The sequence below is a fragment of the Stenella coeruleoalba genome, assembly GCF_951394435.1.
Source record: "Stenella coeruleoalba genome assembly, chromosome: X".
Taxonomy (NCBI): domain Eukaryota; kingdom Metazoa; phylum Chordata; class Mammalia; order Artiodactyla; family Delphinidae; genus Stenella; species Stenella coeruleoalba.
This window is the reverse complement of record NC_137152.1, coordinates 42,201,147-42,483,911: the sequence shown is the minus strand read 5'-3', so window position 1 is coordinate 42,483,911 and position 282,765 is coordinate 42,201,147. Positions and strand designations below refer to the sequence as shown.

Genomic DNA, 282,765 nt, shown 5'->3' with positions numbered 1-282,765 from the left:
TAACAGAAAATAGAAAAACAACAGAGAAAATCAGTAAAACCAAAACTCAGTCTTTTTGAGAAAGATCAACAAAATTGACAAACTTTTTGCTACATTAACTAAGTAAAAAATAGAGAAGATTCAAATTACTGAAATGAGGAATGAAAGAGGTGACATCACTACCAACTAGTCAAAAAAGCCCATATGTTGCATGGTATCGTTTATATGAAATGTACAGAACAAGCAAATCTATGGAGACAGAAAATAGATTAATGGTTGCCTAAGGATAAAGGAAGGGGGAAAATGTGGCCTGACTCCTAATGAGTATAGGGTTTCTTTTAGGGGCAATGAAAATGTTCTAAAATTAGATGTGGTGATATCTGCTGTTAGGGCCTGAGTTGTGTCCTGCCCCCAACCCCATTCATTCCTTGAAGCCCTAAGCCCCAGAATGTGGTTGTATTTGGAGGCAGAGCCTTTAAAGAGGTAATTAAGGTAAAATGAGGCCATGTGGGTGCACCCTAGTCCAATATGATTGGTGTCCTTATAAGAAGAGGAGATTATGGCCCAGCGGTTAGGACTCAGTGCTTCCACTGCAGGGGACACAGGGGGTTCAATCCCTGGTCAGGGAACTAAGATGCCACAAGACGCATGGTGTGGCCAAAAAAAAAAGAGATTAGGACAGAGAAACCAGACGCATGCACAGAGAGATGACCATGTGAACACACATCTGCAAGATGAGGAAAAAGGCCTCAGAAGAAACCAAACCTGCCAACACCTTGATCTCAAACTTCTAGCTTCTAGAGCTTTGAGAAAATAAAGTTTTGTTGTTAAAGCCACCAGTCTGTAGTATTTTGTTATGGCAGCCCTAGCAAACTAATATAGTTTCACAACTCTGAAAATATACTAAAAACCATTTAATTGTACATTTTAAATGGGTGAAGCTTATGGTATATAAATAATATCTCAATAAAGCTGTTTTTAGAAAAGTATTATAGGTGATTCCCTCTCACAGCAAAGGTTGCAAACTTCGGACAAGTCCATGTTAACAAACAGTACTGATACTTCTGTGTCTGGCCCTGTGCTTAGTGCTGCTGGGTCATGGGGTTTGGTCAGATGCTCAAGGAGCTTACAGTCTGGCATGCAAGATTTTCCAAGGACCATAGAGTATGATCAGTGCTCAGGGTGAATGCAGATTTTTGAAAGACCTGAGGCAGATAGAATTTTGCAAGCTGTTTTTAAGAAAAACAGTACAAATTTAGGGATGAAAGTGAGTATTGCTTTAGATTTATAAAAGAAATTTTAAAATTTACAAATTCCAATTTTAAAAAAAACTGACAAATGCCACAAACATCCTCAAAACTAGAGAAATAAAATATTTTTATTAATTGCCTGACTAATCTCTCTACTAATTTTTCCTTTTTTTTTTGGTTGCAAACACTTTGATATCCTCCTGTAAGTAAATGACAATTATTTTATAATAACATTTTCAAGAGAGAATAAAAAGAATTCGATTGAATTCAATTCCATTCGGTTGATCAAAATATTTTGTTATTGGTAGTTTAGAAAAATTTCAACTTCACAGCTTGTTATTAGTAACACAAAATTTAAGATTGTTGTTAAATTTGGGAAAACTTCTATTTAGTTTCGTTTACATGTAAGCTGTAAAATTTCATGGTATTTTGACTGTTCTTGTGCAGTGACAAATCTTAAGTACTTCTCAAATTGACAATGCTCAACACCCAGGGACTTGGAAGTGGTCTGTGTAAGTGTGAAGTGCGGAGGCTTAAACTTTATTAGTTCTATGATAAATCCATCTCTGTGCAATGCTAGAGGAGAAAGGATCACAGGAGCCCATGGGAGTCCAGCAGAGGGTGTTCCTGATACAGCCTTGGGGATTATGGCAAGCCTCTGAGAGATAATGCCTCAGACTTAAAGTTTGAGAGGAATTTTGCCAGGTGATGGGGAGTTTGTGTAGATGAGGGTGAGGGTGTGTTTCTAAAGAAAGAAAGAGCCTTTCATGCTGAGGAAACAATCTATACAAAGAAACAGAAGCAGGGAACAACATGGTGTGTGATGATAATCATGAGCATTCCCAGACTGATAATCTCAGGAGGCATAAACTCCTACGGGGCTCTAGAGACTCATTCCTGCAGACTCAGCAATTTAAATTGAGTTCAAAGAAGCCCAGACGAAGAAACTGAGATTAAGCACTTGCGTGTGAGTTCCCAGGGCCTCAAAGTTACGTACGTGGAGAGAGTAGGTAAGATTCCGGTTACCAGTTGCAGTGTGTGTGTCTTGAGTTTTCCCACACCACCAAGCAATTCTTCAATATCAGCTGGGTGTCCTACAATTCAACTCAGTTCTGATACTATCTACCTGGAGATAGTGTCAGATTCCACAGGTTAAGGGCTCAGTCACACAAGACTGCCCCCACCACAGACGCCAATCACCAAGTCCAGGTTGTCACCTATGCTTCTGACCCACAGGCCCACAGGTCAGAGTTCCAACGCCCCCCCCCCCAACTAGAGCGGCTCACAGAGCTCAAAGAAACATTTTACTTACTAGATTATCAGTTTATTATAAAAGGATATAACTCAGGAACAGCCAGATGGAAGAGATTCATAGGACAAGCCATGTGGGAAGGGTCAAGGGGCTTCCAAGCTCTCTGAGCATGCCACTCTCCTGGCATCTCTGCGTGTTCATCAACTCTGAAGCTCTCAGAATCTGTTCTTTTGGGGTTTTATGGAGGCTTCAGTACAGAGGCACGATTGATTAGATTATTGGTCATTAGTGATTGAACTCAAACTCCAGCACCTCTCCCCTCCTAGAGGTGGAGGGGAGGGACTGAAAGTGCCAAACCTCTAATCCCCGTGGTTGGCGCCACAGACAACCAGCCCCCATACTTAGTTACCTAGGGGCTTTCCAAACATCTCTTCATTAACGTAACAAAAGACACTTTTTATCACTCTCATCTCAGAGGAAATTTCAAAGGTTGTAGGAGCTCTGTGTCAGGAATGGGTTGAAGACCCAATTTGTATTTCTTATTATAAATCACAATATCACAGTAGGCCCGCTGGAAATTCCCACACAGGGAACCCAATTCTGGGCTCCAACAAACCAAGGCCACTGAATGAATCCTGAGATTTCGTCTTGAGACTGAAGTGCAAAGCTGAGTGTACTAAGATTTCACCTTTTCTGTGACTTGAACCCATCTAGCAATCTGGTGAAGCCAATATACCTCTTGCCAGAAAAATGTTTTTAAGTGCATAAACTAAAATATAGAATTACAAAGGAAACCAATTATATTAAAATAGCAAAATAATATAAAAATTAATTGTAATATACATTTTTTGGGGGCCATGCCGTGCATCTTGTGGGATCCTAGTTCCCCAACCAGGGATCGAACCCAGGACCTGGCATTGAAAGCACTGAGTCCTAACCACTGGACTGCCAGGGAATTCCCAGTATACATATTTCTTTATTAATGCATTAAATACCATGATCTACTAATGAAACAGGAGGGAAGAGGGAAGGGCACAACCTTTAAAAGAATGACAGCAGTTGATGACATAACATAAACTGGTTAGAACCAATTAGGTCCAAGATGGCAGAATATTCGACTTCCAGTAGATCTTGAGCCTCATTATACACTCATTGTAATACAGTGCCATGATAGTTCTGAGGCCAACCCTAAAAGGCCAAAAAGTGGGCGGTGGCCCAATTCCTGGAAATCTCCGCCCCCTTCCCCCCAAAATAGTTAGAATAATCCTCCTGTTCATTAGCCTATGAAATTACCCAGCCCATAAGAACTAACCATGCGGGGGACTTCCCCGGTGGTCCAGTGGGTAAGATTCCATGCTCCCAGTGCAGGGGGCCTGGGTCTGATCCCTGGTCAGGGAACTAGATCCCGCACGCATGCTGCAACTAAGAGCCCGCATGCCGCAGCGAAGATCCCACGTGCTGCAACTAAGACCCCGGGCAGCCAAAATAAAATAAATAAATAGATAAATATATAAAAAAAAAACTAACCACCCCATATTTCAGGGCCTCTCACCTTCTGAGATGGCCTACAGTCCGTCTGTGGAGTGTTTCTCCCAAGGCCATTCCCCTTTTTGAGACAGACTGCATTCTGTCTATGGAATGTGTACCTCTCTAAATAAATCTACTTCTTACCTATCACTTTGTCTCTTACTGAATTCTTTCTGCGATGAGACATAAAGAACCTGAGCTTCAATAAGTCCTGAGACCAGGTGTGTGATCTCAATTAAAAGACTGTAGGTTTTGTCTGGGTTCAAGTCCTGGCACGAGGGTTCAAGTCCCAACATCAGGCGCACAGTTTCACTAACAGGTTAAATGACTACTGTGATTTCAAATTAATGATGAATGTAAACAATACTTTAAGAGATCTGCTATGAGAAATATCTGTGTATTGGTGACAAAGTCATATGTACTGCTAATACTACTGTGGTCGGTTGCCTACTTTCATTATTGAAAGAAATGTCAAGTTTCAGTGGAGGTTGGTGAAAATAAGATGTGTTTTTCTAGCATCCAAATACACAGACACTCCAAATTCTATGCATGAAACTTTATAAATCCATGAATCCCAGGTTAAATATTCCTAGACCCTACTCTAGAGGGAACATTTCAGGCTAGCTTAGACCTTCAGATGAAGATGATCAGATTGATGTATCAAAGACTGAACTCCCAAAACTTAAACCAAAATTCAATCCCCAGCATGAGACCTCAGGCAGAGCTCCAAGATTGAAATGCGGGTTGAACTGCCAAACTGAACTGCTAGCGTGTAAATGCAGAGAGTGCTTCCAGATGAAACTTTTCAGACTAGGACCCTTCTTAGGATTCCAAGACAGAGCCCACCAGACAGAAATCCCCAGGTAAGGTCTTCACATTGAGATACCCTACGCATGACTCCTCAGGCTAAAATACCCCAGACTGAGCCCCCAGTATCTGAGCCTCTGGAAGTTGGCCAGACCCGCCACCCAGACAGAACCTTGAGCCTAGCACTCTCTTGGTGAGAGACTCAGTCATATCTTAGACCAAAAATCAGGCTCCCATATTGAATCCTCAGGTGTCTCAAGAGTGAACTGTCAACATTTAAACCCTCAAAGTCAGGTTCCCCATAATGAACCTCTAGGCAGAGCCATAGGACTAAGACCTCAAGCTTAACTCCTTGAAGGAGAATGGGGGTGGTATCTTGGAAGTGAGCCCAAACTGAGTTCCCAGAAGGACCCCTCACACACTGAGGCCACAAATATGCCCCCACTGAAAATACAGACTGAGTCCACATTCTGAAACAGATTCCCTCAGACTGAAAACCTAATGTCTGAGGTCCCAAATAACACACCCAGAATGAGCCCTAGAGGGAATCCCCAGAGAGAACAAGTATGCATCCCATGGTAACCATGAGAATGCATCTCATAGACTTTAAACTTCAGGATGCATAATTGATCAAGAGCCCCAGCTTCTGTGTTCTGAATTCCCCTCATTTGTGCAGAGACCATACTTCCCACGAGCTACTCCCAGCCAATGACTGAGTGTGGTATGGATACTTGGGTGACTTTGGTTCGAGGAATCCCACACAGCCTTGCCAAAACTCCCTTGCACTGCACAGCAGTCTAGGACACTTTCACTCAACCTTCCCTCTTTCTCTCCTTAGTCTGGGTCAAACTGCATTATGTTCCAATGGCTCTCCCAGCCTTCCATGGCACCCACCCCATTTTCTCTCATTGGCATTTCCCCTGATAAAATTGTTGCTCACTTTTGTGACACTAATCCCATCTTAGTGTCTGCTTCTCAGAACTAACACAAGCTCCCAGGCATGAGACTGTGAGGTTAATTGCTCCAGACTGAGCTGCCACTGTCTGAGACCCACAACTCCCATTTTCAGAATAAGTCTACAGATTGAGATCAGAAGCCAGCATGCTCCCAGATGAGCTTCCAAGGTCTCAGCCTCAAACTGATAACCCAGTCTGAGTCCTCAGGTTTGTATGGAAGAGGGAGCAACCCAGGTGGACCCCAAAGGCTGCCAGATGGAACTCCCACTCTGAAAACTTTAGGCTTATGTTCATAGAATTAGCTGCCAAGACTGAGCGCCCAGTCTAAGTGCCCCAGAATGAGCTCCTCTTAACTGACCCCCCGAGAAAGCTCCCACACAGCCCCCAGACTGAGCTACCAATGTCTGAGCTTTCAAGACACATGCCAAAAAATGAATCCTCAGACAAGTATCCAGAGAGGGGGTCCTAACAATCCAGACTGAGGACCCTACCCTGAATCTGAAAAGTGATGACTGAAGGCTAATCCCCAAAACTTAGCTGGTTTCCTTAGATTGAACCTCTAACCTCTGGGCCCACAAAACAAACCCAAAGCCCAGAATGAAGCACCAGACTGGTGATACAGAAGCTCAGACAGACCCTGGACTGAGTCCCCAGATAGAACCCCAAGAATCAGACTCCTAGACTGAACTCTATTTTTTCTTTTTTCTTTTTTTTTTTTGGCCGCACAGCATGGCATGCGAGATCTTAGTTCCCCAACCAGGGATCAAACCCGCGCCCACTGCAGTGGAAGTATGGAATCTTAACCACTGGACCACCAGGGAAGACCCTGAACTCTCATACTGAAGTACTAGAATGACCCCCAGTCTGAGCACCCCCAGACTAAGCCCCTTATAAAATGAAAACCAAGAATGGGATTCTATAGACTGAATCTACCATATTGTCTACAGATTCAGAAGTTGAACTGAAGCCTTTAGAGTAAGTTTCTAGACCAAGGTCCCCTAACTGTGATCATGAAACTGATTCCCCAGAATGAACTTCCAATCTCTTAGACTCTAAATTCATACCCCCAGAATTGGTACCCAAAACTGTATCCACAGAACCAGGGGCTCAGACTGAGAAACCCAGGATGAGACACCTGTGTAGCAAGACTGCTAGCTTAACACTCCAATTTACATTCTCCCTTTCCTCCTTTAGAACAGAATCCATGTTTTTAGCTGAGTGGGCAAGAGTCCAGCTAAAAGACTACATTTCCTAGTCTTTCTTGCAACTGGGTACAGCCATGTGATACACGCTTTGGCCAAGGAGATTTAAATGGAATAGAGGGGCAGTTCCTTGGGACTGTTTTTACCTGAGAGAAATAAAAGCTTTTGCCTTGTTCAAGCCATCCTTATAAGGTGGTTTTCTGTTGCTTGCAATCACATCTTTGATGAGATGCTGAGCCCTCCCGGGCGGGGGTGGGAGGGTGATGTCTGAGTCACAGTGAGTCAGCACTCTAAACCCAAATCCTCATGCTGAGCACCCAACAGTGAATGATCCAGATAGAGCTCCTGAGTGACCAGTACCATGAGACTGATCCCTGATACTAAGTTAGCAGTGCCTGAGCCCCTAGACAGGCAACAATAAGGTAGGTGACCAAACAGTTTCCAGGTCAAACCCCCAAAATGATATCCCCAGAACAAATACCCTGCCTGAGCTCCCTGAAGAAGTTCCCCAGGTTGTGTACAAGAGATTTAGTTTGCAGAATGAAGTTTCAGATCCCCATACTGAGGCCACACTGAGCCCCCCACCAAAATGAATCTCAGAGTACATCAGAGTAACATCAGAATAAACTGTTAGATGGAGCACCAGTCTCTCACATCCAGAGTGAGCCCCTTGACTGTGCCTGGTAGCCTGAGTACCCCAGTTGATGAGTCCAAATTGAGTTCTCCAGAGTATAATTCCCAGATAGAGCTCCCTGAAACTGATCTGTCAAACTAAGGTCCCAACTTGGAGTCCCTCGGGCTAAGACTCCGGATTGACTTATATGCAATGATAGCCCTAGGTGGTCCACTTGGGTTGTTCAGATTGAACCCAAATATAGGTGTGCATAGTGACTGCCTGGACTAGACCCCTGAACTGATTCTTTCAGATTGAAATCTTCAGACTAAACCCCTATACTGAAACTGAGATAACCAGTGACAATATTGAAACTTATCTGAGCCCGATGTTCCTGGAAAGCAGCTTGATCCAAAAATTCTCCCTCTCTTTTGTGCTCTGAGAAAGGGCAAAGGACTTCCCTGCTCCCGTGTAGTCCAAGATAAGGCTCAGCTCCACCTTTCTTCAGTGACTCAGATAAGACCTGTCTCTCTCATTCCTCACCACTCCATAAAGCTCCCAGACCATCTACCCTTGTCTACTTGCCTCCATAGAATCCCAGTCTCCCTTCATATTCTTTGAGACATTTCTCCATAGTGTACAGTTTCTCTATTGTACTATCCTGAATAAAATCATCTCCTTAATTGTCCAGTGCATTTTGTCCTTCACACCAATCTCAGTCCCCACATTGAAGTACTCAGATCCTCAGAGAAACTGCCTCACTCATTCATTCATTCATTAACCAAATATTGATTGAGTGCTGAATGTGTGCCAGGCACTGCACTAAGCACTGGGGAGCTAACATGACAGACAAAGGTTCTGCTTTCACAGGGCTTACAATGTGAATGAAGATAACAGAGGGGGGAGGAAGAGTTTTTAGTAGGATGGTCATGGAAAGAGCCTCTGTGGATATAACATTTAAGCTGTGCTCTTAAGGAGGAGATGGAGGACAAGGAAAACGGTTCCAAGAAAAGGAACAACAGGCACAAAGGCCAGGGAAACAGAACTTAGTATGGGATGGAAAGAGCTACAGGAGATGAGGTGGGTGACACCAGCAAGGGCCTTGTTAGTCATGGCAAGAAGTTTGAATTTTATTTGAAATGCAGTGGAAAATGTTCTATGCAGGGTGATAAAATGATGTGATTTACTTTTTTTGAAAGACGACCCTACCTACTTGTGTGGAGAAGGAATTATAAAGGGGCAAAAGTGGAAGCAGAGAGACGATTGGGAAACTATTATAATAATTCAGACAAGACACAGTGGTGGTTTGGCATAGGTTAGTGATAGTGGAGACAGAGAGATGCGGACAAATTCAAGTTACATTTTAGAGATAAAACCAATAGTACTCCATAATAAGTACTATTGAGTGTGGAGGAGGTGAGGGAAAGGGATGATTCTCAGCTTTATTTTTTGGCTGCGCCCTGCAGCTTGCAGGATTTTGAACCCTCGCACTCAGCAGTGAAAGCACGGAGTCCTAACCACTGGACTACCAGGGAATTCCTGATTCTTGGCTTTCTGAGTAGCTGGTAATTGTGTTGTAGGGAAAATGGGGCACAAGAGGACGGTCATGTCCCAGGTCTCTGGTGAGTCCCTGGGACAGGCTGCCAAGTGAGGGTCCTTGGCTTCATGTAGGAAAGAATACAAGAGCAAGCCATAGCAAAGTGAAAGCGGGTTTATTTAGAGAGATGCACACTCCACAGACAGAGTGTGGGCCATCTCAGAAGGCAAGAGCAACCTGAAGTGGGGGGGGTTAGTTTTTATGGGCTGGGTAATTTCATAGGCTAACAAGTGGGAGGAATATTCTAACTATCTTGGAGAAGGGGTGGGGATTCCCAGGAGTTAGGGTGCCACCCACTTTTTAGCCTTTAATGGTTGGCCTCATAACTGTCGTGGCACCAGTGGGTGTGTCATTTAACATATGCTGATGTATTACAATGAGAATACAGTGAGGCTCAAGGTCCACTGGAAGTCAAATCTTCCACCATCTTGAGCCTAGTTCTAACCAGTTTATATCATATCCTCAATGGCTATGTCATTCCTTTAAAAGTTGTGTTCTGCACCCCTTCTCTCCTGTCTCAGTTATACTGAGATAGGGAAAGGAAGCAGGAAGAACAGACTTGGGGGAAATATCAAGATTTCTGTTTTAGACACGGTCAATTTGAGGAGCCTGTGAGATATTCAAGTGCAGATGATAAGGGGGCAATTGGGTCTACAAGCTTAGAGAATGTCAACATTTAGAAGTCAGCAAAGGAGAATGAGAAGAAATAGACATGTTTCAAGAAGGGGGAATTGGTTGACAGCGTCAGATGCCACTGGAGGACAAGTAGTATGAGAGGAAAGTATCTGTCAGATTTGACAACACAAAGTCTTTCATGACTTTGACAAGAGCAGCTTTCACGGAGCGGTACAAAACTAGACTGCAGTTAGTTGAAGAGTGAAAGGGAGGTGAAGTGGAGAAATCAGTGTGTAATGCATGTCTTGGGAAGTTTTGCTGTGAAAGAAACAGAGAACTATGCATAGCAGGAAGAGCTTGTGGAATTCAAGGGGGACTCTTAAAATGGTAGATGATAGAGCACATGCATGCACTGATGGGAATAGCCGAAAAGAGGAGAAACTGGTGATGCAAGAGAGATGGGAGTGACTGAAAGAGTGAAGTCCTTGAGTGGGTGGGAGGAGTCTAAAGCAGAGGTAGAGGGACTGGTCTTTGACTTGAGGAGGGACAGTTTCTCCATGTGACAAGACAGAAGAGGAAGTTGTGTATCCAGAGGATTGTAGATCTGGTGGTGAGATAAGGAAATTCCCATTTGAATATATCTATCTTCTTAATGAAGGGTGATGTGAGGCCATCAGCTAAAGGTGAGGACAGAGGCTGGGATGTGGGAGGTTTGGGAGGAGAAGATAAAGTATGAAATAGTTCTGAGAGTGGGGAAGTGAGCAGAGCAGGATTGCTATGCTATTAATGCCCATTTGAGGTCCACAACCAATAATTTAGGACTTCCCTGGTGGCACAGTTGTTAAGAATCCGCCTGCCAATGCAGGGAACACAGGTTCGAACCCTGGTCTGGGAAGATCCCACATGCCGCAGAAGATCCCACATGCTGCAGAGCAACTAAGCCCGTGCACCACAACTACTTAGCCTGCACTCTAGAGCCCGTGAGCCACAACTACTGAGCCCGTGCACCACAACTACTGAAGCCCACGTGCCTAGAGCCTGAGCTCCGCAACAAGAGAAGCCACTGCAATGAGAAGCCCATGCACAGCAATGAAGAGTAGCCCCCGCTCTCCGCAACTAAGAAAACCCGCGCGCAGCAAGAAAGACCCAACACAGCCAAAAATAAATAAATTAAAATAAATAAAATTTTAAAAACCACAATAATTTAGAGTGAAATTAATTGACTTGTGTGGTTTTTGGTTTTCTCTAATAACATTCAGCTGCTCTGATACAGATGCAGAGTAGGTGGGGCATTGTGACTAACCTGGGTTATGTTTGGCCAAGTCAGTATAAAGATGGGATAGGGGAGCTGTATTAGTTTTCTTCACTGCATAACAAATTACCACAAACTTAGAGGCTTAAAACAACATGCATTTATCATCTCACAGTTTCTATGTGTCAGGAGTCTGGGAACAAATTAGCTGGGTCTTCTCCTTCAGGATCTCATTAGGCTCCAGTACAGATGTCAACTGGAGCTGCAGTTCCATCAGAGTCTTGACTAGGTAAAATATCCACTTCCATGCTCCCTCAGGTTCTTGGAAGAATTCATCTCCTTGAAGCTCTAGGACTGAAGTCTTCATTTTCTTTTTCTTTTTTTTGTTTTTTTTTTGTTCTTTTTTTATTTATTTTTTTTTCTGTTTTTAATTTCTCTTTTCCTTTTTTTGTTTTTTGTTTGTTTTATTTTTATTTTTTTTTATTTGTTTTTTGGCTTTTGAAGTCCTCATTTTCTTTTTTTTTTTCTGCGGCACGCAGGCCTCTCACCGCTGTGGCCTCTCCCCTTGCGGAGCACAGGCTCCAGACGCGCAGGTTCAGCGGCCACGGCTCACAGGCCCAGCCGCTCCGCGGCACGCAGGATCCTCCCAGACCGGGGCACAAACCCGTGTCCCCTGCATCAGCAAGTGGACTCTCAACCACTGCGCCACCAGGGAAGCCCCTGAAATCCTCATTTCCTTGCTAGCTTTCAGGCAGGGATAGCTCTCTCAGCTGCTAGAAGCCAAGTTCCTCACCATTTGGTCCTTTCCATTGGCCCTCTCACAACATGACAGCTTACTCCTGCAAAGCTAGCAAGAGAAAGTCTCTCTAACTCCAGTCTGATAAGATGGAGTCTTAGGGAAGTGACATCCTATCACTTTTGCCATACTCTATTGGCTAGAAGCAAGTCACAGGTTCTGTTCAACTCACAGGTTCTGCTCAAAGGGAAGGAATTGCACAGGGCATGAACACCAGGTGGTGGGGATTACTAGAGGTCACTTTAGGGTCTGTCACCACAAGGGCTAGAATAGTAAGGATGTTTGCAAGGGAGTGATTATAATGATGGATAATGAAACCTAAGCTGGGTGTATTAGTTTTCTATTGCTACAGAACATATTGCCACAAACTTAGCAACTTAAAACAACACATGTTTACTGTCTCACAGTTTCCATATGTTAGCAGTCCAGACACAGCTTATCGGGATTCTTTGTTCAGGTTCTCACAAGTTGCATGCAAGATATTGGCCAAGGCCATGGTCTCATATGAGGCCACGTATCATTTCATATTCTCTTCTAAGCTCACATGGTTCTTGTTAGAATTTAGTTTTTTTGTGGTTGTAAAACCGAGGACCACAGATCCTCGGGTCTGCCTGAAATTACCTGCCATGCAGCCCTCTCAACAGGAAGTTCACAGCCTAGCAACTTATCTCTTCAAGGCCAGCAGCTGAGTTCCTTGCATGGTAACAAGATGGAGCCATAATATACATACGGATAGATAGATAGATAGATAGATAGATAGATAGATAGATAGATAGATATAGATATTCTCCCATCACATTTGCCATACTCTATTGGTTAGAAGCAAGTCGCAAGTCCTGCTTATACTTTAGAGAGGGGATTATATAGGGCAAAATACCAGGGGATAGAGATCATGGGGGTCATCTCAAAATTCTGCCTATCACACTAGTTAAGGAAGTAAGCGAGGACATGAGAAGAGTGAGGGGCAGTGAAAAGGTGATGGAGTGAAAGAATCAGAGGTTGAGATGAGATTGAAGAATTCTTATGCAGGGCAGGTACGAGAGTAAATCAGCTAGAGGACCAGGAAATGATGATTAGAGTGGTATGTTTGAAAATGAAATTTGGGGAGGAGTTTCCTTTTTTGCTGAGGACAAGGGCTAGGCTGTGACCATGGAAGTATGAGGCTGAAGTGGCTGAAGGACAAGGTTAGAAATGAGGAGGTCAGAACACTGAGAGGCCAGGATGGTGGATGGGTCATCTACATCTAAGACTTGGCCTGCCATAAGAGCCTTATAAACTGAGCCCTGCCCCCCAAATGGAGCCCTCAAACTGAGATCCTAGAGTCCCACAGATTTCATGCCCCTCAGATAAAGCCCCCAGATTATACTGAGAAGCTCACATCGGCCTGAGTAAATTCCCAGGGAGAGGCAATGCCCTTTGTTTGTCCTTTTCCTTACATAAAAGCTCCTGCCCTGAGTACCCACCTGGGTTTCACACAATGTTTTATCTGTTTCCCTCCACCTCTGTCAAGCTAACAGCCTCTCATCCTATGCTGTCTCATCCTTATCCAGCCACCCCTACTCACCCCCTCCGCACACCTACTCCAGGGAGATGCAGCAGATAAGGCTGCTACTAGCCCATACGGTGCTGTTCTCTGAATAGAGTGAAAAAGACACTCCCCTGGGTGGACAAATTAGAAACATGAGCCCCTTCTTCCAGATAGGCACAGGTTTACAAAGGGGCAGCAGGCTTGTTGAGTGGATCACAGGCTAGATTTCAGCTCAGCCCCAATCCTCTGGACTGGGCACCTTTGTACAATGCATAAAATGCACAACAATATACAGCAGCCAAGGCAGCATGTGTAGGGGAAATGACCAGTGTAAGGTCAACCTCAGCTCTGCCACCTCCTAGCTAGGCAAGCTAGGGACAGCCACCTCCATTGTCTGAGCATGTTTCCTTGTTGGACAAATGGGACATAATCATACCTATTCTACAGGGTTGTTGTGAGGATTAAAGGAGTTAATTTATGCAAAATATCTGATGAGGAGTCCTGGAGAGGGCTGTGGGACCTGGGCCCTGCCCTAAGGAGCACTCAGTTTAATAGTGTATGTGACCCCTTGTGGGCAGGGACCACCTCTGTTCAGATAGTCTAACACTCATTCCTCCACTGTACTTCCTTTTCTGCAAATGGTCTGTTCATATCCCTTGCTTATTCTTCTACTGGAATGTCAGGGTTTTGTACCCAGGGATGCAAAGATAGAAGAAATGATTGGTGCTTATTCATGCACTCTAGGAATGGTATCTGGGGGAAACTGTTAATTTTTTTGCTATTATCAGGTTCCCTTGGTAGCTGAATGGCTTCTGTCTATCTAGCCTTCCTTTCAATCCAGTGAGTTCTCCCCCAGCCTTGAAATAATTCCATTTTTGCTTAAGGTAGCCAGGGCCACTTTCTGTTACTTGCAAGCAAAGACTTCTTATCAAAAATCACAGTTATAAGAGAGGAGATGAGGTTGGGCTGGACTTCTGCCAACCTTACAAGAATGATTTTGAGAGGAAACCCTTACATATATCATTCTGAATACTAATGAATGAAGTCTTACAGATTCAAGTTTTGCTCCCTATGAGTGAACTCTAATAAATTACTATGTGATATAAGATAATAAGCCTATTATAAACAAAAGTTAAAGTGGACATAATACCTCATATTATTTGCTCTCAGAAAATTTCTGGAGCCTTGGAAGCAGAGTCATTTGGGCAAAATGTTGGGCAGGCAGGAACCACTGATTGTGAAAACAGTGTGGAGAAGCAAAACTCATCCATTTTTTTGCTTCATCCACTATGGAATCTGCTCCATTCCAAATATGGCCCTAGATGGAAATCCCATAAGAGTGTTCCATTACTTGCCTGGGAGAAACCAGAGCTGAACAGTTCCTGGAATTCCCAGCTGCTGGGCCTCATCCACAATAATGCTTATGTCCTCAGACATTCATTCCATCTCTGGGAACCAGGGATTTCATATGAGGGCTTTACTCAAAGATTAACCCTCACAGAGATGGTAGGTCTGGTTTTATTTTTAAGGAGGAACTTTCTGAATTGTTCTTATCAGCTGGTAACAATCTCTCAGGTACACACTAAGAAACTCATATTTTGTCTTGCAGCTTTGTACCTGAGTTGTCAGATATCAAGCTCAGATCACCCCTTAACCGTGTCTCCTTCCCACCACATAGGCTTCAATAAGCTATAGCATTTGTAATGCCAATTCCTTCAAACATGACCTTCCAGCAACTTGATGAACCAGAACAATTAATAATGGAGATTTTGACATTGATGCAAAGAATCACAGTGATGTGCAGACCTTTTTTCTTTATCAAAGCAGGAAAACTAGATGAGCAGTCAAGCATCTCTGCACATAGTTCCCCAAAGTTTTCCTCCAGTTGTTACTGGACAAAGAAACTTTCTACTACTTTGAAGATGCCCAAGAGCCTTAATAGCCTCCCAAAGGGGTTCACAAAATAGAATGTCTTTGATGACATCAGCAGCACATAAAGGCTGAAAACTAGGTGCTGGCTGTACAGAGAGACAATGGTACTTTGACCCAGTTACATGCTGGAGGGAAATTGCTGTCTCTCTCCCTCCCTCCCTCGCTCTCCTCCTTCCTTCTTCTGGCTGCAAATATCAGAAATAAATTCTGTCACCTTGAATATGGAATATAATTTACTGTAAGGATAGAGAGAGCTTGTAGAAATGGAAGGAAAGGCTGAAGATTCAGGTCAGAGGGGACAGGATCTGGATCCAGTCTAGCAACTCTAGACTGATGATCTTTCAAGGTTGCTCCATCTGGATGAAGCTATTACACACAGTTCTGGATGAAAGTACTGTTTGCTCACTCCACTCCCTTTCTACTCAAAAGGTGGTCTGTGGACCAACAGCACTGGCATCATCTGGGAGTTTTTTAGAAATTCAGGATTTCAGGCCCCACTGACTCAGAATCTGCATTGTAACAAGGCTCTCAGGTGATTCATATGCACGTTAGAGTTCAGAGAAGCGCTGACCTCTTCAAGATCCAGCTGGTCTGGTTCGGGTCACGTGTCACTCCCTTGACTAGAGGAAAGCATGATACTGTGGTTGACAGTCCTGCCAGACTATATCCAATAGAAGAGTAATAATTCAGATCTCCCAAATAAGGGTGCTGTTACCAAAGGAGTGGGGAATGAATGCTGGGTGGCTAAGAACCAATTAAATATCCATTTCACCCTTGTTCTTTGGGAGGGTGAGGTTTGGAAGGTGTTTTCTCCTAGGAAGGGTTAACAAAACTTTGTGTATTCATTAGATCTGGGCCCTCCTTGGAGGCAATGAAGTTATTTTGCCCAAGAAAGGGAATTTCAGGGGCTTAAAAAAGAAAGCCTCTCAGCTCCAGGGATTAATCCCTAGAGAATGGAAAGTAGGAGGGTCTGTGATGGGAAGTCCCGCGGCAGCTCCAGCAGGAGGTAAGCGCCCGGAGGGGCTGGGGCAAAGTTGCCGCGAGTGCGGGGCGGCTGGGGGTCCTGCCTGACCTAGAAGACTCGCTCCACATCTGCCGGGATGCGGAGCGGGGGCGGCTGCCCAAATTCGGGACTAGGAACCGCGTCCCCTTGGCCCGGGCTGATGGAAGTATGGAGGCGGGGATGTGTCTGAAGGACTCGGGCGCTTTCCTGTCTCGGCTGTGGGCTCCCTTTCTGCCTTCCCGGCTGTGGCGCTGACTCCCCTGTGCAGCCCCAGAGAATCTCCTTAGAGTGCGGTCGCCTCCAAACTCCAGATTGCCGAGCTCTCTGCAACCGCACCCAGAGCTGGGTGCCAGATAATTCTCACCCTTTCGGGGAGAGGACGAGAAGGGGGGCGGCTGACCCGCCATGCAATTGAGGACTAGATTCAAACTGTGCGTCTGGGGGTCGTTACAGTGCCGCGCTCTCTCACTCTAGGACCCCTTGCTTCCTTTTGGTTCAGGCTGCCCCGAGGGACCGGGTCCCTGGACCGATCCCAGCCAAGTGTCTGGAAGCCGAACTTGAGTGGCTTTCACCTGGAGGCCGGTGGAGGGGGCTCTGGGGTCTCAGAACTTAGCGGGGGAGGGAGAGGACATCTTAGGTCACAGGCGGGAACCTGAGCGAACTCCCCGCTTTTTTCTTAGTTCCCTGACCAGGGATTGAACTCTTGCTGCCTGCAGTGGAAGCGCAGTGTCCTAACCACTGGACTGACAGGAAATTCCCCCAGAGATGGAGAGTCTTGAGTGATTTTTTGTCCGATGAAACAAAATGAAATAGAGAGCACCTCTTAGTGATTAGTATATTCCTGTCTCTGACCCTCCTTGCATCTCCGTTAAGGTTGTTGGTTGTGAACAACAGAAATCAACTCTGTGCTTGTAGAATCTATGCATGACTGGAGGACCAGGTTGAGAACAGGGCAGGAAATAAGAGAGCTGTAGGAGGGCTCTGGGGAGTGAACAACTTCATCCTCTTCCCTCCATCCTTGTATTCTTTGCTCATAATTCAAAAAGAGCATCTAGCTGACTAAGCTTAGGTTATAAGCCCACTTCCCTCAACACACTTAGGAGCAAAGAGGTAATATCTAGCCTATTCAGGTTTTCACAGTGGGTTTTACCATCCCTCCAAGACTACATACAATGGGTATATCAATTAATTAATTAAGATGCAAGTAACTTCAAACTCTACTCGACTGGGTTAAAAAACAAAAAAGTGTGTTATTTCACAAAAAAGGAAGTCCTCAGGTAGGGAGGCTTCTGGGTTGGTTACTTCAGTACCTCTAGCACCCAGTCCTTCCTACCTTGCCATTCTATGAAACCCAGTGCATTGACTTTGTTTTTTTGTTTTGTTTTGTTTTTTATGCTTTTTTAAAAAAAAATTGGGTACAGCTGTTTTACAATGTTGTGTTAGTTTCTAGTGTACAATGAAGTGAATCAGCCATTGTATACATATATCCCCTCTTTTTTGGATTTCCTTCAGTGCATTGACTTTGTTCTTAGGCTACCTTGCCTTGCTGGCTGCTGAGTCTCAGCATCACTTCCACACAGGACAATATCAAAAGACAAGCTAAGGAATGGTTGCTTCTTTGTGTGTTTCCTTTTCAGGTCAAGAAAACCTTTTTCACATTTCTACCCCACAGCAGACCTCCTTTTCTGTTTCATGAGTCAAGACAGTGACACATTCTCCTTCTTTAACCAATTGCTGGAAAAAGGAATGGGACCCCTTATAATTGGCTTCAGCCAATAGTTCTCAAACTTCTTGGCCTCAAGACATCTTTATACTCTTAAAAATTATTGAGGATCTCAAAGAGCTTTTGTTTATATGAGTGATAGCTGCCAGTTTATATAATGTTAGAAATTAAGACTGAGAAATTTTAAAAACATGATTGTAAGACAAAACAACAAAATATACTAACTTCTTGTGTGTTTCCATGTAGATGCAAGGAAAACTTTGTGATTTAAAAGTAATAATATATTGAAATGATAATATGGTTACAGAGATTATAGCACGTACCACCAAAGATAGTTAATAACAGCACATTGAGATTAAACTAAGTTAATCTGTAAAAACACATATATTTATATGCTAAACCTTAGAAAATTCTAAAAAATACAAGAATACACAAACACACATTCTGTTAACTGTCAGAGTGATGACATCATAATGTCATGTAATCTCTGGAAAACTCCATCATATACCTATGAAATAATGAGGGTGAAAAAGGAAAATAACATCACAAGAAGAGTTTTGATCTTGTAGTCTGAAGGGGTCTTGGGGATCCCCTGAGAATCGTAGACCACACTTTGAGAACCACTGGCTCAAATTAATCAGGACTTTAGTCCTGAATCATATAGGAGAAGAGTGGGCCCTGGAACCAAGGCAGGGCCCTGACAGCCTGGAAGAAGGAGGCAACTGAGAGGTCCTGATACAATGGGTCAGAGAGAATTCTCCACAGACAACAAAGGAAGGGGGAGAAGTGGGTCTGGGAAACCATAAATCAACAAGCAATATCCCCAAATCTCTCTCCCCTGGACAGGACTAGCCACGCTCTTCCAATTCTGCATCTCTCCTTTTTAAGGCTGGGCACACTTGTTTGTGGAACCGTTCTTTCTTCAGATGTGGTCATAGCCCTGATTAATTTGTGTAGGCATTTGGCCACCTCCCATTATATATTGATTTCATTAGATCATTGTTTCCTAAACAGCAGCCACTGGAGAACCACCTCAGAAAGTTTGCCAAGACCAAGTACCATCTTGTCTATTATTTACTTAATCTTCATCTTTAGATCAACTCAATTTATTTCAAAAAGAACATTTTATTCACTATCCACTCTATTGATCGAAAGGCTCTTTAAGCTTCTCCAAGGAGTCACAAGAAAAATGATCCACCAGACTATTGATCCTTCATTAGAATTACATTTGTGTGTAGATTAAATTGGTTTTAAAAGCCTTTTCTGTTTTCATTGTCTTATCAGATGCTGTGGTCCAGGCAAACCTAGTGTTTAAACAGTGTGGTTTCTTAGAGGAGTTTTCTTTCCTAGAAAGTCAAACCTAGCTCTTAGGGCATCATTGATTGCATCTGGAGCAAGATAAAAGAGGAAGTTTTAAATTCCTCATTTGTTTCATTTTTCCCCTCCAAAATTAATGGCAAAAAAAGGAGACTACAAGTGTAACAACACCCCTTTTTTCCTGCTACCCTTTCTCCTCTGCCCCTCCTGAGGGTCAGCCTTATTCAGGTCTGGGAGGTGAGAGGCCCCAGTGGCTCAGAACAGCTGCAGTAGCTCCAGACTCTCAGACATTACTCATCCTTAAACCTGGGAGGAGGGAGGAAGGGTAGGGTGGGGGTCGGGCGGACACAAGAGACAGAGAGAGCTGGGGTAAGTGGTGAAGGGGGCGTGGAGACCATTGAAGGGAAGGAGAAGAGTGAGACAGAAAAAAAGAAAAGCAGAATTTGAACCACAGAAAAGAGAAAGGGGCAACACAGAGGGAGGCCAGGAAGCAGAAAATTTCTCAGAAAGACAAAGGGAAAGAAAGACAGAAATACAGGAAGACCAGAAAGCATAAAGAAAAGTGGTGGACCAGCTCCTCTAAGCTCCTCTGAGGGAATTATCACCATTTTCTGGGTACCATTCCACTAAGCTTTCTTAGGGCAATCTCATTTCTGTCATGTTCACATTCAGGGTTTCAGTCTATCTGCTCCATCAACTTCTTCTTTATAGGGAATATCATATCCATTGTAAAAATGAAGAAGCTAAGCCTCAGAAAGGAAAAGCAACTTGTCTAAGATCCCTCAGTGAGTCTGTGGAGGAACCAGGACTACGGCCAAGGTCTTCTGAAGGCCTACTAAGTGCCAGGCCCAGTCTAGTTGCTTTGAACATATATTTGATCCTCACAACTACCTTGTAACAATAAATAGGGATTAATATCCTTATTTCTCACAATTTGCATAGATGCACAACTGCTCCTGGACTCCCTTGGGAGGGCAACCTATTGGCTATCATCCTTCTTGGGAGGCCAAAGCTTCCTGGGGACTATGGATTCTCTCCATGGGGAGAGAAACCTCCCCCACCCACTGCTTCCACCTCCTTTGTAAACACTCCCCACTTCTCCCTTGAGGGAATTGTTTAGGGCTGGAATGAGTCTGAGCCGACAGGTTTGGTGGACATTAGAGCTGCTCTTAGAGAAGCAATAACAGTCCATTCTTCTCAGTGCTAGGGCTGGACCCAGGACAAAGGACTTCCTCGGCATATGCCTTGTGCATTTTCCTCCCTCCACCCTGTTGCCACCTAGATCCAAGCCATCATCATCTCTCTTCTGAATTATTGCAACAACCTCCATCAGTCTCTTTGATCAGGGCTATAGACAGTTGTGTGGTTTGTGCACTGCACAAGGATATCTGGCTAGGGGCCCAGTAGGGACTGAAGTCCAGTTTGTATTCTGGTGCTAAGTCTTGCACCTGGGTGTGGGGCTGCATCTGCAGGAAGAGGCATCTTTCTCTTTAGATAAAGGCCCTTTTCTCCAAGCCAAGTGCCATGGGGCTATGTCCACCTGGAGGAGGCACTTTTTTTGAAGTCACACAATGATAGGCAAATAGCTCCTAAACAGCAACCTTATTCTTGCTTTCATCCTTGCCTCCATCTCCATATCCTCGCAGCAGCCAAAAGGGTCCTGTGAAAACCTAAGTCAATGACATCCTTCCTCTGTTCAAAATCCTCCTATGGCTCTCACTTCACTCAGAGTGAAAACCAAAGTCCTTGTAGTAGCCTACAAGACCCTGCATGATCTGGCTTCCCAATACCCCTATAATCTTAACTCCTACCTCTCTCCCCATCAACCACTCTATCCTAGCCACACTAGATGTCTTTCTGTTTCTTAAACATACCAAACCCATCTCATCTCAGGGTCTTTGTACTTGCTTTTTCCTCTGCCTGGAATTCTTTTCGTCCAGCTATCCATATCGTTGACTTCCCATCCTTCAGGTCTCAGTTCAAATGTCATATCCTTAAAGAGGATTTCCCTGATGAGCTTATCTGACAAAGACCTCTCCACTCCAACCCCATGTCCCACTTGACTACATTTTCCTGTTTTATTTTCTTCATATAACTTTTACTATCTGAATTTACCTTGTTTATTTATGATTTGCTTATGAGAGCCAAGCCCATGTCTGCCTTGTACTTCATTGTATTGCCAGCATTTAGAGCAGTGCTGGCCCAAAGCAGATGCTGAAGAAATTTTTGTTGCATGAATTAATTTATGACTTTTCTCTGATAACCAGAAGTACAGCCTTACGTAGAGGGTCTCGTATAACATACTCACCCTCACGGCGGAACAAAACTGATATCTAGGGAACCCTCAGTTCTATAAGTCCCACATTAGTACACACAGCACAAGTTTCTTTGATTATTGATCCTGAGGAGTAGGAAGAAAAAAAGATTTGTGACATCATTGGAACTGCAGCTAACACTCTCATTTCCTAAGTTTCCTCCATCATTGCATCATTCACTCAGGATTCAAAGTCCTAAAAGAGAGCCAAATTTGGGTCAAATGCCCACACAGTGTCTATACCAGAGGGGAGGTAAAAAAAGGATCTGGTCCCATTGGCTTTTGTAATAGGAGCCAGCAGTGGGAAGCAGGTGTTGGGAGTTCCCCTCCTGCCTAGACTACACACAGTGGAAAGTATGAAACTAGATAGCCCAAAAAACAACAACTGTCAGGTTTTTAGGCAATGAAGTAGGAGCCTCAGTCTGAAACAATCTCTTAACAATTGCCAAGAAGAAGTGGAACGGAGGTTGTGAAGTCCTTAAAGGACTACCTGATATGGTCATCTTGGGAGGAAATGCAAAGCCAAAGCCAGAGCAAGTGTCAAAACTGGTTAAGGAAGCAAGAGGCCTACAGAGCCCTCCAGTCACCAAGTTGAAGATGGATCTCTTCTTGGGAATTTTTCTTTTCTTTAAAAATTTTCAATTTTTAAAATCCTTTAAAATTGTTTTAAATTCTGGCTCTCTGGGTCCCAGAGTTGGATTGATTTGCTCAATCATTGTGGCAGATAAGACCCTAGGATGACCCCCAAAGAATCCCACTTCCTGATGTCCGTGCATGCGTGCAGACAGAACTTGTAACTTGCTTCTAACCAATAGGACATGGCAAAGGGGATGGGTTGTCACTCTTGTGTTGACATTACGTTATACATGACCCCATCTTAGAAGACTGGAATCAGAGAGACTGCCCTCCCTGGGTCTGAAGAAGCCAGCACCTGTAGTGCAGACTGGCGAGACTCTGAAGCACAGAACCCAGCTTATCTGTGCCAAGACTCTCGACACACAGCAATTGGGAGATAATAAATGTGTGTGTTGTTTTAAGCTACTAAATTTGTGGTAGTTTGTTACACAGCAATAGAAAAGTAATGCAACCATACTCCTTAGTGGTATCTTCAATCCAAACATGGTACCACATAGAGTTAATAGTAGCACCTTCCTCATAAGGTTGTTATAGGGATACCATGAGTTTAATATTGTAAAGGGTTTATAACAGTTCCTGGCATATATATGAGTGCTTTTAGTTATTTTTTTAAAGGGAGAGTGGTCTCATCTTCATCTCAATAACTTCCACATTTACACTATTGAGATTTGTTTATGCTGGTAATTTTACCATCTCTGCAGAGATCTCACAGGTTTCTGGACCGTTCCTTAATCTATTTCGTATGTCATGGAGCATCTCGTATCATGGCTTAGAGGACAATGATATTTAATTTGGCTGTTTTGGTAAGATCTCTTTATTTTTTCTTTCCTTTTTTTCCATTTTTTATTGTGGTAAAATATACATAACATGAAACCTACCATTTTAACCATTTAAAAGTGTATAATACAGGGGCATTAAGTACAACCATCACCACTATCTATTTCGAGAACATTTTCATTATTCCAAATGGAAACCCCATGTCCATTAATCAGTCACTCCAAGTTTTCCTCTCCCCCAATCTGCTGAAACCACAAACATGTTTTCTGTCTCTATGAATTTACCTATTCTGGATATTTCATATCCAGAATATGAGTCACATATGGAGTCACACAATATGTGGCCTTTTGTGTCTGGTTTCTTTCGCTTAACATCTTTTCAAAGTTCATCCACATTGTAGCACGTATCAGTACTTCATTCCTTTTTAATGGCTGAATAACATTCCATTGTATGGATATACTACATTTGTTTATCTACTTATCAGTTTGTGGACATTTGGGATGTTTCCACCATTTGGCTTCCGTGAATAGTGTTGCTCTGAATATTTATATATATAAGATTTTGTTTGAAAACCTGTTTTCAATTCTTTTGGGTATATAAAGGGTGGAATTTCTGGATGATGTGGTAATTCTGTGTTTAACTTGTTGATGAGCCACCAAACTCTTTTCCACAGTGGCTGCACCATTTTACATTGCCACCAGAAATGTATGATGGTGGGACTTCCCTGACTGTCCAGTGGTTAAGGCTCCACACTCCCAATGCAGGGGGAACAGGTTCGATCCCTGGTCGGGGAACTAAGATCCTGCATGCTGCATGACGTGGCCTAAACAACAAAGAAAGAAAAACAAGAAATGTATGATGGTTCCAATTTCTCCATATCCTTAACACATTAATTTCTGTTTTTTTTAAAAAATTTTTTATTAAGGCCATCCCAGTAGGTGTGAAGTGGTATATCACTGTGGTTTTGATTTGCATTTGTATATGTTCTTTGGATACGTGTCTATTCAAGTCCTTTGCCCATTTTGTTTTTTGTCCGCACCATGCGGCACGTGGGATCTCAGTCCCCTGACCAGGGATCGAATACGTGCCCCATGTAGTGGAAGCACGGAGTCTTAACCACTGGACCACCAGGGAAGCCCCCCTTTGCCCATTTTAAATTGGGTTGTCTTTTTGTTGTTGAGCTATAGGAATTTGTTATATAACCTAGATACTAGTCCCTTATCAAATATATGTTTTGCAAATACATTCTCTTTTAAATTTTGATGAAGTCTGATTTATCAATTTTTTCTTTAGTTGCTTGTGCTTTTCGTGTCATATCTAAGAAACTGTTGTTGTATCCAAGGTTATGATGATTTACTCCTATGTTTTCTTCAAAGTGTTTTATAGTTTTAATTCTTATATTGGTTCTTACTTAAGCCTTTGATTCATTTTGAGTTCATTTTTGAATATGGTGTGAGGTAATAGTGCAACTTCATCCTTTTGCATGTAAATATCCAGTTCTCTCAGCACTATTTGTTGAAAAGACTGTTTTTTTCCCCATTGCATGGTCTTGGCAGCCTTGTTGAAAATCAAGTGACCATAAATGTATGGGCTTATTTCTGGATTCTCAATTCTATTCCATTAATCTCAATATCTATCCTTATGTCATTACCATACTTTTGATTACTGTAGTTTTGTAGTAAGATTTGAAATCAAGAAGTGTGAGTCCTTTGTTCTTTTTCAAGATTGTTTGAACCTTTCATAAGACCCTTTTAATCTTTAATATCCATTACCTACATCACTTTCTGTAGCCTACATTTAGTTTGGACTTTCAAGAAGAACTGTACTGCTCCCTTAGTTTTAAAGTAGATTGAAATATATAATCCCACTAACTTTCTAGTGCTGATGAGTATTTATAAACCGGAATTAAAAGTAACAATGGGGCTTCCCTGGTGGTGCAGTTGTTGAGAGTCTGCCTGCCGATGCACGGGACACGGGTTCATGCCCTGATCCGGGAAGATACCACATGCCGCGGAGTGGTTAGGCCCGTGAGCCATGGCTACTGAGCCTGTGCATCCAGAGCCTGTGCTCCCAACGGGAGAGGCCACAACAGTGAGAGGACCACATACCGCAAAAAAAAAAAAAAAAGTAACAATGTCCTATTGATTTCTCTGAGCACAAAAATCTACAGTTAACTGGAAATGCTACATAAATGTTTTTGAAGGTTACTTCTTCCAGGTAGCCTTAACAATTGAAACATGGAGTTGCAATCATTTTGTTGCTGATGTAAGCAGGATCAGGGGTTCAGCCTTCATTTACTTGAACAAGACAGGAGGTGATGCAACCTGAATTTAACCCCAGGGGATTGAAGAAAACTGCTTTCTCTTTATATATATATATATATATATATATATATATATATATAAAATTTATGTTAACCCTCTTATTCATTTACTTTTTTTGGCTGCGTTGGGTCTTCGTTGCTCTGTGCAGGCTTTCTCTAGTTGCTGCGAGCGGGGGCTACTCTTCATTGCGGTGCGCGGGCTTCACATTGCGGTGGCTTCTCTTGTTGAGGAGCATGGGCTCTAGGCACGCGGGCTTCAGTAGTGGCACGCGGGCTCAGTAGTTGTGGCTCGTGGGCTCTAGAGCACAGTCTCAGTAGTTGTGGCGCACAGGCTTAGTTCTTCCACGGTATTTGGGATCTTCCCAGACCAAGGCTCAAACCCATGTCCCCTGCGTTGGCAGGCGAATTCTTAACCACTGCACCACCAGGGAAGCCCCGAAACTGCTTTCTCTTGACATAGGATTCTCATCTAGCAAAGTGAGCTGTGGGAGCTCTAATCTGTTTGTTATGTATGCAGCTAGGCTTATATTTTTCTTCTCGTTTTCATGAAAAAAAAATGTTGGAATTGATTGTCATGTTGAAGGTCACTCCATAATTCATGACAAACAACAACAATAGCATTCTTATTAAATTTAAACATTTTTTAATTGAAAAATGTTTTTATGTAATTGTGATTCACATGCAGTTGTAAGAAGTAATACAGAGAGATCCCTTGTACACTTTACCTAGTCTCCCCCAACGGTAGCATTCTGCAAAACTATAGCATAATATCACATTTAGGATATTGAGAATGATACAAGCCACCAATCTTATCCAGATTTTCTCAGTTTTGCTAATACTCATTTTCATGTGTGTGCATGAGTGTTTGTATCAAATTCTGTACAATCTTATTACCTATGTAGGTTTGTGTGTCCATCACCATAGTCAAGATACAGAACAGTTCCATCGTCACAGGATCCCTCATTCTTCTTTTATAACCACCCCCACCTCCCTCCTGTGCCCCCTCTCTACCAACACCCTAGCAACCACTAATCTGTCTTCCAATTATAAAATGTTGTCATTTCAAAAATGTTATACTGATCAAATCATACAATATGTAACCTTTGGAGATTTGCCTTTTTCCACTCACCATAATTCCCTGGAGATTCAGCTAAGTTATCAATATCTCATTCCTTTTTATTGCTGAGTAATATTCAAGGATATAGATGTCCCACAGATAGTGGAACCATTGACCTATTTAAAGACATCCAGACTGGTTCTAGTTTTTGGCTATTACAAATAAAGTTACTATGAACATTCACGTATGGGTTTTAGTGTGAACATAAACTTTCAGTTCTCTGGAATAAATGCCCAGAAGCGCAATCGCCGGGTCATATGGTAATTGCATATTTAGGTTTTTGTTGTTGTTGGTTTTGATTTTTTTAATTGGGGTATAGTTGATATATAATATTATAATATTTTCAGGTGTACAAATACTGATTCAAAATTTTTATAAATTATACCCCATTTAAAGTTATAAAATATTGGCTATATTCCCTGTGCTGTACAATATATTCTTTTTTTTTTTTCTTTTTGGCCACACAGCATGCGGGATCTTCCCTGACCAGGGATCAAACCCGTGTCCCCTGCATTGGGAGTGCAGAGTCTTAACCACTGGACCACCAGTGAAGTCCGTACAACATATTCTTGTAGCTTATTTGTTTTATAATAGTAGTTTGTACCTCTTAATTCACTAATCTTTCCCCTCCCTCTGCCTCCTCATTGGTAACCACTAGTTTGCTCTGTATATCTGTGAATCTGTTACTGTTTTGTTATATTCACTAGTTTGTTTTATTTTTTAGATTTCACATATAAGTGATAACATACAGTATTTGTCTATACTTATTTCACTAAGCATAATACTCTACAGGTCTCTGTAGTTGCAAACGGCAAATGGCAAAGCGGTAGTTGCAACTCTGTAGTTGCAAACAGCAAAATTTCATTCTTTTTTATGGCTTCATAGTAGTCCATTGTATATGGGATATAACCATATCTTCCTTATCCATTCATCTGTTAATGGACACATAGGTTGCATTCACATATAGGTTATTGTAACTAATGCTGCTATGAATATCAAGGTGCCTGTATCTTTTCAAAATAGAGTTTTTGTTTTGTTCAGACATATAGCCAGGAGTGGAATTGCTGGATCATATGGTAGTTTTATTTTTAGATTTTTGAGGAAACTCTATACCATTTTCACAGTGGCTGCACCAATTTATATTCCCACCAACAGTGTGCAAGGGTTTTCCACATCCTCACCAACATTTGTGGTCTCTTGATGATAGCCATTCTGACAGGTGTGAGGTGATATTTTATTGTGGTTTTGATTTGCATTCTCTGATGATTAGCAATGTTGAGCATCCTTTCATTGCCTGTTGGCCATCTGTAAGTTTTCTTTGGAAAAATGTCTATTCAGGTCTTCTGCCCATTTCTTTTTAATCATTATTATCTTCATTTTAATTTTTTTAACATCTTTATTGGTGTATAATTGCTTTACAATACTGTGTTAGTTTCTGCTGTATAACAAAGTGAATCAGCTATATGTATACATATATATCTGCATACCCCCTCCCTCTTGCACCTCCCTCCCACCCTCCCTATCCCACCCCTCTAGGTGGTCACAAAGCACGGAGCTGATCTCCCTGTGCTATGCGGCTGCTTCCCATTAGCTATTTTACATTTGGTAGTGTATATATGTCAATGCTACTCTTTCACTTCACCCCAGCTTACCCTTCCCCCTCCCCGTGTCCTCAAGTCCATTCTCTACGTCTGTGTCTTTATTCCTGTCCTGCCCCTAGGTCCTTCAGAACCATTTTTTTGTTGTTTTAGATTCCATGTATGTGTGTTAGCATACAGTATTTGTCTTTCTCTTTCTGACTTACTTCACTCTGTATGACAGACTCTAGGTCCATCCACCTCACTACAAATAACTCAATTTCGTTTCTTTTAATGGCCGAGTAATATTTCATTGTATATATGTGCCACATTTTCTTTTTCCATGCATCTGTCGATGGACACTTAGGTTGCTTCCATGTCCTGGCTATTGTAAATAGTGCTGCAATGAACATTGGGGTACATGACTCTTTTTGAATTATGGTTTTCTTAGGGTATATACCCAGTAGTAGGATTGGTAGGTCATATGGTAGTTCTATTTTTAGTTTTCGAAGGAACATCCATATTGTTCTCCATAGTGGCTGTATCAATTTACATTCCTACCAACAGTGCAAGAGGGTTCTCTTTTCTCCACACACTCTCCAGCATTTATTTTTTGTAGATTTTTTGATGATGGCCATTCTGATTGGTGTGAGGTGATACCTCATTGTGGTTTTGATTTGCATTTCTCTAATGATTAGTAATGTTGAGCATCCTTTCATGTGTTTGTTGGCAATCTGTATATCTTCTTTGGAGAAATGTCTACTTAGGTCTTCTACCCATTTTTGGATTGGGTTTGTTTTTTTGATATTGAGCTGCATGAGCTGGTTGTATATTTTGCAGATTAATCCTTTGTCAGTTACTTCATTTGCAAATATTTTCTCCCATTCTGAGGGTTGTCTCTTCGTCTTGTTTATATTTTCCTTTGCTGTGTAAAAGCTTTTAAGTTTCATTAGGTCCCATTGTTTTTTGTTTGTTTGTTTGTTTTTATTTCCATTTCTCTAGGAAGTGGGTCAAAAAGGATCTTACTGTGAATTATCTCATAGAGTGTTCTGCCTATGTTTTCCTCTAAGAGTTTTATAGTGTCTGGCCTTACATTTAGGTCTTTAATCCATTTTGAGTTTATTTTTGTGTATGGTGTCAGGAAGTGTTCTAATTTCATTCTTTTACATGTAGCTGTCCAGTTTTCCCAGCACCACTTTTTTTTTTTTTTTTTTTTTTTTTTTTTTTTTTGCGGTACGCGGGCCTCTCACTGTTGTGGCCTCTCCCGTTGCGGAGCACAGGCTCCGGACGCACAGGCTCAGTGGCCATGGCTCACGGGCCCAACCGCTCCGCGGCATGTGGGATCTTCCCGGACCAGGGCATGAACCCATGTCCCCTGCACTGGCAGGTGGACTCCCAACCACTGCGCCACCAGGGAAGCCCCCAGCACCACTTATTGAAGACGCTTTTATCCATTGTACATTCTTGCCTCCTTTGTCAAAGATAAGGTGACCATATGTGCATGGGTTTATCTCTGGGGTTTCTATCCGGTTCCATTGATCTATATTTCTGTTTTTGTGCCAGTATCATACTGTCCTGATTAATGTAGTAGTATAGTCTGTAGCTGGGGAGCCTGATTCCTCCAGCTCTGTTTTTCTTTCTCAAGATTGTTTGGCTATTCGGGGTCTTTTGTGTTTCCATACAAATTGTAGAATTTTTTTGTTCTAGTTCTGTGAAAAATGCCTTTGACAGTTTGACAGGGATTCCATTGAATCTGTAGATTGCTCTGGGTAGTATAGTCATTTTCACAATGTTGATTCTCCAATCCAAGAACCTGGTATATCTCGCCATCTGTTTGTATCATTTTTAATTTCTTTCATCAGTGTCTTATACTTTGCTGCCTACACGTCTTTTGTACCCTTAGGAAGGTTTATTCCTAGGTATTTTGTTCTTTTTGTTGCAATGGTAAATGGGATTGTTTCCTTAATTTCTCTTTCAGATTTTTCATCATCAGTGTAGAGGAAAACAAGAGATTTCTGTGCATTCATTTTGTATCCTGCTACTTTACCAAATTCATTGATTAGCTCTAGTACTTTTCTGGTAGCATCTTTAGGATTCTCTATGTATAGTATCATGTCATCTGCAAACAGTGACAGTTTTACTCTATCTTTTCCAATTTGGATTCCTTTTATTTACTTTTCTTCTCTGACTGCTGGGGCTAAAACTTCCAAAACTATGTTGAATAATGGTGGTGAGAGTGGGTAACCTTCTCTTGTTTCTGATCTTAGAGGAAATGCTTTCAGTTGTTCAACATTGAGAACGATGTTGGCTGTGGGTTTGTCATATATGGCCTTTATTATGTTGAGGTAGGTTCCCTCTGTGCACACTTTATGGAGAGTTTTTTTTTTTTTTTTTTTTTTTTGCGGTATGCGGGTCTCACTGTTGTGGCCTCTCCCGTTGCGGAGCACAGGCTCTGGACGCGCAGGCTCAGCGGCCATGGCTCACGGGCCCAGCCGCTCCACGGCATGTGGGATCTTCCCAGACCGGGGCACAAACCTGTGTCCCCTGCATCGGCAGGCGGACTCTCAACCACTGAGCCACCAGGGAAGCCCTATTTTATTTTTATTTATTTACTTTTTAAAATTTATTTTTGGCTGCATTGGGTCTTCGTTGCTGCGTGCAGGCTTTCTCTAGTTGTGTCGATGGGCTTCTCATTGCGGTGGCTTCTTTTGTTGCAGAGCACGGGCTCTAGGCCCGCAGGCTTCAGCAGTTGTGGCACGTGGGCTCAGTAGCTGTGCCTTCGGGGCTCTAGAGCGCAGGCTCAGTAGTTGTGGCTCACGGGCTTAGTTGCTCTGCAGCATGTGGGATCTTCCCAAACCAGGGCTCAAACCCGTGTCCCCTGCATTGGTAGGCTGATTCTTAACCACTGTGCCACCAGGGAAGCCCATGGGTGTTTATTTTATTTTTAAGCTTTATAACTTAAACATAAGTTGCAAATATTATTTTGTATGCATCAAATATTACTTTATTTTAAATATTTTTAAAATAAATTAGGAGTATTTTTATTTTTTATCATGGAGAATTAAAAGCTTTTTTTTACATGTAAAAAAAAGTAGCAAAGTTCATTTTTTAAATGGGAACGAAAAATACAGGAGGAAGAAAAGTTTGGTGAGCTCCTAAGAGGATCAAGAAAAGGAATACAATTCAGGGAAAAGAAAAAAACTTCCATTTTAAACCATGTTATTATTTTAATCCTAGATCATTCAGGAAGCTATGCTGGCTGAAACTGGAATTTATTAAGAAGATTATACTTTTACCTGCAGTTCACATCAAGTAATTTTCATCCATGTTCTGTTTCTACATCTTTAAATAGTTTTAAATGCTCTCCTTTCTCAAATCAACCTCAAGCTTCAGAAACTACCACATAAAGAAGTAGATAGGGATTTCCCTGGTGGTGCTAGTGGTTAAGAATCCAGCTGCCAATGCAGGGGACACGGGTTTGAGCCCTGGCCCAGGAAGATGCCACAGAGCAACTAAGCCCGTGTGCCACAACTACTGAGCCTGTGCTCTAGAGCCCTTGAGTTACAACTATTGAACCTATGTGCCACAACTAGTGAAGCCTGTGCACCTAGAGCCCGTGCTCCGCAACAAGAGAAGCCACAACAATGAGAAGCCCGCACACTACAATGAAGAGTAGCCCCCGCTCACCGCAACTAGAGAAAGCCAGTGCACAGCAATGAAGACCCAACACAGCCAAAAATTTTAAAAAACAAATTTAAAAAAAAAAGAATTAAAAAAATCTTTTCAAAAAAAAAGGAAGTAGAATGAACTACTTCTGTTGGGGCTAGAAGGGGGTCAGTCTCAGTTATACTTTTGGGGCTTCCCTAACTGATTCTGGGGTCTTATGCAATGCCAAACCTTGGGTAGGTATTGAGGAGGATCATTTGTCCTCACAGGTTATTGTGACATTGTCCACTTGACATCTTTAGATTGGCAGTATCTCTGTGGCTTCTTGTGCCAGCCTTGGGACACAGAAGTCTTTTTTAATATTTATAACCTCAGGCCTTGCATTCCTGTCCCTCAAGTTCATTAAAGCAGCCATTCCTCTCTGAGGCTTCTCCAAGAGGCCACCAGAAGCAGGGCCCAGGTTCTTCCTGACTTCTCCCACCTTCTCTAACCTCAGCCCAAGGGACACTCCTTGTGAATCTGATGGAAGTCCCATTCTCCCTCAAATCCAATTCTCCTTAATGTGCTTGAATTTTTAGAAAAGAAAGCTCAAACATCTTGCAAGCTAATATGCTTTCAGCTCAGCCACATACTTCCTCTAAAGCAATGAAGCAGAGTCTGCTATCTGCAAGAAAGGGGGAAAAGGAAAGGGTGAAATACAGGGAGAAAATAACTTTAGTATTTCAAAATATAGATAGATAGGCAAATGTTTTTAAAATAGGGTTCAAAGGGTACTAGCCATAGAGGGAAAAAATTGAATTTCTTAAAATAAAGAACTGTTGTTTATCAAAAGACACTGTTAACAGAGTGAAAAGGCAAGACTAAAACAGGAAGAAGATATCTGAAATATATATATCCACAAAGGATTCATGTTAATAATACATAACAGGGACTTCCCTGGTAGCCCAGTGGCTAAGGCTCTGCGCTCCCAATGCAGGGGGCCCGGGTTTGATCCTTGGTCAGGGAACTAGATCTCATATGCCGCAGGTAAGAGTTCACATGCTGCAACTAAAGATCCTTCATGCTTCAATTAAAAGATCCCACATGCCCGCCCCAACTATTGGGTTGGCCAAAAAGTGCCTTCGGTTTTGAAGTAAAAATAAAAGACACATTTTTCATTTTCACCAAGAACTTTGTTGAACAACGTATTCACCCTTTTGTTCCACTACCTTCTGCCATTTTTCAGGCAACTTCATAATTCCATCTTGCCAAAACTTTTTATCTTTTTGAGCAAAGAACTCTTCCAGGTGCCTTTTACAGTCTTCCAGGGAATGGAAATTTTTTCCATTAAGAGAATTTTGTAAAGACCGAAATAAATGGAAATCCGAAGGTGCAATGTCTGGTGAATATGGCGGATGAATCAGAACTTCCCAGCCAAGCTGTAACAGTTTTTGCCTGGTCATCAAAGAAACATGTGGTCTTGTGTTATCCTGATGGAAGATTATGCGTTTTCTGTTGACTAATTCCAGACGCTTTTCGTCTAGTGCTGCTTTCAGTTGGTCTAACTGGGAGCAGTACTTGTTGGAATTAATCATTTGGTTTTCCAGGAGGAGCTCATAATAGAGGACTCCCTTCTAATCCTACCATATACACAACATCACCTTCTTTGGATGAAGACCAGGCTTAGGTGTGGTTGGTGGTGGTTCATTTCGCTTGCCCCACGATCTCTTCCACTCCACATTATTGTACAGTATCCACTTTTCATCGCCCGTCACACTTTGTTTTAAAAAGGGAACGCTTTCATTACGTTTCAGTAGAGAATCGAATGCGGAAATATGGTCAAGAAGTTTTTTTTCGCTTAACTTATGTGGAACCCAAACATCAAAGTGATGAACATAACCAAGCTGGTGCAAATGACTTTCAACGCTTGATTTGGATATTTTGAGTATGTCGGCTATCTCCCGCGTGGTATAACGTTGATTGTTCTCAATGAATGTCTCGATTTGATCACTATCAACTTCAACTGGTTTACCCAACTGTGGAGCATCGTCCAGAGAGAAATTTCCAGCACGAAACTTCGCAAACCACTTTTGACACGTTCCATCAGTCACAGCACCTTCTCCATACACCACACAAATCTTTTTGTGTGTTTCAGTTGCGTTTTTACCTTTTTTTTTTTTTTTTTTTTTTTTTGCGGTACGTGGGCCTCTCACTGTTGTGGCCTCTTCCGTGCGGAGCACAGGCTCCGGACGCGCAGGCTCAGCGGCCACGGCTCACAGGCCCAGCCGCTCCGCGGCATGTGGGATCTTCCCGGACTGGGGCATGACCCCGTGTCCCCTGCATCGGCAGGTGGACTCTCAACCAGTGTGCCACCAGGGAAGCCCTTACCTTTTTTGAAATAATAAAACATAATATGCCAAAAATGTTGCTTTTTTCCTTCAATCTTCAATATTTAAATGGCTACACAAAAATTCACCAATTTTGGTAAGTCTCTTTTTAATGCACGCTGATATAACGGCTGTCACATGAAATCTAACAAAATTGTTTCAGATGACGTTAAAGACAACTAAGTTCTACCAGAGTCATCTTACTGAGAAAACCAAACGAACCCTTTTGGCCAACCCAATAAAAGAAAAAAAAAAGATACCACATGCCACAATGAAGATCCTGCATGCAACAACTATGACCCAGTGCAGCCTAATTAATTAATTAATTAAAATATATATATAACAAAGTTCTACAAATCTACAGTAAGAAAAATGCAGACAATCCAATTGAAAACTGATTTAAAACCACACTTCACAAAAGAGGACATCCAAATGGCCAATAAACATATGAACAAATGTTCAACTTCATAAGTCATTATGAAAATGCAAATTAAAATCATAACATAACACCACTACATACCTACCAGTATGGTTAAAATGGAAAAGACTAACAATACCACATGTTGGCAAAGATGTGGAACATCTTGATGAGAAACATAAAATGGAACAACCACTTTGGAAAGCTGGCAATAACTGCTAAAGCTAAACATACACATACCCAATGGCCCAGCAATTCTACTTCTAGATATATACCCAGGAGAAATACATACATATGTTCACCAATAGACATATATAAGAATATTTGTGGCAGCACTACTTATAATAGATCCAAATGGAAATGACCCAAATTCTCATCAACAGTAAAATGGATAAACTATAGTGTATTAATACAGTGGAATAACATACAGCAATGAGAATCAATAAGCTATTCCTACATGAAACATGGAAGATTCTCACCAATACAACATTAAGTGAAATAAGCCAGACATAAGAGTACATACTGTATGATTCAATTTATATAAAGTTCTAAAAGAGGCAAAATTAATCTTTGATCTTAGAAATCAGAAAAGTGGTTATCTTTGAGATGAGTAGTGACTGGGAAGGCATATGAGGAGGGTTTCTGGGGGACTGGTCATGTTTTGGGATCTGGATGATGGCTACACAGCTGTGTTCTCTTTATGAAAATTCACTAAACTCTATACTTAAGACCTGGGTACTTTGCTATATGTATGTAATACTTCAATAAAACGTTTACCTAAAACACTTTTACCTAAAATACATCCAGCTATATTGAACCTGTAAGTCTGAGGGCCAGACTCTGAAATTTGATTCACCAAGGTAATCAATGCCACCCTGAAGTTTCTTTAAATACTGCCCTTCCACTTTTCCTGATGATATCCTTATACAGCTTTTCTTGGAAAAGAGAAGACTCAGCAAAATTTCTTCTATAGGTCCTCTTACTGGAATTTTGAATAAAGTAATCTGAGCACATATGTAGGCTTTCATTAAATATGGTGGGCAGTCACCCATTGGGAAACTTAATCCATATTTACCTCAGCTGGAAGTGAGGGACATCAATTCATTTGACATTACTTGCCCAACTTCACTTGATGTCAAGCCTCACCCCCCAAGCAAATTACAAATATCTTTCTTCTTTTCCTTTTTTTTCCTTCTCCAGATTCTCATCTCAAACCTTCAACTAAACAGGAGATGCAAACTTTATTGCTTTTACAAATATCACATATGCTTTTTATGTTAAGCAATAGATAAAAGAACAAAGAAGGCAACAAGTACCCCCCCAACTCCCACCACCCAGGAATAACTAGAGTTAACAATTGGTGAGGTCTCTCTGTAGAATGTATTCAAACAGGAAGAAGGATATATAGATGAGTAGAGGGATGGTGGATGTATAGAGACATAATTTTATGAAAATTTAAGCCACAAATTGGGAGAAAATAAATTGCCATAAATATTGCAGCAAAGGATTAATATCCAGTATATATAAAAAACTCCTATAAATAAAAAAAGATTTAAAAATCAGTTAAAAAGTGGGAAAATCATATGAAGACAATTCACAGAAAATGAACTACAAAAGAGCCAATAAACATATGAAAAGATGGTAAATCTTACTAGTAGTCAGGAAAATTAAAAGTAGAATGACATGGAGTGAAAGAGATGGTACTTATTCCCACATCTATGCAATCTAATTGGTAATATTTCACATCCATCTGATTGGCAACATTTAATTAAATTTAAAAAATTAATTAAGCCTGGTAATATCAAGTATTGGTAAGAAGGTGAAGAAAAACGATCTCAGACATTAATGGTTGGAATATAAATCAGTACAGATACTTTGGAGATTAATTCAGAAATACCTAGTAAAATTAAATATTGAGGTCCAAGAGAAATGAAAACACATGTTTGCAAAAAGACTTTTGCAAGAATGTTCACAGCCACTGTATTAGTTATCTATTGCCACATAAAAAATTAACTCAAAATTTAGTGTCTTAAAACAACAAATATTTATTTTCTCAGTTTCTGTGGATCCAGGCATGGCTTAGTTGAATGCTTCTGCCTCAAGGTCTCTCAGAGGGCTGCAATCGAGGCAAATTTGGGGCTGTGGTCTTATCTGAAGGCTCAACTGAAGGAGGCAGATTAGACAAGGTCATGAGTACCAGGAGGCAGGGATCATTTGGGGGCCATTTTAGAGGTTGCCTATCACAGCAGGTTTATTCATAACAGCCCCAAACTGGAAACAGCTTGGATGTTCATTGATAGGAAAATGGATAAATAAAGTATGATGCATTCTATTGTATGAATGATGCATTCATACAATAGAATACTCTTTAGTAATAAAAAGGCTGAGTGAAAGAAGACTTACACAAAAAAATACATAGTGCATGATTCAATTTATATGAATTTCTATAACAGACAGAACTGCTAATCTATGGTAGAAAAACAGTGATTGCCCGGGGTGGAGGTAATTGATTGGGAAGAGGTGTGAAGGAACGTTCTGGGTTGATGCTAATTTTCTGTGTCTTGAAAGGCATTTCAACAATACAAGTACGTGCATTTGTCAAAACTCATTGAATTACCACTTAAGATTTGTGTACTTTATTACATACAAATTTTACCTCAAAAGAAAAAAGAACCATAAACAAATATTGACTTCTATTTATTGATGTGTGTGCTGAAGTATTTAGGAGTGAAGTTACTGATGTTTGCAATTTTGAAAAGCATCAAAAAAATAAGATTGATGGATTAATAGAGGAATGGGTAGATGGATAATTATGTATCATAAAACAAGTATAGCAAAATGTTAATTGTAGGGACTTCCCTGGTGTGCAGTGGTTAAGACTCCACACTCCCAATGCAGGGGGCCCAGGTTCGATTCCCTGCTCAGGGAACTAGATCTCACATGCATAATGCAACAAAGAGTTTGCACGCCACAACTAAGGAGCCGGTGAGCCACAACTAAGGAGCCCACAAGCCACAACTAAAGAGCCCTCCTGCCACAACTAAGAGCTGGAGCAACCAAATAAATAAATAAAATATTTTTTAAATGTTAATTGTAGAATCTAAGTGGTGGGTACATGTGAACTCTCTGTATAATTCTTTCAACTTTTCTGTATGTTTGAAAATTTTCATAACAAAATGTTGGAGAAAAATTAAAGATGCATATTCCCTATTACCCAGTAATCCAATTCTAGGATTTATCCTAGAAAAAAATCTCAAACATGAATATAGGTAGACATGTACAAGGATATTTACTGCAGCACTGTACGTAATAGCAAAACAGTGGAACCAACTCAACCGTCCTTCAGTAAAGGAATGGATAAATCAACTGTGATTTAGTCATATAATGGAATATAATATATAATGAATCAACTTGGAAAAACCTGGAAAACAATGTTAAGTTTAAAAGGCAAGCTGCAAAATCATACATACACTATGAGCCCATTTGTGCAAAAGCAATGGTAAATATTGTTTATGGCTACTGACATATGAAGTAAAAGTGTAAGAACATTTATTGAAATAATATATATCCTCTTCAGGGTGATGGCTACCTCTGAAGAGGACAAAGGGGAATGGGATGTGGGGTGGGGCTCGAGAAGTATCTATAATGTTTTATTTCTTTCAAAAGTAAAAATATCTGGGGACTTCCTTGGTGATCCAGTGGTTGAGACTCCATGCTTCCACTCCAGGGGGCACGGGTTTGATCACTGGTTGGGGAACTAAGATCCTGCATGCCGCATGGCATGGCCAGTAAATAAATAAATTAAGAAAATAAAATAAAATCAGCCATGGAAAGAATTGGCATTAAAAATTCTGTAGCAATTGTGAAATATATTAATATGTTTAATCTTAGTGGTAGGTTCATTCTCATTTAAACAATTACCATGTGCCAGGAACTTTGCTAAATGTTTTATATATATGTCTGATATATCATTTAATCCTCAAATGAGGTAGATTATCATTCATACTTACTCTCCAAATTAGGAGCCTAAGGCTTAAGGAGATTAAATAATTTAACCAATATCACACATACCAGTAGATCCAGAAAGTCTAACTGCAAAACCCACATGCTTGATCACTCTGCTACATATATTGTCTGTCTCCTGACTAACACTGTGGGCTGGTGTCTGAACCCTGTGTAGAAAGAGATTTTGGGTAGAATACAAGGAGTTGATTTTACAAGGGATCCCATGAGACACAGGGAGATAAAAGGTGACACAGAGTGGAGAAGATGAAACTTATCCCTACTGTTATGCAGAACACAGCATATCTCTAGCACCTCAAAGATTGGAAGCAGCAAGGGACTTCCCTGGTGGCACAGTGGTTAAGAATCTGCCTGCCAATGCAGGGGACACGGGTTCGAGCCCTGGTCCGGGAAGATCCCACATGCTGCAGAGCAACTAAGCCCGTGAGCCACAACTACTGAGTCTGCGCTCTAGAGCCCGGGAGCCATAACTACTGAGCCCACGTGCCACAACTACTGAAGCCCACGTGCCTAGAGCCCATGCTCCACAACAAGAGAAGCCACCACAATGAGAAGCCCGAGCACTGCAAGGAAGAGTAGCCCCCGCTCACCACAACTAGAGAAAGCCCATGCACAGCAACGAAGACCCAGCACAGCCATAAATAAAAATATAAATAAATTTATAAAAAAAGATTGGAAGCAGCAAGAGACACAATCCTTAACAGAGATGTTGGTGTCCTCATGGGAGGTATTAGCCTCTCTTGTGAGCTGAATTGTGCTCTCCCTAAAGATGTTTAAGTCCCAATTCCCAGTACCTGTAAATGTGACCTTATTTGGAAATAGGGTCTTTGCAGATGTAAACAAGTTGAGATGAGGTAATACTGGATACTCCACTCTCTTGCCCTTGCATGTTGTTAGATACTTCAGAGGACAGTCAAAACTGTAATGACCCAATCCTTGGTCTACTACCTCTACAGATTCCTGAAAGAGTTATGCTGAAAGCACATTCCAAGTAACTGCATCTTTGTTTGTTATTTTATAGCTAGGTACCTAGTAAAGTGGAATTAAAAAAAATTATCCCACTCTCTTCGATGTCATCAAGACTGTGACTCACTCTGGGCAGATATTTTATTATAGAAAAAAAAAAGATTTGCCTAGTACCCTAGGTCATGTAAATGGAAGGCAGAAAGGCACTCTTAACCAAGAAATAACAAGACCTTTTTTCGTGTATTTTAGCAATGTTATTCAGAGTTCTGGAGAGTCTTGGCGGAAGGAGTAGACCAATTTGCATAAGAAGGCAAGGGGCTTTCTGAGAGGGAAAGGGCCAAGAATCCAAACCCTTCTTCCCTAGATTTAAAGTTTTAGAGATCTGTTGGAGTGCCAAGAAAGTATGCCAGTGGTCCCAAAGGAGAAATTACCTTGAAGGCAGCAAGAATCTGGGCTGCATATCTGGGATCAACACCAGAACCTAAGGGTTCTTGGGGGTTGGGCTGGTTCTAAGATTTAAAGCCCCAGGACTGAATCTAGAAAATGCAGTGATATGTTTTGAGGGTCAACAGCTGAACATGAAGAATTAACTCAAAGACCTGTGACCTTGGCACTCTAAACTCTTACACTGTGCAGGACCAGGGCAGATGGCAAGAGAAGTAATGGTGCTAGTGCACTGACTAGGCTTTTTAGTTATTTCTCCCTCTGCCTAGAATTTAGAAACAGGACCCATCATCTTGGAATGAATAGGTACTTAGCTTCTTTACCAAGTTAGGGAGGACAGAGGTCTCAAAAGGGAGATGGTGACTTCCTATTAATAAAGGCAGACGAATGCTTAAACAGTTAATCAGAGAAAGAAGACAAATAGCCATTATTTATACTCTTAAGTGGTAAAGCTGGTCATAACTTCATTCGATGAACATTTATTGTGTCTATTATGCATCAGGCACTGTACCAGACTTTGGGAATACTATGGTGTGCAAAAGAGACATGGTTCCAGTGCTCTTTGAACTTATAACCTTGCAAGGGAGACAGAAAATAAACATACTGAATGAAGACTCAATTATCTGCTAGCTCATCTGTTCTTGTAGCCCAGACATGGCCTACAGAACTCCAAATTTATTTCTGTGTCAGTCCAGCACCTGCAGCTAGCTAACTAGAGTGACTGAGTCCCCTTCCAAATTCTTAGGGAAGAGAAGCTGATTAGCTCAGCTTAGGTTAAGTGTCTACCCTGTTCCAATCAGCTGCAGCCCAGGAGGTGACAGTGGCCCATTGCCTGCTCAATGAGGCTGTGGGAAGGCTCTGAGAGAAGTAAGTTTGTGCGGGGGTGGGGGGGAATTTAGAACAATGTACCTGCTATGCAACCCAGCTCTACATATTGAATTTCACAGTGTGTATCGAGTAACTATAATGACTTATATAATGCCAATAAAATTTAATAATATCAAGTCCTTTCTATGAGCAAATGAATCTTTTCTTCCTAAGGAAAAATTAAAGCCCCCAATATATCCAAAGCACCTTACATGTCATTTTTTTCAGTCAGAGGGATCTCACATGGGCGCTTGGTGGGGGCCTGAATTCCTAATTTATAAGGCTTAGAGCAGTGGTTCTCAACCATGGATGACTTTGTCCCCTCCTTCCCATGCCCAGAAGACATTTGGCAATGCCTGGAGACATTTTTTGGTTGTCACAACTGTGTGTGGAGGAGGTGCTACAGGCATCTACTTGGGACTCTGCTAAACATCCTACAATGCACAGAACAGCCCCCACAACAAAGAATATCAACAGTACTAAAGCTGAGAAACCCTGGCTTAGAGGGCTTAGAGCAGAACATGCCCCACTCCCAACCTCCATTTCCAGGCTCCATCCGAGTTCCCATTTAGCCTGCTCAGTAAAGGATGGTGGTCTAGGAATGGACATTTCTATTCTGCCACCTGCACTGGAGAAAAGGCACAATCCAACAGGTTAACTAGAGAGAGAAAGATATCCAAGCAAGGGGAAGGTCAAGATAGAGATATGCCAAAGTAGAGATCCCATAGCAATAGCTTTTTTAAATTAATTAATTAACCTTGGCTGTGCCCCGTCTTAGTTGCGGGCTTCTTAGTTGCGGCATGCAAACTCTTAGTTGCAGCATGCATGTGGTATCTAGTTCCATGACCAGGGATCGAACCCAGGCCCCCTGCATTGGGAGTGCGAAGTCTTACCCACTGGACCACCAGAGAAGTCCCAGCAATAGCTTTTAACCTCTCAGTTCTTACCTCATAAAGTTCCACTCCTGAGAGAGTGATTCAGTTATGTGCTCCTAAACCTTATCACAAGACTTCCATTTGGGAGTAGGTAGGAATAAGGGAAGCTTGAACTCTTCCCACCAACCCAAGGAAGTTGCAAACTTCAAATATGCAAGCAAACCTTTACTTCCACCTAGAATGTCCTTTCCCATCATCTTGGCCTGTCTAGATCTTACCAGTCTTTCAAGGCCCACATCAATGTTGCTTCTACTTGATCTCCCATAACTCCCCATAGCTCTTTCTAAGTTGGATATCTGTTTATAGCACACATAACTTTCTACTTTGTATTAGGGTTATTTGGTTTCACAGGAGGTTTTCAACTTTTACACATTTGACTTTCATAAAATCTGCAGTCGTATATAACATACCTAAACCATCTTCTTTGGGCTGAATTTGGACTTGAATACATCAGACAAACATTTCAAGCTATTGCCTGCCAGCCAACCCTCCAGTTCTGACAATGAAGCCATCGTGGTAGAGCAGATTTTGCACAGTGATTCAAATATTTTATTACATTTTCTCTTATTATTTTATATAAAATACAAATGGAAAGCCAAAAAAGTAAAAGAGCTAATACCACAATTTATACAAAGACTAATAACACTAAACACATCAAAAGCAATGACTCCTGAGATAAGTATATTAGACCATTGGTCAGCAGGGGATTCAATTGTGAAGGAAAAGAGCAAGGTAAAAGATATATGTACATATGACTGAAAATACATCATTGAAAATTGAGTCTAAAAGGTACAATGTAATGAAGAAGGAAAAGGAGAAATTTTTTAGGTTTTAGACTGAGAATCAGTATAGATTACTACTGATGTATACGGGCTTCCAGAATAAGAGAAGTTCACAGCTCCACAGAGCTATTGATCAGGATACAACTTATCAATACTATATACAGTGCTATCAGATGAAAAAAGAAGGCTGGTTTTCCAATTCCATTGGATTTGTCAAGAGGGTTGAAAAGACACCTCAAAATCCACATGAAAATTCCCTGCTCAATCCTTTGAAAGCCGTTATCAACAAGTCCTTCTTCCCAACATTAAAACCAAAAATGTTTAAAGAACTAATGGCCAAACATTTAAAAAACGAATGGATAAAAAAGATGTGGTACATATATACAATGGAGTATTACTCAGCCATAAAAAGGCACAAATTGGGTAATTTGTAGAGACGTGGATGGATCTAGAGACTGTCATACACAGTGAAGTAAGTCAGAAAGAGAAAAACAAATATCGTATATTAACGCATATATGTGGAACCTAGAAAAATGGTACAGATGAACCAGCTTTCAGGGCAGAAATAGAGACACAGATGTAGAGAACAAATGTATGGACACCAAGGGGGGAAAGTGGTGGGTGGGTGGGTGGGTGGTGGTGAAAAAATATTTGTTTGAGATTATAAAACCACAGATCTTTTTTGGGGCCTCTGACTAAACTGTAAGCTCAAATGCTGGGACTTGGCATTCTGTCCTGGGTTCTTACCTTAAGATGAGCACAGAGTGTATTAAATTAATGTATGTAATAAATAAATGAGCCTCATTATTTCCCAACAAATATTTGCTGAGGTCCACAGAAGAGATAACACATTTCTTGAAAGCAGAATGCTTTCAAATGTAAGGCTTACTTGTGAAGGGAGCTTCTGTTCCCAATAGGTTATATTGTTTCCAACAGGAAGTCTGCTATCATTCTTACCATTGTTCTGTACATAAAGCATCTTTTTGTTTTTTTAACGAGCTGCTTTAAGATTTTTCTCTTTATCATTGGTTTTAAGCAATTTGGTTATGACATACCTTAGTGTAGTTTTCTGCATGTTTCTTCTACCTGGGTTATTTTAAGCTTCTTGGAGCTATGGTTTTCTAATTTTCAACAAAATGGGAAAAATTTCAGCCAACAGTTCTTCAAATATTTTTTCTCATCCTTCCTCTCTTTTTGGAGCTTCAATTATACATATATTAAGGCACTTGAAGTTGTCTCACAGCTCACTAAAGTTCTGTTCATTTTTTTTTCAATCTTTTTTTCCCTCTGTGTCTTTAATTTTGGATAGTTTCTATAGCTATGTTTTCAAGTTCATTAATATTTTCTTCTTCAATGTCCAATGTCCAATATCCAAGAAAATCTTAAAACCACTTGTTATGGGACTTCCCTGGTGGTCCAGTGGTTAAGACTCCGGGATCCCAATGCAGGGGGCCCAGGTTTGATCCCTGGTACGGGAACTAGTTCCTGAATGCCGCAACTAAAGGTCCCGCACGCCGCAACGAAGATCCCACACATGGCAATGAAGATCCTGTGTGCCGCAACTGAGACCCGGCTCAGCCAAATAAGTAAATAAATAAATATTTTTTAAAAAACTTGTTTTAAAAAAGATACTTTATGTGCAGAACAATGATAAAAATGATAGCAGACTTCCTGTTGGAAACAATATAACCTATTGGGAACAGACGCTGTCTTCACAAGTAAGCCTTATGCTTATAAGCATTTTGCTTTCAAGAAATGTGTTATCTCTTTTGTGGACCTCAGAAAATATTTGTTGGAAAATAATGAGGCTATTTATCCCTTCGTTGTATTTTTCATCTCAGACAATGAGTTTTTCATCTCTAGAAGTTCAATTTGGGTCCTTTAAAAAAAATCTTCCATCTTTCTCCTTAACATGCTCACTCTTCCCTCTACCTTCTTCAACATATAGAGTATATTTATAATAGCTGTTTTAATGCCCTTTTAAATTAATTTTATCATTGTATCATTTCTGGGTTTCTTTCTGTTAATAGATTTCTCCTTATTGGTTGCATTTTTCTGCTATGGTGCATATCTGATCACTTTTTTTATTGGACCCCAGACATTGTGAATTTTACAATGTTGGGTTCTGGGTTTTATTTTTATTCCTTTAAAAGATTTTGAGCTTTGTTTTAGGACACAGATACATTACTAGGAAACAATTTTATCCCTTTGAGGCTTGCTTTCAAGCATTGTAGATGGGAACAGAGTAGTCTTTAGTGCTAATTTTGCCTTACTAATGAGGCAGTATGCCTCTGAGTACTTTTCCTGATGTCCCATGTGTTTCAAGTTTTCTCCACTCTGACGGTTGGAAATGTAAATGATCCCAGCTCTACATGGGCCCCAAGAATTCCCCCCCCCACCCCGCTCCTTTCAGGTGATTCTTTCCTCAGCCTTGGATAATTTCTTCACATGCATGTGCTGACCAGTATTCAGCTGAAGATTCAAGAGGAACGCTCTGCAGGTCTCTGGAGTTCTTCCTCTGTGCAGTTCTATACTCTCCATGCAGCTCTTCTCTCTCTGGTATTTTGCTCTATGAATTCTAGCTATCCTGGCTTCCCTGAATCCTCAGCTCCACCTCTTCAACTTAGGGAGAACATCAAGCTCTATTTGAATCCCCTATCCCTGTCTCTCTTCAGGAGTCAGCTGGGGCAATTGCAGAACTCATCTCATTTGTTTCCCATCTCTCAGGGTTTACTTTTCTGTACTGCTTGATGTCCAATGTCTGAAAGTCATTTTTTCCATATATTTTGTCTACCTTTAAGTTGTTTTAGGCAGAGGGTAGATCTGGTCCCTGTTATTCCATCATGGCTGGAAGCCCATTGAAGGTTTTTAAGCAGATAAATGATAGGATGGATCTGTGGGTTAGAAAGATCATTGATGGCTAATGTGAGAGGTGGACTGGTGGTGTAAGGTCGGATCTTAACAAACGGCACCGCGAAACAGAGGAAAGCTTCAAGTGAGCTTTATTAGGGGGCGCTCCTGGGCGAGGTTCACTGGTCCGAGAGAAAGGGACCAGAGAAGTCGCACCCGGGCGAGGGTTGGGCAAGATTTTATAGGTGAAGAAGGGAAAGGGGTGTGGTGAATATGGGAGGGCGCAGGGTATTCCTTATTTGGTGGTCTTTTCGGGTATCCTGGGGGACCGTTAGTCCCGCCCCTCGAAAGGCGGGAAGGCTGGGCTGGGTTCAAAGTCCCCAGGTCAGTTCCTGGAACTGGATGGTCCGGAATGTCTCCAGGGCAGTTTCTGGAACTGGGTGGTCCGGAGAATTTCGGTCTGATGCAACCTGTGAATCTGATTGTGTTCCCCTGCCTCGGGCCAGTTGGCCTTACAGGTGGTACTGAAACATACGCAGAGAGATTGGCAAGGAGGCTGGTGCAATTTAGATCCATGTACGCAGCATCATGGAAATCTGGCAGTAAGAAGCACAAACTCAGCCATTCCCAGGACAGATTTCAGGACTGGTCTCTGGGAAGGAGGTGGACAAGGGAGAGCAAAGCTGGGCCCCAGACCCAATGCACAGGGCAGATTGTTAGATGATAAAAAGCCAGGAGATCAGTCACCAAAACTGGGAAACCAGATGAGAAATGAATCTTAGACACCAATTTTGAGAAAGGGGAGAATGCAGAGGCAGCTATCCAGGCAAGATCTGATATATTAGCTTATGGATTGTACTAAAACCCTACTAATGAATGAATGAATGCCTGACTGCTTGTAGCACTTATTATAAGCAACATGCACATGCCACTTAGTTGTTCAGTACCCTGTAACAATTCTTGAATTATTATTTTCCTTTTCACTTGTTTATGCCTTATCTCTTCAGCTGCATTCTACGTCCACCAGAAGCAGGGACTATAATTGCACGCTTCTCTTTTCTCCAAGTAGCAGCATTAGTGTAAGTATTTTGCCCAGGTTTCCTGACTCTTAGTCCAATACTCTTTTAAAACTACACCACTAACAAGGATTCTTAACAGAAATTATTCAACCATTCCTCTATGATGGGCATGCAGGTTTCTTGGTGCTTTTATTTCTGTAGGAGAGACTCCGAACAGCTCAGTCAGAAGGTAAGTGTATGTAGCAGACACTGGTTGCCTAATTACCTGGCATTCTCTCCCTTCTTTCCTGCTAAGAGAATACTAATTTTGTTCAGGTATTAGGCAGAGAACCCTGATTTCAAAGAATTTGGTTCCACTCTCTGGACTATATATTTTTTTCTTTATTGGAGTATAATTGCTTTACAATGGTGTGTTAGTTTCTGCTTTACAACAAAATGAATCAGTTATATATATACATATGTTCCCATATCTCTTCCCTCTTGCATCTCCCTCCCTCCATTTTGACAAAGGAGATGTATGGGTAATTTCTTGGGGGATGTCTGGAAAAAAATGCCTTCCCTGATAAAAGGAGAGTGGTACCTCTCTTACTTTCCTGGCCATTGCATTCCCTTACTCCTTTTTCTGCCTTTGAATGCAGTTGTGATATCTAGATTCAGCAGCCACCTTGTAAGCATGAAGTAAAAAGCCTAGGGACAAAAGCCAACATGTCAAGGATGGTGGAGTAGAAGGACAGAAAAAGCTTAGGTTCTTGATTACCTTGTTGAGCAGCCTAGCACCTGTGTCCCTTCAGATTTCTTGCTATGTGACAAAGAAAAACAAACCTCTATTTGTTTAAGCCACTATTAGTCATATTTTCTATCACTTGCAGCCCAAACCATTCTGAACTGATACTGTAGATTTTTAATTTTATTAGATTCTTGCAGATTACTTTGCAAAAAAAGGTAGTAGTGAGTCATACTTCCATCAGCAATGGATGGAAGCAGAGAAATGAACATTCATCAGGTATTTTTTTTTTTTGGTATATGGCATAAGGTAGGGATCTTTGCTTTCTTCTAGTTGGATAACCAAATTTGAAAGCACCATTTATTAAATAAACTATCTTTTTTGCACAGAATTGAAACAGATATCATTTTTTTTTTGGCTACACCGTGCAGCATGTGGGACCTTAGTTCCCCAACCAGGGGTCGAACCCATGTCCCCTGCATTGGAAGCATGGAGTCTTAACCACTGGACTGCCAGGGAAGTTCCGAAACAGATATTTTTATGTTTTCTGTAGTTACTGCCTTTCCTTCCTATATCTCCCTCTCCCTGACCCTGCCTCCCACCCAGGTTTTATTGTCTCAGGGGTAGGGATGCACAAGACTAAAAGCAGATTTCACTTCCCAATCTCTTTGGTTTTGTGTTTCAAAAGCTCACATCCTTAGGGGTAGAGGATTAGGGATGTAGACAAAGTTTGTTGGCCAGAAAATATGAAGGGAGAAGGATTTTATCCGGCCTAGAGATAGTTTTTCCTGCCTACTAGGGCTGACAATAATGTAATGCTATGAGGGAGACCCATGGGTCCCGGATAGAGGGGACCTGTGTCCTGCTTCTTGGCACAACCCGTAGGTAGACAGGAAAACCTGAGAGAAGAGAGACTGTCCTAGGCAGCCCTAACAAAAATTCCCAAGTCACTGGCAGGGTCCCAGCGCAACTAAGGCCTGCCAGATCATAAAGGAACACTGTGGACAGAGGCAGTGGACTGCTAAGTTATGTTGCCTGGTGACCAGGGACTTAACGGACCTGTGCTCCTAGGCCTCAGCACTGTGTAATAGCCCAGGATTTTGGCATAAGCCTGGGGTGGAGGAATACCAAGATGAATTGAGGTTATTTTACCAGCCCCATGGAATGGGGAGCTTGGAGTCTAAAGTTAAATCATAGACGATAAAGAAAGATACAACAAAATGATTAAAGGGCATAGACTCTGAACTAAACTAACTGGGGTTAAACCTCACTCTGCCATTTACTCGCTGTGCTACCATGGGCGAGTTCTTTAACCTCTTTGTGCCCTGGTTTACTAATCTGAAAAATGGTGTTAATAATGCACTTACTCCATAGGATTCAGTGGGTTTGTATAAAGTACATAGTAAATGTTATCTTATTATTATTAGTAGTAGCAATGATGGTGGTAGTAATAGTAGTAGTAGTGGTGGTGGTGGTAGACTCTGATTCATTCCTGCTACAGGAAGGATTTGTAACAAGACTGATTTGAAGGACTATTATGGAATGTTGGAACATATACAGAAGGGTCAGTGGAAGGGAAGGTGGGAGGGAGGGAAGGAGAGAGAAAGGAAAGGTAGGCAGGTAAATGCAGCCTTGTTTGTTAGCCCAGGAGACTGAATTGTCTGATTCTCAGACAAATATACCGTACTGTACATTTCTAGAAGAACTGATCCTCTTCTGGAGAGGGAAAGGTTTATTCCAGCCACCCCAACTCAGGCTCTGTATCCTGCCCACATGGGGTCTTTGCAGAGGAGTTACAATTTCGGACACCTAGCAAGTTTTAGAGAGTGATGTGGGCTTACTCTTTTTTTAGGCTCTCCAAGAGTTAGTTGCCAAGGCAAAGGCACTTACCTTAAATTTGCTCCCTGATATATGGCCTAGGGCACATGAGGGAAGATTGTGTCTAGGAAGAGGAGATCAGACTCCATAGTAAGGCTCAAGAAATTACATTGACCAATCTGAAAGGTGGAGTGTTTCTAAGTCAGTCACTATGCCGAAGATAGCTGCTCATTTCTGAGGTAGGTGATGCTTATTCTTACTCAGGGGACACTCAACTCGTGCTGGGAGTAAGAAGAACCTCCTGGGAGGACATTAACATCCCCTAGATGATCCAGGTGAGAAATTCTCCCAGTGCCAAGGTTTGCCTGGAGAAAAGATCACCCAGGTATCCAAGCCCTGGGAGTTACTATCTTAAGGAGGGGGCATCTGGATGACAAGTAAATTTTCTTTGCTGAGATGCTAAGATTTAATAGAGGGAGAATGTGGCTGCAATATTATTTTGAGATATAAATGGATTTTTTTCTTTCCTGTATTTTCCCCCCTTTCTCTTTTCTCCCCCCTCCCCCAAAGTAGTCATCTTTGTGGTGTGTCTCAGGGGAGGGAGGTGGCAAGGCAGGGAAACAAATATTCTGCCAGTCTCTATGACTTTCATGTTCCCAAAGTGTAAGCCCTAGGGAAGGGGAATTGGGTGTAGGCACAGTGATGAAGTATCTAGGCCAGGAAACTAGAAGGAAGAAAGATTTGAGTAAGCCTAAAAAAAGATTCTTCTTTTCCTTACTCCCCTCTTCTTGTGTGTGTGGGGGAAGATGCAGAGAGAGAGCTCTGTGGTAGCTCAAGCAGAATATACTTCCAGAAGCAACACTTGGTTGGCATGAAGACTCAAAAGAGGAAGGGCTGTGTGGAATGTCTAGATAGATGGACCAACAAGTAACCTTGGCAATGATTTCTGTGCCCCAAGACTGGCAGAGATGTTGGAGATGACACAGCACCTGAAAAAGCCCATGTGGGCAGAGGGCTTAACAGTAACTGACGGGATCTAAGGACTTGGAAGCAGACACTTTTATCTACCTCCATGCCTGGGTACTATGTAAGACCCCCAAACTGTGGCGTCACCTGGGATAAGGGAAAAGAACAAGAATGACATATTGTTTTCCAAAAACCTGGTCAAAGGAGGGCTCATGGTCAGAAACTGAGTTCCAGAAACAGTCACTACTCTACCCATGGCTGTAGTAGTCAGCTAACTGTAAACTTTGATGCTCATCTCAGTTCCATCTTGTTCATTGAAGGAGTTACCATCTGTGTGGTAAGGAGGAGATCAAAAGCTAGTAGGGCCATGAAACTAACCCCATTCCTACCCCTGTGGGATGCTGGTGTCGAAAAACAGGTCCAGTGAAGCCTTTGCTAATTTCTTGGCACCAGAGCCCTCAGATAAGATTAACTAGATTATTGGAAGGATGTTTTCCCAGAATAATGTAAAGCCAAATTACAAATGGTTAATATGAATCAAAGTTTCTATCTGGTGAATAGAAATATCACAAATGACATTTGAGAGTCAGTGGAAACCAGCAGGTCAGAAGGGAGTGTACCCTGCCGTACATTGTTGACTAGCTATAATTGCCCATTTCCCTTTCTGCCTACAATGGCATTTGTGCTGAGTTATGGACAGGTTTTTTTCAAATAGAAGAGCACATCTGTCAATAAAAGATCTAAATTGAGAAGGGTCTGTATTTGGATGGGGAGAAGACTTACTTGATTTTCTAACTTCTGAGGTTTGTAAAAGTCATACTACTTCGTAGTTATTTAGCAAATGTTTGACTGTTGAAGAGGACCTTCTCAGAAGGGTTCACATGTGAGCAGGTTGAAGGGCTAACATCACAAGGCTCAGAAACAAATGAAGAAGAGCAGGACACAACTGAGGGAAGTACCTGTTGATTTTCCTAAAGGTGGATAGATGTGTGTGGTGGTGGTGGGAGTAGGGTGACATTGAGAAATAAAAAATGGTTGGGCAAAAGTTTCTAGTTACCATCTCAGTGGGAGTTAGGACCTACTAAAGCTTGGAGCAACTTTGTAACCTTTGCACTGCACTTTGGTGGTTATTTGGCTATGCTTCCTGTTTTCCCCATAGTAGTAAACAATTCAGCAGGGAAAAGGGACTATCTTCAGGGACAGTGAGGAAAGAAGGAGTTTGGGAGACCCCATCCGTTCTACAGCTAATTTGGAATGCAGAGACCTTTCAGGTAAGGTGGTTGCACTCTTTGGAGAAATCACACCTTGCTCTTACAAATTTAGCCAGGAAGGAAGATCTCCACAGGTGGAGTAGCTGGACCTCATAGTCCTGAATTTCGTTCCCTAAGTCTCCCTCCATTGTCAAAAATGGAAGGGGGGGTTGGATTTATTAACAGCACGCATGGTCTGGTTTCCTTATATGTTCTGGCAATACTGGGATTAATAAGTGACCTTCAAGATGAAACATGCAGAGACAAGAAACAGGGCTACAAGGTCTCCGACCATTCCACTCCATTTGGACTTAAGAAACTCCACAGTTAAATTTATTGTCTTTTTTTAAAACTGAAAAGGGCTGAGGTTCTGAGGTGTACAGTAGGAAAAAGAAAATGGGGAGATGGAAGAGGGGCTGGAAGAAGTTGCTGCTGCAGGCGGCCCGGCTTTAGGAAGACCAGCTTTAATTACATGTTGAAAACTTTATCCCATAAAACAAACACCTAGGTCTCAGGGAGCTAATGGTGGATGCTGGGAGGGCTTACGCCAAGGAGTACTTCCCAGAAATTCTGCTGCCAGTGTCTTTGTCCCCTTGGTAAGCCACAGCCACTCCCCGCCTCCTCAGGAGACCCTCCAACACTGGCAGACATGTGGCTGACAGGGTCTTGGTGCTCCGGCCGAGCATCAGGCCTGTGACTCTGAGGTGGGAGAGCCGAGTTCAGGACATTGCTCCACCAGAGACCTCCTGGCTCCACATAATATCAAACAGTGAAAGCTCTCTCAGAGATCTCCATCTCAATGCTAAGACCCAGCTCCACTCAACGACCAGCAAACTACAGTGCTGGACACCCTATGCCAAACAACTAGCAAGACAGGAACACAACCCCACCCATTAGCAGAGAGGCTGCCTAAAATCATAATAAGGTCACACACACCCCAAAACACACCACTGGATGCGGTCCTGCCCACCAGAAAGAAAAGATCCAGCCTCATTCAACAGAACACAGGCACCAGTCCCCTCCAACAGGAAGCCTCCACAACCCCCTGAAACAACCTTAGCCACTGGGGGCAGACACAAAAAACAACGGGAATTACGAACATGCAGACTGCAAAAAGGAGACCCCAAACACAGTAAGTTAACCAAAATGAGAAGACACAGAAACACACAGCAGATGGAGCAGCAAGGTAAAAACCCACCAGACCAAACAAATGAAGAGGAAACAGGCAGTCTACTTGAAAAAGAATTCAGAGTAATGATAGTAAAGATGATCCAAAATCTTGGAAATGGAATGCAGAAAATACAAGAAACGTTTAACAAGGGCCTAGAAGAACTAAAGAGCAAACAAACAATGATGAACAACACAATAAATGAAATTTAAAATTCTCTAGAAGGAATCAATATCAGAATAACTGAGGCAGATGAATGGATAAGTGACCTGGAAGATAAAATAGTGGAAAAAACTACCACAGAGCAGAATAAAGAAAAAAGAATGAAAAGAACTGAGGACAGTCTCAGAGACCTTTGGGACAACATTAAATGCAACAACATTCGAATTATAGGGGTCCCAGAAGAAGAAGAGAAAAAGAAAGGGACTGAGAAAATATTTGAAGAGATTATAGTTGAAAACTTCCCTAATATGGGAAAGGAAATAGTCAATCAAGTCCAGGAAGCACAGAGAAAACCATACAGGATAAATCCAAAGAGAAACACGCCAAGACACATATTAATCAAACTATCAAAAATTAAATACAAAGAAAAAATATTAAAAGCAGCAAGGGAAAAACAGCAAATAACATACAAGGGAATCCCCATAAGGTTAACAGCTGATCTTTCAGCAGAAACTCTGCAAGCCAGAGGGAGTGGCAGGACATATTTAAAGTGATGACAGGGAAAAACCTACAACCAAGATTACTCTACCCAGCTAGGATCTCATTCAGATTTGATGGAGAAATCAAAACTTTTACAGACATGCAAAAGCTAAGAAAATTCAGCACCACCAAACCAGCTTTACAACAAATGCTAAAGGAATTTCTCTAGGCAAGAAACACAAAAGAAGGAGACCTACAATAAGAAACGCAAAACAATTTAGTAAATAGTAAGAGGAACATACATATCCATAATTACCTTAAATGTAAATGGATTAAATGCTCCAACCAAACACATAGACTGGCTGAGGCTGAATGGATACAAAAACAAGACCCCTATATATGCTGCCTACAAGAGACCCACTTCAGACCTAGGGGCACATACAGACTGAAAGTGAGGGGATGGAAAAAGATATTCCATGCAAATGGAAATCAAAAGAAAGCTGGAGAAGCAATTCTCATGTCAGACAAACTTGACTTTAAAATAAAGACTATTACAAGAGACAAAGAAGGATACTACATAATGATCAAGGGATCTATCCAAGAAGAAGATATAATAATTGTAAATATTTATGCACCCAACATAGGAGCACCTCAATACATAAGGCAAATGCTAAAAGCTATAAAAGGGGAAATCGACAGGAACACAATCATAGTAGGGGACTTCAACACCCCACTTTCACCAATGGACAGATCATCCAAAATGAAAATCAATAAGGAAACACAAGCTTTAACTGATACATTAAACGAGATGGACTTAATTGATATTTACAGGAGATTCCATCCAAAAACAACAGAATACACTTTCTTCTCAAGTGCTCATGGAACATTCTCCAGGACAGATCATATCTTGGGTCACAAATCAACCTTTGGTAAACTTAAGAAAATTGAAATTGTATCACGTATCTTTTCCAACCACAATGCTATGAGACTAGATATCAATTACAGGAAAAAATCTGTAAAAAATACAGACACATGGAGGCTGAACAATGCACTATTGAACAACCAAGAGATCACTGAAGAAATCAAAGAGGAAATAAAAAAATACCTAGAAACAAATGACAATGAAAACACGATGATCCAAAACCTATGGGATGCAGCACAAGGAGTTCTATGACGGAAGTTTATAGCAATACAATCATACCTCAAGAAACATCTCAAATAAACAACCTAACCTTACACCTAAAGCAAGTAGAGAAAGAAGAAGAAGAACAACAAAAAAACCCAAAAGTTAGCAGAAGGAAAGAAATCATAAAGATCAGATCAGAAATAAATGAAAAGAAATGAAGGAAACAATAGCAAAGATCAATAAAACTAAAAGCTGGTTCTTTGAGAAGATAAAGAAAATTGATAAACCATTAGCCAGACGCATCAAGAAAAAAAGGGAGAAGACTGAAATCAATACAATTAGAAATGAAAAAGGAGAAGTAACAACTGACATTTCAGAAATACAAAGGATCATTAGACATTACTACAAGCAACTATATGCTGATAAAATGGATAACCCAGAAGAAATGGACAAATTCTTAGAAGAGCACAACCTTCTGAGACTGAACCAGGAAGAAATAGAAAATATAAACAGACTGATCACAAGCACTGAAATTGAGACTGTGATTAAAAATCTTCCAACAAACGAAAGCCCAGGATCAGATGGCTTCACAGGCAAATTCTATCAAAAATTTAGAGAAGAGCTAACACTTACCCTTCTCAAACTCTTCGAAAATATAGCAGAGGGTGGAACACTCCCAAACTCATTCTACGAGACCACCATCACCCTGATACCAAAACCAAACAAAGATGTCACAAAGAAAGAAAACTACAGGCCAATATCACTGATGAACATACATGCAAAAATTCTGAAGAAAATACTAGCAAACAGAATCCAACAGCACATTAAAAGGATCATACACCATGATCAAGTGGGATTTATCACAGGAATGCAAGGATTCTTGAATATACACAAATCAATCAATGTGATACACCATACTAACAAACTGAAGGAGAAAAACTATATGATCATCTCAGTAGATGCAGGAAAAGCTTTTGACAAAACGTAACACCCATTTATGACAAAAACCCTCCAGAAAGCAGGCATAGCAGGAACTTACCTCAACAAAATAAGGCCATGAATGACAAACCCACAGTCAACATTGGTCTTAATGGTGAAAAACTGAAACCATTTCCTCTAAGATTAGGAGCAAAACAAGGTTGTCCACTCTCACCACTATTATTCAACATAGATTTGGAAGTTTTAGCCACAGAAATCAGAGAAGAAAAAGAAATAAAAGGAATTCAAATTGGAAAAGAAGAAGTAAAGCTGTTACTGTTTGCAGACGATGTGATAATATACATAGAGAATCCTAAAGATGCTACCAAAAAACTACTAGAGCTAATCAATGAATTTGGTAAAGTTGTAGGATACAAAATGAATGCACAGAAATCTCTTGCATTACTATACACTAAAATTGAAAAATATCAAAGGGAAATTAAGAAAACACTCCCATTTACCATTGCAACAAAAAGAATAAAATACCTAGGAATAAACCGACCTAAGGAGAAAAAAGACCTGTATGCAGAAAACTATAAGACACTGATGAAAGAAATTAAAGATGATACAAACAGATGGCGAGATATACCATGTTCTTGGATTGGAAGAATCAACATTGTGTAAATGTCTATACTACCCAAAGCAATCTACAGATTCATTGCAATTCCTATCAAACTACCAATGGCATTTTTACAGAAGCAGAACAAAAAATTTCACAATTTGGATGGAAACACAGAAGATCCCAAATAGCCAAAGCAATCTTGAGAAAGAAAAACGGAGCTGGAGCAATCAGGCTCCCAGACTTCAGACTGTACTACAAAGCTACAGTAATCAAGACAGTACGGTACTGGCACAAAAACAGAAATATAGGTCAATAGAACAGGATAGAAAGCCCAGAGATAAGCCCACACACATATGGTCACCTTATTTTTTGATAAAGGAGGCAAGAATATACAATGGAGAAAAGACAGCCTCTTCAATAATTGGTGCTGGGACAACTGGACAGCTACATGTAAAAGAATGGACAGCTATATGTAAAAGAATGAAATTAGAACACTCCCTAACACCATACACAAAAAAACTCAAAATGGATTAAAGACCTAAATGTAAGGCCAGACACTATAAAACTCTCAGAGGAAAACATAGGCAGAACACTCTATGACATAAATCACAGCAAGATCCTTCTGACCCACCTCCTAGAGAAATGGAAATAAAAACAAATATAAACAAATGGGACCTAATGAAACTTAAAAGCTTTTGCACAGCAAAGGAAACCATAAACAAGACCAAAAGAGAACCCTCAGAATGGGAGAAAATATTTGCAAATGAAGCAACTGACAAAGAATTAATCTCCAAAATTTACAAGCAGCTCATGCAGCTCAATATCCAAAAAAGAAAGAACCCAATCCAAAAATGGGCAGAAGACCTAAATAGAGATTTCTCCAAAGAAGATATACAGATTGCCAACAAACACATGAAAGAATGCTCAACATAACTAACCATTAGAGAAATGCAAATCAAAACTACAATGAGATATCATCTCACACCAGTCAGAATGGCCATCATCAAAAAATCTAGAAACAATAAATGCTGGAGAGGGTGTGGAGAAAAGGTAACCCTTTTGCACTGCTGGTGGGAATGTGAATTGATACAGCCACTATGGAGAACACTATGGAGGTACCTTAAAAAACTAAAAATAGAACTACCATACGACCCAGCAATCCCACTACTGGGCATATACCCTGAGAAAACCGTAATTCAACAAGTCATATACCACAATGTTCATTGCAGCTCTATTTACAACAGCCAGGACATGGAAGCAACCTAAGTGTCCATCGACAGATGAATGGATAGAGAAGATGTGGCACATATATACAATGGAATATTACTGAGCCATAAAAAGAAACGAAATTGAGTTATTTGTAGTGAGGTGGATGGACCTAGAGTCTGTCATACTGAGTGAAGTTAAGTCAGAAAGAGAAAAAGAAATACCGTATGCTAACACATATATATGGAATCTAAAAAGAAAAAAATGGTTCTGAAGAACCTAGGGGCAGGACAGGAATAAAGACGCAGACGTAGAGAATGGACTTGAAGACATGGGGAGGGGGAAGCGTAAGCTGGGACGAAGTGAGATACTCGCATGGACTTATATACACTACCAAACGTAAAATAGCTTGCTAGTGGGAAGCAGCTGCATAGCACAAGATCAGCTCAGTGCTTTGTGACCACCTAGATGGGTGGGATAGGGTGGGTAGGAGGGAGACGCAAGAGGGAGGAGATATGGGGATATATGTATATGTATAGCTGACTCAGTTTGTTATAAAGGAGAAACTAACACACCATTGTAAAGCAATTATACTCCCATAAAGATGTTTAAAAAAAAAGAAAATGGTGGAGAGAGGAGAGATTAATATAGCTCAGTGATAGGGCCCTGAGGCTGGGCATTTGAAAATATTAGCCTGGCATTTTCCATTTAGCCTCCTACCCTCAAGGCATCCTGCTGTGGCTTGAGGGGCAATCCCGCCCTTTAGGAGCTTTTGTTCAGGGTCTCTGACACCAGATGCAACCTGAGGGATTTAAAAGTTCATGGGCTCTGGAGTGAACACACCTGGGTTCAAGTTCTGACTCCTCCAAACATAGTTGTGTGAACTTGTCCATTTTCCCCTCCTGAGCCTCAGTTTCCTCCTCTGTGGAGCCAGGATCGCTCTTGGGAGAATGACAGAAAGGACTCTGTACTGCACCTGACAGTGCAGGAAGCAGTTCTTAAATAAAGCCACTGCGCAGAGGTTAACATGTAGTGAAAGCTCGAAGAAGTTAGCAGTCACTACCAACTAGAGAATCTGGGAGGTGGACTTTAGGTGACGGTTAAAGGTAGCTTCAGGGGGAGGTGGCCTTTCCGCATGCGCGAAGTCTTGGAGCCCGGCGGAGCTGCGAGGGGGCGTGGCCAGGTTTTTGAGGGGTTGCTATGGTATCGAGGGGCCAGGGGAGGTTAACATAACCCTTAGAACATTATTCCCTCCCCCACCCGCCACCGCCTGGGCCGAGGGCCATTGTTCCTGGCAAAATGGCGTCAGTAATCCCCCTCTCGGACGGAGGCCTAAGTAAGGTTGAGGTGGGAGTGGGTCTGGAGGTGGGAACAAAAACTACAATTCCCAGGGTACACCGCACCCGCCCGCGAGGCGCAGGGCACGTGCCCAGGCCTAGCGGTTACATGCCGTCAAAAATCCGTTTCATAGCTTTCCTTTCCCATCCCCGCTTTCGTCGTTGCCCAGCCCCCGCGCGCGCGCACTGCGGTCCTGGGGGGGTAGGGGGGACATGCCATGGCCGTTGCCCTCGCAACGTAATCGGGAGACAGGTATTTGTAAATCTGTGCTTCGACTTCTAATCCCGAAGCCGGCAGGTATGGGTCTCGCGAGAGAAGCCGAGAGTTGGAAAAATGGAGTTAGGGGTGGTGGTTGAAAAGGTGCTGGGGGTACCACATCACGGTAGAGCGACCGCATTTAGCATCTTGTGGAGAACTGAGTGGGCGGTGGGTAGCTAAGAACAAGTGTGTGCTTGGACTCTTTTTTTGGAGGGGAAGAGGGTAACGCAGCCCTGGAGAGAGAGCTTTTGAACACACAGGAGGTGTCACGCGTGGCTCCTTACAGATTTTCTTTTCGGAAGGGAGAGAATCCTTTCTCTCGACGCGCATCCCTCTCTCCCGCTGCGCTGAGGAGGGCGGGGGAAGAGTGCGCACGCTCTAGTTGGCTAGCCACTCGGCACCTCGCAGCGATAGGGGCTGTTCGGAGTTGGGGCTGCTCAGTCGGCTTTCCCCGCCCCTCCCCCCTCCTTTCCTCCCCTCCCTTCCCCGCCCCGCTCCGTCCCCCTCTCCTCTCCATCTGAATTCCCTGACTGGTGTACGCGTGCGCCTGCCCAGCTCTCGGGCGAGCGCGAGCTTGCGATCGTACCCCACTCCCCTAACCCCGCCCGCTCTTTACCTACCGGCCGTAGCTGGCCGGGTGGGCTCGCGCGGAGACGCTCGCGCGCGCACGCGCACACGACGCGGAGCGGAGCGCGAGACATCGAGGAGGGGAGTAAGCGGCATCAGAGGAGGCGGTTTGTGTATCTGTGTGTTCTACGGTGTAGCTAGCCGAGGGGCGAGCGGAGGCTTGAAGAAGGGCGAGGGAGAACCGAAAAGAGAGTCACCCTCCGCGAGAGCCTCTAATCTGGTGAGGGTCCCGGGCCGGCCGGGAAGCTGGGAGTGAGGGAGGAGGCCGGGGGGCGTGTCTGGGATTGGGTTGAGAGATGAATGGGCCGGGGATGAATGGAGGGAGGCAGCGGCGGCCAAGAGTCTGTTCAGAGTAAGCGCCCTAGTGGGGGGCGGCTTGACCGAGGCAGGGTGATTGCCGTCACCAAGACGTGTGGGACGAGGCCGGGCTCGGGTCTTCAGGGTTGTCGGAGCTGCTTTCGGTGTGAGCCAACAGGCAGAGAGGAAAATCAGAGGGGGAAAGTGGGGAAGGGCAGGTTTAAGGTTGAGGTACGTTTTTTGTCTTTTTCGTTGGGGGGGGGGTGGCAACTTTGGGAGTTCATGGGAGACTAGGGGACAGAGAAGGTGAGGCGGTTACATGAGGGGGCCGGGTGACGTTTGACAAAGGACTGAGTGGTCATTTAAGTGAGGTTGAGGCTACTGAAAGGGAAGATCGCTTCGGGTTTTCGAAGTTGAGTTTCAGTATATAATGGGGTGAGGGAAAGTGGATTTAATTTAGAGATTCAGTTGATGTGTGAAGGTCGATAGGACTGTATCTTGTGAGGGATACTGCTACCTGGTTGTGTAAATGGGTTAGGTTCAAGGAGATTGAGAGATATTATTTGGGAACGGTGTGTTTTGTGACTGACAGGTTGGGGATGGGGAGGAGATGGTATGATGGGGTTAGGATAAAAGTGGTGAGGTGGCTTCACTGTACTGAAAGAGGTTTTGTTTGACTAGTTAAGAATGGTGAAACATTTATGTAGTGGGGTGTAGGTGGAAATCCTGCACGTGTGTATCTCCCTATCTTGCGAGTTGGTAGATCTTGTTAAAATGAAATTGAACCCTCAAAACAGATGCAAGTGGTATGGCTATTCCTTCTTAAGAGTTACTGTGGACTGAAGCAACTGTATGATAATAGCGTTTAAGTTGTGAAAATCTTCTGTGTGGTGGTGATTGCATTCAATTTTGAGAGGCATTGTTACCTGTTTTTCATCTATAGTAAGTTGTAATACCAAGAGAACTTTTAAAGTGGTCTCTGTATATGACACAGAGCAGCAGGTGTTTTCTAGACAGTCTCTATCCTTTGAATTGATGAATTTAAAAATTGTCAACAGTCCAAAGGAAAGATACCTTGCATTAAAGGATAACTAAAATGCTGATTTTGAATGCTAAAATAATTCTACATGATTTTTTTCGTTAATCTGAATTTATCTTGTTTGAAAATTGACACTTGCTTTTTGGTGTGAGTTTAAATTACAGCAGATTACTTGGACGCGCTGTTCTCTAAATTCATATCTTCTGTTAAGGATGCCTTGTGATGGTCTCATTCTTTTCTGGGTCAAGAGTAATAGTTTATGGATTTTTAACTTTTCATGGTTACTTTTTACAAACTTTACTGACATATATTCATTGATCTTGGAAATGTTGCAAATTTGAGAACATTCCCATGCCCTTTTTCTTTTATTCTGCTTTGATGTTGGAAAGAGTGTAATCCTTGTTTTGGCTACCCAGAGTTTAAATATAAAAGTTAATACAATGTTCATATTCTCTTAGATTAAATGAATACTTAGTGTATTAAGCAGTAGAGTAGAAGTATAAAAGCACCATGAAACCCTGGAAATGTTGCATCAACTCTGGCAGGCAAACTCGTCTCCCAGTTTCTAACTAGATGTTCCTGGAGTGGAAGAACATTCAAGTATTGAGGCAAGAAAGTGTAGGCATGGTATATTTGGGGAGTGGAATGAGATAAGTCTGGAATCTTAGATTGAGGCTGGGATGAAGGACTACCCTGCAGAGTTAGGAGCCCTTGACTATTTACCAAGGAGGGAATAGCATAAGCAGATTTGTGGTGTTCGTCTCTCTTGCTTCTGATCTCTCCCCCTCCCTTTGAATTTGAATTCATTCTTTTTATACTAACCTCTGTCATTAGCTATTCCTGAAAGCCTTTCCTGCTCCCCCTTTTTTCCTTTTCCCAGCATCCTCCACCAGGCTAGGTTAGGTGCCCCTCTTTAGTGGTCCTATCACACCTTGTACATATTTTTATTACTGTACTTCTTTTGGGAAGCAGGCAGGAAAGTTATTTTCCTTTTTATACCTGAGAGAGAAAATAAAGCTCAGAAAAATAAGACTTGCCCTAGTAAGTAAGTGGTCGACCCTGGAGTTCTGACTTCTAGACCAATGTTGATCCCCACCCATATCACAAGTCTACATTTGTTGATGTAATTATTCTGTAGTGTTTTAGGAGTTAAATTTCTGTAATGTGGACTTTAACTTTCTTCCCTAGGGGAATTTCTTTTCATTAACCTGTCCATCACTTAGCCAGGAAATGATAAAGCCAATGGTTGCACAGAACCAGAGTAGTCAGAAGTAAAGATGAGAACTGTTTTATTGCTATCACATTTCTAGTCAGATAAATAACTTAAAAATAATTAACGGAGGGCCTACATTTTTGTGTATATGTTTGTGTGTGTGTGTGGGGGGGGTTGTGTGCAAGAAAAAACTCTTCCTTTCTCTGTCTCCCATCTAAGTATAAGTAGACCAGCTCTATTTGCAGGTATACCTGATTATGTCTCTTGGCTAAAAGCCAGAATACTTTCAGAGGGGTGGGTCTTTTCCATTTTTGTTTGAGATCATAAAATTTATGGCACTGTTAGGACATATTTGATAGCTGTAAAGGACATCTATTATAAAGGCATTCATACAGAAATTCCCAAAGCTTCAAAAGTAGAATTTGATGCCAGTTTTAATTGTTTTGGTAGAACTTGTCATGAGATATCTGGTTTGGAAAATGTTGAGATTAACTTACTGCAAAAGTGAGCCTTTAATGCCCCTTTCTTCAAGGAATATATTATTTTTTTCATGAACTTTTTAAAAATTAGAAATGAAGAAATTGTTTTCTGTGTTTTAACCTTGTAACTTTTTATTGTGATAAAATTCACATAACATAAAATTTACCATTTTAGAGTGTATAATTCAGTAGCATTAAGTACCTTCATGATGTTGCACATCTAGTTCCAAAACATTTTCATCACCCCAAAAGGAAACCCTGTACCCATTAAGCAGTCACTCCCCATTCTTCTTTTCCCTCAGCTCCTGGCAACCACTGATCTCCTGTCTCTATTGATTTGTCTATTCTGGATATTTCATATAAAAGGAATCATATAGTACATGGTCTTTTGTGTCTGGCTTCTTTTACTTTACATGTTTTTGAGGTTCATTCCCACTGTGGCATGTATCAGTATGTCATTCCTTTTTATGGTTGAATAATATTCCATTGTACGGATATACTGCATTTTGTTTATCTATTCAAAATGGACATTTGGGATCTTTCCACCTTTTGGCTTTTGTGAACAATGATGGTATGAATATTTGTGTACAAGTTTTTGTTTGAACACCTGTTTTCAATTCTTTTGGGTATGTACTGGGTTATATGGTAATTCTGTGTTTAACTTGTTGAGGAACCAACCACCAAATTGTTTTCCACAGTGGCTGCACCATTTTACATCCCCAGTGTATAAGGGTTCCAATTTTTTCACATCTTTCCCAACGTTTGTTACTTTGGGGGTTTTTGTTTTTTTTGTGTGTGTTTTATGGCCATCTAGTAGTGTGAAGTGATATCTCATAGTGGTTTTGATTCCCATTTCACATCTTTTTTTTGCGGTACGCGGGCCTCTCACTGTTGTGGCCTCTCCCGTTGTGGAGCACAGGCTCCGGATGCGCAGGCTCAGCAGCCATGGCTCACGGGCCTAGCCGCTCCGCGGCATGTGGGATCTTCCCGGACTGGGGCACGAACCCGTGTCCCCTGCATCGGCAGGCGGACTCTTAACCACTGTGCCACCAGGGAAGCCCCCATTTCACATCTTTTCATGTGCTCTTGGCTATTTGAATTTCTTCTTTGGAGAAATATCTATGTAAGTCCTTTGCCCATTTTTAAATTCGGTTGTCTATCTTTTTATTGTTGAGTTGTAGGAGTTTTAAAAAATTAATTATTTATTTTTGGCCGTGTTGTGTCTTCTTTGCTGCGCTCAGGCTTTCTCTATTTGCAGCGAGCGGGGGCTACTCTTCCTTGTGGTGCGTGGGCTTCTCATTGTCGTGGCTTCTCTTGTTGCGGAGCATGGGCTCTAGGTGCCCAGGCTTCAGTAGTTGTGGCTCGCGGGCTCTAGAGTGCAGGCTCAGTCCAGTGGTTAAGACTCTGTGCTCTCAGTGCAGGAGGCACGAGTTTGATCCCTGTTCGGGGAACTAAGATCCTGCATGCCACACAATGCGGCCAAAAAACAAAACAAAACAAAAAATTTCATGTATAACATACAGTTATGTAAGTATTAATTATTTTGTCATGTTATACATTATATCCATAGTACTTATTTGTCTTACAACTGGAAATTTGTACCTTTTGACTACCTTCATCTAATTCCCCATCCCCCTACCCCCACCTCTGGTAGCCACAAATCGGATCTCTTTTTCTATGTTTGTTTGTTTGTTTTTGAAGTATTATTGACCTATGGCACTATGTTAATTCCTGGTTCATAACATAGTGATTCAATATTTCTGTACATTTCAAAGTGATCACCATGGTAAGTCTAGTTATCATCTGTCACTATGCAAAGATATTACATAATTATTGACTGTATTCCCCACACTGTATATTTCATACCTGTGACTCATTTACTTTCTAACTGGGAGTTTATACCTCTTAATCTTTCTCACTTATTTCTCTCCTCCCCACAACCTCCTCCCCTCTGGCAACCACCTCGTTGTTTTGTGTATTCGTGACTCTGTTTCTGTTTAGTTGTGTTTGTTCATTTGTTTTGCTTTTTAGATTCCAAATATAAGTGAAATCACACAGTATTTGTCCTTTTCTGTCTGACTTATTTCACTTATTATAATACCCTCTGGGTCCATCCATGTTGTTGAAATGGCAAGATTTCAGTATTTTTATGGCTGAGTAATATTCTGTTGTGTATATATATACCACATCTTCTTTACCCATTCATCTGTTGATGGGCAGTTAGGTTGCTTCCATATCTTGGCTATTGTATATAATGCTGCCATGAATATAGTCATGCACATAACTTTGAGAATTAGTGTTTTGGTTTTTTTCAGATAAATACCCGGAAGTGGAATTGCTGGATCGTATGGTAGTTCTATTTTTAATTTTATGAGGAATCTCCATACTGTTTTCCATAGAGGCTATACCAGTTTACATTTCTACCAACAGTGCATGAGGGTTCCCTTTTCTCCACATCCTCACCAACACTTGTTATATTTTTGATAATAGCCATTCTGACAGGTGTGAGGTGATATCTCATTATGGTTTTGATTTGTATTTCCCTGATGATTAGTGATGTTGAGCATCTTTTCGTATGCCAGTTGGCCATCTGTATGTCTCTTTTTACTTTCTTTTTTTAAAAAAATATTTATTTATTTATTTATTTATGGCTGTGTTGGGTCTTCGTTTCTGTGCGTGGGCTTTCTCTAGTTGTGGCGAGTGGGGGCCACTCTTCATCACGGTGCGCGGGCCTCTTACTGTCGCGGCCTCTCTTGTTGCGGAGCACAAGCTCCAGATGCACAGGCTCAGTAGTTGTGGCTCATGGGCCTAGTTGCTCCATGGCATGTGGGATCTTCCCAGACCAGGGCTCGAACCCGTGTCCCCTGCATTGGCAGGCAGATTCTCAACCACTGTGCCACCAGGGAAGCCCTCGTTTTAGTTTCTTGATAGTGTTTTTTGGTGCACAAAAGTTTTAAAATTTGATGAACTCCAATTTATCTTTTTCTTTTGTTGCTTGTGTTTTTGGTATTATATTTAAGAAACCACTGCCAAATCCAAGATCATGAAGATTTATATTTTCTTTGAAGAATTTTATAGTTTTGGCTTTAGTATTTAAGTCTTTGATCCATTTTGAGTTAATTTTTGTATCTGGTACAAGGTAAGGGTACAGCTTCATTCTTTTGCATGTAGTTTAACTTGAAGATTTTTAAACTATAAAATAGATAATAAATAATACTATACATGTATGTTAGTTAAGTAAAGCTATTTGTGGCGATATCTAATCACTCTTCGGGTAGTTGTGGGGAAGAAATGTTTCTAAATGCATTTTTGAAGGCCTTATATTTGAAGTGTGGTGATTCTAAAACTCTTTATGAGTCAATGAGACTTTTATGATCAGGAAACTTCAATATGGCAAGCTAGATAATCCTTATGCTAAAGTTACATAAGTGATTTTTTTTTTTTTTTTGGCCGTGCCTCACGGCTTGTGGGATCTTAGTTCCCTGACCAGGGATTGAACCTGTGCACTCGCCAGTGAAAGCACAGAGTCCTAACCACTGGACTGCCCCATAAGTGATTTTTTTTGTAAAGTGATCTTTACTTTTTTGTAAAGTGATTTTTTTTGTAAAGAATATTGTTTGTGTAGGGTGAAATCTTTGCTTAAACCTAGGGAAAAAGGCAGATTTAGCCTATAATTACCATAAATTTATATTAGATTTATGCTAAAAGTAATTCATATGTATGTGTTATATAGTTTATTATTGTGAGCCAACTTCTTGACGAAAACATGTAACAGTCAGTACTTTGTGGAGACTTTTTACTTGTAACTTGGGCTATAATCACCATATATTATTCTGTTTATTTAGGGATAATGTAAGATTATTTCAGTTTGTTTTCTTGTAGAAATGAGAATTAAAATTTAGCACAGCACAATTGGTTGTTAAATCTCAGCCTCTAGTTAAACATAATTAAAATAGGGACAATTATTTGAAATTAAAAAAAATTAGGGGATGTGTTTTAATACAAGAATGGAAAATCTGCTTGATCAGCCTTAAGACCTATAAGGTGCTAGTTCATCTCTGATTATATCCACTGCTGCCCAGAGAATAAGTTTTGTCCTGCTGGGCTACTGTGGTATTTCCATTGAATTTGCCTTTGAAGGTGTCTTTATGGCAAGAGAAAAAACTCTTGTTGAAGATCCGTGGTTTATTTCCGAAGGAACCTTTCAAATACACTGATAACTTACTCTGAATCTGTGAATTATAAGTATAACTTATCCAGTGTATATGTAGGTTCTACTGTTCATTCAACAAATATTTATTGTGTTCTTCCAGTTTGCCAGGGTTGATGTATTGGGAATAGATGAAAAGGAAGCAAAGCCGACAATGACCCTGCCATCTTTGAGCTTACATTACAGTGGAGGACGACAGACAGTCAACAAATATTTCAGAAAATAAATGCTAAGAAGAAAAATTTTTTTTTTCTTTTTTGCGGTACGCGGGCCTCTCACTGTTGTGGCCTCTCCCGTTGCGGACCACAGGCTCCAGACGCGCAGGCTCAGCGGCCATGGCTCACGGGCCCAGCCGCTCCGCGGCATGTGGGATCTTCCCAGACCGGGGCATGAACCCGCGTCCCCTGCATCGGCAGGCGGACTCTCAACCACTGCGCCACCAGGGAAGCCCCAAGAAGAAACATTTTTAAAGGGTGCTGGGATGTTAGGGAGGAGCCTCTTTGGCTCATGTGGTTAGTTTGGAAACCTTCTTTGAGGAGGTGACTGAACAGAGATCCAGATGTTAAGAGTATCCCTTCTGGGGCTTCCCTGGTGGCACAGTGGTTGAGAGTCCACCTGCCGATGCAGGGGACGCGGGTTCGTGCCCCGGTCCGGGAAGATCCCACATGCCGTGGAGCAGCTGGGCCAGTGAGCCATGGCCGCTGAGCCTGCGCGTCCTGAGCCTGTGCTCCGCAGCGGGAGGGGCCACAACAGTGAGAGGACCGCGTACCGAAAAAAAAAAAAAAAAAGTATCCCTTCTGTTATTATTTGTTAAATTGTTAATTTATCCTGTCTAAAATAACACTTTAGTTTCTTACTATTTAGAATATGAGTTACTGCTTTTTGTTTCTAAGGAAAACAACAACAGGTACATTCCTTATGAGAAGAGACAGTGTTCCCAAGTGGAAATGTCCCTGGAGTAGGAGTCAGCCTGGGTTCTGGTCTTGCCTTAGTATAATCTTATGCAAGTCTATATATTTTCTTATTTGTTACTAAACAAAACAAAAGCACTACCTATTTAGCAGGGTTTCTTTGCTAATAAATGAGAAAATATACTTTATAAATTATACAGCTACATATGAAATGCAGTGTATCCTATTAATCTATTTTTGGCGTCAACGTTTCTCAGTTGAGACATGTTTTCCCACCAATGTAAAGCATTTATGTCTCTTCCCATGTGGTAAATTTTAGCACCAAATGTCTAAACTCATTGGTTAGTCAGAAGGGGTTGGGTTCTTAGAAAGTGGTAGTGTGGTAGAAAGTATGTTGGATTCGGAGCTGGAAAACTGGGCTTCCAGAATTCTCCCCTTTACTTACTAGCTCTGTGATGGGCAAGACACTAAACTTCTCTGAGCCTTCTTAATTTTCAGGCAAATACCAAGTAGCTCTCAGCGTTGTTGTTAGGAGTAATTGAGTTAAATAGATGAAGTTCTTTTGAAAACTATAAAGAAAGGTTTGATAGACTTTCTTCGTAAAGGACCAGATAGTAAATACAGTGCTTTAGGTTTTGTGGGCCATGGAGTCTCTGTTGCCACAACTCAGCTCTGCTGTGTAGCAGTCATAGGCAATATGTAAATGAATGAGCATGGCTGTGTTCCAATAACACTATTTATGAACACTGAAATAATGAATTTTGAGTAATTTTCATGTGTCATGAATACTATTCTTCTTTTGATTTTTTTTCAACCATTTAAAAATGTAAAAATCTTTCTCAATTCACCTGCTGCACAAAAACAGGCTGGGAGGTGAGGTAGGTTTGGCCTGAGGGCTGTATGTAGTTTGGCTACCACTGTTGTAAAGGGTTAGGCAGAGTAAAGTGTTAATTAGGGATTCCAGGGTAGGTGATTGGTAGATAGAAATTGTTTAATTTTTTTTTTTTTTTTTTTTTTGCGGTACGCGGGCCTCTCACTGCTGTGGCCTCTCCCGTTGCAGAGCACAGGCTCTGGACGCGCAGGCTCAGCGGCCATGGCTCACAGGCCCAGCCGCTCCGCGGCATGTGGGATCTTCCCAGACCGGGGCACGAACCCGTGTCCCCTGCATCGGCAGGCGGACTCTCAACCACTGCGCCACCAGGGAAGCCCGAAATTGTTTAATTTTGATGATGAAAGAAGATGAAGATGATTTCAATTCTTTTTCTAATATGATCCAGAAATTTTTTCACATAAAATGGGCACCTCTAATGTGATGTGGTTGTGCAGTGTATGTAGCTATGCAATTCAGGATTGTGTATAGTGTGTGCATGTGGCTCCAAGTCATATGTGACCCTGTATTATGAGTAGTTAAGAGTGGACTTGGGAGTCAGTTGCCTGGGTTGAATTTTGTCCTTGGTTTTTACTAGCTGTGTAATCTTAGGGAAGTTTAACTTAATTTTTTGAGCCTAGTTTCCTCATTTGTAAAATGGGAATAATTTTACCTCAAGATTCTTATGATTACATGAGAAAATGCATGGAAGGGCTTACAGTGCTTAGCACAAAGCACTCAATAAGTGTTAAGTGATAATATTCATTTGGATATAAGTTGTACATACCTTATTTGTTTTATCCTTCCTTCAGTTATTTTAAGAAATTATAATATCTTTAACTGGTTCTTGGTACAGGTTGTTGATGGACAATTCTTCTTTAACGAATTAAAATAATATAGAGGTAGATTAAAACCAAGTCCCCCTTTACCCAATTTCCTGCCCTCCCAGTGGGTAATCATTGTTAAGAGTTGACTGTGAACTTGTACAGTCCTTTTTCTCTGTATTTACATGCATATGCATGTGCATATACAAATAAAAAATGTGTATTTTATGACTTACTTTTTTTCCCAAAGAATATGTTGTAAGGCTCTCTCTTTTTTTTAAGAAATTGGTTCAAAGTATTTTTTTAATTAATTTATTTTATTTATTTATTTTTGGCTGCATTGGGTCTTCGTTGCTGCACGTGGGCTTTCTAGATGTGGTGAGTGGGGGCTACTCTTTGTTGTGGTGCGCAGGCTTCACTTGTTGCAGAGCATGGGCTCTAGGCGCATGGGCTTCAGTAGTTGTGGCTTGCAGGCTCTAGAGCGCAGACTCAGTTGTGGTGCACAGGCTTAGTTGCTCTGTGGCATGTGGGATCTTCCTGGACCAGGACTCAAACCCGTGTCCCCTGCATTCAGGCAGATTCTTAACCACTGTGCCACCAGGGAAGCCCTTAAGGCTCTTTTAGTGTCAGTTTTATATGTTCACTTTATCCTTTTTAATGGATACATAGTATTTCATAGTACGTGCTTCTTTAACCACCAGGATCAGTTTAGAGCATATCCTTCCAGTCTTTTTTATATGCATTTACACATATATGAGTACATTTAGAAACATAAAGTTTTGTCTTTTATATATGTATTTATATATAATATTTAATATATAAATGACATATAGGTATGATGTATGTGTTGTACTACAACTCACTTTTCTCAATAGTATATATGTGTGGGAGATTTTTATACATCAGTGTATAACCACCTCTCAGTTTTTAAACAGATGCATATTATTATGTAGTACAGATGCACCACTTTTTATTTTACCATTCTCTTATAGATGAATATGTAAGTTCAGTTTTTTTGCTGTTGCAAACAATAAAAAATCCTTCAGTAAAAAATCCTTGTACATACGTATTTGTACACATACAGGAATATTTCTCAGGTAGATACTAAGAAGTGGAATTGCTGGATGACAGGTATGTACTAGATATTTGGAATTTGCCATATAAAGAGGCTATTCCAGTTTATCTGCCAACAGCGCATGGAGTACTGAATTTCTCACACTCAAAATGTGATATTAACAGATATATAATTTTCGCTCATCTGATAGACAAAAAATGATATTGAATTATTTGAATTTGCATCTCCTTGCTTACTTGCTTACTTGCTGACTCCTTGCTTACTTGCTCTTTATACATTCTGGATATTAATGCTTTGCTATACAAGTTGCAGATGTTTGCTCCCAGTCTGTTGCCTGTCTTTTAACCTTGTTCATGGTCAAATGTATTTTTTTTGTTGTTGTTGTTAATGGTCTTTGTATTTTATCTTTTTAAGGGAGCCTTTCTTCAGATTAGAAATATATTCTGCCATATTTTCTTTTCATAGTTATATAGTTTTGTTTTTTATGTTTAGCCCTTTTATCTACCTGGAATTTATTTTTGTGACTGATTTTAAGTAGGGCTTTAACTTTTTTCCCCCCAAATGGATAGCCAGTTATTCTGACACCATTTATTATGCTATCTGTTCCTCATAAATTTGAAATGCCATCTTTACCATGGACTGCATTGCCATACATACATGTGTCTCTTTCTCTACTGATTGTTCTCCATTATCCAGTTGTATATTTCTCTGATGAAACCACATTGTTTAACTTACTATAGCTATAAGTAATATTTGTTAAAGCAAACTCTCATTGTTCTTTTTCAAGATTTTCTTTGCTTTCCTTGTACTCTTTTCAAATCAGTTTGTCAATTTGGGACAAAAACATCTCTTTGGGATTTTTATTGAACTTGCATTGACTTTGGAATAATCTCAGAGGGGGGTTTGTGAAGATCCTAATATTGGGTCTTTCTACCAAAGAAAGGTGTATTTTATGTACTTCAGTAAAATTTTAGTCTTCTTTATATAGGTGTTACATAGTTCTTTTTTTTTTTATTTTTTTTTATTTTTATTTTTTGCGGTACGCGGGCCTCTCACTGTTGTGGCCTCTCCCGTTGCGGACCACAGGCTCCGGACGCGCAGGCTCAGCAGCCATGGCTCACGGGCCCAGCCGCTCCGCGGCATGTGGGATCTTCCCAGACCGGGGCACGAACCCATGTCCCCTGCATCGGCAGGTGGATTCTCAACCACTGCGCCACCAGGGAAGCCCTACATAATTCTTTTTGAGTTTATTCCTAGATGATTATTTTATAGCTCTGTTGCTCTTATGAGCAGGATACTATCTATATCTATATATCTATATCTATATAGTAATTGCAGTGACCTGCCCTCCTTCCAGAGCACCCAGCCCTTCCTGCCCCCTCCTGGTGCCACCTGCCCCTGGAACCCTTACCTTAGGATAGGTTTTTTTTTTAAAAATTAATTCATTTATTTATTTAGGCTGTGCCGGGTCTTAGTTGTGGCACATGGGATCTTCATTGTTGTATGTGGGATCTTTTAGTTGCAGCATCTGGACTTCTTAGTTGTGGCATGCATGCGGGATCTAGTTCCCTGACCAGGTATCGAACCCAGGCCCCCTGCATTGGGAGTGCGGAGTCTTACCCACTGGACCATCAGGGAAGTCCCTGATAGTTGTTTTTTTAATTACATTTTCTAATTGATTATTGCTGATGTATAGCAAAGCTATTGATTTGTTTGTTGATATTGCATTTAGCCTTTCTGCTGAGCTCTCTCGTTACTTCCTATCATAGTTTATTTAGTTGAATTTGCTTGGATTTTCTAGGCAGGTAATCATATAATCTGCAAGTTTTGAGTTCTGTCTCCTACTTTCCAATATTCGTATGTCTTATTTTATTTCCGTAAGTGGTAGCAATGATAATAGCAATTCTTGGCTTATTCCTGACTTTAATTATTGTTTATGTGAAAGATGCTTAATCTCACTCATGAGATAATTGCTAATTGAAACCACACTGTGATTCCTTTTTTAAACCTATCAGAGTGTTAAAAATCAAAATGTTTGATAACACCTTTTTTTTGTTGTCAAGGCTGTGGGGTAAAAGACACCTTGCACATTGCAGGTGGGAGTTTAAATTGGTACAATGCCTGTGGAAGGCAGTTTGGCAGCATTATATAAAGGTACACATGAATTATGTGTACTCTTATGGGTATATTAGTATACTTCATTAAAAGTTAAAAATGCAAATTTCATTTGACCCAGCAATCCCACTTCAGGGAATTTACATATATATATATATATATATATATATATATATATATATATATATATATATATACGTATATACACACAGACATACATATATGCAAAATGAAATATGCAGTTTTATCTGTCATAAGCAAATAATCAAATACTATTACTATATAGGTATTAAAAATAAGAATGAGGGAATCTCATGTACTGACAGGGAAAACAGTATATTAAATTATTGTGACTATAAAAAAAAGCTTGGTATATACTATGCTACTTTTCGTGTAGAGAGGTAGAAAAAGGACATATATTTATATTTGCTTATTTGCTGTAAGAAACTCTGGAGGGCTACACAGAATCTAATGAGTGGTTACTTGTGGGAGAGTGGGGGGGGAACTGAATGGATAGGAAACAGATTGGGGAGTGAACCTGTCCATTATATACCTCTTTCTTTGATTTTTGAATCTTATGATTATACTTTAAAAATTAAATTAAAAATGGTTTCTTGAATTATTTCAGCTCTTCCAAGGACATTTTTTTCTTGTTCTTTCTGTGTTACGTTTTCTTCAAAATGGCTGTCTCCTGATTCTGTTCGTATTAAAGAATGACCTAGTAGAAGGGCTGACTGGGAGTTCTGTGTACCTAGGCAGGTTGTCAACTGGTTTTGGGGGGAGTGGGTGGGCAGCTGGCTTTTACACTTGGAGGGCCCAAATGCCAGAGTGCAGAGGGCTTTGTACTAGGGTGCCCTTATTCTTCCTAGTTTGTTGAATTTGGTATTCTATCTGCAGGAATTTCTTTATTTTGGGGGGAGAGTTCATCAACTGTGTCATTACTCAGACGTTCAGTTAACCCCTGTTTTTAGCCCTTTTCTCACTCTGGCTCTCTTTAGGATCAGTCTTCTTTGAGTGTGGAACCCCTCTGGGGTTTTGTCCTGTGAGTCAGCTCCCTCCCGGGTTGGAACCCTTTCTATTACATATTTCAGGTTGTAGCATTCCTTTGATTTGTGTTATCAGCTAGTTCTTTCCTGTTTGCTCTTTGTCAGAAATTGTTGAAATCTTGTATTTGCTATGCCATTTTCCATTCCTGTCTTTGACTTGTGATTTATACTTCTATACTATTTTACCATCACTTTTTCAGGGTCTTGGAAAGTACAAGAGATATAGGTGTTCAGTTCACCTTCTTGAACTAGAAGGCGGCAGTGGTATATCTTAAGCTTGAATAAACTGTAGGGTCCTTGAGGACAAAGACTGACTTTTGCTCTTTTATCCCCAGACCCTGACACAGTGCTTGGCACTTGGTAAATGTTTATTGGTATGAATACACATGTATGAGAGAGAGAGAGAAGATTGTCAGTGGAAAATTTACTGTGTAATTCTGACTATTTAAATATGCATTCTTTCAATTGCTGTTTCCAAAAGTTGAAGAAATTATTGAGTCATTGACAAAGTACTGATTGTATGCTGGATTTCCCATGGATACAACCATGATAAGCTACAGGGGGAAACTTATCTTGAGCTTTTAACTCAAATGCTCCAAGATTATATATCAAATATATTGAAGGAGTACATATGGGACACAGATTTGTGAGATTTTCCCTGTAATTTCAATCTCTATAGAAGTGCTTTTGCAGTTGTCTTTATACATATTCCTAGGGCTTAAATCAATGTGTTATCATTTTATGAAGGAAATAATGGTCACACATGGGTTATGATACATAGCCGTTGAACTCAGTAAGAGACTTCAGGTTTGAGGCCTGATTTTTGTGGACTATTTTACTGAGCTATGTTTCTGCACTGCTGAGTATAGAAGAGATACCCTGGTCACTGAAGCATACCCCTTTAGCAATGCCACCATGGTTTCTTACTGGAAAACTTTGAAAGAATGTATTATATACTTTTCAACTTTACTAAATAGTCTCCTCCTGAAAAATCATTTAATGTTTTCTTGAGTATTATTGTATAGCGCTTTAGTATAGTGCTGCCCTTAGGGGTTATTAAGAGGTAGGAAATAAAAGCTTCCATTTATTGATTATTATATTGTGCCAGGCACTGTGCTAAGTACTTTACATGTATATTGCCATTTTATTTTCATATTATTCCTGTGAGATTTCACAAATGAAATAAAAAATGAATGAGGTTAGGTAATTTGCCACAAATCTCTGAGGAGTGAGAGGCAGAACCATGATTGATTCCAGGTTTCTCCCACTCCAAAGCCTGAGTTCTGATACTCTGTTTTATGGTCAAGAAGCTATTGGATCCATGATGAAAAGGCCCCAGATATACTATGCTTAGTGAAGTTCTTTGCCTGTTTTTTTTTTTCATTTTAACATCTTTATTGGAGTATAATTGCTTTACAATGGTATGTTAGTTTCAGCTTCACAACAAAATGAATCAGTTATATATATATACATATGTTCCCATATCTCTGCCCACTTGCGTCTCCCTCCCTCCCACCCTCCCTATCCTACCCCTCCAGGTGGTCACAAAGCACCGAACTGATCTCCCTGTGCTATGCGGCTGCTTCCCACTAGCTATCTACCTTACGTTTCGTAGTGTATATATGTCCATGCCTCTCTCTCGCTTTGCCACAGTTTACCTTTCCCCCTCCCCATAGCCTCAAGTCCATTCTCTAGTAAGTCTGTGTCTTTATTCCTGTTTCACCCTTAGGTTTTTCATGACATTTTTTTTCTTAAATTCCATATATATGTGTTAGCATACGGTATTTGTCTCTCTCTTTCTGCCTTACTTCACTCTGTATGACAGACTCTAGGTCTATCCACCTCATTACAAATAGCTCAATTTCGTTTCTTTTTATGGCTAAGTAATATTCCATTGTATATATGTGTCACATCTTCTTTATCCATTCATCCGATGATGGACACTTAGGTTGTTTCCATCTCTGGGCTATTGTAAATAGAGCTGCAATGAACATTTTGGTACATGACTTTTTTTTTTTTTTTTTTTTTTTTTGCGGTACGCGGGCCTCTCACTGCTGTGGCCTCTCCCGCCGTGGAGCACAGGCTCCGGACGCGCAGGCTCAGCGGCCATGGCTCACGGGCCCAGCCGCACCGCTGCATGTGGGATCTTCCCGGACCGGGGCACGAACCCGCGTCCCCTGCATCAGCAGGCGGACTCCCAACCACTGCGCCACCAGGGAAGCCCGGTACATGACTTTTTGAATTATGGTTTTCTCAGGGTACCCAGGATTGCTGGGTCATATGGTAGTTCTATTTTTAGTTTTTTAAGGAACCTCCATGCTGTTCTCCACAGTGGCTGTATCAATTTACATTCCCACCAACAGTGTAAGAGGGTTCCCTTTTCTCCACACCCTCTCCAGCATTTATTGTTTCTAGATTTTTTGATCATGGCCATTCTGACTGGTGTGAGATGATATCTCATTGTAGTTTTGATTTGCATTTCTCTAATGATTAGTGATGTTGAGCATCCTTTCATGTGTTTGTTGGCAGTCTGTATATCTTCTTTGGAGAAATGTCTATTTAGGTCTTCTGCCCATTTTTGGATTGAGTTGTTTGTTTTTTTGTTATTGAGCTGCATGAGCTGCTTGTAAATTTTGGAGATTAATTCTTTGTCAGTTGCTTCATTTGCAAATATTTTCTCCCATTCTGAGGGTTCTCTTTTGGTCTTGTTTATGGTTTCCTTTGCTGTGCAAAAGCTTTGAAGTTTCATTAGGTCCCATTTGTTTATTTTTGTTTTTATTTCCATTACTCTAGGAGGAGGGTCAGAAAGGATCTTGCTGTGATTTATGTCATAGAGTGTTCTGCCTATGTTTTCCTCTAAGAGTTTGATAGTTTCTGGCCTTACATTTAGGTCTTTAATCCATTTTGAGCTTATTTTTGTGTATGGTGTTAGGGAGTGATCTAATCTCATACTTTTACATGTAGCTGTCCAGTTTTCCCAGCACCACTTATTGAAGAGGCTGTCCTTTCTCCACTGTACATTCCTGCCACCTTTATCAAAGATAAGGTGTCCATATGTGCGTGGGTTTATCTCTGGGCTTTCTATCCTGTTCCATTGATCTATCTTTCTGTTTTTGTGCCAGTACCATACTGTCTTGATTACTGTAGCTTTGTAGTATAGTCTGAAGTCAGGGAGCCTGATTCCTCCAGTTCCTTTTTTCGTTCTCAAGATTGCTTTGGCTATTCAGGGTCTTTTGTGTATCCATACAAATTGCAAAATTTTTTGTTCTAGTTCTGTGAAAAATGCCAGTGAGAGTTTGATAGGGATTGCATTGAATCTATAGATTGCGTTGGGTAGTATATTCATTTTCACAATGTTGATTCTTCCAATCCAAGAACATGGTATATCTCTCCATCTATTTGTATCATCTTTAATTTCTTTCATCAGTGTCTTATAATTTTCTGCATACAGATCTTTTGTCTCCTTAGGTAGGTTTATTCCTAGATATTTTATTCTTTTTGTTGCAATGGTAAATGGGAGTGTTTTCTTGATTTCACTTTCAGATTTTTCATCATTAGTATATAGGAATGCCAGAGATTTCTGTGCATTAATTTTGTATCCTGCCACTTTACCAAATTCATTGATTAGCTCTAGAAGTTTTCTGGTAGCATCTTTAGGATTCTCTATGTATAGGATCATGTCATCTGCAAACAGTGACAGCTTTACTTCTTCTTTTCCGATTTGGATTCCTTTTATTTCCTTTTCTTCTCTGATTGCTGTGGCCAAAACTTCCAAAACTATGTTGAATAAGAGTGGTGAGAGTGGGCAACCTTGTCTTGTTCCTGATCTTAGTGGAAATGCTTTCAGTTTTTCACCATTGAGGATGATGTTTGCTGTGGGCTTGTCATATATGGCCTTTATTATGTTGAGGAAAGTTCCCTTTTTGCCTACTTTCTGCAGGGTTTTTATCATAAATGGGTGTTGAATTTTGTCAAAAGCTTTCTCTGCATCTATTGAGATGATCATATGGTTTTTCTCCTTCAATTTGTTAATATGGTTTATCACACTGATAGATTTGCGTATATTGAAGAATCCTTGCATTCCTGGAATAAACCCCACTTGATCGTGGTGTATGATCCTTTTAATGTGCTGTTGGATTCTGTTTGCTAGTATTTTGTTGAGGATTTTTGCATCTATGTTCATCAGTGATATTGGCCTGTAGTTTTCTTTCTTTGTGACATCCTTGTCTGGTTTTGGTATCAAGGTGATGGTGGCCTCGTAGAAGGAATTTGGGAGTGTTCCTCCCTCTGCTATATTTTGGATGTGTTTGAGAGGGATAGGTGTTAGCTCTTCTCTAAATGTTTGATAGAATTCGCCTGTGAAGCCATCTGGTCCTGGGCTTTTGTTTGTTGGAAGATTTTTAATCACAGTTTCAATTTCAGTGCCTGTGATTGGTCTGTTCATATTTTCTATTTCTTCCTGATTCAGTCTTGGCAGGTTGTGCCTTTCTAAGAATTTGTCCATTTCTTCCAGATTTTCCATTTTATTGGCATAGAGTTGCTTGTAGTAATCTCTCATGATCGTTTGTATTTCTGCAGTGTCAGTTGTTACCTCTCCTTTTTCATTTCTAATTCTGTTGATTTGAGTCTTCTCCCTTTTTTTCTTGATGAGTCTGGCTAGTGGTTTATCTATTTCCTTTATCTTCTCAAAGAACCAGCTTTTAGTTTTATTGATTTTTGCTATTGTTTCCTTCATTTCTTTTTCATTTATTTCTGATCTGATTTTTATGATTTCTTTCCTTCTGCTAGCTTTGGGGTTTTTTTTGTTCTTTCTCTAATTGCTTGAGGTGCAAGGTTAGGTTGTTTATTCGAGATGTTTCCTGCTTCTTAAGGTGGGCTTGTATTGCTATAAACTTCCCCCTTAGAACTGCTTTTGCTGCATCCCATAGGTTTTGGGTCGTTTTGTCTCCATTGTCATTTGTTTCTAGGTATTTTTTTATTTCCTCTTTGATTTCTTCAGTGATCACTTCATTATTAAGTAGTGTATTGTTTAGCCTCCATGTATTTGTATTTTTTACAGATCTTTTCCTGTAATTGATATCTAGTCTCATGGCGTTGTGGTCGGAAAAGATACTTGATACAATTTCAATTTTCTTAAATTTACCAAGGCTTGATTTGTGACCCAAGATATGATCTATCCTGGAGAATATTCCATGAGCACTTGAGAAAAATGTGTATTCTGTTGTTTTTAGATGGAGTGTCCTATAAACATCAATTAAGTCCATCTTGTTTAATGTATCATTTAAAGCTTGTGTTTCCTTATTTATTTTCATTTTGGATGATCTGTCCATGGGTGAAAGTGGGGTGTTTAAGTCCCCTACTATGAATGTGTTACTGTCGATTTCCCGTTTTATGGCTGTAGTATTTGCCTTATGTATTGAGGTGCTCCTATGTTGGGTGCATAAATATTTACAATTGTTATATCTTCTTCTTGGATCGATCCCTTGATCATTATGTAGTGTCCTTCTTTGTCTCTTTTAATAGTCCTTATTTTAAAGTCTATTTTGTCTGATATGAGAATTGCTACTCCAGCTTTCTCTTGGTTTCCATTTGCATGGAATATCTTTTTCCATCCCCTTACTTTCAGTCTGTATGTGTCTCTAGGTCTGAAGTGGGTCTCTTGTAGGCAGCATGTATAAGGGTCTTGTTTTTGTATCCATTCAGCTAATCTGTGTCTTTTGGTGGGAGCATTTAATCCATTTACATTTAAGGTAATTATCGATATGTATGTTCCCATTCCCATTTTCTAAATTGTTTTGGGTTCGTTATTATAGGTTTTTTCCTTCTTTTTTGTTTCTTGCCTAGAGAAGTTCCTTTAGCAGTTGTTGTAGAGCTGGTTTGGTGGTGCTGAACTCTCTCAGCTTTTGCTTTTCTGTAAAGGTTTTAATTTCTCCATCAAATCTGAATGAGATCCTTGCTGGGTAGAGTAGTCTTGGCTGCAGGTTTTTCTCCTTCATCACTTTCAGTATGTCCTGCCACTCCCTTCTGGCTTGTAGGGTTTCTGCTGAAAGATCAGCTGTTAACCTTATGGGGATTCCCTTATGTGTTATTTGTTGTTTTTCCCTTGCTGCTTTTTTTTTTTTTTTTGCATTACGCGGGCCTCTCACTGTTGTGGCCTCTCCCATTGCAGAGCACAGGCTCCGGACGCGCAGGCTCAGCGGCCATGGCTCACGGGCCCAGCCGCTCCGCGGCATGTGGGATCCTCCCTGGCCGGGGCACGAACCCGCGTCCCCTGCATCGGCAGGCGGACTCTCAACCACTGCGCCACCAGGGAAGCCCCCTTGCTGCTTTTAATATGCTTTCTTTGTATTTAATTTTTGACAGTTTGATTAATATGTGTCTTGGCGTATTTCTCCTTGGATTTATCCTGTATGGGACTCTCTGTGCTTCCTGGACTTGATTAACTATTTTCTTTCCCATATTAGGGAAGTTTTCAACTATAATCTCTTCAAATATTTTCTCAGTCCCTTTCTTTTTCTTTTCTTTTTCTGGAACCCCTATAATTCGAATGTTGGTGCGTTTAATGTTGTCCCAGAGGTCTCTGAGACTGTCCTCAGTTCTTTTCATTCTTTTTTCTTTATTCTGCTCTGCAGTAGTTATTTCCACTATTTTATCTTCCAGGTCACTTATCCGTTCTTCTGCCTCAGTTATTCTGCTATTGATCCCATCTAGAGTACTTTTAATTTCATTTATTGTGTTGTTCATCGTTGCTTGTTTCATCTTTATTTCTTCTAGGTCCTTGTTAACTATTTCTTGCATTTTGTCCATTCTATTTCCAAGATTTCGGATCATCCTTACTATCATTATTCTGAATTCTTTTTCAGGTAGACTGCCTATTTCCTCTTCATTTGTTAGGTCTGGTGCATTTTTATCTTGCTCCTTTATCTGCTGTGTGTTTTTCTGTCTTCTCATTTTGCTTATCTTACTGTGTTTGGGGTCTCCTTTTTGCAGACTGCAGGTTCGTAGTTCCCGCTGTTTTTGATGTCTGTCTCCAGTGGCTAAGGTTGGTTCAGTGGGTTGTGTAGGCTTCCTGGTGGAGGGGACTAGTGCCTGTGTTGTGGTGGATGAGGCTGGATCTTGTCTCTCTAGTGGGCAGTTGTACGTCTGGTGGTGTGTTTTGGGGTGTCTGTGGCCTTATTATGATTTTAGGCAGCCTCTCTGCTAATGAGTGGGGTTGTGTTCCTGTTTTGCTAGTTGTTTGGCATAGCTTGTCCAGCACTGTGGCTTGCTGTTCGTTGAGTGAAGCTGGGTGCTGGTGTTAAGATGGAGGTCTCTGGGAGATTTTCGCCGTTTGATATTGTGTGGAGCTGGGAGGTCTCTTGTGGACCAGTGTCCTGAAGTTGGCTCTCCTACCTCAGAGGCAGAGCCCTGACTCCTGGCTGGAGCACCAAGAGCCTTTCATCCACACGGCTCAGAATAAAAGGGAGAAAAAGTAGAGGGAATTATTAGAAGTATGGGGAAAGAAAGAAGGAAAGGAAGGAAGGAAGGAAGGAAGAAAGAAAGAAGCAAAGAAGGAAAGAAGGCAAGAAGGAAAGAAAGGAGGGACGGAGGAAGGAAGGAAGGAGGGAAAGAAGGAAAAAAGAAAGAAAGAAGATACAGTAAAAATAAAATAAAGTATAATAAAGTTATTGAATTAAAAAATTCTTATTTAGAAAAAAAATAGGAACCTTAGGACAAATGTTGGAAGCAAAGCTATACAGACAAAATCTTACACAGAAGTATACACATATACCCTCACTAAAAGAGGTAAAGGGGGAAAAATCATAAATCTTGCTGTCAGAGACCACCTCCTCAATTTGGGATGATTCGTTGTCTAAAGGAGGGAGGGAAGGAAGGAAAGAAAGAAAGAAAGAACGAAGGTAAAGTATAATAACGTTATTAAAATTAAAATTAATTATTAAAAAAATTTTTAAAACCATGGACAGATAGAACCCTAGGACAAATGGTGGAAGCAAGACTATACAGACAAGCTCTCACACAGAAGCATACACATACACATTCACAAAAAGAGGAAAAGGGAAAAAAATCATAGATCTTGCTCCTAAAGTCCACTTCCTTAATTTGGGATGATTGGTTGTCTATTCAGGTATTCCACAGATGCAGGGTATATCAAGTTGATTGTGGAGCTTTAATCCGCTGCTTCTGAGGCTGCTGGGAGAGATTTCCCTTTCTCTTCTTTGTTCTCACAGCTCCCAGGGGCTCAGCTTTGGATTTGGCCCCGCCTCTGCGTGTAGGTCGCTGGAGGGCGTCTGTTTTTTGCTCAGAGAGGACGGGGTTAAAGGAGCCGCTGATTCGGGGGCTCTGGCGCACTCAGGCCGGCGGGGAGGGAGCGGCACGGAGTGCGGGGCGGGCCTGCGGCGGCCAAGGACGGCGTGACTTTGCACCAGCTTGAGGCCCGCCGTGCGTTCTCCCGGGGAAGTTGTCCCTGGATCCCGGGAACCTGGCAGTGGCGGGCTGCACAGGCTCCTCGGAAGAGGGGTGTGGATAGTGACCTGTGCTCGCACACAGGCCCCTTGGTGGCTGCACCAGCAGCCTTAGCGTCTCCCGACCGTCTCTGGGGTCCGCGCTTTTAGCTGCGGCTCGCGCCCGTCTCTGGGGTCCGCGCTTTTAGCCGCAGCTCGCGCCCGTCTCTGGGATTCAGGATTTTAGCTGCGGCTCGCGCCCGTCTCTGGGGTCCACGCTTTTAGCCGCAGCTCGCGCCCGTCTCTGGGATTCAGGATTTTAGCCGCGGCTCGCGCCCGTCTCTGGAGTTCCTTTAATCAGCGTTCTTAAACCCCTCTCCTCATGCACCAGGAAACAAAGAAGGAAGAAAAAGTCTCTTGCCTCTTCGTTAGGTGCAGACTTTTCCCCGGACTCCCTCCCGGCTAGCCCCTTCAGGCTATGTTCAAGCCGCCAACCCCAGTCCTCTCCCTGTGCTCCGTCCGAATCCGAAATCCGAGCCTCAGAGCCTCAGCTTGCAGCCCCGCCCGCCCTGGCGGGTGAGCAGACAAGCCTCTCGGGCTGGTGAGTGCCGGTCGGCACCGATCCTCTGTGCGGGAATCTCCCCACTTTGCCCTCCTCACCCCTGTTGCTGTGCTCTCCTCCACAGCTCCGAAGCTCCCCCCTCCGCCTCCCGCAGTCTCCTCCCGCGAAGGAGCTTCCTAGTGTGTGGAAACTTTTCCTCCTTCACAGCTCCTTCCCACTGGTGCAGGTGCCGTCCCTATTCTTTTGTCTCTGTTTTTTCTTTTTCTTTTGCCCTACCCAGGTACGTGGGGAGTTTCTTGCCTTTTGGGAGGTCTGAGGTCTTCTGCCAGCCTTCAGTAGGTGTTCTGTAGGAGTTGTTCCACGTGTAGATGTATTTCTGGTGTATCTGTGGGGAGGAAGGTGATCTCTGCGTCTTACTCTTCCGCCATCTTCAAGGTCCCCCCCACCCCGCGCAAAAGCTTTTAAGTTTCATTAGGTCCCATTTGTTTATTTTTGTTTCCATTTCTCTAGGAGGTGGGTCAAAAAGGACCTTGCTGTGATTTATGTCATAGAGTGTCCTGCCTATGTTTTCCTCTAAGAGTTTGATAGTTTCTGGCCTTACATTTAGGTCTTTCATCCATTTTGAGCTTATTTTTGTGTATGGTGTTAGGGAGTGATCTAATCTCCTTTTACATGTAGCTGTCCAGTTTTCCCAGCACCACTTATTGAAGAGGCTGTCCTTTCTCCACTGTACATTCCTGCCTCCTTTATCAAAGATAAGGTGACCGTATGTGCGTGGGTTTATCTCTGTGCTTTCTATCCTGTTGCATTGATCTATATTTCTGTTTTTGTGCCAGTAGCATACTGTCTTGATTAATGTAGCTTTGTAGTATAGTTTGAAGTCAGGAAGCCTGATTCCTCCAGCTCCGTTTTTCGTTCTCAAGATTCCTTTGGCTATTCAGGGTCTTTTGTGTTTCCATACAAATTGTGAAATTTTTTGTTCTAGTTCTGTGAAAAATGCCAGTGGTAGTTTGATAGGGATTGCATTGAATCTGTAGATTGCTTTGGGTAGTATATTCATTTTCACAATGTTGATTCTTCCAATCCAAGAACATGGTATATCTCTCCATCTATTTGTATCATCTTTAATTTCTTTCATCAGTGTCTTATAATTTTCTGCATACAGGTCTTTTGTCTCCTTAGGTAGGTTTATTCCTAGATATTTTATTCTTTTTGTTGCAATGGTAAATGGGAGTGTTTTCTTGATTTCACTTTCAGATTTTTCATCCTTAGTGTATAGGAATGCCAGAGATTTCTGTGCATTAATTTTGTATCCTGCTACTTTACCAGATTCTTTGACTAGCTCTATTAGTTTTCTGGTAGCATCTTTAGGATTCTCTATGTAGAGTATCATGTTATCTGCAAAGAGTGACAGCTTTACTTCTTCTTTTCCGGTTTGGATTCCTTTTATTTCCTTTTCTTCTCTGAATGCTGCGGCCAAAACTTCCAAACTATGTTGAATAAGAGTGGTGAGAGTGGGCAACCTTGTCTTGTTCCTGATCTTAGTGGAAATGCTTTCAGTTTTTCACCATTGAGGACGATGTTGGCTGTGGGTTTGTCATATATGGCCTTTATTATGTTGAGGAAAGTTCCCTCTATGCCTACTTTCTGCAGGGTTTTTATCATAAATGGGTGTTGAATTTTGTCGAAAGCTTTCTCTGCATCTATTGAGATGATCATATGGTTTTTCTCCTTCAATTTGTTAATATGGTGTATCACATTGATAGATTTGCGTATATTGAAGAATCCTTGCATTCCTGGAATAAACCCCACTTGATCATGGTGTATGATCCTTTTAATGTGCTGTTGGATTCTGTTTGCTAGTATTTTATTGAGGATTTTTGCATCTATGTTCATCCGTGATATTGGCCTGTAGTTTTCTTTCTTTGTGACATCCTTGTCTGGTTTTGGTATCAGGGTGATGGTGGCCTCATAGAATGAGTTGGGGAGTGTTCCTCCCTCTGCTATATTTTGGAAGAGTTTGAGAAGGATAGGTGATAGCTCTTCTCTAAATGTTTGGTAGCATTCGCCTGTGAAGCCATCTGGTCCTGGGCTTTTGCTTGTTGGAAGATTTTTAATCACAGTTTCAATTTCAGTGCTTGTGATTGGTCTGTTCATATTTTCTATTTCTTCCTGATTCAGTCTTGGCAGGTTGTGCCTTTCTAAGAATTTGTCCATTTCTTCCAGGTTGTCCATTTTATTGGCATAGAGTTGCTTGTAGTAATCTCTCATGATTTTTGTATTTCTGCAGTGTCAGTTGTTACTTCTCCTTTTTCATTTCTAATTCTATTGATTTGAGTCTTCTCCGTTTTTTTCTTGATTAGTCTGGCTAATGGTTTATCAATTTTGTTTATCCTTTCAAAGAACCAGCTTTTAGTTTTATTGATCTTTGCTATTGTTTCCTTCATTTCTTTTCATTTATTTCTGATCTGATCTTTATGATTTCTTTCCTTCTGCTAACTTTGGGTTTTTTTTGTTCTTCTTTCTCTAATTGCTTTAGGTGCAAGGTTAGGTTGTTTATTCGAGATGTTTCCTGTTTCTTAAGGTTGGATTGTATTGCTATAAACTTCCCTCTTAGAACTGCTTTTGCTGCATTCCATAGATTTTGAGTCGTCGTGTCTCCATTGTCATTTGTTTCTAGGTATTTTTTGATTTCCTCTTTGATTTCTTCAGTGATCACTTCGTTATTAAGTAGTGTATTGTTTAGCCTCCATGTGTTTGTATTTTTTACAGATCTTTTCCTGTAATTGATATGTAGTCTCATAGCGTTGTGGTCGGAAAAGCTACTTGATACAATTCCAGTTTTCTTAAATTTACCAAGGCTTGATTTGTGACCCAGGATATGATCTATCCTGGAGAATGTTCCATGAGCACTTGAGAAAAATGTGTATTCTGTTGTTTTTGGATGGAATGTCCTATAAATATCAATTAAGTCCATCTTGTTTAATGTATCATTTAAAGCTTGTGTTACCTTATTTATTTTCATTTTGGAAGATCTGTCCATTGGTGAAAGTGGGGTGTTAAAGTCCCCTACTATGAATGTGTTACTGTCGATTTCCCCTTTTATGGCTGTTAGTATTTGCCTTATGTATTGAGGTGCTCCTATGTTGGGTGCCTAAATATCTACAATTGTTATATCTTCTTCTTGGATCGATCCCTTGATCATTATGTAGTGTCCTTCTTTGTCTCTTCCAATAGTCTTTATTTTAAAGTCTATTTTGTCTGATATGAGAATTGCTACTCCAGCTTTCTTTTGTTTTCCATTTGCATGAAATACCTTTTTCCATCCCCTTACTTTCAGTCTCTATGTGTCTCTAGGTCTGAAGTGGGTCTCTTGTAGACAGCAAATATATGCGTCTTGTTTTTGTATCCATTCAGCCAATCTGTGTCTTTTGGTGGGAGCATTTAATCCATTTACATTTAAGGTAATTATCGATATGTATGTTCCCATTCCCATTTTCTTAATTGTTTTGGGTTCGTTATTCTAGGTCTTTTCCTTCTTTTGTGTTTCTTGCCTAGAGAAGTTCCTTTAGCAGTTGTTGTAGAGCTGGTTTGGTGGTGCTGAACTCTCTCAGCTTTTGCTTTTCTGTAAAGGTTTTAATTTCTCCATCAAATCTGAATGAGATCCTTGCTGGGTACAGTAATCTTGGTTGCAGGTTTTTCTCCTTCAACACTTTCAATATGTTCTGCCACTCCCTTCTGGCTTGCAGAGTTTCTGCTGAAAGATCAGCTGTTAACCTTATGGGGATTCCCTTTTGTGTTACTAGTTGTTTTTCCCTTGCTGCTTTTAATATGTTTTCTTTGTATTTAATTTTTGACAATTTGATTAATATGTGTCTTGACGTATTTCTCCTTGTATTTATCCTGTATGGGACTCTCTGTGCTTCCTGGACTTGATTAACTATTTCCTTTCCCATATTAGGGAAGTTTTCAACTATAATGTCTTGAAATATTTTCTCAGTCCCTTTCTTTTTCTCTTCTTCTCTGGGACCCCTATAATTCGAATGTTGGTGCGTTTAATGTTGTCCCAGAAGTCTCTGAGACTGTCCTCAATTCTTTTCATTCTTTTTTCTTTATTCTGCTCTGCAGTAGTTATATCCACTATTTTATCTTCCAGGTCACTTATCCGTTCTTCTGCCTCAGTTATTCTGCTATTGATCCCATGTAGAGTATTTTTCATTTCATTTATTGTGTTGTTCATCATTGTTTGTTTCATCTTTAGTTCTTCTAGGTCCTTGTTAACTGTTTCTTGCATTTTGTCTATTCTATTTCCAAGATTTTGGATCGTCTTTACTATCATTATTCTGAATTCTTTTTCAGGTAGACTGCCTATTTCCTCTTCATTTGTTAGGTCTGGTGGGTTTTTATCTTGCTCCTTTATCTGCTGTGTGTTTTTCTGTCTTTTCATTTTGCTTATCTTACTGTGTTTGGGGTCTCCTTTTTGCAGGCTGAAGGTTCGTAGTTCCTGTTGTTTTTAGTGTCTGTCCCCAGTGGCTAAGGTTGGTTCAGTGGGTTGTGTAGGCTTCCTGGTGGAGGGTACTAATGCCTGTGTTTTGGTGGATGAGGCTGGATCTTGTCTTTCTGGTGGGCAGGTCCACGTCTGGTGGTGTGTTTTGGGGTGTCTGTTTAGTTATTATGATTTGGGGCAGCCTCTCTGCTAATGGGTGGGGTTCTGTTCCTGTCTTGCTAGTTGTTTGGCATAGGATGTCCAGCACTGTAGCTTGCTGGTCGTTGAGTGAAGCTGGGTACTGGCGTTGAGATGGAGATCTCTGGGAGATTTTCGCTGTTTGATATGATGTGCAGCTGGGAGGCCTCTTGTGGACCAGTGTCCTGAAGGTGGGTCTCCCACCTCAGATGCACAGCACTAACTCCTGGCTGCAGCACCAAGAGCCTTTCATCCACAGGGCTCCTTAATTTGGGATGATTCGTTTTCTATTCATGTATTCCACAGATGTAGGGTACATCAAGTTGATTGTGGAGCTTTAATCCGCTGCTTCTGAGGCTGCTGGGAGAGATTTCCCTTCCTCTTCTTTGTTCTCACAGCACCCAGGGGCTCAGTTTTGGATTTGGCCCCGCCTGTGCGTGTATGTCGCTGGAGGGCGTCTGTTCTTTGCTCAGATAGGAAGGGGTTAAAGGAGCCGCTGATTCGGAGGCTCTGGCTCACTCAGGCCGGCGAGTGGGGGGGGTAGGGAGGGCCACGGAGTGCGGGGCAGGCCTGCGGCGGCAGAGGCCAGCATGACGTTGCCAGCCTGAGGCGCGCCGTGCTTTCTCCCGGGGGAGTTGTCCCTGGATCCCGGGACCCTGGCAGTGGCGGGCTGCACAGGCTCCCCGGAAGGGGGGTGTGGATAGTGACCTGTGTTCGCACACAGGCTTCTTGGTGGCGGCAGCAGCAGTCTTAGCGTCTCATGTCTGTCTCTGGGGTCCGCACTTCTAGCCGCGGCTCGTGCCCGTCTCTGGAGCTCCTTTAAGCAGCGTTCTTAATCCCCTCTCCTCGTGCACCAGGAAATAAAGAGGGAAGAAAAAGTCTCTTGCCTCTTCGGCAGGTCCAGACTTTCCCCCGGACTCCCTCCCGGCTAGCCGAGGTGCACTAACGCCCTGCAGAATGTGTTCATGCCGCCAACCCCAGTCCTCTCCTGGCGCTCAGACCTAAGCCCGAGCCTCAGCTCCCAGCCCCGCCCGCCCCGGCGGGTGAGCAGAGAAGCCTCTCAGGCTGGTGAGTGCCGGTCGGCCCTGATCCTCTGCGCTGGAATCTCTCCGCTTTGCTCTCTGCACCCCTGTTGCTGTGCTCTCCTCCGTGGCTTCGAAGCTCCCCCATTCCGCCACCCGCAGTCTCCGCCCGCGAAGGGGCTTCCTAGTGTGTGGACACATTTCCTCCTTCACAGCTCCCTTCCGCTGGTGCAGGACCCGTCCCTATCCTTTTGTCTCTGTTTATGTTTTTCTTTTGCCCTAACCAGGTACGTGGGGGGTTTCTTGCCTTTTGGGAGGTCTGAGGTCTTCTGCCAGCGTTCAGTAGGTGCTCTGTAGGAGTTGTTCCACGTGTAGATGTATTTCTGGTGTATCTGTGGGGAGGAGGGTGATCTCCGCGTCTTACTCTTTCGCCATCTTCCCGGAAAGTCTTTGCCTGTTTTGTTAAAATTTGTTTTTCTTATTCATTGTTTACCCTTAGGCCACCAGCTATTACATTTTATTGTTGTCAGGTCTTTTCTCTTCAGACCAATGATTCTCAACCCAGGAATCCAGGCAGAAGATAAGGAGAGTGGACCGAATGGGGTGGTGGTGGTGGTGAGGGAGGTAGCGAGTATAGTTTTAAAAAGGCATATTTGATATTACAATGGCTTTGATTTTAGTCACAATATTTTAAGATTCTTAAGGACATCATATTTTATTGAGATATAATTTATATATCATAAAATTCACCAATATAAATGTCAGTGATTTTTAGCAAATTTATAGAGTTCTATAACCTTGATTACAATCTGATTTTAGAACATTTTCATCACCCCCAAAATATTTCTTGTGCCAGTTTGAAGTCAGTCCTATTCCTGTACCCCAGCCCAAGGCAACAAATAATCTATTTTCTATCTCTATAGATTTGCATATTCTAGACATTTCATATAAATGTAACCATACAGTACGTGGTCTTTCCTTTGGCTTCTTTCACATAGCATAATGTTATCAAGGTTCATCCTTATTGTAGCATGTATCAATACCTCATTTCTTTTTATTGCTGAATAATATTGTATTGCATGGATATAACACATTTTGTTTATCCAACTGTTGTTAGACATTTGGATTGTTTCCACCTTTTGGCTATTGTGACTAGTGCTGCTATGAACACTTGTGTATAAGTTTTTGTGTGGACATAAGTTTTCATTTCTCTTGGGTAGATGGTATTCATATAGTAACTCTATGTTTAACTTGTTGAGGAACTGCCAGACTGTGTTCTATTGTACATTCCCACCATCAATGTATTAGGGGTGTATTTTCTCCATATCCTCACCATCACTTGTTACTGTCTTGTCTTTTTTATTGTAACCATCCTCATGGGTATGGAGTAGTATTTGTGATTATGATTTGTATTTCTCTAATGAGTAACAATGTGGAACGTCTTTTCATGTGTTTATTGGCCACTTGTATATCTTCTTTAGAGAAATGCCTATTCAGATCTTTAGTGCATTGGATTATTTATCTTTTCACTATTGAATTGTTGGAATCCTTTATATATTCTGAATACCAGTCCCTTATCAGGTATATGATTTGCACATATTTTCCCCCAGCCTTTTCACTTTTCACTTCCTTGATGGCATCCTTTGAAATACAAAAGTTTTAAATTTTTTGAGGTCAGCTTCTCAATTTCTCTTTTATCACTTGTACCTTTGCTATTGTACTTAGGAAACCATTGCATAACCCAGAGGCACTAGAATTTACTTTAATGTTTTCTTCTAAGAGTTTTATAGTTTTAGTCCATGTTCCACTTTGAGTTCATTTCTTGTATGGTGTGAGGTAGGAGTCCAACTTCATTCCTTTGTATGTGGATATCCAGTTGTCCCAGTACCTTTTGTTGAAAGACTGTTTTTTTCCCATTGAATTGTCTTGGCCTCTCTGTTGAAAATCATTTGACCATAAATGTTAAGGTTTACTTCTAGACTCTCAATTCTGTTTCATTGATCTATATACCCTTACCTTATTCTGTTCATTTCTAATTTAATTCTTTTGTGGTAGGAGAGCATACTTTGGTTTCAATCCTTTTAAATTTATTGAGATTTATTTTATTGCATAGTACATAATCTGTTCTCGAGATTTTTCCATGTGTGCTTGAAAAGAATGTATATTTTGTTCTTGCTGAGTGGAGTGTTCTATAGATGGCAGTTAGGTCAAGTTGATTGATAGTATTGGCCAGGTTTTCCAGATTCTTGCTCGTTTTCTGTCTCATTTTTCTCCCCATTATTGAGAATGGGGTATTAACATCTTCTACTGTTATTACTGAATTGTTTATTTCTCTCTTCAGTTTTGTCAGTTTTTATTTAATGTATTTGGGGCTCTGTTGTTAGATGTGTATATGTTTATAATTGTTATATTGTCCTGGTGAATTAATCTCTCCATGCTTATAAAATGTCCTTCTTTGTCTCTAGTAATATTTTTTGTCTTAGGGTTGGTTTTTTAAAGGCTAAAGGAACACTCATTTCCCCATTTCTCTACTTTGCTGCTTCTTATTCTACAGTTTGGGAAACCAGGTGACCAGACATTATAATTAAAATTATTATACCAAAGCAACACTACTTTCCCCTCTATTTTTATATTAGGATTCTGAGTAAGATTTCATTTTATAAAAGAGGTTCTGCAGTTAAAAAATTCTGAAGTCTTTTTCCTACTTAAATTCTCTGATTTTTACCTATTTTTGTCTGCTTAGCAATCCTTTTGTCTTACTTATGGATCTTTGCTTTTGAGGTTTCTGGATAAGTTACCTTTAGTTAAGTGAATAGAGTTATTCTTTTTTTTTTGAGTAGAGTTATCCTTACTTAAAAATGTCCAATCTAAAATGTTAACATTTGGGGATGTGAGTGAAGGGTATACTAAATTCTTTGTATATTCTTGCAGGTCTTTTTCCAAGTCCAAAATTATGTCAAAATAAGTTAAAGAAAAAATTCTCTACCTAAGTGAGGCATTGTTAATTACCTTTTCCCACTTGCAGGTAATACTAGTCTTATTGACTTTCAAAGTATATTGATTTGGCAGTGTAGAGTATTGATGAAGATATGGAGGAACTGGAATTCTAATGTACTGCTCCTGGGAATGCAAAATGATACAACCACCTTGAAAAACAGATGGCAGTTTCTTTAAAGGTTAAGCATACATTTTCTGATACAGCCATTCCACTCTTAGGTACTTTCTCAAGGTAAATGAGAGTATATGTCCATGTAAAGATTTGTACACAGATCTTCATAGCAACCTTATTCATAATAGTCCATAAGTGAAATTCAACCCAAATGTCATCAAGAGGTGAATAAATAAACAAATTATGATATATCCAGATAATGGACTACTTAGAGGAATTACAAAGGGACAGGAGTAAGAGCTCTTGGTGGAGAAGCGTATGTTCATTGTCTTGATTTTGGAGATGGTTTCAGAGGTGTACATCTGTGTCAAAATTTATCAAATTGTACATTTTAAACACATGTAATTTACTGTATGACAATTATACCAGAGAAAGTTGATTAAAAGAATTTTAAGCCCCTTGGGGAAAAAATATGATGGATTGATAGAAGGGTATGAGAACTAGATTGCTAACCAACGTTCATGCAATATGAAGACTTATTGAGCTATATGCCAAGTAGTCTGCTAAGCACTGAGGACTACAGTGGTAAACAAGATAAGACACAGTCCCTGGAGTCTGCTGGTTGCTAAGATTGGACAGAAAAAAGAACAAACTTCTTATTAAGAAAAAAGGGATTAAACAGTCAGGTGACTTTTCTCCTTAATGATTTCCTTTGTGGGGTGATTTTAATATATCCTTTTTCCCCCTTCAGGTTGCTATGGAAACATATGACCACATAAAAGGAAGTCTATTCTGATAATTCTGTTACCTGAGATGCAACTGGACTGAAGAGTGGAACAGGAAAAATTTTAGTGCCAACCTTAATTACAATGGATACTGATTCAGGAGGGCCAGCTAGCACAGAAGATTCTGAGAAACCTGATGGAGTTTCATTGGAAAACAGAGTTCGTCAGGTTGCAGCAACTTTGACCGTGGAAGCTAGACTAAAAGAGAAAAACAGTACCTTCTGTGCTTCTGGAGAAACTATAGAAAGGAAAAGATTCTTTCGAAAGAGTGTTGAGATGACAGAAGATGGCAAAGTTGCTGAATCTTCCTCCAAAGATGAGAGAATAAAGACTGCAACAAATATTCCAAGAGTAGAAAAGCTTCCTACAAATGTGCTAAGAGGCAGACAAGAAGTTAAATATGAGCAGTGTTCAAAGGGAATGTCAGAATCCTCAAAAGATTGTTTCAAGGAGAAAAATGAAAAGGAAATGGAAGAAGAAGCAGAAATGAAGGCTGTAGCTACTTCTCCTAGTGGCAGGTTCCTGAAATTTGACATAGAGCTGGGAAGAGGAGCATTTAAAACAGTATATAAAGGACTGGACACTGAAACATGGGTTGAAGTTGCTTGGTGTGAGCTGCAGGTGTGTATACAATCTTCTTGGTTTTAATGCATTCCAGTTTTAGCTGGCCTGGGCTTCTGAGTGATCCAGTATTAAAATGTATCATGGATTAAAATAAAACGAAGGACTTGTCCCCACATCCCTGAAATTATGCTCCTTTCTTAGATCCTCTTAGGAGCTCACGCCAAACTTTTGTTTTTCCTGTTGTTTTCCCCTCTGTTTTAAAGGGAAAAAGTCTATTCTGCCTTTCTTTGGGGAAATGCCCCTAATTCATTACCCTTAGGAAATTCCCGAAACTCTTAATGTCTCATTTTGAAAACTTTTAGTAAATGTATGCCTTATGAGTTGATTGTTATACTAAATATTTGAGAGTGTGATATGTTAGGGATATATGCAGTATGATATTTCCCATCTCTCTTTTTCTTTCAACAAACTTTTGGGGGTTCATGTGTTGTTTTTCAGAACAGGAAATGGTTTTCTTGTTTCTTTGAGGGCTTCTAGTAATATAAACTCCTCTCCATGCCTTTGAGTTTACCTCAGAGAGGATCTCTGGAAGAAATAATCACCAGAATCTACTGAGCTTAGTCAACTGGAATGTTGTTTAGGAAGGAGAAGTGGAAGCATCAGAAGACTAGTTGAATTACCTAGATATTTGTTTCCATAATAAATGTTTATGTGGTACTTGTAACTAATGAAGGACTAAATGGAGACAGAACATCATAGAAAGGATTATAATAGGAATAGTTTCAGACAGATGTAGGTTAAACCTAAGGAAAAGCTTTGTGACCTCAGCCAGCTCATGGGAAATGGTCAGTGTTCACAATAGGTGCTTAAAATTAAGATTAATAAAGCCAATCACTAAGTACAGGTTTTTTTGTTGTTCAAATTCCAGTGGTCTCTGTGTGTGGGTGTGTATGTATGTACCATGATTTCACACCTTCTTAATTTACTATAGATTGCCATTTAGATAGGTTGAAATTTAGTCTTGGTCCCTGCATTTCTAGGAAGCCTTTTGTTTCAAAACTTTACTCTGTTTTTTAAAAAACTTTACTCTCCTTTTGTTTCAAAACACTTACTCTGTCAGTGTTTGCTTTGTATGCAGATTCAGGAGACTACTGTCAGAGACTGAGATTCTGTAAGTCTGGGGTGGGATGCAAGACTGCAATTTTTTTTTTTTTTTCAGTACTCGGGCCTCTCACTGTTGTGGCCTCTCCCGTTGCGGAGCACAGGCTCCGGACGCGCAGGCTCAGCGGCCATGGCTCACAGGCCCAGCCGCTCTGCGGCATGTGGGATCTTCCCGGACTGGGGCACGAACCCGTGTCCCCTGCATCGGCAGGCGGACTCTCAACCAGGGAAGGGAAGGCCAAGACTGCAATTTTAACAAGCTTTCAAAGTGCTTCCAGTATAGGAGGTCCCTTGACGACTCTTTGGAATGCAAGTTACCTAGCAGTCGAGCCATTCCAGTAGTTCTTAAAAGATGTGTGCATGTGCTGTGTGGGGTTTGCTTGGTTTTCTTCTTACCCCCTTTTTACCCTTTAAGAATTTTATTTTAAGGTCTGTGTCACAGTAGGAATATTAGATACTGCGAGTAAACAAACATTAAGATCGCCTGAAATTATACTACTTTGAGGATGCTTTAAACATTTCAGTATATATCTTTATGGACTCTTTCTTTTGCATAAATGTATATATGACTGTATGCCACCCCATGGAATTGTACTGTTAGGTTTGAACAAAACCTTTTTTTAACTTATCATGAACATCTTTTCATTACTGGTAATTGTACATTTACATCATTATTTTTAATAGATGCCCTTATAAGTTATTCAATCTATTGTTGGACTTCTACATTTTTCTCCGATATTTCACTGTTATAACCATGGTTGTGATCAGTATCCTTGCATATATATATATATTGAAAATTATGTAAATTTTAATTTAATCTCTGCATTGTGATTTCAGTAACACTCATCTTTTTCTGGAGTGGGGGCCACAAAATGTAAAATATTTACTATCTGGTCCTTTGTTGTTGTTATTGTCATTTGCTTTTTTTCTTCCAGTTTTATTGAGATATAATTGACATACAACACTGTGTAAGTTTAAGGTGTACAGCATAATGATTTGACTTAAATACATCATGAAATGATTATCACAGTAAGTTTAGTGAACATCGTCTCAAATAGATACAAAATTAAATAGAAAAAATATTTTTTCCTTGTGCTGACAACCCTTAGGATTTACTCCCTTAACAATTTTCATAGATAACATACAGTAGTGGTGTTATCTTTAGCATGTTGTACATTACATCTCTAGTACTTATTTATCTTATAAATCTTTTGACTGCAGTAACACTCATCTTTTAATGATACTCTGTTTGTAAATGGGGGAGATAATTTCCATTCACTTGGTGGTAGGACACATAGTGAAGATATGTCATATATTTTGCAAATCGTGTACTCTAGCTGTGCTAAAGAATGTTTAGGTAAAACTTGAAAATATTTTAGTGGTAGGAACTGCCTAGGGGAATACCTTCTATTATTCACCTGTGGAAAGGTTGAAAGATCCCATAAAGTCTTACTACTCCAAGTGTAGTCTCTGGACCAGCAGCATGGACATCACCTGGGAACTTGGAGCCGCAGGTTCCTAGGCCTCATCCCAGACTATTGAATCAGAGTCTACCTCTTAGTAACATCTGCAGGTGATTTGTATGCACAGTAGAGCTTGAAAAGCACTGAAATAAGGGACTAATTCCAAGAGCTAGCTGAATCAGAGGAGGAATTCCCTTAATACACCAACATGAGCTTTATATTATATCATTTATACTGATTCCTGGCATCCACTCCAGACTTTCTAAATTAGAATCTTCAGGAGGTGAGGTCCAGGAACTTACTTTTTTTAAGAAATTAATTAATTAATTTTGGCTGTGCTGGGTCTTCGTTGCTGCGTGTGGGCTCTAGTTGCGGTGAGCAGGGGGGCTACTCTTCCTTGTGGTGTGCGGGCTTCTCATTGCAGTGGCTTCTCTTGTTGCAGAGCATGGGCTCTAGGTGTGTGGGCTTCAGGAGTTGTGGCTCGCGGACTCTAGAGTGCAGGCTCAGTAGTTGTGGCACACGGGCTTAGTTGCTCCGTGGCATGTGGGGTCTTCCCGGACCAGGGCTTAAACCCGTGTCCCCTGCATTGGCAAGCGGATTCTTAACCATTGTGCCACTGTGGCACCACTGTGCCACAAGTTCCACCAGGAACTTACTTTTATTATTTATTTATTTATATTTTTTATGAAGTTTTATTTTATTATTATTATTTTTTGGTCACACTGTGCAGCTTGAGGGATCTTAGTTCCCCAACCAAGGATCGAACCTGTGGCCCCTGCAGTGGAAGCTCAGAGTCCTAACCACTGGACCGCCAGAGAATTCCCCACAGGAACTTACTTTTAAAAGTTCTCCAGGTAATTGGATATATAGCCAGATTTGGGGATCTCTCATGTGGAGCAAATGTTGTAAATTTTAATTTACAAAAATAAAGTACATTTTAATTTATACAAAGAACAACAATTGCAGTCTTCTATTCTGAAAGGAATGTCAGAATTAGTGGACTTAGTTGATACAATTTTTGGATCTCATGTCACTTTCTGCATATTTGGAATTAGGAAAAACTAACTTATTTAGAATCCCAGAAGGATAAGGGCATCATCTTTTAATTACTTTCCTGTGAGTAGTATGCAGTTTGTAATGTACAATTTCTCATATTTTTTCTGTAAAGTCTTACTCTTTATTATATAATTAAATAATTTTGTTGAAAAACATCCCAGTGAGCAGTTTAAATGTTTAAATTATTCTTGATTCTTTCCCAACCTTTGTTTATATATATATATGTGTGTGTATAATATATAAAATTGGTGTGTCTATACTTTTGTTATCAATTTGACATATATTTTCTATTTATTAACATCATTAAAATATGTAAACTATATTTTATTGCGTACACACCACCTCTTAATCTTCTCCCCTGAAATTTGGCAGTTCTTTTCTTTCTTAAAATTTTATTTTTGCATGTTTGATTTGAAATTCACAGCTCAAAAAAAGGTTTTTATACCTTTTTCTCTTGATGGCATTTCCGCCTATTGTAGATACTTGAGCCTTGTGTAACAATTCTTAAAAGCCTCATATCCATTTATTTAGAATACATGGACTTTAGGGCAGTGCAAAGAACAAGGAGAGACAGATTTTACTGCTGATATTTGACTTTGAGGATGTTGAAAACAAACAAATCCTTTGAAGATGTGGGTCAGATTTAGGATTTGGCCATAAACATTTGCATTTCAACAGTTTGTCATATTTTATGGTTTCTATAATTTGATTTTTAATGCATTATTGGGAAGAACCTGTTGTTCTTTGTAAAGAATTGTAAATTACTTGGTAAATTGGTAATTTATTGTGAGTGAGGGCTGTCAGTCATACGTTTTATTTAGAAGACTTTTAGTTCATGATGTTGAAAGACCTGGTCACATGTCACTAAAAGACCTGTTTAGTAACTTTTAGAACGAGTCAGTCACAAGAGTTTGTAATAGTTTTCTCCTACACTAACAACATGAAAATCAACAACACCTTGCTTTTACATATGGAAACACAACCAGTTTTTGCTTTACTTCCGCTAGCATGCTTGTCATTTGTTTTCTTGATGGAACTGAGTTTTCATATAACGCTATTTTCCAATTGAAGGAACATCATAGATATGTAAAATTTTTTGTTATTTGACTCTTTCTAAAATGTATTTGAGTGTGCTTGTAATAAGCTTCACTGTGGGGTCAATTCTGTGATTGTGTGTTTTTCAAGGTAATTAAACAGGCCTTCTTTAAGTAACATCTAACAACTAGACCTCTAACAAGTCAGCTGTAGTCTCTGAACTGAACCAAAAATGGCACTGAAAAGAAAGATTTAAAAAAAGACATAGTTGACTGTAGCAAGTTGATGTGTTGAGTGAGCATTCTAATACACTTTGATTATAGTAATGAAGATATTTCAAGCAATGCAGTAGAAGTAACAGTTTAAAGATCTGTACTTTCATGCCTAAAGTATCTTATCAAAATTGTGGAGGAACTTGTTTCTGTTTTATTTTCATTTATCAAATAAAAACACTTTGGGGAGAAGTATATTTTTAGGCAGACGTACATTTAATTGTGAAATTAGAATTAGATAATAATGTGAAAATAGCTGAATTTCCAATAAAGGAAAAAGTAATTAAAATATATGCTAGAATTTCTGTTTCTGAATAAATATTGTTGTCTAAAGTATTCACTCTGGGATATTTTTGCTCTTAAAATATTTTTGTTATGACCCTCTTGGAAGTGATTCCAGATTCTGTTAGAGCTACACAAGAAAATGCTTCATTACATATAAGCACACCCTAAATAGTGTTATTCAGTTTTAATTTCCCACTGTCTTCATCAGACCCAGCCCTCAAAGTGCAATACTCTCATAGGCAAAGAATGATTACATCGAAGGGAGGAGGGATAAAACTTGCTTAACTATATATGTTCTAGTTTCTTTGTTTAAAAGCTAGTCACATAACTTTATTAAGTATAAACCAAAGACAGATGTTTTCATAAAATGACAAAGGGTGAGAGTGGCAGGAGACAGACTTGGTCTGGGAAATACCATTAATTTCCCCAGTTAGTTCAATGAGTTAGTTTTGAGCTAACTATCTGCTTGATAGATAACAAATTGATACATCTAGTTGGCTGAATGAATAATTGCACCCCGAAGATGTTCATGTCCTAATCCCTGGAACCTATGTTACGTAACATTGCAAAATGGATTTTGCAGCTACGATTAAACTAAAGATCTCGTGATAGGTAGATTATCCTGGATTATCTGGGTGGGCCCAGTGTAATCACAAGGATCCTTTTTTTAAAAAAGTATTTATTTATTTATTTGGCTGCGTTGGGTCTTAGTTGCGGCACGCGGGATCTTTCGTTGCGCCACGCAGGCTTCTCTCTAGTTGTGATGTGTGGGTTTTTCTCTCTAGTTGTGGCGCATGGGCTCCAGGGTGTGTGGGCTCTGTAGTTTGTGGCACGCGGGCTCTCTCGTTGACGTGTGCGAGCTCAGTAGTTGTGCTGCACAGGCTTAGTTGTCCTGCAGCGTGTGGGATCATCTTAGTTCCCCGACCAGGGATTGAACCCACGTCCCTTGCATTGGAAGGTGGATTCTTTACCACTGGACCACCAGGGAAATCCCACAAGGGTCCTTTTGAGAGGAAGGATGGCCATTAGTCAGAAGGAGATCTGATAATGGAAGCTGAGGTTGGAGTGATAGGAATATGGGCAACCTCTAAAAGCTGGGAAAGACAAGGAAACAGATTCTTCCCTAGAGCATACAGAAGGAACACAGCCTTGCCAACACCTTGATTTTAGTTGAGACTCATTTGGATTTTTTTTTTTTTTTTTTTTTTTTTTTTGCGGTACGCGGGCCTCTCACTGTTGTGGCGTCTCCCATTGCGGAGCACAGGCTCCGGACGCGCAGGCTCAGCGGCCATGGCTCACAGGCCCAGCCGCTCCGCGGCATGTGGGATCTTCCTGGACCGGAGCACGAACCCGTGTCCCCTGCATCGGCAGGCGGACTGTCAACCACTGCGCCACCAGGGAAGCCCTCATTTGGAGTTTTGATCTCTACAATTGGAAGATAATAAATTTGTGTTGTTTTAAGCCACTAAATTTGTGGTAATTTGTTATAGCAGCAATAGGAAATGAATACAGTACACATAGCTATGATTTATTCATTTGTTCATTCATTCAACAAATAAATATTCAGTACCTACAGTGTACCAGAACTGTGCTAAGTGCTAGGGATGTAATGGGGATAAAAAGCAGACACAGGCACCATTTTCATAAAGCTTACAGTAGAGGTAGTTTATAGTCAGTAAGAAGAAGGCTTGGAGATTGGAATTAGTGAAAAGATGAAAGGGCTGTTAAATATAGATTTGTTTGAAAGAAATGGTAGGGTTGGGAAGAGCAAGCGACATGGATACTACTCCTTTACTACTTAGTTTTCTTTTTTATTTTGAGATAATTTGCTACTAACAGAATAGTTGCAAAGATAGTATAGAAGTTCCTGTATGTCCTTCACTCAGTTTTCCCTTATGCTAATATTTTAATCAGAGAACATTTATCAAAACTTAAGAAATTAGTATTACTACAGTACTATTAACTAAAGTACCGAACTTGTTTGGATTTCACCAGTTTTCCTACTGGTGTTCTTTTTTCAATGGTATGATCCAGTTCAGGATCCCACATTGCATGTAGTTATGTCCCTTTAGTCTCTTCCAATCTGTGACAGTTCTTCAATCTTTGTTTTTCATGATCTTGAACTTCTAATGAGTACTGCTCAGTTAGTTTGTAGAGTGTTCCTTAATTTGGGTTTGTCTTATGTTTTCACATGATTAGATTTAGGCTATGAATTTTGGCAAGAATACCATAACATTTATTCATTGGAATTACCTCTTAGTTTTGTGTGGTCTCTTCTTAAGTATGACTGTTAAGTTTCTGAAAACCCAACAATTGGGGAAATTTGTCATTGAGGAACTTTAGTATATCTTAAGTTATAAATAATGGTGTCATACACTTTTGCATTTATCAAAATTAGTATTAATTGAGTACTTATGCAGGTACTTAATTTGAATATTTTATTTAATCTTGCAATAGTTATATGAGGTAGGGATGATTAGTTTTCAGGTGGTAGAAGTGAGGTTTAGATACATTAAGTAACTTTCCCAAAGGGGTAGAGTAAGGATTTATAGTCCATCAATTGTATATATAAAACACTTACATAGATGATTTAAGAATTTCCTCCTCATTACTTATTTGAGCAGATCACTCTTTCATGTTTTTAACCATTTTACAACAAATGATTTCTTAAATGGACACTGTTTAAAATAAGATTCTTTTTTTCCCCCCCAAATGAGTTAGAACTTAATTTTGGGCTTCAGGACCAGCGTCAGAGACTCTAGTCTGAGAAATCATCATTCCTGTAAAATAAGGTTCTTAACATTAAACTAACTGCTGAAGCTCAAAGGGTACTAGTTAATGGTGTCATTTAAGGACACTCTCTGGCTTGGGGGCTCTGAAGAACAGTTTCATGGTTGGGTTGCCATGGTTCAGTGTCTGGCCTTCACCTTTTGTCAGTGTCTAGAGGTGGTTGGACACGTTGGGGAGACTGACTTGTGCTAACTCAAATGCCTAGGTTTAGGACAGAAATTTATTAATTTAGAATGAATTAATGAATTAATTTTATCTGATATAGTTGTTAGGTCATATGGTCTAACTGGTCTGTAGGTTAGATACATGGGAAGCTAAATTATAATCAGAAGCTGGCTTAGTAAGTACAGAGTCAGAACAAAGGTACTAAATGTTCCTGTGTGTCCTGCTAAAACAGTATACTGACCGAATGAACTGGATGCTCAGGTCCTAACTGGATGAGGACATCCTCTTTGTTCAACAGTACTGGAAGACAAGTGAACCTGGTTATGTCTGTGGTTCATCCCCCTTTCCATATGTTATCTTTATTACCATCGATGAGCACTTTTCTTTAGGTATTAATACATACCATTGCTGTCTAAAAGCTTTAACATGCTCGTATGGCCAAACTGTGATTATTATATGCTGATTTCTTGATTAATACTTTGATGTTACCATTTACAAATTATAATTACCCTAGTGTGTGTTTATTTCATTTAGTTTTACACATATCTCTCCATGGAAAGTGTTTTGTGAATGACGTATCTGAGGTCATTACTGTGAATATTGTTTCTGAGAGGCAGAGCTTTGAACTAGGAAGTACTTGGGATTCATAACACAGCAGACCTAAGTTCGTTTGCCTGTGCCAGTTAGGTACCTTGGGCAAGCTAAGCAGTTTAGCATTTTGGAGCTTTACTTTTTCACTTTTTTAAAAAAGAAAAATATAATAAATATTACTGATATCCAAAAAAAGAATAATAACCTCATATTTATCCAGAATATTCATTGATATTTAAGAACCATTTTGAAGCCTTCATAGCATTCATCTTTACTTGAACAAGTTATTTTATAATACAGCTTTTATAACAATGTTGATGATTTCTTCCTTTTTTCACGTTTGCAGAAACAGATCCACATAGCCTCTGACTTGGTTCTGTAGTTCATTGTTGGTGTTTGCATTAAGAGACATAGCTGATAACGCCATAGTTTACCTTTTGGAAACTAAATGCTTCTTATCTTGAATAAATACATATGCAGGTTAGTCATGTTGGTATTGTGCCTTGTCTCAGGAAAGGTTTTGCATACATTTTTAGCATTCCGTATATTATAATAGATTAAGTGTTTAGTTAACATGAGGACAATATTTCTTTTTAAAGAAGTGTGGAGTAGTTAAAATCTGTTTGGTAAATTTGTATTTGACCTCTGTTATATTTATCAGCCATATAAATTAATATTTGTAACACTGAAAAATTGATATTTGATGCTATTTTTTGGTGACCTTACTACTGGAGACAGTAGATTTAGGGATCATTTTTGTAGACTATAATTTTCCGACTCTGTCAGCTCCATTAACTGTCACTGCTCTCTAGTTTGCCTTTTGTGGTTCATCACTCCTTTCTTGAGTACGAACTCTACTCATTGGCGACGTGTGAAAATTACCTTATCAAAGTGGTTATCATTAATACAATAGAGTGTGTGTGTGTGTCTGTATGTCAATCTGTCTGTGTTTAAAGGAGGATTACTATAGTAGCTGAAAACTTTCCTTTGATTTTGGTGCTAGTTTGACAGGTTTACTTTCCTCTCACTGAATTAGAAGTGGACCTTTGAAGATCTTGGCCATACCTTTTTAGTGGACTTTACCTCCAGCATTATGTCTGGGACAGCAGTTGTAATTTTGTAAAGCTGTTTACTCTTAATGCTGACTACTTTTGATCCATAGGATCAAAGGATAAAGTGGAGTAATTTAGTTTGGTACATAAAAGACTTGTGCTCTGCTAATTTAATCAGAAGGCATCAAAATTTATTCATTATTCTTCAGAGTAGATCTGCTGATCTATCATGAGAGGATGACTCCTAGCTAATTACAGGGACATTTAGGATTTATTAGTCATTTTAGGTTAGCTAGAAAAGCATAAACACTTTACTTGTTTCCAGCTCTCTTCTAAGTTTGTTGTTCCTTGCTTTTGTTCTTTGAGTTCCTTAACTCTTTTTTTTTCAGGCTTTAAAAAATATTGAGATACACTGTGTAAGTTTAAGGTGTACAACTGTTGGTTTGATACATTTATATATTGCAATATGATCACTATAGTAACGTTAGTTAACACCTTTATCATGCATGTCACATATTTATCATTTCATTTTTGTGTTGAGAACAGCCAAGATTTAGTCTGTTAGGAACTTTGAAGTTTACCATACAGTATTGTTGACTATAATTACTATGCTGTATATTAGATCTCTAGAACTTATTTCTCTACTAGTTGTAAGTTTGTACCCTGAAATAACATTCCCCTACCCCTCAGCCCCTGGTAACCACTATTCTACTCTGATTTTACAAGTTCAGATTTTTAGACTCCCATATAAATGTATGATATTTGTAATTTGAAGGGATATCTGCATACCCATGTAATGAACATTACATACCCATGTAATGAACATTGCAGCATTCACAGTAGCCAAGATATGACAACAACCTAAGTGTCTGTCAACAGAAGAATGGGTAAAGTAGATGTGATGTGTATACGTATACAATGGAATATTATTCAGCCATGAGAAAGAAGGAAATCCTGCCATTTGTGACAACATAGAAAGACCTTTAATGCATTGCTCTCAGTGAGATGTCAGAGAAAGACAAATACTATAAGTTCCTTAACTCTTTTTTAAAATAAATTTTTATTGTGACAAAATGTACATAACATAAAATTTACCATTTTAACCATTTTAAGTGTACAATTCAGTGGCATTAAGTACGTTCACCTTCACTACCACCCATTTCCAGAACTTTTTCATCATCCCAAACTGAAACTCTGTACCCATTAAACAATAACTCAGGTGTCCATTGACAGATGAATGGATAAAGATGTGGCACATATATACAGTGGAATATTACTCAGCCATAAAAAGAAACAAAATTGAGTTATTTCTAGTGAGGTGGATGGACCTAGTCTGTCATACAGACTGAAGTAAGACAGAAACTTACTAACACATAAATATGGAATCTAAAAAAAAAAAAAGGTTCTGATGAACTTAGGGGCAGGACAGGAATAAAGATGCAGACTAGAGAATGGACTTGAGGACACGGGGAGGGGGAAGGGTAAGCTGGGACGAAGTAAGAGAGTAGCATTGACATATATACACTACCAAATGTAAAATAGATAGCTAGTGGGAAGCAGCTGCATAGCACAGGGAGATCAGCTCGGTGCTTTGTGACCACCTAGAGGGATGGGATAGGGAGGGTGGGATAGGGAGACGCAAAAGGGAGGGGATATGGGGATATATGTATACATATAGCTGATTCACTTTGTTTTACAGCAGAAACTAACACAACATTGTAAAGCAATTGTACTCCAATGAATATGTTAAAAAAAAAAAAAAACCTCCCCATTCCCTACTCTTCCCATCCCCTGGTAACCACTATTCTACTTTCTGTCTCTATGAATTTGTCTATTCTAGGTATCCCATATAAGTGGAATCATACAATATTTGTTCTTTTGTGTCTGGGTTATCTCACTTAGCGTAATGTTTTCAAGATTCATCTATGCTGTAGCATGTATAAGAATTTCATTCCTTTTTAAGACTGAACTTGTATGTATATACCACACTTGTTTTATCCATTCATCCATTGATGGACATTTGTATTGTGTCCACCTTTTGGCTATTATGAATAACACTGCTATGATATTAGTGTACAAATATCTGCTCAAGTCCCTGCTTTCAATTATTTTTGGTATATACCTAGAAAGTGAGATTGCTGGATCATATTTCAGTTTTTTAGGAACTGCCATACTGTTTTCCATAGCGTTCATTTTACATTCCCACCAGCAATGAACAAGGGTTCTATTTACTCCACATGTTTGCCAATACTTGTTATTTTCTGTGTGTGTGTGTGTGTGTGTGTGTGTGTGTGTGTGTAATAGCCATCCTAATGGGTGTGAAGTGGCATCTCATTCTGGATTTGATTTGCATTTCTCCAATGACTAGAGATGTTGAGCCTCTTTTTGTGTGCTTATTCACCATTTGTATTTCTGGTTTTGAAAAATGTCTATTCAAGTCCTTTGCCAATTTTTGAATTGGGTTGTTATTGTTGTTGCTGTTGTTGTTGAGTGACAGGAGTTCTTTTATATATTCTGAGTATTAATCCCTTATTAGATATAGAGTTGCAAATATTTTCTCCCATTCTGTAGATTGCCTTTTCACTGTCTTATGGTGCCTTTAATGCACAAGTTTTAAATTTCTTTTCTTTTTTTTGAGTGGGGGGTGGTACGCGGGCCTCTCACTGTTGTGGCCTCTCCCGTTGTGGAGCACAGGCTCCGGACGCTCAGGCCCAGCGGCCATGGCTCATGGGCCTAGCCACTCCGCGGCATGTGGGATCTTCCCGGACCGGGGCACGAACCCGTGTCCCCTGCATCGGCAGGCGGACTCTCAACCACTGCGCCACCAGGGAAGCCCAAGTTTTTAATTTTGATTAAGTTCAGTTTATATATTTTATCTTTTGTTGCCTGTGTACTTTCACTTAAAAATTCATTGCTAAACCCAGTGTCATGAAGATTTTTCCCCTATGTTTTCTTATAAAAGTTTTATAATTTTACCTCTTATGTTTATTAGGTCTTTGATGCATTTTGAGTTAATTTTTGTATATGGTGTAAGGTAAGGGTAACCACTGTTCTGCTCTCTGTTTTTACAAGTTCTTCATTCTTTTGCACATGGATACTCAGTTTCTCCAACCTTTTGTGAAGAGACAATCCTTTCTCCATTGAAAGATCTTGACATCCTTGTCGAAAATCATCTATTTGACTATTTATACGAGGGATTATTTCTAGCTCTATAGTCTATTCCATTGATCTTTATGCCAGTATCACAGTGTTTTGATTACCATAGCTTTGTAGTAAGTTTTGAAGTCCAGAACTCCAACTTTGTTATTTTTTCAAGATTGTTTTGGTTATTTGAGGTCCCTTGAGATTCCGTATGAATTTTAGGATGGGTTTTTTTTTAATTTCTGGGTTTTTTAGGATAGTTTTTTTTATTTCTGCAAAACAGTGGGATTTTGATAGAATCTGCAGATCTCTTTTGGCATTGACATCATAACAGTATTAAGGTTTTCAATCCGAAAAAATGGGATGTGTTTCTATTTATTTATGTCTTCTATAATTTTAGCAATGTTTTGTAGTTTTAAGTGTTATAAGTCTTTTGCCTCCTTAGATAAGTTTCTTCCTAGATATTTTATTGTTTTTGATGCTATTATAAATTGAATTATTTTCTTAATTTCCTTTTTGGATTATTTATTTTAGTGTATAGAAGCACAACATTTTTTTTCCTTTTTCATTAGGGTGAATTTATTTATAATTTATCATTACATCAGTGCTATCCCCCTTGGGGTTCCCAACTTTATGCAGGATATCCCTTTATATTCTAGAAGCACAACTTATTTTTGAGTGTTGATTTTGTATCCTGCAACTTTGCTGAACTAGTTTAGTAGTGATTCATTTTTTTAATATATATATACATATATATCTTCTTTTTAAAAAATTTTTTTAACATCTTTATTGGAGTATAATTGCTTTACAATGGTGTGTTAGTTTCTGCTTTATAACAAAGTGAATCAGTTATACATATACATATGTTCCCATATCTCTTCCCTCTTGTGTCTCCCTCCCTCCCACCCTCCCTATCCCACCCCTGTAGGTGGTCACAGAGCACCGAGCTGATCTCCCTGTGCTATGCGGCTGCTTCTCACTAGCTATCTATTTTACGTTTGGTAGTGTATATATGTCCATGCCACTCTCTCACTTTGTCACAGTAGTGATTGATTTTGAGTGTCTGGAAAAGGAAGCTAACCACTAGTAAAAAGGAAAAAAATATGATATATTTTTAAGTTAACAGGAATAAAGTAAACAGCAAAGTAAAATAAATAAAGAACCTAAAATAAGATGGAAGGACTAAAATTAAATATATCTTTTGCTATATCAAATGTGGACAGATTGCACTTGCAGGAGTACCAACCAATATTAATATCTATTATAGAAGAAAGAAAGTAAACTTAAAGCATTAAACAGGGTATTACAAAGTTATTTACTTCACAGTTTAAGAAGATAAAGCCCTTTGATAAAGACCTATAGGCACCAAAAAGATTCTGGCTAATATTTTAAATTCAGAACCTCTAATAGATTAAAGGAAAATGGATAAACATATAGCTGTAGTAGGAAATTTCAGGTGCAGATCAAGTGGACGAAAAGTGAATAAATATAGAGGAAGTGAATTATATAATCCACAAACTCCATTTGATGGATATATAGAAGCTTATATTCTCCAAATGGGGAATATACATTTTTATGGTCTACAAGCCACTAAAAAAGTTGGTTAAATATGTGGCCCAAAGAAAACCTTAAGTTAAAAGAAAAGAGATTTTATATTCTGCATTACTCAATAAAATTAGAAATAAATAATGAAAAAAGTAACCAAAAAACTCTTAACTAATTGGAGATCAGAAATCGCACTCCTAGATAAAATTTGGATCAAGGAGAAAATCAAAACTCAAAGTATAAACTACCTAGAAAGCAATGAAAAAGAAGACATTGCAACAAAACTTGTGAGTCATTGCAAAAGCTATACCCAGAAGAAAATTTATCAGCTAAAATGTCTTCATTATTAATGAACAGTAACTGTTGGGTTGGCAAAAAAGTGCCTTCGTTTTTCAAGTAAAAATAAAAGACACATTTTTCATTTTCACTAAGAAATTTATTGAACAACGTATTCACCCTTTTGTTCTACTACCTCCTGCCATTTTCAGGCAACTTCATAATTCCAACTTCCCAAAACTTTTTATCATTTTTTTTCTTTCGGTATGTGGTCCTCTCACTGTTGTGGCCTCTCCTGTTGCGGAACACAGGCTCCGGACGCGCAGGCTCAGTGGCCATGGCTCATGGGCCTAGCCGCTCCGCGGCATGTGGAATCTTCCCGGACCGGGGCACGAACCCGTGTCCCCTGCATCGGCAGGCGGACTCCCAACCACTGCGCCACCAGGGAAGCCCCACTTTTTATCTTTTTGAGCAAAGAGCTCTTCCAGGTGCCTTTTACAGTCTTCCAGGGAATGGAAATTTTTTCCATTAAGAGAATTTTGTAAAGACCGAAATAAATGGAAATCCGAAGGTGCAATGTCTGGTGAATATGGCAGATGAATCAGAACTTCCCAGCCAAGCTGTAACAGGTTTTGCCTGGTTATCAAAGAAACATGTGGTCTAGTGTTATCCTGGTGGAAGATTATGCGTTTTCTGTTGACTAATTCCAGACGCTTTTCATCAAGTGCTGCTTTCAGTTGGTCTAATTGGGAGCAGTACTTGTTGGAATTAATCGTTTGGTTTTCCAGAAGGAGCTCATAATAGAGGACTCCCTTCCAATCCTACCATATACATAACATCACCTTCTTTGGATGAAGACCAGCCTTAGGTTGTGGTTCATTTCACTTGCCCCACGATCTCTTCCGCTCCACGTTATTGTACAGTGTCAAAGGAATTCACATAACCAAGCTGGTGCAAATGATTTTCACCTCTTGATTTGGATATTCTGAATATGTCGGCTATCTCCCACATGGTATAACATTGATTGTTCTCAATGAATGTCTCGATTTGATGGTTATCAACTTCAACTGGTCTACCCAACTGTAGAGCATCGTCCAGCGAGAACTCTCCAGCACGAAACTTCGCAAACCACTTTTGACATGTTCGATCAATCACAGCACCTTCTCCATACACTGCACCAATCGTTTTTTGCATTTCGGTTGCGTTTTTACCTTTCTTGAAATAATAAAGTATAATATGCCAAAAATGTTGCTTTTTTTCCTTCCATCTTCAATATTAGAATCACTACACAAAAATTCACCAATTTTGATAAGAGTTTTTTTTAAATGCACGCTGATATGACAGCTGTCACATACAATCTAACAAAATTGTTTGAATGAAGTTAAAGACTATTAAGTGCTACTAGAGCCATCTTATGGAAAAAACTGGCCAAACCTGTGGCCAACCCGATAGAAGGAATTTAGTACCTATCTTAAGACATTAGGGAAATAACAGTAAAAGAAAGCAAAATAAAGGAAGAGGGAATTAATAAAGATACCTGAAATCAAAAATTATAAATAGATATGAAATTCTAATATTTTGGACTCTCTGAAAAATGATTAATAAACCTGATGAAAGAAAATATGAGGGCAAAAAATACATGAGAGAAGATATGAGAAATGCAACATAGCCAGCTCTGGAAGAGTAAAAGAATTATAAGAGAATATGATGTGGACATTTGACAACAAATTTTCCTAACATTTTCATATGAAACATTTCAAATATAGAACAAAGTTGAAAATCTTAGAACATTCGTAATATCTGCTGTCTAGATTCTACCTTTCACATTGATAACACAGTTTAAACCTTAAGTAATGGATTACTCCTAATCAAAATATAAACCCAAAATGTACAGGAGAAAAAGAAAAGTTAAATAGGCCAGTTATTAAGACGATGTAGAGAGGGGATTTAAGCTCTTTTTTTCCCCCTCTTAATACCAGGGCAAGGAAGCATCCCAAGAATTTGCAATGCGAAATTGTTTATAATAAAGAAAACTTGGATCAGTCTAAATGCCCATCAATGAGTGAATGGCTAAATTGTGTTAGAACTATCTAATGAGATATTATAGAATAGTTAAACTAGAACTATACATATCAAAATACATAAATATAAAAAATGTAATATTGAGCAAAATAATTTGCAAAAGGACACATACCATGTGATAACCAATTATATCTCCTACAGTAGCAAGGAATAATTGGAAATTGCAATTTTTAAAAAGTACTATTTACAGTAGCACCCAAAAATGAAATACTTAAGTATAAATAACAAAGTATGTGTAGAATCTGTATGCTGATAACTAAAAAACACTGTTAAAAGAAATCGAAGATCTCTATAAATGGATTGGTTGGTTGGAAGACTCACTGTTGCTAAGATGTTCATTCTCTCCATATGACCTAGAAATTCAAAACAATTATATCAGAATCCCAGCAGGAATGTTTTTACATGTTGACAAGCTGATTCTAAAACTAATATGGAAAGGCAAGGAACTAGAATAGCTGAAACAATTTTGATAAAGAAGAACAAGTTTGAAGAATTCATGTTAACTGATTTCTAGACTTACTCTAAAGGTATAGTAATAATACATGTATGGTATTGGCAAAAAGGTAGACACACAGATCAGTGGAACAAAACAGAGTTCAGAAATAGACCCAAACACATATGGTCAAGTGATTTTAAAAAGGAAAATGGTGCAATGTTAATTTGGCATAGAAAGGATGGTCTTTTCAACAAAAGGTGCCGGAACAATTGGACATACATATTCAAAAAAATGAATATTGACCTAACTCTCATACATTATACAAAGTTTAACTCAAAATAAATTATAGACCTAAAAAGTAAAACAAGAAACTAAAACTTCTAGAAGGAAACATATGAGAAAATCTTTTTGAAATTTTGGTTAGGCAGAGAGTTCTTGGATATAACAACAAAATCATGATCCAAAGAAAAAAATCAATAAATTGGACTTCATCAAAATTAAAATATTTTGCTCTAAGAAAGACATGTTAAGAGAATGAAAAGACAGTCCACAGACTGGCAAATAATATTTTCTTTCCTTTTTTAAAAAATTTATTTATTTTTGGCTGCGTTGGGTTTTCATCACCACGCACGGGCTTTCTCTAGTTGCGGCAAGAGGGGGCTACTCTTCATTGCGGTGTGTGGGCTTCTCATTGTGGTGGCTTCTCTTGTTGCAGAGCACAGGCTCTAGGCGCACAGGCTTCAGTAGTTGTGGCTTGTGGACTCTAGAGTGCAGGCTCAGTAGTTGTGGCACACCGGCTTAGTTGCTCCACGGCATGTGGAATCTTCCCAGACCAGGGATCGAACCTGTGTCCTCTGCATTGGCAGGCAGATTAGTAACCACTGCGCCACCAGGGAAGTCCCCTGGCAGAGAATATTTTCAAATCACATATGTGACAAAGGACTTGTGTCCAGAATCTATAAAGAACTCGCAAAACTTAACAAGGTAAAACAACCCAATTTTAAAATGGGCTAAAGATTTGAACAGTCATCTCACCAAAGAAGACAGATATATGGCAAGTAAGCGTTTGAGAAGATGCTTTAAATAAGGAAATTATATTGTTAGGGAAAAGGAAATTAAAACCATAATCTCATACTCCAATACAACTATTAGAATGGCTAAAACCAACCAAACCAGAAAAGCCACCTGACAGTACCAGCTGTTGGTGAGGATGAAGAATGCAGAGAAATTCTCATATATTGCTGTCTTTTTCTTATAAAGTTAAGCATACCTTATGACCAATGAATCCTACATGAGATAGTTACCCAAGAAAACCTATGTTCACACAAAGACGTGTACATGAATATATTTATAGTAGCTTTATTTATAATTACTCAAAACTGAAATCACCCAAATTCTCCTCATCTGGGGAATGGATAAGTCGACTATGTTTCATCCATAGGTGGAATACTATTCAACAATTAAAAGCAACAAACTATTGATACTTGCACAATAAGGATAAATCTAAAAGACATTATGCTAAGTGAAAGATGCCAGGCTCAAAGGCTTTCTTCTCATTTATAAGAGTTTCTAGAAAAGACAAAATTATAGGAATAATAAATAGATCAGTGGTTTCTAGAATTTAAGGGTGAGGTGAGAGTTTGACTATAAAGGGATGGTGCAAGGGAGTTTTTTCGGGGGAGTGATGGAACTGTTCTGTATTTTAATTGTGGCAGTGGTTACATGACTTTATGCATTTGTTGAAACTCATGAAACTGTACACCAAAAAGAGTCAATTTTACTAGATATAAACTTTAAAATAAAATTTAATATATGGCTCAGGAGAAAGAAGCTGAGAGACTATCAGCTCTTTCTCCCTACCCCCGGCCTGCACAAAAAAAATCTTACTGAAACTCTGGACAAATGGAAAGCCATGTTCTTAGATGGTTTTCAGATGCCAGTTTTATCCAAAATTTTATATATGTTTCCAATTAAGATTCCAGGGGATTCTATTTTATTTTATTTTGTATTTTATTGATTTACTTTTAAACTTTTTATTTTATATTGGAGTATAGTTGATTAACAATATTGTGCCAGTTTCAGCTGCACAACAAAGTGATTCAGTTACTCATATACACGTATCTATTCTTTTTCAAATTCCTTTCCCAATTAGGCCGCCACGTAATATTGAGCAGAGTTCCCTGTGCTATACAGCAGGTCCCCGTTGGCTATTCATTTTAAATATAGTACTGTGTACACATCAATCCCAAACTCTCTAATCATCTCTCCCCCCAATCCTTCCCTCCTGGCAACCACAAGTTCGATAAGTCTGTGAATCTGTTTCTGCTTTACAAGTAAGTTCATTTGTATCATTTTTTTAAGATTCCGCATATAAGGGATATCATACAATATTTCTCCCTCTCTGTTTGACCCACTTCACTCAGCACAACAATCTCCAGGTCCATCCATGTTGCCACAGATGGCGTTACTTCATTCTTTTTAATGGCCAAGTAACATTCCATTGTATATATGTACCACATCTTCTTCATCCATTCATCTGTTGATGGACATTTAGGTTGCTTCCATGCCTTGGCTATTGCTGCTGTTGTAAAGCTGCACTGAGCAGCTTATGGGATTTTAGTTCCACGACCAGGGATCAAACCCGGGCCCTTGGCAATGAGTGTGCAGAGTCCTAACCAGTGGACCACCAGGGTATTCCTGATTCTCTTTTATTTTAATTGAAAAAAATGATCTTAATTTTTTTATGGAATATAAATAGATTAGCCAAGAAAATAATGAAGAATAGGAAAGTGACTTAGTCTTACCAGTTATTAAACATACTGAAAGCTACTGCCATAGGAATAGACAGATTGGTGGAAGGAAGCAGAACCCATTGTAGCTGGAAATTTAATATACAACAAACATGTTCTTCAAGTCAGTGAGAAACGAATGGTTTAAGTGGTGCTAGCAAAACTGATTAACCATCTAGATGAGAATACTGCATGTACAGAAATGGATTCCAGATGGATTAAGAAGTTAAATATAAAAAGTAAAGTCTTAGAAGACTAAAATTTAGATATTTACATAAGAGATATTCAATAAAGTAAAAGATATTACTGAGTGACTATGGGGTGTACTAAATGGTCATTATCTGAAGAAAAGACTCTTCTGTGCCAGTCTTCTCCCCCTAACTTTCCAGATATAACTGCAGTTATTCATTTGTATATCTGTCTAGTCCTTTTTCAATACATTTAAATATATACTAGAAAGCATAGCATTGTTCGGGATGGTTCTTCTTTTATGTACAAAGTATATTATAAATTTTCTTTCAGATCGATTTTTTTCACTCACCAGTAGGTCTTAGAGATCTATCCACATTAGTACACATAGATCTAGCTCATTCGTTTAACTGTTACTTGTTTATAACCAAGTTTAGCATACTGTGACCCATTTGATCCTGGGCAGGTTACTTAACCACCTTAACCTCAGTTTTTTTTTTTCCAAAATGGCGATGACAATAGTAGTGACTATCTCAAAGGGTTGTTGTAGGGACTAAATGTGTTAATATACAAAAAAATTTAGGACAGTCCTTGGCATATAATAAACTTTGTTATTGACATTTTGATTATTTCTAATTTTTCACAACTACAGACCATGCTGCAACTGACTGTCATTTACATATTTTCTTATACACATCAAGGAATAATGTAAATAACCAAAAATGAAATTGCCAGAGCTCTGGTGTGCTGCTTAACTAGGGTTACTATGAAGTCTTAAAAAAACCTCTTTTAACAGAAGTCTTTTCCTTTTATCAAGTTGCCATTTCTTCTACTCTCTTGAGTTTGATAAAAATACATTCTAGGGACTTCCCTGGTGGCGCAGTGGTTAAGAGTCCGCCTGCCAATGCAGGGGACATGGGTTCGATCCCTGGTCTGGGAAGATCCCACATGCCTCAGAGCAACTAAGCCCACGGGCCCTAGAGCCCATGCTCCGCGACAAGAGAAGCCACCGCAGTGAGAAGCACACAGCAAATAAGACCCAACACAGCCAAAAATAATTAAATTAAAAAAATTCTATCAAGGTATATATTTTTTATCTTAAAAAAATCCTTTGAACCCTTCTCATATTTCAAACACTACTGTGGATTTACTTATATATTTCTTTTTTCATTTTGGTGGGGTTTAGGAAGGGATGGGAATTAATTTAATATGTTGTTAACCATCTTGAAATAGAAATCATACCTAAACTTTTAACTAGCATATTTGATTATTTCTCTATCAACATCAAAGCTTAAAATAGTTCTGTCACTCCTTTCTCTCCTGCTTCCCCTTGCAGAAGACAGAAATAGTTTTTATTCTTCCTTCTCTATTAGATTTTAATGAAATAATCTGGAATTTTAATTAAAGACTTACCTTTTTGCATTACAGTTGACCTTTGAACAACGTGGGGGATAAGGGTGCTGGCCCTGAGGAGTAGAAAATTCATTATAACTTTATAGTCGGCTTTCCATATCTGCAGTTCTGCATCCAAGGATTCAACCAACCACCTATTATGTAGCAATGTAGTATTTATTGAAAAAAAATCCATGTGTAAGTGGGTCTATGGAGTTGAAACTTGTGTTGTTCAAAGGTCAACTGCATATATCTTCTATTTTAATTACTGTTTAGAAAATTTTACCAAACATATTAGCCACAGTTACTTAGGCTTCATTTTTTTTAAAACATCTTTATTGGGGTATAATTGCTTTACAATGGTGTGTTAGTTTCTGCTTTATAACAAAGTGAATCAGTTATACATATACATATGTTCGCATATCTCTTCCCTCTTGCATCTTCCTCCCTCCCACCCTCCCTATCCCACCCTCCAGGCGGTCACAAAGCACCGAGCTGATCTCCCTGTGCTATGCGGCTGCTTCCCACTAGCTATCTACCTTACGTTTGGTAGTGTATATATGTCCATTGCCTCTCTCTCGCTTTGTCACAGCTCACCCTTCCCCCTCCCCATATCCTCAAGTCCGTTCTGAAGTAGGTCCGTGTCTTTATTCCTGTCTTACCCCTAGGTTCTTCATGACATTTTTTTTCTTAAATTCCATATATATGTGTTAGCATACGGTATTTGTCTTTCTCTTTTGAAATTACGTCACTCTGTATGACAGACTCTAGGTCTATCCACCTCATTACAAATAACTCAATTTCGTTTCTTTTGATGGCTCAGTAATATTCCATTGTATATATGTGCCACATCTTCTTTATCCATTCATCTGTTGATGGACACTTAGGTTGTTTCCATCTCCAGGCTATTGTAAATAGAGCTGAAATGAACATTTTGGTACATGACTCTTTTTGAATTATGGTTTTCTCAGGTTATATGCCCAGTAGTGGGATTGCTGGGTCATATGGTAGTTCTATTTGTAGTTTTTTAAGGAACCTCCATACTGTTCTCCATAGTGGCTGTACCAATTCACATTCCCACCAGCAGTGCAGGAGTGTTCCCTTTTCTCCACACCCTCTCCAGCATTTATTGTTTCTAGATTTTTTGATGATGGCCATTCTGACTGGTGTGAGATGCTATCTCATTGTAGTTTTGATTTGCATTTCTCTAATGATTAATGATGTTGAGCATTCTTTCATGTGTTTGTTGGCAGTCTGTATATCTTCTTTGGAGAAATGTCTATTTAGGTCTTCTGCCCATTTTTGGATTGGGTTGTTTGTTTTTTTGTGATTGAGCTGCATGAGCTGCTTGTAAATTTTGGAAATTAATCCTTTGTCAGTTGCTTCATTTGCAAATATTTTCTCCCATTCTGAGGGTTGTCCTTTAGTCTTGTGTATGGTTTCCTGTGCTGTGCAAAAGCTTTGAAGTTTCATTAGGTCCCATTTGTTTATTTTTGTTTTTATTTCCATTTCTCTAGGAGGTGGGTCAAAAAGGATCTTGCTGTGGTTCATGTCATAGAGTGTTCTGCCTATGTTTTCCTCTAAGAGTTTGATAGTTTCTGGCCTTACATTTAGATCTTTAATCCATTTTGAGCTTATTTTTGTGCATGGTGTTAGGGAGTGATCTAATCTCATACTTTTACATGTACCTACCTGTCCAGTTTTCCCAGCACCACTTATTAAAAAGGCTTTCCTTTCTCCAGTGTACATTCCTGCCTCCTTTATCAAAGATAAGGTGACCATATGTGCGTGAGTTTATCTCTGGGCTTTCTATCCTGTTCCATTGATCTATCTTTCTGTTTTTGTGCCTGTACCATATTGTCTTGATTACTGTAGCTTTGCAGTATAGTCTGAAGTCAGGGAGCCTGATTCCTCCAGCTCTGTTTTTCGTTCTCAAGATTGCTTTGGCTATTCGGGGTCTTTTGTGTTTCCATACAAATTGTGAAATTTTTTGTTCTAGTTCTGTGAAAAATGCCAGTGGTAGTTTGATAGGGATTGCGTTGAATCTGTAGATTGCTTTGGGTAGTAAAGTCATTTTCCCAATGTTGATTCTTCCAATCCAAGAACATGGTATATCTCTCCATCTATTTGTATCATCTTTAATTTCTTTCATCAGTGTCTTATAATTTTCTGCATACAGGTCTTTTGTCTCCTTAGGTAGGTTTATTCCTAGATATATTATTCTTTTTGTTGCAATGGTAAATGGGAGTGTTTTCTTGATTTCCCTTTCAGAAGTTTCATCATTAGTGTATAGTAATGCAAGAGATTTCTGTGCATTAATTTTGTATCCTGCAACTTTACCAAATTCATTGATTAGTTCTAGTCGTTTTCTGGTAGCATGTTTAGGATTCTCTATGTATAGTATCATGTCATCTGCAAACAGTGACAGCTTTACTTCTTCTTTTCCGATTTGGATTCCTTTTATTTCCTTTTCTTCTCTGATTGCTGTGGCTAAAACTTCCAAAACTATATTGAATAAGAGTGGTAAGAGTGGGCAACCTTGTCTTGTTCCTGATCTTAGTGGAAATGCTTTCAGTTTTTCACCATTGAGGATGATGTTTGCTGTTGGTTTGTCATATATGGCCTTCATTATGTTGAGGAAAGTTCCCTCTATGCCTACTTTCTGCAGGGTTTTTATCATAAATGGGTGTTGAATTTTGTCGAAAGCTTTCTCTGCATCTATTGAGATGATCGTATGGTTTTTCTCCATCAAGTTGTTAATATGGTTTATCACATTGATTGATTTGCGTATATTGAAGAATCCTTGCAGTCCTGAAATAAACCCCACTTGATCGTGGTGTATGATCCTTTTAATGTGCTGTTTGATTCTGTTTGCTAGTATTCTTTTGAGGATTTTTGCATCTGTGTTCATCAGTGATATTGGCATGTAGTTTTCTTTCTTTGTGACATTCTTGTCTGGTTTTGGTATCAGGGTGATGGTGGCCTCGTAGAATGAGTTTGGGAGTGTTCCTCCTCTCCAATTTTTTGGAAGAGTTTGAGAAGGATAGGTGTTAGCTCTTCTCTAAATGTTTGATAGGATTCACCTGTGAAGCCATCTGGTCCTGGACTTTTGTTTGTTAGAAGATTTTTAATCACAGTTTCAATTTCATTACTTGTGATTGGTCTGTTCATATTTTCTATTTCTTCCTGATTCAGTCTTGGCAGGTTGTGCATTTCTAAGAATTTGTCCATTTCTTCCAGGTTGTCCATTTTATTGGCATAGAGTTGCTTGTAGTAATCTCTCATGATCTTTTGTATTTCTGCAATGTCAGTTGTAACTTCTCCTTTTTCATTTCTAATTCTATTGATTTGAGTCTTCTCCCTTTTTTTCTTGATGAGTCTGGCTAATGGTTTATCTATTTTGTTTATCTTCTCAAAGAACCAGCTTTTAGTTTTATTGATCTTTGCTATTGTTTCCTTCATTTCTTTTTCATTTATTTCTGATCTGAATTTTATGATTTCCTTCCTTCTGCTAATTTTGGGTTTTTTTTGTTCTTCTTTCTCTAATTGCTTGAGGTGCAAGGTTAGGTTGTTTATTCGAGATGTTTCCTGTTTCTTAAGGTTGGATTGTATTGCTATAAACTTCCCTCTTAGAACTGCTTTTGCTGCATCCCATAGGTTTTGAGTCGTCATGTCTCCATGTCATTTGTTTCTAGGTGTTTTTTTATTTCCTCTTCGATTTCTTCAGTGATCACTTCGTTATTAAGTAGTGTAGTGTTTAGCCTCCATGTGTTTGTATTTTTTACAGATCTTTTCCTATAATTGATATCTAGTCTTATGGCATTGTGGTCGGAAAAGGTACTTGATACAATTTCAATTTTCTTAAATTTGCCAAGGCTTGACTTGTGATCAAGGATATGATCTATCCTGGAGAATCTTCCATGAGCACTTGAGAAAAATGTGTATTCTGTTGTTTTTGGATGGAGTGTCCTACAAATATCAATTAAGTGCATCTTGTTTAATGTATCATTTAAAGCTTGTGTTTCCTTATTTACTTTCATTTTGGATGATCTGTCCATTGGTGAAAGTGGGATGTTAAAGTCCCCTACTATGAATGTGTTATTGTTGATTTCCCCTTTTATGGCTGTTAGTATTTGCCTTATGTATTGAGGTGCTCCTATGTTGGGTGCATAAATATTTATCATTGTTATATCTTCTTCTTGGATCGATCCCTTGATCATTATATAGTGTCCTTCTTTGTCTCTTCTAATAGTCCTTATTTTAACGTCTATTTTGTCTGATATGAGAATTACTACTCCAGCTTTCTTTTGGTTTCCATTTGCATGGGATATCTTTTTCCATCCCCTTACTTTCTGTCTGTATGTGTCTCTAGGTCTGAAGTGGGTCTCTTGTAGACAGCAAATATATGGGTCTTGTTTTTGTATCCATTCAGCCAATCTGTGTCTTTTGGTGGGAGCATTTAGTCCGTTTACATTTAAGGTAATTATCGATATGTATGTTCCTATTCCCATATTCTATATTGTTTTGAGTTCGTTATTCTAGGTCTTTTCCTTCTTTTGTGTTTCTTGCCTAGAGAAGTTCCTTTAGCATTTGTTGTAAAGCTGGTTTGGTGGTGCTGAACTCTCTCAGATTTTGCTTGTCCATAAAGTTTTTAATTTCTCCATCAAATCTGAATGAGATCCTTGCTGGGTAGAGTAATCGTGGTTGTAGGTTTTTCTCTTTCATCACTTTCAGTATGTCCTGCCACTCCCTTCTGGCTTGCAGAGTTTCTGCTGAGAGATCAGCTGTTAACCTTATGGGGATTCCCTTGTGTGTTATTTTTCCCTTGCTACTTTTAATATGCTTTCTTTGTATTTAATTTTTGACAGTTTGATTAATATGTGTCTTCGCATATTTCTCCTTGGATTTATCCTGTATGGGACTTTCTGTGCTTCCTGGACTTGATTAACTATTTCCTTTCCCATATTAGGGAAGTTTTCAACTATAATCTCTTCAAATATTTTCTCAGTCCCTTTCTTTTTCTCTTCTTCTTCTGGAACCCCTATAATTCGAATGTTGGTGCATTTAATGTTGTCCCAGAGGTCTCTGAGACTGTCCTCAGTTCTTTTCATTCTTTTTTCTTTATTCTGCTCTGCAGTAGTTATTTCCACTATTTTATCTTCCAGGTCACTTATCCGTTCTTCTGCCTCAGTTATTCTGCTATTGATCCCATCTAGAGTATTTTTCATTTCATTTATTGTGTTGTTCATCATTGTTTGTTTCATCTTTAGTTCTTCTAGGTCCTTGTTAAATGTTTCTTGCATTTTGTCTGTTCTGTTTCCAAGATTTTGGATCATCTTTACTGTCATTATTCTGAATTCTTTTTCAGGTAGACTGCCTATTTCCTCTTCATTTGTTAGGTCTGGTGCGTTTTTTATCTTGCTCCTTCATCTGCTGTGTGTTTTTCTATCTTCTCATTTTGCTTATCTTACTGTGTTTGGGGTCTCCTTTTCAGGCTGCACGTTTGTAGTTCCTGTTGTTTTTGTTGTCTGTCCCCAGTGGCTAAGGTTGTTCAGTGGGTTTTGTAGGCTTCCTGGTGGAGGGGAGAAGTGCCTGTGTTCTGGTGGGTGACACTGGATCTTGTCTCTCTGGTGGGCAGGTCCATGTCTGGTGGTGTGTTTTGGGGTGTCTGTGGCCTTATTATGATTTTAGGCAGCCTCTCTGCTAATGGGTGGTGTTGTGTTCCTGTTTTGCTAGTTGTTTGGCATAGGGTGTCCGGCACTGTAGCTTGCTGGTCCTTGAGTGAAGCTGGGTTCTGGTGTTGAGCAGGAGATCTCTGGGAGATTTTCGCCTTTTGATATTATGTGAAGCTGCGTGGTCTCTTGTTGACCAGTGTCCTGAAGTTGGCTCTCCCACCTCAGAGGCACAGCACTGACTCCTGGCTGCAGCACCAAGAGCCTTTCATCCACATGGCTCAGAATAAAAGGGAGAAAAAGTAGAGAGAAAGAATTAGTAGAAGTAGGAAGAAAGAAAGAAAGAAAGAAAGGTAGGAAGGAAGAAAGAAGAAAAGAAGGAAAGAAGGAAAGGAGGAAAGAAAGAAAGGAAGGAAGGAGGGATGGAGGGAGGGACAGATGGTGGGAGGAAGGAAGGAAGGAAGAAAGGAGGGAAGGAAGGAAAAAAGAAAGAATGAAGGAAATAAATTAAAATAAAATAGAGTAAAATATAATAAAGTTATTAAATTAAAAAATAATTATTAAGAAAAAAAACTTTAAAAAAAACGGACGGATGGAACCTTAGGACAAATGGTGGAAGCAAATATATACAGACAAAATCTCATACAGAAGCATACATGTACACACTCACAAAAAGAGGAAATGGGGAAAAAATCATAAATCTTGCTCTCAAGGTCCACCTCCTCAATTTGGGATGATTCGTTGTCTAAAGGAGGGAAGGAAGTAAAGAAAGAAAGAAGATAAAGTAAAATAATATAGAGTTATTAAAATTAATTATTAAGAAAGAAAAATAATTAAAGAAAAACCAAACAAAAAATGGACCGATAGAACCCTAGGACAAATGGTGGAAGCAAAGCTATACAGACAAAATCTCACACAGAAGGATACACATACACACTCACAAAAAGAGTAAAAGGGGAAAAAAATCATAAATCTTGCTCTCAAAGTACACCTCCTCAATTTGGGATGATTGGTTGTCTATTCAGGTATTCCACAGATGCAGGGTACATCAAGTTGATGGTCGAGCTTTAATCCGCTGCTCCTGAGGCTGCTGGGAGAGATTTCCCTTTCTCTTCTTTGTTCTCACAGCTCCCAGGGGTTCAGCTTTGGATTTGGCCCCGCCTCTGCGTGTAGGTCACCAGAGGGCGTCTGTTTTTCGCTCCGACAGGATGGGGTTAAAGGAGCCGCTGATTCAGGGGCTCTGGCTCACTCAGGCCGGGGGGAGGGAGGGGCCCGGAGTGTGGGGCGGGCCTGCAGCAGCAGAGGCCAGCATGATGTTGCACCAGTCTGAGGCGCGCCGTGCGTTCTCCCGGGGAAGTTGTCCCTGGATCCCGGGAACCCGGCAGTGGCGGGCCGCACAGTCTCCTGGGAAGGGAGGTGTAGATAGTGACCTGTGCTCGAACACAGGCTTCTTGGCGGCGGCAGCAGCAGGCTTAGCGTCTCCTGCCCATCTCTGGGGTCCGCGCCTTTAGCCGTGGCTCGCTCCCGTCTCTGGAGCTCCTTTAAGCAGCGCTCTTAATCCCCTCTCCTCGTGCACCAGGAAACAAAGAGGGAAGAAAAGGTCTCTTGCCTCTTCGGCAGCTCCAGAGCTTTACCCGGACTCCCTCTCAGCTAGCTGTGGTGCAGTAGCCCCCTTCAGGCTGTGTTCATGCCGCCAGCCTCAGTCCTCTCCCTGTGCTCTGACCAAAGCCGAGCCTCAGCTCACAACCCCGCCCGCCCTGGCGGGTGAGCAGACAAGCCTCTCAGGCTGGTGAGTGCCGGTCGGCACCGATCCTCTGTGCGGGAATCTCTCCGCTTTGCTCTCCGCACCCCTGTTGCTGCGCTCTCCTCCGCGTCTCCGAAGCTCCCCACCACCGCCACCTGCAGTTTCCGCCCGCAAAAGGGCTTCCTTGTGTGTGGAAACCTTTCCGCATTCAGCTCCCTCCCACTGGTGCAGTTCCCATCCCTATTCTTTTGTGTTTGTTTTTTCTTTTGCCCTACCCAGGTACGTGGGGAGTTTCTTGCCTTTTGGGAGGTCTGAGATCTTCTGCCAGCATTCAGTAGGTGTTCTAGGAGTTGTTCCACGTGTAGATGTATTTCTCGTGTATCTGTGGGGAGGAAGGTGATCTCCGCGTCTTACTCTTCTGCCATCCTCCCCTCCACCTCGGGAAACTTTCTTATTGTTTTGATTTTTTACTTTTTCTCACTTTGAGATACTGTTTTTCTTTTCCAGCAAGGGAATTTTTACTTACTATTTATTATTTATTTTTCCAGTTTTATTGAGATGTAGTTGACATATAACAATGTAGAAGTTTAAGGTATGCAACATAATGATTTGAGATATATATATAGTGAAATGATTATCACAAAAGTTTAGTTACCATCAAAGATATTGTTTTTCAAGGCATTGATTTATTATGTAGGTAGGTTTGTAACATAGTTATGAAATGTAACAACTGCTGCATTTTGCTGTATGAGAGGAGTCAAAGTAACTACCTAACAAAGAATATCAATGATTATATAGGTACTGAGAAAAGAATTGACAGGTGAAAATAGATACATACATATAATAAAATAAAGCACTCAGGGCTTCCCTGGTGGCTCAGTGGTTGATAGTCCGCCTGCCGATGCAGGGGACATGGGTTCGTGCCCCGGTTCGGGAAGATCCCACATGCCGTGGAGCGGCTGGGCCCGTGAGCCATGGCCGCTCGGCCTGCGCATCCGGAGCCTGTGCTCTGCAGCGGGAGAGGCCACAACAGTGAGGGGCCCGGGTACCGCAAAAAAATAAAAATAAAAAAATAAATAAAGCACTCATTTGAGTGTTGTTAGAAGTGTGCAAGAGAATTTCTAGACTTTAATTTGGAACTTGATCTTCCATTTTAGGACCGGAAATTAACCAAAGCTGAGCAGCAAAGGTTCAAGGAAGAAGCAGAGATGTTAAAGGGTCTCCAGCATCCCAATATAGTTCGATTCTATGATTCCTGGGAGTCTATACTAAAAGGAAAGAAATGTATTGTATTAGTGACTGAACTTATGACATCAGGAACCTTAAAGACGTAAGTTGACCCTGAAAGTGCCAATGGAGTTTTATTTGGAAATAATTTTCAGGATTCGCAAAAGTTGTTTGTAAAGTAACACTACTTGATTAAAGAATTTGTAGAATCTGAATCTAGTGACTATGTTTCAGGGCAGGTTAAAAAATTTTGATGTTAATGAAGTTTGTTAGAAAATACAGTGTTGAGAAATTAATATTTGTGGGATATCATAGAATTTTAGAATTAGAAATCATTATAGAGATAATATAATGCCATTTTGTAGAAGATGATGAAAGGTTGGGGACGTGGCCAGATTCACATATCTAGTGAGCAGTACTATGTAATTATAGTCTATTGTTTTGTTTCTGAATACAGTATTTCATTTGATGGTATAACCACTTATTTGTGGTTATTAAATGTGCGATGTACTTTTTCTGTTTCCTAGCATCTTTGCACTAAAATTTTACATAGTTAAACCCTCTGATGACTCTATTTAAGCCGTTATTAGGAGGTAGAGAGGACTTTGTTTTCAAAATTTTGATGCCATTCCACAAAAGGTCACTCTGATTGGAATGATTCTTGTTTTGAATTAAAAATGCTAAACTTAGTAGGATGTCTTCTCTAAGAATGAGGCTTTAGATTTAATAATTTTTTGTCATAACAGACAATAGAAGATAACTCAGTGATGGCAATCATAATATATATAGTATCAGCTAGCTTACATGATTTACCCTAATGTGCTCATACAGTAAGCTAGGTATGTTTGTTTACATGTGGTTTTTGTTTCTTTGTGTAGGTACTTAAAACGATTTAAAGTCATGAAACCAAAGGTCTTAAGGAGCTGGTGCAGGCAAATTTTAAAGGGGTTGCAGTTCTTGCACACTAGGACTCCTCCTATTATTCACCGGGATCTGAAGTGTGACAATATTTTCATCACGGGACCCACTGGATCTGTGAAGATTGGTGATCTAGGACTAGCCACCTTAATGCGCACATCATTTGCTAAAAGTGTCATCGGTGATTAACGTTTTATAGTTTGTTGGTTGCATAAAGACAGATCTTTTCAATTGTATATGTCTAGAACGGGGATCAGCAAACCACAGCCTATGGGCCAAATTTGGCTTCACTGCCTATTTTTGTAAATAAAGTTTTGTTGGAACACAGCCACACACACTCATTTACATATTGTCTATGGTTGCTTTTTCACTACAGTGTCAGAGTTAATTAGTTGTGATAGAGCCCATGTGGACTACAAAGCATGAAATATTTATTTTTGGCCCTTTACAGAGAAATTTGCTGGCCCCTGGTCTAGAATGTGAATTTGCTTTGAAATATCTATTATATATTGACTGATTTTAGAGACATCGCAGTGTATTTCTTTTGTGATGTATTTAATTTTATTGAAAGGTTCTGAGGACTTAAGAAATAGGATTTACTACTTCAGAAAAATTTAAATAACTAAAAACAAGGATAGAAATAAAAACAGATTTTGGTAATTATTACCTAATTTTGAACATTGCAAATTGTACTTCATCGATATGGAAAGTTAAAGAAATTAAGTTAAGGAATTATATGTGTATATATATGTATATTATATGTATATATATATATGCTTTTAGGGAACAGAACTTAACTCAGATAATCCTTATGGCAAAGGGAATGTGATCTTGGTGGATACAGTTTTTTTTTTTTTTTGGTCACACTGCGTGGCTTGTGGGATCTTAGTTCCATGACCAGGGACTGAACCCCAGCCCTTGACAGTGAGAGCACAGAGTCCTAACCACTGGACCGCCAGGGAATTCTCTATATTTTTCTTTCTTTTAAAAAAAAATGTGGTTGTGGTATTTTGTAGGCACTCCTGAGTTTATGGCCCCAGAGATGTATGAAGAGCACTACGATGAATCTGTGGACGTCTATGCTTTTGGAATGTGTATGCTAGAAATGGCTACTTCGGAGTACCCTTATTCTGAGTGCCAGAATGCAGCTCAAATATACCGTAAAGTAACTAGTGTAGGTATAACTTTATTCTTTTTACTTCACAAATTGCCACATTTCATGATAAAGTAAACTTAGAAGTTGACTTAGTCAAACATAATTTTGGTGTAAAGCAACTGTATTCCAATAAAAATTAATTTTAAAAAACCTAATTTGGGGGCTTCCCTGGTGGCTCAGTGGTTAAGAATCTGCCTGCCAATGCAGGGGACACGGGTTCAATCCCTGGCCCGGGAAGATCTCACATGCCACGGAGCAACTAAGCTCGTGCACCACAACTACTGAGCCTGTGCTCTAGAGCCCGCATGCCACAACTACTGAAGCCCGTGTGCCTAGAGCCTATGCTCCACAACAAGAGAAGCCACTGCAATGAGAAGCCCGCGCACCGCAATGAAGAGTAGCCCCCGCTCACCGCAACTAGAGAAAGCCCACGCACAGCAACGAAGACCCAGCACAACCAAAAATAAAAACAGAAAAACCAAATTAAAACAAACAAACAAAAAACCTAATTTTGGTTTAGTTCTGTATAACAGTGCTAAATTTAACATAATTTTAATGAAACAAGCTTTAGATTTATGCTATATACCTATACTCAAATGGGGTCATATAAAATGCTCTGTATTAGTATCTTTGGGGAAAATGTACAGGTATATCATCTATATCCATTTGTTTGTAAAGAATTTTTAGGTATTTATTAGATGGATCTTATTTTCCAAAGCTACATAATAAAGATTGGCTAAATGGTTTTGAAGATTTCTTCTGGTTCTAGAAGCCTGATTATGAAGTGGCATTCAATGGATACAGTATTTGGTTCCCTGCTATGAGTAATTTTTTGCATTAGAAACTACAAGGAATGCAAAGATGAGTAAGAAGTGTTTGCTACCTACAAAGAGCTTACATTTTTAGTAGAGCAGTAATATAAACTCACAAATAACTATAAAAATAAGAGAATAGGAGTATAGTAAGGGAGGTAGAAGCAAAGTGTTAAGATTGTTGAAAATAGGTCCTTTCATATCCAGTTGGGTGGCTCAAGGTAGGCCACAAAAGAGATTGTTAGAGTGTTTCAGGTAACATACTAATAGGTACCATTTTTAAGTACATAATATATGCCACATGGTTTTATCTTTATATTCCTACAAGATGGCACTGTCTTCAGTTTAGAAATGATGAGACTGAGAATCAGAGGTTGTGACCTGCCCAAGTTCACACAGCTACTAGTAATGGTGGATTTTGACCTCAAGTCTGACTTCAGAGGTTTGTTTAGGGAGACAATAAGAAATCCAGAATTCTATATGACAAATGACCTAGTTTCTCCAACAAATCAATTTCCTGAAAGAAAAAAAGGGGAAGGGACTGTTACAGAATACAAGAGACTTAAAGTAGTGATGAGCTGGTAAATGTTTAACAACTGATTCTCTGAAAAAGAAAAAGCACTGATTTCTAGCATTTGCTAATTTCCTTGGTGTAAGTGCTCCCACCATGACTGATTTCAAGTCACCAATGTGACCTCACTTGAATGCAGGGTTAAGAAAGGGTGCAGAGTGGCACTCATATAGTATTTCCACCATACGGATACAAAAGATGTAAACAACTGCAAGAGCATAAATAATAGTAAAATGTAGTAAAACAATCAAGGAATTGTGTTTTCAGTATTTATTACCTTGGCTCTTAATATAATTTATTTAATCGTAAGTTTATATAATTTAAATTTTATAAATGGATGTATTTAATAATCAGCTTGCACAATTCCTGAAAATGTAATAGTTGGCCCTTGTGAGCTGGTATGAGCCGGTTCCATTGCACCATACATGTAATGTATGGACCTTGTTTGGCTCCTGATTTGAACAGACCAATTTGTAAGAACACCTCATTTAGACAATTTGGAAAATTTGAGTATGGATTGGGTTTTAGATGATATTAAGCAATTATTGATAATTATTTTAGGTGGGATGATGACATGATATCTGTTAGAGATAGAAACTGGAGACTTTATGGGTGAAATGACATGGTGCCTAGTATTTGCTTTAAAATATTCCAGGATAAAAGTGGTGTGGGAGTAGATAGCTGAAACGAGGTTAAGGAATGATGCTTGTTGTTGAAATTGGTGATGATTACATGGGACTTCTACTTTTGAGTATGTTTGAAAATTTCTATAATAAACAGCTGAGAAAAAGAAATGGGACTAGAATGCCCTTTTAGTTTGGGCCCATATATTGTACGACCACAAATAGAAGAGTCTGTACTTGATTTTTTAAGTTGCAGCTCCTCAATTATTTTCACCTAGGAGCAGAGAAAGGCAGTAATTATCCAGGGCTGGGGAATGGGTAAGAGATCAGTGGAAAGGTCAAAGAGGGCTTTTTCTATAAGTAGAATAAAAAATTCCATTTTTTGTATGGTGATTTTATTCTTTTATATTCAGGTCACAAAAATGCCATATCACAATTCAGATTTCCATCTCTACTAAAGCTTCTTGAATTTGAGGCCCAAATTAACTCCTAATCTCACCAGATTTATCTAGGATATGGTACTTGGCTTTCTGATTCTGTATTCTGTGAGGTAGTGTGAAGACCCAGAACTAGATCTTAGATTGCCTCATTCCATGATAATTTTTCTATTATACCTTTCTGCTTATAGCTTAATTTTGAATTTTCTATTAAATGATGGCAATGTTCTTGTATTATTTTTTAAATCTAAAACCCATAAATTAAGGGTAACAGAATGTAAAATAAGTACATTTAGGCAGCTAACAGTTATTATAAGAACATTTTGAATTATCTGGACCTCATTAATTTGATATTAAATTCCTAGAACCTGATAATTAGCTTGAGGTTCTCTCAATATTTTGGTATTGTTTAAGGATAAACATAATATAGATTTCTCAAAAGTTTATATATATATAACAATATATATATTTTATATATATGTTTACTGATTGCTCATTGTGTCTAGCCATTCTAGAAGACTTTGAAATATTGATTTGAAATGTTTGCGATAGAGAAGCCCTTATTTGGAATTTCTAAAAGTGTTTTTTAATAACTGACTTTTCTGATTTCAAAAAAATACTTGTTTATTATATTTTACTAATTGGGGTTATACTGTATGTACATTTTGGGATCCTGTTTTTTTCCTACTTAATGTTGCAGCATGAGAATTCTCCACATTATTAATTACTATGAGAACATGTTTAGTTTCCGTGTATTAGCATATGCATATATATGTATATCACATAATTTATGTAATATTACCTCTGTTATTAGAGATTTAGATCATTTACAATTTTTCACTGTTTTTTGTAGAGCTATGACAAAATCCTTGTCAAAAAGTTGTTAAACTTATACTGTGTGTATATATCTCATTTAAAATTTGAATATGGTTTAGTGGTAAAAAAATCATTATTTTAGTAATGATGTTGGCTTCGGCTTTCAGTTGCTTGATTTGTGACTAGAAACCGTTTTTCTTCTTCCAGGGTATAAAACCAGCCAGTTTCAATAAAGTCACTGATCCTGAAGTGAAAGAAATCATCGAGGGATGTATTCGTCAAAATAAATCTGAAAGGTGGGTGCATATGTAGTGAAATGACATGACTGATGGATGAATTTTTCTCTTATCTTGAGCTGGGTCTTTTTCTGATCTTTGAATCATGCTGGGTATGACTTTTCAGTGGAATCCAAACCATACTGACTAGAGTGAAGTGTATCAGTGCATCTTGTTTGCCATTTTAAACTGATATCATGTGCTGAATTTTCCTTGAACCGAAATTTGGGTTGTGTTTGTCTGTGTGTGTTGTGACAAGAGCACCTTCAGCCATCAGTTTAACAGTCAGTGGGACCCCCTCCCAGGTTAACTTGCTTCTAACAGTTGGTAGATAGTAGAGAGTTTCCTGCATTGTCACCTTCACATAAGTACTTAAATGGTTTTTTATGATAGTTTAAGAAAAAATTTAACCATCAATTCACCAGATGTTTTTTATTTGTCCATAATGTCCTGTGTCATGATAACGATAATGCTGATAGGGCTATTTTTGTTCAAGAAATAGTATTCTAGATTTATTTGTATCACAATTTCTGTTTTTCTTATGGATAATTCCTTTTAGTTTTAGCTTTTCCCTTTAATTTGAGCTTTGGACAGTTACTGACTCAAATTGCTCGGTTAGTATTTTGATTTTTACCTCCTTATTGATTATGATTAATAAGGTGATAGATCCTTTATAGAAATTATTTCCACCAGCATTTCACTGACTGTCTCCCATTTTTATTAGTTATCTATCTAAGTTTAGTGTTGCATATCTGAAAATATAAAAAGTCACTAAGATAAAACCTGTTTAATTATAGCTTTATTACACAACATTCTTGGTGTTTGTGCCAACAGGCTATATCTATATATCTCTATATTTTAATTATGGTAAAATATAAATAACCTAAGAGTCACCATTTTAATCATTTTAAAATGTACAATTCAGTGACATTATGCACATTCACATTGTTGTACAACCATCACCACTATTTCCAGAACTTTCTCATCATCCCAAACAGAAACTCTGTGCCCATTAAACAGTAACTCCCCACTCCCTTTCCCGTCAACCCCTGCCAACCTCTATTCTACTTTGTCTCTACTTCTATGTAGGTACCTCATATAAGTAGAATCATAAAATATTTTTCCTTTTGCGTCTGGCTTATTTCACATAGCATAGTGTTTAAACGTTGATCCATGTTATAGCATGTATCAGAATTTCCTTTGTTTTTACGGTTGAATACTATTCCTTTGTGTGTGTGCGTGTGTGTGTGTGTGTGTGTGTATACACACACACACACACCACATTTTGTTTATCCATTCATCTGTTAATGGACACTTTGGTTATTTCTGCCTCTTGGCTATTGTGAATAATGCGGCATGAACATTGGTGAACAAGTATCTTCTTGAGTCTGCTTTTAATTCTTTTTGGTATATACCTAGGAGTAGAATTACTGAATCATACGGTAATAATATATTTAATTTTTTGAAGAACCACTATATTTTTTCCATAGAGACTGCATCATTTTGCATTCCTTCCAGCAATGTGTGATGGTTCCAATTTCTCAGCGTCCTCCTAACACTTATTTTCCATTTTTTGTTAATAGGCATCCTAATGGGTATAAAGTGGTATCTTATTGTGGTTTTGATTTGCATTTCCCTAAGGACTAATAACGTTGAGTATCTTTCCATGTGCTTATTGGCCATTTGTATATCTTCTTTGGAGAAATGTCTATTCAAGTCCTTTGCCTTTTTAAAAAATTGAGTTGTTTATTTTGTTGTTGTCGTTTTTGAGTTGTAGTAATTTAGGCATGCTTTTTTTTAAGCTATGCTAAAACTACTGTGTTGAAGTAGCCATTTTAGTTTGGTTTCTGATTGTTGTTTGTACAGCATTTTAATTATGATCTATTACCAAAGAACACTGGAATATTCAAAAGGATTTATGGCACATTAGTGTTTTGGAAAGAGCACAGGCTTCCACAGCAGAATAAGACTCAAATCTGGACTCACACTTAGCCAGTGTGATCTTGAGAAACTTACTTTAGCTGTTCCTCAAAATAGGTATTATTTTGATAGTTAAAAAGATAATTGGGCTTCCCTGGTGGTGCAGTGGTTGGGAGTCCTCCTGCCGATGCAGGGAACACGGGTTTGTGCCCCGGTCTGGGAAGATCCCACATGCCGCGGAGCGGCTGGGCCCGTGAGCCATGGCCACTGAGCCTGCGCGTCCGGAGCCTGTGCTCCACAACGGGAGAGGCCACAACAGTGAGAGGCCCGCATACCGCAAAAAAAAAAAAAAAAAAAAAAAAAGTTAATGAATGCATATAAAATACCTAACAGAGTAATAAGTATTTAATGAATGATATTGTCTGCTGCTATTGCAGTGGTTATTCCTTAGTAAAAATATCTAGGCAAAACTTTCATTTAGAAGCAGAGTGCTTAACTTGGTTGTACCTTCTTAAACACATCTCACCTTAGCCTTAAGACTAATTAGTCTGAGCAAGCTTGTTTTTTATAAAACTGTCTTAGTTAAGTGTTTGTCTCTTGATCACTAAAAATGTAGAAGGTTGAAAATCCTCAACTTACAGGATACCATGCTGTCAATATGCTTTGTCTGTTTTAAATAGTGCAGGATGGGCTTTCTACATACAAACTATGGAATACATCAGTTATAGCTCTCACTGGCCTGTAATATAGATAGATATTATTTATCTATTTTAGAAGTTGGTCAAAGAAAAGGAAATTAACTCTCCCAGCTTATAAAAGAATCTTTTGAACCTCTGTGCTTGTTTCTCTTCAGAGATGGTTAATCCCTAATATTAGACTAGAGTTGTATCCATTATATGTATACTTTGGCCTAGGATACTGGACTTAAATACTTTAAGAAAACCGTGTGACTTTACTGAACTGAATTAGCTTCACCCATGGCGTTCCCTAAAGAGTGAAGTACACTGACTAGATTATTGTTAATAGAGTTAATGACTTCTATTTATAACATTTGTAAAAGTGTTTGAATTCCTAATTTACTTTAGAGTTTATATACCTCGAAGAGTTTTTAGTTTCCTTTGCCAACAATCTGTTGTGTGAGTTTTAGTAACTTAAGCCAGTGGCTTAGGGAAGATACTCAGTCCATCTGACGTTTACTGCAGCACTTCTCTAATTATCTCTAGGCATACCTTTAGGTATGTTAAACTTCAGTATCTAGATATGTTACTGTTAATAATCCTTAATTAAGATCACTACAAATGCATGTTAGTTGGGATTTCTTTGCATCCTTGGTAATAATAAATTGGATATAAGATTTGGTTTTTATAAGAAGGCAGATTAATGGTTTAATTAATAGAAAATTTTAAATCAGGTTGTTACTTTGACACAATTTTTACTAACTAAGTGCTCTATACCTTGTTTATGATTGGAAGAATTGATAACAGATTTGTATTTTGTTTATTAGGTTGTCTGTCAGGGACCTACTAAACCACGCATTTTTTGCTGAAGATACAGGGCTAAGGGTGGAGTTAGCGGAGGAAGATGATTGCTCAAATTCATCTCTGGCTTTAAGGCTCTGGGTTGAAGACCCTAAAAAATTGAAAGGCAAGCATAAAGACAATGAAGCTATTGAATTCAGTTTCAATTTAGAAACAGATACACCTGAGGAAGTAGCATATGAAATGGTAAGTGAATCCTACCACTGGCTTCCCCTCCCCTTATAGTATCAGGGTTGATTCCTTTCTCCTTCTGATTGCTTTCTTTCCTCTCATTTTCTTTATTTAAATTGTAATTTTATTGTGAAATATATCTCTACAACAGAGTATATTAAATTTGTATGTACAGTATAAAAAGAATAGTAAAACTCTACTTTTGTTAAGAAATAGAACACTACTGGAACTTTAGAAGCTACCTGTGTGCCCCTCCCCCACTTGCGTTCCTCTCCCTCATTACCACAGGTCATATCTACCCTGACTTTTGTGTTACTCATTCCTTTGCTTTTCATTATAGTTTACCTAAATAATATATATTATTTTGTTTTGAAAACCAGAGTGGCAAACACACACCTAGCTGGTTACTGAAGTTACTGTTAGGTGAAGATGCCCAGGAAGGGATAAGCTGAACAGTCTCTCGGTCATAGTCAGGCTTCAGCTTCCCTAAGAGTTTATGAGAGCCGAGTCTAGGGAGGTCATCAGGGTGAGGTCACATGTGAGTCCAGGGAAACACACATGGCTCACCACAGTTAGGGTACCAGAGGGCTGTTGTGCAGACCAGAAAAATTAGTTGTCTGGTAACAATATGCTTTGACGGGGAGTGGGCCCCTCTGACTTCTCTACTTCTCATCTCCCCATGACCCGCTCCCCCCGCAAGAGTAGAAGACAGCAGATAACTTCTGTTGGGTGGAATGTATGTGCATGCCCGATCCAGGCTGTGCAGTACTTGGAGGGAGGGTGTGCATGAGCTTCAGCAGCATGTGGTCAAATTAGCAAAGTCCAGATACTTTGAGCCAGGCTCACCTGGGCATTCTGTCCTCAGGTTTAAAAGGAGTATGGGGGCTTCCCTTGTGGCTCAGTGGTTAAGAATCCACCTGCCAATGCAGGGGACACGGGTTTGAGCCCTGGGCCGGGAAGATTCCACATGCCGCGGGGCAACTAAGCCCGTGTGCCATCACTACTGAGCCTGCACTCTAGACCCCGCGAGCCACAACTACTGAAGTTCGTGTGCCTAGAGTCTATGCTCTGCAACAAGAGAAGCCACTGCAATGAGAAGCCCATGCACTGCAACAAAGACCCAACGCAGCCAAAAATAAATAAATTAAAATAAATAAATAAAAGGAGTATGGGACATTGACAGTGGGTATCTTGGAGATGATAGCCTTTAACATGCCTATCTTTCTAGTCATGGACATCTGCTACATAACTATCATACTGATCTTTCTTTTTACTATCATTCTAGACTTCTCTGCCTCTCTCCTGTATTGGAATTCATGTGTCCTAAATCCCATGTCTTTCTCTTTCTTTGCTTACCTTTTGTTTTAGTGGCTCACTTCCTCTGCCAACTTCTTAAGAAAGGGTATATGGGAGGTAAATTCTTTGAGACTTGCATGTATTAAAAACATCTTTATTCTGTCTTCATATTTGGCTGGCTAAGTCATTTTAGGTTGGCAATTAAAAAAATTTAAAGTCATTGCTCCATGATATTCTAGCTTTCAGTATTGATATTGAGAAATACAAAGATGTTCTGTTTTCTGGATCTTTTGCATGTGATCCATTTTTTCCTCTCTGGAAGCTTGTAATATCTTCTCTTTCTTCTCAGGATTATAAATTTTCACAGTGTGTCTTGGTTGGGGTCTGTTTTCATCCACTGTGTTGGATACTCAGTGGACTCATATCCTTTAGTTTCTGGAAAATTTCTTAAAAGTATTTTATTGTTGAGTTCTTTCCCTTTGTTTTCTCTTTGTTTTCTCTTTCTAGAACTGCTATTATTTGGATGTTTGGCCTCTTGGACTGTTTCTCCAATGTTCTTTTCTATTTTCTATCTTTTTGTCTTTTTATTCTCCTTTCTGGAAGACATTGTCAACTTTATTTTCTAACTCTTCCATTGAGTTTTTCGTTTCTACTATCTTGTTTTTAATTTCAAGAGTTCCTTTTCATTTTTTTTTTTTTTTGGTCTGTTCCTTTTTTAGAGTAAACGTCTTGTTCTTTGTTTTGTGGATGCGATATTATGGCACCTCTCTGTAATTTTAGTGAAGAGAGTGTTTTTGACACTTTTTTTCCTCCCTGCATAGTATCTTTTCTCCAAGTTGCTGGGGTTTTTTGTTGGTTTTGTGCTCCATCTTCTTGTTAGAGGCTTTTCTCATATTTCTGGTTATTCTTGGCTGGCTGCTCATGATCAATAGTAGGAGACTATTAGTTTTCTATTGCTGTATAGCAAGTTACCACAGATTTAGTGGGCTAAAACAACACCCTTTTATTATTTCAGTTCCGTGGGTCAGAAGTCCTGGTAGGCTTTACTGGATTCTCTGCTTAGAGTCTCACAGGCTGAAATCAAGGTTTGGTGGCCTGGACTCTTAGCTGGAGGCTCTGGGAGAGAATCTGCTTTTGGGCTCAACCAGGTTGTTGACAGAGTTTAGTTCCATGCAGTTGTAAGACTAAGGTCTTCATTTCCTTTCTGGCTGTTAGCTGGGGGTCACTCTCAGCTCCTAGGGACTGTTCTTCAGTCCTTTCACATGCCCCCACTCCATCTTCAAAGTCAGGAATGGCAAGTTTAATCCTTCACTAGCTGGTAAAAGGCTCACCCAGATCTTTCTGTCTTAAGGTCAATTGTGTATAGCTCAATAATGGGAGTGCTATCTCATCATATTCACAGGTTTGAGGATTAGGATGGGACATCTTTGAGGGGCCATGATTTTGCCTATGACAGGGACTAACAAGCTGATTGGATGGTATGATCGCTTATGTCAGACGTGTTAACCTCTACTCTCAAGTATCTAGGTGGGCCAATAATTGGGGAATCTTTGACATAAATAGTTGTGGGTCTTTCTTCTTGGATTGGCCAGATTCTCCAGAGAAGCATCTTTCAATATCCTGCCTGGAGGGTAAGGATCTGGTTACTGATATTTTGGTAGCCAAGTGGGGAAGAGGGCTGGGGGTTTCTGTGTATGGCGTTCAGCATGCATATGGTCCATTTAATCTTCTTGTTTTTGTTATGGTAGCCATACCCTCAACTGTGCCTGGTGTTCCCTAGTCCAGATATGATCCTCTTTTACCCTCTCCAGAGAACAAAATTACAGACTTCTCGGGTAGGGAAGAAGCAATCACCCAAAGGTGTGGACTGGAGGGTGGAGCACAGGGACCTAATACCTAACTACTTCTCAAAACCCTTTCACTTAGTCTTCCTTATTTTAGTCATCTCTTTTGACTTTACCCAGTTCTGTAAGTACCTGGTACTGCCAGTTCCTGTGTGTTACGAGTATTATTCAGTATAAATGGGAATGATTTTCAGCTTTCCCTGGTTCACTTTTTCAGGTCCACTAGGTCAGTTATTATCTGTTTGTTTTCCACATCCCCAAATGTCCAAAACATTGTCTGTTGTTGCTGTTGCCTTTATTCTTTCTATTCTTGTGAGTTTATGACTTAAAAATCCATTTACTCTGGGAGTGTTTTTTGAACTTTGGGAGGGAGTGAAATTAAATATATGGATTCCATCTAACATTTTAATCATTTTTCAACTATGATGAAATTTCCCCGAGTCTGCAGACCCCCATGATATGCTTTAAAAAACAGATTGTAGGACTGAGAATAATATGCCATGGCACATCCTCAAGTCATTATCTCTGTTACTCAGCCCTGTTCCTTTCAGACAATAAGCCCTTAACTTCTGTCACTCTTCTAACACCTAGTAAGATATAGCACTTTGCCATAAGCATACTTCCTCTGCCTAGAGTGTTGATCTCTGAACTTCATCTACCTCTCCCTCAATAGCCTGCAAGTTCCTTGTTTTGTTTTAATCCAGGTCAGACTTTACCTTCCTCTGTGATACTTTCTCTGCTTTCACCAGAGAGGCTTGTGCTCCTTTAGGGCTTTTGCAGCAGCTCATTTCTACCTTTTATTTCACTTTATGTTTTTTTAAAATTTTTATTTACTTTATTTATTTATTTTTGGCTGTGTTGGGTCTTCGTTGCCGTGCACGGGCTTTCTCTAGTTGCGGCCAGCGGGGGCTACTCTTCGTTGCGGTGCATGGGCTTCTCATTGCGGTGGCTTCTCTTGTTGCGGAGCACGGGCTCTAGGTGCTCAGGCTTCAGTAGTTGTGGCACGTGGGCTCAGTAGTTGTGGCTCACGGGCTCTAGAGTGCAGGCTCAGTAGTTGTGGTGCACGGACTTAGTTGCTCCGAGGCATGTGGGATCTTCCCGCACCAGGGCTCAAACCCATGTCCCCTGCCTTGGCAGGCAGATTCTTAACCACTGCGCCACCAGGGAAGCCCCTTATATTGTTTTTATCCTTCTCTCACCACCAGCTTGTGTGTGCATATAGGACAAAGGACCAGCTTAGGCACTTATATGTCTCCAGAGCCCAATACTGGGCACATTGTAGACACTTACTGTTGTTGAATGAGGAAACCTTTTTAATGTTTCACAAAACTTAATGGCAGTCATAAATTACCTGTAATAAGACTGCATGTACTGAAATACCAAGCTATTTGTTTGTTTTTGTTTAAAGCCAGAATTATTTCAACAATGCTTGGTAATAGTGTTGCTTTTCTTACTAAAGGCTCTGGCATTTATGCATGTCTGATTAAGAAAGAACATAGAAACAAATTAACTGTTATTTAATAGCATTTGGAATTTGGGGGCAGAAAATAACTCTGCTAGTAAAAAGTAAAAGTAAAAATCTTAAAGATGTGGTTTGCTTATTATGTTTTGTTTGTAGGTCAAGTCAGGATTCTTCCATGAAAGTGATTCCAAAGCTGTTGCTAAGTCCATTAGAGACCGGGTGGCCCTGATAAAGAAGACAAGGGAGAAGAAGCCAGCTGGCTGTTTGGAAGAACGCAGAGACTCCCAGTGCAAGTCTGTGGGGAATGTACTCCCTCAGCCCCAAAATACAGCTTTGCCCCCTCCTCCTGCTCAGCACAGCGGGGCTGAATGTGAAGAAACTGAAGTTGATCAACATGTGCGACAACAGCTTCTGCAAAGAAAACCACAATGGCATTGCTCCTCTGTTACAAGTAACACAGTTATAATTTATAAAAGGAAATGTGTAATTGTATTCCCTTATCTTTAAATAGTACTTTTGTATGTTTCAAAGCATTTTGTTATCTATCATTTCATTAATCCTTTTACAAAATCCCTGAAATAGGCAAGGCAGATAGTTTCCTTATTTTAAAATTAAGAAACTGTCCTGCTAAGTGACTTGTCCAAGGTACTAGTTGAATAAGGATTATAATCTTTTTACCATTTTTAAGGGTCTCATGGTAAATCCTTTAGTAAAGAAGATATGCAACTAAAGATAGAATTTATTCTTCAAGAGGGAATTTTCTAGACTTTAAGAACTTTTGTATTTTAGACCCAAGTATAAAATTAACACAGTTTCTCTAATATTTCTGCTGTAACGCATTCTCTTCTCTAGAAGGACACAGTATTTTCGTAGTCATAACCAGTTGTTCCATAAAGGCAGTATTATTTTCTAGCCAGATTCTAGGAGAATGAGAATATGCTACCTAGATTTTACTGAAATCCTAATGGCAAACAAAGATTAGTTAGGATATGCATGAAATGGCCAGCAAATCGAGTTGACTTTTATGTGATTCTTTGTAGTTTTGCTTTACTAAGAATATTTTAGTTATACCACAGTATCAACATGGAGAGTTTACATGATGGTTTTTTATTAATTCTGCAGTGTACATATTTTATTTGAAGCTGTTTAAGGTTGTCAGAGTAAAAAAGAAAAAAATTAAAGAAACACTTACCATTTCCTGTGCTATTTGGACCTTGTGTTTCAAGTTTTTCCCTTCTACCTATCACTTGTTTTCTTTGCCATAGGTGACAGTTTGTCTGAGGCAGGAGCTGGATCAGTTATACATTCAGAAACTTCAAATCAGCCCAGTATAGCCTACTCCTCAGACCAGATGATGGGCTCTCAAATGGTTTCTAACAACCCACAGGCTGAAATAAATGTTCCAGGGAAAATTTATCCATCCCAGCAGCTAGTGGGACATCACCAGCAGATTTCAGGGGTGAGGTGAAGTTTTAAATATATTTTAAATATATAATCAGTATATTTACTGTAAATGGGAGAGTTTATCTTTAATTTTTTTTTTAACAGTTGCAGAAGCAGCCAAAGCTGACTCAGCCCCAAATTTTGCCTTTGCTTCAAGGTCAGTCCACTGTTCTGCCTGTACATGTCCTTGGACCTCCGCTTGTCTCACAACTCCAGTTTTTGCCATTAAGTGTCCCAAAGGTCTCACAGGTAAAGGTAAGATACATTTTAGAGGCTCCGTATTCACTTAAACTTATTTAACACTGCCTAGGTTTTCTGACAGGCAAAGGCTCTCTTTCATAAATTCATCCTAGTTTATATAAAAGTCACTGAAAGCAAAAAGTTGTTTATACTTTCCTTCACTTAAGACATTCTTCTTGAGGATGTGTCTAACATTGTGTAACTAGAATCTTGAGACACTGCTTGTATAATTGGAAGAGAAACTGAGAACTCCATATACGGATAAAAAAGTTTATTTAGGGGACTTCCCTGGTGGTGCAGTGGTTAAGAATCCACCTGCCAGGGCTTCCCTGGTGGCACAGTGGTTAAGAATCCTCCTGCCAATGTAGGGAACACAGGTTCGAGCCCTGGTCCAGGAAGATCCCACATGCCGTGGAGCAACTAAGCCCATGTGCCACAACTACTGAGCCTGCGCACCACAGCTACTGAAGCCCATGCGCCTGGAGCCTGTGCTTCACAACAAGAGAAGCCACTGCACTGAGAAGCCCATATACCGCAACGAAGAGTAGCCCCCGCTTGCCGCAGCTAGAGAAAAGCCTGCACGCAGCAACAAAGACCCAATGCAGCCAAAGATAAAGTAAATTTAAAAAAAAAGAAAAAAAATAATCCGCCTGCCAATGCAGGAGACATGGGTTAGAGCCCTGGTCCGGGAAGATCCCACATGCCGCGGAGCACCTAAGCCCATGCGCCACAACTACTGAGCCTGTGCTCTAGAGCCCACGCACCCGTGCACCTAGAGCCCGTGCTCTGCAACAAGAGAAGCCACTGCAATGAGAAGCCCGTGCGTCGCAACGAAGAGTAGCCCCCACTCACCGCAACTAGAGAAAAGCCCACACGCAGCAACAAAGACCCGACACAGCCAAACATAAATAAATAAATTAAAAAAAAATTATTTAGGACTCAGATCCCTTTTTATGGTTTGTTTTTTGTATTGGACTTTTCCAGCCTGGTTTGAATGTAGAGGGATGTCTTTGGTAGTTAAGTAGAAATAGTATTTCATAGACTCTTATAATTTTAAGCACTTTCATCTAAATTCTTGACTCTTTTGGTTCACGTTTATTTCTGTAGGAGAAATAAGTGTTTTTGTCATTTAGACTCTCAAAGTCAATGGTACTCATTTCTGACAACGAGTACACAGTCTTTGTGAGAGTTCATATATCAAGACTATATCCTGGTTTCCTAGGTTATGGACTCTGGATACATGGTTGGGCTTTTCTTTGTTATCCCATTTTCTTTCCTCAACCCTACCATCCCCTGTGTGTCTCTTCTCTCTTTGGGAATGAGTTGGTCTGAGCTCCTAGGCATTCTCTGTATGTGATTTAGTTAGCAGCTGGTGATCTGTTGCTTTTAAGAGATTGGTATATAGTCATAGTTCATCAACAAACTTTTAATGACCATCATCTCTGGGGATATAAAATGAGATAAAATATGGTCCTTGCCCTGAAGAACTCACAGACTTGTAGGGGAAAACATACATGTACTTGACAAATGCCAGATGCATTTAAAATCTGCTGGGGGTATATTTAATCTGATATGGTTGACAGTGCATGGTGTTTGGCTAGTATTTGTAGCTTATATGGTATATGTTCATACTTGAGCTTATGTTGTGGTTGGATTTATCTCTTTTTAAGACTATAATGCGAAGTGTGTTGGATGGATGCTTAAATTAACTTAGGTTCAACCACGTAAATATACAGGCATGTGTATTTTGAAATGTGTTTCCAAAATTTTTAAAAGAAGTTTAAAAACTTTATGAAAGTGTTATTTACCTATTTAAAATAAAGCCTATAAAGTTATAAAGAAGACAGTGAAAATCACCTACTATCTCTCCAGCTAGAAATAAATTATTGTTTACATTTGGTGGTAGAGACTCTAGATTTGTCTTTTTTTTCTATGTATACATATATAACTTTGTTTATACATACATATGTATATCACATACATACTATTTTGTAGCCTGCCTTTTTCACCTAATATATAGAATCCACATAAGCAAGCACTTTAACCAGTGGGGGTCTTTTTATGAATGTGGTGGTTCAAGTTCTAGGAATTATTACAGCCAGCCTATATGTATTCAGCCAACTCACTCCTCTCCTCTTGAGAGAGCTTCTCTGTTCCCTTTAACTATGATATTGAAATCCTTTTGAACTTCCACTGTCTGGTGTGTGAAGGTGTCAGATTCAATTACTCTGAATTTCTGCCAGGGTTTGAATGAGTTATGTGGCAAGTGCAATAAATGAGAAGCCATGAGCAATATGTTGCCTGGGGACTGGTCTCAGTCCCTTAGTGTATTCAATTAGCATTTACTCATGGTATTAGGATTTTTATAGGACTAATGCTATACCCAGCACCTTTTTGATAACCTTCTGAAAATTTTTTTAAATTTATTTTTGGCTGCTTTGGGTCTTCATTGCTGTGCACGGGCTTTCGCTAGTTGTGGTGAACGGGGGCTACTCTTTGTTATTGTGCGTGGGCTTCTCAATAAGGTGGCTTCTCTTGTTGTGGAGCATGGGCTCCAGGCATGCGGGCTTCAGTAGTTGTGGCACGTGGGCTCTAGAGCACAGGCTCAGTAGTTGTGGCACACGGGCTTAGTTGCTCCATGGCATGTGGGATCTTCCCGGACCAGGGATTGAACCTGTGTCCCCTGCATTGGCAGGTGGATTCTTAACCACTGCACCACCAGGGAAGTCCCTGAAATTTTTACAACATAGCATTATTTTATCTATCATTCTGTCTGGGACCATTAAAATGAGCATGGTATATGCATTTATTTTATTTTTTAATAAAAAAAAGGTTTTTTGGCCTCACTGTGCAGCTTGCAGGATCTTAGTTCCCCAACCTGGGATTGAACCTGGGTCCCTGGCAGTGAGAGCACCAAGCCCTAACCAGTGGACGCCAGGGAATTCCCATGGTATATGCATTTATAATTTGAATTTTCCTTGCACCAGCATTAGGAACTATAGCTGACCTTTGGAGCAGATGGACAAATTTCAGCTCAACCTATGACTTTAGACTTGTCAGTTACTGGAGTTCCACAACCAGTCTTTTCTGTAGTTTCTCCTCAGATATTGCTTGCTTCACAAATGACTTCCCAGGATCCAACAGTTGGTCTTCAACTTGAGCCTGACCCTAGAAATGGGAATCAGGCATTAACCAAATTACCAAATGCCAATCAAATTCCTAGTTTCTTGTTAGTTAATCACCCTCAAGCTTTGTTGAATCATTCTTTTGCCCAACATGTGAGCAGTGCACAGAATGCTGCTGGTACAGCTCAGCTCCCTTCTAATTCCATTGGGGGGCATTCGGGAGCCCATCACCCTTCTCACAAAAGATACATTCAGTATCCCAGCCATACTCAGTGATACATCAGGAGTCTATAATTCCCGGTTCTTCAGCGCCACAAAGCCAGACTGTGCGTTTGAAGAAGCCTTGTTTCCAAGCCTCTATTCAGCAGTAGCCATTAATTTTACAACCTAAGATTATGGCATCACCACAGAAAAATGTTCAGCAGGATTGTACTATGAAAATCTGAAACTCATGTAAGTCAGCAGCAGTCAAAGGGTAGTACTGAAAGTGTGATTCAGTCCCTGGAACAGCCATTTTATTCTGTTCAACACACTTATTCAGGACCACCTGCAGAACTGCCATCTTTCCCATTGAAGGCTCCTGAGTAGCTGCCCTTTGTGATACTTCCCCAGGAATAAGCTTCTTACCCATCACAGCCACTTACCCAATGAAGGCTCCAACACAGCCTGTTTATTCACTGCCAGCCCCAGAGCATCCTCTCTACACTGTACAACCACTGATATCACAGCCAACCTATTCTATACATGCTTCTTCTTATCCAGTCCCACCTGTGGCACAGCCCTCTTATTTGGTCCCGGCCTAGGGGCAGCCTGTTTATACAGTGCAACCTCTGGTTCGGTCACCTTTTCCAGACCAGCCAGGATGTATAATCCAAGCAGCTTACCCTGTGCAACCTGTGGAACAGCCTGCTTACCAGGCACTTGAGTATGTCCCTTATTCAGGACATGCTGTTTATACCATCCAGACAACTGAACAGGCAGCCTTCATAACCCAGCAAGTATACACAGTAAACCCTTCTGATAGCAGGCAAGTACATATTACAAATTCAGCAGATCAGGACTTATACTTAGTACCACTTTATGTAGCACAGACTTCTGAGCAACAAGCCTATTTAACACAACCCCAAGGTTCTTCAGCCTTGGAACAAAAGACATAAGACATTTAACATTATTTATCATTAACCTTAGATACACAAACACATTCTATTGAGCCTTTATTTAATGTGCAGAATTCAGCATTTCTATCCTAAGCAGATGTCAGTTTTGGGTACCAGCAGCTAAAAGCCCAGTCAGTGTTACATCTCAGATGGCTGTGGAAGGACAGCTTCAACACCCTGCACAAATGTCCTTCATTCAGCAGGCCTCCTCAGAGGCCCAGATCCAGCCCCCACACTTCTCTGCACAGCTTTCCCAATCACATGTAACACCAAGCCAGGTTTCTCACTCAGGTTTCATTCATCATCAGCAGATGACTCATTCATCTCATAGGCAAGCGCAGAAAACCCATCAGTTGTCTACTCAAGAAGGTCCCATAAATCAACAGCAGTCTTTATATAGCCAACATGCTGCTTTCCAGCAGCAGGTACCTCATTCACAGGCAACTAACCACATTCAGCCATTACAGGTATTCCAAAGGCCATTACAAACATGGTCCAGATTACACCTCCTTTGCAAGAACAGTTGCAACTAGCGGCAATGGAACAATATGTAATACAGCCTTTAGAGCAGCCTCAAGTGCTTCAGGCATTAGACAGCAGTCAAACCTTTCCCCTGCAATGAAACCTAGCACAGCACCAGCCAGCATGCATTCAGCAGCAGTCTTCTGTCCAGCCACAGTGGCAGTCATCTTCTAGCTTAGCGCTTGTTTGTGGGTCATCAGAAACACAATTACAACACCAGACCCTCATCCAAGCTCTGGGATAGCCCTTACAAATCAGCCATCTTCTGTTCATCTGTCGCCACTTAGTATTCCAGTACAGGCTTCTACTGCCTCTCAGAGCATTTCTGTGTTACAGACACAGCAGTATTTGCAAGGCCAAGAAATTCCAAAGGTAAATCCTGCTGGGGGGAAAATATAGATGATTGTGAATTTTCTGTAATGTTCAAGGGTCAAGGAGATAGTGAGCTATAGTAGAAATGGCACCAGACTGGAAGTCACAGTCCTTGTTCCTGCCTTTTTTCCTTACTCACTGGGTAGCTTTGATTCGAGTCTTTTTGGAGTTTCCTCATCTGTAAAGTGAAGGGGTAGACTGGATGATGCTAACAAAAAATATTTGAACACCTACTTGGGATGTATCAGTGAATAAAAGACAAAAATCCCTTCTGTCATTGAGTTTTGTTGCCTAATGTGGGTAGACTGTCACTAACCATAATAGTATAAAAAGTAAATTATATAATACAGTACAGGGAGATTGGGGGAAATGTGGAGCAGGGTAAGGAGGAAAGTGGGTTGCAATTCTAAATAAGGTGGAGATCAGGGTAGGCCTCATTGAGAAGGTTGACAATTGAGCACACACTTGAAGGAGATGAGAGAGTCCATAGCACACATTTCAGGTAGAGGGAATAACCAGTGCAAGGGCTTTGAGGGAGGAGTGGGTCTGGGATGTTCGAAGAACAGCAAGAAGGCCTGTTAGTCCTAGTATGTTACAAGTCTATGGCTATCTTATTGTTCTACATTTATAATAAAGCATTTGCCTTTATGAGATGATAATAGTGAACACTATTGAGTGATTCTTAGGTGCTAAATACTATTCTAATGGCTTTATGTGCACTGTCCTCACAACAACCCTATGAATAGTAGCTGTCATTAGGGGTAACTGAGGTTCAGAGAGGTTAAATAACTTACCCAGTGTCATACGGGAGGGCCAGGATTTGAACCCAGACTACCTGGCTGCAGAGGTTGTGCCCTTAATCATTATACACCATTCGTCCTCTTTGTAAGATAGCTATCCTCCCTGCCAAAATTTGAGAAAAAGAGCATGATGACTTCAGTGAGATATAATTAACTCAGGGGATTGATTGAATTAATTAAAGGAAGGAACTGAGAATCCAGTTTATTTTTTTTCTCTTCTGTTCTGCTTCAGGTATCTCTAAAGACTCTGAATTTATTGGGTTTTGCTAATAAAATGTATGAGGTCCTTAGATAATAGGTGTGCTATGCGGGAAGAGTATTTTAGTGGTGATATTACTATTCCAAACAGCTATGATCTCAAGTATTGTGTTTTATAAAATTCCCTCTTCATCAAGGGCATAAATTATAATGAATTCTGATGTGTGCACTCTGACTTCTAACAGGAATGATCAAGGATTAATAAAGATCTTTAGAGTTGAAGTTTCTTCAGACAAAGCATGCTATTAGGGATTTATTTCTTTAGAATAAATTTCTTAACAAGGTATTTCAGAATGGAATGTTCATTTCTGTGGGCAAGTGTTGTATACTTTCCTTTCCTAATTAAAAAAATTTCCCCCAACATTTTTTATGGCTGAGTAATATTCCATTGTATATCTATACCACATTTTCTTTTATTATTATTATTTTTTTTAAACATCTTTATTGGAGTATAATTGCTTTACAATGGTGTGTTAGTTTCTGCTTTATAACAAAGTGAATCAGCTATACATATACACATAACCCCATATCTCCTCCCTCTTGCGTCTCCCTCCCACCCTCCCTATCCCACCCCTCTAGGTGGTCACAAAGCACCGAGCTGATCTCCCTGTGCTACGCAGCTGCTTCCCACTAGCTATCTATTTTACATTTGGTAGTGTATATATGTCCATGCCACTCTCTCACTTCGTCCCAGCTTACCCTTCCCCCTCCCCGTGTCCTCAAGTCCATTCTCTACATTGGCATCTTTATTCCTGTTGTGCCCCTAGGTTCTTCAGAACCATTTTTTTTCTTTTAGATTCCATATATATGTATTAGCATACGGTATTTGTTTTTCTCCTTCTGACTTACTTCACTCTGTATGACAGACTCTAGGTCCATCCACCTCACTACAAATAACTCAATTTCGTTTCTTTTTATGGCTGAGTAATATTCCATTGTATATATGTGCCACATCTTCTTTATCCATTCATCTGTTGATGGACACTTAGGTTGCTTCCATGTCCTGGCTATTGTAAATAGAGCTGCAGTGAACATTGTGGTACATGACTCTTTCTGAATTATGGTTTTCTCAGGGCATATGCCCAGTAGTTTCCCCCAACATTTTATTAAGAAAAATTTCAAAGTTACAGAAAAGTTGATAAAAAATAAGTGAACACCCATATACCTACCAACTAGATTCTGCAGTTAACTTCTGCTGTATTTGCTCTATCACATATCTACCCACCCCTTTATCCATTTATTAGTCCATCTTATTTTTCTGGTCATTTCAAAATTAAAGTTGCTGATATTAGTACACTTCATCCATTAACACTTAAGCATGCATATCATTGACTAGAACTCAGTATTTGTTTATATATTTTTTTAGTTTAAATTTATGTTCTGTAAAATGCACAGATCATAATTCAGTGAGTTTTGACAAATGCTTACACCTGTGTAACCCAAACCATTATCAAAATATAAAACAGATGTTGGCAAAGGTCTAGATAGTAACTATTTTAGGATTTGTGGGCTATGTAGTCTCTGTTGCATTTACTCAACTCTGCTATTGCATGCATGAAAACAGCCATAGACAATATGTAAAATATTTGGCATGGCTGTGTTCCAATACAACTTTATTCACAAAAATGGTTGGTGCACCAGATTTGGCCCGTAGGCTCTAGCTTGCCCACATAATAAAGAATATTGCCATTACTACAGAAAGTTCCTTCATGCCCCTTCCCAGTCAGTGCCCCCCCACCCCACCAGAGTTGACCACTGTTGATTTTTTTCACCATAGATTAATTTATCCTGTTCTATGTTTTTTTAATTTTTATTTATTTGTTTATTTTTGGCTGCATGCTGTACAGCTTGTGGGATCTTAGTTCCCCAACCAGGGATTGAACCCAGGCCCTTGGCAGTGAAAGCTTGGAGTCCTAACCACTGGACAACCACGGATAAACATAGAGAAAGAGAGAGAGAGAGAGCAACCACTAAGTAAACTTACAGCCCAATATACTCAAAACAGTATACATAAAACAAGAAGGAATCTTAAAAAATTTGCAAGTAACCCACAGGAAGGCAAGAAAAGAGAAACAGAGGAAAGACAACCATAGGGAAAAAGCAAATACTAAAATGGCAGACTCGGGACTTCCCTGGTGGTCCAGTGGTTATGAATCCACCTTCCAATGCAGGAGACACAGGTTCCATCCCTGGTCAGGGAACTAAGATCCCACATGTGGCAGGGCAACTAGAGGGCCCACGCACCCAGGAGCTGGCACACCACAACTAGAGAAGCCCGCACACCACAACAAAAGATCCTGTGTGCCGCAACTAAGACCCAACACAACCAAAAATAAAATAAATAAATATTTTTAAAAAATAAAATGGCAGACTTAAGTCCTAAGACTTAAGTGCTATGCTGCTGCTTCCCACCAGCCAACTATTTTATGTTCGGTAGTATATATATGTTGTCTTGATCATATTTAAATCTTCTATTTTAGTAGGCACTTGCCCTGATAAGTTTAGCCTGTAGATTCTATCCTACTTTTGCGAGCTGTATGTAGTTCCAATGATAATTTAGTTTTCTGAACTCTTGTAATGCTATTCTGGTCTGCTTGGTCTTCTGGCTCTGTTCGAGCTCTTGCTGGGTTTCCATCGGTGCTACCTGCAGGAGTGGAAGGTGCTTCTTTGGGCTACCAAGTGTTAGATTTGGGGAGTGGAGGATACTGGACCCATAGGACAGAGAGCATTTTCCCTGGCCTCTTTCCTGGCCATCTGATGCTGGTACCCTTAATACTCGATCTCTGCCAGTGCCACTGGGGTACGGAAATACTTACCTGGCCACTGTTTACTGCTGAGTAGAAGGTCAGGAGTTGTGGGGTCTGCATGGCTCTCTGCCATTGGGTAGAGGGCTGAGACATAATGCCCTCAGTTGCCTTCTGCCATTGGGTGAAGGGTCAGGAGACTCATGGCCTGGATCTTTTTCTGTTGTGTGGTGAAGCACCAGGAGCTTCTTGGGTCTTGAAGCCTCTATACTACCAGTCACCTTCCTCTGTCTCTTCAGTCTTGTAAGAATGTGGGTTTTCTTCTGAGTTTTAGCTGCTATGGGGCTTGCCCCCAGATGAAAAGCCATAAAAATAGCAAACTCATCTACTATCCTTCCTTTCTTCCAAGTGTTGCCTTCCTACCAGTTTCTACCTGCTTTTGATTGCTGTCTTATGCTTTCAGACAGTTGTTTTTTTACATTTGTCCAGCACTTTTTGTTGATATCTCTGTGTGTGGGGTTTGGTCTTATGGGACCATTACCAGAAGTATAACCTCTCTTTCCTAATATTTTATCACTGAAAAATATCACCTCTCACTTAATTGAGGTAACCACTATATGCCCATCCGTAAACCTCTAAGAGTTGATGACAAAGGGATGGAATGAATTTCTGATGTTTGGGGGTTTTTTTGTTGCCAAGGCACAGGGGAGAGGGATCTTCATCCTGGTCAAATAGCAAGCTGTACTTATATTTTATGTCTTTCTCCCCAATAAAACTGAAATTCTTTGTGGCAGAGATCTGTACCCAATTTATCTCTGTATTCCTAGCACCTAGCACAGTGTTTGTTACAACAGTTGCTTGTTATATGTTTGTTGAATAATCAATAAGAATGACTGTAGATATCTCTATCAGCCTGCTCTCAATGGGAGAGGATTCTTTGTTGATCTTTATCATTCTTGTTGCCTAATCAGGACTTACAAATTTATAATGAACTTGTGTTTGTGGACAACCTAAGATCTGTCTTCTATTTTCTATATTAATTTAAAAAATTGTGATATTTGAACAAATAAGACTTTGATACATTTCACAATATGCATAGCTGGTTAAATCTACTTTGTCTTCTTTTTTACATTGAAGTATAGTTGATTTACAATATTAGTTTCAGGTGTACAACATAGTGATTCACTTTTTTATAGATTATATTCCATTTACCAAAGATTTGTTCTTATTTCTCCATTTTATTTCCCCATGTATCAATGAACAAGGGTATATAAGAGACAGGAAGTGAATCATGAGTTCAGATGTGCCAATTGTGGTTTTGATTGTTTTATCAAATAATATGGAAAACCACTTATCCGATTTTTATCTACTGCTGAGGTTAGCGTTTCTTACCTCTTGTAGTGTGATGTGTTAGTACTAGTGCATTAGTACTTTTGGTGGTTGAGATTGGTTCCTTTTCAGTTGACATTGTGGTCTAATCAAACATCTGTTTAGATGGTTTCAATTTTCAGCTCCTGGAGATAAATATGAAACCTCAGCATTTTGTATGCAGTTGCATCCCTACTCATCACAGTGTTTGAATATCACTTTGATTCTCAACCACAATATTTGCATCCTATTTTCTTAAAAAAATTTTTCTACTTACTTTAATTACATAAGTAGTATGCCAATATAAATTCCTGGTAAAAAATTTAAAACAATGCTGAGAAATCTCATTTAACCCCGCCCCTCTCTTTGTCCTTGTCCTTTCTGTTATTAGTTTGGTGTGTTTCATTCTAGATCTTTTTCGGTATAATTACATGCATAGATATGTACCCTTAGCCCAAATATAGCATTATTTTCTGGTTTGTTTTATTACTTTAAGCGCATAAAAGAGATCCTACCATATGTGTCACTTTGTAAATTTTTTACTCAGTTATGTGTTCTGGAAATATATCTATGTTATTACATATAGATATACTTGATTTTATTTAATTGCCCCATAGTATTCCGTAGTAAGACTACACTGCAGTTTATTTAGCTATTCCTCCTACCACTGGACATTTTGGCTGTTTCCAGTTTTTCACTGTTTTAACTAGTGTTAAAATGAACAAAGTAGGGCTTCCCTGGTGGCTCAGTGGTTGAGAGTCCGCCTGCTGATGCTGGGGACACGGGTTCATGCCCCGGTCCGGGAAGATCCCACATGCCACGGAGCGGATGGGTCCGTGAGCCGTGGCCGCTGAGCCTGCGCGTCCGGAGCCTGTGCTCCACAACGGGAGAGGCCACAGCAGTGAGAGGCCCACGTACCACAAAAAAAAAAAGAACAAAGTAGATCATGCTAGAGGAGACACGGGCAAAATTACTGGACCATAGGTTCTATACATTTTTTACTTTAATATATATTGCCACATTACTTTCCCAAGGGACTGGACCAATTTAAATTCTCATCAGCCAGTGGTACAGTCTTACTGTCAATATTTGATAATACCAGATATTTTTTGCTAGGCTGGTAAGTGAAAAATAATATATTATTTGAATTTCTATTCCCTTGATTACTAGAAATGTTGAGCATGTCTTCATACGTTTATTTATTTTTAAATTTTTATTTTGAAATGATTTTAGACTCGTATAGAGGTTGCCAAAATTGTACAGAGAGTTCCTGAGTACCCTTCTCTCAGCTTTCCCCAGTATTAACATCTTATATTACCATAGTACAATCATCAAAACCAGGAAATTGACAATGGTATGATACTGTTAACTACAAACCTTGTTTGGATTTCACATGCCCTCACTTATTTTGTGTGTATCTGTAGTTCTATGAATTTATTTCTTGTATAGATTTGTGTATAACAATCACCACCATCAGGATGCAGAACAGATCCATCACCTAAAAAACTGCTTTGAGCTGTGCACTTATAGTCACACCCTCCCCCTACCTCTAACCCCTGGCAATCACTGATCTGTTCTCCATCACCATCATTTCAAGAATGTTACATAAATAGAATCATATGATATGTAACCTTTTAAGATTAACTTGAGATCCATTTATGTTGTTGCATGTATAGTAGTTGCTTATTTTTATTATTGAATAGTATTCAGTTGTATGGTTATACGATAGTTGTTTATGTCTTCATTTGTTTATTGAATACTCATTTTTCTTCTTTGCAAATACCATTTATATTTGCCCATTTGCCTGTTGAGGTCTTTCTCTTTCTTTCTTTGTTTTCTTTATACATTCTGATACTAATCCTTTGTTAAGTGTATTGCAATTACTTTCTACCAGTGTGTCCTAATTAGCTTATCGTGTCCTTTGTGACACAGAAAGTTTTTATTCTTTATAAGGTCAAATGTGTTTTTGGTTTGAGATTTTGTGTCTTGCTTAGCAAGGCTCATGAGCATAAAGTATTCTTCTGTATTTTCATCTGATACTTAAAAAATTTTGTCTTTGTCTAGTTCTGTATTCTGTTTGGATTTTATTTTATTGTGGACTGTGTGAGGTAGAGATCTAATTGTATTTTCTCAAAATGCATAGACTTTTGTCCAAACACATTTATTAATAAACAGTCCATCATTTCCATGCTGATCTGAAATGGTATCTTTATCATATCTGAAGTTATTATACATACTTGAATCGTTTCTCAACTCTTTGTTTTGTTCCTTTGATCTATTCTTATACAATACTTGTGTTTTGATTAATTTATCTTTTTTATAAGAAGTTTAAAATTATTACATTGATTTCCTCTTAAAATTTATTTAAAATGATTATTAATTTTGAATTGGATAGATTTTTATTGTTAATTTCTATATTTATGGCATTATAATCAGACTATGGCTATTTTTTGGAATTTGATGTTTTTGTGCATTATTTGCTGAAGATTTATATTATCTGTTCTTGGAGGAACATTCCCAGTTCTTTATATGTTTGTTATGTCATGGTTCTTAATTATAATATTCAAATTCAATGTATTCTTACTTTTTTTGGTCCAGTTTTTCTTCCACTTTTTGAGAAAACTGTGTTGAAGTATCCTACTATAATTGGGACTTTCTCCATTTCTTCTTATTGTAGGTCCTTAATGCCTTAATTCTATGTTTCAGTATACTGAAAGAACTTTCTTCTGTTTGTTGCCAAAATTCATTTGATGGAAAACCTGACGTGAATTGATGCCTACTGATATACATATTTTTCTTTTTAAAGCAGGTGCATTCTTTTATATTAAGGATTACAAAATTGGTATGTGTAAGAACTCCCTGTGGAACAAGATTAAATATCGCTAAAATATTTCAATAGTTAATCTGCATTCTTGACTTAAAATATTTATAATACAATATTTATATTGAAAAACAATTATAAAAATATTTATAATGCAAAAATATTTATAATACAAGGAAGACCCATATACCCATCACATAACTTAAGAAATAAAAAAATATCAGTGCAGTTGCAGTCTCCTGGAAACCGTATTTTTTTTACAAGACTTAAAACTTCATGTAAATGGTATCCTAGCATATGCATTCTTCTCCAATTTTTTAAAAAAATCAACATTGTAAGATTAATTAAGCTACATGTTGATATATATAGCTCTAGTTCACTCATTTTCCCTTTCTCCTGTTGACGTACAATTGAGTTCTTTCCATTAATTTGCTTATTCCCACATTCCTGGCCCATTCCTTTGGGATAGAGTATGTATTATTAATTTTAATGGTTGCTAAATCTGCTCCCATGTTTAGCCTTTTTTTTTTTTTCTCGTTGTTACCTTACATTTAAAAATGAAGGTCTGATTGATCAGCATTGGTAGCTGATTTGGGCTTCCTTTCCTTAATTAAAGTGTGTAAACTTTGTGACTTCTAGGTTATTAATGCCTCACCTCACATCTCAAGAATGCCTGCCGTAGCAGTGAAATCTTTTGTAGTCAGCTGTTCTGTGCGGGATGTTTAAAGGGGTGTTCCTGAAGCCTCTAAGGTTCTCCATTTTTAACTACTCTCCAAAGAAGATTTCTTCTAAATATATGAATCCTCTCCATAATAGCAAAAGAAAAAATTCTGGTTCAGGATCTAATGCAGGATAACTGGTTGCATTTTATTGTTATGCTTCTTTAATAGTGTCTTCTAATCTGGAACAATTTTTTACCCTGTCTTTCATGACCTTGACGTTTCTGATGAGTATACGTCAGTTATTTTGTAGAATTTCATTAAAAATGGAATGGTCTGATGTTTCCCTGTGATTGGATTCAGGTTAATGCATTTGTGGCAGGAATACTGTAACAGTGATGTTGGGTCCTTTTCATTGTATCATATCAGGAGGCACATAGTGTCCATTGTTTTATTATTGGTAATGTTAATTTTGATCACTGGGCTAAGGCAGTATCTACCACGTTTTTCCACTGAGAAGTTATCATTTATTACTTTGTAATTAGGTAATTTCTGGGGAGTTACTTTGAGACTCTGTATATCATAAGACTTTTACTCACGGTTTTGGCAGCCATTGAAGAATTTCTTACCAGTAACAATCACTATGGTGATTGCCAAATAGTGATTTTTGGATTTTGTATATATTATTTGGATTACAGCTTTCCATTCTTACCCATTTACCATTTATTTAAATATAACAGTATGGCTTTTAATTTTCTTCTATGAGTTATAATCAAATAGTATCATTATTTTTTATTCTATTTTTTTAAACATTTTTATTGGAGTGTATTTGCTTTACAATGGTGTGTTAGTTTCTGCTTTATAACAAAGTGAATCAGTTATACATATAAATATGTCCCCATATCTCTTCCCTCTTGCATCTCCCTCCCTCCCACCCTCCCTATCCCACCCCTCTAGGTGGTCACAAAGCACCGAGCTGATCTCCCTGTGCTAAGCAGCTGCTTCCCACTAGCTATCTATTTTACATTTGATAGTGTATATATGTCCATGCCACTCTTTCACTTTGTCCCAGCTTACCCTTCCCCCTCCCCGTGTCCTCAAGTCCATTCTCTACATTGGCATCTTTATTCCTGTTGTGCCCCTAGGTTCTTCAGAACCATTTTTTTTCCTTTAGATTCCATATATATGTGTTAGCATATGGTATTTGTTTTTCTCTTTCTGACTTACTTCACTCTGTGTGACAGACTCTAAGTCCATCCACCTCACTACAAACAACTTAATTTCGTTTCTTTTTATGGCTGAGTAATATTCCATTCTATATATGTGCCACATCTTCTTTATCCATTCATCTGATGATGGATGATTAGGTTGTTTCCATCTCCGGGCTATTGTAAATAGAGCTGCAATGAACATTTTGGTACATGACTCTTTTTGAATTATGGTTTTCTCAGGGTATATGCCCAGTAGTGGGATTGCTGGGTCATATGGTAGTTCTATTTGTAGTTTTTTAAGGAACCTCCATACTGTTCTCCATAGTGGCTGTACCAATTCACATTCCCACCAGCAGTGCAAGAGTGTTCCCTTTTCTCCACACCCTCTTCAGCATTTATTGTTTCTAGATTTTGTGATGATGGCCATTCTGACTGGTGTGAGATGATATCTCATTGTAGTTTTGATTTGCATTTCTCTAATGATTAATGATGTTGAGCATTTTTTCATGTGTTTGTTGGCAGTCTGTATATCTTCTTTGGAGAAATGTCTATTTAGGACTTCTGCCCATTTTTGGATTGGGTTGTTTGTTTTTTTGATATTGAGCTGCATGAGCTGCTTGTAAATTTTGGAGATTAATCCTTTGTCAGTGGCTTCATTTGCAAATATTTTCTCCCATTCTGAGGGTTGTCTTTTCATCTTGTTCATCTTGTTTATGTTTTCCTTTGTTGTGCAAAGCTTATACGTTTCATTAGGTCCCATTTGTTTATTTTTGTTTTTATTTCCATTTCTCTAGGAGGTGGGTCAAAAAGAATCTTGCTGTGGTTTATGTTATAGAGTGTTCTGCCTATGTTTTCCTCTAAGAGTTCTATAGTATCTGGCCTTACATTTAGGTCTTTAATCCATTTTGAATTTATTTTTCTATATGGTGTTAGGGAGCGTTCTAATTTCATTCTTTTACATGTAGCTGTCCAGTTTTCCCAGCACCACTTATTGAACAGGCTGTCTTTTCTCCATTGTATATTCTTGCCTCCTTTATCAGAGATAAGGTGACCATATGTGTGTGGGTTTATCTCTGGGGTTTCTATCCTGTTCCATTGATCTATATTTCTGTTTATGTGCCAGTGCCATACTGTCTTGATTACTGTAGCTTTGTAGTATAGTCTGAAATCCAGGAGCCTGATGCCTCCCGCCCCATTTTCTTTCTCAAGATTGCTTTGGCTATTCAGGGTTTTTTGTGTTTCCATGCAAATTGTGAAATTTTTTGTTCTAATTCTGTGAAAAATGGCATTGGTAATTTGTTAGGGATTGCATTGATCTGTAGATTGCTTTGGGTAGTATAGTCATTTTCACAATGTTGATTCTTCCAATCCAAGAACATGGTATATCTCTCCATCTGTTTGTATCATCTTTAATTTCTCTCATCAGTGTCTTATAATTTTCTGCATACAGGTCTTTTGTCTCCTTAGGTAGGTTTATTCCTAGGTATTTTATTCTTTTTGTTGCAGTGGTAAATGGGAGTGATTCCTTAATTTCTCTTTCAGATTTTTCATCATTAGTGTATAGGAATGCAAGAGATTTCTGTGCATTAATTTCATATCCTGCTACCAAATCATTGATCATCTCTAGTAGTTTTCTGGTAGCATCTTTAGGATTCTCTATGTATAGTATCATGTCATTTGCAAACAGTTACAGCTTTATATCTTCTTTTCCAGTTTGAATTCCTCTTATTTCTTTTTCTTCTCTGATTGCTGTAGTTAAACTTCTAAAACTATGTTGAATAATAGTGGTGAGAGTGGACAACCTTGTCTTGTTCCTGACCTTGGAGGAAATGTTTTCAGTTTGTCACCATTGAGAATGTTGTTGGCTGTGGGTTTGTCATATATGGCCTTTGTTATGCTGAGGTAAGTTCCCTCTATGCCTACTTTCTGCAGGGTTTGTATCATAAATGGGTGTTGAATTTTGTCAAAAGCTTTTTCAGTGTCTGTTGAGATGATCATACGGTTTTTCTTCTTCAATTTGCTAATATGGTATACACATTGATTTATGTGCATATATTGAAGAATCCTTGCATTCCTAGGATAAACCCCACCTGATCACGGTGTATGATCCTTTTAATGTGCTGTTGGATTCTGTTTGCTAGCATTTTGTTGAGGATTTTTGCATCTATGTTCATCAGTGATAATGGCCTGTAGCTTTCTTTCGTGGTGACATCTTTGTCTGGTTTTGGTATCAGGGTGATGGTGGACTCATAGAATGAGTTTGGGAGTGTTCCTCCCTCTGCTATATTGTGGAAGAGTTTGAGAAGGATAGGTGTTAGCTCTTCTCTAAATGTTTGGTAGAATTCGCCTGTGAAGCCATCTGGTCCTGGGCTTTTGTTTGTTGGAAGATTTTTAATCACAGTTTCAATTTCAGTGCTTGTGATTGGTCTGTTTATATTTTCTGTTTCTTCCTCGTTCAGTCTCGGAAGGTGGTGCCTTTCTAAGATTTTGTCCATTTCTTCCAGGTTGTCCCTTTTATTGACATATAGTTGGTTGTAGTAATCTCTCCTGATCCTTTATATTTCTGCAGTGTCAGTTGTTACTTCTCCTTTTTCATTTCTAATTCTATTGATTTGAGTCTTCTCCCTTTTTACTTGATGAGTCTAGCTAATGGTTTATCAATTTTGTTTATCTTTTCAAAGAACCAGCTTTTAGTTTTATTGATATTTGCTATTGTTTCCTTCATTTCTTTTTCATTTATTTCTGATCTGATCTTTATGATTTCTTTCATTCTGCTAACTTCGGGGATTTTTTGTTCTTCTTTCTCTAATTGTTTTAAGTGTAAGGTTAAGTTGTTTATTTGAGATGTTTCTTGAGGTAAGATTGTTTTGCTATAAACTTCCCTCTGAACTGCTTTTGCTGCATCCCATAGGTTTTGGGTCGTCGTGTTTTCATTGTCATTTGTTTCTAGGTATTTTTTGATTTCCTCTTTGATTTCTTCAGTGATTTCTTGGTTATTTAGTAGTGTACTGTTTATCCTCCATGTGTTTGTATTTTTTACAGATTTTTTCCTGTAATTGATATCTAGTCTCATAGCGTTGTGGTCAGAAATGATACTTGATATGATTTCAGTTTTCTTAAGTGTACCAAGGCTTGATTTGTGACCGAAGATATGATCTATGCTGGAGAATGTTACATGAGCACCTGAGAAGAAAGTGTATTCTGTTCTTTTTGGTTTGACTTTCCTATAAGTATCAATGAAGTCCATGTCATTTAATGTATCATTTAAAGCTTGTGTTTCCTTATTGATTTTCATTTTGGTTTATTGTCCATTGGTGAAAGTGGGGTGTTAAAGTCCCCTACTATGATTTGTTACTCTCAATTTCCCTTTTTATGGCTGTGAGCAGTTGCATTATGTATTGAGTTGCTCCTATGTTGGGTGCATAAATATTTACAACTGTTGTATCTTCTTCTTGGATTGATGCTTTGATCATTATGTAGTGTCCTTCTTTGTCTCTTGTAATAGTCTTTATTTTAAAGTCAATTTTGTCTGATATGAGAATTGCTCCTCCAGCTTTCTTTTGATTTCCATTTGCGTGAAATATCTTTTTCCATCCCCTTGCTTTCAGTCTGTTTTTGTTGCTAGGTCTGAAGTGGGTTTCTTGTTGACAGCATATATGTGGGTCTTGTTTTTGTATCCATTCATCCAGTCTATGTCTTTTGGTTGGAACATTTAATCCATTTACATTTAAGGCAGTTATCGATATGTATGTTCCTATTACCATTTTCTTTATTGTTTTGGGTTTGTTATTGTAGGTCTTTTCCTTCTCTTGTGTTTCCTACCTAGATAAGTTCCTTTAGCATTTGTTGTAAAACTGTTTTGCTGGTGCTGAATTCTCTTAGATATTGCTTGTCTGTAAAGGTTTTAATTTCTCTGTCAAATCTGAATGAGATCCTTTCTGGGTAGAGTAATCTTGGTTGTAGGTTTTTCCCTTCATCACTTTAAATATGTCCTGCTACTCTCTTCTGGCTTGCAGCGTTTTTGTTGAAAGATCAGCTGTTAACCTTATGGGGATTCTTTGTATGTTATTTGTTTTTTTCCCTTTTTGCTTTTAATATTTTTTCTTTGTATTTAATTTTTGATAGCTTGATTAATATGTGTCTTGGCGTGTTTCTCCTTGGATTTATCCTGTATGGGACTCTCTGCACTTCCTGGACTTCATTGACTATTTCCTTTCCCATATTAGGAAAGTTTTCAACTATAATCTCTTCAAATATTTTCTAAGTCCCTTTCTTTTTCTCTTCTTTTTCTGGTACCCCTATAATTTGAATGTTCCTGTGTTTAATGTTGTCTCAGAGGTCTCTGAGCCTGTCCTCAATTCTTTTCATTCTTTTTTCTTTATTCTGCTCTTCGGTAGTTGTTTGCACTATTTTATCTTCCCAGTCACTTATCTGTTCTTTTGCCTCAGTTATTCTGCTATTGATTCCTTCTGGAGAGTTTTAAATTTCATTTATTGTGTTGTTCATTATTGTTTGTTTGCTCTTTAGTTCTTCTTGGTCCTTGTTAAACATTTCTTGTATTTTCTCCATTCCATTTCCAAGATTTTGGATCATCTTTAGTATCATTACTCTGAATTCTTTTTCGGGTAGACTGCCTATTTCCTGTTTATTTGTTTGGTCTGGTGGGTTTTTACCTTGCTTCTTCATCTGCTGTGTGTTTCTCTGTCTTCTCATTTTGCTTAACTTACTGTGTTTGGGGGTCTCATTTTTGCAGGCTGTAGGTTCATAGTTCCCGTTGTTTTTGGTGTCTGCCCCCAGTGGCTAAGGTTAGTTCAGTGGGTTGTGTAGGCTTCCTGGTGGAGGTGGGTGGTGCCTGTGTTTTGGTGGATGAGGCTGGATCTTGTCTTTCTGATGTGCAGGACTGTGTCCGGTGGTGTGTTTTGGGGGTGTGTGTGACCTTATGATTTTAGGCAGCCTCTCTGCTAATGGGTGGGGTTGTGTTCCTGTCTTGCTAATTGTTTGGCATAGTGTGTCCAGCACTGGAGCTTGCTGGTCGTTGAGTGGATCTGGGTCTTAGCATTGAGATGGAGATCTTTTCCAAAGATCTCGGAAGAGCTTTCACCGTCTGATATTATGTGGAGCTGGGAGGTCTCTGGTGTGCCAGTGTCCTGAACTTGGCTCTCCCACCTCAGAGGCACAGTCCTGACACCTGGCTGGAATGCCAAAATCCTGTCAGCCATAGGGCTTAGAAGAAAAGGGAGAAAAAAGAAAGAAAAAACAAAAAATAAAATAAAGTTATTAAAATTTTTAAAATTTAAAAATTATTAAAAATTAATAAAATATGTAAAAGTAATAAAAGAAAAAACAAAGAGAGAGCAATCAAACCAGAACACACATCCAGCAATGATAACAAGTGGTAAACACTATGCTAAAACAAACAAACAAAAAAACAGACAGACAGAACCTTAGGACAAATGGTAAAAGGAAAGCTATACAGACAAAATCAGACAAAGAAGCACACCCATACACACAAAAAGAGAAAAAGGAAAAAAAAAATATGTGTATCTATATAAAAAAAAGGAAGAGAGCAACCAAATTAATAAACAAATCTACCAATGATAATATACTGTAAATACTAAACTAAGATAAACATAAAACCAGAAACAAATTAGATGCAAAAAGCAAACCCCATGTCTACAGTTGCTTCCAAAGTCCACTGCCTTAGTTTTGGTTTGATTCGTTGTCTATTCAGGTATTCCAGAGATGCACGGTACATCAAGATGTTTGTGTAGATTTAATCTGCTGCTCCCGTGGCTGCTGGGAGAGATTTCCCTTCCTCTTCTTTGTTTGCACAGCTCCTGGGGTTTAGCTTTGGATTTGGCCCTGCCTCTGCATGTAGGTTGCCTGAGGGCGTCTGTTCTTCGCTCAGAGAGGACCCGGTTAAAGTAGCAGCTGATTAGGGGGCTCTGGCTCACTCAGGCCTGGGGGGAGGGAGGTGTACAGAATGCGGGGCGAGCCTGTGGTGGCAGAAGCTGGTGTACCGTTGCAACATCCTGAGGCGCGCCGTGTGTTCTCCCGATGAAGTTGTCCCTGGATCACAGGACCCTGGCAGTCATTATTTATTTTGATGCACCAGCTATCTCAGATTTGGCTAGTGCGATCCTCTTCAAGCTGGTTCTTTTGTACTTTTGTCAGGTCCCCATCATTCTTTGAACTTATCTTTATACAAGAAGATGTTCCAGGCCTATTCTATTATTTCCTGCCCCAGTTTCATAATTGGTTGTGCTCAGTGAGCTCTGGTCGAAAGGGTTGTTGTAAAGGAGGTACAGTATCATATTAGTAATAGGAATGATTCAGGTGTGAGGGAAAAAATGGTGAGGTAGGAGAGAGAAAGGAGAATTACTGGAGTGATATCCTTGAGAAGGTGGAAGGAGATAAAGTTTAGTTTCTAAATAAAGGGGCTAGCCTTAGCATAGGAGCCCAGACAGGTTGTCCATAATAATATGGGTAAAGGCAGAGAGTATGGACACAAATGCTATTGGGTGAGTAGATGTGGTAGCTTATGGCAATTTTCTCCTTGTTGCTTTTTTAATTTTCTCAGTGAAGTAGAAGCAAGGTCATCTGAGCATGAGTTTGGGAAGGGAGTGTGTATTAAAAGTTTGAGGATAGAGGAGAAGGTATAGTTTTCTAGGAGAATGGTAGAATGAAAGGAAGTAAGATTGCCAGGCAACATTAAGTACCTACTTGAAGTTAAGTGTTCTAAAGTTCTTAATCTCTGTTGAATTTGGTGCTTCTCTTCTTCTGAGCCTTGGTGTTTCTCAGGGGTTTGGGTATTCTTGATTTTCTGGTCCTTTGTATTTAAGGATCCTACTCACCTTTCTGATTTGTTTACAGTAGTCTGCCTCCCTCCAGTCTTGGCAGAGGAGGGGCAGGTTATTGAGGGAGCATATTTTCTTCAGTTGTCACCTGTAGATCTGTCCTTCCTCCCAGGCTACAGCTTGAGTTTTTTGGGCAAATTTCATTGCTGCTCATTACTTAGCACAACAGCGGGTTGGGGGTGGATAGAATTGCCCAGTTGCTCTTCATTTACCTTCCCATTTGATGAATTGATGAATTCCTCAAGGCCACCTCATGCTTCTGGTGTCTGTTGAGTAGGTTTGGTGCTTCCCAAATCACTCCTAACTTTGTAGTAGTTTTCTCCTATATGTATATGTGTTTGAAGCTTTGGTTTCTGTAGATTCTGTTTCCCTATGGATGTGATCTATTGGTTTCTGTTCCTTTGGAGATTCTCCACCATTTACGAGTTTTTCTGAGATGTTATGACTTTATTCTTCTAGTTTTTTAAAAACATCATTTCTGTTGCTTTTCAGAGTGGATGTATGTGTTCATTGTTACTGTATTGAATCAGTCTCTTAGAATTTTTTATCTGCATGAGTAATGTGGATTAACATTTTAAGGGAAAGGTCACTTTGTGATTTTTGTTGTTGCAAACATTTATCATTGACAACTACTAGCAGGGGTTTCATTCAGGTTTTTGTTGATTTTTTTTTTTTTTAAAAGCAGTGACAGGATTGGCCAGATTTCAGACTTTGAATGCATCAGGAGTCATTGAAATGATACCATGTATTAATTGTTTTCACAGATAAATCTACGTGTTAGCATATCTGAGTTGTATATTTGTAAGATTACTCTGGAAGTTGTGATTCTTATTAGCATTTCCTCTTTTACTACTGTTTCATAGCTGATCTTAATGGAGTCATTATAATTTTCAGCTCTGGTTTCTTAATCAGTGAAATAATATATTTGTTTCAGTCTTCAGTCAGGTGATTTTAATTCTAACCATAGTATGTTTAAGACCCATAAAGATAGTTACTGAAGGTATCAGTGCCTTTGAGATGTTTACCTTCTCTTTTGTTATATTTCTATTCTTCTAGTGCTTTCAGGACAGTGTAGAAACTATATGAGGAATGGATTCTGTTAATGTGTATGATGCTGATGTTAACTGGCAAAAGATTCTCCAGTGTTCGGTTTGTTCAAAAACATCCACGGGCCTACTGTGTATGCATATGATTAAAACAATCAACAAGTTTATTCTGGTAGAGACAGTTTTAATATGTTATGTAATCAGTTTCTAAGGTATTCGAAAGAATAAATCTTATAGTTAGAGAGCTGACATTGAGGACCTACTATATATCAGCAGTGTCATCTCATTAAATCTATTCATTGTAACTTCCTCTATAAAGAAGTTAATTCCATTAAATAAAAATGTTTGTGTAAAAATTGATAATTAAAGTTATTTCTTTCCCTGGAGAGAAAGATTGTGGCTTCCAGGGTATCAGACCATTTATATAAAAACGGTATTTAGTGCAATGTTGTATTTATGTGAAATTACTTTCCTCTAATTGAAGGGAAATTGGTCTAAACAGTGGGTGTATTTGCTGAACATTGTCAAAAAATGTTCCCAAAAGGTACGTATTGCTTAGTATATCTTCATAATGTTGAAACTGGTAATGTTGAGGACATTAGTCATTTGGATTGATTTACAGCCACATTATTCAGCCTTTGCCCTTTTGTAATGTAAATTAGTTGGAAATATTGAGGATTTTGAAGGGATAGGAACCTTTCAGGTTGATCTCATTCTCCAGGAGGGAACCGCCCTACGAAATTGCAGCACCGTCGAAATCTTCGATTTCGGAGGTTGGTGGAAAGAGCTGAGAGGCTGATTATCTGTAGATTACTATTATATAAGGTATTTAAGGAAAAGGCAGACTACTGTTTTGGGGGGATAGCAATTATGAAAGTTTATCATACTATGCATGTTATGTTTTCAGGGTTTTGTTTTGTTTTGTTTTGTTTTGTTTTGCGGTACGCAGGCCTCTCACTGTTGTGGCCTCTCCCGTTGCGGAGCACAGGCTCTGGACGCGCAGGCTCAGCGGCCATGGCTCACGGGTCTAGCCGCTCCGCGGCATGTGGAATCTTCCCGGACCAGGGCACGAACCTGTGTCCCCTGCATCGGCAGGTGGACTCTCAACCACTGTGCCACCAGGGAAGCCCTGTTTTCAGATTTTATGTGTACATCCAATTTTAAAACACAGTTTTAACTATTTGAACTTAATACTGATTATTGGTTTTAGTATACAACACCAGTATTTATACCACAAGTTCCCTATTCTTGATTCTTAATTTTGGTAAGTACCTATGTAGTTTGAAGAATGGCTTTGTGTAATTTTTCAAGGTTACTTGGGTGTACAATTTTTAATTCTTTGGGTATCTGAAACTGACCCTTTGTTTACATTTATACATGAAATATAACTTGGCTGAGTACACAAAAAATCAGTTAACAACCTTTTCTTTATCTCTACAAGATATTTTGTTCTTTTGACTTAGAGTTAATGCTGCACAAGAGAAACCTAAAGCCAGTCAGATTTTTGCTTCCTTTTTCCTAAGTGCTTATAGGTGGCATTTTTTTACTCTCATAAGTGAAAAATTTGGTGTACATCTTTTATATGTCTTGGTATGGATATTTTATTTCCTCATATGAAAATAGCTTTTTATTTAAATAATTTTATTTATTTATTGGCTGCGCTGGGTCTTCATTGCTGTGCGCGGGCATTCTCTAGTTGTGGCAAGCAGGGGTGACTCTTCGTTGCAGTGCATGGGGTTCTCATTGGGATGGTTTCTCTTGTTGTGGAGCATGGGCTCTAGGCGCGCGGGCTTCGGTAGCTGTGGTGCATGAGCTCAGTAGTTGTGGCGCATGGGCTTAGGTTTTCTGCAGTATGTGGGATCTTCCTGGGCCACGGATCAAACCCGTGTCCCCTGCAATGGCAGGTGGATTCTTAACCACTGGACCACCAGGGAAGTCTGAAAATAGCTTTTCAAAAGTAACTTTTATTCTTATAAATCCTCTTGAAAATACAGAAAAGTATAAAGAAAGTAAAATTACCTGTTATCCCACCTCTGAGAAATTAAAACCTTTGAAAATTTTCAGACATTTCTCTATGCATACACATTTTTTAGTATTTATTTTATCAGAATTGGATCATACCAGCTTTTTAAAAGATTTCTGTTTTTTAAATTGAATTATATAAGGCATATATACATTGAAGTATCCAAATCTTAAATGTGCAGCTTGATGAGTTTTTACATATGTATTCCTCTGTGAAATGCAAATGAAGATATAGAGCATTTCCAGCTCCCTAGAAGGTTCACTGACATTCATTCACATTGTTGCATGTATCAGTAGTTCGTTTCATTTTTTTTCTATGAGTTGTTCAGTTGTAGAATATACCACAGTTCAGTTATCCAGTCTGTTGATGTATATTAAGATGGGGATTGACATATATATACTAATATGTATAAAATGGATAACTAATAAGAACCTGCTGTATAAAAAATTACATTAAATTAAAAAATGATTTGTTCTAGCTTTTGGTTCTTATAAAATAAAGCTACTGTGAATGCTCCTGTATGTTTGTAGACACACCTGTAGACACCTGCATTCATTTCTCTTGTGTATGTACCTAGGAGTGGGATTGCTAGGTCACAGGATAAAGGTATGTTTAGCTATACTAAATAATGCCAGACAGTTTTCCAAAGTAGTGGTCCATAATGCATTCTCAGCAGCAATGTCAGGGAGTTACAGTTATTCCACATCCTTATCAACACTTAGTATTGTGTGTCCTTTAAATTTTAGCTGTTCTGGTGGATGTGATGTGGTGTATATTGTGGTTTTAACTTGCATTTCCCTGATAAGTAATGATATTGAGCATCTTTTCATGTAATTATTAGAGATTCAAATATCTTCTTTTGTGAAGTGTGCCTAGTCAACTCTTTTTTTTTTGAGTTGTTTATCTTTTTCTTTAGTCTGCTTTAATCTCAACCAGTTCTTCAGGCTTTGTTGTTCTTTACAGTGTTGAAATGCAGAGGCCAGTTTTTTATAGAATGCCTGTCATTTTAGGTTTGACTAAAGTTTCCTCATGGTTAGAGTCAAATCATGCGTTTTTGGCAGGAATACCATGTAAGTGACATTGTATTCTTCTTAGGACATCTTGTTAGGAGGCATATTGGTGATGCCAATATTGGTGATGTTAACTTTTATTACTTGTTTTAAGTAGGACCTGCCAGGTTTCTCCACCATAAAGTTGCCATTTTTTCCTTTATAATTTACGGGTTATTTGTAAGGAGATATTTTGAGACTCTGTAAATGTCCCTTTCCTCATCAAAACTTTCACCCATTAGTTTTAGTATCTGTTGATGATTTTCTAAGTTCATCATTCCTCCTTATATTTATTAGTTGGCCTTTCTCCTTCCTTTACTTATTCAGTCATTCAGTCATTTGTTCATGTCAGTATGGATTCATGAGGCTTTATTTTATTTAATAGAGTGTGATATAATATTATCATTATTTATTTTGATGGTTAAGGTGCCCCAGATTTGGTTAATGGGGGCCCATTCAGGGTGGCTCTTGTGTATTTTTGTCATATCCCCATTATTCTTTGAGCACTTCCTTACTTTCTGGCATAGCAAGATATTCCAGGCTCATTTTGTGCTTTCCCTTCCCTAGCCCTGGAATCAGTTATTTCTCCATGGGGCCCTGATTCCTTTTAGTGAGGAAGGTAATTTAGGAACCAGAATTTGGATGTTGGGTGTGTTTGATGGTACATGGGAGTCATAACTTCTAGGGTTCTCAGTGGACAGATGAGAGTGTGTGCGTGCATGCTTGTGTGTGTGTGTATTTCAAACTGATACCTCCAGCCCATTTTGCTTTTGACTTTGTGTTCTAGGGAAAAAAAAATTTTTGGTATGTTTCTCCAGTATACACCCAACATCTCCACTTTATTGTATAATAGGCATTTCAAATTTAATACGTCCAAAGTTAAACATTTTTTTGCACTCCCCTCCCACCACCACCTGAAGCCTGTTCTTTCCACAGTTGTCTTCTTCTCAGCAAATAGGAACCCTGTCTTTCTTGTTACTCAAGCCATATATCTGTGGCCATCTTTTATTCCTCTCTTTCTCTCATATCTGACTTCAGATCATCAGAGAGTCTTTTGTCTCTTCCTTTAAAATACATCTACAACCTGACTACTTCTCACCACCTCCACCATAATCACTAGCATAATGATAATCATGCTAGTCTAATTTCTTTCTTGAATCATTGCATTAGACTTCTAACTGTTGTTCTTCCTTCTGCTTTTGCTCTTTTATACCCTTTTTCTCATTATAGGAAGCAGAGCGATACTTTCAAAAAATGCAAGTCAGATCATATCTGAACCCTACCCCAAACCTCGCATTGCCATCTCACTCACAGTAAAAGTCATAATACTGTACTTAGTGGCCTGAAAGCTCTATAGGATCTGGACTTCCCTGCCCAACCCTCTGACTTCATGTAGATTTTCTTTGAATTCTGTTGTCCTCTTGAGTGATAATTAAATTCTTTCACAGATCTATAGCTTGAGGACAAGGAGATGTACACTTTCTGTGTATTAGTAGGTATTGATCTATTGTAGTTCCTCTGTGCTGAGGTGTGGTTTACTTTTATCCCCATAATGAGTTCTCTAATGCTTGTAATAATCAAATATATTAAAGACTACATTCTCTAACATGTATGGATACCAAAATTTTTCCTTTCTGTATCCTTGCTGAGTTGGCTTTACTTGTGAGGACTCTTCCTCCTAGAAAGCCAGATGGCTCAGTTAGTCTCCTCCTTTTTATCTCCAATATGAATTCTCACTCCTACCATTAAAACAAATAAACAAACAAACAAAAAACAATGTTAGTTGCTCTCTCCAAATAGCGATAGAAAGCTTAGAGGAGCTGAGACAAGAGTAGTGCATGATCAATTTGCTGGTTGATACAGACTCTCGATAACTCAACTAACAGCAGATATCAAGGGGGAAGTATGAAGTATAAGTCTCATTTGAGTTAGGTTCCCTTTCATGAGGTGATCTCTAGAGAGGTCCGGGAGTGAAACCTGGGTAATGTTTTCTTCAATCCAGTTCTACATGCCTTGTAATTAATGAAATTTCTTCCTAGTTTCTGTTACTCTTGTCTGTCAGTCTTTGTGGTGCTGGTGTGTTTTCATCTTTTTTTTATTCCTGGCTGTTTAATAGCCTGGGTGTCATTATGTGAGTTTATCCAAGGAACTGTGCTGTGTGTGGATCAGTTATTTCTTAGGGTAAATTTCATTATTCGGAATCTTGGCTTGGCCAAAAATTGGGCTTAGATAAGCAATGACTTTATAGGTGCAGGGTTCTTTATAAATATAAAAATATGGAAGTGGGCGTCATAACACAGTGATAATTTTCTTTAATTAAATAAGCAAAAATTTCACTGTTAAACAGGTATATACAACATACATATAGGTTTGAGCTACTGTATGTCTTTAGTTAGACCTGAATTTGAACTCTGGCTCTTTGAATTGTTTATTATGTGATTTGAAGCAAGTTATTTAATTTCTTTTAGTTTAGGTTCTTTTTATCTGTAAAACGAAGTTTTAAAATGCCTCTTTTGCATTTGCAACTTACTTTGAAATGCATAAAAAATAAGATGGATTGATGGATATACATGTGATAATGCAAATATAATAAAATGCAATAGACTATGGGTGGTGGATATATAGGTTTTCACTGAACAATTCTTCAGCTTTTCTGTATGTTGGAAATTTTTCATAATGTCAGAAAAAATGCCTATTTTGTAGGCTTTTTAGGAGTAGATGAGGTACATGTGAGAAGTGCCTGCCATGTAATAAGTGCTCAAGAAATAATGGTTGTTAAAAGCACTTCGTGGAAGAGACATGTTTTGTAGTGTTAGTAATACAATAAGGCAGTTTATAAAATGTTTTAAAATACTTCCCACTTTTACTGCTCTCCTTCACTCCAGAATAACTGAGTAAGAATTTCTGGAATGTGCTTGAGCTTGCATTTTCTTTCCTTCTGTTTTCTTTTGTCCACTTTTTCCTCCCCTATTCCTTTGCTTCCCTTAAGATTATAAAGTGCATCCAAGGGCTAAGAACCACTGATGGGAGGAGGGCAAGTAATAGTGAAGTAAGTAAAGGAGAGAGAAGGGTTAGGAACTAACAGAAAAGCTTCTGTGGTATGCACAAGGGGTCTCTGCTCTTCAGTATTCTTTGGGGTCATTTGTCTATTCATTAATTTTCTTTCTTTCAGTTTTTGCCTCCATCACTTATAGCCTCAGCTTCCTCATTGGTAAAATGAAAGTAATAATACCTACTGCTTAGAGTTATCATAAGGGTTGAATTTAGTTAAATAATGTATATAAAGTACTTAGCATTTAATAAATGCTCAATAAATAGTGGTTGTTTTGTTGCTATAATAAAAATAAAAACAATAATAAAATGAGAACATTATAATAGTGAAAGGCATTATTGAGCAGCTGTTCCTATTTCAGGTATTGGTTAGGCATTGGGAATATTGTGATAAATCTTACAGATACAGTCTCTTCCCTCAAAGAGCTCACAGTATCATGGGTGAGAAAGATCAAGAAACGAGTTCAATCACTTTGTTATACAGCAGAAACTAACACACCACTGTAAAGCAATTATACTCCAATAAAGATGTTAAAAAAAAAAGAAAAGAAACAAGTTCAAGAGAGCATTTTTAAATGCCAAGATAGAGAGGAGAGAATGGTGTGGCCCATGGAATTCAGGCCTAGTTTTGCTTCTCATTTTGGCCTTGTCTTTATTCTGCAAGTGAGTATAGGTACTTTAGTTTTTTTGAACTTTGCTACCTAGTTATCAAGGTCTCAGATATCCGGATATCAAGGTCTCATTAGGAAAAGGGATTGGTACCTGTCTTTCATTTGGATTTGAAGGTGAGGGTTGGGGAGAAATGAGCATAATATACCATTTCCTGCCTTCCCCTTCCCCCTCTAACCTGGTCAGTTCATACTGAGGTTTTTTTCCTGGACAAATTAGACTAGCTTCTAATTATAGATTAGACAATTAACTCTTTAATATAATCACTGTTTAAACATTGAGAGCAAATACTTTGGCAAAGATATTTCTTTTTTTTTTTTTGGTACACACAAGATTCAACAAATGTATCCAACTTTAACAAATGTTTGCCTTAAAGGAACTTTAAAAAATTATGGTGAGTCCCAGCAAGATGGAGCAGTGCCATGGTGTCCTGATGCATAAATCTGGAGGCAAAGTAAACAAAAGATAGTTACTATGGCAACAATCTGGAATTATATTTTATAACCACTTATAATTATTAACAGGATTATTAATGCTACTTTCTGTTGGTCCTCAGAATCATGGCTAATAGTTGGTTCATCTGCTTTTTTTATATGCTAGCTTCAAACCAAGTTCTGTCATAATATTTCTAGGAGTTTCAAAATTATTATTTGCAAATAGATGCTGGGCCATTTGTAGATGTTTTTCAAATTTAGTGAAATGTTTCATTCTTACTTTTGTCTAAAATAACTATAAAGTTGTGCATTGAAATAATGGGGACCTGCACTGAGATTATCAGATTTCAGGGTTGATAAATCTGTACAAAATTGAATTAATTTTTTTCTTATTACCAAAGCAAGATGAATATAGTTAAGCTTGCTTAACACCAGGTGTATATTCTTCCAGACCATTTTATATGCTTATGCATACATGCAATTTTAATCTAACCATAATGTATATATACTCTTTTACAATCTTTTTTCACTTGTAACATCTTATATGTTTAAGCACATTTTAAAAGGGCTGCATAATATCCTTTAGTATGGATGTACCATTATTTATTTAATGGAGCAGATAAAGGAAACAAGTGACTATTTTTTTGCTGTTTGTAATTATATTCCATGTTGTGAGCAACATTCTTGTAGCTAAATATTTCTATGCACTCTTAATTATTTCCTTGGGATAGATTTCTAGGAATAAAATTGCTAGACCTTTTAAAAACTTGATACATATTGTCAAATTACCCTTCAGAAAGGTCTAAGCAATTTACAATCCCATAAATCCCAGTGGTTTATGAAAGTGCCTATTTTCCTCTACACTTAGTATTTGCTATCCTTTGAAAGTTTTAAATAATCAAATGTAAGTAGTAACATTATAAAAAGTAGTAAAATGGGGGAAAATCACCAAAGAATGCTATTTTTTTAACATGGTAGTATTATGATATTTGTTATTATATTCCAAGATTTTGTCATATGCATAAGTGGTTGTAATTATATGTACAGTTTTGTTTTGTGCTTTTTTCATTCATTGTTAAGTAATTTTCCCTGCCTTTACTTGGACTTCACAATTCTAGTTTTCAGTGGCCACACAGTAGTGAAACAAGTATTCATATTTACCTCTTTCCCTATTCCTGGACAACAACTTGATGCCAGTTTTTATTGTGCATAATACCACAATAAAAACAGAGTTAGCTACCATTTATTGAACATTTACTATGAAACAAACTTTATACTGTGTACTTTTTTCTTCCTTTGTATTATTTCCTTAGGATTGATGTCCAGGGTTAGTAATATGGGACCACAAACATGTGTGTGGCACAGCCTTTTTTATATCATTTTCTTTCTTATTTCTTTCTGTCAATACCTTCAAATATTTATTGGAAGCCTAAAATGTTCCAGGCACTGTGTTAAGGGGCACTGAGAATACAAAGATGAATCATTCAGAGTCCTTAAAGTCAGGCATTAAACATATATGATAAAGAAGGCTATGATAAAAGACATTAGAGGATGACAGTCCATTGATCTGTTGGTCAGTTGGTCGGTCCGTCCATCCATCCATCCATTCATCCACACACGATTTTCCCTCTGATGTATAGAGCTGGTTGCAGACATAATGTCCTTTTACCCTTAAATATATCATTGCTATAAGAACAAGGATATTTTCTTAACCACAATACAATGACCAAATTCAGGGAATTTAACATGACTGTAATACTATTATTTAATCTGTTGTCCACATTAAAATTTCACCAGTTGTCCAAGTAATGTCCTTTATAGCAGTTTCCCCCCCTTGATCCAGGATCTAATTGAAGATCATACATTGCCTTGTACTGTTTGTCTCTTTTATCTCCTTTAATCTGGAACAGTTCCTCAGCCTTCATTTGTCTTTTATAGCATTGATAGTTTTGAAGAATAAAGGTCAGTTATTTTGTATTGGGCTGGCCAAAAAGTGCCTTTGGTTTTGAAGTAAAAATAAAAGACACATTTTTCATTTTCACCAAGAACTTTATTGAACAACGTATTCACTCTTTTGTTCCAATACCTTCTGTCATTTTTTTTGTATATCCCTCCAGATTATTTTTCTTTCCTATATATGTACATATACAAAAATAATATATTCAATATAATAATATATAAGCAATCCATTTAATACAATAATAAGTAAAATAATATATTCAACATAATAGTTGAATATATACAAAATAATATATATTTAAATATTAGATCATGTTGAACACCGTTTGCAACTTGCTTTAATAACATTCTAATATTTAAATGTGAATATTTGGTTAAACTCATGAATTCATTCATTCATTCAGAAAATATATGGACGGTGAACCTACAGCAAAATACGCAAACCTTGAAGGGAGCATAGGGCAAGAGGTCTACTTCCAGTTTGCATTAGCATTTATCTAATTAATGTTTCTGCTCCTGGTTTTAATTTTTTTTTTACATCTTTATTGGGGTATACTTGCTTTACAATAGTGTGTTAGTTTCTGCTTCATAACAAAGTGAATCAGTTATACATATACATATGTTCCCATATCGCTGCCCTCCTGCGACTCCCTCCCTCCCACCCTCCCTATTCCACCCCTCTAAGTGGTCACAAAGCACCTAGCTGATCTCCCTGTGCTGTGCGGCTGCTTCCCACGAGCTATCTATTTTACGTTTGGTATTGTATATATGTCCATGCCACTCTCTCGCTTTGTCACAGCTTACCCTTCCCCCTCCCCATATCCTCAAGTCCATTCTCTAGTAGCTCTCTGTCTTTATTCCTGTCTTAACCCTAAGTGCTTCATGACATTTTTTTCCTTAAATTCCACATATATGTGTTAGCATACGGTATTTGTATTTCTCTTTCTGACTTACTTCACTCTGTATGACAGACTCTAGGTCCCTCCACCTCATTACAAATAGCTCAATTTCGTTTCATTTTATGGCTGAGTAATATTCCATTGTATATATGTGCCACATCTTCTTTATCCATTCATCCGATGATGGACACATAGGTTGTTTCCATCTCTGGGCTATTGTAAATAGAGATGCAATGAACATTTTGGTACATGGCTCTTTTAGAATTATGGTTTTCTCAGGGTATATGCCCAGTAGTGGGATTGCTGGGTCATATGGTAGTTCTATTTGTAGTTTTTTAAGGAACTTCCATACTGTTCTCCATAGTGGCTATACCAATTCACATTCCAACCAGCAGTGCAAGAGTGTTCCCTTTTCTCCACACCCTCTCCAGCATTTAGTGTTTCTAGATTTTGTGATGATGGCCATTCTGACTGGTGTGAGATGATATCTCATTGTAGTTTTGATTTGCATTTCTCTAATGATTAATGATGTTGAGCATTCTTTCATGTGTTTGTTGGCAGTCTGTATATCTTCTTTGGAGAAATGTCTATTTAGGTCTTCTGCCCATTTTTGGATTCAGTTGTTCGTTTTTTTGTTATTGAGCTGCATGAGCTGCTTCTAAATTTGGAGATTAATCCTTTGTCAGTTGCTTCATTTGCAAATATTTTCTCCCATTCTGAGGGTTGTCCTTTAGTCTTGTTTATGGTTTCCTGTGCTGTGCAAAAGCTTTGAAGTTTCATTAGGTCCCATTTGTTTATTTTTGTTTTTATTTCCATTCCTCTAGGAGGTGGGTCAAAAAGGATCTTGCTGTGGTTCATGTCATAGAGTGTTCTGCCTATGTTTTCCTGTAAGAGTTTGATAGTTTCTGGCCTTACATTTAGGTCTTTAATCCATTTTGAGCTTATTTTTGTGTATGGTGTTAGGGAGTGATCTAACCTCATACTTTTACATGTACCTGTCCAGTTTTCCCAGCACCACTTATTGAAGAGGCTGTCCTTTCTCCACTGTACAGTCCTGCCACCTTTATCAAAGATAAGGTGTCCATATGTGCGTGGGTTTATCTCTGGGCTTTCTATCCTATTCCATTGATCTATCTTTCTGTTTTTGTGCCAGTACCATACTGTCTTGATTACTGTAGCTTTGTAGTATAGTCTGAAGTAAGGGGACCTGATTCCTCCAGCTCCGTTTTTCGTTCTCAAGATTGCTTTGGCTATTCGGGGTCTTTTGTGTTTCCATACAAATTGTGAAATTTTTTGTTCTACTTCTGTGAAAAATGCCAGTGGTAGTTTGATAGGGATTACATTGAATCTATAGATTGCTCTGGGGAGTAGAGTCATTTTCACAGTGTTGATTCTTCCAATCCAAGAACATGGTATATCTCTCCATCTATTTGTATCATCTTTAATTTCTTTCATCAGTGTCTTATAATTTTCTGCATACAGGTCTTTTGTCTCCTTAGGTAGGTTTATTCCTTGGTATTTTATTATTTTGTTGCAATGGTAAATGGGAGTGTTTTCTTAATTTCACTTTCAGATTTTTCATCATTAGTATATAGGAATGCCAGAGATTTCTGTGCATTAATTTTGTATCCTGCTACTTTACCAAATTCATTGATTAGCTCTAGTAGTTTTCTGGTAGCATCTTTAGGATTCTCTATGTATAGTATCATGTCATCTGCAAACAGTGACAGCTTTACTTCTTCTTTTCCGATTTGGATTCCTTTTATTTCCTTTTCTTCTCTGATTACTGTGGCTAAAACTTCCAAAACTATGTTGAATAAGAGTGGTGAGAGTGGGCAACCTTGTCTTGTTCCTGATCTTAGTGGAAATGCTTTCAGTTTTTCAACTTTGAGGATGATGTTGGCTGTGGGCTTGTCATCTGTGGCCTTTATTATGTTGAGGAACGTTCCCTCTATGCCTACTTTCTGCAGGGTTTTTATCGTAAATGGGTGTTGAATTTTGTCAAAAGCTTTCTCTGCATCTATTGAGATGATCATATGGTTTTTCTCCTTCAATTTGTTAATATGGTTTATCACGTTGATAGATTTGCGTATATTGAAGAATCCTTGCAGTCCTGGAATAAACCCCACTTGATCATGGTGTATGATCCTTTTAGTGTGTTGTTGGATTCTGTTTGCTAGTATTTTGTTGAGGATTTCTGCATCTATGTTCATCAGTGATATTGGCCGGTAGTTTTCTTTCTTGTGACATCCTTGTCTGGTTTTGGTATCAAGGTGATGGTGGCCTTGTAGAATGAGTTTGGGAGTGTTCCTCCCTCTGCTATATTTTGGATGTGTTTGAGATGGATAGGTGTTAGCTCTTCTCTAAATGTTTGATAGAATTTGCCTGTGAAGCCATCTGGTCCTGGGCTTTTGTTTGTTGGAAGATTTTTAATCACAGTTTCAATTTCAGTGCTTGTGATTGGCCTGTTCATATTTTCTATTTCTTCCTTATTCAGTCTTGGCAGATTATGCATTTATAAGAATTTGTCCATTTCTTCCAGGTTGTCCATTTTATTGGCATATAGTTGCTTGTAGTAATCTCTCATGATCGTTTGTATTTCTGCAGTGTCAGTTGTTACTTCTCCTTTTTCATTTCTAATTCTATTGATTTGAGTCTTCTCCCTTTTTTTCTTGATGAGTCTGGCTAATGGTTTATCTATTTTGTTTGTCTTCTCAAAGAACCAGCTTTTAGTTTTATTGATCTTGCTATAGTTTCCTTCATTTCTTTTTCATTTATTTCTGAAATGATTTTTATGATTTCTTTCCTTCTGCTAGCTTTGGGGTATTTTTGTTCTTCTTCCTCTAATTGCTTGAGGTGCAAGGTTAGGTTGTTTATTCGAGATGTTTCCTGCTTCTTAAGGTGGGCTTGTATTGCTATGAACTTGCCCTTAGAACTGCTTTTGCTGCATCCCATAGGTTTTGGGTCGTTGTGTCTCCATTGTCATTTGTTCCTAGGTATTTTTTTATTTCCTCTTTGATTTCTTCAGTGATCACTTCGTTATTAAGTAGTGTATTGTTTAGCCTCCATGTATTTGTATTTTTTACAGATCTTTTCCTGTAATTGATATCTAGTCTCATGGCGTTGTGGTTGGAAAAGATACTTGATACAATTTCAATTTTCTTAAATTTACCAAGGCTTGATTTGTGACCCAAGATATGATCTATCCTGGAGAATGTTCCATGAGCACTTGAGAAAAATGTGTATTCTGTTGTTTTTGGATGGAGTGTCCTATAAATACCAATTAAGGCCGTCTTGTTTAATGTATCATTTACAGCTTGTGTTTCCTTATTTATTTTCATTTTGGATGATCTGTCCATTGGTGAAAGTGGGGTGTTAAAGTCCCCTACGATGAATGTGTTACTGTCGATTTCTCCTTTTATGGCTGTTAGTATTTGCCTTATGTATTGAGGTGCTCCTATGTTGGGTGCCTAAATATTTACAATTGTTATATCTTCTTCTTGGATCGATCCCTTGATCATTATGTAGTGTCCTTTTTTGTCTCTTCTAATAGTCTTTATTTTAAAGTCTATTTTGTCTGATATGAGAATTGCTACTCCAGCTTTCTTTTGGTTTCCATTTGCATGGAATATCTTTTTCCATCCCCTTACTTTCAGTCTGTATGTGTCTCTTGGTCTGAAGTGTATCTCTTGTAGACAGCATATATATGGATCGTGTTTTTGTATCCGTTCAGCCAGTTTTTTTCTTTTGGTGGGATCATTTAGTCCATTTACATTTAAGGTAATTATCGATATATATGTTTCTATTCCCATTTTCTTAATTGTTTTGGGTTTGTTATTGTAGGTCTTTTCCTTCTCTTGTGTTTCTTGCCTAGAGAATTTCCTTTAGCCTTTGTTGTAAAGCTGGCTTGGTGGTGCTGAACTCTCTCAGCTTTGGCTTGTCTGTGAAGGTTTTAATTTCTCCATCAAATCTGAATGAGATCTTTGGTGGGTAGAGTAATATTGATTGCAGGCTTTTCTCCTTCATCACTTTAAATATGTCCTGCCAGTTCCCTCTGGCTTGCAGAGTTTCTGCTGAAAGATCAGCTGTTAACCTTATGGGGATTCCCTTGTGTGTTATTTGTGGTTTTTCCCTTGCTTGTTTTAATATGTTTTCTTTGTATTTAATTTTTGACAGTTTGATTAATATGTGTCCTGGCGTATTTCTCCTTGGATTTATCTTGTATGGGACTCTCTGTGCTTCCTGGACTTGATTAACTATTTCCTTTCCCATATTAGGGAAGTTTTCAACTATAATCTCTTCAAATATTTTCTCAGTCCCTTTCTTTTTCTCCTCTTTTTCTGGAACCCCTATAATTCGAATGTTGGTGAGTTTTATGTTGTCCCAGAGGTCTCTGCGACTGTCCTCAGTTCTTTTCATTCTTTTTTCTTTATTCTGCTCTGCAGTAGTTATTTCCACTATTTTATCTTCCAGGTCACTTATCCGTTCTTCTGCCTCAGTTATTCTGCTATTGATCCCATCTAGAGTCTTTTTCATTTCATTTATTGTGTTGTTCATCATTGCTTTTTTCATCTTTAGTTCTTCTACGTGCTTGTTAAATGTTTCTTGCATTTTGTCCATTCTATTTCCAAGATTTTGGATCATCTTTACTATCATTATTCTGAATTCTTTTTCAGGTAGACTGCCTATTTCCGTTTCATTTGTTAGGTCTTGTGGGGTTTTATCTTGCTCCTTCATCTACGGTGTGTTTTTCTGTCTTCTCATTTTGTTTATCTTAATGTGTTTGGGGTCTCCTTTTTGCAGGCTACATGTTCGTAGTTCCCGTTGTTTTTGGTGTCTGTCCCCAGTGGCTATAGTTGGTTCAGTGGGTTGTGTATGCTTCCTGGTGGAGGGGACTAGTGCCTGTGTTCTGGTGGATGAGGCTGGATCTTGTCTTTCTGGTGGGCAGGTCCACGTCTGGTGGTGTGTTTTGGGGTGTCTGTGGACTTATTATTATTTTAGGCAGCCTCTCTGCTAATGGGTAGGGTTGTGTTCCTGTCTTGCTCATTGTTTGGCATAGGGTATCCAGCACTGTAGCTTGCTGGTCATTGAGTGAAGCTGGGTGCTGGTGTTGAGATGGAGATCTCTGGGAGATTTTTGCAGTTTGATATTATGTGGAGCTGGGTGGTCTCTTGTGGACCAGTGTCCTGAAGTTGGCTCTCCCACCTTAGAGGCACAGCACTGACTCCTGGCTGCAGCACCAAGAGCCTTTCATCCATATGGCTTAGAATAAAAGGGAGAAAAAGTAGAAAGAAAGAAAGAAAGAAAGGAAGAAAGGAAGAAAGAAAGGAAGGAAGGAAGGAAGAAAGGAAGGAAGGAAGAAAGAAAGAAAGGAAGGAAGGAAGAAAGGAAGGAAGGAAGGAAGGAAAAGAAGGGAGGGAGGGAGGGACGAAGGAAGAAAGGAAGGAAGGAAGGAGGGAAGGAAAGAAAGAAGATAAAATAAAATAAAATAAGGTAAAATAAAATAAAGTTATTAAAATAAAAATAATTAAGAAAAAAAATTTTTTTTTAAAGGAAGAAAAAAAATGGATGGATAGAACCCTAGGACAAATGGTGGAAGCAAAGCTATAAAGACAAAATCTCACACAGAAGCATACACATACACACTCACAAAAAGAGGCAAAGGGGAAAAATCATAAATCTTGCTCTCATAATCCACCTACTCAATTTGGGATGATTTGTTGTCTGTTCATGTATTCCACAGATGCAGGGTACATCAAGTTGATGGTCGACCTTTAATCCACTGCTTCTGAGGCTGCTGGGAGAGATTTCCCTTTCTCTTTTTTGTTCGCACAGCTCCTAGGGGCTCAGCTTTGGATTTGGCCTGCCTCTACATGTGGGTCGCCGGAGGGCGTGTGTTCTTTGCTCAGAAAGGACGGGGGTTAAAGGAGCAGCTGCTTTGGGGACTCTGGCTCACTCACGCCACGGGGAGGGAGGGCTACGAAGTGCAGGGCCAGCCTGCGGCGGCAGAGGCCGCCATGATGCTGCACCAGCCTGAGGCGCGCCGTGCGTTCTCCCAGGGAGGTTGTCCCTGGATCCCAGGATCCTGGCAGTGGTGGGCTGCACAGGCTCCCCAGAAGGGGCGTGTGGATAGTGACCTGTGCTCGCACACAGGCTTCTTTCTGGCGGCAGCAGCAGGCTTAGCGTCTCATGCCCATCTCTGTGGTCCGCGCTGTTAGACGCGGCTCGCACCCGTCTCTGGAGCTCCTTTAAGCAGCGCTCTTAGTCCCCTCTCCTTGTGCACCAGGAAACAGAGAGGGAAGAAGAAGTCTCTTGTCTCTTCGGCATGTCCAGACTTTTTCCCGGACTCCCTCCCTCCCTCCCGGCTAGCCGAGGTGCACTAACCCCTTGCAGGCTGTGTTCACGCCGCCAACCCCAGTCCTCTCCTTGAGCTCAGACCGAAGCCTGAGCCTCAGCTCCCAGCCCCGCCCGCTCTGGCGGGTGAGCAGACAGGCCTCTGGGGCTGGTGAGTGCTGGTCGGCACTGATCCTCTCTGCGGGAATGTCTCCGCAGAGGGACAACAGGGAATGTCTCCCTGTTGCTGTCCTCTCTTCCGCGGCTCTGAAGCTTTCCCCTCCGCAAACCGCAGTCTCCGCCCTCGAAGGGGCTTCCTAGTGTGTGGAAACCTTTCCCCCTTCACAGCTCCCTCCCACTGGTGCAGGTCCCATCCCTATCCTTTTGTCTCTGTTTATTCTTTTTTCTTTTGCCCTACCCAGGTACGTGGGGCCTTTCTTGCATTTTGGGAGGTCTGAGGTCTTCTGCCAGCGTTCAGTAGGTGTTCTGTAGGAGTTGTTCCACACGTAGATGTATTTCGGGTGTATCTGTGGGGAGGAAGGTGATCTCCGCGTCTTACTCTTCCACCATCTTCCCCTCGTCCCCCCTTCTGCCATTTTTCAGGCAACTTCATAATTCCATTTTCCCAAAACTTTTTATCTTTTTGAGCAAAGAACTCTTCCAGGTGCCTTTTACAGTCTTCCAGGAAATGGAAATTTTTTCCATTAAGAGAATTTTGTAAAGACCGAAATAAATGGAAATCCGAAGGTGCAATGTCTGATGAATATGGTGGATGAATCAGAACTTCCCAGCCAAGCTGTAACAGTTGTTTCCTGGTCATCAAAAAACATGTGGTCTTGCGTTATCCTGATGGAAGATTATGCGTTTTCTGTTGACTAATTCCAGACACTTTTTGTCGAGTGCTGCTTTCAGTTGGTCTAACTGGGAGCAGTACTTGTTGGAATTCATCATTTGGTTTTCCAGAAGGAGCTCATAATAGAGGACTGCCAACCCCACCATATACACAACATCACCTTCTTTGAATGAAGACCAGCCTTAGGTGTGGTTGGTGGCGGTTCATTTCACTTGGCCCATGATCTCTTCCGTTCCGTATTATTGTGCAGTATCCACTTTTCATCTCCCATCACACTTTTTAAAAAAATTTTTCTTTATTTATTTTCTTTATTTTTTTGGCTGCGTTGGGTCTTCGTTGCTGCGCAAGGGCTTTCTCTAGTTGCGGAGAGTGGGGTCTACTCTTTGTTGTGGTGCACGGGCTTTTCATTGTGGTGGCTTCTCTTGTTGCGGAGCACAAGCTCTAGCCACACAGGCTTCAGTAGTTGTGGCATGCAGGCTCAGTAATTGTGGCTCACGGGCTCTAGAGCGCAGGCTCACTAGGTGTGATGCACGGGTGTCGTTGCTCCATGGCATGTGGGATCTTCCCGGACTAGGGCTCGAACCCGTATCCCCTGCATTGGCAGGCGGATTCTTAACCACTGCGCCACCAGGGAAGCCCCACACTTTGTTTTAAAAACAGAACATTTTCATTACGTTTCAGTAGGGAATCGCATGAGGAAATATGGTTAAGAAGGTTTTTTTTGCCTAACTTATGTGGAACCCAAACATCAAAGCAATTCACATAACTAAGCTGGTGCAAATGATTTTCAACGCTTGATTTGGATATTTTGAGTATGTCGGCTGTCTCCTGCGTGGTATAATGTTGATTGTTCTCAATGAATATCTCTATTTGCTGGCTATCAACTTCAACTGGTCTACCCAACTGTGGAGCATTGTCCAGCAAGAAATCTCCATCATGAAACTTCACAAACCACTTTTGACACATTTGATCAGTCACAACACCTTCTCCATACACTACACAATTTTTTTTTGCGTTTTCAGTTATGTTTTTACCTTCTTGAAATAATAAAGCATAATATGCGGAAAATGTTGCATTTTTTCTTCCATCTTCAATATTCAAATGGATACACAAAAATTCACCAGTTTTGATAAGTCTTTTTTTTAATGCGGGCTGATATGACACCTGTCACATACAATCTAAGAAAACTGTTTCGAATGCAGTTAAAGACAACTAAGTGCTACTAGAGCCATCTTACGGAAATACCGATCGAACCTTTCGGCCAACCGAATAGAATGCCCTTCAATTTGAGTGTGTTTGAAGTTTCCTTTTTTCCCCCACATTCAGATCATGCATTTTTGTCAGGAATACCATGCAAACAATGTTGTAACCTTTGTGCATTGTATCATATTAGGAGCCATGTAATGTCAATTTGTCCCAGTATTTCTGAGGTTAAATTTGATTACTTGGTTAAGGTGGAGGCTGCCAAGTTCTTCCACTGTAAAGTTACCATGTTTTGCTTTTTAATGAATAAATGATTTGTGGGGAGATATTTTGAAACTATGTAGATATCTTTTTCCTCATCCAACTTTCACCCACTAGTTTTATCATCCATTGATGATTTTCTAACTTTGTCATTCCTTATATTTATTTGGCTTTGTATTGTAAGAGCTTTCTTTTGTTTGTATCAGTATGAACTCTTGGATTATTTTATTAAATGCATTATATTCTGTTACTCATTATTTATTTTCATGCCCAATTTTTCCATATTTGGGTATAGGGAACCCCTTCAGGGTGGGTCAAGTGTGCTTTTGATATGTTCCCATCGTTCTGTGAGCAGTTCTTTACTTTGGTGGGTAGCAAGATGATCCAGGCTCATCTTATATTTTCTTTGCCCCAGTGCTGGAATCAGCCATTTCTCCAAGGAACCTTTATCCCTTTTAGTTTAGAAACCAAGATATGAGATAAGGTATATGTGTTTTTTAAAGAGACTCCAAGGTGATTTTGCTGGTCTTTCTGGAACCCATTGTAATAGAGCCTTCTTGTATACAGGAGTTCCATTCAGATATTTGCTAAATGGACAGGACTAAGGAGTAGTTGAAATAGTCCAGGGAGTTGAAGGAATATAAGTAGAGTCACTGTATATGAAAAAGCCCAACTCATTCAGAGGAGCTAGAGTTCAGTGTGGCTTCAAGAAGAGAAGAGCTAGAGAATGAGGCAGGAACCAGTTCATTGAGGACTTTATTTGCCATCCAAAGGAACTTAACCTTATAGAAGATGAGGGGCCATCATAGAGGGTTTAAACTAGGTAGGTAAGTGATTGATCTTGGTAGATTTGCATTTTAAAGTCACTGTACTGTCACCAGCGGCAATGCATAGGATGGATTAGATAAATGTTTAACATTATTTTCCAGCAGGGTTGGCATTTGCCTTTATAAACTTTTCTCCTAGATGCCAGTATTGCAGCTGCTGGATACTAACATCTCAAAGGAATTGTTGGCAGTAGTTTAGTGAAAAGGGAACAAGAGAGAGAGAGAGACCATACAATACGTTAAAACTTGAATCATTGATTTATCTGTTTCTGGAATGGTAGCAACTCTTCCTTTTATTAGTAGTTTTACAGTCAGGACTGGAAGCCATTGAAAAATAACACAAACAAAAGTATAAAATAAATGCTGTCTTTTTAAATGAAAAAGTCATGATGAATATCAATACTGCTACATTTTATTTTTCTTTATGTTTGGTAGTAACATCAATAATAGGATTGATATAGACATTCAGTAATGTAGACATTTTACCTGGTTTGTGTGGTAACCAAAGTATGAAATGTAACAAACACATTTTCTGCAATAATAGCAAATTGCACCTTCAGCTTAAAGTTTTGCTGTTATCATAATAAGTTTTATTTCTGTGCTATTTACAGCCTGTATCCCAAGCAGTTGGAGCTGAACAAACAGCAACTCTTCTAAAACCGGATTTAGTTCGAAGGTGAGTATCTTCAAATTAATACCATGAAAGCGATGAGGGTATGTTGAAGTACTGCATTCATTAGGTGCTTAGTGTGTCCTGACTGAAGAAGTTTCAGTGTTCTAGTATTTGTGTGTATGTTCAATAAAAATAGTAGATATTATTTTTACTTTTTATGTTAATAAATATCATATGGACTATGAAATTATTGACCATTTTCTTGTTCACATTATTATAATATTCTGGGGTGGTTTTCTTTTTGGCTGCACCACCGTGGCTTGTGGGATCTTAGTTCCCTGACCAGGGATTGAACCCATGCCCTTGGCAGTGAGAGTACAGAGTCCTAACCACTGGTCTGCCAGGGAATTCCCATCATATTCTGTTCTTAGGAAAATGTTATAAGAATTTAAAAAGGAAATAAGAAATAATGTAATTTAAAGTTCCAGCTAATCTAAAGAAATAAATTACAACCAGATATATGATTATATTGTCATTTGGTAGTTGTAAACTAATATTTTTCTCTATCTTGTTCAGATTGGGTTAATTTCTCTTGTTCTGTCTTCAGGTTCACTGATTCTTTCCTTTGTCCTATTCATTCTGCTATTGTGCCCACTCAGTGCATTTTTTATTTCTATGATTGTACTCTTTCTATAATTTCCATTTGTTTCTTTCTTAATATCTTCTATTATTATGAGATTTTCTGGCTTTTCATTTGCTTCAAAAGTATTTGTAATTGCTCATTGAAACAATTTGATAATGGCTGCTTTAAAATCCTTGTCAGGTAATTCCAATATCTGATTCATCCTGGTGTTGGCATCTGTTGATTGTCTTTTCACATTCAAGTTGTGATTTTCCTGGTTTTTTGTATGACAGAGAATTTTCATTTGTCTCCTGGACATTTTGGACATTATGTTAGGATACTCTGGATCCTATTTAAATACTCTATTTTAGCAGTCAGTCATTGTGTTTAGGTGCAAAGGTCCTGGTCTACTTCTGTGGACTATGGTTCTAATGACAATTTAGTTTTCAGAGTCTTTGTATTATTATTCGGATCTGCTTGGTTCACCTGACACCATTGGGACCCACTGCTGGACCAAGGGGTTGGAGAGCACTTCTCTAGGCCCGCTGCCCTAAGCCAGCTCTCCAGACCACATGCTACTGGTAGGGTTCCCACCAGCATCACCAAGGGAGGAAAGGGCCCACCTGAATCACCTTCTGTTGCTAGGTTGGGGTTCAGGAGACCACTGGGCTTGGGCTACCTTTGCCTTTTGGCCCAGGAGTCAGGAGACGCCAAGCTGTTATATTTTTCCTCAAGTCCTGGGAGTCCCTAGCTAGTCTGCCTTCATCTTTTCACTCTTCAGTGCCCTCCTGTGATATTCTACTGTATTATTTCCAGATTTTTTAGTTATACTTAGTGGGGAGGAATGGGGAGAGTTGAGTTTCTGCCATCTTATCCCAAACCCTAAACTAGTGTTTTAAGATAACTTTGCAAAGTGAATGATACAGCTGCATTGATTAGAATTATGTCCCTTTTCTCCTCTGAAGGTGTTATTTATTACTGCTATTTCTCTGTCTATTAAAAAGCTAAGAGCAGTATTAATGTATTTTCTTCCTCCACTTATATTTATGAAAATCCTTTTTCACAGGGACATAGAAAAAGTTTTAGGAGTTCGTTTTATTTTTTCTTGTATATCTTTATATAGATACTTCCTGAGTAGTTTTTAGGAGAAAGGACTTAACCTAAAAATTAATTTAAAAAATATCTACTGCTTATAGATCTCATTTAAGTTTCAAATGTATTTATTGGAATTTTTGTTATTTATTGAAATATCTTCAAATTTATTAAAGAAAAAGCTGAAAAATACCTTTGACACAGATCAGCTGAAAGTTAGTCTGCCCTGTCATAATCATATTGACTTGAAACTGAAAATATAACTAGTTAGAATTAATCATGTTGAATCATTTTCACATCATTCATTTTCAGTTTTTTTTAACCAAAATTATGGTGTATTTTTTCTTCTTCCCTCCCTCCCTCCCTCCCTCCCTCCCTCCTTCCCTCTTCCTTCCTTCCTTCCTTCCTTCCTTCCTTCCTTCCTTCCTTCCTTCCTTCCTTCCTTCCTTCCTTCCTTTCATTCTATTGAGGTAAAACTCATGTATACCCTTATATTAGTTTTGGATATACAGTAGAGTGATTCACCATTTGTATATATTATGAAATGATCACCACAATAAGTCTAGTTTAAACATCCATCACCATACATAGTTACAAAATTTTTTTTCTTGTGATGAGAACTTTAAAATCTACTCTCAGCAACTTTGAAATATGCAATACAGCATTATTAACTATAGTTGCCATGCTGTACATTACATGACTTATTTTATAACTGGTAGTTTGTACCTTTCGACTCCCTTCACCCATTTCGCTCCCTCTCCACCCCCTCCCCCCACCACTGCCTCTGGCAACCACTGATCTGTTCTCTGTATCTATGAGCTTGGGAGATTTTTCGTTTTTTTAGATTGCGCATATAAGTGAGATCATATGGTATTTGTCTTTCTCTTTCTGACTTACTTTACTTAGCATAATGCCCTCAAGTTCCATCTATGTTGTTACAAATGGCAAGATTTCATTCTTTTTTATGGCAGAATAATATTCCATTGTATATACACACTACATTTTCTTTATCTCATTTTCATTTCTTTTTCTGTTTCTTGCACTATTCCTGTCTTCCACACCTCATGTATCCCCTGTTGAGTTTGTTACATAAACAGCTATATTTTGAGTGAGAATTGGTTTTTAGAAGTTTTATTTGAAATAAATAAGAAAAAATAAATAAGAAAAATAAAAAAAATAAATAAGAAAAACCCCAAAACAAACAAAATAAAATTGATCAGGGGCTTCCCTGGTGGCGCAGTGGTTGAGGGTCCGCCTGCCGATGCGGGGGACGTGGGTTCGTGCCCTGGTCTGGAAAGAATCCCACATGCTGTGGAGTGGCTGGGCCCGTGGGCCATGGCAGCTGAGGCTGCGCATCCGGAGCCTGTGCTCCGCAATGGGAGAGGCGACAACAGTGAGAGGTCCACGTACCGCAAAAACAAAAAAACAAAAAACAAACAAACAAAATTTAAAAAAAAATTGATCAGGAACATCCCCTGATAAAAGGTTCCACAGAGGTCCATCACTAGCAGTGTTTTTCTTTCACTCTCACTACTGTGAGATGTTGGCCTGATACGTACAATATAATCTCAGTGTTTCATAACTTTTAAAAACAGCTTTATTGAGATATAATTCACATACCATTAGATTTTCACCCATTTAAAGTGTACAATTCAATGGCATTTAGTATATTTGCAGAGTTGTGCAGTCATAACTTTTTGAGAGATATTGTACTACTTATATATTTTATTTAAACATTATTTATGATTTTATAATTGAGGGTTTTTCTTAGAATTTTACCATCAAGATGGAATGATTCTATCCACAAAGGAATTTCAGATGTTAACTCTGATTTGGGTTAAATATTGGACTTTGAGAATCATTTCTTCTCTGAGAAATTGAATTGGAGTTGCTTTTTTTTTTGAGTAATAGTTTGAATAATGATGTGGCAGCTGTGAAGGAAAACACCAATACCCCTGATAACCCAAGTGGAAATGGCAAACAAGATCGGATCAAACAAAGAAGAGCTTCCTGTCCTCGATCAGAGAAGGGGACTAAATTTCAGCTTACTGTCCTTCAGGTCAGTGTATAAATATGATTTGGTTAAGAGTGCATGTTGAGGTCTGGGGGGGTCAGGGAGGGGCGATGTTGCTGTGGAGGTGAGTATAGGGTATTATGAAACTCTGCAGCAAACACTCTTGAACACAAATCTTTGTATATATACCTGATTATTTCCTTATGATAGATTCCTAGAAGTAGAATTAGTGGGTCAAAGGGTATGAAGATTTTTTTAAAGTTTCTAAATATGTATTTCTAGGTTGCTGTCCATAAAGTCTGGACCAGTTTACATTTCCATTAGCAGTGCATTTTCTTTAGCTTAAAGGGTCAATTTGTGGGAGAATTTTGGAAATGAATGACCAGATTTAGATCTTTGCATTGCAGGTAGCTATAGTGACCGTTGTAACTTTTTTTTTTGCCTTTTCATAAAAGTTGTGTTCCTTTTCTTTCCCACAGGTTCACATTTCTAACTTATTTTTTGCTGAATAATTTGAGCCTTAGATTTGTCATACAATAGTTGTTTAGGCAGTATTTCATCAAGGGAAAAACAGAATCTTTTTAGATTCTGAACAGTTTAAACCATTTTTTTCATATATCGTATGTGAGCTCATCCAAATGTTTCCTGCACCATTTACAAAGAGAAGACAATGACTGACTCTTAAACTAGTGACATGTTTGTGCCCAGGTGTCAATCTCTGGAGACAACATGGTGGAGTGTCAACTGGAGACACACAATAACAAGATGGTCACCTTCAAGTTTGATGTTGATGGTGATGCACCAGAGGATATTGCAGACTATATGGTAAGTACAGTAAAACCAAATTATTTTCTCTTAAGCATTCTGTCTCTTTTTCCTCTCTAACTCTCCCCCCATTTATTCAGAGCCATCTTTTTTTAGGGTACTGCTAGTTTTTAAAATTTGTACAGAACTAAATTGGTTATGATCAAGAGTAAGTCACTATACCTCCTCTGGTTTCTGTATATTTATGTGTAAAATATGAGGGAGTTTCATTAAGAGAGGATCTAGGTCAGTGCTTCTTATGCCTAGCTGCATGTCAAAATCACTGGAAGAGTTTTTTAACAATTCTGTTGGGAATACCCTGGTGGTCCAGTGGTTAGGACTCGGTGCTTTCACTGCCGTTGTCTGGGTTCAATCCCTGGTCGGGGAAATAAGATCCTGCAAGCCACGTGGCGCAGCCAAAAAACAAAAAGCCCCAAACAAAAACTAAAACAAAAACAATTCCGTTGCCTGGGTCCCTAATTAAATCAGAATTTTTGGAGATGAGGCCTAAGCATTAATAGTTTGTAAAGTTCCCCAGGTAATTCTAATGTATTAGCTACTGATATAACATCTTACATATAGGTGTTCAAGTAATGTTCATCATTTCATTTAGTTTTTGTATTTTCTTTGAATTGTTAGGCTTAAGTTAATATTCCCCTCCTCTTTTTTTTAATGGGAATGATCTAGGGTGGCACGAAGAGTACATAATGCTTTTGTTTCTGCCAGTTTTCTTCGTATATACATTCCTGGCCAAGCAGAATTTAACATTTTAAAAGTTAATAATTTTGTCAGTCTGCCTCTTATTCAATGTAGTATTTTCTGAACTGTCTCTAGGCCAATTCTTTATCATCTTTAGAGATGCTTCATTTTGTGTTTTTTTTTATTTAAAAGCTTTTGCGTTTGGACATCCTAGTTTTAAACGTAAACATTACCTCAGTTATGTTCTTCAAATGGCAATCAATTTATAGAATGCCAGATTTTTTAAAAATGCTGGCTTCTGGTAGGTAGTGCCAATCTGAAAATATCAGTGGTCTCAAAATAGAATAATTTAATGTATTATGTGGCATTTTATTGCTGGTCTTTGTTAATTCTGTTGTGGCATTTAGATCTAAATACCTAATTTATTTTTCTTTATGGTAGTCACCATATTATAATTTTGAAGAAACTAAATTCATTCTTGTGAATAGACTTACTTTTACTTTTGGATAGGTTGAAGATAACTTTGTCCTGGAAAGTGAAAAAGAAAAATTTGTAGAAGAATTGAGGGCTATCGTAGGTCAAGCCCAGGAGATCCTTCATGTCCACTCTGCTGCAGAAAGAGCCATTGGAGTTGACTCTATTACTATGGAATCCAGCAGTAGCCAAGTAAGAGAAATTGCTTAGCAAATAGGTCTTCTCGGATATGTATCAGGAACTTCTTTATTTATCTATTCATTTTTAATTCAGACAGGATCATCTGAACAAGTACAGATAAATTCTGCATCCACTCAAACCAGCAGTAAGTATACTTAATAAAATTTACTATTTGGCTTTTGAAGCAAGACATTTGGAAACTTTTAATGTACACACCTTGGGAAAGATGTTAGCCAATAAAGGAATTTGATAAATTGTTAATGTAGGTTTTCCCACACTTTGAAAGGACTTTATAGCCCAGAAATAAGAAGTAAAAAAAGTGAGAAGTAAAACCATTCTGCAAATTTCCTCCAAGTATTGGTTCTTTACCTGATTAATTTATTTCTGAGTTGTTGCATGGTATGTTACCAGAAAAGCAGTCACAGTACTGCTGACCTTTAATGGCTTTACTGTTTGAACTTAACTGGTAAGTTTTTCTTTTCCTCTATATGAGATGGACAACAACTTTCTTAACTAAAATCATTATGTTCTAAGTTTGCCTCATGTTTTAATAGCATTAGTATCTTGATTTCATTCTACCAATGATATGCTTCTACCTGCTCTGATCACTAAGTTTTTGTAAATCAGATACCAGATAAACTGCCAGGGACTAAAAATGGTGTCTTCTATTTTCTTTTCTCATAAATTTATCTCTCCATTCTTCTCAGCTCTGGTCATGGGTATATTTAGAGTGTCTGGGAGGGGGAGGAGAGCCACAGACAAATGAGGACATCTGAAGGAATTATAACAGCATGAAGAAGCAACAGGTGGTGTGGGAGTCATGGAACCAGATACCATTACCCTCAAATGTAGTTTGTGTTAGGATGCCAGGGTTCTCCTCTGTCTTCTTTTTCTCATTAGCAGGAGTCTGAGTAGATTTCTTTTTATTTATTTATTTATGGCTGTGTTGGGTCTTCGTTGTTGCGTGCAGGCTTTCTCTAGTTGCAGCAAGTGGGGTCTGCTCTTCGTTGTGGTGTGCGGGCTTCTCACTGTGGTGGCTTCTCTTCTTGTGGAGCACGGGCTCGAGGAGTGCAGGCTTCAGTAGTTGTGGTACACAGGCTCTAGTTGTGGCGCACTGGCTCAGTAGCTCCACGGCATGTGGGATATTCCCAGACCAGGGCTCGAACCCATGTCCCCTGCATTGGCAGGCGGATTCTTAACCACTGCACCACCAGGGAAGTCCCTGAGTATATTTCTGACTGGCAAAGTAGGGTAAAGTTTAAAAGAGAATAACTTATTTGAATAAGTTAACAAAGTAGGAGTACAGATGTAGGGGCTTATTTTACTTTATTTTTTAAGTTGTCATACAGTAAAATAGACGTTTTTTTCTTTTGGTGTAGGGTTCTGTAAATTTTAGTCCTCTTATAGATTTGTGTAAGCACCACCATAATCAGGATACAGAACAGAAGATGTAGGTTTTAGTGGAAAAAGTGCTTTTCGTTTTTTTCCCAAAACTGCCCTGCTTTTAATTGCTATTGATACAATGTTTGTTTCCGTAGAATCCAAAATCCTTCTCTAAAGATATCTTGTGCATAGTTGTTAGAGTATTTTTCAGTCAGGGTTGGGAGGTCTGGTCTTATAAGTTACATATATCCTAGTGCGTTGTAAATGGAGATAAAAGACAAAACGGTGTTTTAACCTGGTTTCCTTAGTCAATAGGTAAACATATTGACAATTGATTAGCATATTAATTTTTGCCAATTCTTTCTACAGATGAATCTGCTCCTCAGTCATCCCCAGTTGGTCGATGGCGATTTTGTATCAATCAGACAATAAGAAACCGTGATGCTCAATCTCCTTCTTCTCTTCAGCAGTCCATGTCTACAGTTCCTGGGCTAAATCTGCTTTCTAGTAAGTGTTTGTTCTTTGCCACCTTTATCCAGACCTGGAAGATGGGGATGCAAAATATATACTGTATCTTTAACTTGTTTTCATGGGTATTTTATGCTTATGAGAATTTTCATAAGCATTTTTGAAGATATTAATGTTAGGAGGGAACTTAAGCCATTTAAATTTTAATATTTATGGAAAAAAAAGGAAAAGGTTTTTCTCCTTATTAGGTTGAATTCTGTGTATTTTGAGTTTTATTTATAAGAATACTTTCACACAGGTTCTAGTTTGCCCCTTGCTCCTCCTGTTCCTTTTGAGTTTGGGTACTAGTCCATGCTTTGTACTTACCATACATGCTTAGCCATTCTTTGTTATTGTTCCAGGTCCAAGAAACATAAGTAATAAGGAAATATCACAGGACATGCTGCTCACTCTAGAAAATAATCCATGCCAGCGTGCATTTTACACCTCCACATCAGAACACAAAGATGTAGTTGATGGTAAGATTTCTGAATATGCCAGTGTAGAAACTAAGCAGCCAGCTATACTTTATCAAGTGGAAGATGACAAGCAGATAATGGCACCAGTTGCTAGCAGTTCCAGTCTTGAATGTGAGGGACTCACCAGCCAAGCAGGCATATTCCTACCTGTGTATCCAGGTCACCAAGCTGCCAGTCAGGCAGCTCCTGGTGAGTCAACTCAGATTGCTCCTAACTCTCTTACAACTCCGGCATTTATGTCTGATCAAAAGCCTCAGTCCTTACCGGTGCAGCAGCCAACTATGGATGCAGAGTTTATTTCCCAAGAAGGAGAAACCGCAGTGATCGTGGAAGCAAGTTCTCCTAAGATGGTCATTCCCACTCAGACCCCTGGCCTTGAACCAACTAGCCTGCTGTCCTCTACGGTCCTGGAATCAGACGGGGAAGGACCTCCAAAAATGGAGTTTGCAGACAACCGAATTAAAACTCTGGATGAAAAATTAAGAAATTTGCTCTATCAGGAGCATAGCATATCTAGCATCTATCCTGAGAGTCAGAAGGATACCCAAAGCATAGATTCTCCGTTTTCTTCCTCTGCTGAAGACACAGTCTCATGTCCAGTGCCAGAAGTCATAGGCATCAGTCACTGTGGAATTCAAGATAGTCCTGCACAGTCCCCTAATTTTCAGCAGACAGGCTCTAAGATTCTGTCCCATGTGACTGTGAGTCAGCCTGCAAACATATCAGTGTTCAAAAGGGACCTGAATGTGATAACTTCTATACCCAGCGAATTATGTTTACATGTAAGTATCATTCTTTCTAACCAATTCCTTATCCTATGCTTTTAAAGAAATGCCTTCTTTTCTAAAGTTCTGTCCTTTGAAATGAAATTATCTATGTCACAAGATTCTGAGGTCACAGGTATTTAAGAAGGCCATAGCTTAGGCTGCAGGGGCCCAGAACTTAATAGAGATGGTAGAACTTTCTTGGTGAGAGAGCCCTCTGGTGAATTAGCTAGGAACTTGTGAGCAATGTTTATTTTTGTATTAATGACAGAACAGGACTGATTTATAGATTGTTTTAGTGGGTAGGAAGAACTTGCTTTTAGATTTCCACTTAAAAATTCCTGTTATCAGTTTCATTTTTAAAAATATTATGGTTTTAATTTAATCTTGTTTATGGGTTTTTATTTATTTGAAAAAAATATTTTAAAAGGAAAAAAAACCCATAATCTCATGACTTGTTTTTTTTAACTTATGTAATGTAGGAATTTAATTTCTCTTTTCTGTTCCTTCAACTCATAGGGATAACCACTATCTGGTGCTTATCCACTATATGGTACTAATCCTTCTTGACTTAAGCTTATACAGATCTACTTACAAACCTACAACTTCTTATTCACAAAAATAGTATTGTGCTATAAACATATTGGTCTACAACTTAATTTTTTAATTTTACAGTATATCATAGACATATTTTAAAATATTTATCACTGTATCACTTTATTATTGTTATTATTATATAAATAATATATGCATGTATATAAAGTAAAATTCACCCCACTTCTAAACCTATAGACACAGCTGTTGATAAATCTTCCCAGGCATGGTTTTCACTAATATACAAATATTTATATAGCACTTCTTTATATGTATTATATCTGTTTACAAAGACACAGATACATACTATATATTTATATACACATACTTCCTTACATACATGTGCGTTCTAAATTTTTTTCCCACTTATGGACATCTATCCATGTCAGTATACATAGTTCCACCTCACCTAACTTTTCAAAAAATATATTTATTTATTTATTTGGCTGCATTGGGTCTTAGTTGCGGTGCGCAGGCTTCTCTCTAGTTGTGGCTCTTGGGCTCTATAGCGCACAGGCTTGGTAGTTGCGGCGCACGGGCTTAGTTGCCCCATGGCGTGTGGGATCTTAGTTCCCCAACCAGGGATTGAACCTGCATCCCCTACGTTGGAAGGCGGATTCTTAACCACTGGACCACCAGGGAAGTCTCCTCACCTAACTTTTTTAAACAACAGCATAATATTCCATTGAGCAAATATAATTTAAGTACTTATTTTTTGGTAAACTAGTAATTTAAAATTATGCAATTAATGCATAAATGCAAAAGAAATTCAGAAGGATAGAAAATTAAAAGGAATTGTTGTGTTAACACTCTCACTCCCCAAACACTATTAAGTTCCTGGTTTTAATTCTTGTGGTCATTGCTATTAATAACTTATAAATAATATACAATTTTAGTAATTTTATACAATAAAATTTGACTCACTTCTATGAAGGGTAGAGAAATTATATTTTCCCTTTCCTCTACTTTTCTTCCCCATACACCTCCCAATTTTTATTACTTAAATTACTTTTTAACATTGGCAAAGTTTATAACATCTACATTTTTTTCTTTATCGGTTTTGCTTTGTCTGTAGGTTGATTGGAAGAACGAAAATCAGTAAACAGCATTTATATTATGATTATTTGTGTTATCTGGTAATCACGTAACATGATTAGAACCATAAAAAAATGAAATGTAGGGCTTCCCTGGTGGCACAGTGGTTGAGAGTCCGCCTGCCGATGCAGGGGACACGGGTTCATGCCCCGGTCTGGGAGGATCCCACATGCCGCGGAGCGGCTGGGCCCGTGAGCAACGGCCGCTGAGCCTGTGCTTCCGGAGCCTGTGCTCCGCAACAGGAGAGGCCACGACAGTGAGAGGCCCGTGTACTGCAAAAAAAAAAAAAAAAAAGAAAGAAAGAAATGTAATTCTCTGTCATTTAAACTTTGTTGCTCAGGAGACTCTTCCAAGTGTCAAGGTTAAATGGATTCTTTTGTTTGTTTCAAGTGTCCATTGCTACATCTAGATCAAACTTATTACCTGCCACTGTTTCTGGTGTCCTAGAATTCCTTTTTATTTCCCCCCTGAAATGCTTCTATGAGTAATATTTTAAAATATGTTGCATGTGTGACCAATTTTTTTTAATGTCCAGAAATATCTTTATTTTGCTTCACAATTAAGTACAGATGGTAGGATCATTTTGAGTTAATTTTTGTATATGGTGTGAGATAAAGGTCCAGCTTCATTCTTTTGCATGTGGCTATCCAGTTGTTCCAGCACTGTTTGTTATTTTATTCTTTGTTGTTATAATAAATGAAATAGTTTTCTTAATTTCCTTTTCAGATTTTTCATTGCTAGTGTATAGAAATACGATTGATTTTTGATTGTTCATGTTGTATCCTTCAAGTTCGCTGAGTTTTTTTTATTAGCTGTGATAGCTTTTGGTAGATTTTCTATATAATATCAGTATATAAGATCTTATCATCTGTGAATAGAGACAGTTTTATTTCTTCATTTCCTGTTTTTCTTATCTATTAACTTTTCATTTCATGCTTTTTAAAAAAATTTTTGGCTGCATGTGGTCTTCATTGCTGCGTGTGGGCTTTCTCTAGTTGCTGCGAGTGGGGGCTATTCTTTGTCGCAGTGTGTGGGCTTCTCATTGCGGTGGCTTCTGTTGTTGCGGAGCCTGGGCTCTTAGGCATGCAGGCTTCAGTAGTTGTGGCATGCAAGCTCTAGAGCGCAGGCTGTGTAGCTGTGGCGCACGGGCTTAGTTGCTCCATGGCATGTGGCATCTTCTTGGACCAGGAATTGAACCTGTGTTCCCTCCATTGGCAGGCAGATTCTTAACCACTGCACTACCAGGGAAGTCCCTCATTTCATGCTTTCCATCTCTTTGTCCTTTTGCTTTTTGTACTGGGAGAATGTCTCAACTTTTAAGCTGTTTATAATCTCCTATTCAGCTATTTTTTTTATGTCAAGGAATTGCATTTTTAATTTCTAGTAACTATAGTTCATTCTTTTTCTTATGGATATAGTATATTCACACATCTCTTTCAACATATTAAAGTCTTATTAATGCTGTTTCCCTGGGTATGCTGTTTGTTGAGTTTAGTGTTTTCTTAAAGTGCTGGTTTCCCAAAAGTGTTGGTGATTCTTCGTTGTGTACTCAGTTTTTCTTTTTCCCCCATAAGATTCCCTGTTTGTCTCTTTGTAAATGTTATATATAATTACTATAGCCTTACTCCAGTAATTGTGGGAAAAGCATGGGACATGCTTCCTGGCACTGGGTATTGCAACTTGTCTTTAATGCTGCCCAGAGGGAGGTCCAATAGCTAGTCTTCAAAGGTAGCAAGGCTTCCCCTTACTCCTGGATCTTGTCTCTTCCCTACATTACTGACCTTTTTCTTGGCAATAAACATTTTCCTCCTTACCACTCTTATTTGGGAGCAGATTCCTCTGCTGTCTTTTGTTTATTGTGGAGATGAGGTGGGAAGGTGCCCCAACCAGTTCACTCATCCGTTCAGTGAATATCTGCTGAGCAGTGAATAAGTCAAGATCTCTGTTTTTGTGGAGCTCACATTCTAGTCGGGGAAGATAGATCCTAAACAAATAAATAAAGGGTTATGATAGAAAGACTAAGGAATTACTTTATATAGGGTGGTCAGGGAAGGATTTGTATGTGATGGTGACATTCATAGGTGGATACCTGTTCCAGGAAACAAAAGAAGGCCAGTAAGTAGGAGAGTGTTATAATATGATGCTGAAGTGATAGATAGGAGACAGATAGATTGTTATAGCTTTGTAAACATTCTGTCCAACCACCCATCCTTTTGGTTGGCCAGGGCGCTCTCTCCTGCTGCCCATATCTACCACCTCAATTTGCTGCATTTTGAAACAGTTCCTGCATATATCATTATGCATTGAAGGAGGCTGCTTTTTCCTCCTTTAATCTTATATGCAGGGCTTCTCTGGTGGCCCAGTGGTTAAGAATCCGCCTGCCAATGCAGGGGACACGGGTTTCAGACCTGGTCCGGGAAGATCCCACATGCCACGGAGCAACGAAGCCCGTGCGCCACAACTACTGAACCTGTGTTCTAGACTTTGTGTGCCACAACTACTGAAGCCCATGTGCCTAGAGCCCGTGCTCTGCAATAAGAGAAGCCACCACAATAAGAAGCCCACGCACCACAATGAAGCATAGCCCCCGCTCGATGCAACTAGAGAAAGCCCGCACACAGCAATGAAGATCCAACGCAGCTAAAAAATTAATTAATTAATTTAAAAAACTTATATGCATGTGTCTACATCTGTTTTTCCTGTTGTACCTGTGTATTTGGGTTGGTAAGGGAGGCTAGAACTTGTATTTAATTTATCATCTTGATCCAGTTATTACTTAATAAAAATCTTTTCTGTAATTTCAGTGGGACCAATGTAACACTTTCTAAATCATAATATTATTGAGAGTTTTTTCCTCTTTATGAAAGTAGTATTACTTGTCCAAAATGGGACTTTGGAAAATAAAAACTGTTCAGAATTTTACTTTTAATAACTGCTGAATTAAGTGTTAATAATGCTTACCCCAAACTGCAGTTTACTTAGTGCTGCTTAGGCTGTCTTCCTTCAGACAAATGCTGAATCCCTTTCTTTGAACTTTTACTCTTTTAATTTTCTAAATTAGTAGGGGCCATGCTCATGTTTCCCAAAGTATTTCTGGCTCTGTATATTAATTTCTTATATTAGTTATTATAAGAAATTTATTTTTAGAATACTCAGAATACAGCAGCAGTTAATTCTGATTTTTGAGGGGAGGGATGGGAGGACAAGAAGAGGGAAGAATGATTTTATAGCCAGCTGTGGCCTGATGCTAACAGTTTTTAGAGCTTGAATTTGAAATAATTTTGAGGTCCATTGTAAATTTCTGTGTGCTTATGTAATGTAAGAAACTTGATTTGGTAATATATTTCTGTAAATGTAAATGCCTAGACATCTTGTTTTTCTGTTTATCATGCATGTCAGGCATCTTAAACTCTCTTAGATAATATAAGCATAAATGAAACTTTCCATTTTAAGATCATAGGGTTTAAGTAACCATTTTTAGTGAATTGGTGCATATGAGGGTTATTTCCTTCATATTTTAATTTTCAGTTTTCAAAGGTGCTATAATAAAAAATATTCTAGGGTGGAAGTTTAATATTCTGCTGTTTTATTTATCTGAAGTCTAAATAGTATTTTTAAAGAAAGGGGAAGGCTTAATTCCTATAAGTTTAATACTTCACGTTTAGTCTGATATGATACTATTAATAGAAGTATACATAGCATTCTATTTTTTTTACGTTTTTATTGGAGTATAATTGCTTTACAATGGTGTGTTAGTTTCTGCTTTATAACAAAGTGAATCAGTTATACATATACATATATCCCCATATCTCTTCCCTCCTGCGTCTCCCTCCCTCCCACCCTCCGTATCCCACCCTTCTAGATAGTCACAAAGCACCGAGCTGATCTCCCTGTGCTACGCGACTGCTTCCCACTAGCTATCTATTTTACACTTGGTAGTGTATATATGTCCATATACGCACTACCACTCTCTCACTTTGTCCCCGCTTACCCTTCCCCCTCCCCGTGTACTCAAGTCCGTTCTCTAGTAGGTCTGTGTGTTTATTCCCGTCTTGCCCCAGGTTCCTCATCACCTTTTTTTTTTTTTTAGATTCCATATGTATGTGTTAGCATACGGTATTTGGTTTTCTCTTTCTGACTTACTTCACTCTGTATGACACACTCTACGTCCATCCACCTCACTACAAATATCTCAATTTCATTTCTTTTTATGGCTGAGTAATATTCCATTGTATATATGTGCCACATCTTCTTTATCCATTCATCTGTTGAGGGACACTTAGGTTGCTTCCATGTCCTCGGTATTGAAATAGTGCTGCAATGAACATTGTGGTACATGACACTTTTTGAATTATGGTTTTCTCAGGGTATATGCCCAATAGTGGGATTGCTGGGTCGTGTGGTAGTTCTATTTGTAGTTTTTTAACGAACCTCCATACTGTTCTCCATAGTGGCTGTATCAATTTACATTCCCACCAACAGTGTATGAGGGTTCCCTTTTCTCCACATCCTCTCCAGCATTTATTGTTTGTAGATATTTTGATGATGGCCATTCTGACCGGTGTGAGATTATATCTCATTGTACTTTTGATTTGCATTGCTCTAATGATTAATGATGTTGAGCATCCTTTCATATGTTTGTTGGCAATCTGTATATCTTCTTTGGAGAAATGTCTATTTAGGTCTTCTGCCCGTTTTTGGATTCGGTTGTTTGTTTTTTTGATATTGAGCTGCATGAGTTGCTTGTATGTTTTGGAGATTAATCCGTTTTCAGTTGCTTCATTTGCAAACGTTTTCTCCCATTTTGAAGGTTGTCTTTTCGTCTTGTTTATGGTTTCCTTTGCTGTGCAAAAGCTTTTAAGTTTCATTAGGTCCCATTTGTTTACTTTGTTTTTATTTCCATTTCTTTAGAAGGTGGGTCAAAAAGGATCTTGTTATGATTTATGTTATAGGGTGTTCTGCCTATGTTTTCCTCTAAGAGTTTGATAGTGTCTGGCCTTACATTTAGGTCTTTAATCCATTTTGAGTTTATGTTTGTGTACGGTTAGGGAGTGTTCTAATTTCATTCTTTTACATGTAGCTGTCCAGTTTTCCCAGCACCACTTATTGAAGAGGCTGTCCTTTCTCCACTGTACATTCCTGCCTCCTTTATCAAAGATAAGGTGACCATATGTGCGTGGGTTATTATCTCTGGGCTTTCTATCCTGTTCTATTGATCTATATTTCTGTTTTTGTGCCAGTACCATACTGTCTTGATTACTGTAGCTTTATAGTATAGTCTGAAGTCAGGGAGCCTGATTCCTCCAGCTCCGTTTCTTTTTCTCAAGATTGCTTTGGCTATTCGGGGTCTTTTGTGTTTCCATACAAATTGTGAAATTTTTTGTTCTAGTTCTGAGAAAAATGCCAGTGGGAGTTTGATAGGGATTGCGTTGAATCTGTAGATTGCTTTGGATAGTATATTCATTTTCACAATGTTGATTCTTCCAATCCAAGAACATGGTATATCTCTCCATCTATTTGTATCATCTTTAATTTCTCTCATCAGTGTCTTATAATTTTCTGCATACAGGTCTTTTGTCTCCTTAGGTAGGTTTATTCCTAGGTATTTTATTCTTTTTCTTGCAATGGTAAATGGGATTTAATTTAATTTCACTTTCAGATTTTTCAGCATGAGTGTATAGGAATGCCATAGATTTCTGTGCATTAATTTTGTATCCTGCTACTTTCCCAAATTCATTGCTCTAGTAGTTCTGGTAGCATCTTTAGGATTCTCTATGTATAGTATCATGTCATCTGCCAACAGTGACAGCTTTACTGTTCTTTTCCAATTTGGATTCCTTGTACTTCTTTTTCTTCTCTGATTGCTGTGGCTAAAACTTCCAAGACTATGTTGAATAATAGTGGTGAGAGTGGGCAACCTTGTCTTGTTCCTGATCTTAGTGGAAATGGTTTCAGTTTTTTACCATTGAGGACGATTTTGGCTGTGGGTTTGTCATGTATGGCCTTTATTATGTTGAGGTAAATTCCTTCTATGCCTACTTTCTGGCGGGTTTTTATCATAAATCAGTGCTGAATTTTGTCGAAAGCTTTCTCTGCATCTATTGAGATGATCATATGGTTTTTCTCCTTCAATTTGTTAATATGGTGTATCACATTGATTGCTTTGTGTATATTGAAGAATCCTTGTGTTCCTTTGATAAACCCCACTTGATCATGGTGTATGATCCTTTTAATGTGCTGTTGGATTCTGTTTGCTAGTATTTTGTTGAGGATTTTTGCATCTATATTCATCAGTGATATTGGCCTGTAGTTTTCTTTTTTTGTGACATCTTTGTCTGGTTTTTGTATCAGAGTGATGGTGGCCTCGTAGAATGAGTTTGGGAGTGTTCCTCCCTCTGCTATACCTTGGAAGAGTTTGAGAAGGATAGGTGTTATCTCTTCTCTAAATGTTTGATAGAATTCGCCTGTGAAGCCATCTGGTCCTGGGCTTTTGTTTGTTGGAAGATTTTTAATCACAGTTTCAATTTCAGTGCTTCTGATTGGGCTGTTCATATTTTCTGTTTCTTCCTGGTTCAGTCTTGGAAGGTGGTGCCTTTCTAAGAATTTGTCCATTTTTTCCAGGTTGTCCATTTTACTGGCATAGAGTTGCTTGTAGTAATCTCTCATGATCCTTTGTATTTCTGTAGTTTCAGTTGTTACTTCTCCCTTTTCATTTCTAATTCTATTGATTTGAGTCTTCTCCCTTTTTTTCTTGATGAGTCTGGCTAATGGTTTATCTATTTTGTTTATCTTCTCAAAGAACCAGCTTTTAGTTTTATTGATCTTTGCTATCGTTTCCTTCATTTCTTTTTCATTTATTTCTGATTTGAGCATTATGATTTCTTTCCTTCTGCTAACTTGGGGTTTTTTTGTTCTTCTTTCTCTAATTGCTTTAGGTGCAAGGTTAGGTTGTTTATTTGAGATGTTTCTTGTTTTTAACGTAGGTTTGTATAGCTATAAACTTCCCTCTTAGAACTGTTTATGCTGCATCCTGTAGGTTTTGGGTCGTCCTGTTTTCATTGTCATTTGTTTCTAGGTATTTTTTGATTTTCTGTTTGATTTCTTCAGTGGTCTCTTGGTTATTTAGTAGTGTATTGTTTAGCCTCCATGCGTTTGTATTTTTTATAGATTTTTTCCCATAATTGATATCTAGTCTCATAGCGTTGTGGTCAGAAAAGATACTTGATATGATTTAAATTTTCTTAAATTTACCAAGGCTTGATTTGTGACCCAGGATATGATCTATCCTGGAGAATGTTCCATGAGCACATGAGAAGAAAATGTATTCTGTTGTTTTTGGATGGAGTGTCCTATAAATTTCAATTAAGTCCATGTCATTTAATGTATCATTTAAAGCTTGTGTTTCCTTGTTGATTTTCATTTTGGATGATCTGTCCATTGGTGAAAGTGGGGTGTTAAAGTCCCCTACTATGATTGTGTTACTGTCGATTTCCCCTTTTATGGCTGTTAGTATTTGCCTCATGTGTTGAGCTGCTTCTATGTTGGGTGCATAAGTATTTGCAATTGTTATAACTTCTTCTTGGGTTGATCCCTTGATCATTATGTAGTGTCCTTCTTTGTCTCTTGTAATAGTCTTTGTTTTAAAGTCTATTTTGTCTGATATGAGTATTGCTATTCCAGCTTTCTTTAGATTTCCATTTGCATGTACTATCTTTTTCTCTCCGCTCACTTTCAGTCTGTATATCTCCCAGGTCTGAAGTGGGTCTCTTGTAGGCAGCATATATATGGGTCTTGTTTTTGTATCCATCCATCCAGTCTATGTCTTTTGGTTGGAGCATTTAATCCATTTACATTTAGGTAATTATCGATATGTATGTTCCTATTCCCATTTTCTTAATTGTTTTGGGTTTGTTATTGTAGGTCTTTTCCTTCTCTTGTGTTTTCTGCCTAGAGAAGTTCCTTTAGGATATAGCATTCTATTTTTGATTACTGATTAGTCCATACAAGAAACTCCAATGGTAGAAACAGTTGCTCCACCTCACCTAAATTACTACCATTTTGGTTTTCCTCTTTTTGTCTCCATTAGGAGATGTCCCCAGATGCTTCACTTCCAGGGGATCCAGAGGCCTATCCTGCTGCTGTGTCAAGCGGTGGAGCCATTCATCTGCAGACAGGAGGTGGATATTTTGGCCTAAGCTTTACTTGTCCTAGTCTCAAAAATCCTATTAGCAAGAAATCCTGGACTCGCAAATTAAAAAGCTGGGCATACAGGCTACGGCAGTCAACCAGCTTTTTCAAGAGATCAAAAGTCCGTCAAGGTAGTGTGCTTACAGTCAGGGACATAGACTAGGTAACATCATTTTTCATTTACTTCTGTTTCTTTTTGTTGTTGTTCATACACAAATCTTGCCACTTTTTCCATGTAGCCCATGTATGTGACACGTCCCATTAATGTCATTGCCATTTTATTTTTCCTTTTGTAACTAATTTGATTTTAAAGTATTCATTTCATATAGATACTAAGTCTCGGGATAAATCTTGCAATGTCTGATTCAGAATTAGGGACTTCTACAATGTTGCTTATTACATTAACACTTTTTTAATTGTCTAGCAGGAGTTAAGCTTTTTCTACTTTTCTTCATTTTTGGTAATGTAAACAAATGTTGTCTTAACAAGCAATTTTCTCCTTTCTGCTTACAATTTGGCAAAACTTGCAGTGGATACAGAAGATACGAGATCACCAGTTGCTCCTGACCCCATTCCTCTGACAGGAGAGTCCACAGCTGATGCTAGGGCTTTCAGTAGATGTAAAGCAATGAGTGGATCATTTCAGCGGGGTCGGTTCCAGGTTTGTGTCTTTGGTTAAATCATCTACAAAGGCATTATAAAAGGTAACAGCATTGAAGATCTAGGTCTGTAGATGGTAATTATTTTAAATGTAGATCATTATCATATTTAATTTCTCCCCTTATATACATCCTGTCACCTTCTGTAGCCATCCACTAAAGGCGAATCTAAAGAAATGAGGATTTTAGTAGCTGGACTGGAGCACAGAAATGGGTCATCATTTTTTGGTGGGTGGTTGGGTCATCTTTTTTATAAATCTAATTTCATGTCCTTTAGAATCTTGGCAATTGAATTTTTTTCTTTTTTCTTTTTTTTTTTTTTTTTTTGCGGTATGCGGGCCTCTCACTGTTGTGGCCTTTCCCGTTGTGGAGCACAGGCTCCAGACGCGCAGGCTCAGCGGCCATGGCTCACGGGCCCAGCCGCTCCGCGGCATGTGGGATCTTCCTGGACCGGGGCATGTACCCGCGTCCCCTGCATCGGCAGGTGGACTCTCAACCACTGAGCCACCAGGGAAGCCCTCATTTTATTTTTTAATTGAAGTATAGATGATTTACAATATTGTGTTAGTTTTAGGTGTACATATGGAATGTTTTTTAATTGCAGAATTTTATTTGAGCAATATGAAGCCAATTCTCTTTGCAAAGGGCCCAATTGCAAAGCTTTTAATATTGCAAGTATAGATGGGATTTTTTAGTTTTGTTATTATCAGTGTTTGTACATTACAGAAGACCATCCAATTGTCTGTGCTATATATTGATATTGAATTTCTTTGTGGGTTTACTCTTTGGTTAGGCAGAGCCAGCCACCTTTGCCTTTTTGTATTTCAGGTGATTACAGTTCCTCAGCAGCAGTCAGTGAAAGTGACATCTTCTGGAATAGAACACATACCAGCATTCAATAAAATGACGAGCCAGCCTAGTGAAGAAGCTTTAGCCTTTACTAAAACAGCAAAGTCTCAATTGGTAGAAATGGAACCTGCCACACACAATCTGCAACCTTCACTTTCTTCTCAGAAGTTACAAGCTCTTCAGGAAACCTTAAAAGAAGATAAAAGAATTCCCAAACAAGCTGACAACTTCTCATCTTTCAGTATGGCTTGTGAGACTGTTGTATCTTTGATGACTCCAGAAAAGGCATTGGAAGAAAATTCAGCCACAGGAAGTAGCATGCAGTCTGGATCTGAACTGTTGTTTAAAGAGAGAGAGATACTTACTGCTGGGATGCAGCCTACCTCTAATAGTGAATTTTCAGCCACTCTTGGTGGCAGAGGGAAATCAGTGGCAAAGAGTGGTCCAGAGAGAGTAAAGTGCTTACCACTCCGTGAAGAAAAAGCCTATGTTCAAACACAGAGCTCACTCTTCTATTCACCGTCTTCCCCAATGAGCAGTGATGATGAGTCAGAAGTAGAGGATGAGGACTTAAAGGTGGAGCTTCAAAGATTACGAGAAAAGTAAGGACTGCTTCTCTTTTGTCACAAATTTGATTGCCTTGGGTTTTATAGAGCTAAGTATTTGATTGGTAACTAATTTTGGATTGGTGACATTTTAATGATGGAAAAAATTTATGGTTGAAAACTACAAAGGTAGCATCAGATCCCACAGGCTAAGGGCTCAGTCCCACAAGACTGCCTCCTTTCAGATGCCCATCATGAGTCCAGGTAGTGTTACCTATGGTTCTTAACAACTTGTTATAAATCAGAGGTTCCCACAAACCCCTCCCCAGGTTTGATTACCTTGCTAGAGTGGCTTACAGAGCTCAGGAAAACAGTTTCCTTACTAGATTATTGGTTTATTATAAAAGGATACAACTCAAGAACAGCCAGATGGCAAGGTATAGGGGAAGGGGCATGGAACTTCATGGCCTCCCAGAAGTGCCACTCTCCCAGCACCTCATGTCTTCACCGACCTAGAAGCTCTTAGAACCCCTGTAGTTCACGGATTTTTATGGAAGCTTCATTACATAGGCATGATTGATTAAATCGTTGGCCATTGGTGATTAATTCAACTTCCATCCTTATTCCCCTCCTTAGAGGTACCCATCCTTAGGGGCTATCCAAAAGTCACTTCGTGATCAGAGGGGCTTGTTTTGAATAATGAGACACTCCTTTTCCCTTTATCACCCTGGAACTATTTCAGGAACTGGAGCTATTTGAGGACAAAAGACCAAATATTATAACAAAAGATTCTCCCATTGCTCTTATCACTTAGGAAGTTACAAGGGTTTTAGGAGCTGTGTGCCAAGAACAGGGACAAAGACCAAATATATCTTTTTTATTATAAAACGTAATATCACAACTGTAAAAATGCACATAAACCAGTCTCCTATTTCTCATGCCCTAATCTCCTCAGAGGCAACCACTATGAACTATTTGGTATATATCTTGCCTGTCATTTTTCTTGCATTTACAAATATATAGTTTTTGAGTTTTATAAAAGTGGGATCATAATATATGTTACTCTACAATTTTTTGACTTAACATTGTCTCCTCTTCATATTCATGTTTGCACAAATAATCTTTATTCCATACATTGGAATAGCATATAGCCATTTAAAGTTTATTTAATCTCTCCTTAATGGGCATTTCAGTTTTATCCCATATTTTGCTTATGTAAAAAGTGTTGAAGGCAACATCCTTATATTTTTACATACTTATGTTAGTATTTTTGTAGGATAGATACCTAAAAGTGGAATTGCTGGGTTAACAGGTTTGTACATTTAAAATTGTCATCCAGTGTAGATATACCATTTTACACACCAAACAGAAATATATGAAAGTGCCTGTTTTCCCACACCTTAACAAGATTAGACTGGATATTATTGATTCTTTTCATTTTATTCCAATCAGATGAATAAAAAATAGTTTTAAAAATCTGTGTTCTATGTATACTAACACATATATATGGAATCTAAAAGAAAAAAAAAATGGTTCTGAAGAACCTAGGGGCAGGATAGGAATAAAGACGCAGACGTAGAGAATGGACTTGAGGACACGGGGAGGGGGAAGGGTAAGCTGGGACGAAGTGAGAGAGTGGCATGGACATATATACACTACCAAATGTAAAATAGATAGCTAGTGGGAAGTAGCCACATAGCACAGGGAGATCAGCTTGGTGACCACCTAGAGGGGTGGGATAGGGAGGGTGGGAGGGAGACAGAAGAGGGAGGAGATATGGGGATGCATGTATATGTATAGCTGATTCACTTTGTTATACAGAAGAAACTAACACACCATTGTAAAACAATTATACTGCAATTAAGATGTTAAAAATTTTGTGTTCTAATTAATACTAAGGATGTGCATCATCTCATATTTATTGGCTACTTGTATTTCCTCTTCTTTGGAGTCACCTTTTCATATTCTTTCCCCCTTTTTCTATAAAGTTGTTTCTTTTTTTCTTATTGATTTTTAGGAGCTATTTATATATTCGGAATATTAACCTTTTACTATATGTTACAAATTTTTTTCCTGTTTATACTTGCAACATATAATAAAGAAAAGGTTAATATTATCAGTACTATGAGACTTTAATTTTTTATTATTTTTTTTTTTTTGCGGTATGCGGGCCTCTCACTGTTGTGGCCTCTTCCATTGCGGAGTACAGGCTCCGGACACGCAGGCTCAGTGGCCATGGCTCACGGGCCCAGCTGCTCCGCAGCATGTGGGATCTTCCTGGACTGGGGCACGAACCCGTGTCCCCTGCATCGGCAGGCGAACTCTCAACCACTGCGCCACCAGGGAAGCCCGAGACTTTAATTTTTTAAATTATTTTTTACTGTATTGAAGTTTTAGAAATTCGTTTTTGTCAATTTATTGAGCTTTTTGTTTATGTCTGATTAGTTTAATGTCACACTTAGGAAGGCATTGAAAATCTTAAAATTGTGAAAATATTCTGTATTTCCACATTCTTAATCTAAATTCCTTGTTAAACTTTACTTGTACTGGTAGAGTTCCTTGGCTCATTTGTATGGTGCCTGTGCCATTAAAATGCTTTCTGCATGATTTTCCTTCAGACACATTCAGGAGGTGGTAAATCTTCAAACCCAGCAGAATAAGGAGTTACAGGAGCTCTATGAACGCCTTCGGGCAATTAAAGATGGCAAAGTCCGATCATCAGAGATTCCTCTACCACCTGCATCACCACGTAGACCAAGATCTTTTAAAAGCAAACTTCGAAGCCGTCCCCAGTCCTTGACACATGTGGACAGTGGCACAGTTGTAACAGGTAAATCAATCTTAAAAGTGATTAAAAAAAACTGGTCAAAGATCAGCAAAATTAGAAAAATAACAATTAACTTATTTTTTATTAAGCTAAGGTGATTTAAAGAAGTATACATTATTCTGAGGTTCTTTTCCACTTTGTTGGTGCTGAATGTTCTTTTATGAAATAATGATGAGGATAGGTGATAGATTTTGGAGAGCAGATGAGTGTTATGTTTTCATTTGGAAAACAAATACCTGGAAACCCAGTTTAAATCCCCAAAATAAGTTTTTGAAATGTTGGTAGTCAATGGGAACTGCTGGTCTAGCATTTGGAGTTTGTTGAGGATTTTATTGCTTAACAAAGATAATCTTAAAAGTAAAGTTATGTGCTATCTGATGTAAGAGATCTTCATTTATTACGAGACTATTAGAAAAACTGTACATCTTTGAATCTGTAAAAAGAGAGAGGATCAGTCTCAACTTAATAAAGAAGTTGTTAATCAGGTCAGACTTACTTGGTTACTTGTGCATAGTCAAGGTGGGGTTGAGGGTGAACTGTAAGGGTATATGTGAGATCACAACAGAATTTGTGATAGGCAGAAAAATGGTCCCCCCCGCCAAAGACATCCATGTGCAAATCCCTGCAACCTGTGACTGTGTTCAATTATATGGCAAAGGGTAATTGAGGTTGTAGATGGAATTTAAGATGCTAATCAACATTTTAAGATGGGGATATCCTGGATTATCTGAGTGGGCCCAGTGTAATCACAAGGGTCCTCTAAAGTAGAAGAGAGAGGCAGAAGAAAAGATATGAGGAAGGAAGCAGTGTCAGAGAGATGCAGCACTGCTGGCTTTGAAGATGGAGGAGAAGGGCCACAAACCAAGGAATGCAGGCAACCCATAGAAGCTGGAAAAGGCTGGGGAAGTTTGAAAAAACAAGATTTATTATTCACAGGTCCTGGGGAGTACACATCGTGTGGGCCACATAGCAAGAGGTTTGGTCAGGAGGTGGGAAACAGGAGTACATACTAGAGAGCAACAGCACACACTAGCAGATCTGGGGTTCTTACTTTATTCTGGTTGAGGGTGGGGTACCTAGTGTTTCACAAGTTCACTGTTTATTGAGAGTGAGAGTGGGAATTAAAGCACAGGGAGGGAAAAGCAGGGTCACTCAAATGATCAGTTATCTAGGTCAACCAGGGCTTTCTAAAAGGGAAACTTCATGGGTGGGGTGGCCTGGCTCTTTATACAGTTGTATAGCTGGCAATGGGTTTATTTGAGATGGATTTCTTTGAAATGTATACCTCAGCAATCAAAAGCTTAATGTCAGGCACTTTCTTATTAGAATCAAAAAAGCTAATTGTCAGGCACTTACACCACACTGCTTCTTTCTAGTCAACCATGGGATCTCATGGTAAAAACATGCCTTTTGAGATTGGTTTTTTGACTCATAACATTGTCTTTGGGATTATTTAAGTTATTTTGTGTTATAATAGCTTATTCCTTTTAGTTGCTGAGTAATATTCCATGCTATGGATGTACCACAGCTTGTGTTTTTTTTCTTTTTCAACATCTTTATTGGATTATAATTGCTTTACAATGGTGTGTTAGTTTCTGCTTTATAAAAAAAGTGAATCAGTTATACATATACATATGTCCCCATATCTCTTCCCTCTTGCATCTCCCTCCCTCCCACCATCCCTATCCCACCCTTCTAGGTGGTCACAAAGCACCGAGCTGATCTCCCTCTGCTATGCGGCTACTTCCCACTAGCTATCTATTTTACAATTGGTAGTGTATATATGTCCATGCCACTGTCTCACTTTGTCCCAGCTTACCCTTCCTCCTCCCCGTATCCTCAAGTACATTCTCTAGTAGGTCGGCATCTTTATTCCTGTCTTCCCCCTAGGCTCTTCTGATCATTCTTTTCTTTCTTCTTTTTTTTTTTTTTTAGATTCCATATATATGTATTAGCACACGGTATTTGTTTTTCTCTTTCTTACTTACTTCACTCTGTATAACAGTCTCTAGGTCCATCCACCTCACTATAAAAAACTCAGTTTCGTTCCTTTTTATGGCTGAGTAATATTCCATTGTACATATGTGCCACATCTTCTTTATCCATTCATCTGTTGATGGACACTTAGGTTGCTTCCATGTCCTGGCTATTGTAAATAGAGCTGCAATGAACATTTTGGTACATGACTCTTTAAATTATGGTATTCTCAGGGTATATGCCCAGTAGTGGGATTGCTGGGTCATATGGTAGTTCTATTTGTAGTATTTTAAGGAACCTCCACACTGTTTTCCATAGTGGCTGTATCAATTCACATTCCCACCAAAGTGCAAGAGGGTTCCCTTTTCTCCACACCCTCTCCAGCATTTATTGTTTGTAGAATTTTTGATGATGGCCATTCTGACCGGTGTGAGATGGTATCTCATTGTACTTTTGATTTGCATTTCTCTAATGATTAATGATGTTGAGCATTCTTTCATGTGTTTGCTGGCAATCTGTATATCTTCTTTGGAGAAATGTCTATTTAGGTCTTCTGCCCATTTTTGGATTGGGTGGTTTGTTTTTTTGATATTGAGCTGCATGAGTTGCTTGTATGTTTTTGAGATTAATCCGTTTTCAGTTGCTTCATTTGCAAATATTTTCTTGCATTCTGAGGGTTGTCTTTTGGTCTTGTTTATGGTTTCCTTTGCTGTGCAAAAGCTTTTAAGTTTCATTAGGTCCCATTTGTTTACTTTGTTTTTATTTCCATTTCTCTAGGAGGTGGGTCAAAAAGGATCTTGCTGTGATTTATGTCATAGAGTGTTCTGCCCATGTTTTCCTCTAAGAGTTTGATAGTTTCTGGCCTTACATTTAGGTCTTTAATCCATTTTGAGTTTATTTTTGTGTATGGTGTTAAGGAGTGTTCTAATTTCATTCTTTTACATGTAGCTGTCCAGTTTTCCCAGCACCACTTATTGAAGAGGCTGTCTTTTCTCCACTGTATTCTTGCCTCCTTTGTCAAAGATAAGGTGACCATATGTGCGTGGGTTTACCTCTGGGCTTTCTGTTGTGTTCCATTGATCTATATTTCTGTTTTTGTGCCAGTACAATACTGTCTTGATTACTGTAGCTTTGTAGTATAGTCTGAAGTCAGGGAGCCTGATTCCTCCAGCTCCGTTTTTCTTTCTCAAGATTCTTTTGGCTATTCGGGGTCTTTTGTGTTTCCACAAAAATTGTGAAGTTTTTTGTTCTAGTTCTGTGAAAAATGCCATTGGTAGTTTGTTAGGGATTGCACTGAATCTGTAGATTGCTTTGGGTAGTAGAGTCATTTTCACAATGTTTATTATTCCAATCCAAGAACATGGTATATCTCTCCATCTACTTGTATCATCCTTAATTTCTTTCATCAGTGCCTTATAGTTTTCTGCATACAGGTGTTTTGTCTCCTTAGGTAGATTGATTCCTAGGTATTTTATTCTTTTGTTGCAATGGTAAATGGGAGTGTTTCCTTAATTTCTCTTTCAGATTCTTCATCATTAGTGTATAGGAATGGAAGAGATTTCTGTGCATTAATTTTGCATCCTGCCACTTTACCAAATTCATTGACTAGCTCTAGTAGTTTTTTGGTAGCATCTTTAGGATTCTCTATGTATGGTTTCATGTCACCTGCAATCAGTAACAATTTTACTTCTTTTCTGATTTGGATTCCTTTTATTTCTTTTTCTTCCCTGATTGCTGTGGCTAAAACTTCCAAAACTATGTTGAATAGTAATGGTGAGAGTGGGCAACCTTGTCTTGTTCCTGATCTTACTGGAAATGGTTTCAGTTGTTCCCCATTGAGAATGATGTTAGCTGTAGGTTTGTCATACATGGCCTTTGTTATGTTGAGGTAAGTTCCCTCTATGCCTACTTTCTGGAGGGCTTGTATCATAAATTGGTGTTGAATTTTGTCAAAAGCTTTTTCTCCATCTATTAAGATGATCATACGGTTTTTCTCCTTCAGTTTGTTAAAATGGTGTATCACATTGATTGATTTGCATATATTGAAGAATACTTGCATTCCAGGGATAAACCCCACTTGATCACGGTGTATGATCCTTTTAATGTGCTGCTGGACTCTGTTTGCTAGTATTTTGTTCAGGATTTTTACATCTATGTTCATCAGTGATATTGGCCTGTAGTTTTCTTTCTTTGTGACATCTCTGTCTGATTTTGGTATCAGGGTGATGGTGGCCTCCTACAATGAGTTTGGGAATCTTCCTACCGCTGCTATATTTTGGAAGAATTTGAGAAGGATAGGTGTTTGCTCTTCTGTAAATATTTGATAGAATTCTCCAGTGAAGACATCTAGTCCTCCTGGGCTTTTGTTTCTTGGAAGATCTTTTAATCTCAGTTTCAGTGCTTTTGATTGGTCTGTTTATATTTTCTGTTTCTTTCTGGTTCAGTCTTGGAAGACTTTGCTTTTCTAGGAATTTGTCCATTTCTTCCAGGTTGTCCATTTATTGGCATATAGGTGCTTGTAGTAATCTCTCATGATTCTTTGTATGTCTGCAGTGTCAGTTGTTACATCTCCTTTTTAATTTGTAATTCTATTGATTTGAGTCTTCTCCCTTTTTTTCTTGATGAGTCTGGCTAATGGTTTATGAATTTTGTGTATCTTCTCAAAGAACCAGCTTTTAGTTTTATTGATCTTTGCTATTGTTTCCTTCATTTCTTTTCCATTTATTTCTGATCTGATCTTTATGATTTCTTTCCTTCTGCTAACTTTGGGGTTTTTTTCTTCTCCTTTCTCTAATTGCTTTAGGTATAAGGTTAAGTTGTTTATTTGAGACGTTTCTTGAGGTAAGATTGTATTGCTATAAACTTCCATCTTAGAGCTGCTTTTGCTGCATCACATAGGTTTTAGGTCGTTGTGTTTTCATTGTCATTTGTTTCTAGGTATTTTTGATTTCTTCTTTGATTTCTTCAGTGATCTCTTGGTTATTTAGTAGTGTATTGTTTAGCCTCCATTTGTCTGTATTTTTTATAGATTTTTTCCTGTAATTGTTATCTAGTCTCATAGTGTTGTGGTCGGAAATATTACTTGATATGATTTCAGTCTTCTTAAATTTACCAAAGCTTGATTTGTGACCCAAGATATGATCTATCCTGGAGAATGTTCCATAAGCACTTGAGAAGAAAGTGTATTCTGTTGTTTTTGGATGGAGTGTCCTATAAATATCAATTAAGTCCATCTCGTTTAATGTATCATTTAAAGCTTGTGTTTCCTTATTTATTTGCATTTTGGATGATCTGTCCATTGGTGACAGTGGGGTGTTAAAGTCCCCTGTTGTGATTGTGTTACTGCTGATTTCCCCTTTTATGGCTGTTAGCATTTGCCTTATGTATTGAGATGCTCCTATGTTGGGTGCATAAATATGTACAAATGTTATATCTTCTTCTTGGATTGATGCTTTGATCATTATGTAGTGTCATTCTGTGTCTCTTGTCTATTTTGTCTGATACGAGAATTGCTACTTGAGCTTTCTTTTGATTTCCATTTGCATGGAATATCTTTTTCCATCCCCTCACTTTCAGTCTGTATGTGTCCCTAGGTCTGAAGTGGGTCTCTTGTAGGCAGCATATATACGGGTCTTGTTTTTGTATCCATTCAGGCGGTCTGTGTCTTTCGGTTGGAGCATTTAATCCATTTACATTTAAGGCAGTTATCGATATGTATGTTCCTATTGCCATTTTCTTAAATGTTTGGGGTTTGTTATTGTAGGTCTTTTCCTTCTCTTGTGTTTCCTGCCTAGAGATGTTCATTTAGCATTTGTTGTAAAACTGGTTTGCTGGTGGTGAATTCTCTTAGATTTTGCTTGTCTGTAAAGGTTTTAATTTCTCCTTCGAATCTGAATGAGATCCTTGCTGGGTAGAGTAATCTTGGTTGTAGGTTTTTCCGCTTCATCACTTTAAATATGTCCTGCCACTCTCTTGTGGCTTGCAGAGTTTCTGCTGAAAGATCAGCTGTTAACATTATGGGGATACCCTTGTGTGTTATTTGTTGTTTTTCCCTTGCTGCTTTTAGTATTTTTTCCATTTAATATTTTTACCTTGGTCCTTCATCTGCTGTGTGTTTCTCTGTCTTCTCATTTTGCTTAACTTACCATGTTTGGGGTCTCCTTTTCACAGGCTGCAGGTTCATAGTGTCTGTTGTTTTTGGTGTCTGCCCCCAGTGGCTAAGGTTGGTTCAGTGGGTTTTGTAGGGTTCCTGGTGAGGGGACTGGTGCCTGCGTTCTGGTGGATGAGGCTGGATCTTGTCTTTCTCGTGGGCAGGACCGTGTCTCGTGGTGTGTTTTGGGGTGTCTATGACCTTATTATGATTTTAGGCAGCCTCTCTGCTAATGGGTGGGGTTGTTTTCCTGTTTTGCTAGTTTTTTGGCATAGGGTGTCCAGCACTGTAACTTGCTGGTCATTGAGTGGAGCTGGGTCTTAACGTTGAGATGTAGATCTCTGGGAGAGCTTTCGCCATTTGATATTATGTGGAGCCAGGAGGTCTTTGGTGGACCAATGTCCTGAACTCCGCTCTCCCATCTCAGAGGCACTGGCCTGACACCCGGCTGGAGCACCAAGACCCTGTCAGCCACACCGCTCAGAGGAAAAGGGAGGACAAAAAAGGAAGAAAGAAAAAAATAATAAAATAAAATAAAGGTATTAAAAGAAAAAATATATATTATTAAAATTAAAAAAATTTTAAATTCATAAAAAAAGGAAAGAAAGAGCAACCAAACCATTAAAGAAATCCACCAATGATAACAACCGCTAAAAACTATGCTAAGAAAAAGAAAAAGGACAGACAGAACCCTAGGAAAAATGGTAAAAGCAAAGCTATACAGACAAAATCAAAGAAGTATATACATACACACTCACAAAAAGGGAAAAAGGAAAACAGTATATATTTCTATATATTACAAAATTAAAAAGGAAGAGAGCAACCAAATCAATAAACAAATCTACGAATGGTAATAAACTCTAAATATTAAACTAAGATAAACGTAAAACCAGAAACATATTACATGCAGAAAGGAAACCCGAAGTCTACAGTTGCTTCCAAAGTCCCCCGCCTCAATTTTGGGATGATTTGTTGTCCATTCAGGTATTCCAGAGATGCAGGGTACATCGAGTTGATTTTGGATATTTGATCTGCTGGCTCCATGCCGGCTAGCTGTGGCGCACTAGTCCCCTTCAGGCTGTTCACGCAGCCAACTCCAGTTCTCTCCCTGGGATCTGACCTCCAAATCCGGAGTCTCAGCTCCCAGCCCCCACCCCCATCCCCGCCCTGGTGGGTGACCAGAGAAGCCTGTCAGGCTGGTGAGTGCTGGTCGGCACTGATTCTCTGTGCGAGAATCTCTCTGCTTTGCCCTCTGTACCCCTGTTGCTGTTCTCTCCTCCGTGGCTCCGAAGCTTCCCCACCACCACCCCCCATCTCCACCAGTGAAGGGGCTTCCTAGTGTGTGGAAACTTTTCCTCCTTCACAGCTCCCTCCCAGTGCTGCAGGCCCTTTCCCTACTCTTTTGTCTCTGTTTTTTCTTTTGCCCTACCCAGGTACGTGGGGAGTTTCTTGCCTTTTGGGAAGTCTGAGGTCTTCTGCCAGTGTTCAGTAGGTGTTCTGTAGGAGTTGTTCCACATGTAGATGTATTTCTGATGTATTTGTGGGGAGGAAGGTGATCTCCACATCTTACTCCTCTGCCATCTTGAAGGTCTCTCTGTTTATTTGTTTAGTGATTTTCCTTTACTAATTCTGTATTCCCTGAGTTCTTTGCTAGCCATTGAGTTCTTTGCTAGGTAAAAAATTTCTAAAAAAAATTTTTAAAGCCTGGTATGCTAGAGTTCACACCTGGGCCAGTACAGTTAGTGGTGAACCAATAATTGGTCAGAATATTTTATTAAATGCCTTGTCTGGTTGTCGTCGTCAAGAAAATCTCTGTGAGAAGGCACACCTTCAGGCTTTAGTTTGCAAGATATCCTTTGAATTTACTTCCTGCTTGCCCAGGAACTCAAATCGAGCCAGAATTGAATGACTAGTCCATTCTCCATTTTCAGGTCTTTCCTGGTATGGCAGAGATTTATATTCCCAGGAATATGTCAGAGGTTTTCAAATTTTCCTATAGTCATTTAGTTGTCCTAACATTGTTTTTAAATTCTAGACCAGGATCTTATTTGCCCAAACTGAAATCATAGCCTTAAGCATCTGATTTGTTGCCAGCACTTTCCTATTGTTTCAGTAATGCTCTGGAGGTAGCCCCCTACCTCTTCCTGCCCCTCATACCCATGCCTGGCTGGGCTGAGCTGAACTCTGAGTGAAATCAAATATCCACCACACTAATAATACAGGTTTTCCCAGGTTGTTTCGAGTTCAGACAAAATATTGACTGTGCTCTGGGGATAGTGCTTTTAAGGGAGCTCAAAAAGAGGTCTGTTTTCTCCATTGTCTGCAGTGTTCCTGGCTTTTGGCTACCACAACACTGAGCTGGGGTGAAAGGGGTATGGGAATTACGACAAGTTAAAAATGTCACAGACCTCAGTAGTTTGTCCTGGGTTAATGATTTTTATTTTGTTCTTTGTCTTTGGATAATTGTTAGAGTTCTGAAATGGTTGGTTTTAGTTGTTTTGCCCATATTTTCATTGTCTTAAGAGCAAATTCACCTAGGTCCTTTTGCTGCGTTTTTTGAAGGCATTCTCCTCCCTCTTTTTCTATTTTCTTAAACAGTTTGTGTTGAATTAGTATCATTTCTTCTTTAAATGTCTAGAAGAATTTTCCAGGGAAACAATGTGGGCTCAGAGATTTATTTTTTTAGAGGTTTTTAACTGCAAATTCAAATTCTTGAATAGTAGTTACAGGATTATGCAGGTTATAAATTTTCTGTTGGCTGAGTTTTGGTAGCTTGTGGATTTTGAGAACTTGGTCCATTTCATCTACGTTGCTGAATCTTTGTGTTTAGAGTTGTTCATTATTATTTTCTTAATATCTTGTATATTTGTAGTATTATCATCTCTTTAATTCCTGATATCTGTAATTTGCATCATTGTTTTTCTTTGTCAGTCTTGTAGATGTTCATCAATTTTATTGATCTTTTCAAAGATCCATTTGTACTTTTATTGATTTTCTCTGTTGTTTTCCAATTTTAAATTTCATTGATTTCTGCTATTATCTTTATTATTTCCTTCCTTCTACATGCCTTGTTTTTATTTTGCTGTTTTTCTGGTGTCTTAAAATAGAAGCTTAGATTTTTGATGTGAGACCTTTCTTTTTGTAATACAAGCATGTAATGCTATAAATTTTCCTTATGAGCCCTACTTTGGCTGCATCTACTAAGATTTTTAAAAATTAAGCTTTATTTTGGGGGGATATTTTTAGATTTACACAAAAATTATTAAGATAGTACAGAAAGTTTCCATATCTCTCATGCCCAGTTTCCCCAATTATTAACATCTTATACATTAGTATGGTACATTTATCACAGCTAATAAACCAATCTAGATACATGATTGTTAATCAAAATTCACATTTTACTCTGATTTCCTTAGTTTTTACTTTATATCCTTTTTCTGTCCCAGGATCACATCCAGGACACCACATTATATTTCGCAGTCATGTCTCCTAGGCTCCTTTTGGCTTCAACAGTTTCTCAGAATTTCCTTGTTTTTGATGACCCTGACAGTTTTGAGGAGTACCGGTCAGTTATTTTGAAGAATTTTGTTTTTGAACAAATCTTTACTTACTGGTGTTGGGCGGGAAGAAATTTTCCTCTGGCCTTCTAGGTTCCTCTGGCTGGTCTAAAATTAAATTAACATGACACAAATTAATAGGAGAAAATCAAACAAAAGTTTAATAACATGTATACATGGGAGACATTCACAGAAAGTTAGACAAGATGAAAAGGCAGAGGGCTATATACCAGATGAAGAAACAAGATAAAACCCTAGAAAAACAACTAAATGAAGTGATGATAGGCAACCTTCCAGAAAAGGAATTCAGAATAATGATAGTGAAGATGATCCAGGACCTCGGAAAAAGAATGGAAGCAAAGATTGAGAGGATGCAAGAACTGTTTAACAGGGCTTCCCTGGTGGCGCAGTGGTTGAGAGTCCACCTGCCGATGCAGGGGACACAGGATCGTGTGCCGGTCCGGGAAGATCCCACATGCTGTGGAGCGGCTGGGCCCGTGGGCCATGGCCGCTGAGCCTGCGCGTCCGGAGCCTGTGCTCCGCAACGGGAGAGGCCACAACAGTGAGAGGCCCACGTACCGCAAAAAAAAAATAAAATAAAATAAGGAAATGTTTAACAAAGACCTAGAAGAATTAGAGAACAAACAAACAGAGATGAACAATACAATAACTGAAATGAAAACTACACTAGAAGGAATCAATAGCAGAATAACTGAGGCAGAAGAACGGATAAGTGACCTGGAAGACAGAATGGTGGAATTCACTGCTGTGGAACAGACTAAAGAAAAAATAAAGAAAAGAAATGAAGACAGCCTAAGAGATCTCTGGGACAATGTTAAACACAACAACATTCGCATTATAGGGGTCCCAGAAGGAGACGAGAGAGACAAAGGACCAGAGAAAATATTTGAAGAGATTATAGTCGAAACCTTCCCTAACATGGGAAAGGAAATAGCCACCCAAGTCCAGGAAGTGCAGCGAGTCCCATACAGGATAAACCCAAGGAGAAACACGCCGAGACACATAGTAATCAAATTGGCAAAAATTAAAGACAAAGAAAAATTATTGAAACCAGCAAGGGAAAAATGACAAATAACATACAGGGAACTCCCATAAGGTTAACAGCTGATTTCTCATCAGAAACTCTACAAGCCAGAAGGGAGTGGCATGATATACTTAAAGTGATGAAAGGGAAGAACCTACAACCAAGAATACTCTACCCAGCAAAGATCTCATTCAGATTCGATGGAGAAATCAAATCTTTACAGAGAAGCCAAACCTAACAGAATTCAGAATTCAGCACCACCAAACCAGCTGTACAACAAATGTTAAAGGAACTTCCCTAAGTGGGAAACACAAGAGAAGAAAAGGACCTACAAAAACAAACCCAAAACAATAAGAAAATGGTCATAGGAACACATATCAATAATTACCTTAAACGTGACTGGATTAAATGCTACAACCAAAAGACATAGGCTTGCTGAATGGATACAGAAACAAGACCCATATATATGCTGCTTACAAGAGAGCCACTTCAGACGTAGGGACACATACAGACTGAAAGTGAGGGGATGGAAAAAGATATTCCATGCAAATGGAAATCTAAAGAAAGCTGGAGTAGCAATACTCCTATCAGATAAAATAGACTTAAAAATAAATAATATTACAAGAGAGAAGGAAGGACACTACCTAATGATGAAGGGATCAATCCAAGAAGAAGATATAACAATTATAAATATATATGCACCCAACATAGGAGCACCTCAATACATAAGGCAACTGCTAACAGCTATAAAAGAGGAAATCGACAGTAACACAATAGTGGGTGACTTTAACACCTCACTTACACCAATGGACAGATCTTCCAAAGTGAAAAGAAATAAGGAAACACAAGCTTTAAATGACACAATAGACCAGATAGATTTAATTGATATTTATAGGACATTCCATCCAAAAACAGCAGATTACACTTTCTTCTCAAGTGCTCATGGAACAGTCCCCAGGATAGACCACATCTTGGGTCACAAATCAAGCCTCAGTAAATTTAAGAAAATTGAAATCATATCAAGCATCTTTTCTGACCACAGCGCCATGAGATTAGAAATGAATTACTGGGAAAAACATGTAAAAAACACAAACACATGGAGGCTAAACAATACAGTACTAAATAACCAAGAAATCACTGAGGAAATCAAAGAGGAAATCAAAAAATACCTAGAGACAAATGACAACAAAAACACGATGATCCAAAACCTATGGGCTGCAGCAAAAGCAGTTCTAAGAGGGACGTTTATAGCTATAGAAGCCTACCTCAAGAAACAGGAAAAATCTCAAATAAACAATCTAACCTTACACCTAAAGGAACTAGAGAAAGAGGAACAAACAAAACCCAAAGGAAAGAAATCATAAAGATCAGAGCAGAAATAAATGAAATAGAAACAAAGAAAACAATAGCAAAGATCAATAAAACTAAAAGCTGGTTCTTTGAGAAGACAAACAAAATTGATAAACCAGTAGCCAGACTCATCTGGAAAAAGAGGGAGAGGACTCAAATCAATAAAATTAGAAATGAAAAAGGAGATGTTACAACAGACACCGCAGAAATACAAAGCATCCTAAGAGACTACTACAAGCAACTGTATGCCAATAAAATGGACAACCTGGAAGAAATGGACAAACTCTTAGAAAGGTATAACCTTCCAAGGCTGAACCAGGAAGAAATAGAAGATATGAGCAGAACAATCATAAGTAATGGAATTGAAACTGTGATTAAAAATCTTCCAACAGGACTTCCCTGGTGGCGCAGTGGTTGGGGGTCCGCCTGCCAATGCAGGGGCCACGGGTTCATGCCCCAGTCCAGGACGATCCCACATGCCGCAGAGCGGCTGGGCCCGGGAGCCATGGCCGCTGAGCCTGCGTGTCGGGAACCTGTGCTCTGCAATGGGAGAAGCCACAACAGTGAGAGGCCCGCGTACGGCAAAAAAAAAAAAAAAAAAATCTTCCAACAAACAAAAGTCCAGGACCAGATGACTACACAGGTAAATTCTGTCAAACATTTAGAGAAGAGCTAACACCCATCCTTCTCAAACTCTTCCAAAACATTGCAGAGGAAGGAACACTCCCAAACTCATTCTATGAGGCCACCATTACCCTGATACCAAAACCAGACCAATATACTAGAAAAAAAAGGAAATTACAGACCAATATCACTGATGAATATAGATGCAAAAATCCTCAACAATATACTAGCAAACAGAATCCAACAACACATTAAAAGGATCATATACCATGATCAAGTGGGAGTTATACCAGGGATGCAAGGATTCTTCAATATACGCAAATCAATCAATGTGATACACCATATTAACAAACTGAAGAATAAAAACCATATGGTCGGGCTTCCCTGGTGGCGCAGTGGTTCAGAGTCCCCCTGCCGATGCAGGGGACACGGGTTTGTGCCCTGGTCCAGGAAGATCCCACATGCCGTGGAGTGCCTAGGCCCGTGAGCCATGGCCGCTGAGCATGCGTGTCCGGAGGCTGTGCTCTGCAACGGGAGAGGCCACAACAGTGAGAGGTCCGCGTATCACACACACACAAAAAAAACCCATGTGGTCATCTCAATAGATGCAGAAATAACTTTTGACAAAATTCAACACCCATTTATGATAGAAACTCTCCAGAAAGTGGGCATAGAGGGAACCTACCTCAACATAATAAGGGCCATATACGACAAACCCACAGCAAACATCATTCTCAATGATGAAAAACTGAAAGCATTTCCTCTAAGATCAGGAACAAGACAAGGATGTCCACTCTCACCACTATTATTCAACATAGTTTTGGAAGTCCTAGCCACAGCAATCAGAGAAGAAAAAGAAATAAAAGGAATACAAATTGGAAAAGAAGTAAAGCTGTCACTGTTTGCAGATGACATGATACTATACATAGAGAATCCTAAAGATGCCACCAGAAACTACTAGAGCTAATCATTGAATTTGGTAAAGTTACAGGATAAAATATTAATGCACAGAAATCTCTTGCATTCCTATACCCTAATGATGAAAAATCTGAAAGAGAAATTAAGGAAACTCCCATTTACCACTGCAGCAAAAAGAATAAAATACCTAGGGATAAACCTACCTAGGGAGACAAAAGATTTGTATGCAGAAAACTATAAGACACTGATGAAAGAAATTAAAGATGATACTAACAGATGGAGAGGTATACCATGTTCTTGGATTGGAAGAATCAATACTGTGAAAATGACTATACTATCCAAAGCAATCTACAGATTCAATGCAATCCCTGTCAAGTTGCCAGTGTAAGTTTTTACAGAACTAGAACAAAAAATCTTAAAATTTGTATGGAGACACAAAAGACCCCGAATAGCCAAAGCAGTCTTGCGGGAAAAAAATGGAGCGGGAGGAAGTAGACTCCCTGACTTCAGACTATACTACAAAGCTACAGTAATCAAGACAATATGGTACTGGCACAAAAACAGAAACATAGATCAATCGAACAAGATAGAAAGCCCAGAGATAAACCCAGGCACCTATGGTCAACTAACCTATGACAAAGGAGGCAAGGATATACAATGGAGAAAAGACAGTCTCTTCAATAAGTGGTGCTGGGAAAACTGGACAGCTACATGTAAAAGAATGAAATTAGAACACTCCCTAACACCATACACAAAAATAAACTCAAAATGGATTTGAGACCTAAATGTAAGACCGGATACTATAAAACTCTTAGAGGAAAACATTGGAGGAACACTCTTTGATATAAATCACAGCAAGATCTTTTTTGATCCACCTCCTAGAGTAATGGAAATAAAAATAAAAATAAACAAATGGGACCTAATGAAACTTAAAAGCTTTTGCACAGCAAAGGAAACCATAAAGAAGACGAAAAGACAACCCTCAGAATGGGAGAAAATATGTGCAAACAAATCAATGGACAAAGGATTAATATCCAAAATATATAAAGAGCTCATGCGGCTCAATATTAAAAAAACAAACAACCCAATCCAAAAATGGACAGAAGACTTAAATAGACATTTCTCCAAAGAAGACATACAGAAGGCCAAGAAGCACATGAAAAGCTGCTTAACATCACTAATTATTAGAGAAATACAAATCAAAACTACAATGAGGTATCACCTCACACTAGTTAGAATAGGCACCATCACAAAATCTACACACACCAAATGCTGGAGAGGGTTTGGAGAATAGGGAACCCTCTTGCACTGTTGGTGGGAATGTAAATGCATACAGCCACTATGGAGAACAGTATGGAGGTTCCTTAAATTCTAAAAATAGAATTACCATATGATCTAGAAATCCCACTACTAGGCATATACCCAGAGAAAACCATAATTCAAAAAGACACATGCACCCTGATGTTCATTGCAGCACTATTTACAATAGCCAAGTCATGGAAGCAACCTAAATGCCCAGCGACGGACGAATGGATAAAGAAGTTGTGGGACCTATATACAATGGAATATTACTCAGCCATAAAAAGGAACAAAATTGGGTCATTTGTTCAGATGTGGATGGATCTAGAGACTGTCATACAGAGTGAAGTAAGTCAGAAGGAGAAAAACAAATAGTGTATATTAACTCCTGTATGTGGAACCTAGAAAAATGGTACAGATGAACCAATTTGCAGGGCAGAAGTTGAGACACAGATGTAGAGAACAAATGTATGGACACCAAGGGGAGAAAGCCGCGGGGGTGTAGGAATGGTGGTGTGCTGAATTGGGCGATTGGGATTGACATGTATACACTGATGTGTATAAAATTGATGACTAATAAGAACCTGCTGTATAAAAAAATAAATAAAATTAAAATTTAAAAAATATATATACATGGGAGAGACCCAGGAAAACTGAGTAACTCACCAAAATGACTGAAGCCCTCACCTTAAATACCATCTTTAGCTAACAACAAAAGAAGATGTTGGGGGACTTCAAAGGCGAGGAAGGCAATTCACATGAAGATGGAAAAGCAAATATTTGCTGGGCCATGCAGAGACAGTGGGACACAGAGTGGACTCTGATCTTTAGCTCTGCCTACAGTTTAGCCTACCATACCTAGCCCTGTTCTTTGTATATATCTCTGGTGATAGCCCTATAATTGAAACAGGTCCTCTATCTAAATTATTTTAGGCAGTGAGAGGGAAGTCAAAGTTTCTTCCCAAGTCATTTGGGCCTTGATTATTTTTAGCTTGAAATAATCCACAAGCCAAAGAGATATTTTGGGGTGGCAAGTTTTGCTTCCCTACACGGGCAGTGGAACATTCTCCAAGCTCATCTTGTATACTTTCTGCTCCTAGAAGCCACCATTTCCACAAGGAACCATAATTCATTTTATCGGAGATTAGGTTAGAAAACAAGATCTGGGTGCTTGGTGTGCTCATTGCTACTGGGGTGTCATTGCTTCTAGGCCCTTTTAGCTGACGGATAAGGAAATATATCTATGCATACTAACTGATATATATCCATGTCTATGAATATTTCTATATGTAACCATCTGTGTCTATATTAAGGTAAATATGCATTCATATTGGTATCTCCAACTTTAATCCATTACCATACGGATTATATAGCCTTCTTCCCTTGTTTATCTGTAAACTCCCAGTCCAACAGTGAGAGGCTCTCACCATCCCCTATCTATTTATTTAATTGTCCAATTCCAGTATAAGGTATAGTGGTTTCAGATTTGTTCATTTATGCCCCAGTGGGAAATACCTTTATCAACTAGAATGCAGTGCTTATGAATAGTTTCTTTTGCCTTTAATATTATAGGTGCCACTCTTTTCCAAAGTTATGTAGGTCAGCACTTGTTCCTGTACTCCTTTATGTGAGATTCCTTCATACATTTGTAATATGATTAGATTCTTTTGTCACATTCTGCATTCCATCCTGAGAGCCCCTGGCCTCCTAAATGATTTTTTTAAATTTCATACATTAAAGTTGACTCTTGTTTGGTTTTTTTTTTTTTTGGTACGCGGGCCTCTCACTGCTGTGGCCTCTCCCGTTGCAGAGCACAGGCTCCGGACGCGCAGGCTCAGCGGCCATGGCTCACGGGCCCAGCCGCTCCGCGGCATGTGGGATCTTCCCAGACCAGGGCACGAACCCGCGTCCCCTGCATCGGCAGGCGGACTCCCAACCACTGCGCCACCAGGGAAGCCGCTAAAATTGACTCTTTTTGCTGTAAAGTTCTGTACTTTTTGGCAAATGCATTCCATCCTGGGATCTTTATGACTTCCTAAATGATTTAAATTTTTTTCACACATTAAGGTTTATTCTTTGCTCTCTAGGATCCTCTGTGTTTTGATATGTTGTATTGTAGGGGTTTTTTCAGTTCCAAATATTTTCTTATTTCCCTTGAAACTTCCTCTTTGTTCCATGGTTTATTTGGTAAATTGTGTTGTTTAATTTCCAAGTGTTTCGAGATTTTTCTTATTATCTCTGTTACTAATTTGTACTTCAATTTCATTATGATCAGAAGATATATTTTCAATGGTTTTGATTACTTTCAGTTTGTTCAGGTTTGTTTTATGACCCAGGATATGGTTTTATTTAGGTGAATGTTTCATGTGCACTTGAAAATAAAGTATACCCTATTGTTGTTTAGTAGAGTTTTCTATAAATGTCAGTTAGATCTAGATGTTTGAATGGTATTATTCAATTATTTTATATCCTTGCTTATTTGCTGTGCACTACTTCTATTGTTGAGTGAGAGAACAGTGTAGAAGACTCCAGCTGTAATTAAGGATTTGTCTTTTTCTCTTTTCAATTCTGTCAGTTTTTGCCTCATGTATTTTGAGGGTATTTTGTTAGTTACAGACACAGCATTGTTACGTCTTCTTGGTGAATTGACTTTTATCATTATGTAATATCCCTCTTTATTCTTGGTTATTTTTGCTTGCTTTGATGTCTCCTTTGATATTAAATATGCATTCCATCTTTCTTTTGGTTACTGTTTGCATGGTGTATCTTTTTCATCCTTTTAGTTTTAACCTGCCTGTATTATTATATTTGAAGTGAGTTTCTTGCAGACAGCTTATGGTCACATTAAAAAAAATCCATTCTTGCAATCTCTTTCAAATATTTTAGAACCATTTATAGTGAATGTAATGATCAATATGTTTGGATTTTGGTCTGCCATATTTTAAATCGTTTTCTGTTTGTTTTTTATTCCTTTTCCTTTCCTACCTTCATTTGGTTTATTTGAATGTACTTTTAGTATTCCATTTTAATTTATCTATTATGTTTTTTTCTTTATTTCTTTGTACACTTTTAAGTGGTTGTTCTAGGGATTATAACTTTTCAGTCTACTTAAAATCAATCTTTTACTACTTCAAGAGGAATGTAGAAACCTTACATCCATATAGATTTCTTCCTTCTATAAACTGTCTTAAGTATTCCATCTACATATATGAAAAACCATATCACACGGTGTTATAATTTTCATTTTGCTTGAGTTTCAGAACTGAAAAGAATACATTTACCCTGATATCTACCACTTCTGTTGGTCTTCCTTCATTTCTGCTCTTTCATGTTTCCTACTCATATAATTTCCCTCTGTTTGAAGATCTTCCTTTAGTGTCTCTTTTAGAACAGATCTGCTGGTGACAAATTCTCTTAACTTTTTTTCATCTGAGAATGTCTTTTTTCATGCCTTCATTCCTGAAGGATAATTTTGCTGTATACAGAATTTTGGGTTGACAACGTATTTTAGCATTTTGAAAATATTATGCCACTTCTTTCTAGCTTCCATGGTTTGTGATGAGAAATCCCTAGAAATTTCAATCATTGTTTTCCTGTATAAAATGCATTGTTTTTCTCTGGTTGCTTTCAGAATTTTTCTTCTCTTTAATTTTCAGCAATTTTTCTGTTTCAGTTTCAGCAATTACATATGTAGGCATGCGTTTCTTTGTGTTTATTTCTGTTTTGAGTTCACTGAGCTTCTTGAATATGTGGGTTTATGTCCTTTCCCAAATTTAGCAAGTTTTCAGCTAGTAGTTCTTCAGATATTCTTTTCTTATCATGCTCTTTTTTTCACTCTCCTTCTGGGACTCTGATGACACAGATTTTAGACTTTTTGCTATTGTCCTATAGGTCCCTTAGTTTCTGTACATGTTTGTTTTTTGTCTTATTTCTCTGTTGTTTAAATTGAATTTTCTGGGGGGTGGTGGGAATGAGTACAAACTTCCAGTTAGAAAATAAATGAGTCATAGGGATGAAATGTACAGCATGAGAAATATAGTCAAAAAAAAAAAATACAGGGCTTCCCTGGTGGCACAGTGGTTGAGAGTCCACCTGCCAATGCAGGGGACACAGGTTCGTGCCCCGGTCCGGGAAGATCCCACATGCTGCGGAGTGGCTGGGCCCGTAAGCCATGGCCGCTGAGCCTGCGTGTCCGGAGCCTGTGCTCCGCAACGGGAAAGGCCACAACAGTGAGAGGCCCGCGTACCGCAAAAAAAAAAAAAAAACAAAAACGAAAAAAACAAAAATATAGTATCTTTGTGTGGTGACGAAGGTGGTCAAAGGTACAAACTTGCAGTTATAAGATAAATAAGTACTAGGGATGTACTGTACAACATGATTAGTACAATTAACACTGCTGTATGTTATATGAAAGTTTTTAAGAGAGTAAATCTGAGTTCTTATCACAAGGAAAAAAATTTCTTTCTTTTATTTGGTATCTATATGAGATGATGGATGTTCACTAAACTTATTGTGGTAATCATTTCATGATGTATGTAATTCAAATCATTATGCTGTACGCCTTAAACTTATACCGTACTTTATGTCACTTATATCTCAATAAAACTGGGAAAAAATTGAATTTTCTTTTGTCATCTCCCTTCTGCTATTGAGTTCATCCAAGGAGGTTTTTTGATGGGTTTTTTTGGTTGTTATATATTTTTTGGTTCTAAAATTTCATTTATGTTCTTCTCTATTTCTTTGTTGAGATTTTCAGTTTTGTCATTGGGTTCAGTAGTTTTTGTGATTACCTATTTAAGCATTTTAATAATAGCTGCTTTAGAGTCTTTGTCAGATAATTCCAACATCTGTATTGTCCTTGAATTAGTATCTGTTGGTTATCTTTTCCCATATGAGTTGAAATTGTCCTGGTTCTGTGTATGCCAAGTCATACTGAATTTTATCCTGGACATTTTGAATATTCTAGGACTCTGGTGTCTTTTTAAAATCCTATGTAGAATGTTGACATTTTTGTTATAGGAGGTAATTGACCCAGTTATTTTTACCTTATGAGTTCCAACCTGTCTTCTGTGTTCTGTTGTTCTAATGTCAGTTCATTTGCTTTGCCTCTGTGGTGCTTTTTGGACCTATCCCACGTGTGGGTCTCCTAGTGGGTCTCAGTCTTGGGAAGTTGTCTGTTCTTTCAGTTTTCATGTGTTTGGTATGCTGAATAGGATTGGATTCATGTATGCACAGCTCAGTAGTAAATCCAGGAATTCAAAAATAACTTTTCTCAGTTCTTCCCTCCCTGCAGTACCTCCAGTACTTTCTGATTCCCAGTGACTCCTTTTTTTGTTCCTCAGCCAGAAATCTGGGATTTTAGTTACTCCGCTCTCTTGTGCACACCTACCACTGTGCACATGTTTAGGGCCAAGGTTTGGGAGATTAGAGACAGCAGTAAAGCAACAGTGATTGTCTTCACTGTCATGGAACCATAACTCACGCCACTGATCAGAAGGGAGGGGTCCCCTCCCTCAGAGTTTGGCTTCCATGAGCTTCCAGGGACTTTCCCACCACAGGATTGCTTGGGGGTAGGGGAGAGAGTACAGAGAAAAGAAGAAAAAATAGGAATTTCTATACATTTTGAGAATGTTGGAAGTTCCCTTTCCCATTTTTCATGCCAAAAGTAGAGGATTTTCTCTAGAGATTTCTCTTTGAATACCCCAGTGCCTGCTTCTAGATTAGCCATGGATACCAGATAGGAAAAATTGGTAAACTCACTGCTATTTTAATGGTACTTTGAATTTTGGTTTTATTCCCTATTCACCTGCTACTATTAACTCTTCACAATCCTCAGATTGCTGCTCCATGTAGTCTGTCCAGCTTTTATGGAGAGACTAAATATGTTAAGCCCGTTTGCCCCGCAGTGTATAGCTGCTGATGTCTCTGCTCAGTTTTCCCCCCTAGTTTTTATTTTTAAGCTTGACTTCCTGGGATTGACCCCTATATCTGCATTACTTAGTGTTCAGCCAGAGATTGATCAGAGGTTGCACTTTTAAACACCTCAAGCCTGAAGGGCTTCCACTTTCTGCTACTGGATCTATGTGTGGCCTGGCCTGGGAAACTCATTTAAACTTGAGGCCATTTTCTAGCTTTCATTTTCCTCTAGGATTTCTCATGCCTCCTCCTTGCATGTTCAGGCTCTGTCAGCCAGTGATGTGTGTATGGTTTGGGCCCTCGAGTTTATGCTGTGCATGTGACGATATTCCAGTCAACCTGAGATATGTGGAGAATTGATCAAGCCTGCGATGGTTGTCTCACTTCCCAGGTCTCCCTGTTAACCTCAGGTTAATGGAGACACTGCTTCTAAAGCTCCAAATCAAGTGAGTTACCTCTGGCAGCAGTAGCAAAGCTTATTGTTTTCTCAGCCTGTCCTGCTGCGGTTGAATTGCTGAGCAAAAAGAGCTGGTGCAGAGGTAACAGAAACAGCCATGGGCAAAAACGCCACAGATTACACAGTTCTTAAAAGTTGAGTAGTTTTCATGAGTAACACTTTCGATTTTGTTGTAGGACTTTGGGCAAATTCCAGATTGCTGAAATGGTTGTTTTTGAGAGTTCTGTCCAGTTTTATTACTGCTTTTGAGGGAGAGGATTTGAAAACCTCCTCACTCTGTCATGCTAGAAGCCATAAATTATTTTTTAGCAGATAGAAATGACAGTATCTAACTATTAAACTTCCATTAAATTAACTTATTTATTAAAATGTTTAGATTGATTCCTAAGCAGACCTAATATGACAATATTATTTCCCTAAATGGGAACTAAATTATCTTCATTTTCTCTTTCTTTTAAGAATTCATTGAAGCCAAGTTTGCAAAGATAGGGTGTTCCACACATACCTTCTAGTGGTTTTATTACTTCATTGACTATCACAGAACCAAGTGATTTCATATTTCTAGTTCTAATAGCTCTCTTTCAAAGCTTGCTGACATTTCATATTTTCCCCATTTGGCCAAGATTGGTGGACACATTTGTTGGCCTTAGCGCAGCATTTTGTAAGCTGTCAGCAAGGAGTTAATAGGTGTTGTATGGTCAAATAGGAAATGTTGGAGTCAATCATATAAAAACCATTTTTTCACTGTAGACTCTCTTAGATCCTTTAATGTGCTAATATGAATTGAGAATTTTCAAGAAAGGAAATAAATGTACATGTCCCAAAACAGTTTTACCAGAGAACCCACTTTTCACAGAACACATTTTAAGAAGCACTGCCTTAACATATATACAAAGATCCACGTCCATCTTTCCCTACACACAGGTATACCTATTTTGTGAGAAACATGAACTGATGCAGGATATTGCATGTAATGGTATCTACAATTTAGGTATGTGGTTAACTTATAATATGAGCACTGTGCTAAACTATGCAGAAAAGAGTTAACATAGCAGGCACAAGACTGCTATCTATAGAAAGGCCTGTTTCCAAGGTTGGACCTTGGCTGGTGTGCAGGAACTTGGTTTCCCTTTCTTCCCTAACTGATAAGTATAGCTCACGTTGCCTAGATTGTTGGTACAAATAATGTGATTTATGCCGAATACCTGTTTTCCTTCTTAGAGTCTGGCATTTTGGTAAATGCTAGGCAAAAGGTGCCTACATGACCAGTCACAAATAAAAACCTTGGGCACTGAGTCTCTACTGGGCTTCCCTGACCGGAAACTTACCATTTTTTGTTGCTGAGAGAAAGGAGCATACTCAAGAATGCTCCCTCACCATAGGAAGAAAGCATAGGGAAGTCTGTGCATGAATTTCTCTAGAATCCTGTGTATTTTTCCCTTGCTGATCCTATGTGCATCCTTTTGCTGTAACAAACTTGGCTATGAGCACAACTATATGCTGAGTTCTGTAAGACCGTCTATGGAATCAGTAAATCTGTGAGTGGTCTTGGGAGCCCTGAAACATAATCGCATTACATAATCTCAATCCTCAAAACATCTCTAAAGTAGGTAGAAGTTAGTCTGTCCTTATAGGCAAGGAGACTACAGTTAGTGGGGTTAAGCAAATCTGTCTGACTCCAAAGTGTTGGCTCTTCACTGTTATACTGCATTGCCTCCCAATACCAGACATCCTGTCTTCAGTGGATTGAAAGGAGGCAATGAGAGATCGTCAAAGGCGATAGTGGTCTGAGACTGTTTCATTCAGGAAGTAGGATTTGAGTTGGTGTTGAAAGGTAAATGGACCGGATTAAAATTGATGAAATGGAGTGTGAAGAGTATTGTCAGTAGGTAGAATTGCATGTTATAAAGGCATGCAAATCGTAAAATGTGAGATGTATTTGGGAGAAAGAGAATGTAACAGTTGGGTGAAATGGAGAGTTTACATTAGAAGGTTTTTTCCCCCACACTTTTTTTTTTAATTTTTGGCAACTGCCACAGCTTATCTGTACTATGGTTTGATGTAAGATAATATATTTAATCTAACACATTATTATGTATTTAAGCTTAATAAATGATATGATGTTCAAGGATAATAAATAAGATAATCTATGTTTGCATTTTCTGCAAAGACAATCATGACTACCAAGGAGTTTGCCACTGAAACAAGTTGAAAACCCACTATTGTTAGTACTAAGAAACTGTTATAGTTTGCGTTTTGGGGGGCTTTTTGGAGGAGAGGAATGAAATGCTGAAAACAGCATTTAACTGGTACTACTCTGGTGGCAATGTGAAGAATGTATTGGCTAGAACCAGGGAGTGAATCTGTTTAGATCATTGCCATCATGGCAGTCCGTATATGAGATGATTAAGAGTTTAGAGAACTATGGAAGTGAAAACAGACAGGAGATGCTGTATAGGATGATTTGCCACGATGTGGTAATAAACTGGATATGTGTGTGTTTGTTGAGAGATCCAAAGAGTCTGAGACTGGGTGGTTTGTAAAAAATATGGTATCTTTAAAAGAAATATAAGATTTAGGCAAACTGTCATGCTTAGACCATGATAGGCTTGACTTCAGGTGTATTTAATTGAAGAATTTATTGACATTGAATTGGAGAAACAATTTGGGAGTTGGCTGTGAGGTTGGACTGAAGAGACATCAAGATTTGAGATAAGAGATGGAAACATTTGCAGTTGGGTGATCGCTGGAACTATCTGAATATAGGAATCACCTTGGGGGAAAGCAAAAAAGAACACCAAGGACTGAACTCTGATTTTACTCATTTCATCAATAAGAAATGAATATTAAAGAGCACCTTTGAAGTTATGTTACTACCTATCATAAAACACATTTGAAGAGTACTTCTTTTAATGTGCATTCATTGGGTAATTTCTGGTTTGTGAACTTTAATATGATATGAATAACTATCAAATGAAATCAGTCAATAAATGTGCCTAACGGAATAGTTAGGCACTGAATAACATTCAGTAGGGTATACAGAAGTAGACATACAGTGTTGTACACATGAAACTTATATAATGTTATAGATCAATGTTACTTCAATAAAAGAAAAATAAATACTTGTTTCGGTTTGTTATTTCTTCCTCTACTTGTTGGCAACTGTATCACTAGTGCAGCAGCCATCATTGCCCGCCAATTGAGTGCATAAGATCACTTGTTCCACCAGATTTGTACACAAGAAGAATCCTGACGTTGGGTTTTCCGTTAGTGCAGAAATGTTCTTAAATGAATGACATTCAAACTTAGCTCTATTTTTTAAAAGAAACTAAAGGGGAATGAGCACAAAAATACTCCTTCAGATTAGTTGGGTGGGCAGAAATGCTGGCACTAATATGTATATGTTTCTGGCTATCGTCTGCTTTTTATTTCTACCTGCTGACATTTTTCCAGGTTAAGAACACAATCTATAAAGGCTTCAGTTCCAAAGTCTTTCCCAACATTGTTGTGCTATTTGTTTGCTCACTGGAGTTGGCAGAGAATCACATGAATGTGCAGAGGGATAACAGGAAAAAATGATACTTTTATTATAGGCTGACTTGTGTGTCCTTGGGTTTTAAGTTTTAAAAAAGTAGGAATTCAAAAAAAAAAAGTAGGAATTCCAACAAGATTGGTACGTCCTTTTAGTACATCATGGTTACTCAAAATTAGTAAACATTATTTTTGTAAAACACTTTTCTATATGAGAATATGTTCCACTTAATTCATTAAACTCTTCTTAAGCAATTTTCACTACTATATTTCCATTTAATTTTTATTAACAAAATTCCACACTTTGGGCTTCCCTGGTGGTGCAGTGGTTGAGAGTCCACCTGCCGATGCAGGGGACATGGGTTCGTGCCCCAGTCCGGAAGATCCCACATGCCGTGGAGCCGCTGGGCCCGTGAGCCATGGCCGCTGAGCCTGCGCGTACGGAGCCTGTGCTCCGCAACGGGAGAGGCCACAACAGTGAGAGGTCCGCGTATCACCAAAAAAAAAAAAAAAATTCCACACTTTATTTTGATTTCCTTAGTTTTTGCATAAATTCTTTTTCTGTTCTAGGATCCCATCCAGGATACCACCTGATATTTACGCGTCATGTCTCTAAGCTCCTCTTGGCAGTTTTTCTCAGACTTCCCTTGTTTTTTTTTTTTTCTGTTTGTTTTTAAATTTTATTGAAGTATATATAGTTGATTTATAATGTTGTGTTAATTTCTTCTGTACAGCAAAGTGACTCAGCCATATATCTATATATCTATATATATATATATCTGTGTATTCTTTTTCATATTCTTTCCATTATGGTTTGTCACAGGATATTGAGTATAGTTCCCTATGTCCATTTAACTTTTAATCTCCTTGACTCTAAGCCTTCAGTAGCACAAGGGTCATAGAGAATGACAGACTATGCATAAGCAGTCATTGAGATTATCATGTTCCTCCTTATTAAGCAATTTTCTTATCCTTTTCCCAGTTTGTTGCATGGATTGGCATGGTACAATGGAAAGCACACTGACCAAATAGTCAGGATACTTGGGTTCTAACCCCAGCGTATAACCTCAGCTGTTTACTTTCTGGATTCCAGTCTTCCCATCCCCAAAATAGAATGATACTTGCTGAACCTGTATCACGGGCCTGTTATGAGTTTCAAAGAATATAAAGAAAAGTACTTTGAAAGTGTTTATATGTAGGCTTCTTGCATTATCTTTTACATTTTTATAGTTTTTCACAATTAAAAAAAAGTCCCATAACAATTGTACAAGATATTTTCACATGTTTATTTAATTAAATCTGTGGAAGTGTTACTGTGCTTACATTTCACAACTGCATTTACTAAAATTCATTTTAGACCCACTCTGTAAGTTTTGACTTGTAAATCAGTCAGAGGAACTTTATGAATCTTTTCTATGAGAATGATTTAGTTAGCCTGTGTAATAGTACTAAATAATATAAAGACAGTGTGATGTTCAGATTAGGAAACTTTTCACTGATGAAGACATCTGTAAGTGATTTATTTCATCTATTTGGACATCTTGTACTCCAGAACTCATGAGGCTAACAAAAGCATCTGCCTTCTTATTTCTGCTATTCTAGATAGACATTGTTTTTATCAATAATAAACAGAAATATTGGTAAACAAAAATTTAAATGAGATTCTAGTTTTCTGAAGATTGTTGAAAGTCAGTATGGTATATTAAAAGAAAAAGTTCTTCTCTATAGGCTTCTCTATAGGCTCTCTAGGCTTTAGAATTCTGGGCCTGGCTCTGCTGGTATCTAATTGCAAGAATCAGGCATGGGGCTTCCATGGTGGCGCAGTAGTTAAGAATCTGCCTGCCAATCTACAGATTTAGTGCAATCCCTATCAAACTACCAATGGCATTTTTCACAGAACTAGGACAAAAAATATCACAATTTGTATGGAAACACAAAAGACCCCAAATAGCCAAGGCAATATTGAGAAAGAAAAAAGGAGAAAGAAAAAGGAGTCAGGCTCCCTGACTTCAGACTATAATACAAAGCTACAGTAATCAAGACAGTATGGTACTGGCACAAAAACAGAGATATAGATCAATGGAACACGATAGAAAGCCCAGAGATAAACCCACGCATATATGGTCACCTTATCTTTGATAAAGGAGGCAAGAATATACAATCAAGAAAAGACAGCCTCTTCAATAAGTGGTGCTGGGAAAACTGGACAGCTACATGTAAAAGAATGGACAGCTATATGTAAAAGAATGAAATTAGAACACTCCCTAACACTGTATACAGAAATAAACTCAAAATGGATTAAAGACCTAAATGTAAGGACAGACACTATAAAACTCTTAGAGGAAAACATAGGCAGAACACTCTATGACGTATATCACAGCAAGATCCTTTTTTACCCACTTCCTAGAGAAATGGAAATAAAAACAAAAATAAATAAATGGGACCTAATGAAACTTAAAAGCTTTTGCACAGCAAAGGAAACCATAAACAAGACAAAAGACAACCTTTATAATGGGAGAAAATATTTGCAAATGAAGCCACTGACAAAGGATTAATCTCCAAAATATGTAAGCAGCTCATGTAGCTCAATGTCAAAAAAACAAACAACCCAATCCAAAAATGGGCAGAAGCCCTAAATATACATTTCTCCAAAGAAGATATACAGATTGCCAACAAACACATGAAAGGATGCTCAACATCATTAATCATTAGAGAAATGCAAATCAAAACTACAATGAGGTATCACCTCACACCGGTCAGAATGGCCATCATCAAAAAATCTACAAACAATAAATGCTGGAGAGGGTGTGGAGAAAAGGGAACCCTCTTGCACTGTTGGTGGGAATGTAAATTGATACAGCCACTATGGAGAACAGTATGGAGGTTCCTTAAAAAACTAAAAATAGAACCACCGTATGACCCAGCAATCCCACTACTGGGCATATACCCTGATAAAACTGTAATTCAAAAAGAGTCATGTACCCCAATGTTGATTGCAGCACTATTTACAATAGCCAGGACATGGAAGGAACCTAAGTGTCCATCGACAGATGAATGAATAAAGAAGATGTGGTACATATACACAATGGAATATTACTCAGCCATAAAAGGAAACAAAATTGAGTTATTTGTAGTGAGGTGGATGGACCTAGAGTCTGTCATACAGAGTGAAGTAAGTCAGAAAGAGAAAAATAAATACCGTATGCTAACACATATATATGGAATCTAAAAAATTTTTTTAAATGGTTCTGAAGAACCTAGGGGCAGGGCAGGAATAAAGACATAGACGTTTAGAATGGACTTGAGTACACGGGGAGGGGGAAGGGTAAGCTGGGACGAAGTGAGAGAGTGGCATGGACATATATACACTATCAAATGTAAAATATCTAGTGGGAAGCAGCCACATAGCACAGGGAGATCAGCTAGGTGCTTTGTGACCACCTAGAGGGGTGGGAGAGGGAGGGTGGGAGGGAGACGCAAGAGTGAGGGGATATGGGGATATATGTATAAGTATAGCTGATTCACTTTGTTATACAGCAGCCACTAACACACCATTGTAAAGCATTAAACATTAAACATTGTAAAGCATTAACATCTCCAATAAAGATGTTAAAGAAAACAAAAAAAAGAATCCACCTGCCAATGCAGGGGACACGGGTTCGATCCCTGGTCTGGGAAGATCCCACATGCCGCGGAGCAAGTAAGCCTGTGCACCACAACTACTGAGCCTGCACTCTAGAGCCCATGGGCCACAACTACTGAGCCCGCATGCCACAACTACTGAAGCCCGCACATCTGGAGCCCGTGCTCCGCAACAAGAGAAGCCACTGCAATGAGAAGCCTGTGTACCGCAATGAAGAGTAGCCCCCGCTCGCCGCAACTAGAGAAAGCCCACGCCCAGCAATGAAGACCCAACACAGCCAAAAATAAAAAATAAATAAATGTATTTTAAAAAAAAGGAATTCAGGCATGTCAATTTACTTTTTCTGGGCCTCATTTCCCCATTATAAAACAAGTGGTTTGGATTAGACTTCTAAGGTTCTTTCCATTTTTAACATTCTGTCATTGTTTTTTAACTCTTCTAAGTATCTGTCTGAGGAACCTGATGATAAGAGTACAGTTGATACTAATATTTTTGAGATACTATTTATTATATTTGACTTATACCTAAGGTGACCATATAATTTGCCATCCAAACAAGAAGAAACTTTTGAGAGTGAAAGAGATACTGTTAGTAATTACACAAGGACCATAGCTTTAAGCCAGAACTAGAATGTCTGGTTACCCTATCTATACCCAATATGTAGTTCTGCATTACTGGCCGAAAAAGAGTATTTGTTTATCAGTTTTAATTCCTTTTCCTGGTTTCTCTGTTTTTTTTTCTTCTTATAGATCCACTGTGTGCGGCGGAAAGTAGTGCAGCATCATGCCAGCAATCTCCAGCTAGTAAAAAAGGGATGTTCACAGATGACTTACACAAACTGGTGGATGACTGGACAAAGGAAACAGTAGGAAATTCTCTTATTAAGCCAAGTTTAAACCAACTTAAACAGAGTCAACAGAAACTAGAAACAGACAACTGGAACAAAGTATATGAAGTAAGTTGTTTATACCTGACCCTCTTTATTTATGAGAACTAAAACCATAAAGATTGATTCACTTAGGCCTATAGTTATAGTCACTATGATAGAGTGGTGTGATTTGACAACATAGAGACTTTTATCCTTGTCTAGATTCATTATGTCTTTGAGCAAATTAAGTTTTAGGCCAGAGGCCAGCAAACTATTTCTGGGAAGGGGCCAATTAGTAAATATTTTCAAGCCATGTGGTTGTAACTAATCAACACAGCCATAGACAATACATAAACAAGTGGGCATGGTTTTGTCCATTAAAACTTGATTTGCAAAAAGAGGTGGCAGGCTGTAGATTGCTAACCCTTGTTTTAGGCTATTATACCTGAAGGAAAAAAAAAGTATCAAAAAAGAAAGCATCTGGAGTGAGGGTTAATTCAACCTTGTGGTGCAAGAAGAATTTGGGTTTTGAGGAAAAGTTATCTTATGTTAATTGTACATCAGTATTCTCATAGCCAATAAGTTATCTTACGTATTCAGTATGAAAAAGAATTTTAAAGATATTTAAACTAGAATATTATAAAATATATCTTAAGTTTATGGACGAGATGTCTACTTAATTGCATATGTCCTTAGTCAGGTGTACAAGCAATTGAAATGTAGAAAGATGTCCACAATGCATTCTGGAGTGGGAAGAAGACAGGTTCACAGAATAGTATATATAGTATTTATGTAAAATTATATAAGATACATGTATATATGCATAGAAATAGGAAAAGCCATTAAAATATGCTGGATGGTGGAATTTGGGCCTTATTTTACTTTGTACTTTTCTGTATTTGAATTTTTAAAGTATCATTTTTTCAAAATGAATAAATCTATTAAAATGTGAATCAGGGCTTAGAATCTGAACCCATATAATTGAAAGAGATATATCTGAGTGTGTGTGTGTGTTATGTTTGTGTACATATATGTGTGTGTATATATAGTCATTGCATGTAGTTTGGTAAAGAGTCTGAAAATACATTTAGTGTTAACATTGAATAAAATTTTTCAAAAGCCTAGATTTTCCAAACTAGTAAGCAGTGTATCTGCTTAAGGGATCTGTGTATTTATATTATTCCTGGCACCGATTTATACACAGATAGTATCACCATTGTAAAAATTGGAAGCCTTTAGAGGCAAATTTTAAGGCATAAATGTGTTTGTGCTGCCCGTGAGAGATCCTCTGAGCACTATGTGAATGGAGGCCTTTGTTGATGAGTTGGAGGGTGGTTTATTGTGGTATAATGAGAATGTTTGGAAGAAGAGTGAGTAGAAAATGGAGTACGAATAAAAGCGGTGAAGGTCTTTATATGGACTGGGGTTCCAGCGTCAGCTCAGTCATTTACTAGTTGTGTGACTTTAGACAAGTCATTTGTGCGTCAGTTTTCATGTCTTTAAAACAGGGATAATACCTTCCTGCTTTGCAGGATTGCTGTGAGGATTAAATGAGGTAACATCTTTAAAGTGCCTAGCACATAGTAGTATCCTATATATGTAACTATTTTTGTATTTTTAGGTTCAGTTGATTATATCTTTGTGTGGAGAGCCCATCTCACTATCTAATGTTCTTGCATGTTACTGTTCTGTGCCTTAGAAAAATTTGTCACAATTATGTGCCAAGCCCTCTGCTAGGCACTGGGTTTGATTAGCAAAAGCAAGTATGTTCCCTGTTCTCATGGGACTTATATGCTGGTGGGACAGTTAGATATGAACAGACTTGTATAAATAAACATAAAATTGCAGCTGTAATAAGGACTACAAAGGAGAGATATAGGATACCATACAGTAAGGGAAATTTGACCTAGTAAAGGGAAGTCAAGAAAAGCTTCCCTGAGAAAGTGATGATTGAGCAGAGATCTGCAGGATGAGTAAGTGTTAACTAGGTGAAAAGGGGAGGGAATATGATTCTAAGCAGAAAGAACAGCATATGCAAAACCCCTGTATGGGGAAACAGAATGAAAGGACTGAAAGTAGGTCCATTTGGCTGAAGTGTAGAGAGCAGAGAGGAGTTGGTGCACAGTGAATCTAAGGAGGGTCTTAAAAGTGGTGATGACAAGGAACTTTGTCTTTATTTTAAGACAGATGGATAGCCATTGAAGCCCTAGGGTTGACATGATCAGATTTGCTTTTTTTTTTTTTTTTTTTTTTGCGGTACGCGGGCCTCTCACTGTTGTGGCCTCTCCCGTCGCGGAGCACAGCCTCCGGACCCGCAGGCTCAGCGGCCATGGCTCATGGGCCTAGCCGCTCTGCGGCATGTGGGATCTTCCCAGACCGGGGCACGAACCCGTGTCCCCTGCATCGGCAGGCAGACTCTCAACCACTGCACCACCAGGGAAGCCCCAGATTTGCTTTTTGAAAAGATCACTCTGGCTTGAAGCAAGAAGAAAGATTATTGAAGATAAGGGTAGATGTTGGTAGACCAATTAAGAGTTAGTCACAGTAGGCCCGATAAAGAGAAGTTGAACAACTTTTTAAATAACTATACTTCAATTTAAAAAAAAAGAGAGAGAGAAGCTGAGATGAAGAGAAGTGAACAGATTACAAGAAATGTTTAAGAGATAAAATGGACCAGATTTAGTGATGGAACTGATGTTTGGCAGAGGGGAGGTGTCAAGGCAAGGTTTCTGGCTGGTATAACTGGCTATCATTCCAGCATACCAATCATCAAGAAGGGGAACATGAGCAAGCAGTGTGTTTTGGTAGAAGAAAGATCATACATTTGGTTTTGGTCATTTGAATCTGAGATGCCTTTTAAATATCCAAGAGAAGATTAAGTATAACATGTCATCTCCAATTTTTTTTAAATAAAAAAATTTAAATAAAAAAATTGTTACTGTTTGTAAAATAATAATGTTTGTTATAGAATTTAATCAATGCAGAAAAGTACAAAATTTTAAAATACCACCTTCAAATCCTACCACCCAGAAATAATTGTCACTAACTTTAGATAAACATCATTTCAGATATCTTTCTATGTCTGTATATGAATGCATAGAAATAGCTTTACAAAAATGTGATCATACTATATGTGCTATTTTAAAATCAGAAGTATTTAGTTTTACTTTAACAGAACAAAAATACTGATATGAAAAAGGGATTGCTGGACTTCAAATGTTTCTTTTTTACCTCAAGAGATCTTGTCATTCATTCTTGAGTCAAGCTAAAAACCTTTAACCTAACTGTAGTTTGAAACTTTAGTTGAAAGCGTTTTAGCTTGACCATCAATTTACAAGAACTAAGAATTTGGGACTGATACCAAGCTCTCCTTTAAGTAAGAATTATTTACTTCCATTTAGACTTATTATTCCCATGTGCATAAGATTTCAGTAATCTCTATACATACACATAATTACAATACAATATAATAAGAAGAGTCAGGCAGGAATATGTTTTCTTAGTACTGCCCAAAACATAATTGTCGAGTTTAAATTTCCAAAAATATAACAGAAATGTCAGACTTTAAATAGTGAGTAGGAGGAGGTAGGGAGGTGACATTTCTTGAGCACCTACTATATGCCAGGCTTTCCCCTATGCCACTCTAAATCATGCTCCTCTTTCTTCAAAGAATTATGTAGTAACATGGACTACTGTTGTCTGTGTCCCTGAATGAGAGACTGCCTGGGACTGGCAGAAGGAAGTAAAAATTGAAGAGTAGTGCTAGCACGAGGAAAGGAGACACTAAACTGTGAACAGAAATTTAGCAGGGGTCTTGGAGTTAGCTGGAACTGTGTTCAAATCCTCACCTTACTATTAACTTGCTAAGTGGTGATGGGTGTTATCAATTTTGAGCTTCTGTTTCCTCATCTAAAAATGCCTGCCTTGCAGGGCAGTTACAAAGATGAAATGAAATAAGGTATATAACTATGCTTAGCACACAGAACGTTACTCCAAAAATGGTAGACAGTCAGAATAATAATGGGAGAGTAGTAAGGCAAAAAGAATACAGATGGGTAAAAGTATCTACCAAATAAACTGATCTTTTGTTTTTATTTTTTGTTAGAATACTCCATCTACTATGGGCTACACATCAACATGGATTTCTTCTCTGTCCCAAATCCGTGGAGCTGTCCCAGCCTCCTTGCCACAAGGACTCTCACGCCCTTCATTTCCTGGGCCATTATCATCATATGGAATACCCCATGTTTGTCAATATAATGCTGTGGGGGGGCCAGGGTATCCGGTACAGTGGGTAGGAATTTCAGGAACACCACAACAGTCTGTAGTAATTCCTACCCAATCTGGGGGACTGTTCCAGCCGGGGATGAATTTGCAGGCATTTCCAGCTTCATCAGTTCAGAATCCATCCGCGATCCCTCCTGGTCCCAAGTGAATCAGAGTAGAAGATGAAGAAAAAGGAAATGTTTTTCAGAAATATTTCCAGGACACCTAAGATAATAAACTTTCTTCTTCTTGGGTTCTGCCATATTTTCCCTTGTTTTGAGTTTACTTTCCACTATATATTTTTTTCCAATGTAGTATTTGATATAGCTCATCATCCTGTAGAACTGTGCAGTTTGTACATAGAACACTGCACACAGAAATGTTTTTTCACTTCAAATCCTATCCTCTTTGATACTTGATTTTTTAAAAATACTGTTCAGAATGCTTTAATAAGCTCAGCTTGAGCATTTCCATTTCCAGGACACTTTCCATTATTGCTGCTCTCTGCAGCTGGATGATACTTTTCTTTAAAAGGTATAAAAACTATTTATATTCCCCTAACATGGGCAAAGTGAGACCCTCCAACAGCTGGAGTCTTATGGGATTCTTCACGTTTATCTTAGGTTTACCTTTCGCAGAAGGCAGGGTAACTTGCTGCAGGAAATGTTTTGGTATATAAAATTAGAATAACTTTGTCAACCAATATAGAACATGAGCCCTTTTTAATGTGATTTTCTTCCCGTCGTCACAGCAGTAGGAGTGAAGCCTTGTTTTAGGTGAGGCGGAGAGAAAGGAAAAAACAGAACTGTAACAGTTCCTTGATTCTGCAGATACTGTAGCTGCTTTAGGATTTCCATAGTAATTCAAAGCAGCTATCTCTGTTTCTCATGTGCACACTACATTGTTTTTGAGCATCTGAGAGGCATTGGTTTGGCTTGCATTCTTTTGCAAGGGATGTATTGCAGCTGATGTGAATCTCATTTGGGGGGAATCTTAGTGTTCCTAACAAAGAGGATTCAAGTTACACCTCTATTAGTCCATTCTTCTGAAGTGAAATTTACTTGACACAGTAGGTTTTGTAGGTTTTGAGACTTACACATGAAACACTGGCTTTACAGGGTTCTAAGAGATGTGGGGTATACATTGTCCTGCAGTAGATAGTAGACCCTCAAACGATACTATTTAAGTTGCCCTTAGCTTTTTTTTTTTTGGATTACCTTTTTTTCAGTTGTTATAGTTTCCTTGTTAGTATCTAGCATCTTAGATGATTTTAGATCTCAGATGATTTTGGCAGCCTCTTTAGAATCTGAGAGAGATCACTGTCAAGTTGCACTTTACTGGGTTTTATCCAGTTTTAGGAGGAGGGGAGGCAATGTCAAAATATACACTTTTAGTTTTCAAGAAGGTTAACTGTAATAATCTTAAAAGGCTGGTCACAGAGTTACCTAATGCTCAGTCTGTGAAACCCAAATAGAATTCTAAAATGGTATTTATCGACTACCACATATAAAGATGTTTAAAATACTTAGTTTTCGCTCTGAAGATTTCAAGGTCATTTCTAGTACACATTTACGTAATAACAAGTTGTCTACTGGTCAACATTCCAGATGATCACCCAACATTTCTGTTAACAGATTTTCCTCCATATTCCTCTAAAAATTTTACCCCGTGATCTTGCCAGGTAATGAGGAAAACTTAATGGGTGTACCTTTTTTTGCACAGTCTACTTTGTGACATGCAGTACACTTTTTCAAAAAAAACAAATGTGTCTTATGTTACTTACCTGAGGATCACACTCAGCATCATGAAGATTCTGTTGCTATCATTTGGGGGCATCCAGGGCAGCATTTTGAGAATTGCTGTTGATAAGAGCCACAGTTTTCTTTTAATAAAACATATTCTGGTTTGGATGAGTCTTTCTAAATCTTATGTACAGATTCTTCAAATTTCTTCTACACTATTGGTTTGCAAGTTGAAGTGGTTTTAGGACATTAGTGTAATGCAAATTCTTGCATTGCAATTTTCCATGTGTACAAAAACAATGTGCCTAAAATCCGTAATTCTTTAAAACTGCTTGTGTTTCATTATTAGAGTCAGCTTTGTGTGATTACATTGAGACTTACAACCTATAAAGTGAAAATACTGCAGGTTTTATGATCCCTTCTTCTCGAGTTGCAATCCTTTTAAACAGTGTACCCCAGGATGAAAAAAGCTCCATGGATGACATGCACAATTACATTTATTAATGGCTGCTCTACATCAAATGTCCCACATTTTGCCACCACCTCTGTTTTATGTATAATTCATCATTCTTTTGCCTGCAGAATTTTGCAGTGCCTTGTAATATTTAGAATCTTTTCAGATTTTTTGCTGGAAAGAAAAGTAGTCTTCTAAAGTTTGAAGATGGTGAGTAGTGTACTGCTGTCTCCATGCTGACTGCAGTAGTTGGGTTAACATATGTATACATGATGTATATGTAACATGTATAAGTTTAAAAATACAGAAAAAAGTGAGTTTGTGCAGAAATGAAGAAAACAGTGTTATTCACATCACTGTGGGTTTTTAAGTTATTTTTTTCCCATTACTTAAATATTTGATTCCAATTACAGTCACTTTGACTGTAAATATTAGCTAGTTTTCTATCTAGGGGTTTTGCATTATTTCATAATTTTGCTAAATCATATGATAGTGCTGTTTTCATCCTTGCTGAGGTACTTCCCCCCCCCCAGAAATAATTAACTCTTGAGGTAAAGCTCAGAAATTCCCTTCTTACTTAACAAAGAGCCTACTATGTAACAAGGGCCTTCTTCCCATTTCCAACACACACACACAAACCTGTCCTTTCCATTTTCCTTCTTGTAGAAAAAAAAAGGTTATACTAAACCATCCCACTTGTAAAGTTTATTTGGGGGTAGTCTGTGTGTCCAACCACCATGTTTACTTCTCAAAGTGCAAGTCTGATGAATAGTACTGTATCTCCATATGTGGCAATGTGAGCATTTCATCATGAATTACCTGCTGCTATGTTTGTGAAGTTGGGTGTAACATCATAAGAATATGAAACCAGTATTGGTGTAAATCTAATGAAAATAACCCTATGTATATTTGTAGCAGTCTTGAATCTCTAAGGCAATTTGCTGTAGTATAACAAATATCCATTTCGTTTTTCATATTTTTCTTGCCAGTTTTATATCAAGCATGAATTCTAATGGTTTGACAGCAAAATTATCTGTGAAAGTTTAAAAGGCACTTTTCTGCTGTGATTTTTGGATTGAGTGTGGAGTGTTATGTACAGTATGATGGGATGTATCATTTTAGAACCGCAGATTTAATTCTACTCCAATTACATTTGTTTATCTACCTCTTTTTCAGTGCTGTTTTGGGGTACACATGTAAACACTGCCTGTGAAACTTGCTTTTTTGCCTTGATTCTCAGTATTCTTTCAGGTTATAAATCTGGCCTGCTAACTATGAGTTTGAAATGAGAAGGACCATCACTCTGGTACCAATCTATGTTTAAGTGACGAGAGCCACATGCTTCTGTGAAATAAGCTTTGGGGATTTAGGGATGGAGAACAGAGAAATAAATCCAGCTGGTGGCAATATAGGACTTAGTTGTAGAAGTTAGTTGCAAAATAAACAAATGATAAGAAAGTACCTAAATTAGACAATCTGGTGCCTGTAACTTCGTATCTTTTTTTTTTTGCGGTACGCAGGCCTCTTGCTGCTGTGGCCTCTCCTGTTGCGGAGCACAGGCTCAGGACGCGCAGGCTCAGCGGCCATGGCTCACGGGCCCAGCCGCTCCGAAGCACGTGGGGTCCTGACCGGGGCACAAACCCGCCTCCCCTGCATCGGTAGGCGGACTTTCAACCACTGCGCCACCAGGGAAGCCCTGTAACTTCGTATCTTTTATTAGAGATGCGTTTCTTGTCTGTGTGCCTAAAGGGCTATGGGTTGAAACTGCTTTAACTATCACAATGAAATATTTGACAAATATTACAGCAGTGGCCCATCATTCAGCATATTAGCATACTGCTAGGTATTTGCAATGATATTTTATTACCTTAAAATGGCCATATGCTTTTAGTTGAATTGTAGTTAGTCATAACTGTTTATCCAATCTCTAAAGTTTATTGGAGGCATTGACTTTCTTCTTTGCTGTCTTCTCTGAGTGATGAAAATGATGCATTCTCTGTTTTTTCCAGAAAACTGAGCAAATGTTTGTAAACCACATGTTATTTGTTTCACATGTTTACTGTGTGTAACACTACAGCATGTTTAATGTTAGTAAATACTGTATTTCAGGCTTCATGTACAAGTACATTCCTGAGGTATACTTGCCATCAGTTTGGGATTCAGTTATTTAATCTTCTGTTTGGTTTAGAAGAATCTTGAGATATTTGAGGTGGTGTGCAGGCCATTTTCTAGAATAGATTGTTCATTTTTAATCCTGTAGTTTACTGGGGACTTGTTTTTCCCCCTTTATTTAGAAGATGAACCAGTAAGGGAGCAGGGCATAGGAAAGGTCATTGATTTGGTAAATGTAATTTCTGGGATTGAAATAAAAAACCCACAAACAATCCAGACTGTAAAATGCTGACACTCAAACTTGGTAAAATCCTTTGAAGTGAAGTTAGTATGAAATTTTTATGGAGCCAGATGCTTTCAGGTCACCCTGGAAATAGTCTTTGTATGTGAAGGATGAACACAAACATTGGTCAGGGACCTTGACAGCCACCATTGGCAGGGGCCTGGGATAGTAACTAGGTTACACTTAGTTATTTTCAACTGAGATAGCTGGAAGATTATATAAACCAACAGCTCCCATTCTGGAAGGTCTTCTTTTAATTAAAAAAACCTCTAACAGAAAGGCCAAAAGTCAAGCAAGAAGGGGAGAAACTGGGCTCTTGAGAAAAAAAAAAGTGCCAGTGAAAAATAAAATTCCTAAATGTGTGCTTGTCATCCTTCCAGTTTTTTTTTTTAAGTTGCATTTCTTCTCCGTTATAATTTAAGATTTCAGATTGAGGTTTGTGGTCCAGAACATACCCTCAGCAGAAATAGTGACTGATTGGAAAGTGCAGTTGTTCAAGGTCTGTCATGCTCAATCACTTAAAGCTGTAATTTGTTTGATATGAATATTAAGCATGTAGACCTAGTGCAGCATGGGAGCCACTCAGGAAGTTTATGCAATTAATAAACTTTCATGCATAATTAATTTACTATGAAGTATGCAGAATTTCAGCCACTTCTCTACACTTAACACTTAGTTGTATATGTGAACTCTCCTTTCTTAATTGGGGAATGTAGCATTATATGGAATGTTGTTAAACCTAATTTTAATCCTTCTTGACATTAACTTTTATTATTTTTTTGGTAAACCAAGTGATCTGCCTTTAAGCAGTTGTCTGATTTTGGTTCTTTGAAACTGTGATTTTTATTTCATTTGTATCCAACCATTTGTTTTGTTTCCTGGAAATTTTGTTTTGAAACAGAAAATAAAGGCTGTGTTAAAATGAGTATGTTATCTTATTAAAACGCTGTCATAGTCACTGCAATCATCTGGCTTAAACTGGTTCTTCATTTACCAAATCTAATTTAGCAGATTTAAAAACTTTAGTCCTATAGATATGTTGGCTGAATAAACTAAGCTGTGTGTTACCTCTTGATTTATAGCTCCAACAGATTTTGAGTTGGACCCCTTGTCCTCACTTGTCAATGAGCCATAATTGGAACAGTCACTACGATTTACTGAGTACCTACTGTGTTAGTTAGGCTTGTGATAAAATTCATAAAACAATCCTATAAGCTAGATCTGTTACTGTCTCTACAGAGAAAATTTGAGAATCAGAGAGATTAAAGAATTTACCAAGGTACCATAGCTAGTAAATGATGAAGCCTGGATCCAAACCCAGGTCTGACTCCAAAATTCATGGGAAAAACCTCAGGCCATACTGACTCTCAGATGTACTGTAATAATAATACTCAAAATACATTTAGACTACGTTTTCAACTAATTATTATGATTAGTACATACGCTTTTCATATATCTTTCATGAGGTTATGTCCAGTGCTTGTTTTATAATTTTGGGAGAAGTATATGTTTATGGTACAAGCAAGAATTCAAAATGTGCCCTTTGTGTAAATTTATTAAGGAGTATTTCCTTTCATATTGACAGTGTTTATGGTCCACCTTCAGAAAAAAGTGCATTTGGAAATCTCCGTTGCACATCTTTCATTTACCACACTACAGTGACTTGGGAAACTGTCAAATGAGGTCAGATCCCTTGTTCATTTGATAATTTAGGTAGAAGAATCATGCATATGTTTATGCAAACAGCCCTGGAGGAAGAATAAGAGGCCTATCAGAAATATTCAAGATTAGATGAGGATTTGTAAAGTGTTTTTAAAAATCTATTACCTTGATTTTATGACAATGACTCCAAGGTATTCTCTCCTAGGTGATCCCTAAAGGGAGGATACAAGGTACACAGTTGAACAAACACAGGTTTTTTGACTCACAGACCCCTCAAACCTCTATTTTCTCATTTGTACAATGAGGTGGTTGTGAGTATTAAATGAGATATGTCCCAAATTTGCTAATTGTGCTTATTGTTAGACATCTCTAGTGACTTTCACAATAAACTTGCACTTGGGAAACCAGACTGGTTTGGAAATGGGCCCTGGTTCTTATTATAGTTGCTACAGATACCACTTGGAGTTCAGCAGACCTGGATTTGTATTCTAGCTTTGTGAACTTGGAAAATTACTTAACTTTTTAGCTTCAATTTCCTTATCTGTAAAAAGGATAACTGCTTCACTGGTGGTATTTTGAGACTAAATGAAAAAACATAAAGGGCTTAGCACTGCACCTGGCACGTAGTAGGTCTGCTCAAATAATAGTAACAGCTACTGAAGGGACCTTACATATCACTAAGGAGGAAACAGTCATAGAGATGTGACAAAACTGAACTCAACCTGTGAGTCAACGTGAGGTCTGTTGGTGAAAGATTGGGTATTTGCCCCAGTGGTGCCAGATGATGTAAAGTGAGGTTCAGAGATGAAAGTGTTTAAGTTGGGGGATAAAACACCATAAAACCCATTTAAAATGTGCCATCATTAATGAGCACTAGATTAAAAGAATCAGATGAAAGAATTAAGTCTGTGACTAAAGAATTTAGAAGGAGCTGAAGTAGTAGGAGTTGGGGAAAAGACGGTGGGTCTTAAGACAGGAGCTCAAGACAGAAATGAAATAAAGCATAGATGATGGTCTGAATAGGAGCAGGACCTTGGGATAAACAGATGAAGAACTGGAAAAGACTAGTTTACATGCCTGTTACAAATTTGTAAGATTTCTCCATTCCAGTTCAGAAGTTCTCATCGCTGACTGCATATTAAAATCACCTGGGGAGGTATTTTTAAAAATTAGTGTCCCTGGGCTTCCCTGGTGGCGCAGTGGTTGAGAGTCCGCCTGCCGATGCAGGGGACATGGGTTCGTGCCCCGGTCCGGGAAGATCCCACATGCCGCGGAGCGGCTAGGCCCGTGAGCCATGGCCGCTGAGCCTGTGCGTCCGGAGCCTGTGCTCCACAACGGGAGAGGCCACAACAGTGAGAAAAAAAAAAAAAAAATTAGCACACAGCAATGTGAATATACTTAACACTACTGAACTGTATACTTAAAAATGGTTAAGATGGTAGTTTTTCTGTTATATATATTTTACCACAATTTAAAAATAATTAGTGTCTGGGCCCCATTCCTATAATTAGTATTGTTTTAAAAAGCTCCCCAGGTGATATATTAATATCATATTAAACTAGCTAGGGTTGAGAACCACAGTCCTTGCTACCTTTACTAATCAAATGACCTCCCTGCTATTATTGCTGGTTCAAGAAACACAAGCAACATAGCAGCCTTATTAGACCTTCTAATGAATTATTTACTATTACCATATAAGCTTACAGCCTCTCAAACAGCCCCCAAGGATTTGGGCAATAGATAAAGCTAAGTGGGCCCCTTGCAGAAACTGAACAGCTAGTTACTACTTAGGTGGAAGATATCAGAAGATTGAATCCAATATGAATTTTCGATGCAACTTCTTTATGCTTCTCTCCAGCCTTCATTTTAATAATTAAGGTTTATTAGGTGATTACTGTGCCAGTTACTATGCTAAGCACTTTAATATACCATTTAATCTTCAAAAGTTTCTGAGGTAAGTACATTACCATCTCCCTTCTAAGCTCCTTGACTGCCTTGAAAACTGTTTTCTCCTAGCCCAGCGTTATTCCTGGCATGTAGTAGGTACCAAATAAATCTGTTGAATAAATTAATGAGTCCCTATTTCATAGATACAATAAGGGCTCAAGAGGTTAAATAACTTGTTAGTTATATAGCAAATAAGGAGTTGAACTGGTATTGGAGCCAAGATCTCAGCTCCAAAGCACACACTTTAACCACTATTCTGTGACATCTACTGTCCCTTTCTACTTTCAGGGCTTTGGCCTCTGTTATCTCTTCCCTCTCTATGGCCTATGCCTAGCATAAAGTTTCTCTTGTACTATATATGTTAAGATTCTTGTTTGTAAGTAATAGAAACCCAATTTGAACAAGCTTAAACAAAAAAGAGGGATTTATTATAAAGATGGTGGTGGTGTCTCAAAACACCCAACGATAGTGCAGATGGGTCTTAGGAACATAAATCAGGTGCTTGAATGCAGCCAGGATTTTTCATCTCCCCTCCACCAGCTCAATCCCAAATTCTCTGGGAAGGTACATAAAGAATAAGCTCCTGGTGCAACCATGAGGGTAAGGTAGAGAAAGTGGTAGAAAAGGGGTACTGGGGAGACAAAACAGACGTTTACCTATAGTCCTCCGTTTGACTGCCCCGTAAACACATATGCCATTTTCCCCATACCTACAATTCCACAAATGTCCACACCTAACAATCTATGGACAACTGCAAGTCACATGCAACTACTGTATCCAGAGCAACGGCACAGCATGGACATGCCCCTTCCTCATCTAGTTCAGTGGCAATCTAAATGTGGATGTCTTGATCCTGCCACTCCCTGATAAACTTAACTGCCACCAACAGATCTAACATGCAATAGTAGAGAAATATTTAGATTAACCACTAAGTTCCCTTTTATGAAAGGAGAGGGGCACAACTTTATCAGCCACCAGTCCAAGTGTGCACCATTTCCACCTGGATAGGAAGGAAGGAAATAAAGTACGGGTATAGAAAAACTTACGGGAGTCATTTTATTGATGCTTCTTTTTGCTTTACCAGTCTGTACTTGGGCCTGCTCTAGAAGAGCAGTGATTCTCAAACATAAGGGTGCATTAGAATCACCTGGAGAACTAGTGTGACCTGCAAAAACTCTCGACACAAACACTCCATTCAAACACCTACACTAAGAGACTAGACCAAATTTGGCTTCTAGCCTCCTAAGTCGGAGTCTCTGGGATGACCCAATTTCCATCTGGAAAAGCTCAGGCTGTAAAAAGAATTTATAGCTTACTCTAGCTGACACCTGACAATAGACCCCTGACCTCCCTTTCTTAGAGCATTTACCAAAAAGGGCTTAAAATTATGACTTCTTCCCCTGTCCCTTTGAGATGTATATGTATCTCCTACAACTCCAGAGTGTGTCTCAAGGACCATTCCTTTGAAATGTAGTCATCGGGAAGGCTAGGGCCTCTGTCTCCCAGTAACTGTGGGAGGATATAATCCTAACTTAAATAATTGCCAGCTAGCAGACACAGCTAGCCTAACTGCATTTACGCTGGCCAACTCTGTAATTTTTCACTTCCCTGACTCTACTTGAGCCTCTCCTCGCTCCTCCTCCCTCCTTTTCCCTTTAAAATGCTCAGTCACCTCTGCACAAATGGGAATGGAGCTCTGCTTTTTCCCCTACTATCAGTAATTGAATAAAATCTGTCCTCATTGCTTTAACTAATGTCAGGCTTTGTTTATCTTTGACACCATTCAAACCACACATTGCTAGCCCCACCCCCAGAGTTTCTGATTCAGGAGATCTGGGGTGAGTCCCGAGAATTTACATTTCTAACAGTTCCTAGGTGCTGATATGCCGATCCAGGGACCAAACTTTGAGAATCACTGCTGGCTCATGGTCCCTGTTCACTAGATAGGATTTTCTAGTGATACAACTTCCTCAAAACCTCTTATTGTAAGGCCAACTGGCCCGAGGCAGGGGAACACAATCAGATTCACAGGTTGCATCAGACCGAAATTCTCCGGACCACCCAGTTCCAGAAACTGCCCTGGAGACATTCCGGACCACCCAGTTCCAGGAACTGACCTGGGGACTTTGAACCCGGCCCAGCCTTCCCGCCTTTCGAGGGGCGGGACTAACGGTCCCCCAGGATACCCGAAAAGACCACCAAATAAGGAATACCCTGCGCCCTCCCAGATTCACCACACCCCTTTCCCTTCTTCCCCTATAAAATCTTGCCCAACCCTCGCCCGGGTGCGACTTCTCTGGCCCCATTCTCTTGGACCAGTGAACCTCGCCCAGGAGCGCTCCTTAATAAAGCTCACTTGAAGCTTTCCTCTGTTTCGCGGTGCCGTTTGTTAAGATCCGACCTTACACATATGACTGCCTGTTAATTTCATTTGAGGGGCCTCACAATGCTAATAACAAGTGCCAAGAACCTTGTCAACTTATGCTCTTTGAATCTTCAGATTTGCTAAAGGGAATAATCACCCTGTTGCAGGTTTCTATTTATTTTTTTTCTTCCTTTTTTTTTTTTTTTTGCGGTACGCGGGTCTCTCACTGTTGTGGCCTATCCCATTGCGGAGCACAGGCTCCAGACGCGCAGGCTCAGCGGCCACGGCTCACGGGCCTAGCTGCTCCGCTGCATGTGGGATCTCCCCGGACTGGGGCACGAACCCGTGTCCCTTGCATCGGCAGGCGGACTCTCAACCACTGCGCCACCAGAGAAGCCCGGGTTTCTATTTCTTAGCTCTCTACCTAAAGACTTGGCTCCTTCTCCCTGGCATTATGCTCAAGGTCTCCAGTTCAGAGCGTGGATAGGAAACAGGTTGAGTTCAACGATGTGAAGCCTCTCTTTTCCGATCTGCTCTGGGAATGTTACACTTACCCTCTCTTCCTTGCATTCCAGCTGAATGCATGTACAGAGGAAGAGATCATCACATTTGGGGGAGCTGGAGAACAAGGAATACTGTGGTGGCTTGTAAAGATAACCTCTTTCCAGTTCGTTGGAAACTGGATGCCAGTTTCCTAATTAGTGGAACATTTAAAATGAGACAATAAATCAGCAAAGCCCATGAATATCTAATCATTAGCAACTGCTAAACTCTTGATATAGGCAGGGCTGCTCTGCTTTTGAGTCTCAAGAGCAATAAGCAACTGCTTCGCTGCCAAATAACACAGAATGCCAACTTCCAATTAACGATATGGGAGATCTCCAATCTTTGCCAGTTCCATAGTTTAGGGTCTATAATTTGCCACACCCCATTTCTGGTACCAGTTCTTGAATTAATAATTTTTTGGTCATGAGTAGTTTCTAACCCAACTCTATCTTAAAAATAGTAAGGATATGAGGTTGCCTCAGAGAAACCAAGGGCAAGAATGCCTGAGGAATGATCTAGAACCTGGGTCTTAAACACGATGAAGACTCCCTATCTCCCATCTCTGCTCTAGAGTCTGCGGTTTTTTCTCTTCCTGCAGACCAGCATCTTTTACTTTTGTCCCTCTGATGGGAAAATTGACTACTGACAGCTTCGAAGTTTTACACTTAGAGAAAAACTGATCTCTCTGGTCCAATTCCAAATTTCTAGGGAATGAGATTCTGATCGACCCAGCTTGGATTCGTTATCTACCTTTGACCCAGTCAGCGATGGTTATGGTTAACATGACAGTTTTTGTAAATGGGGAGAGGGTTAATTCCTAGAAAAGGAGGGCTGAGTAGACAATCCAACAGGTGTCCATTATACTAGAAAACTTCTATTCCTTTCATCCACCATCCCTTCAAGCCACTATTCCCTCCTTTCACTGCTTGTTTTCACGGGAGTTATTTATGTGCATTGCTTCAACATCTACTTATTCTTTGCCAATCTGGTTTGTTCTATCTCCACTAGTCTTTTATGATAAATTTCTTTATGGAGCTTGAAGATTTTTCAGCTTTTGTATCCTAATACACTGTTCTCAGATTTCATTCACCCTGACTACTCTTGAGTTCTAAACTTTTGCATTCTTACTCGGCCTGCCATTATCTCCCACCTTCTATTAAGTTCCAAGCCAGATCTGACTGCTACGCACTGTTACAGAACAGAATAGATGTTGTTTTCTACCCTCCTCTGGTATAAACAGTGTGCCCTAAACACCAGTCAGCCAGAAGACTGGTCTATATCTGAATCAAACAAGGAGAATGCTGAAAATATTGAATAGATTTTCAAAAGATGATTCTGTACGTCTGGAATTGGAGCCCTTACCGCTATTTTTCTAGAGCTCCCCGACAGATCGATTCACAATGTTTGCAAACAAAGGTCCTAACCATAGGACATTGTAGCTCAGTGAGTACCAGAAAGGTACAACTTGTAGCTTAACTTGTGTTGGTGCTTATCTCCCTGACCAAAGAGCTCCTGAGTACAATGGATATTCGATTTCACTTTGTCTCTGCATTGCCTTGGGCAAATAAATTATACAATTTTCACCATTCATAAACTGGGGCCAAGAACTCTTCCTCAAAGAATTACAGTAGCTAAAAGTTAAGTGGATTGTTACAGAAATGGTGGTTATTATTTTTACGTTTCATATGTGTCCTTTCTCATTCATTAAAAGCTACGCACATTATTCCCTCCCCCCAAAGGAAAATTCTTCCTCCTGGGAAATTTTAGCATACTTTAGCTGAATTCAATTAAACCACTCTACTTCCTTTCCCATGATGCATCACTCCCCCCCAACTCCTTTTCTTGGGAAAGGCGGTAAATAGCCTGAAGCAACTCGGTGGAGGCGAAGAGCTGGAGTGCAAATCCTAAACGCATATCACGCCCCTCCCCTTGAGACCCAGTGAATGCAAGGGCTGACAGGGGTGGTAATCTTGTTCCAACACTGTATCCCGAGGCCGTAGAGGAGACTACAACTCCCAGAATGCCCCGCCCCGCTCCCCCTCCTCCAGCTAGAAAGCGTGTACCATAGAGAAGACGCGGTAACGTGGCTCCTGGAGGTAGAAGTAAGAGGCTTCACCCCTTTTGAAGCGGTGAAGAGCGGCCATAGAGGGATAAGAGAGAAGTGACTAGAGGCCGTCATCGCTTTTATCCTCCCAGCCTCTCGTGAGTCCGGTCGGCCTCACCACTCCTCTCCACCCAAATCCACTCTGTGGTCTCCTCCCCACGCCTCCCTTATTCCCTCGCTAGCTCACCCCGCCCCTCGGGAATCCTTTGCCCGCCCCCTCGCCCCCCGCGGAGTGCGCACGCGCCCGCCCCCAGCTTCGCGCCCAGATCGCCGCCTAGCCTGCTCGCGCAGCCGCCGTCTCGTCTGCCCACCGACGAAGCATGGGCGTCCAGGGCTTCCAAGAGTTCCTGGAGAAGCGCTGTCCCGGGGCTGTTGTGCCCGTGGACCTCCTCAAACTCGCGCGTACGGTCTCGCGCCAGCAGCAGCAGCAGCAGCATCGCCCGCTGCCGCCTACAGCAGCCCTAGCGCCCGGGGCTCCACGCGCCGCCAGGGGCTCCGCGCCTCTGCAACCGCCGCTCGCGCCCGCTGCCTTGGGTGCCTACTCCGGGGGCGCGGGGCCGACTCGGCACCATCACCCCGCTCACCACTTCCACCATCACGGCCAGGCGCACCCCGGGCTGCACCCGCCGCCGCCGCCCCCTCCGCTGCCCGGGGCCCGGGTGCTGGTGGACGCGGGCTCAGCGCTGCCTCGGCTTTATGGCGGCTACCAGACGGATTGGGTGTGTGGCGGCCAATGGAACGCCATGCTGGGCTACTTGTCAGCGCTATGTCAGGCTTGTGCCTATCCCGGCGGCGACGGCTTGGAGCTGGTGGTCATGTTCCCCGGGGGCCTGGGCAAGGACCGGCTGGCCGAGTGGGGCCGTCGGTGCCAGGCCGAGCGGCAGACAGCGCAACTGATCGTGGGACACGTGGGCAACAAGGGCACCCCTCCTCCACGGGCCTGGTTCCTGCCACCGGCCTGCCTGAGCCACTGCGTGAGGCTAGCGCTCATCCGCTTCCGGGTCAAGGTGAGGGAGGGGCCGGATCTTAAATAATACGCCCCACACCTATTCCCTCCCAACTAAACACCTAACCACCCACCCACTTACCTGTCTCCCATCCACCCACTCAGCGCCCAGTCAGCTAACCCACTTGCCTAACTACCCTCGATCATTTTATCCATCTACCCAACTCTTCATACCACGCCCTACCGATTCGCTCACCTGCATAACCACATCTCTACCCATGTCATCCCAATAACCCCCTTTATCCAATTGGCCTATCCCTAGGCTTTAGCAGAATTTGTTTTGTAGCCCCATCTTTCTCCTGCTGTCTTCTGCCTCAAGCTGAAATGCCATTTTCCAGATTTTTCCAGTTGACATCTCTCTTCTGTGTCTTTTTCCAACCTTGCAGCAAATCAGTTAAACGTGTTAATTGAGCACCTTTCTTCTACAGCTTTTCCTCGAATTTTGAACCAGTGCTTCTTTTGCACCCATCTGTTCATTCAACCTCTTTCATTTCAACATGTTTCTACCTCATCCTTCCTTAGCCTAAACAAACGAACAAACAAACCCACTGGTTCAGTCGCTTTTAAACAAGTATTAACCCACTAAGAGTAAGGGGTTTAAAAGACATGTGAGACATGGTTCCTGCCCTTGGAAAATCAAATATATGCACAGGAAACATTTATTTAATGGTATAAATGTGTATGTGATTATGCTTTATGGTACAGATTGGTACCTGTTTTGTGTGTGGGGGGGAATGTCTGTGGGCTAAAATGGTCAGAGGAGGCTTCCTTGAAGAAGTTGGACCTCACCTGGGTCTTCAAGGATGAATTGGATTTGAATTGGTTACAGGTTTGGGAAGAGGCTTATTTAAGCAGGAGAAAGAAAATGAACAGAAGCAAACGGGAATATCAAGCATGTGAGGCCCCACGGGCAGTTCAGTCTAATCTCTACATGTAGTTGGTCACTGCATATGGGGCCTGGAGAACAGCTTGGCAGCAACCCCAGTTCTTGGCACAACTGCTATTGCTCTATTGCTTTTCCATACTCTTGGGTTTCAAGTTCCTACGTGTAGGGAATAGCAAGGCTTGAGAAGTAAAGGAGGTGGGCAGGAAGAAGAAAAAGAAAAGCAGTACAGGGTTGGGTAGGACAAAACCACAAACCCATTCCCCAACCAAGGCTCTTGGGGATGTGTGCACAGTCAGAAGATAGGATATGGAATTGTGGGAATCATAAACTAAAGAAATGGTGCTGGGTGGAGTAATGAAAAAAATCTCAGCTGAGAGACTGAAAGACCTGCATAAAGAAACTCACAGTGGTCATAGAGCTTGTGGCTAGAGTCCAGTCATGCTAGACTCCTTGTGCCCAGCATCTAATCTGTGCCTAGACTGGGTAATTATAGCTGTTTTTAATGTTTTTTTAAAAAAATTCAATCACGAGCTATCTCAAACATACAAAGTAGGAGAAAAAATATGTCAGACACTCATTTGCTTGCCTTCCTGACTGAGCATTTTTCAGTAGATTCTTCTTTTATGGCCATTCTTTCCACTTTGTTTTCACTGCTACCACTCGAGCTTTAAGGACTTTTTACCTCATTGTCATTAACTTGGTTGCCGGCAACAGTGACTAACATTGATGGAATGCTTACTATGTGCCAGCTGCTAATCTGTGTGCTTTAACAACAACAACAAAAATGATCTCATTTGATCCTCACGATAAGCAGTATTAGCCGTTTTTCAAATGAGGAAACTGAGGCACAGGAGGTTTAGAAACTTGCCCAGAGTCACCCGGCAATAAATGGCAGAGCTGGGATTCTGGGAGTCATGCCCAGGCAATCTGACTCCAAAGCTCATGCTCTTAACAACGGTGCTCTAAGATGAATCTTTCTAAAGTGCCGGTGTGATTAAATCATTCCCACACTGGACTAAAATCTTCCTTGGCTCCTGGGTAAAGACAGGTCTGGGCTATTCATTTATATTATTTATTGAGTGCCTGCTATAGGCTAAGTACTGTACTGGTTGCTGAGGATTCAGAGTGAAGTAAGGGGATCCCTGCCCTCACGGAGGTCAGAGTTTAGTAAAAGAGTCAGACTGAAAACAAGAGTTGCAGATACCATGAGCTAATTGCTAATGATGAAAAATGTGGTCCCTGTAGGGGGCATTGGTTAATTCTGGGCGAGGGCGTGAAAGTTGGGGGAGGTTTCACAGATTGGTACTGAGCCTTGAGGAGGGCTGGGAAGGATGGTTCAGAGTGGACAAGGATGTGGAGATATAAAATGGCCTACTGTGAGCTCTGAATAGATTTTGATTGGAGGTTGGCAGGAATTGAACACTGAGTATGGGTTTGAGTTTTTCCAGCTTTTTTGTTCATACACCTCATCAGTGAAAATTTTTGAGAAGCAACCCTAATATGGCCTACTAAGATTCTTCATTAAACATAGTCTTATTTTTAAAATCCCAGCAGTTTGTAAAAAAATAAGATGGATTGATAGGTGATAAAGCAAATGTAGTAAAAATGGTAGAATATCAGTCGTGACTTTTCTAATGTTCACTGTAAAATTATTTCAACTTTGCTATATGTTTAAAGTTTTTCTTAATAAAATGTTGGGGGGAAATTTCCCAGCAGCTCTCTTCAGTCATGAGTGCCACCGTTTGTGAAATACATGTCTTGTTCCCCATGCTAGATTATAAACAAACTCTTATCTTTTCATAGTCTCCATAATAACTTGTATATTTTAGGTGCAGGTTACATTTTTTTCCCTGAATGAAAAGGTTAGTGATCTAAGAATGCATTGTAGGAGTGACTTTTTAAAAGTGTGTAGTGTGGCTCTTAACATAGTGGATTTAAGACTGGCTCCAAAAGTGCGTATGTAAAGTATCTGTAGCTGTTATCAGTGAGTGAAGTTTTCTCTCCCGGTTCTGGTCAGTGATTGTTGTTGTTGTTGCTGTTGGAGTGATGGAGAACTTCCTGGTTTGTAACACAGACTTGAAAGGTATTGGTTAATAACACATTGTGGTTTGCCTTTTCAGAGGAGTGTTCCACTATCTTGGAGATAGCAGGTTTTCACTTGAATGATCTGCATGCCTACCATATCTTTTGATTGAAATGCTAGTGCTTCAGAGCAAAACCCACTAGTGTTTTTCTCCTCTCCTTGGTTCTGTTCTTGAGACTAGGTCACAGGATGGGCCTTTATTCACAATCTCATTTTCATTTGTGTTAGAGAAATAGAGATGGAGGGATTACATAAAAAGATAAATTGCTGGGCTGTCTCTTTAGCTTTAGACAATTTAGGACTTTCCATGAAAATATTTAGGGTATATAACTGGGATGAATTTTGTCATTTGGTTTGTTTCATTTGTACATTCTGCAAACCTTTGTAAGTTATCATTGCCAGTAGCAGAAAAATTAAGTAAAACCACAAATTGCTACCTGATCTCTTCCTAAGGGTCTCACAGCAACCCTAAAGCAGTTTTAGAATGTGGTTTGAAAGATGATGTGGGGTGGTTAATGGGATGAATACTTTGTTTTAATGGTTAAATATATATATTAGAAAAAAAGATAACGCATGAAACCCGTAGTTTCACAGCTATAACTCTTTAGAACGAGGCCAATTAAAGAAGTAAGTTGGGGCTTCCCTGGTGGCGCAGTGGTTGAGAGTCCACCTGCCGATGCAGGGGACACGGGTTCATGCCCCGGTCCAGGAAGATCCCACATGCCGCGGAGCGGCTAGGCCCGTGAGCCATGGCCGCTGAGCCTGCGCGTCCGGAGCCTGTGCTCCGCAACGGGAGAGGCCACAACAGTGAGAGGCCCACGTACCGCAAAAAAAAAAAAAAAAAAAAAAAAGAAGTAAGTTGATTTAAAGAAAAGTATTAAGGTTCAGTACTTGGATGTGGCAGAAATCATGTTGATGGTAAATGAATAAGCAAAGTTTGAGAAGGCTGACCAACAGCTGATGCCATTTTGTGCTTTCGTTCTCTAGAATACAGTATAGCAGTGGCTGCTGTGCCTCCTGATTATTTATTTATCCTCAGTCATTGACACATCCTGAAACGTTAGTGACTCTTCTAGATGCTCTAGTGGTAGGAAAAATTATCATAATAGTAATTAGGTCTTCTTCTTGAGCACCAAGTTGTATATAAAGTGCTTTTTAAATAGCTTGTTTAATCCTCATAAGCTTGCAAGAATGCGTGATATTCTTCCCATTTAACGGTTGAATAACAGGTGCAAAGAAGTGAAATGATTTTTCTTTGGTCTGGACACTAGTAAATGGTGGGTAAAAATCTGTTCTGGATCTGTATTGCTCAGTCTCTTTCCACAGTTTCACCACACAGTTTCCTTTCTGTACATTCTTGTGTAAGATTGTATACTTTTACTGGCCAGATAATATGCATAGATGCATGAAGAAAAATAATAATAAGTAGATTTATTGAGCACTTAGTTTGTGCCAGCATTGCTAAATGTACAATACTGCCAGTACAAGGCAAATGTGTAAGCTCAGTGCCAAGTGAGTGAGTCATATAGTGATATTATAGGAATTCAAAAGTAGCAATCTCTTTCTTCTCTGCATTTTAAGTCTCTCTCTCTGGTTTCTTTCACTTATAGGTATGTAAGTGTATACAAATAACCTTTAAAAAACAAAAACTTCCCCTTTACTTTGTAATTTCCTTAAGCCATTATCCTTATCCCTGTTTTTCCCTTTTAACCATTATTCTTGAAAAAAGAAGACCGTATTAGTTCCTATTTCCTAGCCTATTGCCACTTGATATGTGATGTCACCATTCTGAAGGCACCAAAACCATTTCCATTCTTACCCTTTATTGGTCCTCTATGAGATAATTGACATGAGCCATCCTTTCCTTGAATTTCCTTTCTTGGATTCCATGATGCAGCTCACTTCTGATTCTCCTTATAAGTCTCTAGTTCTTTCTCCTCCTCTTACTGCTTCCTTAAGCATTGGTGCTCTCAAGACTTCTGTCCTAGTTATATTCTTCTACATTCATTTCCTGAGCAATCTTATCCATTATTATGGCTTTAGATGTTAACTGTATTCTGATTATTCCTATAGCTCTTTCTCTACCCCTAAGCTCTCTCATGAGCTTTTGACACATCTTTTCAGCTTTCTACTACTCGATGTCTTATAGGTCACTCATACTAAAAAATATCCAGGATGGAATTCATTATTTTCCCCAAAAACTTGTTCTATTTTTGGAGTTCTCTTTTTCTATGGATGTCGTCTTTCATCCATTTCAAGCCAGAAACCATGGAGTTCTTCTCAATTTTTCACTCTCCTGTCACTTCCCATATCCACTCGGTCACTAGATCATGTCACCTCTACCTCAGAAATGTCTACTGAGTCCAGCTACTTCCACCCCCATTGCTCTAGTTTAGGCTGCCATCATTTCTTATCTGAGCCATGAAAATTGCCTCAACTTGTTCCTTTACCACTCTCTGGACCATAGTCCATCTTCTACATTGCTGTCAGAGATACTTTGAAAACCAAAGTTGACTTTTGTCTGTGCCTGAAGATACCCACTGGCTACTTTTTGCCTACCCTACTAAGCCCAGACTTGTCAGCATGGCAGACAATGCCATTCACAGTCTGATCCCAAACTCTCTCCAGCCTTACTTGGTGCTTACCTTTGCCCACACCTGTTCCAACCGTTGGAATGTCCCAACCATTCTGAACTTTTCTGGCTTCCTAGACATACCATGTCCTCTCACATAGTGCTTTTCTTATTTTACTCTCACCATTGTGTAGCCAATTCATACTTATTCTGCTCAAAAGTTATCACTATGAAATCTTTCCCAGCCAAGGTAAATGATGCCTTCCCTTGTGCTACCAGAGTGTTCTTTTTACCTCTCATATTTTTTTCTCTCATAGTATTTTCATATCGCATTATAATTCTCTTTTTTTCCCCTATGCTATGTATTACATCCCTAGAACTTACTTATCTTATGACTGGAAGTTTGTTTGTGATTATCTTTTAATTGAGTTCCAAGAGGGCAGAGATTTTGCTCTAGGGCTTGACACATTATATACAATAATGGTTGTTGAAAGAGAAAGGCAGATAAGGAAGAATTTAGAACCAGTGTTTTATAATGTTATAGTTTCTTTCCATGTAAATTAACTTGATTCCAAATGGAATTGCCAAACTCTGTTAAGTAAAAGTAAGTTTTGTAGCTGCTTAGCAATGCATTTATAGAATAAATTCCCCCTTGGTGTTAGTAATAATAGCTACCACATGGGCTAGGTACCTCACATTATGTCAGATTCATTATGTCATTTAATCATCACAGCCACCCTTCAGGATATGTATTAATCTACGTTTTTTATAGCTAAAATAAAAACAGGCTCAGCATAGTCACTGGCCCAAGGTTGCACTGCTGGAATGTGGTTGAGCCAAGATATGAACCTAAATATATTTGAGATCAAAATCCTTCATCTTTAACATCTCTCAAAACAGTATAGTTGCATTTTAATAACATTTTCCAGAACACTTTTCTTATATTTAGTTTGTGTAGCATAATGGCTAAGAACAGACCTTGGAGCCAGACTGCCTGGGTTTAAATCCTTGTTCTTTTACTTACTAGTTATATAAATGTGGGCAAGTTAACCTCTCTCTGCCTCAGTTTTCTCATGTGGAAGAGGAGGATAGTAATAAAAGCTACATCATAGACTTTATTGTGAGTATTAAATGATTTAATATAAGTACAGTGCTTAGAACATTATATACCACATAGTAAATGCCATATATGCCAGCTACAGTTACTTTGACCAAAATAACTTGTGTGCCAGGTAGATTGGACATGGACATTTCACTCTCATGCCTTAAGCTTGGCATGGCATGTAGGGTACTTCTTGATCTGCCTACCATTCTCTTATCAGGACAATGAATGCTTTTCAGCATTTTTTGAACACCTACTCTTGCCAGACCCTGTGCTAAGTACTATAAACAATGGAATTCATTCATTAAACAAATGTTTAATGGGCTCCTACTGTGCACTAGGCACAGTTCAATATTGAGAAGATAAAGCAGTGACCAAAACAGACAGGTTTCTGACCTCATGAAGTTTATATTCTAGTGGGAAAGACAGACAATAAACAAGATAAAAGGACAAAATATATAGTATTTAGGTAGTATAGTAAGTGCTGTACAGAAGAATGAAGTAGGAAAGTGAGATAAGGGAGTGTTGCGGTCAGGTGGGTCTTCTAACCCTCCAGCAGCTCATAGTCTAGTAGGGGAGACAAGTAAGAACATACTAACAATAATAGCCCGGAATATCTTTTCTCTGGCTCTTGTCATAGGCCCAAGGACATAGTGGAAGTGGCAGAACCACAATTTGCATTTCAGACACCAAAACCTTTGCCCTTTCATCTACACCACAAAGAAAATCCCAAAGGTATGGCAGGGATGGCAAACTGACAGCCCATAGCCCCACACATTTTTTTAAAAGAACTTCTTTGATTTTCATTGATCAATAGTGTTCATCAGAATCTGAAGTCAAATAGTGGGTTTGGGTTGAATATTAAGGCATCATCTAGTTGAATGATTTTTCATTTTCTTCTATCATTTAACTTGCATTTTACAAACGCATTTCTTTTTTAACAAATATGAACTTGTTGCCAACATTTTAAAAACTGTGAAACGTTACCAAGAATTCTGACTTTCCAACCACTCTTGAAATATCAGATCCTCTCACAACACTGGTTGACCCCTTTTGCCGAGCCACATTGTCTTCATTTATTGGAGTCTCTACCGATCCATGGTGTCTCCCTGACACAGTGACCAAGTGCCACTTGCCTTTCATGATAACCATCTTCTACATGGCTCCAAGTGATTCCCGCCTCCTGGTATTCACACTCTTGTTTAATCTACCTCCACCCACTGTGTGTGGGCTGGACTTAGTGACTTGCTTTTAATGAACAGACTACAGCAAAAGTGATGAGATGTCACTTCCAAGATTAGGTTATAAGAAACTGCGACTTCCATCTTGTTTGTTCTCTCTCTTTCTCTCTCTCTGGCATTTCTTGCTTGATCACTCTGATGAAGCAAGCTGCCGTGTTGTGGGCTGCCCTTGGGAGAAGCCCATGTGACAAGTAACTGAGGGAAGCCTCTGACCAACAACCAGTGAGGAACTGAGGCCCTCAGTCCAACAGCCCACAAGGAACTGAATCCTGCCAACAGCCACATGAGTGAGCTTGGAAGTGGATCCTTCCCCAGCCAAGTCTTGAGATGACTGCAGCCCCAGCTGACACCTTGATTGCAGCCTGTGAGAGACCCTGAGCCAAAGAACCCCGTTAAGCCACGCTCACAGATACTATGAGAAAATAAATGCTTTTTAAGCCACTAAGTTTTGGGGGTAATTTGTTATACAGAAATAGATAACTAAGACACCACTGATTGTTGTGCTTGTACTTTTTTATAGTAGTTTTGAAGAATATGAAATATTTCTTGTGCCCATATCTGTGAAAAAAAGAAAAATTATCTATACAGGAAGGTCATATATTTAAAGGAAAATCAAAGGGAGCCTATTTCCTAGTGGAAGTGATGAGTATTCCTCTATATCTAAATAAAATGTGTTTGTTGAAAGACTACAATTTAAGACACCATTTAAAAATAAACCGTTGTAAGAAATATGACCAGTATACAAGAATTATGAGTGCTGAAACAAAAAGAACTTTAAAAAGGGCTTGGAATTTCAATAGGTTGTTTTTGAATACAGATAGAATTAAGTAATACTGCCATGAAATGCAATTATATATTACATGAAAAAATTGCCAGGGCTTGAAAGCCTTTTGTAGGTAGTCGTTTAAGAAAAGAGTGTTGAGTACAGCAGAATTTACATTATAGACAAGCATTTGCAAAGGTAGTAGATACTGTTGCTCAGGATGTTAAAGATTGGTGGCTGAACATTTTTGTGACATTGTGTCAAGAAGTTAAATTGTAAAGTTTTAGATTACAACTGGTTACAGCAGATATAAACACTATGCATTTAAAGGTACACTTAGCCTAGCTATGTGTCTAGCCAGTAGTTCTCAAAGTATGGTCTCTAATCAACAGCACTGTACCACCTGGAAACTTGTTATAAATGCAGATTCTCAGGCCTTACCCCAGACCTACTGGAGATGAGGCTTGTTAATTTGTTTCAATAAGCCCTCCAACTGATTCTGATACACCCTAAAGTTTAAGAACCTCCGCACCTAGAATTTTGATGCAGTCTAACTCTTTTGGACTTGCCTCTGACGGGTACATCTAGAAATACCTGGATTTTGTATGTTGAGAAGAGTCTTGAAATTTTTAGTATAGATTGGTCAAAATTAGTGAATATGACTACAGATGGTGCTTCTGCAATAGTGTTACTGTTGGACTTAAGGAAACTTCAGTTTTTTTCAGAAACACTTTACAAAGACTTAAAGCTGTTCATTGTATCACTCCTTAGGATTCCACTTTTTGTGCAAAAATGTTCAAAATGAATCATGTCAAGAACTGGTAATTAACATTGTGGTTTGCACCATAGTTGAATACTTTGCTTGGTGAATTATTAGATTCACGTCATGGAAATCTTCCCTATTATGGAGATTAATTGACCTAGTTGAGGTATGGTATTGAAGATACTGGAAAAGATTACTTATTTGGCATCCAAAAGGCATCCAGCACACCATCAATGACTGAAATAATATATTTGACCTGTTTCGTTGACATTACAATTCACTTTGAATAAAAACAAGGTTGTTCAGAAATACCTTCCAAATGTGTGGTTGTATTTGCTCATTCCTAGCAAAATTATGCCTTTGGGAAACTAATTTGGCAGGAGATAGACTGGCTGACTTTGCTGAAATTGGTTTCCAAGAAATGAATGTGATGGCCTGAATTACATTCCCCCAATTGTGGAGTTGTCTATTGAATTCCAGAAAAGGTTTTCTGACATTATATTCTATGAAAATGAATTAATGTAATAGTTCAGTTAACCTTTCTCAATTGATGTTCATGGTGTGAAAGAATAGCTACAGTGGAGATACTGAATTGCTGTGCTATGGTACTGAAAGTGAAGCATGATGTCACTGAAATACCAGAATTCTGCAATATCTCAGGAGTAGTAACCCTAAATATAAAAAACACTGTGCAAGACATCTATATGTTTGGAAATTCCTACATTTCTAAGCAGCTGTTTTCCATTATGAAATAGGATAAAATTAATCATTCACAGTAAAAGGATTCAAGGCTAAATTCTTTAGTGCACATTGTAACGCAAAAATATAAGACCTAACATTGACCTCTTGGTACATAAGAAAAACATCAGACCTCCTGTTCCAAGTCAAAGGAGAATAAATCAGATGCAAAAATGTAATGATTAAATTTTTCTATTTTGAACTTTTGCTTTTAATTTTGAATTTAAAATGTTAACTCCAGTATTTTGCATGTTTATATTGTTAACACCCACAGCATAGTTTAGGGAAAAAAAATTTCTGGCAGTTGATTTTCTTAACCACTTTCAATCATTTATGTTAGCTGCAGCCACTGGTTCAAGGACTCTTAGAAATTTCTCAACATCACTGTCCTCTCTGCAACTCCTGTCGTCCTTTCCAAGGTAACCCAAAAGCTACCTTGGACTTTTGTTCTCCTCTTATTCCTAAGAATACCTTTCATCAGACCTTCTGATTTTTCAATACTGAAGATTTTGCTTTGGGCAGAGCAAGTGCCTATTCTGGAATCTACTTGTTTCAAATGATTTCTGAGGACCTGCAGAGAGTAATATGTACCATAGGCTTCATCTCTGCAGGATAAACAGGCTATGTTTTATTTCAGAATGACTTTTTCAGAACCTGTATGCTAGGTATTTTATATAAATAGTTTCATGCAAAGTCTTACAATTAGGTAGGAATATAGCAAAATCTCCATTTTATAGATGAGGAAGTTAAGTGACTTGCCGATGATTTGCCCTACCACTTCAATTTGAGCATAGGTCCACTGGATGCTGAAGTTCCTGCTGTATCTGCTGATTACAAAAGTTATGCTCAGTCTCCAGCCCCTAAATGAGCCACAACAGATTTAATAAATCTAAGTCTTCTTTCTTACATGTGACAAGCAGTTTCACCTACAGAAATGGGCTGGCTTTTGGCAGCCTGAGAGCAATTTAAGGGTACTAAAATTGAGTATTAACTCAATTTTAACACTTTTAATAGCCTTTACTGAACACTGGATCAGTATTCTACCACCTCTAGCTTGACTGCAGTATTTAATGGCAAAGACTCTACCGTGCGTGTGTATGTAGTTAACTGAAACTCCTACAGCTGAGAGGCAAGGCCACTTTGTCAATGTTGCCCGGAATTGACTGTGGTTTTCAATTGCTGCTATTCTTATGTTTTATTTATTTTTTTAAAAATATTTATTTATTTATTTTTGGCTGCATCGGGTCTTAGTTGCGGCATGCAGTCTCTGTTGCGGTATGCAGGCTTCTCTCTAGATGTGGCGTGCAGGCATTAGAGCACATGGGCTCTGTAGTTGTGATACACAGGGTCTCTAGTTTGGCATGTGGGATCTTAGTTCCCCGATCAGGGATGGAACCCACATCCCCAGCATTGGAAGGTGGATTCTTACCCATGGAAGGTGGATTGTTACCCACTGGACCACCAGGGAAATCCCTATTCTTACTTTTTAATTTGACATTATTCCTAGCTTTGTGGTTTATCAGTTTAATTTCTTAATGGTTGTTGAACTCCACAGAGTGTTGATGCAAATTTGCATCAACAGTAGTCTTGGTCTGTAATTTTAAGGTAATTAGACTTCAAGGCACATAGGCCTTGCAGTTGAAATATAAACCATCCATATTTCTATTGCTAAAGCAGACTTACACATCCTCCCCTTGACTTTTCTTATAAAGTGATGCTTCCTTGTCATCTCTGATTTCCTTTTCTTTGGAAATTGAGAACAGGTGGAGAAAGTGGACCACAGAGCCCTGCCTGAGTCAGACACCAGTTTGATGTATTCAACATGGTAGATGGGAGCAAGGCTAGCATCCCAAAGGCATTTGGGATTACCTGGAGGAAGTTGTATTGCAGAGGTCAGAAAGCGGTATTGCCTCTGGATTAAGCTCTCTATGGTCAGGCAGGATTCTAGAGACCCAGATGGGTATAATACCGTCACTGCAACTATTAGGCTTACAATCTAGATATTCTTTATGGCCCTATGCCTATCGTGAAATATTAATCACTAGAATGTCAGCTCCATGAGGACAGGAATTTGGGGCTCCTGTTCACTATTGTATCTTCACATCTAGATCAGTGCCTGGAATGTATCAGTGCCTTACTCATTAAATATTGGTTGAAAGTCTAAATGGTTCATTGATTCCCTATGTTCTATGCACTGGAGGTATAGCAGTAAACAAAACAGACCAAGAAATCCTGGCCTTCTTGGAGCTACATTCTAGTGATAAATACTTATAGTTGCTTTTAATAGAAAATGTTCTTTAATAAAATATTTTCTGAAAGACCCAAAATATAAAATAGATAAAATGGAGAATATGAGCTCAGATTGAAGAGAAAATAGGAGTACTGGGCTTCCCTGGTGGCGCAGTGGTTGAGAGTCCGCCTGCCGATGGAGGGGACGCGGGTTCGTGCCCCTGTCCGGGAGGATCCCACATGCCACGGAGCGGCTGGGCCCGTGAGCCATGGCCGCTGAGCCTACGCGTCCGGAGCCTGTGCTCCGCAACGGGAGAGGCCACAACAGTGAGAGGCCCGCGTAACGCAGAAATAATAATAATAATAATAATAGGAGTACCTGTCCTGTCTGGTTATTTGGTCCAATTCTCCATAATCCTGGTTTGGGAAGCAGTTTGAAAGCCAGTGCTGTAGACTACTACATGTGATTGGAAATGAGACATTAAACTTTTCTCAGGGAACTGTTTTCCCTTGAGTTTTATAAATAGGTGTTGCTTCTTCTAGAAAGCATTACCTCACTGACTGGTTAGATGCCTTTCTTCTGTGTTCCCATGGTACACAGAGGTGCTTATAGCTTCTCACGTTTAAGTGGCCTACTCTGTGCTGTCTGCATCCTGGCATTTAGTAGTCCCTCAATTCATATTTGTTGGACTGAACAGTAAGCCAGCAATTAAAAGCTATAGGTAGTTGTTCAGGATCTCAACTCCTACTTTCTTTAAAGCTCAGATGTGCTCCTTTTGTGATTTGTTGTTTGCATATGTTGCTGTTTAATCTCACCTAAATAATTTTAGGTCTCCTGGAAAATTGCAAGGTTAACAACTGAACTGGGCCAATTAGGGCCAGGAACTCATTCTGCTTCAGAGGGTAGCAGTCATCATAGATGTGGAAATGGAGCCAGGGTGCTCAGCTATTCCGAGGGGCATTGTGGCTGGAAGGCTTTTTCCTTGCCTTGGTCAGGATTTAATTGCCATCAGTCATTCTAGATTGTATTTTGCTAGGAATAAATTGTCATGCTGTGTGATCTGACTAGAGAGCATTGTTTCTTAAACTTGCCTTCCATCATGACAATCACCTAGGGTTCTTGGAAGCAACCTAAGTACCTCTTGTTGGATGAGTGGGTAAAGAAAATGTGGTATATTCATACAATGGAATATCAAGGAAATCCTGCCATTTGGGACAACATGGATGAACCTGGAGTACTTTATGCTGAGTGAAACGAGCCAGACTCCAAAGGACAAACACTTCATGATACTCTTATGTGAGGAGTCTAAAATTGTCAAACTCTTAGAAGCAGAGAGTAGAACAGTGCTTGCCAGGAGCTGCTGGGAAAGGGAAATGGGGAGGTTTTAGTCAAAGAGTATAAAATTTTGGTTATACAAGATAAATAAGTCCTAGAGATCTACTGCACAGCATAGTGCCTATATTGTATTGTATACTGAAAAATTTGCTAAGAGAGTAGATCTTGTGTTCTTATCACAAGAAATGATAATAGAGGCAGGAGGAAACTTTTGGAGGTAATAGATATGTTTCTGGTGTAGACTGTGGTAATGATATTTACCTCTAAACTCATAAAGTTGTATACATTAATTATGTGCAGCTTTTTGTATGTCAATAAACCTCAATAAATTGGTTTAAAAAAACACATTCCCAGCCTAGCCTTAGACATGCGAATCAGACTGTTCAGGGGAGAGGCCTGGAATAGCAGTTACCTCCAGGGAATGGGGATAAGAGAGCTATTACTTCTCACTGTACACCCTTCTGTATTGTTTAATTTTTTTTAACCTGGAATATGTTCTGCTTTTATTCAGTAGTAATTCCTCTTTTAAATAAATATTGCAATTCATGGTACAAAAATTCAAAATATACAAAAAGATACATGGCAAAAAAAAACAAACCAACTCTCTTCCACTCTTGACCCTAGCCACCAGTTTCTCCTCCTCAGAGATGATCAGTATTATCAGTTTGTTGTGTATTCTTCCAGAGAGACTATGCATATAAAGCAAATATATATAACTATACATATAAATACATTGTATATATACATACATGTTATATACACACAAATATACCTTTAAAAACCACAAATGATAGTATACTATTTACATAATATTCTGTACTTTGCTATTATCATTTAATATATCATGCTGATTTTTTCATATGAGTATGCAGAGGTTTGTCCTTATTTTTCACAGTTCCATCCTATTCCACTGCATGCATATGTTATCATTTATATAATTAGTCCTTTAATTAGATTGTTTCCAGTTTTCAGCTAGAACAAATAATGCTGCAGTGAATACTTTGTACAACTGCAATGCCACTGCTTATATTTCAGCACTGCCTTTGTTGTTCCAAGTGCTTTAAATATCTAAAATAAATCCCTAGAAGCAAAGTCAAAAATTATGTGCATTTGAACTTAAAAGATCTCGCCAAAATGTTCTCCCTAGAGATTATACCATTAATACCCCTGCCTTCAATATTTGCAAGCGTGTGTTTCCCTCACCAATACAGTAATTGCTAATCCTATAGGCAAAATACCATGTTTCTGTATTGTTTTAATTTTTCTTATCACAAGTGAGTTTGATTATCTTTTTATATGCTTAAGATCTATATTTTTAACTTTTCATTTTATATTGGAGTATAGTCGATTAACAATGTTGTGATAGTTTCAGGCGTACAGCAAAGTGATTCAATTATACTTATACATGTATCTACTTTTTTTTCAAATTCTTTTCCCATTTAGGTAGTTACATAATATTGAGCAGAGGTCCCTGTGCTATACAGTAGCTCCTTGTTTGTTATCCTTTTTTTTTTTTTTTGGCCATGCAGCGTGTGGGATCTTAGTTCCCCGAACATGGATCAAACCTGTGACCCCTGCAGTGGAAGCGGAGAGTCTTAACCACTGGACTGCCAGGGATGTCCCCAGTCTTCTTTTATAAGGACACTTGTCATTAGATCAGAATGATCTTATCTCAAGATCTTTACCTTAATTGTATCAGCAAAGACCCTAATTTCAAATAAATTCACATTCTGAGGTTCTAGATGGATATATCGTTTAAATTTATTTATTTATTTTTGGCTGCGTTCAGTCTTTGTTGCTGCACACGAGCTTTCTCAAGTTGTGGTGAGCGGGGGCTGCTCTTCATCATGGTGCACAGGCTTCTCACTGCGGTGGCTTCTCTTGTTGCAGAGCATGGACTCTAGGCGCACAGGCTTCAGTAGTTGTGGCACATGGGCTCAGTAGTTGTGGCTCACAGGCTTAGTTGCTCCACAGCATGTGGGATCTTTCCGGACCAGGGCTAGAACCCGTGTCCCCTGCATTGGCAAGCAGACTCTTAACCACTGTGCCACCAGGGAAGTCCCTCCATTTTAAATATAGCCGTGTGTACGTGTCAATCCCAAATTCCCTAACTATCCCTTCCCCCAACCCTTTCCCCCTGGTAACCATAAGTTTGTTCTCTAAGTCTGTGAATCTGTTTCTGTTTTGTAAGTAAGTACCTTTGTATCATTTCCTTTTAGATTCTGCTTATAAGCGATATATGATATTTCTCTTTCTCTGTCTGGCTTACTTCACTCATTATGACAATCCCTAGGTCTGTCCATGTTGCTGCAAATGGCATTATTTCTTTCATTTTAATGGCTGAGTAATATTCCCTTGTATATATGTACCACATCTTCTTTACCCATTCCTCAGTCGATGGACAGTTAGGTGGCTTCCATGTCTTGGCTATTGTAAACAGTGCTGCAATGGACACTGGGGTACATGTATCCTTTCGAACCACGTTTTTCTCCGGATATATGCCCAGGAGTGGGATTGCTGGATCATATGGTAGCTCTATTTTTAGTTTTGTTGTTTTTTCTTTTTGTGATACGCGGGCCTCTCACTGCTGTGGCCTCTCCCGTTGTGGAGCACAGGCTCCGGACGCGCAGGCTCGGCAGCCATGGCTCACGGGCCCAGCCGCTCCGCGGCATGTGGGATCCTCCCGGACCAGGGCACGAACCCGCGTCCCCTGCATCGGCAGGCGGACTCTCAACCACTGCGCCACCAGGGAAGCCCTATTTTTACTTTTTTAAGGAACCTCCATACTGTTATCCATAGTGGCTGCACCAATTTACATTCCCACCAACAGTGTAGGAGGGTTCCCGTCTCTGCACACCTGCTCCAGCATTTATTGTTTGTGGATTTTGGGATGATAGCCATTTTGACTGGTGATATCTGATTGTAGTTTTGATTTGCATTTCTCTAATAATTACGATGTTGAACATCTTTTCATGTGCCTCTTGGCCGTCGGTATGTCTTCTTTGGAGAAATGTCTATTTAGGTCTTCTGCCCATTTTTGGATTGGGTTGTTTGTTTTGATGATGTTAAGCTGCTGTTTGTAAATTTTGGAGACTAATCCCTTGTTGGTCACATCATTTGCAAATATTTTCTCCCCATCTGTTGGTTGTCTTTTCATTTTGTTTATGGTTTCCTTTGCTGTGCAAAAGCTTTGAAGTTTAATTCGGTCCCATTTGTTTATTTTTGTTTTTATTTCCATCATTGTTGGAGACGGATTGAAAAAAATATTGCTGTGGTTTATGTCAGAGTGTTCTGCCTATGTTTTCATCCAAGAGTTTTATAGTGTCCAGTCTCACATTTAGGTCTTTAATCCATTTTGAGTTTATTTTTGTGTATGGTGTTAGGGAGTGTTCTAAGTTCATTTTTTTACGTGTAGCTGTCCAGTTTTCCCAGCACCATTTGTTGAAGAGACTATCTTTCCACCATTGTATAGTTTGGCCTCCTTTGTCATAGATTAATTGACCATAGGTGCGTGGGTTTATTTCTGGGCTTTCTATCCTGTTCTATTGATCTATATATCTGTTTTTGTGCCACTACCATACTGTTTTGATGACTGTAGCTTTGTAGTATAGGCTGAAGTCAGGGAGCCTGATTCCTCCAGCTCCATTTTTCTTTCTCAAGATTGCTTTGGCTATTCGGGGTCTTTTGTGTCTCCATACAGATTTTAATGTTTTTTGTTCTAGTTCTGTGAAAAATGCCATTGGAAATTTGACAGGGATTGCATTGAATCTGTAGATTGCCTTGGTAGTATAGTCATTTTGACAATATTAATTCTTCCAATCCAAGAACATGGTATATCTTTTCATCTGTTTGTGTTGTCCTCGATTTCCTTCATCAGCTTCTTATAGGTTTTGGAGTACAGGTCTTTTGTTTCCTTAGGTAGGTTTACTCCTAGGTATTTTATTCTTTTTGATGTGATGGTAAATGAGGTTGTTTCTTGAATTTTTCTTTCTGATCTTTCATTGTTAGTGTACAGGAATGCAACAGATTTCTGTGTATTAATTTTGTAACCTGCAACTTTACCTAATTCATTGATGACCTGTAGTAGTTTTTTGGTAGCATCTTTAGGATATTCTATGTATAGTATCATGTCATCTACAAACAGTGACAGTCTAACTTCTTGAAAATCCTTGCATCCCTGGGATAAATCCCACTTGATCATGGTGTATGAGCCTTTTCATGTATTGTTGGATTCGGATTGCTAGTATTTTGTTGAGGATTTTTGCATCTATGTTCATCAGTGATACTGACCTATAATTTTCTTTCTTTATGGTATCTTTGTCTGGTTTTGGTATCAGGGTGATGGTAGCCTCACAGGATGAGTTTGGGAGTTTTCCTTCCTCTGCAGTTTTTTGGAACAGTTTCAAAAGGATAGGTGTTAGCTCTCCTCTAAATGTTTGATAGAATTCGCCTGTGAAGCCATCAGGTCCTGGACTTTTGTTTGTTGGGAGTTTTTTAACCACAGTTTCAATTTCAGTGCTTGTGATTTGTCTGTTCATATTTTCTATTTCTTCCTGGTTTAGTCTTGGGAGATTGTACCTTTCTAAGAATTTGTCCATTTCTTCCAGGTTGTCTATTTTATTGGCATACAGTTGTTTGTAGTAGTCACTTATGATCCTTTATTTCTGTGGTGTCAGTTGTAGCTTCTCCTTTTTCATTTGTAATTTTATTGATCTGAGTCCTTTTCCTTTCTTTTCCTTTTTTCTTTTATTTGGTTGTGTGGGGTCTTAGTTGCAGCAGGCGGGCTCCTTAGTTACAGCACATGGGCTCCTTTAGTTGAGGCACGTGGGCTCCTTAGTTGTGGATTGCCAGCTCCTTAGTTGCAGCATGCAGACTGCTTAGTTGTGGCATGCAAATTCTTAGTTGTGACATGCATGTGGGATCTAGTTCCCTGGCCAGGGATCCAACCCGGGCCTCCTGCATTGGGAGCACGAAGTCTTAATCACAGCGCCACTGGGGAAGTCCCTCCCCTTTTTTCTTCATGAGTCTGGCTAAAGGTTTATCAATTTTCTTTATCTTTTCAAATAACCATCTTTTAGTTTCATTGAACTTTGCCATTGTTTTCTTTGTGTCTATTTCATTTATTTCTGCTCTGATCTTTATAATTTCTTTCCTTCTACTAACTTCGGGTTTTGTTTGTTTTTCTTTCTCTGGCTGATTTAGGTGTAAGGTTAGGTTGTTTATTTGAGATTTTTCTTGTTTCCTGAGGTAAGATTGTATTGCTGTAAACTTCCTTCTTAGAACTGCTTTTGCTGTATCCCATAGGTTTGGATCATTGTGCTTTCATTTTCATTTATCTCTATGTATTTTTTTACTTCCTCCTTGATTTCTTCAGTGATCCATAGGTTGTTGTTTTTTTTAATTTTTTTTAACATCTTTACTGGAGAGTACTTGCTTTACAATGTTGTGTTAGTTGCTGCTGTATAACAAAGTTAATCAGCTATATGTATACATATATCCCCACATCACCTCCCTCTTGCGTCTCCCTCCCACCCTCCCTATCCCACCCCTCCAGGTGGTCACAAAGCATGGAGCTGATCTCCCTGTGCTATGCAGCTGCTTCCCACTAGCTATCTATTTTACATTTGGTAGTGTACATATGTCAATTGCACTCTCTCACTTCTTCCCAGATTACCCTTCACCCTCCCCATGTCCTCAGGTCCATTCTGTACGTCTGTGTCTTTATTCCTCTCCTGCCCCTAGGTTCTTAGGAACCATTTTTTTTTTAGATTCCATATATATGTGTTAACATATGGTATTTGTTTTTCTTTTTCTGACTTCTTACACTCTGTATGACAGACTATAGGTCCATCCACCTCACTACAAATAACTCAATTTCATTTCCTTTTATGGCTGAGTAGTATTCCACTGTATACATGTGCCACATCTTCTTTATCCGTTCATCTGTAGATGGACACTTAGGTTCCTTCCATGTCCTGGCTATTGTAAATACTGCTGCAATGAACATTGGGGTACATGACTCTTTTTGAATTATGGTTTTCTCAGGGTATATGCCCAGTAGTGGGCTTGCTGGATCATATGGTAGCTCTATTTTTAATTTTTTAAGGAACCTCCATACTGTTCTCCATAGTGGCTGTATCCATTTACATTCCCATCAACAGTGCAGGAGGTTTCCCTTTTCGCCACACCCTTTCCAGCATTTATTGTTTGTAGATTTTTTGCTGATGGCCATCCTGACCGTTGTGAGGTGATACCTCATTGTGGTTTTCATTTGCATGTCTCTAACGATTAGTGATGTTGAGCATCCTTTCATGTGTTTGTTGGCAATCTGTTTATCTTCTTTGGAGAAATGTCTATTTAGGTCTTCTGCCCATTTTTGGATTGGGTTTTTGTTTTTTTTTTGATATTGAGCTGCATGAGCTGCTTGTAAATTTTGAAAGTTAATTCTTTGTCAGTGGCTTCGTTTGCAAATATTTTTTTCCCATTCTAAGGGTTCTCATTTCGTCTTGTTTATGGTTTCCTTTCCTGTGCAAAAGATTTTAAGTTTCATTAGGTCCCATTTGTTTATTTTTTTTTTAATTTCCATTTCTCTAGGAGGTGGCTCAAAGAGGATATTGCTGTGATTTATCTCATAGAGTGTTCTGCCTATGTTTTCCTCTAAGTGTTTTGTAGTGTCTGGCCTTACATTTAGGTCTTTAATCCATTTTGAGTTTATTTTTGTGTATGGTTTTAGGGAATGTTCTAATTTCATTCTTCTACATGTAGCTGTCCAGTTTTCCCAGCACCACTTATTAAAGAGGCTGTCTTTTCTCCATTGTACATTCTTGCCTCCTTTCTCAAAGATAAGATGACCATATGTGCCTAGGTTTATCTCTGGGCTTTCCATCCTGTTCCATTGATCTATATTTCCATTTTTGTGCCAGGACCATACTGTCTTGATTACTGTAGCTTTGTAGTATAGTCTGAAGTCAGGGAACCTGATTCCTCCAGCTCCATTTTTCCTTCTTAAGATTGCTTTGGTTATTCGGGGTCTTTTTTGTTTCCATTCAAATTGTGAAATTTTTTGTTCTAGTTCTGTGACAAATGCCATTGGTAGTTTGATAGGGATTGCATTGAATCTGTAGATTGCTTTGGGGAGTATAGTCATTTTCACAATGTTGATTCTTCCAGTCCAAGAACATGGTATATCTCTCCATCTGTTTGTATTATCTTTAATTTCTTTCATCAGTGTCTTATAGTTTTCTGCATACAGGTCTTTTGTGTCCTTAGGTAGGTTTATTCCTAGGAATTTTTTTTTTTGCTGAAATGGTAAATGGGGGTGTTTCCTTAATTTCACTTTCAGATTTTTCATCACTAGTGTATAGGAATGCAAGTGATTTCAGTGCATTAATTTTGTGTCCTGCTACTTTACCAAATTCATTGATTAGCTCTAGTAGTTTTCTGGTAGCATCTTTAGGATTCTGTATGTATACTATCATGTCAACTGCAAACAGTGACAGTTTTGCTTCTTCTTTTCTGATTTGGATTCCTTTTATTTCTTTTTCTTCTCTGATTACTGTGGCTAAAAATTCCAAAACTATGTTGAATATAGTGGTGTGAGTGGGCAACCTTGTCTTGTTCCTGATCTTATAGGAAATGGTTTCAGTTTTTCACCATTGAGAATGATGTTGGCTGTGGGTTTGTCATATATGGCCTTTATTATGTTGAACTAAGTTCCCTCTATGCCTACTTTCTGGAGGGTTTTTATCATAAATATGTGTTGAATTTTGTCAAAAGCTTTTTCTGTATCTATTGAGATGATCATATGTGTTTTCTCCTTAAATTTGTCAATATGGTGTATCATGGTGATTGATTTGCGTATATTGAAGAATCCTTGCATTCCTGGGATAAACCCCACTTGATCAATGTGTATGATCATTTCAGTGTGTTGTTGGATTCTGTTTGCTAGTATTTTGATGAGGATTTTTGCATCTATGTTCATCAGTGATATTGGCCTTTAGTTTTCTTTTTTTTGACATCTTTGTCTGATTTTGGTATTAGGGTGATGGTGGCCTCGTAGAATGAGTTTGGGAGTGTTCCTCCCTCTGCTGTATTTTGGAAGAGTTTGAGAAGGATAGGTGTTAGCTCTTTTCTAAATGTTTGTTAGAATTCGCCTGTGAAGCCATCTGGTCCTGGGCTTTCGTTTGCTGGAAGATTTTTAATCACTGTTTCGATTTCATAAAGTAGAATTGTGGTTGCTAGGGGCTGAGGGAGGGGGAAATAGGAATTGTTTAATGGGTATAAAGTTTCGGATTTGTAAGATGAAAAAGTTCTGGAGATCTGTCTCAAAGTGTGTATCCTTAACACTACCGAAGTGTACACTTTGAAAAGTGGTTAAGGTGGTAAATTTTATGTTATGTAATTTTTCTATCATAGTAAAAAACTTATATTAAAAAAAGCTAAAATAAAGTAGATGAAACAAGATTGACTTAACGTTGATATATGAAACGGGATACTGGTATCATGAAGGTTCATTATGCTATTCTCTTTACCTTTTTATTTTACAATTTTCCATAATCAAAAGTTTTTAAAATGAGTTAGTGAGCATGGGCTTTGTGGGCAGAATTTGAATCCTAACTCCAGTTTTTAAAAATAGAGATATAATTCAGATACCATAAAATTTGCCATTTTAAAGTATACAATTCAGTGGTATTTAGTCTATTCCACAGAGTTGTGAAACTATAACCACTATCAAATTCCAGAACATTTTTATCATCCCAAAAGGAAACCCAGTACCTGCTAGCAGTCATTCTCCAATCTTTCTTCCTCCCAGTCCCTGGCTGTTTCCCATCTTTATGTATTTTCCTGTTCTGTACAATTCATTTAAAAGTGTGTTTGGCTGCTTTCACTTTATAATTTTTTCAAGATTAATTCATGTTGTAGCATGAATCAGTACTTCGTTCCTTTTTATGGTTGAATAACATTCCCTTGTATGAATATACCATCTTTTGTTTATCTGTTTGTTAGTTGATGGACATTTGGGTTTTTTCCACTTTTGACTGTTACGAATAATCCTGCTATGAACATTCACGTATAAGTTTTCTGTTTGTTTGTTTGTTTTTTGCGGTACGCGGGCCTCTGACTGTTGTGGCCTCTCCCGTTGTGAAGCACAGGCTCCGAACGCGCAGGCTCAGTGGCCGTGGCTCACGGGCCCAGCTGCTCCGCGGCGTGTGGGATCTTCCCGGACCGGGGCACAAACCTGCGTCCCCTGCATCGGCAGGCGGACTCTCAACCACTGCGCCACCAGGGAAGCCCCATGTATAAGTTTTTGTGTGAACATGTTTTCAGTCCTCTTGGGTGTATACCTATGAGTGGAATTACTGGATCATATAATAACCCTATGTTAACCGCTTGAAGAACACCTAGACTGTTTTCCAAAGTGGCTGCACAATTTTACATTTCCACCAGCAATGTACGGAGGATTCCAGTTTCTCCATACCCTCGTTATTTTACATTTTAAAACTTATAGCCCATCCTAGTATGTGTTAATTGGTTTTCTCATTGTGGTTTTTTGATTGGCATTTCTCTAATAACTAATGATGTTGAACATCTTTTCACGTGCTTATTGGCTAGCTTCACTTTTTAGCTGTGTGACATTGGTCAAGTTCTTCAACCTCTGAGCCTCGTTGTTCCATCATCTGTAAAAGGGAGGTAATAATGCATCATGATGTTATTGCAAGGTTAATGGACATGAGGTGTACTTGGAACAGTGCCTGGTATATAGTAGGTACTCCGTTGATACCTAATATTACTTTGCTACTTGAGCTCTAAGTAAGCCGCAATCCAGGCAGCCTTTTCCCAGTGAATTTTGTACATCAGTTGTTGAAGTCAAATACTGAGAGGATGGTGCCCTTTCATTTGCCAGGGCTGCTTTCCTTTTTTACAGCCTCTGTAGGCCTTTCTTTGCTATTCTGTCAACTCTAGCTCTGTGTCCTTTCTAGTGCTGGTTAGGACCATGGAAGATACCCAACGAGAGGCAGAAGGAATCTATGGCCTTAAAACTTGCAGATGATGGTATTGTCAAATTACTTCCTTGACTGTGTCAGCTGTCTCAGTGCTATAACAGTTAAGAGGAGAGAAATAATGAAAGAATTTATGTAAGAGGTGGTAGCCCTATGGAAAGTATTTGGAACGTTGGGCAAGACAGGCAATATGGCAGTCCAGGCAGGGAAACCAAGTGAGCAAAGAAAAGGAAACAGTAATCTTGGAGAAGGGTAGTTAGGAAACCAGCCTGGTAGGAGTAGGGTGTTGGGGAATTGTGAGGGATTATTTGTGAGATTCTTATTCTATTGTTTTCCATTACTTACCCCAGAATATGTAGTGAAAGAAGTTTTATATCTGGAATCATGAGATTTTTGTTCTAATCTTGGTTCTGCTGCAGATTAGCTAGATAACCATGTCAAGTCATCTGTCATTTCTAGGGGGCTAGTTGCTTAAGCAGTAAAATGAGTAATTGGGCATATGTATATCAAATCACCTTGTTGTACACTTTAAATGTCTTATAATTCTATATGTCAATTATATCTCAATAAAGCTAAAACTTTTTAAAAAATGAGTAATTGGGATAGGTCAATGATTCTTAATTGCGAGTGTGCATCAGAACCTACTGGAAGCTATTTTGGAATATAGGCATTTTGATCACACTTGGGAAATTGTTTCAGCAGATCTGAGGTGAGACACAGGTTTTTATATTTTGAAAATGCTTTCCACATGGTTGTGATTTATATTCCTAGTGTTATAAGAGCCATTCGATTTGTTAAAGATCACTAGTCCTTGGCTTTCTGGAGTTGAAATCACTTGGATGGTGGCATAATCAGCTTTAGACCAGCTAAAGGTAATGTGTTGTAGCAGAAAGAGCATGGGCTTTGGTGTCAGTCTGACCTAGGTTCCTGTTTCCCAGCTCTGTAGCCCTAAACATGCCACATCACTTCTCTGAGCCTCGGTTTCCTCATCAGAACAGTGGGGCTTATAATGCCCACATGGTCAGGCTGTGATGATGAGAGAGAACATATCACACTTAGTACTATGCCTGGTACAAGGTAGATGGATGCCCAATCAGTGACTGGTATGAGAGGTATATGCTGGAAGAAACTGTCACCAGGGGACAGCATAAAACTGTACTCCTACCCTGACCTATCTGGAGTTAATCGTAACTCTAGACATAAATGTGTTGCAGTGCAAAGTAAGGATTTTTGCTTCCTTTGCCTGGATATCAAATAAATACAGACCTTACTTTGCTATCTGCTTACCAGTGTCCCTCCCCCTGTTGTGAGTTAATGTGTGACATGGCTATCTACTGTGACTAGACTCTCTTTCCATAGCTTAGAAAAAGATTAATGTGTTGAAACTCCTGTCAGACTCCAGAAAACTACCATTCCTTTAAAACTTAAATAAAAAAATAGGTCAGTTGAGTTCAACAAAACTATCAAGGTCTGCAAGCTCTAGAGACAAAAATCCAAACTTTGCTCCTTCCAGCTACATGACCTAGGGATGTAATGTAAAATGGGGATAATAATAATAGTTATGGCCTCATAAGATTGTTTTGAGTGTTAAATGAGTTAATGCATGTAAAGTAATTGGAACCTTGCTTAACACATAGTACATGTTCAGTATCTGTTAGTAATTATTATTCATATTACTATGCACCAGATCTTATGTGGGAGCCAGGAATACAGAGATTATAAATAAAGTTTCTGCAGTCAAGGAACTTACTGTGGCAGAACCAGTATGCAGACCATTTCAGTATGCTTTATGTACAGCAATAGACACGTGCACAGGAGGGACACTTAACAGTCTGCCTCTATTACATTAAAAATAGTGCTCTCTAGGAAGAAGTTTGGTACAATGGAAAGTGTGCATTCTGGAGTCAGATCAGCTTGGGTTTGAATCTTGTATATACTTACTCAGTATGCAACTTTAGGGGAAGCCAACCTCTCGCAGCCTTAGTTTTTCCATTTCTAAAATAGGGTGAAGTTTCTGACTTCTAACTTTTGGAAATACCCTCCCTATTTGGGTGCCCTGCGGTCTAAGGTGCTCCTAAGAGAGAAAGCAGGGATTTTTTTTTTAAAGAGATGAACTTAGATTCAGATTCTAGCTATATGTCATTTAACCTTTCTGTGTCTATTTCCACTTGTAAGTTTTTTTTTAAAATTATTATTATTATTTTATATTTATTTATTTATTGGCTGCTTTGGGTCTTCGTTGCTGTGCGCGGGCTTTCTCTAGTTGCGGCGAGCGGGTCTACTCTTCATTGTGGTGCGTGGGCTTCTAATTGCGGTGGCTTCTCGTTGTGGAGCACAGGCTTTAGGCATGCAGGCTTCAGTAGTTGTGGCACGCAGGTTCTAGAGTGCAGGCTCAGTAGTTGTGGCGCACGGGCTCAGTTGCTCTGCGGCATGTGGGATCTTCCCAGACCAGGGCTCGAACCCGGGTCCCCTGCATTGGCAGGCGGATTCTTAACCACTGCACCACCAGGGAAGTCCCTCCACTTGCAAGTTTTTTCATCCATATCTACCTTGTCCATGGTTGTTCTGATGATGAGATAATGTATGTAGAGCACATGTGGTATATAGATAATGTATGTAAAGCACATATGGTGCTGAGCAATATATAATAGCTTTATTATCTTTCTAACAAAGTTCTCCTGTTATTGTTTAAAGTAAAAACTTAAATAATATAAACCATGTTAATTTCAGTATTCTTTTAAAGAACCTCAGGCCATAGTTTCATGCAAGGAGTCAAAAAAGACTGGACATTTGAATGAACGCATGGATAATGCTGCCTGTGTTTACAGGAATAATCAAGTTCTAGGGTAGGAGAGACTTTTCTTTTTAAGGCTATTTTGTTCAGCCTCATATAATCTTAAATTTCAACAAACTATAAAATTCAGTTACTAACCTTCCTGATTTCTAACCAAATACAGGTCAGCTTCTGTTGCATGATGTGTTCTTCTCTTCTTCCCTCCTAGGTCTTTCAGAGCCTTGAAGACCACCATTTGGAAGTGGTGGCTTTTTTCAGGGAAAATGGCTTCCATGGCCTTCTTGCCCATGACTCCGAGTATGCTCTCTACAATATTCCCTCTTACTATAGTTCCCATGCTCTGAAGCTGAGCTGGAATGGGAAGAACCTTACTACCAACCAGTTCCTGATGCAGGAGGTGGCCAAGCAGCTGGGCCTGAAGCGGATGAATTTTCCCATATTTGCTGCATTGCTAGGTAGGTGGTCCAAAGAACAGACTCCAGTGATTGTTAAAGTTTCCTCTTGCAGTGTTAAGAGATGAAGATTAGAGTGATTTAGGTTATCATTGTTGGATTTATCTTCTGAAAGTCTGCATGCCGAACACTGTGCTTTTGGGCTTCTTAAACTCAGCATGTTTGTCTTATAAATTAATACAGGATATTCCAGAACATTATTTTGGTTCCTATAAAACTTTTTCTTTTGTTACATTCTATAAGTATTTTATGCAGAGTACCATCTTAGGCCAAAATATCTTACTAGCCCTAGACAACTTTGGTTTCCTACTCAGAGCATTAGCATTTCTTACCCACTGTCTAAATTTAGGTCAAGAACACAAATCATTCTGTATCTTTTTCTTTTTTTTTCTGTTGTGCTAACATTTTATTATGAAAATTCCCAAAAGTACAGCAAAATTGCAAGAATTTTGCTATGAAAATCCTATATCTACCACCTCTATTCTGCCATTAACATTTTACTATACTTGCTTTATCATATATCTGTCCATTCTATCCATCATCAATCTTTCTTTTAAAGGAGTATTTCAAAGTAAATTGCAGAGTGTTGATTATGTTTCGAGTTGGTTTTCCAAGTACTGACAGCATGAAGGTTAATATCTTGTCTCAGGTGTGACCTCTGTTTATAATCCCAAAGGATTTGAGCTTGGATAATCTAGTGGAGTCAGCACAAGTTTTGGAATTAGGCCTTGGACAAATCACTGAAGTTACACCTTCCTGGTTTCAGTTTCCTCATCTGTGAAATGGAATAATAATACTTCACAGTGCTATTGATAAGGTTAAATGAAATAAGATATATAAAATACCCAGCACTTAGTAGGCAGTGAGTAATTGGTGGCTGTTATTATAAAAGGCAGCATGACTGGGTGATAGAAAATAGCATGGACTTTGGAGTCAAACATTCCTAGCTTCTTATCCTGGTGTGGGCACTTATTAGATGTGGCCCCTTGGGCAAAGTCACCAGACTTGCTCAAACCTCAGTTTCCTTATCTATAAACTGGAGGTAATAATATTTACACAGTTATTATAAAGATGATATACATAATGCATGTGAAACATAGTAGGTAATCAAACATAGTTACTGTAGTTGTTACATTAAGAATATAGACCTATGTGAATTATTTGATTGTTTTCTCTCCCAGAAGTCCTTTCATGGCCTGGAGGTTCTAAGAAAACATTTGTACAGTCAATAAATGACAAATATACTTTATAGGTAACCACATTCTCCCAGATGAGGACCTGGCCGCTTTTCACTGGAGCCTCTTGGGACCAGAACATCCCCTTGCATCACTTAAGGTAACGTGACCCATTTCCTGCCTGTACATCAGGTTTTGATTGGAGTTTTGGTAGAATAAATATCTTTCATTAGGCTTAAAATATTTCAGACACTTATAGACAAAAACTTTATAATTATGATCAATACCCTTAAAAAGGAAAAACTCAGTTTTCCACCTAATGTGTAGGGAAAAATCCAGTTATTCCCTCCTATGTCTTTCTTTCCTGTGTTTCTCCTTTACTCCCATACTACTACCACACTCACACAGAACACTTCACTTCTGACACTTCTGGTCACTAAACATGTGGGGGTTTTTCCCTGCACAAAACAGTTTTCTGTGACACCAGCTGGGTGTCCTACAATTTAACTCAATTCTAACACCAACTACCTGAAGATAGCGTCAGATCACACAAGTTAAGGACTCAGTTCCACAAGACTTCCCCCCCCACTTCAGACACCATTCACAAGCCCAGGTTATCACCTGTGCTTCCGACCAACCAACTAACTATAGATTAGAGGTTCCAGTGACCCCCTTCCCAGGTTCAATTAATTTGTTAAAGCACCTCATAGAACTCAGGGAAATACTTACATATATCACTTTATTAAAGGATATGATAAAAGAATGGAGATGAACAACTAGATGAAGAGATACATAGGGTGAGGTGTGGGAGGATCCCAAGCACAGGAGCCTATGTCCCCATGGAGTTGGGGTACATCACCCTCCCGGTACATGGATGTGTTCACCAACCTGGAAGCTCTCCAAAACCTGTACTTTTGGGATTTTATGGAGGCTTTATCATGTAGGCATGATTGATCATTAACTCCATTTTTAGCCCTTCTCCCTTCTCTAGACAATGGGGGTGGGGCTGAAAATTCCAAGCTTCTAATCATGGCTTGGTCTTACCAGTGACCAGCCCTCATCCAGGAGCCCACCCAGAGTCACCTCATTAGAGGAAGAGATGCTCCTAGTGCTCTTACCACTTAGGAAATTACAAGGGTTTTAGGTGCTCTATGCCAGGAACTGGGGTCAGAGAACAATGTATATTTTCTATTATCTCACACCCTTATTATCTTAAGGATTCATACGAACCTATGAAGAAAAATACTAATACCCCAATAAATGAAGTAATGAGCAAAGGACAGAAGCAGACAATTCACAAAAGAGGAACTAGAGTGGCCAATAATATGAGTGGGTGTTAAACCTCACTGGTGATCAGAGATGCAAATTAAATGAGCAGTGTGATCTTTTTTTTTAACCTAAGGGTTTAGCAAATATTGAAAAATTAGTCTACCCGCTCCTACTGAGGCTGTGTTGAGACTGGTGCTCTCATACATTTCTGGAGGTAGTGTAAGCTTTTGGTGGTATTATATTTCCCTAGTTCTTTCAGTCTCCTAGACTATTTCACACCTTTTCCTCTCTCCTTAAGCCTCTAATGCTCCCTCCTCCCTGCTCACTCTCAGCTCATAACTTGGCTTCCTGTTTCACTGAGAAAATTGAAGCAATGGGAAGAGAACTTACACCAGTTCCCACCCTTTCATCTTCTCACCTGCATGCTTTG

General features: G+C 39.1%; 2 protein-coding genes across 12 annotated transcripts in view; both read left to right on the top strand.

The window, feature by feature from the left end:
• Nucleotides 1-58,902: 58,902 nt before the first annotated feature.
• WNK3 (WNK lysine deficient protein kinase 3) lies at nt 58,903-240,516 on the top strand. Its single transcript, XM_079909805.1, has 23 exons — nt 58,903-59,312; nt 91,739-92,393; nt 122,630-122,802; nt 123,578-123,798; nt 124,634-124,791; nt 128,240-128,328; nt 131,732-131,951; nt 136,695-136,989; nt 137,804-137,997; nt 138,087-138,236; nt 181,334-181,398; nt 184,961-185,108; nt 185,772-185,888; nt 187,077-187,232; nt 187,314-187,365; nt 188,973-189,110; nt 189,473-190,371; nt 200,129-200,219; nt 200,760-200,890; nt 201,717-202,339; nt 204,901-205,112; nt 234,326-234,531; nt 238,550-240,516. Exons 2-23 carry the CDS (start codon nt 91,857-91,859, stop codon nt 238,877-238,879), a joined length of 5,205 nt encoding a protein of 1,734 aa, XP_079765931.1. The 5' UTR covers nt 58,903-59,312; nt 91,739-91,856; the 3' UTR covers nt 238,880-240,516.
• Nucleotides 240,517-251,819: 11,303 nt separating this feature from the next.
• FAM120C (family with sequence similarity 120 member C) overlaps nt 251,820-282,765 on the top strand; it is a 139,307-nt gene continuing 108,361 nt past the window's right edge. For all 11 annotated transcript variants that reach the window (XM_079909906.1, XM_079909905.1, XM_079909907.1 and 8 more), the window contains exons 1-3: nt 251,820-252,932; nt 279,648-279,894; nt 281,144-281,226. In XM_079909906.1, coding sequence (XP_079766032.1) covers nt 252,246-252,932; nt 279,648-279,894; nt 281,144-281,226 — 1,017 coding nt within the window. In that variant the 5' untranslated portion in view covers nt 251,820-252,245. The remainder of the gene's footprint in view (nt 252,933-279,647; nt 279,895-281,143; nt 281,227-282,765) is intronic.

What these genes read in the sequence shown, in the direction of transcription:
- WNK3 (XM_079909805.1), top strand. Translation starts at nt 91,857, where the DNA reads ATGGATACTGATTCAGGAGGGCCAGCTAGCACAGAAGATTCTGAGAAA. An exon ending in AGGATATTGCAGACTATATG is followed by an intron (nt 185,889 to 187,076) that starts GTAAGTACAGTA and finishes ACTTTTGGATAG; the next exon opens with GTTGAAGATAACTTTGTCCT. An exon ending in CAGTGGCACAGTTGTAACAG is followed by an intron (nt 205,113 to 234,325) that starts GTAAATCAATCT and finishes TTCTTCTTATAG; the next exon opens with ATCCACTGTGTGCGGCGGAA.